Source organism: Erpetoichthys calabaricus, chromosome 18 (genome assembly GCF_900747795.2).
Source record: "Erpetoichthys calabaricus chromosome 18, fErpCal1.3, whole genome shotgun sequence".
Classification (NCBI taxonomy): domain Eukaryota; kingdom Metazoa; phylum Chordata; class Cladistia; order Polypteriformes; family Polypteridae; genus Erpetoichthys; species Erpetoichthys calabaricus.
Window position 1 is genome coordinate 9,966,399 of NC_041411.2, and position 288,358 is coordinate 10,254,756.

Here is a 288,358-nt window from a genome sequence, read left to right on the forward strand (position 1 = left end):
CAGCAGTCCATTTGCTGGGATCTGTGTCTGTGCTGGTTCATTAGCTAGCAGCAAGGAGTGATGCCCGAGAGCAGAGCCAAAGAAACAGCATCTTTCAGCCTGCACAGCAGTAGAGCAAAGCGGCAGTGCACCAGCACGCATAAACTCATGCATGCATGCACGCACGCGCACACACACACTCGGTCTGTCAGTCTGAGAGGAGGAGTAGTAGTAGGAATATATGCAAAGGTAGCTCTGCTCTCATATCAGTTTTATTTCAATGCTTTGTCGTGGTTAACGGACAGCCTGATTTCCTCCCTCCACCCACCATTCAAATCCAGCTTGGGGAAGGAAAAAAAAAAAAAAAAACTGATTGAAATTGACAAGGTCAGACAAGGGTGCTATTTTTTTCCTGGCTTGCTTGCATCTCAGGGTTTCTCAGTTTAAACCAACGCTGGCAGCTTGCATGACGTTTACTCTTAATGTAGATCATGCATTGCAAGATCGAACTTCAGCTAAGCAGGGGAAATCTCAGTGTTTCACAGGCAGACCAATCAGGTAAACAAATACTGCCTGTAATTTTGCTAGTCTCTGTCCAATCAGAGATCGGGAAATCAAGTGCAGAAGGGTATTAAGAGGGATTACTAGGGCTGCCACAGGCTTTTTTCCTTTCCCCCTCCTCCTTCAAAAGACAAGATTTCATTTTAGCCATCTAGTCAGTTTTCTTATTTTAAAACAAAATACACTGTACAATGGTAAAAGAAAAAAAAATGTATATACACACAGGCAAGTATTTCATCAGCTGCCTAGCAACTGCAGCATCTCTTAAACCCAGGCTCCCCCTCCCTCTGGGACAAACTACCTCTTCAGTCCTAGTCTGAAGCAGTTCATTTTCACATTTGTGGTATTTAATGTTTCCTGGTTATAATGAGGAAATATCACATCACAGCTTTTTCTAATAAATGTTGACAGTGCTATAAAAGATGAAAATAATATGTAATAATTATTTCAAGTGTTTAGCCCCTTAATGGAATGCATAAACAAGTCCAAGTCCACACAGATGCATTAAAATAAAATACAATGAAATAATCTGTTTAAAAAAAAAAAGTGAATAAAAATAAACATTATAAACATCACATTACTATTTCCAAGTACTATCATTCTATTCCAAACTAAATTTAAATAGTAATATAACTGCTTTGAGTAATTCAGAATTTGTAATAAAATCAATATGAAATGCAATGGGGAAAAGCGAAATTAAAAATATTGATAAAGATGTATGCCTTTACTTTAGGCATTTACCCATTTGCTATATCATTTTGCTACCTAACAAGGAAGAAAAAGGGAAGAAATTGGGTGAAGAGAGAGAAGTAGGAACATGCTCTTTAGCACAATTCTCAGTTTTACTTTTAACATTCTACATGTTCATGCCAACATGTCCACGCCAAGCAGACAGTCCGATTCCATTTTACTGCTAAGAGAGAGTTATCTTGTATTTTGATTACATTAAACAAAAATGAAGAGGTTATTGTGTACAGTATACTGTATACCTATATTGAGGAAGATAGAGGGACATTAACTTTTCTTTTTAAATTAAACTGTGTCTCTATATGGTTTATTTGTTTGAGCAACATTGAACCATTTCATCCAGCATCTGACATTTAATTATACATTTTATTAGAAATGTCAAATTTCCAGGTCACATTAAACATTATCATCTGCCCAAACTGCAAAATACACTTGCATCCATGAGCTTGCCTTGTCAATTATGCAGTGCACTTATGACCACATATTGATTGCACAATACAGACAACTAAATCAAGCCTTTAAAAATAGTATTCAGAGTGGCAATGCTTTCACTACATTGACTACGATGTCACTATGGCCTTGTTAAAGACATTTCCCCTTGAGTGCATGCAGGTTTGATGCAAGGAGCAGGAAACAAGTCTTCATAAAAAAGGCCTGGCACCCAGTGCTTCAGGAGGAGTGCCAATGAAGGCACTTAAGACATCTTAAGTAACTAAACAGAACAGGATATGCAATTTCTGGTCTGCATAAAGATATAACAGGCATCTTCCCAAAAATTCTTGAAAACATACGGTAACTCATTTTTAGATCTGCCTTTCCATTTTCAGTAGCAAATTTCATTTCTTTCTCGCTATATGCTTCAATCTTGATTATACTGAGAAATAGAAATAATAATAGCAATTTTAGTTTAATAGATCAGCTGCATCTTATCAATAAATGAATCAAAAAGTTTAAATGTTTAATAATAAAAATAATTACTTTAAAACAAGATTAAAATATGCTCCCAATATACAGTGCATCGGGAAAGTATTCACAGCGCATCACTTTTTCCACATTGTTATGTTACAGCCTTATTCCAAAATGGATTAAATTCATTTTTTTCCTCAGAATTCTACACACAACACCCCATAATGACAACATGAAAAATGTTTGAGATTTTTGCAATTTTATTAAAAAAAAAAAAAATTGAGAAATCCCATGTACATAAGTATTCACAGCCTTTGCTCAATACTTTGTCGATGCACCTTTGGCAGCAATTCCAGCCTCAAGTCTTTTTGAATATGATGCCACAAGCGTGGCACACCTATCCTTGGCCAGTTTCGCCCATTCCTCTTTGCAGCACCTCTCTAGCTCCATCAGGCTGGATGGGAAGCGTCGCTGCACAGCCATTTTAAGATCTCTCCAGAGATGTTCAATCGGATTCAAGTCTTGGCTCTGGCTGGGCCACTCAAGGACATTCACAGAGTTGTCCTGAAGCCACTCCTTTGATATCTTGGCTGTGTGCTTAGGGTCGTTGTCCTGCTGAAAGATGAACCGTCGCCCCAGTCTGAGGTCAAGAGCGCTCTGGAGCAGGTTTTCATCCAGGATGTCTCTGTACATTGCTGTAGTCATCTTTCACTTTATCCTGACTAGTCTCCCAGTCCCTGCCGCTGAAAAACATCCCCACAGCATGATGCTGCCACCACCATGCTTCACTGTAGGGATGGTATTGGACTGCTGATGAGCGGTGCCTGGTTTCCTCCAAATGTGATGCCTGGCATTCATGCCAAAGAGTTCAATCTTTGTCTCATCAGACCAGAGAATTTTCTTTCTCATGGTCTGAGAGTTCTTCAGGTGCCTTTTGGCAAACTCCAGGCGGGCTGCCATGTGTCTTTTACCAAGGAGTGGCTTCCGTCTGGCCACTCTACCATACAGGCCTGATTGGTGGATTGCTGCAGAGATGGTTGTCCTTCTGGAAGGTTCTCCTCTCTCCACAGAGGACCTCTGGAGCTCTGACAGAGTGACCATTGGGTTCTTGGTCACCTCCCTGACTAAGGCCCTTCTCCTTCAATCGCTCAGTTTAGATGGCCGGCCAGCTCTAGGAAAAGTCCTGGTGGTTTCGAACTTCTTCCACTTACGGATGATGGAGGCCACTGTGCTCATTGGGACCTTCAAAGCAGCAGAAATTTTTCTGTAACCTTCCCCAGATATGTGCCTCGAGACAATCCTGTCTCGGAGGTCTACAGACAATTCCTTTGACTTCATGCTTGGTTTGTGCTCTGACATGAACTGTCAACTGTGGGACCTTCTATAGACAGGTGTGTGCCTTTCCAAATCATGTCCAGTCAAATGAATTTACCACAGGTGGACTCAAATGAAGCTGCAGAAACATCTCAAGGATGATCAGGGGAAACAGGATGCACCCGAGCTCAATTTTGAGCTTCATGGCAAAGGCTGTGAATACTTATGTACATGTGCTTTCTCAATTTATTTATTTTTTAATAAATTTGCAAAAATCTCAAGTAACCTTTTTTCACGTTGTCATTATGGGGTGTTGTGTGTAGAATAATGAGGAAAAAAATGAATTGAATCCATTTTGGAATAAGCCTGTAACATAACAAAATATGGAAAAAGTGATGCGCTGTGAATACTTTCCGGATGCACTGTAAATCTTTATTTGAAAGTCTAAAAAAGATGTAATAAAATGTTCAGAGTCAGAACTTGCAAAACAGTGGGCACATAACTAGCTTTTAAATCACAGAATAGTTATACTTTTAAACAAAAATGAAAAATGGTATAGTACTTTTGAAGCTATACGATGCTACAATACAGTATTTCTACTGCATGCTGTTAGGCAGTAATACTTATATGATCATCATTGGTGTCAGCATTAAATGGTGAAAAAGGAACAGAAATTCACTTTAAGGCGTTTAGTTTCTCATACAAAATAAACAGCAACACTGAACTGACTAACTGGTTTCAGAAAACATTGTATGTATATACATAAAAATATATAGCCCAATAATATACTAAAAAAAAAAAAAAAGTTATTCTCTAACTTTTTTTAGCACATTCTGAATGTGAATCTTTGATTCTGAGCTTTTACGTTTGACCACAAGACCAGAGCATTTCTTGTGTGATTTTTGGGTCAGAGATATATTATGCAAGAACGTATGTTTTTGACGCTAGTGAGTACTCAATAAAAAGTCAGCATATTTACAGAGAACATAAAAATATGCTAAATAATTTAGGTACAATAAAAAGTAATAAATTGTGCGGTGCACGGAACTCAGTTTTCAATGCAATTTTTTTTCTTAATGGCTCTTGATCTATTTGGATGAATCCTCATGTGAAACTCATGTGAGTTACTTCATTAACACCCAGCTATTAAGAGATTATTGGCTGTCTAAAATTCTTAACACAATCCATTTACTTACTCATAGTCTGCTGCTGGTCACCTCCCTTTTCTGTCTGCAGTCTAAGCAAAAATATGAAATACCACAGAATAGCAAAGATGGTTCTGAAAACCTTCTTCTAATAGAAATTTGCAGCACGGTTAATCTATTTTCTCCAACTTTAGCCAAAGAGAAGCTGATAATATTTACATTACGGATTGCTTAGTGTATAATGCAATGAATGATGGACATTGACTTTTTTTTTTTTTTTTTTTAATAAGACTAATGTTTTGAACCTTCGCTGGGCAGGGGTTATGAGGATTTTTTTTTTCTCCTGATCACAATATTTGAAAAATAATGTGGTCTTTCCACGTGGGGCAAAGCAGCAGCTGCAGCTCTGACACCTTAGACCAACTGTATCATTACTAAAGTATGTGTGTGGAACTTCAAATTATTACTATGAAGAACACAACTTGAAATCAATGAGATTGCCAGAGAAGCTGTTGTTATAGCAATTTAATAGAAACATGCTATAATTTAACCTTTGCAAGGATTCAAATCTCTATCACTGAAACATGGCAAAAACAAAAATTATTCTAAATGTCTACTGGTAGTTAAACAAGATCAAATCAGAACCCCAGTAAGATGTGTATAGTTAAAATCATCTCATCAATCCAAGAGAAACTAGAATTCTGATGATATGTTATAGGTTATAAAGAATTAGAAAAACATTTATAAAACCACACAACAGCACAGACAGAGCATTTCAGAGAAACATTTCCTGTTGGAAGCTCCAATTTGCAAAAAGCAAAAGGAAATACCTTTAAAGCTGTTTTCCATTTTAGCTTCTCTAAGTGAAGGAGTCATTGGGGCTAGATAGTTTATGTCTTAATAATATGCTGTACTGCTGTGACTCATGTTATAATGTTAGCCAATTTACTACTATCAGAAAACGTGAAAATAAGCTACTTCTCAGTGCCATCTGCTTACCCATCAATAAAATGTCTTACACCCTGCAAATATCTCTCACAACATTCCTTCATTATGCACTTAGATACCTCAGTTTCAATTATACTTGTATGTACTGTATATTAAAGCATATAAAACATCTTGCCTAGTGTGCTGCAATGTATTTTAATTATAGAGCATTTTCAAAAACATTTATCTTGTCCAGTGGTCAATTTTAGGATGTTAAATTTGGATGACCTATGAAACATTTGACTTGAGCACATTTACAGAGGTCCTATAAGAACTCACGAGCATCAGGTGAAATAACAGTTGGTGACAGGCAAAAGTTGGATAGATCCGGCAAAGACACACCAAGAGGTATTACAGGAGATTATTTAAAATAATAAAAAAAAAACACCACCTAGAGATAATCAGACATGATATTGCTAAACGTATTATTGACTCTGAAGCTAATCCTTCATATCTTCTATTACTCTGTGATGGCCAGTGTGATTTTTCTATGCCGTGGTATGCTGGGCTGGTAACATCACTTCAAGGGTGGCCCACCAAATCACTAAGTTAACTAAAAGGGCAAACTCAGTTTACAGGATGCACTCTGGACCCCGTGGAGGTCGTAGCAAAGGAGAGAATTACAATAAAACAAAACAAAAATGAATGCCATTATGAGCAATGCTTCACATCCTCTTTCTGACACACTGAGGACTTTCAGCCATCAAATCATTCAGCAGAACTGCATCAAGAAACTGGGACTACTTTATACCAACAGCAATATGCCTGCATATTGTCTCACTGGGACTTCAACTGTGAAAAGTCAGAACTTTTTTCTTGCTTTATTGCCATTCTGCTGTGTGTTCAGACCAAAGTGAGAGTGTGTATATTTATTTACTTTTCTAAAAATGTAGCTATTTATGCATGTATTAATTTAAAGAGGCTCTATAAAAAGTCAAATTTCCCCCTTAGGACAAATAAAGCTCTCTCTATTTAAAGTGCTAAGCCTTTTTAAAGACGTAAAATGTAGAGCTTTTATAGGTATCACATATTGACCATGTAATGCTTCTGAATGACAGGGATACCTGGAAGGGCATGACTGATCTTAACCCACTTAGTGAATTGTTACTAGATTTCTACGCTATCCACGGTTTGTCTTTAACAAAGACAATGTTTGAACAACAGTGAAACTATAATTACACCTACAGTAGATCCAGGGCACTTTTGGGCAAACCATGTATTTTTGTTTTTTATATATTTTCAAAAACCAGAACATTACAATAGCATGCTACTCAACCAAATAAATGATGACATCCATTTACTTTAAAATCAATACAAAATGAAAAAGGAAAAAACAAAGAAAACAAAACAGCATCTTTAACTAAGGTCATATGCTCTCGACCTTGAGGTGCAAAGTGTCAATTCATCTGGACTATCCTTGGGATTTTCTTGGTCTTGTGAGTTTGAGATGCTGCTACCCATTAGCCCTTTACACTTAGTTATTTATAGGCATCTTCACAGAATGAGTAGTGAGCATTTAAATGCATCAAGTAATATAATGAACATCTACACTCTTCTATTCACCACGAAGCTGAGATAGTTGAAATGCATTCTTTAATGCTAAAATAGTATGCTTATTTAATGCCTTTTACTGTTGATTTGAAATTACTGAAAATTCATATTCAGCAAATCTGCCAACCAATATACAGATTTTAAATATATTTTCATTCCAAAAATCACAGTTCTGAATGTCAAATGAATACTTTAGTTCTCAATAGGAAAAGTAATTTCAGAAAGCACAGAAATGCCATTATCTACACATTACCACCTTTAATTTTTAACATTACAGAAAAAGTCACACCACCCAATTAAAACACAACAAAAAGCATGGATTAAGTGATACAATACAGTTTAGTGCTCTACTGTAAATATCCTACCCTCGTCCTCAATTTCCCAAATACAATTGAAAAGACTACTATACAATGACATATCAAAAAATTCAAAATACACAGGTTAACAATCCTCTGGTAATAATCCACTTCATGCAAGTCATAATTGTACTTAAGTCTGTTCCACGTAAATTCTTTTCAACAACACTGTGGACTCATGTCAGCGGCTGTTCACCGCATATCAGAACTGTCAAGAAACGCCTCCAGGGCTCCATTACACCCACAACAATACGTCTGCAAAATGTCTCACTGTGACACTGACAGCCAAGACACAAATTACATTTATTTGTAATTTGCTTCTTTTTTCAGACCAAAGTGTGTATGTATATTTATCTACCAACTTATGTATTTATTTCAACGAATTCTGTAAAATGCCAAACTTTTACAAATAAAGTTCTATCAATCAAATCTTTATGGCCAAAAAATGCCAAATCTCGCTGCACTGACCTGGAAGCATATACGGCCTGTAACCAAAGGCAAGACATATCACTCAACTTACTACGGTGTGTGAATGGTAGTTACTGTATTTGGTGTGCGCGAAAAGTCGTTATTTTCGAAGTGAAGCTTAATAAGACAGTTAAGTGAGGGGATACCCACTACCACCCGTTTGTTCTAAAGTACATGCTCAAAGATTTCAAATCGGTTGGTGTTGTTTGTATAACCTTCTCCACAGAAAATATCGAAACTAACAAAGGTAAAAACGGTTTAACGTTGAGGACGTCTCGCGATGCTGGGGCACTACATGACTGACCTCACAGGTACTGCGGTCTGCAGTTACACTCTGTTGATGCTATCTGCGACAAGCGACCAGACGAGGCCCAAGTAAATTGTGGATGGATAATCAAGTCATCCGCGACACACTAGCGGATGCGCATTAGATGTAAAACCCAGCTTCTCAAATGCTCCTGGCCGTTAAACTAACAAATAAATACATATATAAAATAAGGCAGCTTCGATTATAATCTTTGATAGAACAGTAGGCAAAAAAAACAACAAAAACCTATCACCCCAGCGTGGGCACGCATCCGTCAAAGCCCTGACCTCTTCTTTCAATAACAAAAACAAAAAGATCGTAGCCATTTAAGGCCGCCAGAGGCACAAGACCAACTTCTCACACATGGCCAGTTTGGACAATCAAATTTACTATTTTCTGAAGAATAACTATGTTCTCAGGCACCATACAAAGCCGTTAGTTTTATTTGATTTCAGAGAAATACGATACAATTCTCAAACGCTTAATGCACTTCAATTTGAAGTTCACTCACCCAGACATAGCCAATTTGGAGCTGTTTATTTACATTTACATCATTTAGCAGACGCTCTTATCCAGAGCGACTTACAACAGTGCTTAGTAGTCTACGACTATTAACTTAACCTGCACGGGATATGGGAAGAAAGGACTGAAATTAACTCGGATGTTATGGTAGTGGACTGGTCGTTTCTCAAAGTTGCATAGTTTTTAGAAAAAGAGCACGTGCACCGGAATTGCTAAGGGTGGCAGAGACTACCCAATGGGGAAGCAAATTGTAAAATGGAAGGTTTGACCTTACTATGCCATCTAGCGGTTCTCCCTCAGCTGCTCAAATCACGGTCTCCTGTCTACTAGCGTTTATTAAACTGTGAAAACAAACACTAAACGGCATTTCTATTTAATTCTTTCGTGCACTCACAACACCGGCTTGAACGCTCAGTTTTCTCCCAGTTAACTATACACTCTATGCCCGTATTCTTTATTATATGTACTACCAGTTTACCTCATGTAGTAAGCATATGGGCAATAACAACTTAAATTCTAAATTGGTAGAGTGTTAAGCAGACAAAAGTATAGCCTTCCCGTCCTCACTCCAAAACTACTTTGCCCAAACTTCTTACAGCACGTCGACTGACTTGACCCAGTGGTAGAACAACACGTCCCCCTAGTGGCTAAGAAGCTGAACAGTAAGCCAACGCCTGTTATTTCGAGTCTCCAAACGAATGTTTTAAACTTTCACAAAAAATTACAGTACATAAACTGTGAAGTGCCTTGGAAGGTTGTACAATTTAGAAAACTATTATATAAAACTAAAATCAACAGGTCAGTTTAGGTTAACTACTGCAGTTGATGCATATTGACAAATGTCAAAAATTACCAGGCCACATGAAATAACAAATCAAACATGATGGTCAAATCATCGAGATGAAGAATTTTGTTAATAATTTATTACAACTTGATGGGGGGGAAAAAAAAAATTATGCAACACAGCTAATCGTCAACAGATAGCACTAGTCTCTCGTGTCCTGCTATCACTATGAAATGTTGCACTAATTGGTCCCCACCTCTCTATTAAAATGTGAAAATAGTCAGTTGGAAAAATAAAAACACAATTAGCATCTGGATTCAAGTCAGATACACAATCATCTAGAAAACTATCAGCACCAATATATCAGGATACAACACCACAAGCAGAGAAGATTTTCAGAGCCTGATCTTCTCACTGCCATAGAGCTCGTCTAATCAACATTTAAATACTCATCGTACGGAGAAATACGCCCGGGAGACTCCTTAATTTACAACATGTAGGTCAAGACTAAAGACTGGCCATCTCAATTATTTTGAAGTTGTGTGTTTACTCTGAAATGGACTCCAGCAAGCTTTACCATACAACAGTGTCTCCTCCAAATCCAGCCTTCATTCCACATTGCAAAGTTTACAACTTTTTCCTGCCTTTATGGCTGCTGGTCCTTTTTTCAATATTCTAAAAGTAGAAGTTTTGATTTTTATCAGTTAGGTTTTGTGACCTTGTGCTGTACAAGACCTGGTCTAGCAGGATGAGAAAGAGCTCACATGCAGACCCCTAAAGACCTCCTTTCAGTAACCTGCTCTTCAACAGCTTACATCAAGCACTCTCTAGCATGTGGGGCTTTTTCCTTTTGATTTTTGTCTCATGAAGCCAGGACTGTGAGCAATGGGTGACAGATGGAAATGTTCTGCTTAAGTAGCAGACAGTGCAGCCTCATAACTCTAATACCTTAAGATAGAAGCTTGAAGCGCGGGGGTTGGAAATCAGAGCCACTAATATTCCAAGTGTTGTATGTTAGGCGAGAATCAATCATCAAGCCGGGAAGATGAATTATGAATGAAGAATAACAGGGTGTTATGTCAGTTTATTTGTATGCCAAGATAATATCAGTGCAGCAAGAAAACCATGCATTATAAATGACCTAAGCAAAAGATACACTCCTGCCAGCAAAAAAGTATGGCACAGCAACTCCCCCTTCCACAACTCAAGGCAGACAGCCGATCCTACTGCTGATACATATCCTTCTTTAATTCCCTTCGTAAGCCAGCCAGTCTAAATGGTTTAACCACATCTGATCACTTCAAATGCTTGCCTGCCTGTCACTTTAGAGAGAACCACAGACAATAACCTCATTATTAGGAGAGGATACAAATCCCAGCTGTGTTGGGTGTATGGGGGGGAGGAGGATGTGCCAGAGCGCTGCTCTCTTTCCTGTTCAGTGTGTAAACATTGCTGAAAAGAGTTCTGTTGTAAGAAAATTTGAAGAGCAGACAGAAAACACTTCTAACAAGCCCCTGCCAACACTTTTAAAATCTAATTTTTAAAATAAAATACTTAAAGTAGACAATTACAAAGCTGTCTCTCACTCAACTTTACATTCCACATGATTACCATTGAAAGAGAGAAATAAATACAAACAGAAGAGGCCACCAAATTCCCAGTAAAAGCTTTGTCCATAGGCTCAACTGGCACTTCCATATTACAGTTCACCTGACTGTTTCAGAGATCTCTCAACATTATAGGTAGGTTAAGTTGCGGTTGTCCTATCCTTAGATTTGAGTGATGTTAGACTAATAGGAACCATTCTAAGGAGAAGGCTCTAGAATTGTGTTACAGAAAGTGCCAAGCCAAAAACTACCCATTACTGTTACCAATGGCTTGTTTATCCAACTCATTCTCCTATTGGTTCAATATGGAAGAAAACAAAGTGATTTTAGTGCATCAAAACTCAAACCCAAAACAAAACAAGCAAGTTTGTGAATATCTCAATAATATTAGGCAATTTAAGGCTCTAAAATGATGATGCTCTATATTTTCTATTAAGGTAAAAATGATCAAATCCAAAATTAACTTCCACTATATACACAGACACGATGAAGCTGCTCGTTTTCCATGACAGGTCAAGTCCTTAACAAAGGCTGAGCCCAAGTATCAGTTCATAAACACCAGGCTTCTCTTTTGTAGTAGTAACAAACATCATCTGTGAAAATTAAAGACATACTTCTCCTTACTTGACAAAGAATAGGCAGAATTAATTTGTGGGGCAATGTGTCTTACTGTTAAGCTGCAAGTTGCAGCCCCTCTCCCACATCAACATTGAGGCTACGGGAAAAGGAGAACACAAGCCCTGATGTGCACATCACACACCATAGAGTGTAGCTGCAGGCCTAAACATAGTGAGACATTCATCTGCTCCACTGTCTCCATGACAACATCACTAGGGTGACATCACAAGAGCCACTGCAAGACTTGATACAAGGAGTGAACAGAACAAGCAGGCCAGAACTCCTTGACTATTGAATGAAATACAAACCACATGCACAAAGAAACTTTATACAGGTCATGTAACTTAATATGATATTCTGACAACAGACCAAATTAAAAGGGACAAGTTCTTAATACCGTTCCATCGATCCAGCCCTCTGTTTTATGCAATAAAAAATGCCAAAGGAATTGTCCAGATTACATAGAAAAAATTCAGGAAAAAACTCAAAAATTCCAATTCAAAAAAAGAAATGGAATTGGAATTAGAATTCAATAAGAAGAAGAAACTGAACTGGAATTTGACTGGAGTTTCAGAAAGTGGAATTTAATTCAGTGAAATTCTGGCAAATTTCATTTATTGCTGTTTCTGAGCATTTATTTGAGATAACATGTTGGGTCATGCATATGAAACTTATTTATGGTGCTTTACAAATACCAATTGATGTATAAAAAATAAAACTGAGAACTGTACATTAACAATTGATAAATAGTTCAATGTGATGAATGCTGGAGATGCCGTTTAAAGTTTGATGTGGATCCATGAACAGGTATATGACAATGCTTACAGAATACTTTGTTGTTACCTGAATATGTAGGAGTTTGTTCACAGAAATGATCCTTCATAAAAGTCTTTCCAAAAATTTCAGATTGTTCAGCCATTTTCAGTTTAATAGGGATTCCAAATCTGTGTGTTAATATTGCAATCCCAAGTTCAACACAAATCAGATCCCCAAAACAGTCCAAGATCATAGACAAAAAGCAATCTAAAGTCAATCAAAATCTTTCCAATCCAACTCACAGAAAATCTCCAATCTCACACCTTTGACATGAGCCCTATACTGGTTTTCATTTATACGCATAGGTCATGAACCTTCACCTTGCATGGAATTTTGGGAAACATAGCTTTAATCTAAGAAAATGCTGTTAGGACATTAATGTGCAGAGTGACACGTACAATCAAATTTCATATTTTTTCTTTATAACAGTGATTTGTGAAATTAACATGCATAATGAATACAACATAGATTACTTTTTCTGTTTGTGATTTCTGTGATTGATAATTTTTTATGTACTGTAGACTATTTAGCAAATCAAAGTCAAATTATCTTAGAAAGTGGAATTTCCTGGAATTTATTTGAATTCAATTATTTCTCCTGATATTCCAATTAAATTCCATTTCCCTTCAGCTGCATGAAATTCTAATTCGAGGAAGAGAATTGGAATTGATTATGCATTCTCAGTTCAATTCATGAATGGTCCCAACCATGGCTAAAGCAAAAGAAGAACTAATCACTCAAGAATGGGAAATATTAATCCTGTACAGAGTGGCATACTGTAGTGTCACATATGTTAGTGATGCTCTGTCATGGTTTCCAGTTTATATTCTTTGCCTATGATATTGCACCAGAAACTCCAGTTTTCCTCCCACATCCTTGAAAGACACACAGATTAAGTTAACTGGCAAGTTTAAGGCGACCCCAGACTGAGTGCGTATGTGCAAGTGTGCTATATAAAGTTTTTTTCCTGCTTCACATTCAGTTCTGCCAGGATACGGGCCACCATAAACAAACATAGGGAGAAGCTGCCAACTTCCTATCAACAAGGAATCAAACCAGGATCAATGTGCTAAATAGTGGCCATCTATTTTCTCTGCTTTTCTACTGGCCATTTACAGTATGATCTTTATGCCCATCCACAAAGCTAGATACAATTCCATTAACCTGATCTTTTCTGTGAACAGATGTTTATAGGATTATGAAATTTAAACTGATCTTTTTCATTAAAATCAGATTGTGTGACTTTTACTGATATGGATTGCCCAAAGAACAGTGGTCAAACATATCATTATAAACAAAGATATCTGGAGATTGGCCAGATCACAAAAATGGTCCACCCCTTATTAAGAAACAAAAATCACCAAAATGAAGCATATTACAGTAGCACAGCCATCCCACAGACTAAGGAGCAGGTACAGCTGGACTGCTGACAGGACTGTGGCTGAATGTTTATCCCCAAAGAAGGTATTTGGACTAAGATGAAAAACAATCTCAATTGCACTGGTATTATAGTACATGATGAAATACAGAGCTGAATACAACTCAAAAGACAAAGAATGAAAACAAGCTGATGCTGATAAATTCTACCACAGGTTACAAGAGGCAGTGGTAGTGTAGACAACCCACTATACAAACAAAACAGGTTCAGGTTCAGGTTCAGGTATTCCATCTGCAATATGTCAAAATATCAATTTCATAATGAAATACAAGAGACTTAACTCCTCCTACTTCTTTAAAGAACAAAAAACATTTTCATGCCAATATAATATTCTCACTAGGGTGAGAAATCATATTGGGAGTCAGGGCACAGTTGAAGGCCTTGCACTTTCCAATACTTGGTCAGCAAGGATGAAAGAGAATATCTTTCTTATTGACTATATGACAGCCTGTCACCTACGTGTCAAGTGTTAACTTGTATAAGGTGAGGAGAATCAGACATTCTAAAAGTGGCTTTAATGGGCAATAACGAAGATAATAGCAGCAATTCTAATACTGTGAAATAGGTTGAAATTTGGATTGGTAACATTCATTTACTGGCAGATGTTAAGGTGTTTAAAAAAAATTGTCATGTTTGTAAACTCAAAAGGAAGAAAAGAGATGGGTGATGGTGGGAAGATTAACAAAGATTTTGATTCTAGTCAGTTTCCAAAAAGTGGAAAACACCAAAAGGTCAAAAGCATTTGAATGTGCTTCACTTTCATACACTACTCTCAATTTTTGGAACTGTTTAACAATATTTTAACAAAACATATGTGATTTGAATGTTGTGAGCATACAATGGAAAAACTGCCATGTGGATGATGCACAAGTAACCAGAAAAAATTTTAACAAATGTTTTAACAGTTTGCTACTGTTGAGTGTTGACCCCCACTGTCCCCCTTTGAAGCCCATTGTATCATCTCCCTTTCGCTGCGACAGAAAATTTTTTTTTTTTTTTTTCAGCCATCACCACAAATAATTTCTGGTAAGTAACACATAAAAAAAAAAGAAAAAATGGATGGATTATTCTTTTAAAGAATAATAGCAGTAGATGATGTCAGAAGAGCAGAAAGGATGGCTAAATGGACATTTACCACAAATACTCACTCCACTTGATTTACACGAGAGGATAGCTCAGCTGCATCAGCAAATCAATCTAATTTGGAACCACAAAAGTTTCATCTTCAAAAATCTTAAATATTTTGTTGTTATTGAGAAAGAGAGCCTTAGGAGCACTGCTGCAGCTTGGGTTTGTATGTTCATTAGGCTCAGCAGTTTCTCCAACTGGTTTCAAGTCAAGGTCACCATCATATCCTGTAATAGAGCAGGGACTTATCACAGTGAACACAGTGCCTGCCAGAGCCACCTCCTTGACACTTCATCAGTTGTACAAACAGCTCATTAAGTTTAAATATTTCAGAAATACTGATAATCATAAAGATGATTAGCTTTTATTAAGGAGTCACACAGTATAGTTATACAAATAGCCGTGACACTAGGCACAATGCATAATAGAAGAAAAATAACCACAGGAGTACTAGTGGACCACATTAAACAGTGCTTAGATCAAGGCTTCCAAATGTGGTACCATGCATGTATCAGGTTAGATTTTGAACCACAGGATGACAACTTGTAGAGGTGTTTAAAAATGACTTCCATTTATAACTAATGAATGGCAGACTGACCATACCTTCAAGAAGTGTAGACAGCAGTATTCTAAAGACTTATGAATTTGTACACAACAATTGTGGGCTCCACTGAAATCTGGCCAGTATTCTAGCTTAACAGTTGGTATTATGGTATGGAAGATCACTGATTTACACAGACAGTCACCACTTCGGGTTAACAGATATTTGATTATACCAAAGTGTGCCAGAGAAATGCAGACTTGTAAAGCCAAAACTTTCTTAGCAGTTGTGCTTCTTGTCCCTACCATTACGATGAGGCCCAAGTGATGGAAGCAAACCTCCCTGTCTTTAACAAAGAATATTTATGATCAATACTCTTTAGTCATCTCCTCTCACCATTCTAATGGTCATTGTCAAAGAATGTGACACAAGACACCCCTCCACTCACAAACCAGAGGGGTTAACTTGATATCAAATGACTAACTGTATGTATCTCAACCACGGATCAATTAATCATTTGTTTACGGTGTCATTCAAATCATTCTTTATTGTATGAGACCTATTCTGTAAGCTACCTACCTCCCCTTCATCCCCTTATTTCCACCCCAGCTTATCTGCTCTCCTCTTTATTTGCTTGTCAACATGCTTGGAAGCGACAGCACAGTGCAGCTGGATGGGTGATCATTCATATGTTCAGAGTCATTCATACTGGTATATGACAACAAGGCTTCAAGATGCTGCAGATTCGAAACATGAAAGAAATTCTGTCTCCATAATTATATTATTTTCACTTATGTCACATTAATTAGAGCATAAAGTAGGTATTTAAAAAGATTATAAAAGATGAATGACACATTTTCTTTATCAGACAGATTCAGCTTCCATAACAAAGCCTTTATTGAACCTTAAACAATGAGAAGAACATAACAGTAAACTATAATTTACAGCAAAATAAAAAATGTACCAGAAGCATTGCATCATTCAGTTAATACTGTGACAGCAGGAAAATACAGAAATAATCCACCAGGCGCTGCATGAAATTGTATTTCATTCCCAAAGACGGCTGCTGTGGTCAGTCAGTGACTGCACTTCACCTTTATTGCTTCCCTAACACCTTGATCTCCTTTGAGAACAGAGGACTCAGCTGTGTCTAAAGGATAAAGAGGAGCTCATGACAAATTTGGATCCCAAGTAAAAATTCAGAAGTTTGCTGAATAAGGAGCCACAGGCAGAAAAAGAGAAGGTTAGTAGCCATGGCTAAAAAGCATAATGTTCAAAAGAGGTCAAGAAAAGGGAATTAAAAGTAAGATCAATATCAAGCTCCAAAACTCCTGACACGAGGTCAGTGATATTCTAATTAAAACTAACAGAAACAGTAAATACTGACTGAACAAGGGATTCAAAGAGTGAGCAGCGAGAAACATACAGAAGCCATGACTCATACTTCCTTACACATCACACACTCTCAACTAGTGAAGAATAAGCTGGGCAAAGTGAGGGGCATTTCATGACACAGGACTGCAGAAACAAGTAGCATTTTTAATCTGGATATTTCAGTAAACTAACTCATTTTTGCTCTTACTTATTAAATCTTTACAGTATCATTCAAACTGTACAAAACAACAAAACACTTCCCAAAGCAACTCAGAACTTAAATACACAGTTCAAAGGAAGCTCAACAAATCATCTCAGGTGAAGCAATGTTTTAGAAAGCAGCAGAGAGTCAAGTTCTCAAACTGAAATGAAGATGGAAGCCACAAGCAGCAACAGTCGAACATGATGAGGGAGTGGTGGCCACAACTGCACATGGCAGAGTTGTGATCACAGCTGGGACTGAAACTCATGGACAAACAGGTCCAGGTTTTTTCTAGGAAATAGGGAAAAAATGAAATAAAATACCATACTCAGCTTCACTGTAATTATACTTAGGTTTAAAATCATTCTATCGATTTCATGTATTAGCTGTGCCCTGGGGGCTTTGCTGTGAGCTAGCCATGACTTGATGAGACACTTTCAAATGCCTTAATATTGTATGATGAAAATACACTTTAACATCTTGCATAACCAGGAAGAAAATGACAATGAAAGCTGATAGCCATCCTAAACTATAAGGGTTATACTCTAAGAAATGGGACTGAATAACTACTCAAAACTCCACCATTACAGATTTTAAAAATAATAAGTGCCACATTAACTATCTGGCTAGGGTAAAAAAAACTATGTATCCTCGTCCTATACTCATTCATTGATCTGTTCTCCGGCTATAACAATCAGATTATCTTTGCCACCTCTCTGACTTTGAGACAGTGCTCAGAATACTATCAGGTGTCCTCAAGAGGACAGATATCAAAGTTACATCAGGAATGCACAGGGATGCCCCAAAGATGTGTGTGGGTTCATCTCTTCTCCTTGTAAATCACCTCCCTAAGCCATATCATTCAGCCCCAAGATTGCCAGGAGTGCATTGATACTCGGCTATACTTGTTGTTCCCTCCAGAGGAAAACTTGGTCTACACTTGAATCACAGCTTGCATTTCAAAGTGGTTGAAGAAAAAGCATCACCAATTGAACCTAGCAAAAACACATCTCCTTGTTACTCCAGCCAGCTTGTCTATTGAACTCCCTTGCTGTGTAAAATTCAGCCAAGTTAGTTCTCAACCTTGGGGGATGATTGATGATGAGCTATTCATCACTGTCTGAGCATACTGCAAAATGGTCTCTTGTTCATGCAGATTCACTTGGTATAACATGAGCAAGATCAGGCCATATCCAAATCAAGCAGCACAATTTCTGGTTCAGGCACTGGTTCTGTCACGTCTGGACTACTGTAAATCTCTACTGGCTAGAGACCCTGCATGTGCTACCAAGCTGCTGCAGATGATTCAAAATGCAGCAGCAAATCTGCTGTTCGATCAGCAGAAATAGACAGGTCGCTCCTCTTTTACACTGGCCCCCTGTAGCAGCATACATTAACTTCAAATCAATGATGCTTGCCTACTAAGTAGTCAGTGGTTTAGACCCCATGTAAACCAAGTTATTTAAATTTATCACCCAGTTGATTCTCTAAGTGAATGGTATCTGGTAATAGTAGCTTTGCGTAGCACCACATCTCAATCTAGGCTCTTTGCACGTGTAGCTCCCAGCTGGTGGAACAAGCTGCCCGCCTCCATCCAAACTGCTGACTTCGTCATGGTGTTTAAGAACAGCCTGAAAACTCTTCTTCTGTGAATGTGTCTAATTGAAATGGCTTTTTTGCGAGGGTCTTAGGAGCCAATATAAGAGTAACTAGTCTTGTGCAGTTATCTTTGGTTTAGAGGTTTAAAGCTCATCACTTGCGATGGCCAGTTTGATAACCTTGGTTTGTAGCACATAGATAGATCTGTCTGTCCAGTTTTCAGAGAGAACTACAATATGCAAGCTTTCGAGGCAACTCATGCCCCTTCTTTAGACAAGATGGCCCAAGTTGCCTGGAACGTTTGCATATTGTAATCTTTTTTTAGTTAGCCAATAAAAGGTGTCATTTTACTTTGACTTTTCACTACATTCATAATGGCCAACACGGTACAACACCCTAGTAAGAGAGAACTGCTCAACGGATTTAGATCGTTTTTTTTTTTTTCTTCTAAAATTTGCTTGAACATTTTGGTTGATTTTGCGATTTATTTCTTCGTGCTAAATATCACAGTTTGCGCGCGGTACCAATTTATTTGCGAGAGGCGCTACGGCCCGAGGGGGGTGCGGTGCCCTCCTCATTCATGTGCCAGCCTCCGTTCGAGTCGGTCTATCTCTCACCACGTGTTGCAGCGTACCTCGCCTCCGCTTAGCTAGCGATACCTGTTTGTTCAGCATACATCTACAGATTGTTAAGGAGTGACGTTTAATGTTTTTGAGAGAGAGAGAGAGAGATCGGAGCTACTGTACGTGTGATTTAGACAGTACCTGATCATTGGCAGAGATATCATAGCCTCACGTTGGGGGGACGCTGAACACCATCACATACAGTGGCAATGTTTGACATTGGCATGTACCTACCTTCCTCCCTGCGTGGAGTTTGCATGTTCTCCCCGTGTCTGCGTGGGTTTCCTCCGGGTGCTCCAGTTTCCTCCCACAGTCCAAAGACATGCAGGTTAGGTGGATTGGCGATTCTAAATTGGCCCTAGTGTGTGCTTGGTGTGTGGGTGTGTTTGTGTGTGTCCTGCGGTGGGTTGGCACCCTGCCCAGGATTGGTTCCCTGCCTTGTGCCCTGTGTTGGCTGGGATTGGCTCCAGTGACCCTGTGTTTGGATTCAGCGGGTTGGAAAATGGATGGATGGATGTACCTACCTGCCGCTTGGCCAGAGAGAGAGAGATCACAGCTACGTTCTCGCCCCTGATAGCAAAACCAAAAATATTGTATATCAAGAGGCCCTCGGATAGGAAAGCGATCAATATAATTTCTTCTCAATACAAATTATTACTTTTATTGATTTTTAAAGTTTGTCCTGTATCACTACTATGCGCGCAGAGCTAGTTTTAAATCAAACAGTCCTAAGACTGAGGTTACTCACATTCACGCTTACATTTGAACATCCAAGTCTAATATGTGATAGACTTAGCACATGGTGAGAATACTGTCACCCACTTCTAGAAACTTGCAGATTATAATATTAAAATTGTTTCAGGCGGATCACTGTCCGACAGCACGAGAGAAACAGTAACAGCATAGTTGCATGTACAGAATACAATGAAATTCTTACTTTTGCCTCTTACAAACATCAACAGGTTGCCCACCTGCAGTGCAACGATAAACAAGAATGCATTCAAATGGAAAACACAGATCAACTTTGGTGATGCACTCCTCCCTTCCACATGGTTCAGATGAAGCCCACCAGCCTGGCTTATGCTACCAGAGCTTTTTTCCTGACGATAACAAGCGACCCAAGATGGCCACCCTCAAGGTCTGTGGTACTTTTCATGAACCTACAGAGAATGGCCTAAACAGGTACTGGTATTGGTACTTAACTGGAGTGCAAGCCTAATCAGGTGCACACTTGGGCCCAGAGAACAGACTTGTACACACCAAGTTGGCCACGCAACATAAACTTGGATGCCCACATAAATTTCAAAATAACACAATCCACATATGAAAGACTGCACAATCCACACCTGCTTACCTGCATCCAATGTGAATAATGGCTGTCCCACAAACTGGTAAATCTGAATAAAAAAAAGCTGCATGGATGCTGGGTGGCTGAAACCAGGCAAAACTTGCAAAAAAAAATATACAAAAGTGGATTTGAGCATCAAACTTCGTCACAGGGACATTATACGTGGCTACCATCACAACGTTGGTCTTTTCAACTTTCTTCTTATGGCTCCCCCGCCTGGAATTTGGAAAAGCATGCCATATGGCAGGAAAATGAAAATTACCACTCTCTGTCTACACCTTTTCTTTGCAACCATAATAATGTCCAAAATACGAAAACAAAAGAAAAAAGAATCAAGTAAAAACCCCGACAGTTGGAAAAGACCTGAAATAATATTCTAATATTTAACATTACGCTGGGTCGCCTTAACAGCAAAGTGGTGCGCTGGTACCCCGTTTTGATAGCAAAACATCAACAGAAAGATACACAGGCATCAGAAACATCGTATAACGTCAGCCAACGCCCATCGTAACAATTCATTCAGACGGTTATTACATAAAATAATAATTTTAAAAAAATGTCCAAACGAGAGGACGCCAACTAGAAGTCGTGACCGCCTGATAACGCGAACTGACCGCCAAGGGGCCACGCACGCGCAGTCCGTTTGGCGCCTAGCAGGACACAAGCAGCGAGCTCAACACACCAGCTCGGGATAGTTAAACGCACCTGAGGCGAGTACGACCTCAATCCGCCTGATTAGTAAAGGTTGCGGCCTTGGCTTCTACATCCCCTTTGGATTTCTTTGCACACATTTTTAATACATGGGGGGAAAAAACATGCAGTAAAAAGGGGATAGATCGACTAGAAATTGTTTCCTGGGTGTTAGATGACTTTTCAATATCTTCCACTTCCACTCATTCACCAACCCATTTTTTTCAAACCAGCTTACCCAGCAGAATTTACAATTAAGCCTATATTTATATTGACAGCACAGTGTTCAAGTAGGGAGCACTAACCCCGACCAGACCGCCAGACCTTGTACCAATGTAGCATGCGAGATTCTCAGATGTGTGAGTAAAACGACGACGGAAGAGCCGAACGTCTCCTGATCGTCACGTAGAGTTGTCGGGTCAGGATGGAAAAATCTCCTCAAAATGTGGAACGGGAGGGGGGCAAACGTATAACGGAGGATTCTTTCTTTTTTTTTCGTCAAGTGAACTAACTTCACATTTTCCCACAGCATACTGAACCTTCTAACAGCCACCTGTCAATGCCCCGCCCACTCATCGCGACGCTTGTGTACAATTGGTTAGCGGTTAGCGATTGACGGCCTTATGACCAATACCATTCTTATCCCGCCCAATCTGTACGCATCCTCCACATTTGTTTTTTTTAAAAGAGTCGGAGTTCCAGCCAAGTGTGAAAAGAAAAGCCTGGCCGGTTCAGTAAAATTGTGGCCGCGAGATAGAATCGAATCCATTGAATATATTTCAATTACCATGCTGCTGCTGGGGTATGTGAATTTCCCCTTGGAATTAATAAAGTATCTATCTATCTATCTATCTATCTATCTATCTATCTATCTATCTATCTATCTATCTATCTATCATTGGTGATGACACCTCCCGAAGAAAGCATCAAGCTGCAGACATTGATTCAACATTAAATGGAGCACACGACAAGAGTTTATACATTGAGATTATTATTACTTTAGGTTTTGTAAAAAAAAATAAAAAAATTGACCTGTCAATTAAATTGTAATTGCATACAGTATACACAATGTTGAGTAATTACATTTTAAGATAAAACTCTTTATCAAAGCACCAAACATTGCACTTACAGGTTTAGAGTGCTGTTCCATATAAGAGATATTTATATGCAGTATGTTTATAAATAAGCTTTAATATCATGACAGAATGCACTGATAAACTTTTCTTGTTAGGAAGTTAGATATTGGACCTGTTTAGTCTTAAAAAGTATAAAAACAAAGGCATTTTTTTTACAGATGGCATACAGTAATGCACACTGAAAGCTGAAAAGCATTTTTCAACTGAATAATTCAAGACATTTTGCACAACTACAACCCGAGCCGGTTTGTTAAAATACAAGACACCAGTGAGAGGAGATTCTCTTCCGCTTGTGAGGTCCCAAACTCCTGTTTTCCATATTTCTTTTCTGAGCATTCATTGCTTGTCAGCTCTGATGCACAAAGATCTGCCACTGCGACTAATCAAACCAGTCTGGACGATTTGTGGACTAGTCGGAGTGAGTCACTGGGTATGTCACATTACACGACAGTCTTCAACTCACAAGGAATATGTAAATGACAGCTACGACTGAAACTTGCTTGAAAAGCCATCTAATGTAACATGGCCTTTAGTGTTAAAGGATCAGTTTATAGTATAACCAATGGACAAGTGCATCATTTGATACATCTTGTAAAGGTTCAAGTAAAAAGTTATTCTATCAATTTCATTCAAAAAGCATTGACGCTAAGCAGTGGGCTAATGAACTAGCAGTCACTAGAGACACACACATCCTTATCCCTGAAGGCTTAGCCTTTCTGTATTTTAACACACCATACTCAAACCCCTGGTTTCCAGACCTTGAATTAAATATGAGAACTGTTCAACAAAACTCAAACAGAAAAGCTTTTTTTTTTCATTTTTAATTTTTATTGGTTTTTTTTGGTCTTCACTGGCAGTACAATTCAGTTCTGAAGCTAAGTATCACATATCCTGTGTAAAACAGCCAAAATAAATCATAAATATTCAAGAGACAGATTCAGATAAGAAATAGCACTTTTGGTTATTGTACTTTGTAAACCTTTAAAAACATTTAGAAAGAAGGCACATATTGTCAAAACTTTAAACATGTGTAACATTCTTAGTCAATCTGTTTCTGGCAGTAATAATAGTTTTCACTCCAAAGATAAAAACGTCATTTTGACAGTTTTTCTACTTAAAAATCTGCAAGCTTAGAAATAATAATAAAAAAAACAACATGATAGCATCAAACTTATTTTACTAACAAGAGTGGCTAACAGGGATATATGGGGGTGAACTCTCCTGGATGGAGCAGGGTCTCATTCTAGCCACGTGGTGTCAAAATGTGCCCTTTTAGAAGGATCTGCTCAGTACCCCTGGAGTGTCTTCAGTGTTTGTAGATAAAGCCTTTGGCTCACTTTGACGTGGATGACAGAAAAATGTGTGAAGAGAGTACATGCAACATAAAATGGCAATGAACCACAATACAACAAGTGAGCCCATTTTTATAAGGACAGAAAGAAGATAGAGCAGAACAAAACCAAAAACACTTGAAAGTTTAAAGTTGTATCAACCTTTGAAATTAAGCAAATACTGTAGGCCACAGCAACAAGCCATTCGAGTCACGTAATGCACCGGTGGGTGTGCTGCTGTTCTAAAACTGGGATGTTTTGTACAGTGCGACACATCCCTTCAGCCTCGCCACTTTACAGCCCTTCTTATGAAAGACGTCCTGCTACTCACCCTTACCATAATACAAAGGAGTATGTAAAGACGTAGGGGTCTTAAGAAGACGCAGATGTGGCTATGCCTGAACCAAGATTTAAACATTTATATTTAGGTCACAGCATTTTTCATCTGGCAGTTAAGCAATATAAAACTTTAATTATATTAAGATAAAAAATTCACAGCATCATTTAAAGCCCTTAAATATTTTATCCATTTAATTGCCAGCAGTATGTCTAAAAATTAATCTTAAAACATTACCATGTAAAAACCATTTGACTAAAAGGTGTGAAGTCAGTCTTAAAAACAATAAATTAAATGAAAAAAAAATTTTAAAAATGAAAGGCTGACATTTCCTAACTGTAAGCTATGCTGGGCTATCAATACTAGAGCCCCCTGCTGCACATCTTTGCTGGTCTGATATCAATCATATGCTGCATCTTATCGTATTACACATTAATGTAATAATCTGACATAAAACACAAAGATTATTTTTATGAACATGAATTCATTGAGGGGCAGTTATAAATGTGCTTACTGTTAGGGTATTCTGCTAATGGTGCATGTTTAAAACTAACACAAAAGTGCTCTTCAACACATTCTGTCGTCTTCAGCTTTAATGGAGGCCAAGGTTATCTTCTCCTCTGGAGGCCACAGCCTCTCTCCTTTGGCACAAATGGAAGAAGTTATGCCACCGATGCTGTGACGATGCTTAATAAAATGATGAGGCCAACAACCGCACAGACAGCTATAAATATCTTTTTCTGAAAATTGAAAGATTACATAATGGCATTCATTAAAAAACAGTAAGAAATGCCAGCCAGAGAGTTTTAAATGAGCGGAACATTATAGACGTGAGGGCGATGGTTATACTGGCAGCAGTAAACCCCATGCTGTACATAAAATGAAAGATCTACTGAGCATCCTTTTACAAACAGCTAGGAACTCCACCCTTTTTAAGTGCAAAATCACATGTATCATTTTCATTATATTTAGTATAATTAGTGTCACTAACATGAATTTCTGATATTAAGATTTTAAAGTTTCACAATACCAAAGAAAATGTATCCAATTAGGTATCAGGGATCTATTGGAGAACCTTGCGTACAGACTTTCCAGATCCTAAAGAATAATGTGTTGGTGTCAGAGGGATGGGACAGTATTATTGACATACAAAGCACATTTGTACAGACTGCCCCGACTTGGCACAATGGTTATTAACTCTTGCCCTAGGGGGCACTCAGTGCTGTCAGCTTTTGTCTTCCTAGATCTTTGAGAGACCAAACTCTGCTGTTCAATGGTTGGCTCATTTACTTAGATGGCTGGTTCTAACTCTACTCTACAACCTCCAAAGATGCCAGTGGCTTTACTTCTCAGCAAGTAATAACCTTTCAATGCACCCCATTCCACTTACACTTGCATTCCCTGTTGGGCTTCATTTTAGTTTACTGGATAATTATGAGGGTGACACTGTGACACAGTGGGTTACACTGCTGCCTTGCAGCTCCATGAGCCTGGATTGGAATCCAGGCCAAGTCACGGTCTGCATGGACTCAGAACGAGCTCCTCAAGGCTCCATGTGTTTCATCTCAGATGTCATAAAAGTACAGATTTGCCTGGCTTGTGACAGTCAATCCATCCCATCTAATTCTGTCCTTATGGTCCTTAGAAAATGGATGGATTAAGGGATGCTTGTTAATTAATACTTGGGAAGTTAAATGCGGGCGGCACGGTGGCGCAGTGGGTAGCGCTGCTGCCTCGCAGTTGGGAGACCTGGGTTCGCTTCCCGGGTCCTCCCTGCGTGGAGTTTGCATGTTCTCCCCGTGTCTGCGTGGGTTTCCTCTGGCCGCTCCGGTTTCCTCCCACAGTCCAAAGACATGCAGGTTAGGTGGATTGGCGATTCTAAATTGGCCCTAGTGTGTGCTTGGTGTGTGGGTGTGTTTGTGTGTGTCCTGCGGTGGGTTGGCACCCTGCCCAGGATTGTTTCCTGCCTTGTGCCCTGTGTTGGCTGGGATTGGCTCCAGCAGACCCCCGTGACCCTGTGTTCGGATTCAGCGGGTTGGAAAATGGATGGATGGATGAAGTTAAATACTTTGCTTTTCCTTAAAAAGCTGACAAGCAACAGGGCAGCTAAATGTGATTTAATTCACTTCTGTGTATTAATCATAAAGTAAAGAAGCTCCTTAAATTGAAGGATAAGTTTGGTATTTTTCAAGTCAAAGTTATTTCTTCACAAATATCACGCATCTGCTATGTAAAACTGTGTTACAAAGTCCATCACATTCTATAAATTTTAAACATTGGAATTAACAGAGAACAGATAAAACCAAAAAATAAACTCCTTGACACTTACACAGTACGTCCATTTTTCAAGCCAGGACAGTTGTCGAGTATTGTTGTATGTATATACTGTATATGTATCTTGCAGTTACACACATGTCATTTTTAAACACAAAACTCCAATGTTATCGGATTCAGCCATTTTAAAAGTAAACCAGCCGTGCGTGATCCCTCAGCACTTGTAATCTTCTGCAATAACCTTTCACTCCCTCAGGACGTGGTCTCCTCTCAACGGACCAAATCATAGTAAAGTGTTTGTGCCAAGTGATTGGCTTTGTTTTATATTTATGTAAGAACGCACACAAGCAAATAGCAAATGCATTCTTACCTCAAGAAAAATAGTACCAGGGATATCAGATAAAATAATTATTTCAAGATCCCTTTTGTTGTCACAAACACGGTCAGAAACATTGAAGGCATGTTTTCTTTTATCAAAACTCAAAAGAGGACATATTCGGTAAGTTCTGGTGGTAAGGTATTTTCTGGTGGTGCTTTGTGCCCCATTGTAAAGTGCCAGTGCCGGCAAGCCAGTAAAAGAAATGTATGGACTTTGGAAGACAAATTTGCGTGGCAAATACATATATATCTTTAAAAAATACCATACTTATCCTTTAAGGCAAAGAAAAAAAAGCAAGATGAAAAAATGGTTACTGAGTGTTACAGAAACATGTCATGCTGTTTGCGCATTGCTAGTAGGAATCTGTAATGCATTAGAAATAAGAGGAAGAACAAGCCGTCTAATTAAATGGTGAGTTCCATTAACAGCATGAACTGCCATCCAATAACCAGGCTGGTTGGAAAGAAAGTCTGCATGCCATATTGGACCGCAAGAGTCAGGTTAAGAACCACTCTGTTAAATACGGCACTGACAACGCTGACGAGAGCTACCAGCTGCATTGTTCAGAACAAGCTGAAGAGGAAGTAAATTACAATGAAAAAAGTTACACCTCTATGAACTGAAGGCTGCTCCCATAATCACTTTGTACTACAGACAAATAAAATATTAAGGTATGTACATATTAAGGTACTGTACTGTTTAAATATACTTTTTCTGTAAATCAAACTTGATCACACATTTTGGAAAGAGGTTAAAAAGCAAGTAAATGTGCTAGTAATGTTAATAATTACCTAGTGCAGGAAACGATCAGGAATTCACTTAATTCCCACTGACAGACCAATTATTATTGCAATTACAGCTAGAAGAACCAACACAGCTATGACAATTACAATTTGTTTCTGTCAGAGAAGAGAAAGCAAGAGTTAAGTTACGTTACAGCCATTCAACACAAGGCAGCACTAAGTACATGTCTTAGCAAAGCAACAGAGCCATTTGTTCCAAAAGAATAAACATTATTAGCTAAAAAAAAGTACAATTAAAAATGAAAATGAAGGCTTAAGTTTTTATCAAGTCAGTTGTTATATATATGACTGTTAAACTATGCATGGTAAAAAGGCAACATTTTAAAATGCAATATTAACAGTTGAAATTAGAAACACATCAATATTCCCCTTCACCCAGAACCCTCATTCGAAAGCAGAACCCGCTGCTCACAGCAGACAACTGGGTCTACACTGGGCATATCGGACTCACCCTGCGTGCTTTGCTCTGGTAAGTCACAGCTTTCTTAGTTTCTTCTTTGGCATGTTCCACATACTCAGCAGCATTTAACACGTGGTGTTCTATGCTATTAATCATTTCACCCTTGTAAAACAAACACATTCAAATAATATATTAATGAATTAGTAATATAAACCGGGAAATCTAATTTGAAAGCAACTTCAAACCTACTACATTATACCACTTTTTATTTAGTCATGTCAAGAAACTTTACTATTATTATTCCAAATATTTCTCATGCTGTTTATCATACTGCTATTCTTCAAAAATAAAAGTTTATACAAATCTTTGCAAAGTAGGCATAGTTTCTGACAAATGACACGCTTTAGTCATGACAGATACTCGTCACTCATCATTTCAAATATTACTTACATGGCTATTCAGTTGACTTTCAATGAAGATAATTTCAACCCAATCAACGATGTTTAGTGAGTGTCGTGGGCCTAAAATGTTTCAAAATCTTATAAAGTAACATTTTTCCAAATTCACTGCACAAAATGTTTTTTTTCTGTTTGCTGTGTCCCTTACATATAACAAAGTAAACTCCATGAATGAAAACAGAATTTTAAACAGAATGTATAACATGGTTGCTGAATGGAAAGAAGTACTGCACTGACATGAAGGTACGCACATGGACTTCCCAATCAGCATCTACAAGGCTATTTAATGTCAGGACTTGACATCATTCATTTTATATTACAGATGAGGAAAACAGTGCCTCCATCATCGTAAATGTCTTGAGAGTTATACCAGTGTGTTTATGTGTTCTCTGCTATGGTCACAATTTCGATTTTGTCTAACTGACAAAATAATCAAGTACCTGTCTGGGACAGAGCAAATATTTAATGTGTTGGTAAACGTAGTACTTTTCAGGCTACCTAACACATCACACCACTGGGATAAGGTGAGTAACACATGGTTCACATGGCAATTTAAAAATCAGGTTTCTGTGATAACTGGGTTATTAAGGTGCCTGTAAATACACAGTTACTGTCCAAGTGTGTCCAGGTTTACGTGTGTCAGTCATATTACACTATCTGGAGAGACACACATGGCCACAACAAGCAACATTCACTTATTTATACTGCCACTACTTCACCCTGCCCTTTCATTAACAGCTGCTTTTCAACTGCCAGGCCAAAGGCCAATGGCCCAAGGCTCAGGGTGGACATGAAATTGGTAACTTCTGGGACACGTTTTCCTGGAATGAAAAAGGTTAAGAAGCAAACAGGATGCTATAATTCCTCTGCTCTTGTTTGTTGTATGACAGGAATATGGAGACTGGATAATCGCACTAAAATACTGGCTAGATTAAGTCAGCTTCCCATGGCAGAAGTGCCTAAACTAAGAATGGAGATCACAGACACCTGACACAGTAAAACCACATAATATTACAATTATGTGGCAACTCTAAATTAGACTCAAGTGACGAGAGTACTCTGCAAGAAGTACTGGCATCCCATCAAGGACTGTCTCCAGTCATGCACCATAGCTATTTATGATCCTGAGTAAGACTATGCATGAGTAGTGAACAAGTATACAGTAGATCAAGGAGACATTTAATAAAGTTTAGTGAAAATGAGTAAAATAAACAACAAATAAAATAAAGTAAACCAGGAAAATTCCAGTACCTTGAAATGACAAACAGCCAATCAGCATGGCCAGACCAAAACCCCAGTCAACAATAAGAGCCCTCCACAGAGCGTGGGGGTCTCTACTGTGCTGTAGGGCATGTAATAAGATTTTGCCTTGCTGTGTGAAATATATTGTACACATATATATTGTTACATCACATATTGGGGGTGAAAGGCTAAGACTGCGCTACAACAAAAAAATAACAGGGCTGTTTCTGATCCTCCTACCTCAAACTCTTTGACAAGCCATAAGAGAACACCTGAGTGACCTGAACTACTATGAAAAACATCTAACATTGATGTATTCTATCACATAAAGAAATGTCAACAAAAAGCATCAAAACATTTTATGATTTTTATGTGTAAATGTTTTTGAAACTAAACCATACAAAACAGAGACACATGTCATTCAGTGCAAGCACCAATCAGCTAATGCAGACTTATTTTAGTCACCATGATGGCTTCCTCTGTAAAATCAAAAATTCTGATACCTGTGTTTCTACTAGTATAGCCATATCCATAAACATATCGTGTAGTTCTTTAATGCTTGATTCCAGTTTAATGATATCTTTATGCCTGGATTCAATCTCATTCAAGGCCTGACGAGTAATTTTTGAGTCAGAGATAATCTGGAAAAGGAGAAAATCAAGACAAACAAACATTTTAACTTAAAATTAAAATAGAACTCTAACAATTTTTAACAAAGTCCCCTCTTGTTTGTCAAATTTCTGTTGTTCTTATATAAAGTTGGTTATTAATGTTAATTCAATTTTTACACACAAAAAGAGCTAGTTAGTGCCCTGTTTTATATTACATTAATTATGAAATTCACAACAGAAAAATGATGCTTGCTTTGACGGAGATATAAATATGGAACTTACGTCACAGGTAAATATTGCAGGATTTCCACTTTCAAGCATTTCCTCTAGCTCTTCATTTGAAGTTGCTCTTCCAGCTAGACACCAATAAACACTCACATCAGAAGAGAGACTAGCAAAAGTACAGGGTCATCGAAAAAGATCTCCAGGATTTCAAAATGTCAGTTTCTAAAACTCATGTAATCTTGCAAACCCCTTATAAAATATGTAGTAAACCTGTAAATGTAATTTCATACCTTAATGGGTCCATGATGGGAGCACCATTTGTTGCTCTACAAACGTTTCAAGCTCTGCTTCTGTTCTGCGCAGGTACAGTGAAGCACACCAGAAGAAAACACTGCTGTAGTTTCAGTGACACTCATGTGCAGATGGTCCACATTTTTCACACACCCCCAAATGACAAAATCCACTGCTTTTATATATTGGCACATCTTCCATTTCAACAATCTGAACACAGTGGGCTGACTCACGTGATTGAGGCACCATCTTGTTGTAAAACATGAAACATTTCGTTTTAGGCCCTTATGCAGCCCACAATTATCATAAGTCTGGAAGATGACCGAGTGTCTTCAGTTGTTAGTGGAATGTTTCCTGAGGTCAACAAATTTACATTGATATCAACGTGCAACTAAAAATGTCAAAATTCAGCCCATCACTGCAACACTACAGTTTTCACAAGAAAGACGAGGATCAAAAAAATAATTCATATATTTCAGTACAGAAATTGTATTTGCATGGCTTCAGTTTATTCGTTTATTAGGTACTGAAATCTGGAGTTCTTTTTCCATTACCCGGGTTATAAAACAATTTCAGTCATTTTTAATATAATGAGTTACTGAAGTAAAACTGAGCAATTATATCTTGGCCTACACAATTGCACATAGATTCCCTGCAACATACGTCATACCCTTGTAGCGTGCACAGCACCATTAAATGTGGGGCCACAGCCTAAAAAGAAGCATTTCATGCTCCGTGTCATGACTTTGAAAAGTCATGTCAACATGGGGATCACAAAAATCTGATATAATACATTAAATACACACATACTTGCAATTAATCAGAACTTTTAAATACAAATTACACCTTACTTATCTCAAGTTGTCTCTGTATTCTTCCTTTACTTCTATCCCTGAATGAAATTTGAGTTTCGTTGTACTGCGTCATTACTTCCACAAACTTCTGAGACAGCACAGAATGCTGGAAATATTTATTAAACAAAGATGTTTTCAGAAAGGGAAAATTAAACATAAATAATATAAAACATCTTAAACAAACAAAAAATGCAAAAGTACCATCAATGTCTACTTTGAATATTCATTACATTTCACTGCCCCATGGTATAAATGGCAGTATACAACCTCTTAGCATTTGGAGGCCAGGCTGTGTTCCCAGCGATGGCACCCTCTGTCTGGATTTTGCCTGCTCACATGTCATGCACAGGTCAGACACATGCTGTTTGACTGATTACTGCCTTACGATTGGCCCAATGTAGATACTTGCTTGTACCCGTATCCAGTAATGGACTGGCATGTCATTTAGGTCAGGCTCTCCACTAGGGCGCACCTCAGCTAAAGAAGGCCTCTGGCTATCCTGGGATGCAGCATGTGTGAACAATGAAAAGTTGAGTTATTATAACCAAACGAAGAAAGAACATACCTGAGTTTTTTGAATTCGAAGATCTACTGAAGTCAAGTTAACATTTTCCTGTTGAGTGAAGTTTTGCTCCATGGCTAGTTATTAAAATGACATGATGTAAATGTATTAAAAGCTACAATAGTAATGCATTATTTAATATCACTGTAAAAATGTTTTCAAAATTTCAAGAATATACATAATATTAAGAATTGGGAGTCTGATCATTTGCTAAGCCCCACTGCAGGATCACTGAGAGGCAAGTCTTCTTCCAAAACCATCAAGCGCAAGGCGGGCACATTGCTGCACAAACCTTAAATCTCTTGTACAATGTCAGTCAAGAGTCATCAGTTAAACCAACAGGCAGTGTTTGAGAGAAAATCCAAATAGACATGAGGAGAACGTGCAAACTCCACAGAGACAGTGACCAGGCCAAGAGCTCTGCAGCTGACAGGCAACAGAGCCTGACATTGTCAACAGGAAATCCTTTGCATTTTCTTAATGCTACTTTACAGTAGTTATGATGACTAAATATGAAAAACAATTCTGTCAACTACAGACACATGAGCCAATTTGTTCTGGAGTGTAAAATCTTCTATTTTTAAAGTTACAGACGGTTTATATTAAATTTTAATTTTGCTCAAACGAACCAGGATAAATTGAATTTACAGGATGACTCTTAAAGCAGTTTAACTACAGGGGCAATTTACATGGAAAGTTTTTCTCTCGTATATATTCTTCCTGTATTACACCAGTAGTTTGTAACATTAATGCATCTGTTTCAGTTGATTTACTACTTAATTGTAGCAGGAACTGAAAATGGTACTAATGGCACAGAACCAAAAGCAGTTTAAAGTCACTTTAGAACTTGGGGACAGGAAAGATTGTAGAGGTGTGTAAAGGATCAAAGACTTTGAGTGGAGTCATCAATTAAGGAGGACAGCTGGCCAGTCAAATGTGTGGAATATCACATGTCCCAGGGCCCCCACCTGGAGTTTCTACATAAATAATGGACTGACTTAAAGACAAGAAGAAGAAACAAAGGAGCAGAATGACATAGGACGTGATCTCGGAGACATGGTCAAGACACGTCAGAGACAGAAAGAATGACCATTTTGTCTGGATGTTGGCAAATGTAACTTAAGCATCACACCGACCTCTACATGAAAATGATGCCCAGGACAACATCCACCCTTGACATAGAAAACCTTACTGAAAATGACCTAAGATTACATCCTAACTTTTGCTATGTTTCATTTTCTATTATTGTTTTCTTCTATTCTCTATTAATATTATTATACTTTAATAAATGCCATGTTGCTTTTACATTTTTATACTTTGTCTTTATATCTTAAATAACTGAAGTAAATATTAGGGCACCTGCTGTTTCTTGCCTAACCAAATGGGAGTTGAACCTCATGTGTCTCAGGGAGTCCCATACGCCTGTTAGTGCTGGTGACAGTCAGTCCCTATGTGGAGTACTAAGGAGTGACAGGCTTCAGACATGACTCTTACATACTGTACGCTGGTGCTAAAGATCCTATGTGGGATATTACTGAGTGACTGGCAGTTGGGCATCACTTGTACGTAATTCTGTGACTAGGGTCTCTGTGTGCGTATTAATCTTAGGGCGCAGGAGCAGACCTGGCAAGTCTCACCAATTCCACAAGAATACACGATTACAGAAACTAACCTGTGATTCCACACAGTCTGTCCTTGTATTTCTTTTGTACTCTCTCTTCTGTTTACCACTAAATAATGACTTGTTACTTATAAGAGGGAATCCAGCCTGCCAGTATAGAGCTGCTAGCACAGTCACTAAACTGGACTTAAGAAGCACAATATGTTACAACAAAGCCTGGACCTGTCAGCTGACTAAAAATGACACAATGTAAATATAATGACTATAGGATTGTTTAATCTGCCATTTAGTTACTGAAATTAAAAGATGGAAGAAAAACAAACTTAGTAGGAAAGAGATGAAATCAAGCAAGTCATGTTCCAAAAATAAGGAGTAATATTAAGAATTATATTATTATTCTCCTGCTAGAAACCCAATAATGTCTTCAATAACTTTATGCCAGGCAATAAAAATGTCCACAAATTTATTTATTTTCTCTTATGCTGGCAAACTGTTGGCTGCAATATAGATTAATAAAATACAGATACTTTTGATCTCAGACAGTAGTAAGAAAACCCCTCCTTAGACAACAATGTCATTGTCTTGAACCTTTTGGTCAGACGTAAAAACACTGAGCGCTAACTAAATGAAGCAACATCAAAAGAAAAAGGCTGAGCAATGCCATTTGCTCCACTTTTGCAGAATTCATCTGAAATAATAGCAATGTGAAGATGTCTCAGTAACGTAACATTCTCAGTCCTGCTTAATCCAGTTGAGGGTTACAGGAGCAACTTTTCATGGCAGTATTGAGAACAAGGCGTGAAGATGGACCCTGCCACAGAATCTGAACCCAGAACTCGATGAGAGTAATAACACTATTCTTTCAAAGGGAAATTCACATGCATACAGCAGCAGAAACATAAAAAGACAAGGATGCAGACTCACAGGATCAATAATACAGCCAATCAATCAATAAATAAATGGATACTGTACACAAATTTCAATTGCTGGATCTAAAAGACAGCAGTGCTAACCGCACTAAAAGACAGCAGTGCTAACCGCTGTGCCACTGTGTCGCTTGAAATCCTTACCATTTATTCCAAAGCCCAACCTGCTACATAAGAGTTACGATTCTTTTAAAGGAGTTACACACGATTAAGAAACTTACATTTTAACTTTGATCTCACTTTATTGGCCTTCTTCTTGATTTCATTATTTAGTTGCTCAAGTTCCTGTTTGGTTTCTACAAAGATAAAACAAATTCAAAAATGCAATACAAAGGACTTAACTCAAAAATATTAAATTCCGAAAATGACTAGATTATCTAAAATTACACAGCATACCGTGCAGTCTTACACTGCAGAAAAACATTTGTACATTCAGTAACAGTGACATATTAACTGGATCACAATGAATGGAGTTTCATTTTATTGTAGATTACCATATCTTTGTCTGTATGTTGTTATCTAATAGTTTTGTCGTTTACCTTAAATGCACATGATCAGGTGAATTATGGGATAATTCCGTTTACCTAAATCTTGACCTTATCAAATGTCAGAGCCAGAGGTGAGTGCAACCTACTTTATATTACACAATACACCGCTGACAAGAGAAGACAGTTGCACCAATCTGTTTTTTCCAGATGAACAGGAAGGCAGCATTGCTTCATTTTTTTTTAAGAAATAATATGGCAAGTACTGGGCAAACAAATAAATAAATAGATAAATAAACTTTTAAACCCTTAAAAAAACAAGCAAATAGTGGCAGACGTGTGAGCTCTGTTTGTTTTTAATATAGCCATCACACTTACTACTTATACTTTTAAATGATCATGGAGTGCCTTCATGTCTTAAAAAGGTGTTTTAAGAGCAGGGGCCACTATCTTATGACAATCACTCTACCGACTCTGTCCTGAGAAGTTCCTACCCAAAGACTTGCATTGCTCCTCAAACAGAAGTGACACACACACGCAAGACACCAGAGGCCCTTCATGAGCATTTCATTAGAACATCATACTACAATAAATAAGCATGTCACTATCAAATGTCTTCTTATAGTCTGCTACAAATCTGTGGTGAAGCTATCTGCAGATAAACTGTTTGTAGGAATGTATGAGTAAGGGTCACGGAAGCACAGACTTCCTAAAATCATACAGCGTGGAGCCCCCAAGACATGACATCTTGTTTAATGTGCATACAAGACAAAGTGAGCCACAATCTCACATTTAGAATTAATGGTCACAACACCAGCACACTCTAATTTCTTTGTTAAGGCTATCTTCACTACTTGATAGGTTTATGAGACAGTAAAACCAATCATAAGACAAGTTCTTTGTTTTCAAAATAAAACATCTGTTAATGTTGCATACGCAGCATGAGCTCTTTGAGCTACATCCTTTGTATGAAAACGTGCTATACTGTACAAATAAATGGTGGTGTTGTTGTCTGTATGTCAAATCTCCATAAGTCATCCAGCCCAGAAGAGGTTCCTGACTCCAACCTCTCCTAACAGTCAAATATAAATGCGCTGTTGGGCTCCTGACCTGATTATTGAATCCACTGCTGCACGATCAGGAATTTATTGCACACAACTTCCAAACAGAAGATGCCTGACCGGCCAATGATGTCTGCAATCCGAGGCTGGGGTGTGTGCCGCTCTCTGTCTACGGTATCATTAGCTGTCTCAGTCATTTGTAGTTTGTACAGGCAGACTGGAACGCTTAACGTTGTGTAACAAGCAGAAAATCACTTCAACCAACACCAGCCTGCTCAATCAAACGATGCAATACAACTAGGTGCTCAATCAATGGATGTTATTCAAATGTCATTTTAGAACAGAATGTTTAAAGAATTTTTCATATATTTAAACATAGTCTGTTTAGTGTTTAAAAAAATAAAACCAATCTTTTCTTTCACTTATTGATGTCAAGGCAGACTAGGAGCTGGTGGTGTACACCACTGCTGGAGCCACTTGGTCGCTTTATACCCAATTCTCGTTTCATGTTTAGCACATCAGTACACAGTTCAGGCTCAGGTGGCTAACTGGTGAGCACGTCTGGCTCCATATGAACGCACACTCGTGTGTATGCAGGACTCCTGGAGCGGGAGCTGAACAGGGCCAAGAGGGTTTATGAAAACAGATGGAGCCATTTCCACAGATTGTATGCTTATATTCATTTTTAACTATTAAATTATTAACAACTAGCCACGATAACGATTGCAGACCGGTGATGGAATATATTTGAAAAATACTTTCTCTTTCTTGCCCTGCATGTACCTTCAGTGCCTTTCTGCATATCCGTGTGTGTCTAAACATCTCTTCACCAGCATTGCCGCTCTCATTCCCATTCCTGTAACGTCCGCTTCTTTGACTGTCATTATTTTCAATGTGTCTTTCTCGCCTCCGGTCTGGTTTCATACTAGCCATCTTTGAAAGTGAATCTCTCTGCATGTCTCAGGTGCCTTTAATCCTCCTTAAATGTCTCACGCTCACACTTCCTCGTTCATCACGCCATCAGATTTCAAGCAGACCAATCAGATTGCTCAGAGGGACTGGACACATAGATCCTAGTCTTTTATTATGCAGTAGATAAATTAAATACTTTTCCTACATGGAGATTACATGCAAAAATTGCTTTCTGTTCAAAGAAAATGTAACGACAGTGGTAACAGTGTTGTTATGAATATGGAGTACCGCACAATTCGTCCCCACAAGTCCAACCATGCTACATGTTGCCTACTGGTGCAAACAAAAAAAATGACAAGGATTGCTGACATCAATTGTTCACATGCCAACGCAAACAGAAATGTGAGTGATTTGTGAACCTTTGTCAGCAGAAGTTCTACAGAAATCCTTCCCACAGAACATTTCCTCCCCAGACTTTCCTGTCTAATGACATTTGCCCAGATGTAATTCTTCCCAGAACAGTATTTTATTCTTGCATAAAAAGCAAAATAACTGGTAAATATATTGCAGTACATTTAATCTAATATAAAAAAAAGGTATAGCAACAATAGGACTACTTGATAAATCGTTCTGGAATATGCATACTGCTTTGACTTTACTGTAAACTACAAAAAGTGGGCTTTTATTTACAAATAACATCCACTTTGTAAACTAGGATGACAGGTTGCTTAAGCCTATTCCAGGAACACTGGGTGGAAGGCAGGAACAAACCCCAGATGGTGCACCAATTCCTCTGAGGGCACAGGGGACAGTACATTACAAGTCAGACTGGGATTTGAAGAACAAAGGGGACAGACTGTACTTATGGCAGTTGGGGAGCAAGTTTACAGTGTTGTGAAAAAGTAAGTAAACCCTTGAATTGGTGTGTGTTCTTCAACATATCTGCATGTGTGGATGTCTTAATGATATTGATAGAAACATATGGGGATTTGACAATGGCAAGCAGGTTAGGAACACATCCAGTTACCTGCTCCTTTAAGGGTAAATCATAAGGTAGGTATAATGTGCAATCTGCTTCTACAGTTAAGAGTGAACGCCTGACTTGTGGTGACAATCTTTATGACTAGAGAAGGGGAAGGTGGGAATACAACTGGGAGATACTCTATTTGACTCTAGCAGCAGTCTTGAGTGAGGGTCATCACAGGAGGACATCCAATACCAGACTGGATAAAATGTAAAAGCCCAAAGGTATAATTCAATATCCAGCAAGTAAACTCCACTTCACCTTTGCCTCAGATCAATATGGAGTGTGTTATAGCAGATCTTTTGTTCCACATGATGATAGGTAAAAGTGACCTTACATTGGATCAGTGCTTCCACCTTCTTGCCCCCATTAAACACAACTGAGACGGAGAACCATATTCATTTTAATAGCCAATCTAGATCTGAAAGACTGGAGGCCTAAATGACCAAGAAGTCAAAGGCTCAATCACACGATTGTAGGTCTGGCGATAATTATTAAGAGTAATTGTGTTTACAGTGAAGAGATCTCAGTACCTAAGTACTTACTTGAAATACCTAAAGGGATGTTGAGGGGAAAGGAACACACTTTACAAATCAAATTTAGAGGTAAAAGAGCCGATTCAGACCAGCTTATTTTGTAACCTGAAAGACACAGAAATTTAATAATTGTGCAAAGTGTGGGAGAGCGGTTGGAGCATTATCCAGGAAGAGTACAAGATCATCTGCATACAGTTATGTTTTATGATGGGAGCCACACATTGAGGTTTGGGCGATTAACTTGTGACTTCTCAAGGCAACTGGGTTGAAGCGAAAGATTGAGGAGTAATGGGGAATCCTGGCACCTCTGAAAATTTGGCAAGGACGAGAAATATTCAAATTAATAAGAACCACGGCCATGTGATCATGCTGATGAAACCCAACTAGGTGCAAGGCCTGCCACAGAAATCCCCACTTCATCCATTTGAAGGCTTTTTCTGTAACAAGATTCAAAAGCACAGCCAGATGAAATAGAAATGGGGCCGCAGCTAATATTTGTCCAGAATGTTAGACATTGTCAAGTGCTTGGTGAACTATAATAAAACCATTCTGATCTGGATGGATCAGCATACGAATAACAGATTGTAGTTGCCTCAACAGCTTAGACAGCATTTTAGTTTCCACATTCATTAAAGGAATTGGGCAATAATTATATATACTCCATGGGGTCATTTCCCTGTTTTAAAAGACGAGTGATTAACGCCGAGTTTACAGAATATTTCATTTTGTGTTGGGTAAGAGCAGCACTTAATATCTGCAGGTATACAAGCTTGAGAGGACTCCAGAAGGCAGATGGAATCCTCAGTATACACGTATTCTTTTAATGCATTGTGTGCCATGAAGTGGTCCCTTAACTGGTAACTTGAGTTATAAAGCTTGCTTCTTACTGAAACATATAGATTGAAATGGATCAGCTGATATGTTGCAGCTCTTCTTTTAAAAATATGCTTAGAGAGTCGTTAAAGTGGGGCAGATTAATGTTCTTTAAATTCCAGCACTCCAGCTACCTGGCCAGACTGTGGCTTACAGAAAACCTAAATTGGATAAAATGGGTTCTGGACAAATATGGATTGATGCTAGGAAAAGAGTAACTATGACTTTAAGAATGGTGGCACACACTGCACCACTGTGTAAATAAGCTTCTGTGAGCTGTGCCCTTCACTCTTAGTCCGTACCAGACACGACTCAGATCTCAGAACAACAGTACTTAACATCTCATGTGTCAAGCTATCAGTACAAAAACTAAAAGATATGTTATGTTATAGGGATTACTGGCATATTACTACTGGACATCCAAGATGTATTCCGTTAGAAGGAAGTCAGTGCTCTTGTTTTCAAAATTAAATTTTTTATCACTTAAAACATTTTAAAGCAAAATAGAAGTTTATTTTTATTACCCGTTAAATGAAAGTAATAAGCATGCTCTACTCATTTTGAGCCCTCATTTCTTTTGGTTGAAGTTCAGAAGCCAGCTGAGTGAGGTCAGGCACTGCCACAAGCTTATCTGCTTTACAGCCAACACTTACTTTCTTCAGGATTCGGTGCAGACAGGATGTTACTGTGCTTCTTTTTCACCTCATCAATATCGGCTGCTATTTTTGCGATAATGCTTCGAATCTCTTCAACCTTCAAAGGATAATATGACAAACCAAAATTTATCATTTAGGATGGAGACCTCTTTTGTAAAAAAAATATTTCTTAAAATATGACTTATATGACTTACATTCTGAAAGAATTCATCCATAAAATTATCTTTTTCCACTGTAACTGCAACTTCTTCATTGTCATGTTTGCTACACTGCATGAGAAAAAAAAAGGATCCTCCTCATTATTATATTAAATACACCATGTGTGGCCAGTCGACCAAGTAAAAAAAAAGCCAAAGCAATTAAACATACAAGTGAAGAAAGGTATTATTACAACTGAATATAGAAGGACACAGGGCTTCGGAAGCAAAACACAACAAATGAGGCACATAAATGAAAAGACCCTCTAGGCCTCCCCCTGTGTACACCTTCTACTTGTCTGTCGTCTTCTCCTTCCCCCTGCCAAGTGAACGCTCATCCACACTCCATCCAATTCCACACTCACCAAAACAATGGCTACAGGCCTCTTTCAAACCCAATCTCCAAACTACCTCTGAGGTCACCTCTGGGGCAGGCCTAGCCCTACAAAACCCCAAGCCATGCTCTTCCCAGAGCTCCCTCTCATGGTCCCTGCCAGACCGATGACCTATTTTTGCCCACAACGGCAGACCAGACTGTATGGGTGACAAAAGCAGACCCCTGCCACCAGCAGCTACATGTGCCACCCACAGTCCCTCCGCCATATTTACATCTGCCGAGTAATTCATGGGATTATTTTCACTGCACCTTCACCTGGTATCCCTGGCGGGTGGCCCCCTCTCCAGGATGTGTTCCCTCAGCTGTTCATATAGAACTTGACCCCACTCACCTTTACACATGACATATAATATATAGCATAATAAATAAAATCAGTAAAGAAAGCACATTATAAAGCTAAGATCTCAAATGGTGGAGCAGAATGTGGAAAAATAACATCTTTTCTGGAAACTAGTGCTGTAGAATGGAGATGCTGACTTGTTGAAGGAGTGAATTTTTGGGTACACCTCACAAATCCAAGACTAAAACCGGTGTGCTTAAACTCTTTCATGGAATAAACATATTTTTGACATGGTATGAGAGTTTCATGACGATAGCACAGTTTTCCTTTTTCTAGGTACAGGTTTCTCTAAATTGTAAAGCCTAACTGGTTACATGACCATTAACATGACCATTAATTTCAATTCATACAAAAAGGAAAGAGGAAAAAAAATTCTGATTCTTAGTTACTGATACTTTAGGAATGTTTTCACATAAATGTATGTTGGCTACAGAGATTCTCAATCGGGACTTTGTGAGGCCAACCCCTCAATATTGTTCACGTAAATTTATGTACGTAGGTAAACAACTTAAATCTGTTATAAATGAAATCTAACCAATCATCAGCATAATCCATTTCAGGGTCTCAAGGGTCAGAGGCGAAAACCAGTCGGCGATGGGGTCCTAGTCTACTTCAAGGCGCATGAAGACACAGACTTACAGTTTGACCTAATGGTAGGCTTCTGATTCGAAACCCAGTTCCTCCTTGCGTACGTATGGACAGTGTGGTGTTATTTAGTCACTCTGCATATTCCGTTTTGATATGTTACACACTGATAATAAAGATCTGTTTGGTAAACGTCTGGCTGGTTTCTTCTCACATCCCAAAGATGTGTGTTTTACATTAATTCAGGCAGCATGACTTTAAATTGGTGCCAGGTGACTGACTGTGGGTGTGGGAGTGTGTCTTTGTGCCAAGCGGGCACTGTAATGTGTGCCTGGAGTGTCCCAGTCTGATAATCTGCCACCAATTACTTGGGAGGGGGAAACAAAAGGCCATATTGTTTTCATGCTATAATTTGTCATTTTGGCCTGTTCTGACCAGCACAGAGAGCTATTGGAAACATTCAAAATTATGCTTTGAGTGAATGAATCTAACAGGAACAGGGAGGAAAAAAAAATTAAACATAAAAGCAGTTAGTCTGTTTTTATTTGCCCATCCACTGATGCAAATCCAGAGCCTGCACCCATATACACGGCTATTCTGATAGCACTGGGCACAAGGCAGGAAATAATCCTGGAAAAGCCAGCCCAGAAAACACTCAAAGATGTACCCACTCATTTTAACAATAAACTGAACAGAGTATGTATGTTAAACAGATTTAACCAAGTTATATATGCTTATTTTTTAAATTCAATACAATCTCTTCTTAAAAGGTCATTATTCCAAATAAAGAGTTTAGGTGTCTGTATCTGTGTTATGACCAGTTGCTATGTCTCTGTCTTTCCAACAGATGGTGCACCATAAACATTAACACTGCTTTTACGAATCCTACACCAAATAGCATATAACAAACACATATGCATTGCATTCCTCATTCCACATTAGCACAGCTTTTACAAGTTCCGTACCAGATGGCCAACAACAAGAGACATTCATGGTGCAATGCAAACGTTAATGCTGAGATCTGTGTTAATTACTTAGACTTAAATCTGTCTTAGGCAGTTAGCGCAGCTCGTCTGCCTTAACAAAAGTATAAGTGTCTGTGTGTCTGTCTGTGTGTCCGTTTGGTTGCTATGTCTCTCCAAAATATGGCACATCACAAACATTTTTAGTAATACCGATTGTTTAGTAAAATACTGATGCTCTGTGTAAGAGAGGACAGAGCCGGTTATACTTCCTTAGAAGGCTGGCATCCTTCAACATCTGTAATAAGATGCTACAGATGTTCTATCAGACGGTTGTAGCGAGCGCCCTCTTCTATGCAGTGGTGTGCTGGGGAGGCAACATAAAGAAGAGAGACGCCTCACACCTGGACAAACTGGTGAGGAAGGCAGGCTCTATTGTTGGCATGGAGCTGGACAGTTTGACATCCGTGGCACAGCGACGGGCGCTGAGCAGACTCCTGTCAATCATGGAGAATCCACTGCATCCACTGAACAGGATCATCTCCAGACAGAGGAGCAGCTTCAGCGACAGACTGCTGTCACCGTCTTGCTCCAATGACAGACTGAGGAGATCATTCCTCCCCCAAACTATACGACTCTTCAATTCCACCCGGGGGGGTAAACGTTAAAATTATTCAAAGTTATTGTCTGTTTTTACCTGCATTGTTATCAATCTTTAATTTAATATTGTTTTTTGTATAAGTATGCTGCTGCTGGAGTATGTGAATTTCCCCTTGGGATTAATAAAGTATCTATCTATCTATCTATCTATCTATCTATCTATCTAATAAAATGTACTGCATTTGCCATTGCAACAAATGCTACATCACAAACATTAACACTGCTTTTACAAATCCCATACCAAATGGCATATAACAGACACATATGCATTGCGTTTGTCATTCCAACAAATGGCGCATCACAAATATTAATGCTGCTTTTACGAATCCAGTACTAAATGGCATGTAACAGAGACATACTTGTTGCACTTCAAACATTAAACACTGAGGTGTATGTTGATTAGTAGATTTTAGCCCATCTTAACCTGCAATTTCTTTGTCCTGGGTATGACGTTAACCTACATCCAGCTCTGCAGATAGGCCCTCCAACCTGCGGCAACATGCTATATCAGCACATGCTCTAAACCTCCTCCTCCTCAGACAGCTAGCTCAGCTAGTAATTAAATAAAATCTAAAATGAACTTCAGCAAAACTATAAGTAAGTATGAATATAAAAATCAATGCAGGATGACAGAGTTCAAAATTATCAAAGTTTCTGGCTAACAAGATCCTTCTCTAGAAGTATGGCTCTGCAGCAGACAAGTTCCTTTGAACATTCTTTTAAATGTATTTTAACTGCACATTTAATTTGCTGGGTCTGGTCTTCTTTCCAGAATCTGCTCTTCTGTCCATCAACTCAGAAACAGAATTGTAAGTGAGTTGGACAGAGTGTTAGTATGTCATGTTATGTTATTCCAACTAGCCATGTGATTTGATTGACCCCATTATGGACCGTGTCCACTCCATGGTATCAAGGACTCAGGATCAGAGAAGGGATTGTGTTTTATTTTGTACACATGAGTTGAGATACAAGCCTGACAACAAATCAGCCACTTCTTGTGTCCTAATTATAACAAATGTTTTCACCAATTTATTCTAGTAACTAATGTTTCTAGTAAACATCTCATACTCATCTTAAACATAGTTTAGACGGCAGTGCTCTTCCCCAACGGTCAATTAATATTTTCATATTTGAAACATGGCATGGCACTCATGTTAAACTGGTTCGAGTGTCTAATGAGAGAACTTACGAGACTGCACAAAGCCTTCGCCTGGGGGGGGGGGGGGCAGCTGCCTATCCGTCTGTCTCCGAGTTGGAACTCACGTGAAGGGGTGATCAAAAACTAAGAATCGATCAAAAGGCGATCACGGGGGTCGTGCTCAATTGTGTCGTCAAGACGAGTTCTCTTCGTGTTAACGGATTCTAACTGATGAGCTTTTATTGCACACAACATGTGAGGCTCCTGGGAGTAAAAACTGAAGGTGCGATTTGTACAATGGGGAAGAAGTGTACACCGTGGTGAAAACTGAATAAGCGATCAAAGCAGCCCGAAAACCTTCAGCTTTTAAAAAAATACACAGCGAACTTTTCTACGAGCACATGGTGAGTTTTTCATTAAACGAAGGTAGCATAAATTCCATTTAATAAAGCCTCAACTGGCCCCTAGTGAAAGTGTCCCAACAGTAACTAAATACATGTACACCACCTTATCATATTGTCAGAATAAAAAAGGAAAAGGTACTTACGGCTGACAGATCGGCCAGGCGGTCCCTCATTACACCAAAATGAGCGATGAAACCCAACAAAGCATGTAATTCACGGCCTCGACGACTGCCTCCCCAGAAGGCGCGGAAGCGACTAGTTTAATTTTACTTCATGCACAACAAACTTCTCATTTGGAAAGTCCACTCGGGCTGCGTCGTCCTGGTCACTCGAGTAACTGGGAGAGAAGAAAGACAGCCTCTAAAGAAGAGTATAAACCTGCTGCACACCCGCTGTCCAGCCGCGAGGAGGCGACGCCAGCTGACAGTTCGAATCGAGGATGAGAAGGGCGGGGCAGAGAAGGGCGGGGCAAAAAGTAAGAGAACCAAAGGGCAGTGGCTGCGCCGCGCGCCTCTTCGATCTTGTCACACCGACCTGATGGTGTTTCTCTGCTGGGTAATCGTTGGGAAAGAAACAAAACGTCCAAAGGCCGACGTCGCCGTGGTCGTCCAGGTTTTACAACTTCCAGCAGCCTGCAATAAAAAAAGATAAATGCCACCATTATCTCAGCCACTTGGAAGCCAGAGAAGACACTGTTGATATGTAACCATGGAAACGTCGGGAGCGCGCATTATAGTGGCGGACTGCACTTGTCACCAAACTGGGACCGTCTGACACGCCACACCAGCAACTGTGTTTTATTAATATTATTTTGAAAGAAGTGATATATATTTGTGAAACAAGTCATTAACAGGCTTAAGCTGTTGTCTTGTGTCTTTCTACACAGTATTGGTTTATATTTATGGCTGTAATAGCCACGAAGGTATTAGCAACCAATGGCAATAAACGTTTTTAGTCCAGTATGCACACAACGGGAGAAGTGATTAAAATATGAAGTGAGTGTCTGTTCTAAACATCATTTTCTTTTATAATCCATCCATCCATTATCCAACCCGCTACATCCCAACCACAGGGTCACGGGAGTCTGCTGGAGCCAATCCCAGCCAACACAGGGTGCAAGGCAGGAAACAATCCCTGGAAAGGACACCAGCCCACCGCAGGGCACACACACACCCACACACCAAGCACACACTAGGGACAATTTAGAATCGCCAATGCACCTAACCTGCATGTCTTTGGACTGTGGGAGGACACTAGAGCGCCCGGATGAAACCCACGGAGAACATGCAAACTCCACGCAGGGAGGATTTTCTTTTATAATTCATGTATTAATCCTGTGACACTTTGAACACCAGAGGGATGTTTCTGATTAAAAAGTTTTGAATGACAGTGTTGCCAATATCTATCTATCTATCTATCTATCTATCTATCTATCTATCTATCTATCTATCTATCTATCACCCACACCATGCTCTTGTGCAATGTCATTCTATGCTCCTACTGCCTGATGGTGCACTGGTGGAGGTTCAGTGGAGTTAGGTGGGCAGGCTTTGTCTTGCTGGAAGGATATACTGGTAAATGCATGCAAGAATGGCATCTGTACCCGCTGCATGCTATGCCCTTCACAATCACCAGATGTAAATGAGCCCTGAACCTGATAGCACCGTGTCCGGGAAAGGTCCTATATGTCACAGGCATATGCTGTACATGATGGATGTAGCTGCTCACCATGTCTCTGCTAAACATATACGGGACCTTCACTTCTTTCCAGGCTGACTCTGCTTTCATCACTGAAGACACACCACTATTTTGCCTTTCAATCAACCCAGTTGAGGCTACATTGCAGGCATGTGTCACATTTAATGACAAGTGAGTAGCAGTCATGCTGGGAGAATATGTGACCACAGAAGGTAACTGCATATGGTGTGTTAGCAGCTCTGAAGCACTTCACTGTGTCCATTCTGCCTGCCAAAGCCTCCCTGCTTTTTGATACACTGGTTCATAGGCATCCATACGTCTGGGCCAACCAAACTCTGGCTGTGGACACTCTCCTCTTCCTATCAATGCGAACACAGATGTAGTCCAGACACCTCCTATCCAATTTCGTTTGTGATTTGTTCCTGCTTCATGAAGACCTCCATGCCGATAAAATGTATCAATGGTGCAGAATGTCATCAGCCAAGCGTGAAGACCCCTTCACAGAGTACTGTACAGCTCTATATAACCCAGTGAGCATCACCTATTGAGAGCACTGATGTGACTTTCAGTGTTCTACATTGCTATGGGGTGCTCTGCTGTCCTTGAAACTTTGATTACAAACATGTCATACCCTCTGTCTTTATTATAAGGCATTACTCCACATCAGTCTGCTTCTTGGTTTTCTTTTCATGTGGCACTGGTGTAATTGTAATGGGAAAGTACAAGAAAAACAGAAGAAAAACTCCTGAATATGGAGTCAAGGATGGCCAATCCACAGTGGGGATACAACACACTGCTGAAAACGGCACAAGACAGGACAACATTGGATCAGTGCAAAAGTATCATTAAGGGGCGCTCATCATTGTCTGACAGACAGTGGAAGTCAGTGCAGGAATTCAGTTGCCATATTAACTGGATGACCACCAAATATCCAGCTTGGTCTAATAAGGCACATTCACTTTGTGAAAGAAGATGTCATAGATTATATATTTAAATTGATGCAGGTAGTTTGTGCTCAGGGTTATAATATTTAACATCGAGTTATTCACATTCTTGTTCTACCTGCTTGGCCAAGTCATGATGTCCTTCTGAAGGACTCACTCGGCATGCGTGTAAACAAACTCACCCTTTATAGACACAGGACAAGTTTTGTTATTAAAGAGCTCAAAATGTAATATTGCCATCTCGCCTGAGGGTTCTACAAGCGGGACATGTTGTAGACCAACGTGGGAGAGTTAAAAAGAGCACAAAATGAGATTCATGCATTCATAGAATCCCCCTGCAGTTATTTTTATTATTTTTAATAAAAAGGCTTGGCATTCTCTCACCTAAACTAAGAGGGAAGCTAATTTCTTCCATAGTTGTCAGCCTTAACATTTTGTTGCTGGGGCTAGATATAATGTTAACATTTGTTTTAAAAAAAATCATTAAAACAAAAGCAGTCCCTCTGTGACACACAAGGGTTCAGGTTCAGTTGGCTACTTACCACCTCCAAGCAGGCGCAGAGTGAAGATGGTGAAGTGACTGGCCACGTTTTTTGAACACTTGGAACATACCAAATGCTGATCTCCCCCGAGGATAAATGGTGTGCTGCACTCTGATGTTTTGTCAGTTTGTTCAGTAATGGAGGCATCTTAGTCAGATGCCATATGGCAGGGGTGGGCAAAGTTGTTCCCGGAGGGCCGCAGTGGCTGCGGGTTTGCTTAATAAGAAGCACTTACTGCTCAAGTAACACTTCTGGTTCATTTTCGTTGTCTCGCTTGTTAAGATTTTGAACCCTTATTACTTATTTTAGTCCTATACAGCTGTATTCTCATTTTTTAACTGCTCCTTATTAGCAATAAGATGCAAATGACAAAAGGAGCCAGGAGTTCTCCGTTTAGCTTGTTTCCATTTACACCTGTGTGGATTTATTGTGCACTGTTTGGTTTACTTAAATACTTGGAAGGAAAGTGAAGAGAAAAAAGTGAAGGATTGAGATTTTACTCCTCCATTTTAGCCTTCAGATCATTTGGATGATATGCTTACAAAGGAAAATCCATCCATCCATCCATTTTCCAACCCGCTGAATCCGAACACAGGGTCACGGGGGTCTGCCGGAGCCAATCCCAGCCAACACAGGGCACAAGGCAGGAACCAATCCTGGGCAGGGTGCCAACCCACCGCAGGACACACACAAACACACCCACACACCAAGCACACACTAGGGCCAATTTAGAATCGCCAGTCCACCTAACCTGCATGTCTTTGGACTGTGGGAGGAAACCGGAGCGCCCGGAGGAAACCCACGCAGACACGGGGAGAACATGCAAACTCCACGCAGGGAGGGCCCGGGAAGCGAACCCGGGTCCCCAGGTCTCCCAACTGCGAGGCAGCAGCGCTACCCACTGTGCCACCGTGCCGCCCACAAAGGAAAATGACTTGATATAACAGATTTAAATCACTTAAAAAGCCATGAAATTAAATTATTGGCAACAATTGTTTTCTAATTAAGCAACTGGTTTGGAACAAAAACCCGCAGCCACTGTGGCCCTCCAGGAACGACTTTGCCCACCCCTGCCATACGGGTTGACATATGGGTCTACCTTGGGCTCATCTCAGACAAAGGCACCTGATAGATGTTCCCAGGACACTCGTGTCATGAAAATACCCCACCATTATTTAGATACCGGCTCAGTGCCTTAGACAAATGTCCAGAATCTCCAGCCTTAGAAAGGATGGCACACAACTACAAAACTGATCACTGATGTCTGGCCAAATATGTGGTGTTTATTATATACAATATGCAATTAATGACATCCCATAACAATTCACCACTCTAATTCAGGTCAGACAGGCCATTTCTCTAAAGTCAATCCCCTCCAGTTACGTCCAGATTTTTAATCACATTTTAAATGAAACCCTCTTCCAGCATTATATCTACTGACAACGAAGAGTATGCGCAAACACCAGTCAAACGTCCATCCATCCATCCATTTTCCAACCCGCTGAATCCGAACACAGGGTCACGGGGGTCTGCTGGAGCCAATCCCAGCCAACACAGGGCACAAGGCAGGAAACAATCCTGGGCAGGGTGCCAACCCACCGCAGGACACACACAAACACACCCACACACCAAGCACACACTAGGGCCAATTTAGAATCGCCAATCCACCTAAAAACTTGTTCTTTCTAAAGCTTACAATCACATCCAAAGTTATCAACTCTTATCCACACTTGGGACCTTTTCTATGGAGAAACTACAGAATAGGAGAAAACCTCAGGGAAGAACTCTAGTTCCAAAGCTAGATTACTCTCCTTGGCCTGGTCATTTTCTGTCACCTACAGAAGCTTCCAGTCCTTCCTTCTTTGTGAAGATATGTTCCATGTACCGAAGAGCCGAGCATCTAGTATGCTTTGTTCTCTCCCATAACCTGACAGTGCCACACCAGATCCTTACACTTGGCCTTACCAGCTGGGAGGACAGATTGACTTGGATCACCTGACAACTGGCAGCCTGTTGGTGAATAGAAACCTCAGGCCTGGTGCGCTCCACTTCTATTAGCCTTTAACAGCTTCAAGTTTGTGCTTTGAGGAATATGCACCCATTCAAAGTATTTTAAACTGATAATGAAGTGTTGGTGGCCTTACATACAAGGGGGTACCCAAAAATAAACAGTATTGAAAACAAAAATTTTTACTCACTGAAACTTTAGTCCCTTTCGAAGTACTCTCCATGTGAATGAATGCACTTGTCCCAATGGTTTTCCCACTGGTGGAAACATTTTTGGAATTGCTGAAGAGGAATGTTGTCCAGTGCCTGCAGTGATTTTTCTTTGACTTCCTCCACGGTACAAAAACGCTTTAATTTGAGTTCTTTTTTCATATGCAGGAATAAAAAAAAAAGTCGCACGGAGGAAGATCAAGTGACATTTCCCTTTGTTTAAAACGTGAAAACCCCTCATAGACCTGTGCTTTACTTAAAGCTTCTTCTTTAAAAGAAGTTACAGGCATCACTACAGTTTCAGCAGCTGTTTTCCCTAAGAGAAAACAACATTTAAGGCAGACTCGCTGTTCTTTATGATCACCCACCATAAAAATCGCACAACATGTTTAATAAGCACCAAGAAAAACCGACACAGAATGTCATATGAACAATAATAATAATTCTTTGCATTTATATAGCGCTTTTCTCACTACTCAAAGCTCTCAATACAGAGCAACACCACTTGGCACACTGGCACAGAATACTGTAAGTATGCTACACCTAGCAGCGAAATTCACAACTAAGTCAAGATTGCACACCAGGTACAGAGTCCGATTATTTTTGGGTATCCCCTCGTATGTTGCTTTTCAGCTGGGAGTCCTCCCCTGGCTGGGGTTCTAATGTCTATTTTATTGACCATTTAGTTTCTTTATGTTTAAGTATCTTTTTCTATGTGCCATGTGCTTTATGGGTGATCCCCTAAACAGGCAGGCCCACCTGCCCATCACCATCAAGGGGCTGCCCTCAGTCCTGATAACCCACAGTCCCTTGTGGTTCATTAAATGCACTGGGGTTGGTGAGTTCACTTGTGTGTTTATTCTTCGCTCTTGTGAATTTTCTAGATTTCATCATTTTTGCTCTGTTTTTTGGATTTATGTTTTTGTACTTGTTTGCCTCTGCATTGCCATTGTCTTTTCAGGCAACTCCTTTACCTTTATTCTGCTCCGAGTTTATTTTGTGACACATAGTACTTTTATTTAAATAAATCTTTTTATTTCTAAAGATTCTGTGTTTGCCCTTTTTCTGATTAGCCTGGGTTTGATGGTTCCAACCCCGTGGTCATTTCTGGGACTAACTGTGCTTAGGAACACTATACTATAGTTCAATATTTATGTTAGGTTTAGATCTAGGATCACCAACTTCAAAACACTGTAATTTTTTTTCTCTCATAATTACCATATAGAAGATTTGTAGGAACTGTTAACAAACTGCCAAGCTGGAAGACCAATATGAGAGTCAGGTCATGGAATTAAGTACATGTGACAATAATGACCCTATAAATCTATACTCTTACCCATTGCATTATAGTATGACTCTCAGTTTTTTTATTCCTACAATAATGACAAGCCTTCTCATGGCCAAAAACATAAGCCCCAACACCCATTTACATTCTTTAGAACTGGAATAAGGCCTGTTATAATACTTCAGGCTTATCTGTTCAGTGAACTTTCTTACAAAACTTACATGATCTTCAGTACACCTAAAACAGCAGCAATTTTTTAATATTACTATTTAGAGAGCAACAAACGCCATCGCTGTTGATCCTGTTTCATAATGGATGGACATGAGCATGAACATCAGGGTGAAGGAAGAACAGCCTAGAGTATTTTTGTTAGACTTCTGGGTTGGAGGTCTACCTCTGTGGTATCAAAATGACATCTCTCGATTTCCAGATCACATGCACATCCCACCTTAGTGTCCATAGCACATTGGGTAAGGGGGAATTCCAGAGCATACACTGCTTGTGTTTCATAAAAGACAACCTTCAGTGTCTGGGGAAGACACCCTCTGAGTTACCAAAATGGCTCCCCTTGATGTCCATAACACATAGTCAATATTTTTAGACTTCGAGGCCTTCCCCTCAGTGTCCAGATCACTGACCTCTAGAGTTACCAAAAAGAGGCCCCTTTATATCCATAGCTGATCATCAACCTGTTTGCTTAACTGTTTGCTCATTTAAGTGAATTGGTGTTGTTAAACTGGTCCTAGCGTGTGTGTCTGCATTTTCCCTGTGATGGACTGGCACACTGTTCAGGGACTGTTCCAGCCTTGCACCCTGTGATTGTTGACATGGGCTCCAGTTGCCCTGCGGTTTGAAAATGTCACAGTATGTCCTGAAAGTGTTTATTAACATGGCACAAGCAGCAGCCCGTCCAGTAAAGTGTAGGCCCAAGCACTACTTGGGTGCAAAGACTGGCTGAAGGAGGGGGATTTTATTAGTTCGGACCAAAGTGACTTCAGCTTTTTACTGAAACACTAATCTAATGCCAAATCCCCCTTTATATGTGACTTGTGATTTAAATGATTTCTTATTTGTTAGTTTCTACATTTCCAAGATTGGTTTCAAGCATTTCTGTGCATGTTGCTGTCTAAAGAGATATCCAGGCAAGAATCAACTTCAAAATATTAGACTCAAAACACTATTATGTGCTTGTCAGGCAAGGCCATTCTGTCAAAATTGTTTCTGAAAGGGCGATTTATATGGGCACAGATAGAAATTAACTTGATAATTAGAAAATTAGGTGGCACACCATGTTTTTTGTTCTTTGCAAATCATCTTAAAAATATTTAAATAACAGGTCAGTATTAAAAAAAAGAACAGTTCTTGGTGAATGACTGTCTGTGTACCAAAGGATACAACAAGAAAACGCACAAATTATGGACACAGAAAATCAATTAGCCTGTGCAAAGAGTTCAGGAAGAGTTAGCCATTGATTAAAGCAGTTCTGAAATTATTTACCATCCCCTAGAACAGGACTATGACATCCTCAGTTAAGATGCTGATGGATGAGTCTCTAAAGCAGCACAGAAAACGTTGCAGCTAGAAGATCACAGCAGCAGCATACTCTTTATGTTCATTAAATTTCAAGTTTTTAAAAGAAAGATAATATGATGAACTATTAAAAGATTAAAATGCACTTATTTTGTTATAATAACCATATCGCAGCACACCTATCTAAATGTTAAATGGTTTCTCCTAGCAAGTTGGTAATGGAATCTATGGAGAACATACAGACAGTCTTCACATTCCACAGCTAGGTGTGTGTGGATCTGCACAGCTCCTTGTACTAGCTGTATCCATTAAATGCACATAAGGCTGCTCAAAGCATCAGATATGATGCTATTTTAATCTGCAGTGTTCTGCCACATCACATTTGGAGTGAGCAAGCTACAGTCAAATCATTCATTCTTAAAACCATCCATCCTAATAATAATAACATTGGGGCTGGAGCTTATCCTGGCGGCACTGGGCAAGAGGCAGCCTTCAACTAGGCTCCAATCCATCAAAGAAACCATCAAAATTACATTTACCGTTAGAACAGAATTTTTCCAAAAACATACACATCTTTAATACAGTATATTTTAACACTAAATGGAAAAAAATATTATTGTCCAATACACTTTAAATTTTATAATTTCCTCCATCCACTCATTTTCTAAACTCAGATAATCCAAGTTTATGGTTAGTCGCTGGAGGCTGGGGGCACTCACAAGAATGCCCAGCCTCTCCCTGAGGTGTGATGCAGCAGTACTAACCAGAGTCTTGCCTTTAAATCCTTGGCCAATCAACCTTTCTCTCTATCTGGACTCTGCACATGTTCTGCAGGCTCATGTGAACAGGGCCATCTTAACAGCATTATGAGCCCCCCGGGCAAAGCAGTGCACTGGGGCCCCTACCTACACAACCACTCAGCAAGTCATAACATACATAGATTATCATGGGGCCCCCAGGCAACTGCCCAGTGTCCCCATGCGTTAAGACGGCCCTGCGTGTGAAGTCAGTCTGGGAGTCTGGTTTCTCCTCACCTCTGGTGACCCCAGACTGGTCATCTGTTGTTGGGTGTAGTCTTCTAACAAGTCAAGATGGTCTCTGTGTCTCTACCTATATTATAAAAATGGTTTTGGCAAATGAGTGAGAAAGTTGAGTTTGTATATTAGTGTTTCATACACCAAAGAATCAAAACACTAACCCTTTCTAGACAAGAAGAATCTGACTGGAAGTCAGTAAAAAGGAGTCTCTGCTAACAAACATCAAATGAAATTACTTTTCATAGATAGGATTAAAAGGACAGGGTATTAAGGAGACAATTATTGCCACCTACTGGCCAGCAGCACAACAGCACAACCTAAAATTCTGCATTTTCTTTAATTCACTTGATGGAAATTCTATTTTGCTGTTGTTTTAAAACAACAGCAGGTCTAACATTACAGATGTAAAAAAAAAAAAGTCTGCATTCTATAGTAAAACAAAAAATCTAATTTTTAAAAAATGTATTATTAGTATCTTACTCCTTCTCAATTACTTAATACAGATAGAAGGTACAACAGCTTTTAGATATCGCTGTCTCATAACTTCAGGGACTTGGGTTCGATTCTTAGCCGATCACTGTCTATTTGCAGTTTGCACAATCTCCTCCTTACCATTCAACCCAAATTTTACACTGGTGACTTTAAACCACTCCGTTGTGTGTATGCCATTCATTGCACTGTAATCTCCTTTTATTTTGGATAACGGCAGACTGAAAGAGGTTGGGAGCATGCACTGATACAGCCTGCCGCAGACTGAGAACATAGATAATAATCCATTACTACCAACTACTGGATGGAGGTTCTAATTTCATTAACCTATTTTATTTAAAGAATTTATTATAAATTGCTGTTTCTTTCAGATATTTAATATAGACTTTAAAAAAGACTCTTCAATTAACTTTTTTCTTATAAAATACTAAAGGATAGTCATTTTTGTTTGAATTTGCCAGTAAGCTTTTGACTTACCCAACTATATTTCAAACACCAGACTATGTAGCTTTCTAACGTTTCTTTTACTCACATTCTCCTGATTTATGCTTGCTAATATAATAATAGCATTAATTCATACCAACAGGCCCAAGGCTTGATCTATTAAAAATCCTTACACTCCTTGTCACTGTCTCAGGTCCTCGAGCAGTAATCTCCTTACTGTCCCACGCTCCAGACTCTCCACCTTGGGAGGCAGGTCCTTCAGTGTTATGGTCCCTCAACTCTGGAACTGTCTTCCTCAGTCTCTCCGAGATTGCTCCTCTTTCTCCACATTTAAATCTCAACTCAAAACTTTCCTCTTCTATGAACTTTTGTCTTTTGTGTGATTTTTTTTTTTTTTTTTTTACTCTGCATGTAAAGCGACCTTGGATTTGTGAAAGGTGCTCTACAAATGCAACTTATTATTATTATCATTAAAATGATATATTCCTTTCTAACTTTAGGACACCATTTATGCTAACCCCTTACTAGACATTTTAACTGAAACACGTGCCTTCCTTTATCACTGTTGTCCCAACTGCTTTCCCATTCCCAAAAAAATGCCTTGTTAATTATGCATTTAAATTCACATTTACCCAAAGGAATCTAAAAGTCCATTCCTGTTCTATACAAAGTTTATTTATCCAACTTAGCTGCTCTTTCATCTCCACACACTCCTTTATGAGTAAGAAAAAATGAAAATGTCACAATTACATTATTCAAATACAAGTCGGTTATTGTAGGTTTTAATCCCAATAAAAGATCATTTCTGTTTGATGTTTTTTGGAATCTTTGGCTGTCAAAGATGATAATGAGTCTGTTAAGGTAACAGGTCTATTAGGTTTAATAACCTCATTTTATCCATTATTAAGCAAGAATAATAGCCATCATTTCTGCTGAAAAAAAATTCTTCTGATATTCTTTTTAACATAAAACGCAAAGGCTACTCTATTACTTAAAGGGTCTTTTGATCCATCAGTATAAATTTGTATACTTATCTTCCAAATGATTATTTCAGAACTGACTCAGCCATGAAAAGGCTCTTACTTTACTTAAAAATTCTCTTATTGCATTATCAATAATCGGTTTCACCAAATACCATGGATAAAATAATTATTAAACAGTGACTCCTCTACCAGTTTTAAAACCCTTTAACTGAATGAATCACATTTCATTCCCCCATATTAAAATCCTCAACAATCTTCTAGTATTTCTTCTGTTGGATGTCCTTGAGTTTGCTTTAAAAATATATAATAGTTTAGATTACATAAATTCCTTCTCAAACCCATTTCTACTAATAGTGCATTTGTTGGGGTAGACGTGAAGGCACCTAAACATATTCTAAGCCCCTTATAACGTAGAATACTCCATTACAGACCTAATCATTGGGGAGTACTGTCAAATGTAATTTACTTCTGTCTGCTCCCCATGTTTGTCTCAATACATGTACATTTTTTTGCTCTTAAATTGATGTACTGTTTCAATCATATGCCGTTTCCAAGTTACTCTATTACCACAATTTATGCCTAGTAACTGAAATTCTTTCACCCATTCAATAACAGAATTATACCATAAAAGATTCCTATTTAAAGTAACTTTCCTTTTCCTTATAGAAGCCGAAAATGTAAATCCCCATCTCGAGGCTGCCCACTCTCGGGAGACTACACTTTATGTTAAACTCTCTTTCTCATTTCCAAATGGCACTTCCAGTTTCCCAATGCGGATCTGCGCTCATTTGGAATGGCAGTGTTACGGACAGCGCAGGTTCGCCTTTTGAGGCGCTCGTTTATGATTTCACATCCGCGCACAAAGCCGTTTGCTATCCCGGCGCACAAGGATGAAGCCTGCCTTCTCACAGCATTGTTTTCAGTGCTCGGTGCAACATGCTGAACTAGTTCCAGAGCGCTCTAATAATTAAGGCATTATTGTATAAAAACACATTTCATTGCAGGCCATACCACGACATACCTTTCAAATCAAACATCAGAGTACATCGAATGTAAAAATTAATATATTAAAACATTAAGATTGTTCGATATTATTCAAAATGAAATATAAAACTGTAGGTAAAGAACAAAAAGTTACGGTATGCTTTAATATAGCGGTTATTTACAAAGAACGCGTTCCCGGCAGACGACCTCGCATATTTCATGCGGCTACTTGACAGATGAACGGACAAAAGTTGAACCAACTGGTGTCGCCGCTGAGCAGATGTGACGTCAGGACAACACAGGAAAAAACGCCCATAAGCTGCTAGTAAGTTTGCTCCGCCCCTCGCGCTCAGTTAATGGAGTTTCTTTTTTTTTCAAACAGTTCGCCTTACCGCGAGTTTCCATAGTGAAGGCAGGTCACGTGAGTGGGGAAGCTGGTCAGGTTATTTGAACTGCGCTGCATCCATTTTATTCAGCACAGTGAATCTGAAGCGGCACAGAGTGTTCTGGAAACGGTAGGTGGATGGCTGAACGTAATCTACTTGGAATCACCGTCATCTGACTGTTTTTGATGCTGATAAAATAATTTACACGTTGTCTAGACTATAACGCTCTATTGTTTTCCGGTTTTGGCTGTGTATTTTAACTGTTATTCATGTTACAAATCGACAATGGGAAATCTAGGTAAGGCAAGGAGGGAGGTCTTGGCGGGCTTTTTTCTGCAGCACTAAGATTTTGTTTTAGCCTAATTTGTGCATAAATGTTACAACGTCGGCGTAAGAGATTGTGCAGTGGAAGGCCTGGGTGGTTTATTTCGCTTTCTGTCTTTTTATCTAGTTTATAAAGCGTTATAATTGACATTATTACCAGTCAGTTGGGTCTTATCGTTTGTTTTACGTATGATAAGTAAAAATGTAATGTGGTGACGTTTCTAAAAATCTGAGGATCGTCGTTTGTAATTTGGGCCTTTGTGGACGTGCGTTCAGGCGGATCGGGAGAATCCGCCGCGGCTGGCGGTCAGGCTTGGGCTCCGCCGCGGCTCGCGATGCCTGGAGTTTTTCGCAGTCTCTTATTCGCGCGGCCTTTTTTTTTTTTTTTTGCTTAAATTGCATGTTGAATATAGTATACGTTTGTATACTTGATCTTTGGCCTGCTCTTCGTAAGAGTTATTTTTGTAATGAATGACAACACAAATAGGGAAGCCGGCCTTTTTTTTTTTTTGTGTGTGTGTGTAACAATATCCCGATTGGCGCAGTTTACTGGCAGTGGGCCTACTGTTCAGTTCGAAAAGTCCGAACCAGCGTGATGCAACTCGCCATGTGCTTCTTTCTTTCTTCCTGTAGCGTTCACGTTACGTTCATATGGATTATGGTGCTCAGCCGTGATGGGGAGCCTGGTGCCAAAAGTGCCCAGGCTTACGAGTACCGTGTGTGTATGTATGTCAGATATATTCGAGTCTGATCATTAAAGCAGTTTTTGCTTTAAATTATTTTGGACTATACAGTAATGTATATTAGGACTTAATATTTTCAATTGGGCCATACTTTATTAAAATATCTGTGTTTGTAGGTAAAGCAGTTAAGATGGCAGCACAGGGAGAACCTCAAGTTCAATTTAAGGTATGTGCTACGCGTGATTAAGCCCTTTTTTTCTTTTTTTTTTTTTTTTTTTTTTTAACGAATATATATATTTTTTTCTTTTTAGCTTGTTCTAGTTGGAGATGGTGGTACTGGAAAAACTACATTTGTGAAACGTCACTTGACAGGAGAGTTTGAAAAAAAATACGTAGGTATGTCCATCACTGATAAGTGCTGTAGCATCACCAAGTAATCTTGTGATTGCAGCACCTATTATAAATGTTTTACTTTAAGTTCTAAATTATGCTGATGTTAGCGCTTTTTATTAAAGCAGGTTATTTGCAAGTATAAACATGTGCAGTGGTTGTACATTGTGTGCCTGTGGTAAATTGGTTCCATTACTTTTCTCTTTTCAGCAACTTTGGGAGTTGAAGTTCACCCACTGGTGTTTCATACAAATAGAGGGCCTATTAAATTTAATGTTTGGGATACTGCTGGTCAAGAGAAATTTGGAGGTCTTAGGGATGGATATTATATTCAGGGTAAGCTTTTAGTAATTTATTTTTCTCCAAAGTAAGTGATGTTTGGGTTTTTTTATTTTATTATTTTTGATTCTCCACATCTTTCCATTGCAGCTCAGTGTGCCATCATCATGTTTGATGTAACATCAAGAGTAACATACAAAAATGTTCCTAACTGGCACAGAGATTTGGTAAGGGTATGTGAGAATATCCCTATTGTCTTGTGTGGCAATAAAGTAGATATCAAGGACCGGAAAGTGAAGGCAAAATCTATAGTCTTTCACAGAAAGAAGAATCTTCAGGTAATTCTTGATTATATCTATGTCGGTTTGCTTAGTAGGTTGTACCTGGCAGAAATGTCTGTCGTTTTTCCTCCTGCTTCCAAGTATGGTCTTTTTGTAACATTTTTATATTCTATTTAAAATGACGTGAAGTTGTATAGGTTTGTCAGTTTTAGGTGATTCTTACATATTAATGTCATGGTTAACTATTTGTGGCAGGTAAGGTAGCACATGAATATTAGTTCACAATGTGTCTTTAGGATGAACAAATAACATTGTCAGTATTTTAAGGCTAACAGTTAATTTGTTTCCATGTATAATAGGGTTAGTTGAACTTGTAGTTTTTCTTCTTGAATACATGGCACCTTTTCTAATATGGCATGTTCTTTTTTTCAGTATTATGATATTTCAGCTAAAAGTAACTACAACTTTGAGAAGCCATTCCTGTGGTTGGCCAGGAAGCTGATTGGTGATCCTAACCTAGAGTTTGTGGCAATGCCAGCACTGGCCCCACCAGAAGTTGTAATGGACCCTGCACTGGCAGCACAGTATGAGCAAGATTTACAGGTTTGTAGCCTCGGTGAACAACAATCCCTACAGCCAACTCAATTTTATTTTTGTTAGCTTGGACATTTTAGTTCATGGTTGTGGGTTGTTTGTTTACATACAAAAATAATTGATTATATTACCATATTGCTCACTCTTCAGCTTGCTTTAATGGTTTTGTCCCCTGGGTGTGGTCATAGAGCAGATGCTGTAGCTAAGCCATCTACAACCCTGTCCTATCTGTAATGCTGCATGTGGGACAAGTGTGTATTTTAGATCCTCTTCTGACCTTGAATAGCTTTCTTCTTCTACATGTTAGGCATTTGACTTAATGTAGTATGTTTTGTCACCTCAAATGTTAAACTTGAAACCTGGTAAGTGGTCACTTTAGTCATCAGCTGCATCTGTTGGCTTTTTAAGTTGCCCATTGAGTGTATAGAATTCTGTAGTCTTGTCACTTTTATATACTTATGATCAAGATAACACATGAGATGACTTTGACACTTAACATAAATAGTGCTACTTGTTTGGACATGAAAGTCAATGTAATCATTTTATTGGTAAATATGTAAATGGCTAGTCTGTTTTCATCAGATCCAAGAAAAGCAAAGATGTAGTGGATAGATACCCAATGGTTTTGTAATGGGTATGTAAGAATGTTGCTATTGCCCCTTAGAGCTATGTATAGTCTAAACGCATGTTTTGTTAAGAGTTCTTGTGTTGCACTATTTAATAAGTGCTTTGGAGTTACTGCTGTTCTTGTATACATACTACAGTTATGAGGTTTTTTTGACTCTAAGGATGACTCTCTAATAACTATTAATCTTATTTTTATAGGTTGCTCAGTCCACTGCTCTGCCAGATGATGAGGATGATCTGTGAGTGACTATAACCCAGCATCAGCAGTCTAGTTTTATAGGCAGCTGTTTGTGAAAATTGTAATCTGAACATTGTTGAACTAAAGACACATTCCCAGCTGGCATTTTGAAAAGTGAGGTTTTCTTTTCCTGCCATAGCAAATGTTTAGATATTCCACAACCAAGAATAATATTCCTCAATAATTAATATCTCCTTAAATTATAAAATTTCATAAGAGTGTTTAAAAGCTCACAACTTCCTCTATGAAATTTACGAACTGGCTCAACCCGTTTTCACTTTCAACTCAAGATTCTTGTACAGTTAAGCAGAGTCCCATCAGGTTTGTGAAATGTATAAAGGAGACATTTGACATCAGAAATACCTTTTATTCTAACAAGGACATTAGGGACAAAGACCAGTGCACATTGTATAGAAATACCTTTATGCACAACCCTACAACATTTTAAAATGTGTAGGTTAAAGTCTAAAAGCAGTGGAAAAACAGTGTAGAAATCAGTTTTTCTGTGCTGTGCTCCACATCAAGTAAATGGGTGGTTTAGTACTAGAACATTTTGAAGTAGAATCTGTATTCTCTAAGAAAAACCCTGAAACAGTGAAAAATGTAATTACAAAAGTTAAATGCAGGGAAAATATCGGAGCCAATTGCTTTCAAAACTGGAACACAACTTTTATTATGTGAAAAATAAAAATAAAGGGAATGAGTAACAAAGTGCCACTGATGTAAATTTACTGCTGAAGGCTTATAAATTAGATCAAAACTGAAAGGAGAAATGGGAAGATATCTGCAGTCATATTAGCCATATATTAAGCATTTCCAATGTAGTAGGAATAACTTTTGTTTTTAAACTGCCATGCATTCACTCCAAAATCCATACTTTTTTTTTTTCATCCTCTCCAGAAATTTAAAGCACATGTATAAATGTTCTGTTGAGCTACAGTGGCAGACAGGCTGCTGCTCCATCACAACTTTTTTGAATTTAACACCGTTACCAAGGAGCCTGAAATATTTAAAAGCACTGGTCAGGTTTTCTGTATATTCTCCCCTTGGAGCAGGATTCATAGTCTCAATTATTCTATTCTCCTAGAAAGATTCTTAATTTTGTTGGGGCTTCATTGTATTGCAGTAGAGGTTGGCTTCTGTCAACTACTATAATTTGTAAACTATTGCAAACCATGGAGACTTGTATATGGGTATTACTTGGATGCCTGATCAATGTGTGGTGTAAAACGATGTCTGGCAGAGGCTGGAGTGGTTAACTTTAAAACTAGACAAGACAGTGAGGCTTTACATTAAAGTTAAAAGTCCGGGACTGCTCTGTCTCTTTGAGAAGTGCTAATACAGTGGGTCAATGAAGCAAAAATTTGGGTAAAGAAGTGAAAAGGATCCTGTTGTTCTAGGTTTTTTTTTTTTTTTTTTTGCTTTGTATTTGTGACTTGATCAGACCCCTGCGGGAGGAATTTAAAGCTACACTTTTGTGGTTTTCTTTAGAGAAAAGCATGTAGAAAGTAAATGCACATTTGGATGTTATGATCATAAAGATGTCATTATAAACTGCTTTAGTGTTTTTTTTTTTTTTTTTTTTGTTTCCATACCTTTCTAAACAACTAATGAATACAAACACTGCCAGAGATATTTCTGTACAGTTTCACAGGTCACTACCAACAGCAATGACTTTTAATATTCTGGTCTTTTTGATTTCCTTTTTTTAAAAATTAGAATGACTTTTTTTTTTTCTAGAATATGTTAAAGCATTAGTTGTTTTGCCTATTTTATGATTGCTTCTAGTCAATTTAAGGAACACAGAGGCTTTTTGCATAGTTTGCTGCTTGTTTTGCCACTCATGATTGTTTTCAATAACCCTAGTCCAATCTGTCCTCGAACAAGTGTACCGGGACCTATTCCCAGAAAATAGCCACGGGTTCAGTGTGTGCTAAAGTGGTCCTTGGGCTGAGGTAATTTTATAAAAGAATGGAAATTCCATGTTGGTTACTTCTCAGTCAAATGAAAGGGTTGCGTGAGATGGGATCAGATGTAGTGAATCTGGAGATTGAGAAGGAGACATTAAGAATGCTCCCTTCTCCCCCAATAGTCGTTTTTTCCTAAAACTCTGTTTATATGTAGAACAATTTGTACATGTGTTTGTTAAAGTCACCTCAATGAAACCACAGTTTAGGGAGAAGACTGCTTTGAAGGCAGTTTGGAAATAGACGCCTGAACACCATTCAGACTTTTCAGTCTGTGTGTTGCAGTATGTGAGAGATTATGGTGTCTTCGGGAAGCTATTCATGTTCTCTGCCAAGAGGAAAAAGGGAATTGATGCTTGGTAGGTTGTGAATGTTTGGGCCAGTTCATAGACAACTGGTGAGGAAAATATACCAAGTTAAAGTAACCAGCCTTCTATAAAGTGAGAGAAATACAGTAAGATGACTGTATACGTAGCCACCAAGGGCTTCAGTTCAGGGGAAGTAGGCAGCGTGTCCATACTGATTATAGTATATCTCATGATATACTGCCCACCATTTGAGATACTAATGACAAATTGAAAGAGTATATTTGAGGAACTAAGAAAACTGGAAGATGTATCCATCTCTGCAGGAGAGTTACAAGAATCTGTTGTATGACGGTTCATTTCTGTAGCTAAGATACTGTAAGTGCAGTGATTTGATGATAGTCAGAGACTATTAAGATCCTGCTTGATAACATCAGTGCAGTAGATGTGGACAGCGCCATGGTAAATGCAACTTTTCAATAGAACAGAGGGGAGATTACAAGGGTCCACATATTTAAAAAGTGGGGCCAGATGGTATATTATAATTTTTGTGGGAACATACACACCAAAGTGCTGATGAAGGAGAATGAGTGTAACGGGTATTTGAGGGGTATTTTATGTTTTACTAGTATTGAATGTTGATGTTTTATGGACTTACTGAGAGCTCGTGGCAACCTGGCCTCTCCAAAATATTCTTGCAAGAACACAAGGCTGCATTCCTGAAATTGATTATGAAAATACTTTTGAAGTGTATAGATTATAAAGTAAAGTTAGTGGATTGCATTGTAGAATTGACTGGTTTCAGGTGAAAAGATAGTGGGTTGACTGCAAAAATAGGAAGGGGTCATCTATAAATTTTGAGCCTGACTAAGGGTAACACCAGTGAAGACAAACTTTTTAAGTTAATTTTCAGTATGATCCCTGTGAATATTAAATATGTTTTAAAAGCTGTGCAACTCAAAATCCTTCATCTTGCTCGTGTAACTCGTCATCTGTCTCTGGCTGGACACACAGCATGTCCTAATGATGTGGATTTTCTAAATACTGAAAAGGAAGAAGCAACGGGTCCATCTCTGCAAAAAAGTAGTGTGTGGCATCTGTTTGACTTGCAAAGCAGCTTCTGCAAATCATGCAGCCTGAGCAGAAATCTCTAATCTTCTTCTTGAAAATTATGATGAGGTGATGCTTTACTTCAAGGTTAAGCGTTCTATGCATCCCACAGGTGGTGACATTTACAAAGAGTGGCTTCATCTGCTCCACAGGTGACCATATAGTGTTCACTATGTGATACCATAGTGGCTACATTTTCCTTCTGTCTTTGGAGTTAAAAGATGTCCTTCTATGACAGAGTCCTCCAGCCCATCTCTTACCTGGGGCATGGGAAGCAGACTAGTCCTGGTACATCCAGACTGGCTGAGAATGAATCTCCTCGGGGAAATTGTTCTCAAGTATTAGAAATTCAATGATAGCACAATACTTGGTTTGGTGCTTTTTAGCATCCATGTTCACTTTATTCTGATACAAGCAAGAATCCTACACTAGAAGTTTGCAACAAGTTTGTTATTCGTGTATCTTAATGCACAAAAGCTAATCTTTAGCTGTGTATAAAACCAGACCCCTTTCAGGGTCAAAACTTTTGGAAAATGAATAAAATTGCAACCTTAAGAAACATCTTTAATAAGCTTAGAGTTATTACTGTCTCACACTTGATGTTATTTACAGTGAATTCACACCCCTTTATTGTGTTGTAGATTTGACACATCTGACATTTTTAATAATTCTACACTGAATAACCCATAATGACAAAGTGAAAATATTTTTAGAAAGATTTGCAAATTTATTAAAAAATCAAAAATTGAAATCTCTCCTGGGCCAGCATGGTGGCGCAGTGGGTAGTGATGCTGCCTAGCACTGAGACCTGGGTTTGCTTCCCGGGTCCTCCGTGCGTGGAGTTTGCATGTTCTCCCCGTGTCTGTGTGGGTTTCCTCCAGGTGCTCCGGTTTCCTCCCACAGTCCAAAGACATGCAGGTTAGGTGCATTGGCGATCCTAAATTGTCCTTGGTGTGTGGGGGTGTGTGTCCAGCAGTGGGTTGGCACCCTGCCCGGGATTGGTTCCTGCCTTGTGCCCTGTGTTGGCTGGGATTGGCTCCAGCACATCCCCGTGACCTTGTAGTTAGGATTCAGTGGGTTGGAAAATGGATGGATGGAAATCTCTCATTCAAAGAAGTATTCAGTCCTTTAATTCAGTACTTTTTGAAGACCCTATTGCAGCAATTCCAGCTTGGAGTCTTCTTGGTATGTCTCTACAAGCTTTGCACACCTGGACTTGGGCAGTTTATTCCTTTCTTCCTGGCACATCCTCTCAAGCTCCGTTAAGACTACATGTGAAGGGTATATGAACAGCCTCAGTCAGGTCTCTCCACACATGCGCTATGGGCTTTAAGTCTGGACTCTGGCACTGCCACTCAAGGCCAGTGAGAGACATGTCCCAAAGCCACCCCAGTGTTGTCTTGGATATCTGGTCAGGTCACTGCCATGCGGGAAGGTAAACCATCCACCCAGCCTGAGGTGGTGTGCGCCATGGAACAGGTTTTCTTCAAAGCCCTCTCAGTAATTGACTGCATTCATCCTTCCTTTGATTCTGACCAGTCTCACTGTGCCAGCATCCACAGAGCATGATGCTGCCACCACTATGCTTCACTGTAGTGATGGTATGAGGCAGGTGATGTGCGGTGCCTGGTCTTCGGCAGGCAAACTGCTTGGAGGTCTGCCTAAAAAAGTTCAGTTTTTACCCCATTAGACCAGCAATCTTAGTCCTCATGCTCTCAGATTCCTTTAAACCGTCATTTCCATTTTAGTCGAGGGACTTCACCAAACCACTCTACCATAAACACTTGATTGATGGAGCACTACTGAGATGGTTGTCCTTCTGGAAGGTTCTTCCAATTCAGCAGAGGACCTCTGAAGCTCTGTTAAAGTGACCATTGGGGTCTTGGTCACCCCCCCAAATCGAAGCCCTTTATGCTCAGTTACTCAGTTTAAACAAATGGCAAATTCTAAGAAGAGTCCTGGTAGTTCCAAACGTCTTTGCTTCACAATTCTTGAAGCCACTGTGCTCCTGGAAATATTTGAAGCTTTGACCTGTGCCTCACAACCATTTGTGGGGGTCTACATAGAGCTCCTTGGACTTCATGGCTTGGTTTTGACTCTGGCATTTGTGTAAATTGTGTTACATTCTACACAGGAGTGTGCCTTTCTAAACAATGTCTGGTTAATTCAGATTGCCGCAGGTGGACTCCAATCAAGCAAACAGGATGCATTTCACCACAGTTTGGAGTGTCACAGCAAAGGGTCCAGGAATGAGAGAATTCAATGTTTAATTTTTAATATATTTGCAGACCTTTTTGAAAATATGTTTTCACTCCGTCATTATGGGTTATTGAGTGTAACTGGTTGGGCAAAAAATTGCAAATTTATCCATTTGAAATGAAATCTACAGCACCTAAGAATTTCACTGTACTGTGAACACAGATCAAATCTTCTACTAAAAGCATCTATGATGCCTTCTACATACAATATTCCAATGTGAATACAGCCTAGACAATGTCAAAACATCGAAATTCATAAAAGATTCAGGACAGGCCATCACACTTTCATTGTCAATGACTCCTAGAGACTTTAGTAGTTACTACTGTTGTAAATACATGTATGGCCACTAGGCGGTGCCATAAAACTAGTTTCAAGCACAGTGGACTTCCTGCTCACTACTACTGCAGTCTGTGACTGGGCCTCAAGAACACCTGCTGTCTTCAGAAGGAGAATTTAACAGGATCTTGAAATAAAAGAAAAGTGCATATGTGATATGGAGGCTGTAGAAGAAATGGCACCCGAGACAAGACATACAATGATATCCCAAGTCATAACCGTTTCGCTAATGTGCCTTCATGCTGGACTGAAAAGACTCCTTAATCTAAATGAACTGGGCTTTGAATCCTTGTTATTAAAATGACTACACATTTTTAAAAACTATTCCCAGTTCTCTGATGAATCACTGATTTGGATACACCAAATGAACCTGCAAAGCATGGCAGTAACCACTCCAGCTGCCTGTAGCATTAAAAATGATTGTTCAATGAAAGGTCTTTAGTGTCTGTAGAGTGGGAGGAGAGCTAAGCAACTGGGAACCAGGCAAGGAGTCATACTATCTGCTGCTTTTCATAGCATTATTAAAAGAGTAATGGAAAAGATGGAAGTTGATTTAAGAGTAGGAATTACCCCTGGAAAGCAAATATTTAAAGAACTTCGATTTGCAGATGGTATTGACATACTAACGACAAATGAACTGGATCTTCAAAAGCAACTATGTTAGACAAGAATGGAAAACACTAACAAAGAGAATGGAAAACATGGGAATCAGTAAGTCAGATATAAATTTGGATGGAGAGAAATTAGAATGTGTCTACCTGCACATGTTCCACTATTTTCACCATTTGACTGCGCCAGCTGTCATACTTTTCTGGTCTGCATCATAGTGTGATAACCACAACAGACCATAGTGTCCAGAGTACGTTTTGCTTTCGATTTTCTTGTTTGTTAATACACCCGTGAAGATGGATGTGTTTAAAACATGCTTCTATTTATAAAGTGGGATATGGAAGTAATTTATTTGCAAAGATATGTTGTGGATTGCAGCACCACTTTCACTGCAGATGGCAACAGTTACAAAGTGATTTATTTTGTTTTGTAGTGGGCAATTTGCGCTGATTCAGGTATGGATAATCAGCCCAGAGGGAGATCCTGTGCTCTGACAGCATGATTAATGAGATGGGCATGAGAAATGAAAGGCTCGTGGTGATGGTGCTGGTAAAATAAAGCAATTTACAACTTATGTGGGTCTTCATTTTTTCACAAAGCTTGGAAAAAGTATCACAAGAGCAGAACGTGGAAGCATTGCCAAATAGTGGGCAAGTATGATGGAGATTTTACTGGCATGCTGAACTTACAGGTGTCATGATTATCTATAACCTGCACAGAACACTTGTATTCGCCGTCTGTATTAAAACAGCATGTTACTGTCTTCTAAAACAGCAAAATACTCTGACACATTAGCTTGGTGACACCAGGTGAGGTTGTCACCAGCCTGAAGCAATGCAACACTGACCAAAACTTGCATGTTAAAATGACTTCTTGAAAGCTGCTGGTTGTGCATACAGTAAGCTACAGGTTGATGTGAACCATGTCTTCTCAAAGCTCCCACACATCATGGCTTCTTCTTCTGTGTCCAAATCCTGAGGCCAGTGGCTTCTAGAAAGTCCGCTGTCCATTGTAATTCATTAGAATTCCTGCTAAAGCGCCAAAGGTTAATTTATATGGCAATGAGTCAATGGCTTTTCTTCTTCTGTGGGTCCCGTGAGTTGGTAATTTGGATTTCATTCTGGTACAGCTTGATCCAAGTCAAATAGTGTTACTCAGACATGCACCTGTAGCTTGGCTGGTTGGTGAAGCTTGTAGCCCTAGAGTGATGGTACCTGACTGATACAAAGTGTGCACAACTCCAATGATAATGGTCGAGTTTATGGCATAGAAGACTGATGGCACTCCGATTACAATGGACTAAAAGTCAGGACTGCTCAGCAATGACTGAAATTTACCACTTTGTTACATAGGGGTTGTACATTAAAGTATTTTAAGGTTTCCATTTTAAATACAATTCATTATGTAATAATGATGATGATTCATCTTCTAATGTGATATAAAACTGTTTTTTGTTATGTAAAATTTAAATAAAACTGAATGTAATTAACATAAGAAAAAAGTAATTAGACCATCTTATATAACACATCTCCAAACTCCTTAGCTAATCATGTGCGCATATGCTCAGCGTTCTCTGTTACTAAAAACATCTTAATAGAGCCTCTTCGTGAATCATTGCAAGTAGACCACCCGGTGGCAGTGTGGCAGACAGTCTGATTTTCTCATTGCACAAACCCTTAACCCAAACTAGAATGCTGTCTTGGCATCACTGGAGGGAAGGCTGCAAACAGCCCTGGAGAAGATGCCAGTCCATCACATGTCCCATTCATGCACACAGCCAGAGGAGAAACCACACAAACACAGAGAGAACATGTGAACCCCACGTAGACAAGAACAATAGCCCTCCATCTCATATTATTACTTGAAAAGAATAACCAATCATAAAAGCAGAACATTTTTACAAATAACAACAACTAACAGGATAGCTCTATGGAGTATTTGGGTAAAAGACAGACAGTATAACCTCAAATATACACATATGTTGTTTAAAAAGTATGTAAGCATTTCAAATAAAAATCATGTATGTTGTATCATTATTTTCATTTTCTTAAGTAAAAGAAAACACAAAATTCACCACAGATAATTTAAAATAAATATGATTTAGTTTTTATATCACATAATGCCAAATACCAGCCAAAATGTTGGACATCAGTGCAAAATGAATGTATAAAAATGGAACTAATGAATCAGTCAGTTTTTAGCAGTTACCCAAAATGAACAACCCTCAGCTACGAATGATGCAGACTCTCTTGGGTTTTAATCAGCTATCCAGTTCCCTGCTGATCGTATTTTCTTCACATACAGCCAATCTGCCCCCTTTACTAACCAAACATTTCAGAGTTTGTAATTCACTGTGTATTAAATTATTTTTTATTTTGTTTTGCTGACTTGAAATTGACTTTTATTTCCTTTTCAATTGGCTCTGGGAGGAGTGTTCAAATTTACAGACTAACAGACCAGCTGATGGGCAGCGTATTTTTTATTTCTGAACCACCAGGTGGCAGTTTAATGAACAGTTTTTTTGTTTTTTGTTTTCCTATCTGCAAAAACTAAAGGGCAACATGATGGCTCCAGATTTACAAGTGCTGCCTTACAGGGGTGCTACTAGCTTGAACCCTTGGCTGGTCACTATTTGGATGCATTTTATATCTTCTACTTGTGTCTGTGTGGGGTTTCCTTTAGATAACTTTTATTTTTCTGACAATGACATTCAGGTTCATTTAATTGGAAATACCAAATTTTAGGAGTGTTCACGGGAATGCCCTGTGACAGAATGGTGTGCTGACCAGAAGCAATTCCTGTCTTATACCTGATACTACCAGGAAAGACTATGGCTCCCTGAAATAATGAGAACCATATTAAGAAGGTGTGAAAATATATTCATCGTTATAATATAATAAAAGCAACACCAATCCAGAAAAAACACAACCAATAAAATGCAGATTGTTTATGTTTAATGACCAGCATATAATAACCCACTGTGAATATAATCGGGACGCTGTAACTTAGAAATCAGTAGATTGTCTTCAAGACCATTAAATTGCTCTGCTGCACATATTCTTTTGTATGTAAAGTTTCATCATAGAAAATATATGTGATAAATAAGCAATGTTATTGTGTAAATATCCTACAAAGTTTGATCAACTCAAGATACAACTTCATGTAAATGTAGGATTGTACGTTGTGCATCTGCATGTACAAACCACTAGGCGGCAGCACAGTTAACTGCTGTGTAGGATCGGCCTCGAGGACATCATGGACATGAAAAGAGCGACCAGTGCGTCTTAGGAAGAGCTGACCCTGGACACGTGGTCTGGGCTTACAGAGAAGGCTTCGGGTTCAGTTTAACACACCAGCTAAACGATCTGCCTGTTCTGCTTATGGCATTGAGACGAAGCTGGAGTGCTTCCCTTATGCAGGTTTAATTTGATTTTTCATGTGATCATCCCTACTAGTTGGCTTGAATATGACAAAGGTAATACTGAACTTCTACTATGTAAATCTGTTTTGAGATGGCCAAAATAAGGAACAAGAGGAGGCCGACGGAGTGCCAAGTGGCCCAGGGATTTGGTTGTTGTTTTACAACTCCAAAACTATGGCCATGGTACTACCATGGAGAGACAGGATGGACGGATCCAGTAAGAGCCATACACATATACTGTATATATAAAAATGTACTACATACCATCCACCCATGTTTTAAACCGCATATCTTGAGCCGGGACGTGAAGAAGCTAGCACCTATCTCAGCAATCATCAGCTGCGTGTCAGGAACAACTCTTGGACAGTGCAAACACACACTCATCAGGGGCCAATCACCAGTCTGTCCAACCTGCATGCCTTCCGAATGTAGGAGGAGACGGGAGCCAATCCGCTTTATCCTGCGCGTGTCGCGTGTATTGGAGCCTCGCCATGCAGCACTACGTGCACGGCTGCAAAAAGCCCCGGGCTGTACGCCAGTTAATCACTGAGCCCCCACACGTACACTCACGCTGTTACCATTTAATCTTATTTATGGATTGTGAGAGGAAAAATTGAGTACCCCGAGGCAAAACCACACTGACACAGAGAGAAACTCCACACGGACAACGAAAAAGCGCAGAATTCAAGACCAGGGGGGCTCACCACTCATCTGTAATGTTGCCCCAATGTATCAGACGTCAAAAAGACCCACTGCCATGCAAAAATGCAATTTATCTTAATAAAGCACAACAGTTTTACATGTATAAAGATAAGCCACGTCATGTAATAACATAAAGTATACAAAGTATTGATAATGTTTATCACGTCTTTGTATCACCAGTAGTGATAAGACCCTCTTCTGTGTACATTGATATATAGACCTATATGTATTAGTTTTATTACTTTGTATAAAGGTCCGTTTCTGACGACTGGGGAACCGCTTTGGACATAAAGATCACAAGAGGACCCACTAGAAACAACGTCCGTATAGCCTTAGACAGACAGACACAGAAACCCCACCAGGCACTGTCCGTCCCTCCCTTTCAGCCCCCCCTCCCAACACACGCACACACACACGGACGAAGCTCGGCAAACGGCGGCACTGCGATCTTTAGTGCTTTCAATTCAAGCCGAAGCACTCTATTTGGCGGACAAGGTGGAGCCGCCCGGACCGGGACGCCAGTTCACTCTTGGACGCAATTTTTACGACTTGTGGATTAAATACTGGTGAAAAAGTGAAGGCACCGATCAAGCCGTAAACATTTCTTTTGGATTATTCGAAACTTTACTTTGGGAAAAACACGGATCTCTTAACATTTTGTTTTAACTCTTAACGCCCGGAGGAATTTACTGCACTGGGCACAGCTCATCGCGGCTTTAACATTACTTTGTGTGACTCGGAGAAGTTCGGCGACAACTGATGTACAGAAAACGGACACAATGTCGTTAGTACACTGGGCGAGTCTAGAAGTTCACTAATTCTAATGTCTGTGTGTGCTGACCTCTTTCCATGCTCACGATGGAAAAACCTGGACGCTTCTTGTCGCTTACTGCAGTTCTGGCATTAATACGCACGCGCTTTCAGGTAAATCGGTGTGGCTCTGTCAAGACTGTTTAAGGCTCACTGTGACCATATGCCCCCCTCTTTAGACAGTATATACATATACCGTACAGTAATTATCTCTTTTCTTTTTATTTTAGGTTCATTGTATAAATTCTCCTTCATTGGATCACCCAGGTAAAACTCACGATGACCGACCCGTTAACTGCTAGACTCAGAATAGGCTTTAGAATGGGATCTGGGTGCGCAGAGGGCAACAAATACACGAATCATCTGTCAAATAAAAACACTCTAAAATTACAGTCCGGGAGCAGCCGCTGACGTTTTGTTATTTACCAGGACGAAAGGAGAAACTCGGCAATGCAGCGGAGGCGCAAACTTGTAAAAAAGCCTTGAAATGATAAGATATTTCTGAGTTCAGTACCTGATGTTAGCCTATATCGTACATACACCTGATCATTAAAATATATCAAGATATTCGACAATTTGTGCGTAAGTGAAAGTCCCTCTCTGAACTTCAAACTCACAAAAAATCAACTGAATGAATCGCCTTCACCCTGGAGACCACAGAGGACGCAATGTGTAGTGGACACCGATGAACAAGAAAAAAAAAAAAACAAACAAAAATAAAAAAGTTTAAAAGTCGTTTTATAATAAAAGGCCGCGCGATTGATTTCAGGCAGACATGCGAGTTTCCGAACAAGCCCAATAGATCGATTTACATTTTGGAAACGGATCATCTCAAGTGTTTCAGTGAGTTAAAACACTAACAGTTATCCGAGAAAAAATAGAAATCCCTTCTCTAATACTAACATACTACAGTATTGTACAGATACACAGCATATATTTCTGGTAAACTTAATCCTCTTCACTATCCACGTTCTAAATATGTGAAAATGAGGTCTGCACCGAAAGCGCACACCACTGCTTCTAGTCATTATCTTCATCATTATTGTTATCATCATCATCATTCAAGGCTAAAAATTACATAAGTGGTCGCGAAATTAATTTCTATAAGAGTTTGTGCCCTGGATATAAATCACTCTGAAAAATAATTCTGAAGCATAACAATAATGTCCATGGGGTATATCGATATGCAATCAGTAACTGGAAAAGACTTCCGAACAAGCAAAACATTTTAACATTTAACTACTTACTACTACAACTAATAATAATAATAATAAGTGTATAGTATTTGAGCAATATTTTATAATGAAAAAACAAAGCACCTCTAACATGAGGAATTATATTCTGCTAAGTAAGGAAAAACAAGATTTACTGAAGAACATTAAAGTTTAATGTTGGAAAGTGACGCCATAAGTAGGCAGGCTAAACTCGTAACAAAATGAACATTTCTAATTAATCATTTAAAATGTAAAGAGCAATTCTGCAAATGATGACTTCGAACTTTTAGAATTTTTTTCAGCTTTTTTTCTTTTCCATGTTTTTTGCTCTCTGTGCTCCATCTCTCATGTCTTTGAATTATCTGTACCACACCACACAGTCCTCAAATCTGTTTAAGCCAGTTTGGGGCAAGGGGACCAGATATTTACAATTTATAAATTAATTTGGAAAGGTTTTTCTTTGCAGTGGATATCAGTGTGCAACTTAAAGAAATATTCAAGGTGATGGTGGTCCATGAAAGCTATATCACTGTAGGTGTTTGTAATATTTTATTCTAACATGTAGGTTTCTAGGGAATAAAATTGTAACTGCAGTAATTGTTTATTCTCTGTAAAGCTGCTTCAGACTCGAGTTGACACAATTTTGTAATTAATTCTTATTCAGAACTGCCATTTAGCACCTAAATATGTAACCTCTTATTATAATGTGACTGGATCTTTGTGTAAAATAACATCATGCAGCATGTAAGGTGCAGACTGCAAATCAATGTCCTTGTCAGAATACTGATTTAGTTAACAATAATCAAATTCAGTGTCATTTTCTCTTCGGATTGTTACAGAAACTGTATACCCCAGGAGAGGTGACCGATGTGTGTATTCTTGAATTAAGCACTGAGCATTTTATTCGTATGACTGTTTCTAACCAGAGGAGAGTGCTGTCTCATTATTTGGATGTGAGATTGGGGCACAGAACACTGAGGACACATTCTAAAGATTTTATATTCCTTATTTACAGGTTTTAATGTGTTTGTGTCTGCCTCACACTACTGGCCCTTGGATATGCAAGATGGATCTAAAGAACAACTGCACACGATTGGAAATCGAACAGCTCTTGTTAATGGAAAAAATATATGTACGTGAAGTAGTAGATGTTACCTCTTGGTGCCAATTAAATCTCTTTTCAGTTCAGGGTTTCATGTTAGGCACTTGGCCTGCTCTTCATGCTTATTTCATTTCCTTCAATATCATATGTACACTAACCAATAAAGCTGTTCCTGTCTATGTGTGGCTCATAGATGTGCAGTGTTCAATATTTCCCATGAATGTACCGTTTTGTAGATAGCTAAACTTAATTAAGTTTCAGGTTTCTGTTAGGAACTCCATAAAGCAATATTCTTTGGAGTAGGGCACAGAATTAAAATGTTCAACATTTGTCTGTTCTGTGATTTTAAAAACTACATTTTCTACTTTAGGGCTCCTGTTCATGACTATTTTAGGTACAAGGTAGAAACTATCTCAGGAGTGGACACGTGTTTGTGGGAGGGCATTCACAAGCACACCAAAACTCACACTTTTTGGACAAATAACTGAATAAGTTTTCAAGTTAGTATTTTCAAAAAATTGCACTTCTTAGAGCAAACAAAAGAACACAAAACAAACTGCATGTATGGGGTAAGTATCCAATTTCTTTAGCTTCTGTCACTCATAGCCATGATAGCTGGAGTCTTGCCGAAGGTATTATTGAATGCTGCACAAATGTTTTTTGTCAATTCCAAGTGAAATGTTTGTAATCTTTCTCCTTTGCCTTTGTCCATTTTTTAATTGTCATTACATGTGCATCCTGTAGCACTCATTTAATGTTATTGTTGTGTGTTTTTCATTGATTTCCTTGTTTTTGTTCCACCCAGCTCTCAGAATCCACAACTACACTGTGCTCTCCTCACATAACTCTACCTCTGTATATGCCAATGACTCTGCCTACACTAACCTTTCTGCAACCGTAGGTGAGAATTCAGTTGTTTCATTTGCTGTTTGAAATGTCTCTTGTTTTCCTGTTTGCAGCTTTAGCAGGAACAGAAGTCATAAGTAAAATGGATCACTGAAATCCAACATTAAAGGGCCTGTAGTGGAATACAGAGAAAGGGACGGCAGTAAAAGAGAATTTCCTAACACTTTTATTTTTTTTAATGATACAGATAAATCCCTGCCCTGTGTACTCCCTTTGGTTCATTTTTCTCTTTACTACTTGTATATTTTAAATCATATTTGTTCCTCCATCCTTTTTTAAATGGGTAACACACTCTCTCTCCCTGTATAAATTCCATACATATCTTCTTTACTTTACAATGATGTACATGTTTTTCAGCAATTCAAATGTAAAAAAGATATGTACATGAGCAAATATGTCTGCAACTTCTCTTCCCCAGGTGTTCCTCCTTGCCAGTTTTTGTACTTTTTGTATTTTTTTTTCTATCACATTTTTGTTCTTGGCTTTTTCTAATTAACCATGACTTTTTTATGACTGATCTGTGCTTTTATGACTACATCCCCATGTCGCCCAGCTGTCGGTCTCACATTTTCAGATTTGTCTTGAAACAATGTTATTAGCTGCCCTCAAAACCTCATAGATAGATAGATAGATAGATAGATAGATAGATAGATAGATAGATAGATAGATAGATAGATAGATAGATAGATAGATAGATAGATAGATAGATAGATACTTTATTAATCCCAAAGGGAAATTCACAATTCATAGTGCTGCTGTCCACTGCACACACTTAGTGGGTATGAAGACAGCTCACACTGACTTGACAATTAGTGTTATCCTTTATTACAATATTTCCTGCAGATAATTTCCCTTAGAGATGCTCTAATCAGAAGAACTTACAACCCCAATTCCAACGAAGTTGGGACGTTGTGTAAAACGTAAATAAAAACAGAATAAAATGATTTGCAAATCTTTTTCAACCTATATTCAATTGAATACACTACAAAGACAAGATATCGAATGTTCAAACTGATAAACTTTATTTTTGTTTTGCAAATCTTCACTCATTTTGAATTTGATGCCTGCAACACGTTCCAATAAAGCTGGGACAGGGTCATGTTTACCACTGTGTTATATCACCTTTCCTTTTAACAACACTCAATAAGCGTTTGGGAACTGAGGACACTAATTGTTGAAGCTGTGTAGGTGGAATTCTTTCCCATTCTTGCTTGATGTACAACTTCAGTTGCTCAACAGTCCGGGATCTCCGTTGTCGTATTTTATGCTTCATAATGCGCCACACATTTTCAATAGGAGACAGGTGTGGACTGCAGGCAGGCCTGTCTAGTACCCGCACTCTTTTACTACGAAGCCACGCTGTTGTAACACATGCAGAATGTGGCTTCGCATTGTCCTGCTGAAATAAGCAGGGACGTCCCTGAAAAAGACGTCACTTGGATGGCAGCATATGTTGCTCCTAAACCTGTATGTACCTTTCAGCATTAATGGTGCCTTTACAGATGTGCAAGTTACCCATGCCATGGGCACTAACACACTCCCATACCATCACAGATGCTGGCTTTTGAACTTTGCGCTGATAACAATCCGGATGGTCCTTTTCATCTTTGGCCCGGAGGACACGACGTCCATGATTTCCAAAAACAATTTGAAATGTGGACTCGTCAGACCACAGCACCCTTTTCCACTTTGTGTCAGTCCATCTCAGATGAGCTCGGGCCCAGAGAAGCTGGCGGCATTTCTGGGTGTTGTTGATATGTGGCTTTCGCTTTGCATGGTAGAGTTTTAACTTGCACTTGTAGATGTAGTGACAAACTGTGTTAACTGACAATGGTTTTCTGAAGTATTCCTGAGCCCACGTGGTAATATCCTTTACAGAATGATGTCGGATTTTAATGCAGTGCCGCCTGAGGGATCGAAGGTCATGGGCATCCAGTGTTGGTATTTGGCCTTGCCGCTTACGTGCAGAGATTTCTATAGATTCTCTGAATCTTTTGATGATATTATGGACAGTAGATGATGAAATCCCTAGATTCCTTGCAATTATACGTTAAGAAACGTTGTTCTATAAACTGCTGGACTATTTTCCCACGCAGTTGTTCACAAAGTGGTGAACCTCACCCCATCCTTGCTTGTGAACGACTGAGCCTTTTGGGAATGCTCCTTTTATACCCAATCATGACAAACACCTGTTTTCAATTAACATGTTCACCTGTGGAATGTTCAAAACAGGTGTTTTTTGAACATTCCTCAACTTTCCCAGTCTTTTGCTGCCCCTGTCCCAGCTTTTTTGGAACGTGTTGCAGGCATCAAATTCAAAATGAGTGAAGATTTGCAAAACAACAATAAAGTTTATCAGTTTGAACATTCGATATCTTGTCTTTGTAGTGTATTCAATTGAATATAGGTTGAAAAAGATTTGCAAATCATTGTATTCTGTTTTTATTTACGTTTTACACAACGTCCCAACTTCATTGGACTTGGAGTTGTACAAAAATGTAGATGTACTTCATTTTAAACTGTCAAACTCCGGACTGGATGGCCCAAAAGGCTGTCTGGTGTAGGCACTATAATGACACAGAGGATAATGATGTCACATCCCTGATTTCCTGCAGGTCTGACTACATGTTCTCTGTGGTGTCTACATGTTATTTCTGTGATTACAATTTTTCTCTATCACATGGCCTTCACAAACAAGACATATGGTGAGGTGTGTGCAACCTGCCTTGGTAAAAGTGTTGCTGTAACTCTGTTGAGCTTTACCTCTGGTGGACCCATGCCTTACCTGTAGTTGCTTCTATGTCTTGTTCACTGTTGATAGAAGATGGTATGACACCTTGTGGCCTTGTGCTAAGGAAAGCAATTGGACACTAGTGAATTTATTTGTACACAATGTTTGTCAGATATTTTTGAATGATCAGGTTTAGTAAATACAACACAACTAAATAGTAAATGTGTCTATTTTTGATTTAATGTATGAGAAAACGTTTATCTGTACTGTATGCAATAATAAATACTATATAATAATTAATTATAATAATAATAATTATAATAATAATTCATTACATTTATATAGTGCTTTTCTCAGTACTCAAAGCGCTATCCACACAGGGAGGAACCGGGAAGCGAACCCACAATCTTCCACAGTCTCCTTACTGCAAAGCAGCAGCACTACCACTGCACCACCTGTGAGGACAAATACTAGTAGATCAAGGGACACCGTCACTTTAGTGTCATCCTGTTCTGTGTTGTTCACCATTTGTATTTCATGGTTACAACAGAAGACATCAAATCCAGTGGGGTTTGTGGTAAAATCCATAAATTGTGGCCTCATTTCTGAAACAAGACAGAAACTATATTTTGTAACTATTGAAGTTAGTAAGCTTTATGGCCCAAAGGGACTCTGCTCCCCCACTTTGCTACTTTTGAGGGAAATCATCTACATTATGCATTTAGAGACCCTGTCAATTTTTATTATTTACTACCTTTTGCTATGTAGGAAAAGAAATTGTCTTAAAGCGTCCTTAGCGATTCTCACAGCAGTGTTACAATGTAACCGAAGAACATAGACATGAATATAATTTATTTACATTCCTGCGCATTATTGTTTTTCTGTTTCTCTTCTGAAATAAATAAGCAGCATCAGATGAGAGTGAGCAGAGCAGAATCATTTCTTTAATCTTTTCATTCCACAGTAGACATTGTTGCAGAAATCATTAGCCAAGGAATTTATGTCAACAGTGATGACGGAGAGAAGTTTTTGCACTTTGGGAACAGCAAAAATTCTTGCATCAGTGATCTGGCATTCTGTTCACCAGAAGGTAAATCATTTTTCACTTGGCTTTCAATTGAGTAACTTTAAGCAGCTCTATGGACAGCAGGAGAAATGTAAGAATTGGAAACAAATATATGCATGCAGCAGTGACAGGTACATATTTGTTTGTCTCAGTCCTGGCACATTTTACTAACTTGATTTGATTACGTGACCAAACTGTAAAAACAATGAAATGCTAATATCTAAGCTACATCCATGCCGAGTTCTGTTTTCTGTAAAAGGCTACAGGTATACCATTCTTCTGCGTTTCCTTAACTCTTATGACAGCCAATGAGGCTCAGCCCCTACCATCTGCTAATGTCTGGAGGGTCACATCATGTGTGTGCCATTCTTGTCAGTCAAACAGACAGTGCAGTGCAATTATCACTAGGAACTGACGTAAATAAGAAAACATTAGGCAAGATCCGAGGATGGAAGATGAATGAGATATCATTAAAATGCCCTGAAACCAAACGTGATTACATAAAAAGAACATCACAAAAGAACTGCTTTTAATTTTAAAACATTATACTGAATAGACTTTCACTCCACAGCTTTAAGCAATCACCTCTCCAACAAACAAGTGTTGCAGTTTTCTTCACAACTGAGCAAAGAAAAGACACAAATATTGCACAGCAATACATTAGAAATCCTGCTCCCTTTCACAGTGTTTTCTCACTTCATTTATGTTATTTTATGCAGGTGCTGAGGAAAGGGAGAGTTACAAGGGTCAGTCAAAAAGGCATATTACTGCAATTACGGCCAACATTTTCCTTTCTTTTCAGGTGTGACATTTTCCTTTTTCTGGAAAAAACAAGAATCACCATCCACCTCCAAAAATCCCTCTGTGGGAAAAATAATATCCAGCAGTTTTTCTGTCTGTATTGGTGGCCCAGATGGTGACGTGGAATTCTTCACTCATCAGAAAACCCATATTTGGAGAGCTCAGTTCAGTCCTTCAGGTTTGGCTTATTTCCAACATTCAAGACTCATTGACAGCCCTTGCTTTACGACTAATAGGATGAAATGCAGTGTATGCAGTCTAACACTGGGGTCTTTACACTCTTTAACTCTCCTGTTTCGCACATATGATTTTTAATTGATTTTTGATCATAAAGCTATGCATTGTTTTTCAAGAATATGGGTGATAGCTGTGAGGTATAACAAGAAGTATTTAGTGATCCATTAGACTAAAAAGGCTAAATACTCTGATATATTCCATGACCGCTAAGTGTTTCTTGGACTACAATAATTAGTTAAAAAAGAAATACAAGCATATTGCCAGGTCTAATAACTTCAAAGACATAAAAATACATTGGCTTCATGTACATGGCTATTGCCAAAATCCCAAAGTGGAATACGGTGCCTGTTGCAATAACAATCTATTTATATTGGATAAACACTATTTTTAGAATTTCTCATGTTGAGTTTTTCTCTCTTTGTACCCAAAATGGCTTGGAGAAATCCTTTTATTTAATTATCAGCGGTCTTGCTAATACTTATAGGGTCAAGGAACTGTAATCCACATTAAAAACAATTCATTTAAAGCTACTCATTTGTTCACACGGTCAACTGAACGCTGGGCCCCAGAGCTGGAAGACTGCATCACCTACCACACTGCTATCTTGACGTTATGGATCATTGGCTTTATTATATATTAATTCTACAGTGTAGCATTTTTTGTGGAATTTTATTATTGCCTTTTCAAATCAGTTCTTTTTTTGGCTGCAAGTTTTTCTGAAAATCTTCACTCAGCATCTTAACATAGTTGTGCTCATTTTAACAACCGTTGTTATAATTAAATGCCTGAAATAATTTAAGAAGTGAAGAGTTTGGGCCCAGTGTTCACTGTTCATATATTACATATATTATGTTTTGTACTTGGAGATGCTAATAATTGTGCTTTTGGAGCGTAAATCTAAATGTCCCTGTTTACTAAGGGTTCTATGGGACACATACTCCTAGACGGGGTATCACCAGGGTTATGTAGTACAGCTGTGTGACTTTTTGAGATAACACAGTCCACGTACAGTCTTAGACCTTGTCTTTAATTTTTAAGGTTAGCAATCAAGACTTTATCTTTCATATCCTTCATACTTTGCTTCTTGTTTATTTTACATATTCCTTCAGGCACATTAGTATTTTCAGGATTGTAAGGAGATGAAAGGGTAGAACCTTAGGCACAAGCCAAATTAAATTCCTGAAAACTCACTCCACATTTATTTCCTCTCTGCGGTAACTCGACATTTGATAAGAACCGGCTGTATCTTGGCTTCTACAACACCCAAAACAATCTGTACTGCAGAGCAGCATTTATTAATTTTGACTTCATGAGATCAGGGGTCAAATCCACTTAAAAGTATGTGGGCTAAAAGAGATCCTTGCCTCTTGTTTATTATATATAGTTTTCCTCATGCTGTTTTAATGTAAAAAAAGAATACAATGAAAAATGAAGGTCATATTAGCTACAAAGTCTCCACTTTTTTCCTCCATTAAAGTGCATTCAGTCAGTGCAACCTGAACTCATACAATGTCTTTTCTTCCTAGATTCCTACTGGACAAACATTCTGTTCACATGGACACAAAACGGCGGCTTGAAAGTTTTCATTAATGCCACCAGTACTGCCAATGATACTACTGGGAAAGTATCAGAGAACTATATGAACTCTTGTGCAAACCAAGCCAACCAAGAAGACAACAGCCATTACTATGGTCACTTTGTTACTGGTTCATTTGATGAGTTCATAATTTGGGAACGAGCCTTGACACCAGAAGAAATTGAGCTGTACTATAAGGCAGCAACAGGTACGCATGTATATTGAAGCTAATATTGAACCAAGATAGCTCAAGAGACACTGGTTAGATATGTTATAGTTACAATTGCTCTGAAAGTCGCAGACTGCCTGCCCGTCTCTTTTTTTTTGATTGAAGCGACACACATTGTTGCTTTGGAGGCTGCTAGAGGATATGTTTAATTTTAAAGACAGCTTTATATACTAGATGCCATTACAATTATTTATTGACAGAGTTCACATTTTTACATGTTTTAAAAATGGGCAGCACAGTGGCTGAGAATTGGCACTTCACAAGTCCAAGCACCTAAGTTCAGTTCTTAACCTGGTCACTGTCTGTCTAGTCTGTGCAGTTTGGACTTTCTCTGTGCTTCATGATGGCAAGGGAGCAAAATTGAAAATTACATACCATAGCTGTTCACTGTGAGTGCAGTTATCACTGCCATCTCTGTTTATAGAATATTACGGACACTGGACAAGAGTCAAGACTGGTGTAAGTGAGACTTAAAGGGCTTTGGTAAAAAAAACAGTGAGCATATTTCTTGTCAATTGCTGAGGTCTTGGCTCTTTTGCTGTGTCCAGTTGACATGGTTCGGAGAACAGGCAGAAAGGCTGGATAGCTCAACGTTTTCCCATAAGGCAGCACTCAGATGTTAAGTAGTTTTGACAGACAGACACTTCATGACTGAACAAGCAAGAAGCTGTGCTTGGTGATTAATATTTTTTATCATCATACTCCAGTATTATTTACAAATAACATAATAAAAATAATTCTATCAGCCTACAAAATATTACTCCAATTAACTATACAATTCTGTATACACCTCTTCTTCTTTCTCTTCCTTTCTGTAAAAAGAATACACTAGCAACATCTTTGTTATACAAAGTATTTTATGTTTAATTTTCAGCTGTATCTTGTTTTAAAGTTTGCCTCCGGATGTGTACGTGAGAAGGGTTCTTGTCTCACAGCTCATATAGCATTTCCTACTTCCAGCACAAGTTAGAACATTTTTTGATATGTGTGAATAACTGCAAGCTAAATCTATGTGTAAATATGTAAATAGAGCAACATATCACTGTCTGTCTCCATAACCATTTAAAACATTACTCACAGTGATGTATTAGGCATTCTAGTGGTGCATGATCAGTTGTAACCTGGCCAGGAGCCACGAGGAGTTCAATTATAAATCATTCCACAACGCCTAATGTAGTCTCAGTGGCCCATCTAGATTTATTTTGTGTAAAAAGGGCTCTAAGCGTATGCTAAAAAAGTGCTATATAAGATGCAGCTTCCCTGTAGTATTCTGGAGATACAATTTTCAGAGGAGGGCATGATCCCATCCAAAACAGTTTAAGCTGCTAAAGTCAAGCAGGAAATCATTATGATGTTGACCAGTGAGGTTTTGAGAGTGCAGAGGGAATAAAAGTACATAAAGAGAAACAGTCAAATGTAAAAAGAATTTAGCAGGAAAGAGTCATGACTCTAGGTAAGCAACTTGACCTTCTTGATCTTACTTAATTTATCATTGAAAATATACTGATTAATATTGCACTTGCATCTTGGTGTTTTCTTAATTTTGTCGTCCTAGATATGTTGCTAAAATATAAGATAGGCCTACTAAAGTTAGGTTAACTAATTTAACTCCATCATTATAAATTGCCATCTTGAGGGTATACAATGGCCAATTATGTAACCTCATGACTCAAGGGACTTGTATTTGACTCCTGACATGTTCACTGTCTACATGGACCTAACACGTCCTATCAGTATTATAGTGGACTTTTCTGAGCACACAAATTCCAATATTGGTGAAAGTCAAACATTAAATGGTGGCTCTGAAATGAAGCTAATGTGGGAACATCCAGTGATGGACTGATGTTCCATTCAGGATTGGTTCCTAGCTCGAATCTTATGCTGTCAGGATTGGCTCTCATTTACTGTAGCTGTGTAACATAAAAAGTAATTTCTGAAAACTAACAAATGACATTTAATCGTATATTGTTTATTTTAGCAATACATCTATTTTTTTCTACATCTTCTATACAAGAACTGTATTCTTGGTTCATGTCTGTTTTAAAGCCTTCTGTGAAAGTTAAACACATTTTTTTTGTGAACATCCAAACTGCAAGGCAGGATGTTGAAGTTCTTCTCAGACATTTGTCATTTTTGTTTTTGTGACAGAACATTGCATGACTGCTGGTTACTGCTTTATACAAAATTAGTAGTCGAGGTTTGCTCATCTCATTTGCTCCTTTTTTCTATGTCCCATATGCCTTTTTGGAAATAAAGAGCAAAACAATTGACTCATAAAGACATATTACCTCATGTTGAATTTAGTAATATCATGCAATAATCACTATTTTATGACATTTTAACAACCCAGGGCTGTAAAGTGAGACTGTGAACGATGACTATAGAGGCAGTATCCTGGTGCTGGAGATACAAACATGCGGAAATAAGACAGGCTGGCTTTTGTTAAAACATATCATGAGGCATACACCAATATCTGTTGGAAAGGATTAATGGATCACGTCAAGTCATAATAGCCTTTTTAACTTGACAGAAATTTTTTTTGCTTCAAGTCTTTCATACTAGAGGGGAAAGTAATGCTCTCTTAGTGAGTGTCTGTAGATCCAAGATTATGCAGATTTTCCTGCTGCAATTCATCAAGTATTATGGATTGTTTAAAATACATTTATCCTATTAATCATAATAAGTTCTTAACAGAAACTATGGCACCACAAAAAGAATGTAAGGTTATTTTAAGATACATTTGTTCATGAAGGCAAATTACCTTTCATATCAGTTCCAAGTGCCCAGTTTGACTGCACATCCACTTCTATGTATTGTGTCCTCTTGCCATTTTATCAGAAAGGATCCCCATTGCATTAAAATGTGAATGTAGATATTAGCATTGAATGACTACATTCAAAATAAATTAAAAGATATGCACTTTTGTGTCTTCAAGACTGTACTTTGCATCAGGCTGAAACAGATAGATAGATAGATAGATAGATAGATAGATAGATAGATAGATAGATAGATAGATAGATAGATAGATAGATAGATAGATAGATAGATAGATAGATAGATAGATAGATAGATAGATAGATAGATAGATAGATAGATAGATAGATAGATAGATAGATAGATAGATAGATAGATAGATAGACGGGACTTTATTTGTCCCCAGGGAGTAAATGGAAAAAGTCAAAAAATTCTTAGTGGATACTGATTTGGTTTAAATTAATTATATAGTGTTTAGTGTACTCATTGTTTAGAAGGTGATCGTGTACAATGACAACAGCTGCCATAAGGTAACAGTGAAGGCTCTGCTCCTGTATACCAGTTCCAAGTACTTGATTGTTTAGTTTGCAAGGCTCTCATCTTCAGCTATGCTCCATCTGTGGATCCAAAATTCTGAGACATGCAAACCTCCGTCATGACCTGAAGTAACATTCACTTAAGGTCTAATTGCTTATAAAGACTCTAACAAGTGAAATGTCACATATAATCTGAGCACTATTAACACTTTCTGCACTAACATTCATCGTGAGGTGTGATCCATTGAGTTATGGATATTATGTGGCAGTCTCTATTGGTACTAAGCAGTTACTTTGTCCTTTCCTCATATCACAGAACTCAAGTTCTTACTTATCAGAAGCAAGCAAGGATTCTCTTAGCTCAAATGGCTTATTGGACATTTGGCTAAAAGAATTGAGGTCACTTGTAACAACATGAATGCCTGAACCTTGTTACACCAGTTTAGCGTACATCTTTTCCTGTAAGTTTGCCACACTGACCTAAAATCCACCTTAAAAAGTCACTCAAACGTTACTCCAAAGTTAGGCAAATTTCTCATGAAGTGGCACACCTCATCATGGTATTGAGAGCACCACATGTTACAAGACTACCTAACCTGCTGATAGTGTTATTGTTTTGCATTAGGATCTGAGTTAACAAACTGTTTTTTTGTCTTTTAGGCATTCCTGTAACTATAGCTACCTCATCATCTTTTGCAAACTCTACAAGTGCGCCACTGGATCTATTGGTATGCTTAAAGATCAAAATTTGTTTATATATCCATTTAACAGTTGATTTTCTGAACCCACTTCTTTCATTGGTGGGTTATATAAGAACTGGTGCATCAAGGCAGAATAAGGACAGGAATGGCAATCCACACTTCTGCTCAAAACCCCTTACACTAGGCCAACCTTGAGTCACCAATTAACCTAATAGGCACAAATTTGGGTTTTGGGAGGAGAGCAGAGCAGAAACAGAGCAGTCGTATAAACACAGAGAATATGTAAACTCCACAGAGAGTGTGACTGGTCCAAGCAAAGACCTCATGTCACCGGCACTGAGAGTCAGGATGCATGTCTCACCACCTGCACTTATCTACTGGTCACTTTGCTTTGTGAGAAGTCTATAATTTATGTGAGTAGCTTTAATTCTCTAGCATGTCTTTAAAGGTGAACTTGTAACAAAGAAATGACACTTAGCTTCAAGAAGAGGTGAGAGTGGCTTCAGGATATTTTGATAAACATGTAACAGAAACTGACAAGTCACATATGTTCATTATATAATTAAATAATAAATTTAACTTTTAATGGTAAACTGCTGCGGTGGGTTGGCACCCTGCCCAGGATTGGTTCCCTGCCTTGTGCCCTGTGTTGGCTGGGATTGGCTCCAGCAGACCCCCATGACCCTGTGTTTGGATTCAGCGGGTTGGAAAATGAATGGATGGTAAACTGTTTGTCTTTATTATTATACAACACCTTTGACCTTTCAGCTCATAGTCTACTTTTATGCAAGATGCTTATGGCGAAATGAAGCATTCAATTATATTACAGTACAATTTATTTCATTCAGACAAGTTTAATACTTTTGTACCTTTTCCCATAAAAGCATCTTTTAAAATATTAAACACATAAAAGTACACTTGCAATGGAAATCCCATTATTTTAAGTAGAGTTCAAAAGTGAATATACAATTTAAGTATTTCACAGTTGTTTTAGTCATTCAGAGTGCTAATAAAATTTTTTATCTGCTTATCCAAATCCATGTTGTGGAGTTGCCAAAGCCAATCACAGCTCCACAGGATGCAGGAAAAAGCAGGAGCCAATTCCTCACACAATCAAAGTGCAGCCATTCTTAAAAAATTAATACATCATTTATGAGTGTAATGTCTGTGTAGAGGTTGTAATCATTTCTCTATCAGGTATCTCTAGTTTATAGATTTTATGAGTCATTATTAACATGTGGGTATAGAAACCACTTATTGTATTTCGGATTGTCCTTGAAAAAACAAAAAAATAAATAAAAAAACTGAGACTTTGATGAATGATATTGAAAATATTAGTTAATAATAAAAGTTATTCTGTTATTGTGGGTGTCTTGGCAGTATACAGTAGCTGGCACTGATCATTAAGAGTGGCAAGGACTTGTGTTCAATTCCAGGTTCAGTAATTGTCCGTTTTTACATCTGGATTTTCTGTGGTTACTCAGGTTTTCCAGCCACTCTCCAAAAATGTGTCAGTTAGGTTGACTGGGAACTCTACAATAATTCGTAAAGAGAGTGAAAGTGTATGGGTGGGCTTAGTTAGTGTGCCCTGTAATGGACTGGCATCTAGTCTAGAGTTACTTCTGCCTCACACACAATGGTGGGAAAAGCTCAAGTACACTAAAGTGGAATAAGCAGGTAAAGAAAAGGAATTGCTGGAATGACATGATTTATTTGTGAGCAATCATTTACTTATTTATTGTATTCCATTCTACTTACAGATGTCAACAGATGCCTATCATCCCATAATCACAAATTTGACTGTGGAAATTCAAAATTTCCGATATCATGAACCAGTGCTCGGTTTCCTGGAATCTGTTTCAGTTAAGCTGCCAAACAAAACTATACCACCGGAGACAGCTTCCAACCTAACAGAGGTAAGAGTTTGGCGTTCTTTGTTACCGTTTGTGGTAGGTTGGTGGTTTGGTGATTCTTAATTGCAGTTGTGTGTCATTGTCTCTTGGACATGGACAGCATATTTTTGACAATGGTAAACTGCTCCACTATCATTGTGACAAAGGGATAAGTGGGAGTCAATTCATATCCTTGTTCTTTGTGTGTGATGCACTTTGTTGCCTAGCATTGGCCATTTCCAGTCATGACTTTCAGCTGTCTAATAAAGTTCTTGCTAGAGGTAGTGAATACACTTGATCCTTCACTTAATCTTGAATCAATGACTCAATTATTAGCAATTTCATGGGTCCCTAAAATCACTGTGGTCCAGAACCTTGCTTGGTCAGTTTATGACTATGATCCTTCACTTGCCCCTCAAACTTACTTCATACCCATCCATGTATCACTATCACCTGACCTGAAACTGCTGTCACAAACAACAACTTTCTCAAACCTGCTTAACAAAGAGTACACACTTTCCCCAGGGCAGGAAACAGCTGTGGACAGGACACCAGTTTCATACTTCACACACATTCAAACTTAAGACTTACACTTGCACAGCGACACTCGTATAAGAACTGTCAATTAACCAAATCTGCACGTCACATTGGACAAGAAGACCAGAATATAAACTCAGTCCTGAGGATCCCATATGGCTGCAGGTTTTTGTTCCAAGCAACATCTTTTTTAATTCGACTCCTAACCTAATTAAAGCACATTGTTGTTTCCCATTTTTTATGTTTTGGGGTGGATGTACAAGTTACAAAACTATGTAAGTTTCTGTAGGATTATATTAGATAAACTTTATTAATCACATGGGGAAATTTAGATGCATACAGCAGCAGAAACATAAAAATCAAAGATACAGACTCACAGGACAAATAATACAGACAATCAATCAATCAATCAGTAAATAAATAAAAAATAAGTAAATACAAATAAACCTAATGAGTACATTAGGTGGAAGCATTGAATTGTCTGGCCACAGTTGGCAGAAAAGACCCCTCAGAGGTGTTTCTTAGCACACCTTGGCTGAACGAGCCTGTGGCTAAAAGTGCTCCAGGAAAGCGCCTCCTGGAGGGGATGGAGAGGATTTTTTTCATGATGGCATCTAATTTTTCCATCATCCTCTTTTCCTCAACAGCTTCAAGTGTGTCCAGCATTCACCCTGTGATGCAGCAGGCTTTCCTGATCAGTTGGTTCAGGCATTGTGCTGCTTTCGGACTGAAGTAGTTCACCACTATGTTTCAGCTTAAATCTGGCATTAACATTGCACTGGATGCTTAACTGATGAAAGCAGATAAAGTATGTAGCTAGAGACCTCATACACTTTAAGAAAAGACAAAGTTCTTAATTTAATTTAAAAATTGGGGATGCTTGAGGACAAATAACAGATACAGAGGGCAATACACAAATAAATGAAATACTAGAAAGGGTTACTGGGAATTGAATTGTTTTAACCAGTTAAGTGTCAGCATATTTTATATCCATGATACGCAAGCACACTATACAAAATAACTTGGATCAGATAACACATAATTCAATCATGGGATATGCCTGGCTTAATAAATATGTATTTATAATTGGACTTTGTGTGTTTTGCTGTAAAAGGTGATGTCTTTTCTCAAATTAATATTTGACCTTTTGTCTCCTTTCTTACAGATTTTCCTAAACAGTGTGGATGAAGTACTTTCATTACCCAGCTGGACTGATGTTCCTGAGGTGAGCATGCTGTGAGAAAGTCTTTAGCTTCAGCTGAATAAACAGTAGGGTGCTTCTCTTTTTATACACTTCTGAAGAATTCAAACATTCAATAAACATTTACATTTATTTATTTTGCAGTGTAGCTCAATCCCTGAGACAGTCTGTTATCACGGCATAGCAACAGTATATGTTTCAAAGACAAACTTTTTTTTTTTAGCCGTGGATTGTCTGTAGGCTGAAGACTTCTGTTAGGGTATTTTACTAAATGATTTTCATTTTGTTCTTGAAATCTTTCATAGCTGATATTGTATCAGACATGCCTGCCTGACCATGAACTTGTCTAATCTACTACCAGTCCTCAGTTTCAATCCAAGCTGTAATAGATATATTCAAATTGGCAGTCCATCCATCCATCCATTATCCAACCCGCTATATCCTAACTACAGGGTCACGGGGGTCTGCTGGAGCCAATCCAATTGGCAAAACCTGAAGGCAATCCACAAACCAAAGGCCCAACTACAAGTGCATATTGTTACTAAAGGCAGAAGTCAAAAACACTTAGAGGTGTCAGATGAAAATTTTTTCCCAGTGCTCAATATAATGCTGAACCAGGACAGACATACAGTGGTCAGCAATGGACATGTACAGCCACTGTGGAGGTTATACCAGAGGCTTGTATTTTTTCACCATGACCAACATTTGATTGTACTTACTTTTTATTTATGAGCTTTACCTCCCCCACTTTTCTCAGACCAAATGTGTTTGAGGATAATGCCAATTTATTTTTTGCAGAGTGTTGGGTTTTTGGTTTGGTTTATATGGAATAGTGACAGAAGTGACCTTATGGTATTTTTACATCTTTTACAGATGTGATGTTTTAATAATTTAAAGATAGCTAACCGCCAAGCATGAAAATGGGAAAGCTGAGCTAGCAAGTTGGGGTAGCCTGATACAGTTTGCTGTTCACACTTGAGTGACATACAGTACAGCTGGAGAGGAATACCATTGAAAGTTAGCAGGTCAGATACCAGGGAACATTGTCAATTCGTCTTTTAATGTGTTTAGTTCTACTTACACATAATTGTTCACTGCAGATGAGGTTGTATCTTTAAAAATATAGCAGTTAAAGAAGATAAATTCTGCCTATTATTTGGATATACAGTATTAGTCATCAGTTGGAGTGGATAACCAACATTTGGCTTGGCCTTTATCCTAAACATTGGTTGTCTCAGATGGCTATTCTTAATATGTGGTTCACTCCTGAAAAATATATTTTTAAACTGTCTAAAAATGTAGACTTTAATACTTTTGGCGTGCAAAGAGAAGCCCCCTCCACTTCTTTATTTGATTTTTTGTTCTTTTTTTTTACTCTTTTGCTGATACATGCCAAGTTTCTTTTGCTTTTTTAGTCATACATGGTTGTCAGTGGTTTGATTGAAACAGTTGATAAAGTCATGGTGCATATGGTCATCAATCTCGAAGAGAAGCAGTCTACTGTTATCTCCATTGAGGGTACAACAAGTGTGGCAGGTAAGAAGTGATTTCTCTGTATGGCTCAAAAAAACATTTTTGATAAAACTGCTGTTGTTTTTGGGTTAAAATCAGCAATTATTCTTTCCCCTAAACTATTCAATATAAAGATCAACATTGCATGTCTATACAGTTATAATTGCTGGCTCTCAGTGACTATGGATTATGTAAGTTAAGAAAATACACAAACATTATTACAGTAAAATAGTGAAAATGCCTTTATAATGCTTCACTGCTATTATGGCTGCTGTTTATATCTTTAGCCAAGTCAGACGTTTTCTTTGAGAGGTGAGGATTTTGTTTTTATAATATAATAATATTTAATTATTTATTTATTTATTCAGCTTTTATAAAAAGCCAAGTTCTCCCCTGGGGATAAATAAAGTGATATCTATCTATCTATCTATCTATCTATCTATCTATCTATCTATCTATCTATCTATCTATCTATCTATCTATCTATCTATCTATCTATCTATCTATCTATCTATCTATCTATCTATCTGTAAAGAGTGCACAAAAACCTTTACTGAAATGTTACTTTTCAATATCATGAAGATATATCAGAATAAACATGCTATATTAAATAGTATAGTATGTAAGTATATTCTAATATAGAAAAGGTAAACCCCACAAGTACACAGGATGAATGTTTGAATACCACACAATCACATACAGCTCTGTGGAAATGTGAGGAGGTATAGGGAACCAACAGCCACAGGAGCACGACATTAACAGACGCTACAGAGTGCACCCATGCAAACACCCCTAATCACTAACTCACACAAGACTGCTGAAAGTGACTAACTGTATGTCTTTGGACTATGAGAGGACTCTATCCTCTCTGGAGATAATTCAAACACACACACACACAAAGAGAAAGTGAATTCTCCACAAAGAATGCACATGAGCTGGAAATGAAATGTGTCTTGATAGTACGAGGGAGTAGTGCTATCTGCTGCACCATCATTCCTGTCAAGAGTGAAAATTAAAGAACAGCCACAAAAAAATTGATTCCTTTTTGCAATTTGGAACCAACAGCTAAATGTTTTATCACATCCTCAGTGTTCATTATTTTTTCAGATTTTATAGTATAGCCTTCTATATTCTGTGCTCTTTAGCAGATTATTGGAAGTGACATGTAGCAGTTTAAAGAACATGTATGGTTTTCTGGAAATGCTGAGGAGTTTTCTTACATCAGCAAAGAAATATGTAGGCAAATGAAAACAGCAGCTTTACATTCTCAGAGCAGTGGAATTCTATTTTTAAACTGTCATGGTTTGAATTTGCGGGCTCCTCCTACTGATCACACACTTCCAGCCTATCTTCAATTTGATTTACAGACTTCTTTGTTGAGTTGTTTTGCTTTGCAATGTGTTCTACAACTCACTCTGTCATAATTTTGTTACTAATTTTTGAATTTCTACACTAAAATCTAACTACCATTTTCTAAGCGTAGTCCGATTATTAGAAAAACTGTCCAAGTTAGGCATGCTGATCATCTCTTTCACCTACCAGTGGTGTTTCTCCATATAGGAAATCTCTTATTTTATACCCTCTCAGTGCATTATTCTCTCGGGTAGAAAACATACTGTACACTTTTTAAAGTTAATTGACACAGATTTCTTTCTTTCTTTTTCAATCACCATTTACCCATTTTAGAAGATCTGTCAATGAGACTTTCTAAGATATAAACTGGTACAGAAACGTTATCCAAATGCCTTTTTTTTGTAGACCTGCTGCCTTTGTATGCTTTTATTTTAAGTAATAAATATGTTTCTTGTTTTGTCACACTTCAGATTATTCTCTGATGAAACTGCCACAGACTGTGAACCCAAGCAACTATCGCTTCCCTGCACAGGGCAAGAACTACATCTCGGTTCCTGCTGAAGCATTCAACCTGAAACGTGAGCTGATTATTATTATTATTATTATTAAGACTACTAATATTATTGAATAAACAATACTGTAAGTTAATCTTTTCTATGTATATACTGTATAGTGCACAGATAGAAAATGCATGCATTTATAGTAATAATAGTAGTGGTAGTAGTAGTGTCACATAAACAGAGCACTGGGAAATTCTTACTTGTGTGTCCAACCATGCAACATGTTGCCACTCTTCAGTCCCACAATAAGAAATGAACTTTCATGTGAGAAAGCTGTTTATGAACTTGAACTTGCTATTCAGCATCGCCATTATGTATATACACATGCAAACATACATAAAAATTGTACTAATTGTAAGGATTTTCTTAGAATAAGTAAATCAATAAATCATACAGTGCAACATTAGATACCTACCTCTTTAGAGAACACAGACAGAAAATAACTGTGAAGTTATTGTTACAGTTCCATTGATGAAAAGTTATTAACATTCATTCTGTATCGTAATATAGAAATGAATAAAGGGTGCCTTTTCTGAATAAACATATACATATAGTGAAGGAGTGATGTAATCATCAAAATTAGTAACAGCGATATATAAAAAGTAAGGCATGATCAACTGTTGTAACATTTTCTGCATCTTACAAAAATAAATTCATAAAATAAAACTAATTTAAGCAATTGAAGCTCAACTGGAATTAATGTAAGTAGGTACCAGAGTTAAAAGATTTGCAACACACTACACAGAAAAAAAGAGAGATATTAAGGTGACGGTATTTCATGTTAAAATCTTGTTGTCAAATAATTTAGGCAAAAATAATTTATCCAGCAGTTGAGTAATGCAACAGTATTTACTCACTTTGAAAATGGCTTCATTACTTTTACACTTTTGTGTTGGTACAATCAATTCTTCTTCTCCTCCTCCACATCCTCTTCTCATTTCTGTAATTAAAGGTGGCAAAAATGTAAATTTTGCACAAATGTCAAAGCACATTACTACAACAAAAAAACTTTAAACACTTGGGATAAATATGGTAATGGAAATCAGTCCCTGAAGGGCATTCATAGCTTCACTCAATATATTTTGGAAATCTTATATATACAGGAGATGGTACAGAATCTTGGTCTAAATGGTAATTTCTTGTCAAAATATTACCAATATCCTTATGTAGAAGTCATGTACAGTATTTATCTTCCTATTAATTTAGATTTTCCTGAAATGAGCCAGATCCACAGTAACCTCATCTTCATTGATAATAAGTTTGTATTTATATGGTACTTTTCTCAAACCCAAGCATTAATAAGAAAACAATTAAAACACAAGACCAGCAATCATGTAACAATCAACAGAATAGATACAAAAATCAAGATAACAAATCATATAACAAAAAAGACTACTACACAGAATGTAAAAAAGAAAAACAAAATCTACAGAAACTAAAAGTTAAGACAACAGTACTGTCTTTTTTGCCAGTAAAGTACCAGAAGAAAAGAAATATTACGAAATCAATTTTAAAGGAAGAAATGGAAGATCACTCTCAGATGCACTGATGTAAAGAATTCCAAAGTTTGAGAGCCACAGCACTGAATGACCTCCCACACCACTAAATAGGTTAGTCTGCAGGACCACTGGTAGTCCAGTGCCAGAAGACCTAAGTATACATTAAAGGGCTGTGAAGGGGAAAGAGCTCAGTTAGAAATGTGAGGGCAAAACTACGCAAAGGTGGTAAGCAATTTGTAATGTATGTGTAAAGAAATTACTTCAATGGGTAAAGTGACAGAGAATACTGGGGGCTAGGTGTTACTGCTGCCAAAATGGGACAACAGCCTTTTTAGCAGGGAAAAACATTTTGTGTGTTTTGTATAAATGCTTTCTGAAAACTGCAAACTGTAGAACGTGTTCAGATTGGCAGTACACCTTGACTTAATGTATTTCTTTTTTATCATGTTGCACATTCTATAAACGTAAACACCCTTTCTACAGGCATATTCAAAGTATTTCAGACTCCCTGAGAATCTTCAGCTTGGTGTCAGTTTGTATCCATTGTACTGAATCATGTTGCTGCCATATAAAGTTATTGTATTTGTGTGTTTGTGAACTACCAGATAGGAACATATGTTGTGCAGAATGCAGAGTTTATTTTAGGTGACTGGAAATGAAATCCTACTACAGTTTGTCACCCTACAACATAAAGCAGACAAGTCAGAGATGAGTTAAGTTGATTCAAGAATGCATATGGTGTTTAAATGAACTCAGCTTATTAAACAGCTATGCAGCTTCACTGCCAGAGAGCCTTAATAACTGAGGGAGGTCCTTATGCTTTACCCATTCAGGTCATCCTAGCTCCCATACGCCTTACTGCTAGGAAAAGAGGGGTACATGGCCTCCGTCTTGGTTTGAAAAGAGCATAAAAAGGGTAAAGGTAAAGGGAAGATACTGTGTGGAAGTAGAAAGAATGAAAAACATGATACAAAGGTAATATGATGGTAATAAGATGGTGATGTTAATATTCCTATAGCCAGATGGAGGTAGGTACATGACATAATTAGATTGTTAAATACTAAGCACCATTGGCATACAATTAAAGTGCAGTGATCAAGTGAAAGTGTGCCTTAAAACCTGGCAAGTTAATAATTCTTCTGGAGCAAGTAAGTCTGTGACTTGCAGCAGCACTCACCTCCCACTAAACAGTGGCCAGCTTTGCCAGAGCAGACACATGGCACCCAGCGTAGTGCTGGCAGCAGAGTGAGAAACCACATTGGTCTTATTAGAGCTGGGCTGTTAACTGAACAGTAAGTGGCTGCTAATGAATTTTAACATGGAGCAACTACTTTCACAGGCAGGGTTCAGGAAGAGGCAGGCAATAGATTTGGCAAATTGTGGATTTATCAAGTGACTTTTTTTCTCCTTTTAGATCAGACTACCATTGTGGGCCTGTTTTATCACAAAATGCACAGATGTTACCAGAAGATCAACCCTCTTAGTACAAAGTAAGTGCAAAAAATAAAACCCAATAGTCACACTGTCTTAGACCTACAAGCTTGAATAGCACAAGGTGGGATGCACTCTACTGGCCAAAACGTTTAGACCACCTCAGATTATCCAGTTTTTCTTCACATGTAATCAGTTGAAATGCCATTCCTTAAAGGACAAAATAGGGCCTTGAAATACCGGCTGTGGACTACTGCAGACTGGAAGAAATTGTTATGGACCGATAAATCAAAATCTGAACTCTTGGGTTCGTCACTGATGTAGGGTGTTTGCTCACCTTCAGGTTGGTAACAGGATGGTTCCTTAGTGTGTGACACCAACTGTCATACATGGAGGAGGAAATGTGCTGGTCTGGGGTTCTTTTAATGGAGAAAGAATCTGTGACTTGCACAGAGTGGCTGGTATTCTGAATCAAAAGGGTTACCACAGTTTCACTGTTATATCAATAAAAGGTGGCTACTTTGATAATCAAAAATTTGAATAAAGTTTTGTACACTTAAATATTCCTTGACTTATTTTTTATTTGCCATTGTTTATTTGTTCTATTTGGCATTGTTTATTTGTTGCCTTGATTTTATGAAATATTAAGACATTAAACTGCATGCATTTCCAAAAAAACGGAAAAAAACGGAGGTGTTCTAAAGCATTTGACCAGTAGTGTATTCTGGGTCTTACTGAATAGATGACAGTTTAGAGGATGAGTAATGCATAGGAATATTCTGCCTTAATTATGCTGAAATTTGCTCCTTCCCAATATGATATCATATCCAGAGTCATCCACATATTGGTTTTTGAATCAAACAACAATGAAGAAGGTACCTTAGACATGAGCATCATTGGCTAGTTTAGGAAAATCTGTGACTAGTCTTCACAAACCATTCATGAGCAACAACAAAAACCCATGCAACAGAACAAACGACTTATTAGAGCACATTTGTACATTTGTAATATAATAAACAAGTGACTAAAGAAGCAAGACTTGCCCAATCAATGCATTTTGTTTTACTTTAAATATAAAATGATTTAAACCATGAACGATAACTGAAACTGTTGCTTTTTGCTTTTCACTCTATCAAGTGGATAATATCAGTTGTTTTTCAGCTTGCCATTGATTACCTTTTGATAAATGAATGCTTGACATATATGCATCTCAAAATGAATTAGAGAATGACTAAATATGGAGTCATAATACAATAAATAAAACATATTTATCACAGTGCACAGTCACTTCTTTCAGATCACATTAATTATAAGCTACACTCCCTTAATTAATGGATAACTACATTCAGGAAGAAGTTAATATAAACACAGATTTTCTCATGCTGTTTGACTGCTGGATATTCAACAGGGATTTTTTTATATATAAAATAATTCCATAGAACTCAACATGGACAGAGGTATTTGATGGATTAATCCAGAACTAATGAACATAAATTTCTTCATAATGATTCCAGACAGTTCAACAAGGAAGCATGAGGCGAACATAAAAGAGCCACACAGGCAGTAAAGGCCTGACATTGCACACCTTCATTGCCAAGATGATAGGATTATCTTGTGACGCAAAAAGTGCATTTTATTTTTCAAGAAGTAAATGGGTAAAAGAGAGCTTTAAAGTTTAAAGTACAACTTCACTGAGAGGTAGCATGAAAATCAGATAATTCTATGGCTCCTGATAGTACATGGGACAGCTTCCTTAAAACTAACCAAACCTTTCCGGACTTCTGCAATTTTTAACATTTGATCAGCGTTTTTTTCACCAGTAAACAAAATAGAGCTGCTCCCATCATAGCTAAATTATTACAGTAATGAAAATCTGTTTCTAACTGTAAACTAAACTTTATTGTTCTCATAACCCTCTACACTACTGGTGCCTTACACGTTGTGAGGCAGAAGCACCAATAACAAGACACAGCTGTTACAAAGAAAGTAGACGTGGCCATGTATGTTAAGAGAATCAAACAAGGGTATGTCCTACATTAGTTCCATGTGATTCTTTATTTTTAGAAACAGTAGTTGTGTACTGAGACTTAGGATACTAAAATCCCCTGAACACTGTCCACAGTATTTTTACTTATAATGCCATTAGCGTTACCAAAGACAGAGCTAAAGTTATCTGCTATCACATGCCCATGTGATGTTTCATTGGCCTGAGCTCAAACTGTACAAACATGATAATGATTATTAAACTGTACCTGCGACTTATCATCTATGTACACCTATGACAGGTCATCTATGGAAATACACTAGAAAAGATGAATTCTTTTGTACTCTACAGTTAAAATTAGATGCATAATATAAAACTATAAATAAGTAATTGATGAGAAAGATTCTTACACTAAAACAATGTTTGAGCAAAGATGTTTTGTAATAGTGCAATTTAATGATAACTATTCTTATACTAAAACCATGTAAAAACAATGATGTTTTGTAATTGTGCAATTAAATATAATTCTTTATGGTTTAATTTAATGCCATTCTTTTGTTAAAGCATTAAAGAAGCAGCTGCCTTTAAAGACTACCGTATCACAGCCACAAGTTACATCATCTCCTTAAAAGTGGATCCTCCCCCGGCCTTGTCTGTCAACCTGTCAGGGAATCCTCTGATCAAAATCGTCCTGATACACGTTCTGGTAAGAAAGTACAAACTGCTTTGGGCTGACCAGCTCACCCGGGTGACACTCGCTGCTATATAATACAGGAAGTCATGTACTTTGCATGCAGCGAGATAATTTGATTCAATTAATGCTCAAGCCAGTCTGCTGATACGATGCTAACATCAGATCGCAGTGTTGGGGGAAACATTAGGCTTTTTCTGCTCCCAGTAACAAGGTAATGTCAAGCTGCACAGACAGAAACGTGGCATGCTTGATGACTTTGTCCATGTTTTTCTCACCCACGTTTTTCAACTCATAAATTAACCTTTTTTTACTTAGCTAAAAGAGAACACTTGGATTTTGGGCACTAAACTTATCTTTGAATCCCCAACATAATTACAGAGAGGCCAGTTAAAGTGCTGCTGTGCAAATCTTTTGAACAGTCAGGAACATTCTTGCCCTTTATCTCACTGACATATCTCAAATGATCTGATTTAAACATATAAACTAGAACAGACTAAAGCACGCATATCTTTCATTTACAATTTTACAGTTTCTGTGTTTTTTGCCAAGATTTTGCATCACAACCTGTTATTATCTCAAGTCTGTGGTATCCCTTTTTTGCATTGCATTTCATTTAGTACAACCCATAGCACACAGTGAATGAAAAGTAATGTTGCTGAAATCAGGCCATTTTGGTTTCACTAATTTGAAAGGGGAAAATTATTTTATTATATAGATGGCTTTGATAGTTATTATAGATGAGAGTTTGCAACAAATACACTTGGCTGCCAATTTTCCATGGGAAATGCATTGAGAATACGGTTATAAGTAGGGATGGGAAAGGAAATGCACACATGTGGCCCCTGGTGGCTGGCTATTGGCAAATGGATATTATTCGTTGGTTATTTTTAACCTTGTAATATGAAATGCAGCTTTCTGATTAGAATAAAAATACTGTAAGTTGTAGCCCTTCTGTCAGGCTAGGCCAGTCACAGCAACCTTATCTTTAAAGTTATCATTATCTGACAAAAACCTCATAGAGAGAACAAGCATGGAGGAAGGCACCAGAGAAAGTGGTACCATTTATTAAGGTTTCAGGAAGGTTAAGCCCATAATGCTCTTCCACCAGCTAGGAAGTATACAGGACAGAGAGGCAGAAGGACCGGAAAGTGAAAGTAAACAAAGTGCTATGTCAAAACTATATGTATCTTTTCATCAAATCACAGGGGGAACCATACTCAAAGTCAGAGACCAAGCAAAATCGAAAACTAAAGAATACTCAGTTAAAATGCACATGGCCATAGTTATCAGGGTAAGAGACATTGAAGATAACAAGGGGATTAGATCACATAAGCAAAAGAGAAAAATGACCATCACAGTGACAGAGTAGCAGACAATAAAAAAAGTGGCATTAGAGCTGTCAAAAAAATTTGCAAACACAGTAACAGTAGGCCTAGTCTTACTCAACGGATAGTAAACAAGGTACAAAAGCAATACTATAAGGAGGTGAATGTAAATGTGTAAACGCAGTGTCACAAGTCAGTTCATCTCGCTTAGTAGACAGGTAACTGCAACTGAGAATGGGATGTGAGGGCCTACGACAAACTTGTTGGATTCAAGAAGAAAAATAAAACAAAACTATGGCGGTAGGCATGTAATGACACCAAAGCCATCTTTGAGAACAGAAAACACTCATCTCTACAAAGTGTTATTCTATTTTTTCATCTGGAATGATTTATAAGGACAGTCCTGAGTGCAGCATACTTTTCTGGTGAGCTTATTTGTTGATCAAGCTGTTAAGATAAACTAAATGAAGGTGATGGACCTTTTGCTGATTTGAAATTGCCTGCTTTTGCCTTTAAATTCTCTGTTGCAGCTAATAAAATGCAAGAGTCACTGACATTTCTTTGTGATAATAATATATTGTCTCCTGGAGTTTTAACCACCTGAGCTGAATGCACTGTGGGCTCATTTTAACAAAGAAATGCTTCATCAATTACGCTAACTTCATTAAATGTGCAGCATGGCATTGAAGCCGAGTATTGTACTTAGTGGGCTGTTTGGGCACTTAATGCCATATTTTTCATCATGTTTTCCAATACCATGGTTACCTCCACTAGAACTGACCTATTAATAAGAAAAATCTGTGATCAATTTTAGGACTACATTAAAGCCATTCTTTTGATCTTGTATTTGTGGCCAGTTCTGTTTTGTAATCAGAAACAACTCTGAAAAAATATTGGGATGCTTTCTTTTTAAACAGCACTGGTTTTGTTTACCCCATATCTTGAAGATGATTACAAAAAGCTGTTAGGTCACCAGTGTTTTCATAACACTTTCCATTAAACTCTCTCTTCTGTTTCTATTCATTCTTCCCATTTTATAGTTACACACTGTATAAAAAACCTTCCTTAAATATAAACTGTACAATACCTTCCACAGTGAGCACTATAACAAACCTGAGCTAGAAACTGATCAACTTTATTTATCATCTTTTGCAGTGAACATCATAGTCCAGTCTTTTTTAAAATGAGAATTTACAGAGTATCACAACACAATCAAAACTTTAGGTTGATTGGCAACTATTGCCCTTGATTGAAGTTTGTGTGAGATTACCCTGCAGTGCAAGAGTGACAGTCCAGGGATGGCTCCTACTTTGAGCTCAATTGTGAATCGGCTGTGGCTACAAACATATAAAAAATGACATTACCTATTCAATAAATGGATTGATGGACAAATAAAAGAATAAATAATGCACTGAATATCTACAGAGATCAGAAGTGACAAAAACCTCAATTTCAAGTCTGGTTGTGACTTCAAAGGTAGTCAACATCCCTGTTGATCCTTTGCTCTTTCTGTACAGTTAATACACATGGGTAAGTCATGTTATATTTACTAAATCTGAACAACTGTGGACACACTGTGTCATCTGCCAGTATGGAATGGCTCCCTTGTGGTAATATCCTCATAACCTGCTTCCTGTTCATACACAAAACACTAAGTTAAAAATGCTCTTCATAAGACAGCTGTACCTTTAAATTAAAAAAGGCCTCTTTCTATCTTGATGCTGTAACTATTTCTTAGAAGGTAGCACCGACCAAAGAACTTTGTTCAAAAAGCTGGAAATAATTTAATGATTTTTGTAATGATGACTGTGTAACAAAACAAAATTTTAGTTTATGAATGACTTAGGGGAAAAAACAGTGGCCTATAATTCTTCATAACAGCTTTCATCTATTTATTCACAATAGTGGCACTCACACATCTGATACACAGCAGGTTACAGGGCTTATCTTTTAGGTAATGTGATGTTTAGAAATTATAATGGATTTCCTTTAAATAAATGTTCTGAAGTCACTCTACAAAAGATTCCAAATGTTTATATATGGAATATTTTTGTCTAGTCAGAGACATGTGCTTTCTCAGTTTTTTTATTTTTAATAAATTTGCAAAAATCTCAAGTAAACTTTTTTCACGTTGTCATTATGGGGTGTTGTGTGTAGAATTCTGAGGAAAAAAAATGAATTTAATCCATTTTGGAATAAGGCTGTAACATAACAACATGTGGAAAAAGTGATGCGCTGTGAATACTTTCCGGATGCACTGTGTATATATTATATATATATATATATATATATATATATATATATATATATATTCAACAGACCTATTGGAACTCTGTGTTTGTTTCAAGCCGCTCTGACTAGACAAAAACATTCCTAGGCTTATATTGACAAAGATAAGAAACAACAGCTAAAGAGCAATTAATCATTTTATACACTGTGAAAAAGTAAGAAACTTAAGATAACAAGTTATCACATGGTCAAACCTTTTCCATGTTTTAGGTGAGCCTGACAGTGGTCCTTTGTTCTTTAATAGCAATATACAAACATAACTTCCTTCACAAAGTCCAGACAGTACTTCAAATGCTGTGTCTTTACCACATTATATTGTCTAAGCTGCAGCACTCTTCTGCCCATAAAATGGCTTCATGAAATAGATTAATGTATGGATGAGATCCTCATAAAGTCCCTTCTACTCAAGATTAAACGTTTGCTTAAATGCTTCCAGTCGACATTTCTTTTAAAATAAGCCAGAGCCAAATGTGTAGTGAGGTGTTAGAAGCAATTAGTTTATGTAATTTTTGCTACTGAAATTATTGAAAGTGGTTTGAAATTACAAACTGCACAGTATATTGCTTAAATATGTTGCTAATAAGTTTGTTGCTTGCAACAAACGTTCACATATGGAAAAGCTTGATTTTTTTGTATTTCAACATAGACAGAATGAAATGAAAATTATAAATCTGAAAAAATGGCATGTCTGAAATGAACGTTTTGGTATCCATAGTGTCACTATACTGCTCTTATATGAATTGTCAGTGCCTATTTAATTGTATTTCTTTATTGAAGTAATCATATACCTGAACATACTGTAGCAGTCTTACTGTGTAAAGAACTCCAGTTTAAAGGAAATCACTGCCTAGCAAAAGGTGAAAAGAGACACCTAAAGCTGAGATTGTGTGAGGTATAGCAGCGTAACAGTGGTTACAATTTGAACTTGTAACCTAAGAACTCCAAGTCCGGTGCCTTTGCCACCAGACCACACAGCCTGTAAAAGGGATGACTAAATGTTCTCCTGTTAAATTTACTTACATTTCAAAGGAAAACTTTTCTTCTTCTTGTTTTTTTCTTTCCTCTTTAAACGAGAAGTATTTTCACATAAAATGTTAGTTCAGTTCAAATTCCACTTGAATTCTTACATTTTACTTCAACACTGGTAATAGAACATGTCTGCTATGAATTAGCTAATTTAATTGTTGATTTCATAACAATTCTTACTATTTACTGCTTGTATTTTCTGATTTTTATGAAATACTTAAACTATGCAGTAAATTTCACTAAATGATTTCTTCTGCACGTTTAGACATTAACATGCCAGTACAATAACCTGTAACACTAATCACAGGTAGAAATGGCCGGGGTTCATTTTACATAATAACACATAAAACACTGTAAAAGACAGTATTACATAAACCAAGAATTTTATGGTTGCTTAAGAGGCTGCTTCCCCTTTTTAATGCATATGACCAGAACTTGTATTGGATTACAGTCCCTGGGGCTCACTCTGCCCCTCAAAGTATCAGATGTTAATTTCAAGGTCAGCAACTGGACGAGAATTTAACTCCCGCTTACAGAAAGAGTTTTTCTTTTTTTTTTCCACTTTCTTGTTAAAATGTAGAAAATCTGTTACTGCTTTACTCCTGTTCCTGGTTAAGCACCACCTTTCTCAGTTCTATTCTGGAAACAAGTCACAAATTGTAAATATAATTGAATATTTTTTGTGTTCCATCATCAAATTAAGCCACCTGTCCCATGAGCACTTGCACGCAGTATTTTCTGCATCTGTGTCAGCCTCTTCATAAATTTCGAAAGCCTACATCATCTGGACTCTCCCATGTCACATATAGCTGGTTATCTGTGTTTCCAAGGTGTGATGTCTACAGTCAGAGCTTTATTATTACTAATGTGGGAAAAACTAGTTTGTTGTACAGGATGGAAAAGGAAAGATAAACAAATACAAGATCCAATTGTATAAATATGAAGACTAAGGTACCATAATATAGCTGTTAAGTCAAACTACCATTCGTCCTTCCATATATTCTTTGAACCCATTATTACAGAACACACAACAGACCAGAACTGACCTTGAATAGGATGACAGTGTTTTTCTGGACAAACTTACATGGACACCAGTGCTCATTCATACTGGATCAGTTCAGAATCACAAGTCAACCTAATCTTTGGGGTGTGGAGGAAAACATCATAATGTCTGTGTAAGAAAGTTTAATGAGGTCAACGCCCTCAACCGGAAATGGTAGCCTGTTCACGACAGAGTTTTCTTTCCGCCATATTGGTTTATCTTCAGCATGTTTGTTTGTTTATTGTTTCAGTTGTTTTTTTACGTTAAATAAATATAAAATACTGGAATTCAACAGTCTCATATCGCCAGTCATCTGACTGTGACTCCTGCACTCGGCTTTCTGTTAGCTAAACCCTGCGAATTAGCGCATTTCCATTGGTCCCTGACACCCCTCTTTTACAGTCTGAAAATAACAATAAAGACATTTGGGAAAGAAAGAAACTGTATACAGATAGTAACCAGGCATGAAAGTAAAACTAGTAACTAGGAGCCCAGAGCTCCACTCCATGGAGCACCATAAATCAGTCTTTAATTCATAATATAGCACCTTAAATCAAAATGAACCAATTAATTTTATATACACTGTATTGTCTTTCACCCTAACAGAAAATAATGAAACTACAAGAAGGTCAATAGGATTTCCATGTTCATGTAAAATGTAAGGACACATCTGCCAGTATTGCATTTTTTTAAACAACATAACCTGGTGATATTGCAGTTTAATTACTTTGAACAAAGCTCATGATTCACAGTCAAACGGTCCATTGTGGGCTCTTGCTTTAATGCCAAATAATTTCTCATTCAGAATTTAATTCCTACTTATACTTACGATCTTTGTTTAGTGAAATATGCTGTTTCTATGCTTTACCACGAGGGGTGTAATCTATAAACCACACAAACGGTTCAGCTACATTTACCATTTCTCTCTTGCACCATTCCAAATATTTTTATACAATGATGAACGCATACAAACAGATGTGGGATACTTTGACATCTGTGTTCATTTGTGCTTTGAAGAAGAAAAAAAACCCAGTAGGTTTCATTAGAGTTTAAACACACACACACAAATACAAAACATTCTTTAAAAATGGACTTTAAGTTAAATGTTTTGTCCATTTGGGATTATATTAAAGACCAATGAGATCCGTGTGGGCATCATAGGTTTTCTTAGGTGATGGCATCTTTTATGCAGATGTGAATGTCTGCAGATACCTCCAGACAGTAAGTCTAGTCTTTCTGGCCATTGAATTCAAAGTCACGGTATAGCTGTGGTTTTCAGAATCAGTCCGGTGCCCATATGCCCACCTTTTCCCCAAAAATGCTCCATGCATTACTTTCTGGGTCTTGCTAAATCACATTGTACATATAGGCAATAAGAAAAGGGATATGTAAATATGTAAGTGAGTAGATGAATGGAACTTTATTAGATACTGATTTTCATTTTCATATTTCTTACTGACACAAATGTATTGAATGAATCAAGTTCCCTTTCCAGAGGTGAAATCGGTTCTGCCAGCACACCAAACAAGGGCCTTCTAAACATAAAACCAAATATTCTATTTTAAATAGTAAGCCAAAGTTAGAATTATAGTACATACACACACACACCACAATAATAAGCATCTACTTACTGCCAACATCTTTTTATAACTCTTCGAACACACCCAGGCCTTGTGGGGAAAAAAAGCTCTCCAGCTAGAACTTAGAAGATGATCAGTTTCAGATGGAAGTCTGCTGCATGATTTTTTTTTTTAGTATGGCCAGAAATCATACATAGAAATGCTAAGTAAGTGATGAAGCTGGTCTGCAGTGATATGCCACATAATCACAAGATGCATGAAGAGACTCTGGAAAATTCTGTGAGTTCATGAGTGCATGAAATTGCCATGGGTGCGGCATGCTTTGTGAATGATGACAGCTATGATACACTTTAAGCTGATGACTTAAATAAATAATTAGATTTTCTGTTCTATGGATACTCTGTGTTTTCAGTGAATAGTACCATGCCATACTATACCCGTTTCTAAGCCTGATTAAAAATGGCTAGATCTAAAAAAATTTTAACTTATTTGAACTTTTTTATAGTAGAGTAATAGTGGTTGTCCTTGAAATGAAACTGTTCTTGCAGTTAGAATGAAGTTCAGCACAGAAGAGGTTATAGAATGTGGATAGAAAGAGGGAACTGTACAGAGTATTTTTTATTTTTGTAAGGTGGTTCACACAGAGATAGAGCCAAGGTGAAATAATAAAATATCATTATGAAAGGTGCTTTAAACAGCCATCCATTTTCTACTTTTTTCTTTCTGTGATAATGTTATGGTTATATGTACCACGTTGCTGTCAGAACACAGAATGTCATTCAAAGCTAGAGATCCTCAATTTTATCATTATTATCCCTATGAGACGAAATCACCACCTTTTAAATTTGTCTGTAATCATATTTTATTGAAATTTATACTGCATGAAAAGCCATGCAATATCTGTGCAATAATAAAGCTGTCTTGTTATGTCACAGTAATTATGCTATCAGTGAAACTCCCACATGTGGCACTAAGCATTTTGCTGTAACAAGAATGAATGCTGATTACAAATACACCCCATATCAATCAATCTAAATAACTGCACTTAAGTGGGTCTTCATAGAGGCATCTTGTTACATGTCTTCATTTCCAAGCTGGTTGTGCAGGATGAGTATGCATTTGCTTTACCTCCTCTGTGTAAATGAGTGTGCCGTGGATTGTTTGTGACAGCACAGCTGTGCTGGCATTGCTTTCTAGGACAGTGTGATTTCATCCTGACTCAAACAAACACTGTCAAATGGATCTCCGGAGCTTGAATCAACTCAAGCCTAACTGCTTCAGCTTCTTTTTATTTTCACCTTCTTAATGTGACATTATCTCAGATCATGCTCTAAACCTGTCAGTTTTCATTCAGATCAGTATCCATAAAGTGAGAGTATACAGCTCTAAATAGGCTTCACAAGAAAGTGATCATGAATCCGAGGATAAGTTGTGCTTTATTGGCTAACTGAGCAGACAGCAATATGCACGTTTGTGAGGCAGCTCAGGCCCCTTCTTCAGGCAAATTGTAGTACCCTGAAGAAGTTACCTGAGCTGCCTTAAAAGCTCGCATATTGTAATCCGTTCAAAAAAGGTGTAATTTTACTTCACTTCTTATTGCATCCATAATGGCTAACATGGTACATCACCCTACTACTCACATGACTGGGGTAATACAAGGACACATTTCACCGTTACTGTACTGCATGCGCTTCAGGTGTTGAGGAGTTAAGGACACAGGCATTCTGTTGTAAAGCACACACCGAGCCTAATTCAACACCAAAAGTAATGGACTTAAGGCCTTTCACGAGACAATAATTTGTTTGTGCCACATACCTACTCACTGCAGGACACGTTAGAGGGGCTAAATGACCAAGCTATAGCTTGAAGACACATTAGAACACACCATTAACAACACTGTAACCCAGAATCCACCCAGATTTAAGTAGATGCTCTTATTCAGTTACTTTGACCTGCTGTTGCAATGTATTTCTTATTCAAATCTGAAATGAACATTAATATTAACAAGAGTGTTTTTTTTAGTAGTTTGGCCTACAGGTTCCTTTTTACTGAAATTATTCTAAGAATACTTTATTTTTGTTTATGTTTTGTTGTTAATACTGCATATTTTTTTTAGCTTCTCTTAATTATTTTGGTCCAACGTGATGATCTTTTACTAATTTTCTGCTACTGTACTAAAGCTGAAGTGCCTGGACATTTCGACAGAAAATGTAAATTTAGATACTAAATGTACACAAATGTCTTTCAATCTAGAACAATAAACCATTTGTTTCCAAATCGATTTCTGTAAATACACTGTTTTTGTTACAGTAAAAAAAGAGTAACTGTGAGTTTACTTAAAGCATGCCAGCTTACAGAGTGGCACCAGAGTTCAGTCTCCTCTGAAACTGTAAAGTTCAGAAAGTGGACGAATTTGTAATTTTGGAGCAGCAACACTATTACCTCACACTTTCAGGACGGGTCCAGACAGTGCATGAGTTGAATTTGCATGCGCTCCCCATGTTCACAATAGCTCCCACACACATTTTAAAGACCTGCCTGCTTGGTACCAACACCTTTATAGATGCTTATATTCACCACACCTTTTTTAACACATGAAAATATTTTTTGAATCATAGCAAAAAGGAGGCTGTCTGGATGCAGGGCTGAAGGAGAGTGTCCGTAATTTTGGATTTTAAATGTGGTTTTATGATAAATTTGTGGTTTATCAAATTATAACGTGTATTGTCTTTAATTATGCCATTGAGCATGAGATAATTGAAAAAAAGAGGATTAATGCTGCTCTTGAAAGAAATAACTCTAAAGGGCAGGAAGCAAACTTTTTGGAACATCAACAGACTTATTATAGTTTTTGGCCCTCTTGAAATATTCTAACCCACAATATGGTGACGGCTCTCATACTTTCTCAACACACATTATAGTGAATTTCAAATCAGCAAATTCAATTTTATCTAAAGGCCATATATATAGTATACAGAGTAAAGACAGAGTGACAGGGAGAGATGCTGCCTGTGTCTAACCGTCTTTCAGTAGACTTACCCTTGATGAGCCAGACAGCTGTTTAAACTATTCCAGGGAAAATTTTCCCTCTGCAATTTGCTTTTAATACTTGTGGGCTACCAGATGAGGCCCATCAAATGTTTTTCTATACTTATTTATATTCTCCTATCACATATTCCTCTCTTGTGTTAGCTTTTATGGTATAATACATCATTTTGATAAAATGGCAATTTGTGGTGTTCCGGTTTACAGTCACAATATACTGTGTATGTTATACAGCAGCCACTAATTTTCTGGTGAATTTTAGTTTATTATGAGCAGACTGGCTGAGATACGAAATGTCTAATTTGGTTGAGAATGTTTGAATCCGGGATTTATATAATACAGAACAATTAAGTTTTACTAATACTGTTCAAGAACAGTTAGTTAATTTTATTTGCATACACTTGGAGCTACAAATCAAGTGTCAATCATTAACATATTTTGCAAGGCAACTGCACTGTCATGATTACCTTGTGAAAGTTGGCTTGAGCAGACTGTAATACATAGTAGGAGCTCAACTTACTGTGTGAATGCCCGTTGAGGAGGGAATGTTGGATCCTCCTTCGTTGAGATACTTCATACTGGAGCTTATTCTATGGAACTACAAATTCCACTCCTTCACTCACCATACTAAGTTGAATTGCCTTTGCTACATAATGCCATTTGGATAAAGATGCATATTACTGTATATAGTACAATAAATGTTTGTTACAGTTAACCTCTGCTTCATTTTTTTAGAAATTTCTAAGAATAATTACATTTATTCTTTCTAAAGGCCAGAGCGAACTTGTGCAATGCTTTGTAGTCCGATAGAAAATCATCGTAAAATAGACTGCACACCCTAGTTCCAGGAAAACAATAACTTCTATATAAAAAGCATGGAGGTCTGAGTCAGAACATTAGACATAAGTTAAACTATCTCAAAATTAGAGCAAAGGAACAAAGGGGCTATACATGGAGGTCATTAGTATCAAGCAAAACTGCCACGATTGGTGTAAGGTTAAATGGAGATATGATATAGAATAACACATTTGCCTAATGGTGCGTTAAGACATGTCAAACCAAGAATTGTTTAATTGCTCTTCCAGGGAGTCAATGGCCTACATTGTGTGTAAAACAAACTATAGTTGGAATCCAAGAAATTCCCATACATTCTCATCAAGAAATAGATCCAAAAATACAACTGGGAAAGAAAGGTTGCCGACATTACCAAGGTATTCCAAGTAGTAGTCATTGTCTTGTTGGAAAATGGCACCACGATGAAGGACAAGATCTTCATGACGTATTATTGTTAAATCAAACTAAACCCTACTTTGCAGCAAAGGAAACTGTCTCAGATGACTGTGCCATATATTGTAGAAACTTAAGAGAACCGTCAGCAGCCCTTATTTGCATCATCACTGTGCAAATTCAGTTATCATTAGCAACAGCAGAGAAGGGAGACTTATCCTTAAAGTAAGCTAACTCTAGTCCACAGCCCACAGCCTTCCAAGGTCAGCCAATCCAGACTGAGGTCAACAGCACATATAATAAAAGCAGAGGTCCACAATCCATCAGTTAGTGGGCTACAAATGGAGAGTAAATAGCATCGAGGTATGCACTGTGATAGCCTATCCTCCCATAATGTAATTCCTCTGGACCTTCCCACAAGTACAATAGCCATCCTGCAATACTTGTTGTCCCACTTGTCACATCCTTACTACAAGTCTGTACCATAATATGTCAGGCTAATCGCCTGGCCTCTTTAAAACCAATAATTCAGGAAACTCCTTTTCAAATCAATTAGTTGTCTGTAGTAATGATAAATATAATTATTTAAGAACAATTAATATAATGTAGTAGCTAAAACAGCAATCCAAAGGTCACCATGAACTGACCACTACTGGTTATCACTTTTTTGAATAATAAACAGTTGCCACCATGAGCAGACCTAATATGCATATCTTGTATCTTACATAGACATACAGTACATGGTCATTATGATCTTATGTGCTGGGAGCAGATGAATGTCACAATCATTTTTTTTCCATTATTTTTTCTGTTAAAGTGTATAGGTTACAAACACACAAAGATACATATAATCACAAAAGAAAAAAAGACGTAAAGTGGCACATCTGGCAATTGTAAATCATTTACCTCTCTACCAGGCAGAAAACTACCCAATTGCAGGGGTGCTGGGGATATTAAACACTGCTGTATTCTAATGGCTTCAAAGCCACAAGTATGTCATTGTGCCTTGTATAAATGATTTGAGCCCACAAAAAGTTATTTTGACCATTAATACAGTTGAAATCATAAATCTTTACTGTTGTGCACTGTTTAAATGGCCATACACCTAATTTAATTTTTGATTTGATCATTTGCCTTTTTACACAGAATCTTTGGCATTCTTGTTCTCCTCTAAACAGGAGGACAACTGAGGCTGACCAAGATATGAGATCAGGCGCACTGAGACATCCAGGGCTGCCCTCTGTGGCATAGCTAAACATTCACTCTCATAGTAAGGACATTGGGGTCCATGTCCTGAATGCTCCCTGTCTGGAGTTTGCGTGTTCTCCCTTTGTCTTCTTGGGTTTCCTACAGGTGCCCCAGTTTCCTCCCACAGTTCAAAGATATGCAGGTTAGGTTGATTGGCATTGCTAAATTGGCCCTACTGTGTGTGTATATGTGTGTGTACACGTGCAAGAGTATGTGGATGTTCCCCCTGCTTAAGCATGTGCAGCTCTAAATTAAATGTTTTTAACAGGAAAGTATTAGGGGCTGAGACTTGACTGGAAATGTTGCAGAACTCACAACAGGAATATGTACCCTCATTTGAGTGCTAAAAAAAGGAGTTAATATTTATTTTAAAAACTCAGAACAATGTTACTGACAGACCTTTTACTACCTATCATACTAAACTCATAGTTTAAAAACATTGTGCTACTCTGGCCATTTTAGGATGCAGGACATTACACTGGACTGCACCTGAACTTGCTCCAGGAACTTTTAGTGGCTAAAGCTTACCTGCACTCTAGTTGCTGTTACACAGTCTCAGATTGTGCTTTCTTTTACTTGTTATGCAATTGAATTATTACGTTAAGAGGCCCAACTTAAAAACTTAAACTCTAATAGAAGCCCATGAAAACCAGCTGCTAGGAATATTCAAATTATGACAATATGCATGTTTATAAAACGTTATAGCATACTGGTGCAGTGGTTATCACGGTGGCCTCATAGGTTTAGGAAAGTTGGTTTGAATCCCAGCCTGGAAGCAACTGTACAGTTTCCATATTTCTCATAATTGTGTGTTTTTTTTGTGCGTGTTGTCTGGTTTCACCCCAATATTGCGACAATATTCAGATTACACTAATTGGCAACTGTAAAATAAGTGTGCCCTGTAATGGACTGGCACCCTGACGAAGGTTGGCTAACATCACAAGCTCAGTGTTGCCAAGTATACTCTGCTTCCCTGCGATCCTAAACTTAGGTTAAGTGGGTTCAGAAAATGGATTGACAGAAGAATAGAAGGATGGACATATAGTAGGGTCGATGCTGCTACTTGCATGCCAGTGAAGCTCACTTGATCCTCTAACGAAGAAAGGAATTGATTTTTACTGCATCTGTGATTCTTTTTTTCACATTTTTCAAGATTAGGCTTTCCCAGTGTACTTGCTGTAGTTTATTTCTGTGAAATTTGGTTGTGTTACGTTAAGTGTGTGGCTTTGCAATCTTGCATAAATATTTTGAGAAGTGTTGCATCCCCAAAATGTGGAGTTTGTCTTGGCATATTCCAGTTTAGGTTGTGGTTTTTGTTCCCAGGGTATTGGGTTAAGAAGTATGCTAAAAAAAGACATTTTGGCGTAGAAGTTCCTTGTTAGGAGGGCAGAATTTGCAAATCAGCTTTGTAAAACTAAATGCTTAAGTACAAACTGTGTGTTATCAAACCCAGACCAAAAGTGCTTTTCACAAATCACATGCACATGTTTGCTTCAGGCACAGAAATGAACTAACGGCCACTTATGACATGTCTCACTTTAATGATAATGATGCCTGTGGCTTGTTAGAAATTGTTTTAATTTGATGGGGAATTGCTTTAAGCTCATGTGGTTCATGCATCACTCAAATGCCACCTTACAACTACTTTAGACCCTGTTTCTATTCTGTTCTGTTATTTTCTTTGTGTACTGCTGTAGGTAAGTGGTTGGTGTACTTAATTTTTACTTGGTTCATGGGGTTATGTTGAAAAAAATGATTACTGTCAAGGTATAGCCCTAGCCCTGGCATATCCTTTTCACAACTATATGTAAAAGTGAGAGAAGAGAAAATATGAATACAGAAAAAGGTACATTTACAAACTTGCAAAGAAATAAAATACGACACCAGGTAGTATACCACAAAATGTCAATGGAAAGCACATCCTAGTACACTTTAACAAGAACATGCTGAAGAAAACTTTGCTCAGAGTGTAGACATTGCAGTGCCAACAATACTTTTTTGCCACTCTCCTGACTTTTCTCATATTTTTGCACCTTAACTGGAGAATAAGCGAGGAGGGTCATCACAGGCAGCATTATAAGTAAGTACTGTACATTCCTTCAGTCACCTGATCATCTCTGTTCACACCCAGCACGACAACATCCAGCATCCACTTTAATGCCCTTAATGAATAACCTGTTTTCCTGTTACTATATAAACATTCAACACTTTGGTTCATACCTTTTTGTAACAGTGTTTACAAGGAAGTTTGGTGCAGTTATGGTAAATGGATAACCTTTAGCAGTTTATATTATTTTTTTGAGTGGCATAGTAGTGCAGTGGTTAGTGCTGCTACCTGGATTCAAATCTTATGACAGGTCATTGTTGATGTGGATTTTCATCATGTCTACATGGGATCCTTTCCAGGGATTCTGTTTATTTCCCACATCCTAAGATATTTGTTCTAATTTAGCTGCCCATTCTTAATGGGCCAAATGTGGGCATGTGAGTGATTAGGCTCTGCGATGGACTGGCACCCTGCTTTGAACCTAATGCTTCAGAGACTGGCTTGGAGTCACCATGCCCCTAAATTGGATAAAATGGTTTAAGTATGTTGTGCTGAGCTATGTCATTGCTTAGGTGCATAATGCACTGCTAAATCATTCAGTCTGAATATGTTGCTGTCTAAGGTATAAAGTAGAGCTTGAAGGATTTTTACTCCTTACACAGGTACAAAACAAATACTTTGATACAACACATCTAGAGAAAGGTTAAAGAAGTAATGAAATCACAAAAGAGGCAGAAATAGCATGTGCAAGGCATCATGCATCTTGCAAAAGCAAATCTTTTTAGTGTACTCTCACCTTTGAACCATCTATCACAGATGCCTGGAGATTACTCCAAGCTGCCCAAATTGTTAAATGTTGTTTATCAAGTGACAACTCTGACAATTTTGCCAGACACCATAAACAAAAGAAGGAACAACCTTACTTTTACCTTTTATTCTGTGCTCATTAACTCATCCTTCTTTCACCTCAGCATTGCAAAAGCTGCAACCTTTGCCATCAGCTGAGTTTGGTTACACGGGAAGAATCAGTCCCAGGCCAGAGTCACTCACACGTACAGGACAGCAGTTCTGTCCTCTATGACACACCTGTGCCTCCCTCATTTCCTTTTAATGCAATACAAAAAGAGGTTGTATGGATTAATATCAGTGGTGGGCTGGCACCCTGCCCGGGGTTTGTTTCCTGCCTTGCGCCCTGTGTTGGCTGGGATTGGCTCCAGCAGACCCCCGTGACCCTGTAGTTAGGATATAGCGGGTTGGATAATGGATGGATGGATTAATTTATAAGGCAGAAATGTTTGAGTTGTTTGTTTGTTTAACCATGTTTAATGGAAATGAAATTCTGATTATTAGTAAAATACTTCATCTGATGTTTTTCAGTAAGTCCATCAGGCTGTGCAGATAGCATAGTATCCACTCAATCAAATCATACATTTGCTTTCTCACTGTCACCATCTCAAAAACATTGAAAAACAACATGAGATAACAAGGAACACTACAAAATAATTCTATAGGTAAGTACAGGCTAATATACTGAAGATAAGATAGGTGACTAAACACAATGCACCGTTCATCACACTCGGACATTATCAAACTAAGAGCATCATAATGTAATTATTCAACTGTGGAAACTCCAAGCTAATAAAAACAAAATGCAAGCTAAATACTATCAGTTGCGCATCCATTGCTAAGCAGATTTTAAGGGATAAAATGGCCAGTGTAACCTAATTGGTCTATTTTTTTATTCTGAGATTGGAGCTAAGCCACTGAAGATAGTGACAATATATTCACAGTCAGAAGTCTATACATGTTGTAGTGCTGATTTACAGGGCCTTAAGAACAAAGTAGAAGCATTAGTCATTTGGCCCTCATCCCACTATCTCAAACTATCACCAACAGCCATGACCCTTTAATTTGTAATATACTAAATAAAGGCCCCCATTGTCTAAGTATCCAAGCCTTTGGTTATACACACCATAAACATCACCTATTAGAAGAAGGATAAAATAGGTCATCGCTGATAAACAGGAACATTAAGTCAGTTACTCAGGAAACACAAGAGTGTATGTGGGACGCCAGTGAAAATTCTCATCAAGACTACGTTTGCTTAACGACTTTAGTAATTAGCTAAAGACTACAAGTGACTCGGCATCCAACAACCAAGAAGGAGCCTTTAACAATAAAGCATTACATAAAGTATACACCACTGCTAGTCTGACCAAGAAAACCATCCTGGCCTTGAAAAAGGAACCTTGGAGTGAATAAAAAAAGCAGCATCATCAGTTACAGATACCAGCATCAGACCATCAAATAACTGCACTGCAATTATAGACACCAACCAACAAGAAAGCCCAAAGAAATGCCAGGCAATCAGATGGCCTATTTCAGCTGGATTCTAACTTTATGAGGACTGTGAATCCTCAGAGACGTATTTTCTCCTGGACCTGCAACAAATGAACTGTTTGTTTTCCACTCCTCTGTTGCCAGCTGGCCATAATTTACCAGTACTGAGAGTCAGGATGACAGCAATAAGTGTACCAATTATAAATATTAGTACAGAGTGGCAGAGTGTGCATTCTGAATGTTATTTTATACTAATACATCTATGTAGTTCACTGAGCCAGTTGAAAGAGAAGATTATTATATTACTTCTATTCTATTGTTTTCTTTGTATCCTTTGATTTGAAAAGTGTAAGAACAACAGAGTTCCAATTTGGGAACTGACTGATTTGACTTGAGTTTTTCCTTTTAATCTCTACAGAAAAAAAAGCTAAGGTGACGAAAACTTTAACAACTTAACAATTCTGAAAAACCTATATATATAAATTAATGTATTTAATGGTGTTTGTTCTCCACCTGGAAATTATGTAACAGTGTGTCATATTAAATTTGAAAGACTATAAATTATTTTGAGTGGACTTCCAATTCTACCATTACGGCAATGCCTCCACATTAAGAAGAATTCTTTATTTTAAAGTACAAAGCACAATTGGGGTTGGAAGAGAGCTCAGTCTGGGTGAGCCTCTTGCTCTGTGCTTGATAATATTCCAAAATTTTAAGACAGAAAACTGTGCCAGTAGTGTTTGTTGCAAAATATGCAAATGGAAATCATCTGTAAAAATTCTCAAATGAAGAAAAAATGGAATGGGCGTAGAGAGCTTGCCAGGTTTTGAGATTATGTGCTAGTAAAAAAAATTGGACAGAAGTCTAGCGACTTAATCTGTGATTGGAGCAAAGCCCCAATTATCAAACTTGCATTCCCGAAGCCATTAGCTCACTTTCCCCCAGGACTCCAAATCAGATTGCAGAAATTACGTGGAAAATGTGAGTTACAGTCAGATGAAATGCTTCAAGACAGTAGAGAGTCTCTCAACCCAATTTAAAACAACACAGCAGTCAATGTTGCATGTGGGACAGCGTGTTGTCTTCATACTGCTCTGCTATATTTGACAGGCAGGCACATTAGTGTCACTCAAGCTGTGCGGGTAGGGAGGCCATAGGCATGTTTATCTGGTGAAGAGTTCATCTTAAATGCTTGCCAAAAACCTTTCAGCTAGTGTTCCTGATTAGCCAAACTACAGCGTCTGCAACAGGATAATTACTCTGTTGGCTGGTGACACCTCAGGCCCTTATCCTCCACCCAGTAAGTAACCATCTATTTATTTGAGCCCACTTCATCTAGAGGACTTAAATAGAGTAGTGGGATTGCAGTGCATTTTAGCAGTCACAAATGCAAGTCAGGAGGCAATTTCTCCTTCACACACACTTATTCCGGGTCAATTACGAGTCACTAGCAGCACATATTTATATTTTAGGAGGAAACCAGACTATCTGGGAGAACAAGTAAATTCCACAGAAAGAGAGATCAAGCCAAGGATCAAATTAGGGTCCAAGTCTTTTACTGTGGCATTTCCTAAGAAAGGAGAATACATATTCCAGATCTGTGACCATCAAAGTCATGAAAGAAAAACTGCAGCCTGGGCATTATTGCAATTTGTTGCAAACTACTGTTTTTTGACAAGAAAATGAATGTTTTGAATTGATCTTCATTATTGGCTATTACACTGATGATATTATCATTGTTATTACCTTCTCTAAAGAGAAGAGGATTTTAGTGTTTATATCTCCAATTAATAACTGTCCAGATGTGCTTCTAATACTGTTTTCCAATTGGTTACTAGCCACACAGTAAGAAGAATTCTACATCGGTGGTTTAAAGCATAAAGACACAATCAACAAACCTCAGCTGTTGTTTTCTCCACTTTGTTGGGACAGGCGTTAATGGCAGCATAGTCCCAATACTGAGATATATATATATATATATATGGAAGCGAAGGTCTGTGATACGGTTTGCATATTTGCAGCTGGAGATCCACAAAGGGAGAAAAAATGAATCACGTATCATAAAGTAGTTTTGTATTCCTGAGCTTTCAGCCCTTACCAGGAGTCTTCATCAGAGGGTAATGCTTTGACATACAAGAATCAAAGGCAATATATAGCAAAATTAGGCGGGGGGAGTATTGGTTGTAACGTTTTATTTATTATGAATATGTTCTTCTTAAGTTTGTATATGCTGGGTTTATGTCCAAAAGTCTGTTAATGGCGTTTTTGTCTGATAGCCAAGATTCAGCCAGCTCTCTGGCACTTTTAGTACTGGCCTTAAATCTTACTTGTACATTGTCCCAGTTAAATGTATGTCCTGTTGATTTTGTATCTGTATAGATCTGTGATCGTGAGTCCTTCCTTCTAACGGCGTTGCGATGTTCCTGTATACATGTTGCAATTCTTTTTGATGTTTGTCCTATGTATACTGCTGGGCAAGAAATGTATGGAATGCTATAAACTTCGTTTCATATTTCTGCTGTTGATTTCTTGTTTTTAGCGTTGAAAAGGACTGTGCGCAGGTTGTTTGTAGGCTTGTGTGCTATTCTGATGCCTGATTTGGCCAGGATGCGTGCTGCACCTTCAGACAAACTGTGTTGATAAGGAAGTGTGTACCAGTTGGGATGGGGGGTCTTGTTTGAGTCAATTGTTTCCTGAATTTTTTGGCATCTTCTCTGTAGGCATTGTTTAATGAATGTCTTTGAGTATCCATTTGAAGTAAAAAGATGGAAAAGATAGCATCTTTTATTCGTTTTTGTTTCCTTCGTATTACAATGGGTGTGGACTCTTCTGAATAAAGTTTTAACACAGCTCTGTTTATGAGATACTGGGTGGTTGCTGGCGAAGTGTAATATTTTGTCTGCATAGCATTCCTTACGGTAAACACTAGTGGTCAGGGTGGCGTCATTATTTCTGTCAATGTAGATGTCCAGGAAGCTGATGTGTTGCTTCATTTCTTTTTCCATGGTGAATATATATACATATATGTCAAATACCTGTGTTGTACGCAATATAGGAAACTGTAATCCTGCCTTGCACCCTTGCACTGGCATGCAAAATGCAAATGGGAAAACCACAGAAAAAGAGTTGATGAAAAAATGACTATTAATTTGAGTGGTTGTGAGCCTGGAAAAAAACTAATCAATTTTTTTATTGTTATAATAAATTGCATAACTTTAAAGAATATCTACTAGTTAGCCTAATGAGTTAGAAAAGATAAATGGCCTTCTCTATGTTCATACATGTTTTCCTAATGTCCGTGCCGGGAATAAAACCAGACCTGCTCAGTCTCTCTAGTCAGACTGCACCTGAGACCTGTCATGAGATTACGTGACTGTGCTCTGTCGTTTACCAGTACCCTGTCTAAGAGATATTCTTGTCTTGTGCCCAATACTTACAGAATGACTGCTAGCTTCACAACTCCTTGTAATAAAAAAAAATGATAAACAAATTATCTTTGAGACAAATTAGCTACTTGGGTTTGTACACACCCAGTTTGGATATAGAGTTTGTCTTGAATACACTGATAAAGGCTGTTTTCACACTGTGACTGACATTTGATTTAGACAGTAATATAAATGCGTGGCTGAATAATGTGATATTCCACATGTCTAACAGACAGCACCTGTCTCATCTGGAACACATAATGTTCAATGAATAGTTTTCTTCTTGCAGATGTGTCCCTTGAGCAGAAGAAGCATGAATCAGAAAGCGGACATCCGTCAAGGCAACCAAACAATTTAGAAATTTCTTGCCTCTCGTGAACGTGCAGTTTTCATGTGTGTTGTCTTTTCATTTCACTACATTCATTGCCTGACTATATTTCATTTCATAGTGTTTTCTTACCTGCAATGGAACTAGCCCAGTAAGAACAATTCTTTCAGGTACTGGCAAAGGGAAGTGAGGAAAGTTAAGGGTCAGCTACCATAATGTGTGCCATAACAGAGTAGAAGAAGTAACTTACATGTAGACACTTTTTTGGAAACTGGTACTGAATTGTAATATCATTTATATAGAATAGGAAGTAACACTGGCTGAAAAATAATTTCTTCATAGACCTAAAGAGGAAGGAGTCATGGCTCTATTTTAAATTATATCTATATTATTGAGCAGCAGATGCATGCACTTTTGAGACTGTAAAAGGAAGCACACATTACTGAACACATTGATGGATGGATGCTTTATTCTGCACACCAATATCTGCAAATTAGCACACATGATTCAATATTTGGCACACAGACCATTTGAGATTTGTACATCCATAACCGATTTGTGTGTTTTGAATAATTTTGTCCTACACATAACCTCTTACAAAAAACTATTTCTTCCATTACATACAAAGCTAAAAGCAACATAACTTTCTTGCCTAAATATCATCCATTATCTACTATTATAACTTATATTACTGATAAACGAAGCAAGTCTACACTCTTCCAATACTTCCACAACAATGCAGCTTCAGATAACCTGTGACAGTAATAGCAACTGCACCCCATTATTATGGAAGTCAACCTGTGACAGGATGCATTTTTCTTTATTTTTTGTTATACATGGCCTAATGCATTTCAGAATTATGCATCTCTCTCAACTTGAACTGTCTAAACGTAATCCTAGATGAAACCTCATTTGTTAGAGATGTATGTTCAGATGCCTACTGCCATCAGCCTCATGTTTTATGTAATCCCCTCACTTAATACTTTACAGGACTTTACTATTTCCCTCCTTATCCTTTAATTTGCTGAGATATGTCTGGATGAAGCTCTATTGCTTAATGAACACTTGAATGGGATAACCTTCACTACACTACTAGCTCTCATTTTTTTAAACAAGTAAAGGAATCATCTTGCTATATTAAAATAAGAAATCTATGTGCTGAATTATTTAAAATTGCAAAAAGGTCCTTTCAATGGGACTGACTCCAAATTGTTCAATATTCTGCATTTTTTAAATCAATACTGTCATCAATTAGCACTCTTTAAAGAAAACATTGATCACACTGAATTGCTGCATGCCTTGTAGCCGTTTTGGTACCTCTGACTACCTAGTCTCCATTATGTTTCTCAGTTCTTCATTTCTCATTGCTTTTGTTTACTTTGATCACATTCTCTCTTTTTTGCATGTTAAATGAGGAGTCAAAGTTATTTATTCACAAACATGCTATATATACAATTGCCATTCAAAATTGTGTTGTATACCTAATAGCTTTCTATAAGTTTAAAAAAATATCTTGCAATAGGTACTTTATATTGTAGTCTGTGAGGTACAGAAGAAAAGCTTAAAACTTACTAAATATGTCCATTTTTCAAGCCAAGACAGTTGTCGAGTATTGATCTGTGTCTTGTGATTAAACACACATTGTAAAATAGTTTATGCATGTCATTTTTGAACATATAATGAGTTTCAGCCATTTTGAAAGAATGTGTGCGATAGCTCAGCACTTAGTCTTCCTGCACAACAGCCTTTCACCACCACAGGGGTTGATTTCCTCCTAACAGACCAAATCACAGAAAACCTTTATATGAATTATATCAGGTGGTAAATGGCAAGGAGTGAACTATGATCTTTGTTCAAGGGCAATAAAAGAATGCTGATGAATGTCCAGAAAAGTACAACTATGTAAGAATTTCTTTGCCTTTTCAGAATGGAGAACAATACAGTCTGGCTTCCAATCAAACCAACAGAGTATTCCTCTACTGTGCATATCTCAACTATAGGTAGGTACAATAATATATTGCATGAGGTGCGGTGGTTTGCATTGTTGCTAGCTCCATTCTTAAAATTATACACTTTCTTTGAGGACTAACTCTGTGAAAGACCTGGTGGAGAACAAAGCTACAGCAGAAAAACAAACAAGAGAAAAAGATATAGTAACGTTAAAAAAAAAGAACGACTTAATCTATGCATATGAGTAGTGGAGCACTTGAGCAGCATAATAATTTCTGTGACTGGAATGTCCTGCATCCCTTTTTCTTGAAGTGTCAAAAATGTAGAAATTTACAGCATGTAGAGATATATGATCCATAGTTTGTTATAATGCTAATAGAGAAAGCATGGCAATTGTGAGATTTGCTTTTAAGCACCACTTATTTTTCAAAATTTCAGGATATCAGAGTTATAATATAAACTAATGGCACAAATAAGTGATAAAGTGGTTCGTTTCTGTGAGATGTACACGTGTTGTATTTTATCTTCTGTAATAATAGTAACATCAGACATATGAAAGTGTGTTTGTCAACAGAGAACCCTAATAAACATGTAACAAAATAGAGTCTGAAGAAACATTAATAAATGAATAGACTGGATGATCCAACAGACCTGACTGCATTGTTTATCACTTTCTGTCACCACACACATTCTCATTCTTCACTACCTCACAAAACAACCTATCACTTAGGTATAAATGAATCTCAAAGATCTGAACATTCAAAACAGTATTTCTCATAAGCCAACAACAAAAATATTTAAGGGGAGAGGCATTCAAGATACATTCATTTGCTGGCTCTGGCATTAATCAGTAGAGATAAAGAACGGAGGCTGACTAACATTTTACTTCATTTCTTTAAACTATTAAGAATCTACTTCAATAATCCCTGTAGATCAGTAGTTTATAACCATTTACCTAATGCCAGCCTCCTTTGCACGTGGACTTTTCTTTTTAAATCTTGCAATGACACTCGAATGCTTTTCCAAAGCAAAATGCTCAGATAGGAATGGAAAAGGTTTAGGAAGAGGTACTGACTTCTCACATCATTTCAGACTTTTAACTACAAATTAAGAACATTTATAAATCACCGTTCCAGCATTTTCAAAATGTTTTATATGGCCCAGCCAATGGGAAAAACAATGCACTACACAACTATTTGTCTACCCAATTATGCTCTATAGGTACTCAGAGTAGTGTTGGGAAGCTGGATGCTCACTTACTTAAGAAATAACTGTTTAGTGTTGGTAAGAGATTTCTACATTCAGTTACTCCTGGTACTATAAACTTGACATCCAATAAGCAAAGCATCACAAGAAGAAGCAAAATTAGAATCCAAACTCAACATCAGGAATTCAAGCAAAGGTTTACTAAGCAGGAACGTAACACAAAATAAGACGGGGAATGAAGCTAAAGTGAAATAACATCAAGATGTATTTTGAAGGCCTCTCTACAACTCTACTTTTTTCCAATACAAAAGATTCAAGCAAAGATGCATTTCATTTATTGTGTAGAAGATGTCTAAAATATTGTCAATGTCAATTTATTTATATAGCACATTTAAAACAACATAGGAATGCTGTGGCCAAAGTTCTTTACAGTAATAGAATAAAAGAAAAAAAAATATTCTGAAACCAGTTAGGGAAGCCTCATCAGGCATTTGCAAAATTTATTTAGATAAGGAAGGGAGATGATGACAGTGTGGATGCTACAACTTCATAAGGGGTCTTTCTTTCAAACGTATAGAGGTTAGTTTACTAATTTTACTACGTTACCCTCTGTTGCTCAATTTCCCGTATGCAGTCACTGGTTTTGTTTGTGGAAAAGTTAATTTGTAGTGTGTTTCACCTAATCTGCAAACATTTTTCACAGCTTTATTTGTGTTACTGAGGTAATTTAAAATTGCCTAACAACACATGTGGAATCTCTTTGGTCTGTGCTCTGTATTGTGAAGTTAATGTGTCTTTGTGAATTGTCAGCTCTGGAAGTGGAGTATGGTCCAATGAAGGCTGCGTCAGAACAGGAGGAAACCTGTCCTTTTCAATCTGCCTGTGCAACCACCTGACTAACTTTGCCATCCTCATGCAAGTGGTGCCACTGGAGGTAAGACTATATCTACTGTATATAATTGTTATTCTTCAATAAAAAAGATTCTGAAATAAAATTTTATCATAAATTAAAATACATTCGCTAGCCTATTAAGAGAATCATTTTGTTATGCTCTGTATGAACTGGCATGCTCACACAATGAAATATCTTAAGCGTTCAGGTTATTAGTTTTCTCTTAGTGCAAACTTGGAATTCACACCATGAAGCAGTGAGAGAAGAAAGCAACACAAGACCATAGAGTCTTGCAATAAACAGAAAAAGTATTTACTATTCTGATGTATTAATTTATTTTATTGGAATGTACTGTATTGCCATTAACAGGCAATCCTAATTTCAAAGCAAAAATAATATTTTAAAAATGGTTCCAAATAAACCACAGAAATGGCAGTTCCAGAAGTACTTTCATTTTCCAGTTGACATTTGTTAGACTTTGGCTTAAATTCAAGCCATGTCTTCATACATCCCTACCAGGCTCCTATATCCAGATATTGCAGTGTTTGTCTGCTTGTTTTTGTAAAACTGTATAAACTCCCTGAAATTAAAAGACACATTTGTTTTAATCTCCCATATTATGGCTCTGGATAGTTTTGCCGTTTTTCCTTTAAAAGAAAAAAACTCTTTTCCCAAGAACAAAAACCTCTTGAGAACCCTAGCAGGTTTTCCCTCATTATTTCTCAGTGTCTCATTTTGTCTCTTGTCTCTACAAATCTTCTAGTCCTTAATGTGTAGAAACAGACCCATAAACTGACACTGCCATGATGATGATTTGTGGAAGGAACGATTTTATCGGCACTCAGAGTGATTTGCGGTATTATACTTGTACTAAATGTCAAGATTTGGACTACAATGGTCAATTTTTCAGACCATGGAATCTTGCTTCATTTGGTGTCAGATGCCACTGTCAAAATTTGATGTGAACTTTTGCTTTGCCACTCTTCCGTGAAGCTGAGATTTGTTTAGCACCTGGAAATCTGCTGCTGTAAGCACAGCAGTGGAAGACACATGTGATTTAAATAGAGCTACTGTATCTTGAATTTTTGGTGTGCTATATGATGAGAAATCATCTTGTCCATCTTGTCCTCAATTTTAAGGAAAATGACATTCTATATGAATTTGGGATTCTTCCTTTTTATAGTAAACCTGATTAGGCTTTGAGAGATTTTCAATGAATTTGAAAATTCCATCTAATTTTAACATCTGTGGGGCTTCTCAATAAGCTAATGCTGAGTTTGCTATGAATGGCTGTTTGTCTATATTAAGTACTCTTTGTTGGAATTTTAAGAAGCCACAACAATAACAACTAATGACAAGGATATGCACAGCACCGGACATCTAAACTTTTACTTATGGGCCAATTTCTGATCTAAGCTAATGACATTTAGGTAAGGATATCCTGAAAGACATCATTCAGTATGGCCTCTGAATCCACAGTAACTGTCAGATTGGTGATTATCCTTTTCCACGATGCATTATATGTACAATTTAATTAGGGAGCTTTATTTTAGATTCAAAGGTTCTAAAATATATCCAGAAAGCCGCTTACAATCAATTAAATGAAAATTCTTATCCACAAAGAGCACATGTGAAGTATTTTACATAGTATAGACATGGTCTGCTGCTCTTACTAGAAAAAAAAACAAAGCTGAAATGGTGCAACATGTGGTGCTCAGATGTTACATTGGCACACTTTTGTCACTCGGTCAAGCCCTCACAACTAAAACCTCTTGCCTAGCTCTATATATTTCTATCAGACATGTATCTCAGTTGAAGCATTCCTCTTTTCTAAAGCTCATGTGCCACACCCTCTATGTGGTTTTTATTAAAAGCAATCAGATGATGTCTGCAACTGAAGCTCTCAGTCTCTTCTCCTGCATAATGCAATGGGTTTTTCCAGTCCATAAATATTCCTGTTGTATTACATTTCTGTGTGTAAGGGTCACCTCAGGATTCTTGAACTTTGGCTCTAGAAATGTAAAGCATTTTTGTTAATGGTACAACCCCAAATCAGAAAAAGTTTAGACGGTATGGAAAATACAAATAAAAAAGACAGTTATACTTAAACTTACTACTTTTATTTCATTGCAAACAGCATGAACCCAAGATATTTCATGTTCATTTGATAATATACATCCATTCCTGCATTTCAGACCATTTCAGGAATGGATGTAAATTACAAATTAAATGATGTGACCAGACGAAACATGAAATATCTTGGGTTCATAATGTCTACTATGAAATAAAAGTCAAAGTAAATTTAAGAATCACTGTTTTGGGTTTTTTTTTGCATTTTCCATACCTTTACCAACTTTTTCTGATTTGTAGTTGTAGTTAAGAGAAAAATAAGTATACTGCAAATGTCTAAACAAGAAATGCAAGAGGTTTCAGTTTTATTTTACCAAGGTTTCATAATATCAGTTCACATTAATACTTTAACTTAGGAAGATTAATCAGACTTAGCCCACTAATGAAAAGTGAGTTAACAGACAGTGATATCGATGACAACGTTTGTTGGATGGTTAAGCGATTTTTAATCATTTGGTTGTTTATCTTGGCTTTTGTTATGAATGGGAATTAAGTTGCCAATGTTTGTTATTTTTATGTTTTTAGAAATGAAGTAAAATTAGCAAATATTTGAACCATATTGTGATTAGCAACTTATTGGTGCAATAATTGCTCTGTTATGATCTGGTTTGTTTTGGATTTTTCTTGTTTCTCACTTTGCTTCTTCTGGCATATTTTATATTATTTTGGGGTGTTTTATGTTAGATAACCCATTTTTATTGTTTATTTTTATTTTCAGTTTCATTGAATGTAGTTAAAGTTATTTCCCAGCTTCCTGCAAGACTGTTTTTTTTGGTTTTCAATGTCACGATCAAGGCTGAATTTTAGGGTTCTATTGTTAGATGCATTTCGCATAACCTTTGTTAGGGTTATATCCCCCGTTTGTAGGGGTGTAGTCTCTGTGGTCAAGACCTCAAGTTTATCGGCACAATGGGATAAAAGGTCAGAGATTGCACCCAGTGATTTGTGGATTAACCCTTTAAAAACGGTCTTTGCTAATTGATATTTCTATCTTGCCTGCATTTGACTTCTTGCTTGATTTTTGACTTTAATTCTTGCCTCTCGCCCAGGGTTTGGTCACTTCGTTGATATATTTTTTTGTTTTGTTTTGCCTTTGCATGTATCTCCTGGCTCATCTCAAAAAATGAGTTATCTATTTCCTTCCAAGTTAGGACATCCTGTTTGTGGTTGATACAATAATGCTATGAACGGACAATCAGAAGTGTGCAGCATGTGTTTCACCAGGATTGTGGATACAACAAAACATTCTAGCATTCCTTCTTGGGATTTTGACTGCAAATTTTTTGCTTTTGTTTCTCTGACTATGATTTGGTTTAGTGTTTTGATTTTAACACCTACAGTTTTGAATTCTTGGTTATGATTATTGTCTGTGTTTCAAGAGTACATGTCATCACCTGATGCCTCATTCCTAAATATGGCTATATTTTCCAAACCTGGAAGAACAGACTTTATCGATTACGGGCTGCAATATTTAAAATATAAATTCAGAAATAAAAAAATATTTACACCAGCATGGCAGAATTTAAATAAAAAAACATGAAAGTTAAAACATGGCACGCAACGGAGGTGAAACTGAAAAATTTACTGTCATTACAGTGTAATACAAATGACAAGATTGCAAGATGCAAAGTACAAAAGAATACAGGCAACTAGAAATATGCAAGTTTGACTGAGAGCCATGCAGTTTATGATCTGATGAAGCATGAGAAAACATTATATGTAAAAATAACTTAGATCCTTATTCTTCAACTACATACAAACACATACTGTAATTAAATGTCTAAAAAAGGCTGCTGTTATTTTCTGATCCTGACCCTTGACTAAGAATCTCATCGTAAGGTGCCCTGACCCTTTGTTCTTTCCTGATTTTCCACTCCATACTTTTCCTAACTTTAAGTTCTGGTTTGTCTCCAGTAAAATACTATTTCTGTGTTTGTGTGATTTTCTGGTTATAATCTCTTGCTATGTCTTCTTGTCCACAATGTTGGCTAATGATTAGGTACTTACCGTCTAACATGTATGGTGCAGGTCACCACAACTGGATAAGCAATGTTTTATTTAGAGTGATAACCCATACTAAAACATTATTAGGTGTATTATATGAATAGCACTATTTAAAATAAAGACAGCAAAAATAAAGGCAACTGCCAAAATTCAGTATCTTGCTTTTATTTTTTATTGCTCATGTTGATGGTAATTCACAGGCTTTGAGTGGCCCATAAAACAGTTTTCTCTAATGTCTTTGTGTTTGGAGTCAATTAAGATTCTTTTTATAAGAATATGGAAACAGCAATGGTACCTTGTTGCCAATTCTCTCTATTTCAATTACATGCTGCCCAATAAAATTTTAATTCTATAGATTTCATATACTTGCTGATTACAGCTGTTTTGTTTTTGGACTTTTCCATTTCCTTACACTGTCTTTCTTAGAGAACTTACTGTCATGTCCACGATGCATAAGGTGGCTTTGATGACATATTTTTGAGTGAATATATACATTTGGATTTTACTTCAGAATGTGTCCGGATGACAAAGTCTTTATGACAATAGTCAAATAAATATGCAATCTTTTTAATTTCAGTAACCATTCAGGTACTCTGAGCTTCAAGGAACTTCAACTGGAACTTGCCTGGATTATAATCAAGACAATAAATAACCCCCATAGAACAAATGTCATTGAATAAAAATAGTGCTACAATCATATTATCTCAGAAATGCCAGAAAGCTTGACCGTTGTGTCTGACATGCTCCCTTCCTTTTGCAGTGCATTTACAGTGTGTTATGTTTTCCATATAATGCTTTGTGTTTCATGAATGGCAGCTTCTCATACATTTAACACTTGTGCAGGTGGTTTGGGTCATAGTCAAAATATGGCATAAGCGTCTGCACAATCTAATACCAGAGAAAGGGAGTCACTGAGTGTGTCCTGTCAGTGTATTTATCTCAATGAAATACAGTCTTATTTTTTAAATGCAAGAAACCATAGACATATGGTAGAAACTAGAAAATAGTGTGCTGGAGAGCAGGCCCATATTATTTGAACGAATTTTGATGATATTTTGGACAGGCAGGAGGAAAAGGATGGATGAAAACTGGGAAGTTGAAACCGTGAACAGAGTGTTGTTTGCTTTCAAAAGAGAATACAGTTTAAAAATTTGGTTCCTTTAAATGACTGATTATCTCCCTACTTAGATCCAATACTTCTCTCATTCTCATAATTTGTGTTCCCATGTGCGACTTAGAATTTTGTTTCTGTGCACACTATCATCCCACAGTCTTGTTTCTATGATTAATCTCCATCTGATATAACATTCCAATATCACCCTGTCCTTTCAAAACTATTGTCTTCTTTTCACCAGATAATTGTATTGCGCCAACACAATAAAGAAGTCTGGAGACTCCATATTTTTCCCTCCATAACTTTTTACTGACTTCTTTGAAATATATGTATGCTATTTTTCACAAGCTCTGAAATGCTGCAATTGTCATAATGACTTTGTTACAAAGAAACTATTTTCCTCTCTTGAAAATTTCATCTAAATGCATATTCCTCCTTTTTTTTGTAAAATAACATCATTTCTAAAGTAAGTCATGTCATATTGAAGAATGAAATTACTATTAGCTACAGTTAGGGACAATATTTTTGGCTTTACTATACTGCCATAACAAAGAAAGCAAAGCAAATCCACGACTCAGCACTTTTGGAGCAGGGCAAGTCATGTGATTAAAATGAGGGCACTGATGGGGGTAAAACTGGAGACTACAGATTTATAACTGTGAAAACACATCATAGATTTTTCAATCACTACTTTTATGGACTTCTGGCATAAAAGTATAGTTACTTTTAGGATACTTGCGAGATGCCAAGGCTGAATGTTATAAACTGAAACAAATTCTATTTTAGGAAATTTTCACAGTTGTTGCTGGTGGCTTGTAAAGTAACATGCACTGACATGCAACTCGGTCCTCCTTATTTATTATGAGATTCACTGGGTTTAAACACATACTTGCAGCATATTAAAGAATGTGTTCATGTCTCATTAAAACAGTGTGCAAGGCAAGAATACAATCAGGGCATTAGCTATTTAGCTTGGAAAGCCGTCAAGTATGGTAGTAACAAGTTCTTATGCCTTTAAAGGATAAGAAGAATAACCTACCATCACAGCTGAATATTTATTGTTACTTAGCCAATTATAACATGTATGATTCACCTTACTGCAGTACTAAAGAAAACCTTAGTGTCTGAATGTGTTGAGCTTTATAACCTCTCTGGATTATAAAGCAAATCAGTGCGTCCTGCAGGACATGTTAGCTCCACAAATGGATCAGATTCACTGTTGGGCAATGTACTACAGAAAGGTAGTTCCACTTAAAGTACTGCCTCAAAGCCACAACAACAGTAAAATAACAACAACAACAAACTACCACAACTCAAATAACAATTTAATACATATCTTGTAGTGGACAGCATGGTGGTGCAGTGCTGGTGAGTGCTGCTGCCTCGCAGTTAGAAGATCCGGGTTCGCTTCCCGGGTCCTCCCTGTGTGGACTTTGCATGTTCTCCCCGTGTCTGCGTGGGTTTCCTCCTGACTGTCAATCATTTTGCCATTTCTAAATACCAGTTTAAGACTCCAAAAGTGGCTTCACTAAACACATGAATTTAATTCTGAAAACCTGCTCCCCTAAGGAAGGGCTGCCATGCCTTCATCTCTTTGAAGAGAATATTTGTAGAAATGGAGGCTTGACTTGCACACTAAGTCAGTGAAGCATCACATCACGCCTTCCATTTTCCAGCCAGCTGATCCGTTTGGAAATGCTTTGACATGCTGTAAATTAAAGCCGATGCACAATTGTCACTCTGCTGATTTCAATATCTGTGGCCGACTACTTGGAAACCAATTAGGTTTGCCAGTTACTACCACAGAACATTGATATGTCAATCGCAAATGCCAAATTCCATTCCCATGCTGTTCGTGTTGTACTTTGTAGGTGGGAAATAAGAAACAAAAAAAGAAAGCTGTAATTCAGTGCACAGCAACTAAGGCTGTGTGAGCAAGTCACATTTTAGTTCTTTTCTGATTTATTATCTTTAATGGAGGCACGCTGTGTCTTACCAAACAAGAGGAAAAAAATCTGCAGGATGTTTCCTAATGAAGGAAAATTTTAAAAAGACAGTTTGAAAAACATGGTGAAATTGAAATTGAATTTGCTGGTATATGTTCCCATATATTATGCAAGCTTCATAGAAGTACCATTATGATTTGAAACAAAAGCATGTCCTCTTAAGATTTTTCCTTATAATTCAATTTCCTGTGTTTTATTTCATTGCACATTTTTCAGATTCTGTTTTTAAAATTAATTTTTAACACGACACAGCTGTGCCAAAACAAAATTCTAGCTGGTTTTACTGGGGCTGCTTGTGTGCGCCCCAGACATTCACAGTGCATCAAGTAAAACTTTTATACTTCTATAATTTAAGTTCATGCACTTGTACAGATGGTATTGAATAGCATTTTATTAAACACAAAGATTAAATCATAGATCAATTTGGCAATTTCTAATATTGCTTAATCCAGTTCATAGTGTTGAGGGGCCAGAGCCTTCAGGTTTGAGAACAATGCTGGAGGCAAACCTGGACAGAGCACCAGTTCATTACAGGGCACAGACATTTATTAGGGGCGAAAATAGATCCACCAATTAAACAGACACATACATTTTTGGGAAGTGGGAGGAGAAACTGGAGTATCTGGAGCAGAACTCATGCAAACAAGGGAAGAACATGCAGGCTTCACACACATAGTGACAGGCTGCGGCATTTGAACACAGGATTTGAGCTATGAGGCAGCAGAGTTAACCACTGCAACACAATGTGTACAGAAGTGCTGTTTAATTACTCCCAAAAGTGGAAGGGTGCTTAGATGAAAAGGGGTTTCACAGGGACACTGGACTGGGGTTCAGACTGAGAGGAGTCATTTAAAAACAGAAGAACCCAAACTCCCCAGTGGAAATCTTCAGCACAAGCCAGTGTGGGTAGATGAGGTCACCAGGAGGTGACAGAAACTGCAAATGTCAAAGGTACTCGGGGAGGGAACTTCCTGAATTCAAGCGGGATACTGACAAGAAACCAGACAGATTTGTGTATACTGACTTGTGACAATGCCAGTCCTGACTAGTACAAAAGTCTAAAAATAAATAAATAAAATGAAAATATAGGTTGCATATATTTTATATGTTTGTGTGTATATGCACAAACTCATTGAGTGCCAATAGGTTGATTGCAAAAGTTAATTGAAAAGGTGAACTGTCTAGTGCAAAGGAATTCGAGAGAATGAAAAGTCAGTGGGGTGAAGACTATGGTATCTGAAATGCTGAGGCATGAGTCAGCCATTTTACAAGGGCAGATAGTGTCTTGACTAATTTTATAGCAACACCCAGTGCTGGGGGATGTTTACCTTGCCCTACTGGTTTTCAACCTTTATTCCCCCAAGGTCCCCCAGTGTATTATAAGAATATGTCAGCCCCAAACCCAACCACCACACAACCTTTTGCTGCAGTCTTGGCAGATGCGTTTGGGTGCTTCTTTTCAAACTTACATCTATTAACAAACTCATATTTGTTGCTAATACTATTAAATTCTGTGTGTTTTTTAAAAGCATTATGTACAACTAATAGGCCATTTGAAAAAAAAATCTGCATGTTTTGTATTAAATAAAAGTGCCTGAACTTCTTAATCATAAAAAAAAGTATGGAAATTTTATACCAAAATACAAAATTTGATACTGCAGACATGATTATAACAGCAAAAGCTGCTCACTACACACTTGAATAAAATATTATTTTTAAATTAAGAATAAAATGATTAAGTATTTAAAAAAAAAAAAGTAATTTTTAAAATTAGAATGAAGAATTAGTTGCTGCAGGCAGAGAATTAGTTGCTGCAGACATTTCTTTCATAACTTAATTGCAGAAGCTACTTCCACTAGTGACAGTCACATTTAACACAATTGGAGATGCAAATGCGTCTTCTCTCCACATAAAACAGTTGTCAGGTAAGCAACAGAAGGTTTAACAACCAGAACACCTGAGCAGATTTAAAAAGAAGGCAGAGTGGCAGTAGCAGTGTGTGTGAAATTGAGCTACCATTTCCTTTATGATTCTGTCACATCTTTGACATTGTGCTAAAACACTAAAGTTACTTTATGGCTTCGACACATGTCACCCTCTTTTCACTTTTTCTTGTTCCCATTTGAACTACAGGTTTGTAGCTTCAGTAAATGCAAGAGACCATTAAACCCCAAATTGCTATCCTGATATGATGCGGACATTGGAGATCACTTTCTAAGGAGTCCAATTTATATGAGGTATCTTTGAGATGACTGACAGTCATTGCGGGCCTTATGTAACATGTTTTGAAGGTTGATGAAGCGGTCCATTTTAAAAAGATAAATTTAACACCCCTGCTGTAGCTAAATTTGCAGTGATTTGACTACTGTATTTTGCTGCTCTTTTATAATTATTTTTCATCATCTTGTGGCCCTCATGGAAGTTTAATGGGGCCCCCAGTGGGCTGCAGCCCCCCAGTTGAGTGCCCCATTAATACTCTTCATTTCATTTTTACATCACCTTCCTATATTGGCTCCTTCCATTATTCCATTTGCCAGGCAGAATCCTAAGCTCTGCTAATTTGTTAGATTTGTGTCTTGCATTACTCCTGTTATTTTTAAAGATAAAGTAGTGAAGTCAGAACAGTCTCAAGGCCAATGAACTATATGCCCTTTCTTGTATTGATGAATGCTGCCATGAAAATGTCTTTGAGTAGTGACTTAGACATTTGCATTTTTATAAATTTTTTACAACGAATTATTTGTGCCATCAAAAAAAAAATTAATCCGAACTGTAAGCAGGTCAGGTGGCACAGTGGCGCAGTGGGTAGCGCTGCTGCCTTGCAGTTAGGAGACCCGGATTCACTTCCCGGGTCCTCCCTGCGTGGAGTTTGCATGTTCTCCCCGTGTCTGTGTGGGTTTCCTCTGGGTGCTCCTGTTTCCTCCCACAGTCCAAAGACATGCAGGTTAGGTGGACTGGTGATCTTAAATTGGCACTAGCGTGTGCTTGGTGTGTGTGTGTGTGCCCTGTGGTGGGCTGGTGCCTTGCCCGGGGTTAGTTTCCTGCCTTGCACCCTGTGTTGGCTGGGATTGGCTCCAGCAGACCCCCATGATCCTGTAGTTAGGATATAGCGGGTTGGATAATGGATGGATGGATGTAAGCAGGTCACTTGATCAAGTTGAAGTAGTAAGGTGTTTTTTTTTAAATACCTGTGTGATCTGTTTATGCAAAGAGTACCTTTCATTTCTCAAGATGCATGTACCACATCTTCTTGCATCTCCAGTCGGTAGTGGAATGGACCGCCATTGTTGCTCTACAGGGATGTAATCACTGCTTTCAGCTGTAAGCCTGTATTTTGCAAGTCATGAAAGGGAGTTAATTAGAAGCAAACTCCTGTATTTGCCAGCATTTCTAATTTTCAGTTTCTGCAAAGCAATGCAAAAATGCTAGTTTTCATTTTTATGAGCAAGTGTAAATTAAATGCTAAAATTGTAGCAGAGTCCTGGGGAGATTTTTTTTTAAAACTTGAATGTAATGGGATTCCAAAATTAAAAACTTGCCTTTTGATTACTTGTTTCTTTGCACAGAATGTGCTTCGGGTCTCATGATTTTTTTGTTTGTTCCCTGCATTAATTAATAAAGAATGCTTTGTAATCAATTGGTACATATATTGGTCTTATAGAGTGCATTTCAGAGAGCACAGAAAAATGGAAAGTAGCAAAGCAAAGATACCTGCAAAGATAGTAACAGGTAACAAAAGGTTTTAATTGGTTTTACTGGACTAAGAAGTTATATATTTTAATAGTCCAAATTGCTATTGTAATATATTCATTTGAATTTAAATACAGTACGTTTGTATAATCTTTTAATTTAAAAAAGCACCACATGTGACTTGCCCTGTAACTCTTTTCTCATGTCTTTAGATATCTTTAGTGTTTTGTACATGTTGACCCAAGATGCCCTAAATCCCCTGCTTAGAATTCAGAGTGACCCTCAAAGTTTTGTAACATTTTAGGCAGCAAATCTTCATGTTTCAGTAGGTAAATATTAACTATCAAGTTTGATTATGTTTAACTTTAGAAACTAATAACATGCTAGTTTTATATACATAAAATGAAATTTAAGTCTATGTTTTAAAATGACAAATACACAAGGAATGGCATCTTGGGGCGGCACGGTGGCACAGTGGTAGCGCTGCTGCCTCGCAATTAGGAGACCCGGGTTTGCTTCCCGGGTCTCCCTGCATGGAGTTTGCATGTTCTGTGTGGGTTTCCTCCGGGTACTCCAGTTTCCTCCCACAGTCTAAAGACATGCAGGTTAGGCGCATTGGCGATCCTAAATTGTCCCTAGTGCACAAGTGTCAAACTCCAAGACTGGAGGGCCACAGTAGCTACAGGTTTTCATTCTAACCCTTTTCCTTTTCACTGCTAATTAACTCCTTTTCTCTTCATTTTCATAGCCCTGTTTTTAAGGATTCAGTCCTCTCAATTGATTCTTTTCCTCATTAAATGGCAGCCAAACAGAAATGTGACATGAAACGAGCCAACAGATGACCAGCTAAACTGAGGTTTCAAATTCCAACCAATTTCACTCCAACCAGTTTCTTAATGAGAAACCAATTCTTGCTGTTAATTAAACCTGTTACTTAATTTCTCGGCTTGCTGCTGCTCTCTTTCTGCTATAGCACACATTCACCAAACTATTGATTTTCTGTTTCTGATTATTGACCTGAGAGATCAGCCTTACTGAGACTCTCATCTTTCTTTATGTTCAGATAATGTGGTTAGCTGATCACATGTTTCCTCATTTTGTGTCTCATTATTATTTGGCTGCTAATTAAGGAAATAGAAGGAACTAAGGGGTCTGAGTCGAGTTAATTAAAACTAAGGCAAAAGAAGCTAATTAGCAGTAAAAACAGGTCACTAATTAAGAAGGTGATTAGAATGAAAACCTGCAGCCACTGCGGCCCTCCAGGTCTGGAGTTCGACACCCCTGCCCTAGTGTGTGCACTAGGTGTGTGTGTGTGCGCGTACCATGCGGTGTGCACCCTGTGCTGGCTGGGATTGGCTCCAGCTGACCCCCGTGACCCTGTGTTAGGATATAGCGGGTTGGAAAATGGATAGATGGATGGCATCTTGTCAAGGGTTGGCTGCCATTTGTGCTGCTAAAAAAGGTATTGTATTCTAATGAGCCCACAGGAGAAACAGAGATTCAAAAAATGGACAGATGGATTGTACATTGCCTTTGAGAAAGAATGCGGCAAGTACTTAAAGCATAGTGTATTACCTTGGAAATGTAATTAAACATCATTATCAATACTTTATAGCACCTCTAGTGTACAGCTTTACATGCACATGGAGAGCTGCTTCAAGGAAGCTGGAAGACTTACTAGCTTGGCAGACCAAAATGTTGTCTTCAGACCTGAGCTATACCTGTGTCACCCACCAAAGCAGGTGCCTGCTCACTGTGCTGTTACTTTTGGAAAATGTCTTTTCTTCACTGCTTACCACCATGGGAATATGGCATTCACCCACACCAGGTGCTCTTAACAGTATACCTTGAGTATATCATCATAGAAGTACCTCTGTTTGTTATTTTGGTCCACCTATGCTATAGTTACTGTTAACTTGGTTGCTTGAATGAGTGTTAGGTATACCTATTTTACAGTGCCCCACACATACAGTTTTTATATGCACATGGACAGCTTCTTCAATCAAAGAAACTTACTAGCTTGGCATAAGCAGACCAAACAATTGTCTTCATACCTGAGCTACAATTGTGTCAGTCACCAAAGCAGGAGTCCGTTCACCACACTGCTTTCTATTGCTTTCTTTTTTCGGCTGCTAACACCTAGGAGAATATGGTAATCTTTCACACTAGGTGTTCTTAACAATATACCTTAGCCCAAACAAACAATATAAACATCACACTGCAATAAAGAAAAATGAATAAAAAATGTAATACCAACAACAGTAAAAGTTCGAAAAATAAATTTGAAAAAGAAAGATCCTTCTGGAAGGATGCAGATGATGGTGAAGATGAATCTTTTCAAGTCTGGGTGAATAGCTGCATAATGTTTTTTTTTATTCTGCAGAGCATCTTTCCAAGCTTAGTGGGAAATACAGACGGCATGTCTGGGTGCTCTTCTTGTTGTTTCTCTATGTTTTTCCCTTTTCTATGCACAGCATGCATCCCACTCAAAAAGACCTTTCTTCACGTATTTTAACCAATGATTACATGAATAATCAATAAGCTTAAAATCGTAGGCATGTTTGCATTGCATCAGTGTTTTATTTTCCAGGCTGATGTCTTTTCTTATCCTAATTACCTCAGGCTAATAAATTCTAAAATTATGCATTGCAATCCATTTTTAAGACCTCTCTAAAAGAATGATGGAAAAGATACAAGGTTCAGATCACTAAAGATACTGAGTTTAAATCAATACATAGCAGTCATTTAAGGGATGCTAATACTTCAACCTAAGAGTTTATTTCAGATGAGATCTATAGTACAGCAGTTTAGTTTATAGCAGTTTAGTTTAAAAAGGATTTATTTGAAAGAAGGTAATAGTCCATTTGTCCTGAGTACTGGCTATTTAATCAGTGTTAATTTATAACATTCTATCTTAGAGGTGAAATATGAAGTTCAGATTTGTATTTATGTTAAATATCTGGAGTCCAAGTTTCAATTTTATATACACCAATCAGTCACAACATTAAAACCCCTGCCTGTTATTGCATAGGTTGCTTTTGTGTGATCCATCAAGGCATGGACTCCACAAGACCTCTAAAGGTGTCCTGTGGTATCTGGCACCGAGATTTTAGCAGCAGAACCTTTACGTCTTGTAAGTCGCCACATGGGCCCTACATTGATCTGTCTTGTTTTTCCACCACATCACACAGATGCTTGGTCGGATTGAAATCTGGGGAATTTGGTGGCCAAGTCAACACCTTGAGGTCTTTGTCATGTTCCTCAGACTATTCCAGAACAATTTTTGCAGTGTGGCAGTATCCATTGTCCTGCTGAAAAAGTCCACAACCATTGCCATTAGGGGTGTAAGGGGTTTTCAACAATTTTTAGTTAGGTGGTTTGTGTCAAGCTAATATCCACATGAATGCCAGAACTCATGGTTTTCCAGCAGAAAATTGCAGTTGTAATTCTTCCCACAGTTCATCCTGCTGCCATCTCTTCTCCAAGTAAATGACACAAACGCACCTGGCAATCCACATAAACTAAAAGAAAACATTACTCATCTGACCAGTCCACCTTCTTCCATTGTTGCATGGTCCAGTTTTGTTGCTCATGTGCTTATTGTAGGCATTTTTCATTGTGGACAAGGGGCAGCATGGGCACTCTAACTGGTCAGCAGCTATGAAGCCACATATGAAGCAAACTGCAATGCACTGTGTGTTCTGAAGCAAAAGTTCTTCTGTGGGATTGCACTAGACTGGCTAGCCTTTGTTACCCACGGGCATCAATGAGCCTTGGATGCCCGTGTCCTTCTTGATGGTTCACTGGTTTTCCTTCCTTGTACCATTGTCGGTAGGTACTATCCACTGCATACCAGGAACACCCAATAAGACCTGCCACTTTGGAGATTCTCTGATCCAGTTGTTTAGCCATCACAATTTAGCCTTTGTCAAAGTCGCTTATACCCTTACACTTGCCAATCTCTCCTGCTTCCAACATATCACCTTCAAGAACTGACTGTTCACTTGCTGTCTAATGTATCCCATCCCCTGACAGGTGCCACTGTAACAAAACAATGTTATTCACTTCACCTGTCAGTGGTTTTAATGTTGTAGCTTATTGTTGTATTTTAAATCCAGAATTCATTATTGAGAGCTTGAACAGTTTTTAAAATACTTTTCACATGGTGAACTGTGAAATGACATTTATATAACATTTATATGGGTTACATGGTGGGAAGGTGGCTTGAACTGCTGCCTCATAACACCAGGAACCTGGTTTCAGTTATTTCATTCAGTCATGATATTGGTGATGATTACATGTAGATTTTCTTTAGGTACATTCTGTTTCCAGACATGTGCATAGGAAGTGACACGGTAGAATTCCATTCCCACTCTGGTTTCTGTCTTGTACCTGGTTCTGTGGAAATATTCTCCAGCTCCTTGTAAGCCATAGTACAAAAAAAGTGGGTCCAGTATATGTGGAATGGATGGTATTAAATGAGGTGGCTCAACTGAGAAGCAGTTAGAGTGTTAAGTCTCGATTCACACATTATAATACTTCTCTTTAAATGTGAATAAGCACTTTATCTGATCAAAATGTTGTACACCTGGTGTCAGGTGGGAAACTCCTCTCTGGTACTGGTGCAAAACTGGGACTTCTTCACTTTGTTATTGCTTCATTTATGTGGAAACAGGCAATCACCAATTACAGGGTGTCACAACACAGCAAATGGAGTTAAAGGTATTTCTATGAAGTTTTCTAAAATAATAATATTCCTGCAACATTAATAATTCCTTAGCATCAATATGTATTTAATAAATCTTTTCACCATGTGATACCAATTTTTCTTGCCTTGTGTAATACAATTTTACTCTCCCCTTTTATTTTATAGAAACTCCCTGCGGGTGCAATTTGATTTTAATGAGCCTTTCTGGAGGCAATTAAAATGGCTTACCTTTTCACACCAAAGTACTTATTTTAACATTCTTCAAACTTTTTCTTCTCTTTACAAACTGCCAGATGTAATAACTCTCTCCCAGAGTAATACAAATCATCTCATAGTTTGAAAGAAATACAAGTGTAGGTCAAGGGGTTCTGTTTGGACAAAATTCTTTTTGCTACAGCTTGAGTTGGTGCTTGGTGGGACTGTATTCAGCTGTGCTTGAAAAGATCCAATCAGGGTGGAGTTGACCTTAACACATGATCAGATGAACACATGACACAGAACACAGATTAGGGAACTGGTAATGAACAGAAAAAGATACTGTGGACTCTCATTTCTCTGAGAAGAGTCAAAAATGGAAGGTGTTCGAAAGTCTTACTTTTTTATCACATTGAAACTAAAACAGCTGTATTTATAAATTTGCAGTGATCTACATCTGTTAATGGGGTCAGCATTAAAAGTTTTAATATTTGCTTGTAAGTTGATTATTTATTAATTTAATCAATCAGTGACCTACCAGAATATATACCAACCCTGTAACACAAAAGTATTTTTTGCTTTTGTCTTTATAGTGCAATTTACTCTTTAAAGCATTATTATTTCAGTAGGGTCAGATAACCATTAATCAACTTGTATGTAACAGCATGAAATGTAACAGCGCAAAAGATAATAACCTGTCTGGATATAACAGTAAGCTGTCAACCAATGGAGATGAGGCCAGAAGTTCTGGTCAGCATAGAAAGGGAAATTGATCATTTTAAATATCAAAGTATTTTATCAGAAAATGTATTGTTCTCTGCCAAAAATCTGAATCTTAAGAAGAATATTACCTTTCATTACAATAATGGTATGAAGTATGCAGATTCTTTAAAATTATCTCTTTCTTTAAAATTTAACATAGATGGCTATATAATCTCATTAAAGGCCACAAAAAGATCAGGTATGATTTGACTTGATTTTAACCATTAAATTAAAGGTAAAATATTCACTGTTGCTGTCTAGTCATGCCACACTGACTACTATTGTTGTATATGTCCAGATGTTAAAACTGTTAAAGGTGCCCTTTAAAGAAGCTTTCCACTAAAATGCCTATTTTCTGTTTGATGTACTTCTTGAATGTGATTTTGTTGTCTCCTGTCCTGCTTTTTTCCTTATATGGTGTCTGTGTTTTCTTCTCATTATTCTCTGTTATCTCTTACCGTTGCTTCAGGCAGTGCTAGTTTCCCTTAGGCAGTCAAATGACCCACAGACTTAAAGCTTTCTCTGTTTCCTTCTGGCCAGTGGCACTAAATGAAGTAGTGGATATTCCAATAGAATGCAAGGTGTTATTATCTAAAACTTATTTTTAAAGTAAAAATAATAATTCAAAATAATATATACTTAATTCTGATTATTATATTTTGGGCTTTAAAAAGTGAAAAAAAGATGAAGGATGAACTGAGATTAGAATTAAACTACTTTTGAGCATGATGTGTCACCAGTGTTTCCTATACTATGCCTAGGCAGCACACTAGATGGCACTAGCTGAACACATATTACAGTGCTGCAGTAGCTCATCAACACAAATAACCCTGAAGGTCCACTGGAATTTAATATGTAACTAATGTCTTTCTGCAATTTAATTTTATTCAGTTTAAATTTTATTTCTTTTGGACTTAAACAGAGTACTTGACCTCTAACTTATCACATCACCACAATACTTGATGCCTTTTTTGTTACTGCTTAGTAAAGGCATTGATTCTTTAATGTTGGTGTTAATTGTGGAATATTCCATACCGACAATGATTTAGTGCTTTGTAAAATGTTCTCTCACAACTTGGTGATATTTAAACAAAATATGAACTGCAGTGTGAATACTATTCTGTTCCCATGAAACTTACAATCAAAGACTCTAGGAGACAGGGTTGAATTTCATAATCTTTCACTCAGATGTGGAGACATATGTAACCATTAGAGAGAGAGCAGCACAGTGTTGTACTGGGCTCTTCATAGACTGAGGCATACTGTATATGTTTCTTTTCATACCCATCACATGCATTTGTGCTCGGAAACATTTACACCATGTTTGCTTTATGATTAGTGAGTACATTTACAGCAAGTAGGCAATTGTTTTCTTGTTGTCATATTCAAACCACTCTTTATAGCCTTTGTGTTCACAATGTGACCACATCTTCACCTGCTCCTTTCACATTTGAACTATCTTTGCTCTGACACTAGTTAAGCTGACCATATCTTGTTGTTCTCTCTCATGTTTCATTATTTAAGTAATCCCAGTAATGATTTTTTCCAATCTATGCTCATTTCATATGGTCCAATAAAAAAAAAACAACAGCAATTAGAGAAGTGGAGGTGAATGCCTAGGAAGAAGAAGCTTTCATTTTAACAGTTAAACACCATCTGCCAGCTGGAATCCATGAGCCTTCACATTACAAAAAGTCTCTCATCTTGGTGAGTTAAGAAGGAGTATCTTGTAATACTCGGCAGATTTGAAAGCTTCTAAGCTGAACAGCACACTTTTATGCGTGCAACATTAGGCTAGGTCCATCTCAGTACCCTGCTAATACCTAGAATACTACATGTGAGATGGCCTTTGTCAAAAAGACTTATTCCTAATAATAAAAAAAATCTACAATCAACCTTGAGTTTTGCTTTCCCTTTTTCCATTGCCCATGGACTTCATTTAGGCTTAGTCTAACTGTATTTTGCAGGGGGCATTATGCATCCAGAAAAATTGGTTCCTCAACCTCAAGCCTAATCTTTGCCCAAAAAGATGCAAACACACCTCAAAACAGGCAGCAGAGGACAAAATACACAAAAATTACAGAAGGAAAAGCACCTGTTTAGCCTTTTAATATAGTTTTAACATGAAACATGCAAGCAGGTGTACAGACAACTAGAACTTCTTATTGCTGTGGTCTCAACTACAACAGGAATGTGGACAATTTTCATGTGTGCTGCTGGGTTTTCCTTCTGACCCTTTAGCTGTGTTGAGATAAGGTCCAAAGACTGAATGGCTTGATGACTTACAACAAGGCAAATTAAGAGGTTAAGCAATGAAGAAACAAGACAGCAGATTTACCTTATTCAAATATTTACAGCATTTGAACAATAAACGATACAACTCCATTGACTCTCTATTTTCCTGTTTTAATCAGAAATTCAAGCAGTTCTAGGCCTGTAGCTATAATCTTGCTTTAAAGTTTTTCTTTTTTTCTGCAGCTCATAGAGTGTCTTATAGTCTAATGTACTTTTATGAGGGTGCACATACTGTACAAAATCTAAATCTATGTGTAAATTATAGAAATACATAAAAATATTAAATGTCTGTATAATAATTTAAAGTATAAATCATAGTGACATACTAATTAGTGAACATATTTGCTCTACATCACACTAATGTATTTTATATTATCATCATCAACATTTTCCTTCAGACAAGAAATAACATTAATATGTACATGAATAACTATTGGGTATGTATGACTAATACAAACGTAAGAATTTTGTTTCATATGTATGATTTTTTAAAGAGTACAATGTTCTGGGTGTAACTAATGGAAAGACATTATAGAAAAGTAAAGTAAAATGAACCATGTATACGGTGGATTCAGAAGTATTCAGACCCCTTGACTTTCAGTGCACTTTATTGTGTTGTAGATATTTTAAATAGATAAGTTTGCCATTATTGCCCTTCAATCTACACTCAATAACTCATAATGATAAATAGAAAACATGCTTTCAGAACGTTCTGTAAATGTATTAATAATTAAAAACTGAAGTCTCTCATTCAAAAAAGTATTCAAAACATTTACTCTGGAACTCCAAACTGTACTCAGGTGCATTCTGTTTGCTTTAACTCTCCTTGAGATTTGTCAAGAACTTGAGTGGATTCCAACTGGGGGGAATTGCATTGATCGGATATTATTTAGAAAGACACACGTGCATCTGTGTATAGAGGATCCAACAACACACAGTGGATGTCAGGGCAAAAAAAGCCACAAAGTCCAAGGAACTCTCTGTATACCTCCAAAACCAAATTATGGTGAGGCATAGATCTGGGCTAGGGGATAAAATCATGTGCAAAACTTTGAGTGTTCCCAGAAGCACAATGGCCTCAATAACTGTGAAATGGAAAGAGTTTGGCACCACCAGAATTCTTCCTAGAGTTGGCCACCCAGGAAAACTAAGTAAAAGGGCAGGAAGGACCTTGATCAAGTATGTAATCAAGAACCCAATGGTCACTCTAATAGAATTACAGAAGCCCTCTTCTGAGATGAGAGGACCTGTCTGAAAAATAATAGTCTCACCTTCATCAATAAGGCATTTATGGTAAAGTGGCTAAAGAGAAGTGTCTCTTGAGTAAAAGGCATACAACAGTCTAAAAGATTCTGAGAGCATAAGGAAAAAGATTTGCTGGTCTGATGAGACAAATGTTGATCTCTTTGGGCAGAACTTCAAGCACCATGTCTGGGGAAGACCAGGCACTGCTCATCACTTGCCTAATAACATCCCTACAGTGAAGCATGGTGGTGGCAGCATCATGATATAGGAGTGCTTCACAGCAGCAGGAACAGGGAGACTGTTCAGAACTGAGGGAAGGATGAATTCAGCCAGATACTGAGAGGTCAAGCCTGCTCCATTGTGCATGCAACAGTTCACCTTTAAGCTTGTCAATGGCTCGAAGCAGTCAGCCAAGACAACACTGCAGTGGCTTCGGGACATGTCTGTGACTGTCCTTGAGTGACACAGATAAAGCCCAGACTTAATCTCTATTGAACGTCCGTGAAGAGACCTGAACATGGCAGTTCACAGATGCACCTGATCCCAAAACTGCCCAAATCCATGTGAGCAAAGCTTGTAGAGACTTGGCCAAGAAGTCTTGAAGTTAAATTGCTGCCAAAGGTGTGTCTACAAAGTACTGGATTAGGGGTCTGAATACTTCTGTGAAAGATAGATTTCAGTTTTTGATTTTCAATAAATTTGGAAACCTTTCTGAAAACATGTTTTCACTATATCATTATGGATTATTGAGTGTTATTTAATGAGCAGAAATTGCAATCCATTGAAAATTAAATCTACAATACAACAGTACCTGTATAACTAAGTATCCATTAAATTCTTCTTATGCATGTAAAAATAAAGCATGTCTCTCCTAGAAAGATGTCAAATATCTGCAAACTATTTTGATTGTAGTATTAAATCCAAATCCTACGTTCTTTTTTTAGGATCACAGATATAAAACTCATACAAAATAAGGGAAGTGTCCATAAAATAGGAGTATGTTTTAAAAAATAAAAAATCAACTAGTGAGACTTGGCAAAAGAGATGACTGAGTTACTTATAAAGAGGGGTGCACTCTGAGATAACAGTGTAATGATCCAATACCTCCAACCTAGACATCACATTGAAGAACAGGCAGTTTACTGGCCACAAGATGTCCTTTTATATTTATTATTTTTACTACAGTTTCAAATAGCAAAGCACCCAACCAATAGCATATGCTAATAACTTAATGAATAAATAAAATAGACAAATAACACAGTAATAAGTTATACAGGTCTGAGTAGTAGTTATTCCCATTCCACACACACCTCCAAATGAGAAACCAGACCAATGCTTGATATTCAAAGTATATTTTAGTAAAGGACCACCAGATGGCAATGACACCTTATCTCTAGCAGAGCATACTGTCAGCTGCCTTTCTGTGAGTCCACTTAGCAGTGGATTTAGCAGAATTTCGTGTTTTGTGTTCAGATGATGCTCTGTGGTTTTGATTTGAGCACTATGCAGATGAAGGGTCTGCATGAAAGATCTGATTGCTTGCTCCCTCTAAATCTGCAAAACCTTTGTGGTAAATGAATTTACTGTCTGTAAAATTCCACCATATTTAGAGGGCTTGAGGGATGAATGGTTAGACAGACATATTGTAAAATAACAGGGTTAATGTTCTGAAAACACGAATCCCAGCCGTCTGTGGCTGAAGATATGGGCTACGATGAATGCATAATACTGTGCAATTTGAATGGTGTGCTGACTTCTACAGGAAAGAATATCTCTTATTCCTTGAGGCTTGAAATAGCCCCAAGAAAAACTATACTGGGTTTAAAACTGCAAGAATGCCTTGAGGTGTCTGGCAACTATTTTAAAAGAGTTTCTTTTTCTATTTTCTTGCTCTTCTACATTGATTGCTGAGGTTGTTATAACTTTTACTTGCCAAACTTGGAGAAGGACTCTATCACCACAGTTAGTCTACAAGCGGCCCTTTAAAGCATTCAAAAATGCCCCTTTAAAGAGAATAAGAAATAATTGCTGCACATTATATGTCTAGAGTAGTAATGGGCAGAAACCCGATCAAACCGGTAAGTGGCCATACATTCAAAAACCACTCTGATTTTATTTTTTTTGGATGATATACTCCATGGTGAGGGATGCACCACACTCTCTCCTTTTTGAGTGACAGCTGTCCAGTAGGTACCTTAATAGCATATCCTTTGTCTAAAATGTCTTTCAAGAAAATTTTGTAATCCTCATGGAATATTGGAGACTTTGTAAGTTTTCTTTTGACACATTCATTGTCTGCACACTCGACTTCCAGCTCTGCCTTGCACTGCTTATAGGGTCAGATGCAACAGAATCCACCTCCATGATCCAATCCATGCTAGGATCCTTCCCAAGACTCACAGATGGCCATGCAACCTGATGAACTTAAACAATGGAGAAATGTGCCCAAAATGCTTATAGGTATATGATTTCTATCAACACTCCCAGTACAGCTCTGCATTTCACTCAGGTCTTGTCTGCAGATGTTAAAGCATTTTTTACAAACATTGCAAACATTTAGATGAGAAGAGGCCATTCAGCCCAGCAAATCTCACTATTCCTATCTATTTCAGGTCAGGTTGGGGAGCATGTACTGATACAGCGCGTTGCCGCACCCATGGCACCACACAACAAAACAGTACGAGATCCTCTCAACCCCATTCAGGCACGTGGTCCAGTCCTACTCTGCCATAGCCAGTTGTTACATGGGTGTCCCCTTGGCCTGATCCAGCCACTCTGGTCATCAACAATGAGGATCCTGTAAGCTGGATCACCCTTGGGGAATCACGCCACATGGCCGTAGTGCCGTAAATGGCGCTCCCTCACAATGCAGGTGATGTGCTTCATTCAGGATTCTGTGAGCAACCGCTCATTCGATACAAAGACAAACCAGTGGTACCCAAGGATTCTCTAAAGAGATATAGTACCGAAGGAGTCCAGTCTTTGTCTCAGGCCTCTGGATAGCATCCATGTCCCGCAACCATATAGCAAAACAGAAAGTACCAGGACTCTAAAGAATTCGACCATCGTCCTTTTTCAAAGATATTGAGAGTGCCACACACCTCTTTCCAGTGACATCATGACCCCCCATGCTCTCCCAATCCATCTACTGTCTTCATAGGAAGAGTCACCAGAGACATGAATGTCACTGCTGTGGTAAGTAAACCTCTCAACAAGGTCGACACTCTCTCCACAGACAGACACAATGCTGATGGCTGTGCCCAAGAGATCATTAAAGGCCTGGATCTTGGTTTTTATCCAGGACACTCGCAAGCCCAGACACTCAGACTCGCTTCATCTCTCAAGAGCCCCAATCAGAACCTCCATTGATTCTGCAAATCTCATAACATCGTTGGCAAAGTCAAGATCACTGCATTTTTCTTCACCAACAGATCCCCACAGCCGCTGGATCCCACGACCCTTCTCAACACCCATTCCATGCAAGCATTAAACAGAGTAGGAGCAGAACACACCCTGACAGACCCCAGAATCAACCGGGAAAAATCACAGAGAGTCTACCTTCACTCGGTACAGCACTCACAGTACCAGTGTACAGAGGTTGGGTGCATGCACCGATTACAGCTTGTTGCTGCACCCACCATACGACAAACCACCTGGATTGAGATCTGAGTGCAGCCGTACCACCAGCCCCAGATTTTCCTTGCAAGTTGGAGGACCAGTGTACAGGCCAGCCATGATATCCAGCAACTTCGGGGGGATCCTGTGAATTCTCAGGATGTCCCACAGGGAAGGTCGATTAGCTGAGTCGAAGACTTTACGAAAATCGACAAAGGCTGCAAAGAAACTCTGCTGATATTTGTGTTTGTGCTCCATAAGCACCCTCAGTGCCAGGATTCATCAATCGTAGACTTCTTAGGTGATCACCCTTCCCTTTCCAGATAGGGATGACAAGTCTTTTTTTTCAGTCAGTTGAGATGATGCCCATATCCCAAATAGAAGTAAAAATTGGTTGCAATGCAAGGAGGACAGCCTTACCACCAGCCAGGACAAGTTCACCCCAGATACCACAGATGCCTGCAGCCTTTCCTACCTTCAACTGGTTCACCACCTGTGCAATCCCAGTGAGAGGGTGGTCACAGCTAATTGGGGGATCAGCCTTAAGAACTGTGGACCCAGAGATGTCCAATGTCCTAGCTGGGGGATCAGTTTTAAACAGCTGCTCAAAGTGGTCAGCCCAGCGGGTTGTATTTATTTAATTCCTCTAAAGTAATACCAAGTCTAGCTTTGAAGGTCCCTAACATCTTAAGAGTTTATCATGATAAATTGTAACTTATTCCATGTGTCTATGGTTCTCTTTGTGAAAAAAAACTTGATGTTTGTTTGAAATTTACATTTAACAAGTTTCCAACTGTGTCCTCGTGTTCTAACTCATCCTCTGTAGCCCTGGAATCTGCCTAGTCGCTCTTCACTGGACTTTTTCCACTGCTGCTATGTCCTTTTTTGTGGCCTGGAGACCAAAACTGCACACAGTACCCCAGATGAGGCCTCACCAGTGTGTTATAAAGCTTGAGCAGAACCTCCTTTGACTTGTACTCTACTTGTACACTAATTACACTGACAATGACAAGGATATGGTGCTAATTCCATTTCTAAGTAGAGGACCAGCTCACAATCAAAAATTATGAAAGTGATGAAGACTAATTATGTAAACAAATCATTTTACATAGCAGTGTTCCATAGTTTTATATACACACACAATACAACTGTACTTGTATTACTCCTCTGTAAACAATGACAAGTGAGATGACTCCATCTGTCACACAGATAATCAGTCAAGAGATCTTACTGGCATCTTTGACCTTCAAAATACAATCAATTTGCTCTTTGTGAGTTAACTGCCTACATTAGAATATCAAGAAGACAATGGGCAGATAAAGAATCAACATGAAAAGGCTATTGATAGAACTATCAATATGATGGTTATTTCTTTCTAAAATATGATCCTTGATAAATGGCTACATTAAATAGCCTGGTGTGCTTGTTGTGTACACACTGTGATAGGCTGATGACCATTCAGTCTTGTCTTGTGCTTAATAGTATTTGGATAACATCCCTGCAGTCCAAAATAGGCCATTGTCTATGGATAGAATAACTGATATTGGCATACATTTATCTGTAAGTAGTGGATGGTCTCTAGGGCAAGTATGATGAGACCGATTCCTGTCCGTATTTGAAACCAACTTTTTTTAAAATGAAAAGAAAACGATTAAATCTGCAATGAAAAAGAAAAGGAAGATGATTCTCAGGTAAAGCTTTTTCTGAAATAAGAGTTAGAGATTCATATTTTTTAGTTAAAACACTGTTTTGGGTTAGAAGGATTCTTTATTAATGTAAATAACTCTTTTTTCCCTAAGGGAAATTTTGCCTCTTAATCATTACAAAAAAGCAATAAGAAGTGCTATTAAAAAGCATAAAAAAGCAAAACACATTGTACTGTCGGCATCAAATGTGCATTTCGTTTCAAATCTCAACAAATTAATTTTCCATTTCAGAATGTCATTTCATTCATTTTTTTTTGCTTGATTTGGAAACTTGATTACACAGTGCTTTCTGCAGCTAACAATTTTCTTAATAAATCATATGCAGAGTGCTGGCTAAAGTTATTCAATATTTCCGTGGATTTGAAAGAGGTCATATTTTAGAAGAACTGTTGTATTGTTGATCAACAGCAGAATTTGCTACTATTGGGACAAACTACAAAACACATGGTGCATTCTTGACACCAAGGACACATTCATTCTTTCTATAAATAACAATATAGTAAAAATTCAGTGATTTCTCTTTATAAAGGCAAAAAATAAAACTGCTCACTCTAAAAGAGATCAAATAAATATTGACTGCTTGCTTGTATCAGTCATTCAGATTTCATGCACATGGTGGGCACCATCACAAGGATCTTCACAAGCACCATACAACATTCAACTTAAGAAAAATACAGAACATCCATCCAACCATTTTCTGTAGCTGCTTTTTTCATTTCAGTCCCAAAGACTACCCAACTTCAGTGGTTACCATAGAAAGTAATCCAAGACATGGCACCAGTCTATCACAGAGGACATTCACAGATTCACCTGTCCTTGGTCATACCATGTCCATTTAGAAGTTGTCAACATCTTTGGATGGCGGAGGAATCCAGAGTACCCAGCTAATCTCTACACAAACCTTTTAATGCTGTGCTTATGAACATAAATTACAAATAGATTTTCTGTCTTTAGCTTTGTTTTCTTGATTTTTTAGATGTCAGCAAATAGTAATATTTTTATTTAAATGGCATCAAATGAAATCTAAAAAATATTGGTTCATAAGCTATTGCACAATTAATACTTGTACATACATTTATTTTCAAAGTGGCTCATAAAAAGCATAAGGTACACAGTAACATCTTTAATTTCCAAGTACATACAATCCTGTAAAATCTTTAGAAATGAACTGCTAGATCCAAAACAGGGGCCTCTGGTTAGTAGTTATCAACATTATATATCTCTTTTATTTAAATCCTCAAGGCTTCATGATTGTCTTTCTATCACTACAACTGGATAATAATATGACTTCTCTAGAAAAGAGCACACCTAAGAGTCTTCTAAGAAGGACAACAGATTAAGCAATGTTTCATGTACGCCTGTTGTGAGAACTGAAATTATAAGCAAATCTACAAATGTGACACATTTCTCTTTTTAGTTTAAGATGTAGGCATGAGAATCATAGCACTTAAATTTGTTCCATATACCATTCATCAAATAATATTTTGATTGCCTAAAATATCAGACAACACTTAAAACATTAAATGGGAAAATTCACCAGTGAAACCTTATACTGGTATCCCACATTAATGGATGGCCCTACACTGAGATCAGTGAAACAATTTGTTCAAGGTGATCCTTACTATCAATTGCATTATGTCACTGTTTGTTGTAGTTTCTGTCCACCACTTGGGCTGGGATTTTTAACAGGTCCCTTGTTGAGGAACCTTCTTTGTGACACTAAATGGCATGGGCATGCAGAACACCAGTCAGCCTCCATAGGATGACAGTAATAAAAGGTGACGTGAAATAGGGACTGATGCAGCTAGAGAATACAGACAAAACAGTAGGAAGAAAAAGCACACAAAAAACACAGCCCAAAGTAAACATAGCAGACAATCAATACTAAATGAAAACAGTGTACCAAACACACCAAAGTGTATAAAAATGATTGTTAAAGTTATTGATTGTTAAACTTAAAGAATGACTGTTAAACTGCTTGGTAATAGTGCTCTCCGGAACAGATTACATCCATACATCAGCCAGTTTTTCATTAAGGTGTAGCAGTAACACGAGACACATGTGAAGAATCAACAGCACAGAAACACCCATGCTCAAATATCCTGGATTTTTCATTTCAATTAACCACCTGAAAGAAGATCTTCTGTCAGGAGGTACCCCAGGACAAAATCATACTAAAGTCAACGTGCACTGACATGGCAACATTAGCTGTTACAAGTTTGTGCTTCACCAAATTATCATTGTATATGGCATTTCTCTTTGGGTGGGAATGATGTAAACAGCTAATTGTTCACCACTCCAGTTGATTTCCTAGCTGTCATGGATGAAGTCTGCCCATTCCCCTTGTTACCCAGGACTTTCTCCAAGGAATTCCATTTCCTGTCATATCTCAAATATGTGCCTAGCTGGCATTATTAAACTGGTCTGGTATGACTGATTGTGGCTGTGTGGATAACTGTGGAGATAGCCAAGATAGGCTTTAGCTCCCTGTAGTCCCCTGCCAGAAAATGCAGACACAGAAAATGAATTGAAGATACTTTGATCTACAATTAATTAGTATATAATGCTGTGTAACATGACTTTATTTAATCTTTTCATTTTGAATCTAAGATGTTGAATTTCTTTTATTAATATTAGTGATCTCATGAAAAATGCAGTATAAACTTAGAAAAGTACTGGTTAATGTCTGTGGTAATAATGTGTACTATGAGATTCGCAATTATAAAAAAATAACTAACAAAGAAGATAGCAAATTATTTGTCATAGAAAAAGTGCTTTTTGAAATTCAAATAAAAAAAAAGTACTTTACTATTACTTGCGTTATGTATGTAGTTGTTTATTGCACTGCTACCAGGTGGTTAAGCTCCAGTTCCCTGCCACCCTAAATTGGATATGCAAGTGAGAAAATGGATGGATGAATTTCACATTTCACATAGCTTAAAGAACAATAATTAAGATGCTACTGCTAGAGGCTGTTGTATTTCTTGACATGTTTCAGTAGCGGTGCTAATCAACAGCAAGCAATTCATCAAAGATGAAAAATTCTATATAGCATAGACAAGATGTCACCAATCCAATATTTTAATATTTCACCGCTGTCAAAACAAGTCCTGATATGCATATAGGTGTGATCGGAAGGCATTAAAATGAAAGTTCAGTGTCTGCTTTCCTGTATGAAAACGTAATTTGAACAAACTGTAAAGAAAGAAATGCCTTAAAAGCTGTCAATGGCTAACACAAAAACCCATTATTTTCAATCTTCCAGAAGTAAGAAAGTTTTTACTCTAATCATAAAAAATTTACAAAGGCTTTAAAGTGAATGTTCTTTTGTGTCTCTGCTCAGCTTGCACAGGTTCACCAGGAGGCACTCTCTCTTATCAGCTACGTGGGCTGTTCCATTTCCATCTTCTGCTTGGGCATCACCCTTGTCACCTTTGCTATTCTGTCGTAAGTATTTCACCTTCAGTTCATTAGAAACTTGGTTCATTATTAAAAACTGTCTATGATTTAAAGAAAAGCTGCAAGATATTCATTTTGCAGATTTCATTGATGCAAATAATAATGAAAAGTACAATCCCATACAGAGATAATAATTAAGCTTTGCTCATTGTGTTTTTGGATTTAATCTCAAGAGCAGTATCCAAATGTATTTTTTGGGATTCAGAGTTGAAGCGGTATATAAAAATGGATGAGTAAATTTCAATAATTTTCTAAGATACTGTATTATCCAACAAATGTGTGCATATAAATTTGTTACACAGTGGGATTCTAGCTACAGGCTTTTTGAAAGTCCTTTTTTTCTTTGCCTACCGCTCATGTTCACGTTAGTTTACTCTGGGAGCTCCGGCTTCCACCCTTGTCTTCAAGAGGTGCATGCTTAATGACCACTTACTGTACGAGTGTGTCCATATGCCTGTCCTAGAATGGACTATCCCTCAGTCCAGTGTGAGTTCCTGTCTTTAGCTCATTTTTCCTTTTGACTACATAGTACAAAAGTTGTTGCTTTGGAAAATAGATGAACGGTTAACTGGATTCAGTGGGGAGCACTCATTAGACAAATCAGAATTTAAATCACAGTAACTTCTTAAGAAAAATTTTGCATGCATGCCTAACAAAGGAATGTTGAGTATCAGAGGATGCATTTAAGGAAAAGAAGATCACCTTTACACTGCTGGCCAAGCTATGAACTTAGTGAGGCAGGCATCCTAGCAACTTTTTCATAAATGAAACAAATTAGCTGGTAGCTAACCAAAAAATTAGACATTGGCTGACTTTCATTTGTTGTTTATAGTACAATATGGCACATGCACAAAACAGATCACTCTGCTTTGCATTTGTTTGCATGACCACTGGTGAGTCCTTACTTGTCCCACACTATTATGAGTGGATGTACTGTATGTTTGATGTCAATCATTGCATCATGCCCTGCTTTTTGCCAGAAAAGAATGTCAAGGCCTGATAGTGCAAATCTTCCTTTGGAGTAAAACTCAAATGCTTGTCTTCTTTGATAGGAAGCATGGTGACACCTGAACAGCAGCAATATCTTTACAACAAGCCATATAAAGACTGCTCCTTTGGCTATTTTACATAAGAGATCACAATGATTCATTTAAAGTTAATCAACTACATACTGTATAGTCAAAACTGGGCACAGAGTTATAAATTCACTTGTTTAAGGACCTGGCCAATCACCAATGACTACCTCATTCATTAGCGACCTTTGCCATTTCATAGACCTCACCTGGGCATTATCTCTAACCATCACACTCAAAACTGAGTGTGTTAGAGTGTCAAGATAGCATAATACATGAGAATTTTGAGCTTGCACTGAGTTTACAGTTTTCTTCCCTTCATCTTATTTCTTATAATGCTGATGCTAAATAATCTTTTATAAATTAGTTTGCATTTTCTCAATAATTTTGCTATTATAAAAAGATCAAACCAATTGAGTATTAATTTGTCAAAACCCACAACACAGCATGTGTGTTGTTCAGATGTAATAATGTTAGGCAAACAAAGAAATAAGTATCTAGAACCTAAACATAAATGTTTTTATGAACTCTGTGCCAGCATCCATTTATAGTGCTACCAGTAAAATTAATTGGCCTCATTTTAAAAGTTAATTGAATTTTCTGTTTTTCTTCACGGCCTCCTGTCTTCTTGTGCTGCAATGTGTTGTTGTGTACAGGCCTTATTAATGTTGTCTCAAAAAATAAATAAGTAAATCAATGCAAAGCTCTCTCTGGATTGAGTATGTCATTAAAACACAAGAAACCAGTCATAAAATCTTTAAATTATGGAAGAAATGCAGATAAGGTATTGAAATTGTGGGATGTGTTTGTAACAAGATCGATCTGGTATTATGCAATCTTTCCGCATAGGAAGATACAAATATGCCTGCAAAATTACATAAAACTTCAATAAAACTGGACCTAAATGAAGACAGTACTGTGATGGGCTGTAGTGAAAATTAAGCTAGTAGCAATTTAGTAATCTTACTAATAAAGCATCACTGTTTAAAGCACTTGCCTGTGGAACTGGTGGGATTAAGCTATGTCAAAACTTCTTCTGTCTTGGACTTTTTGTATTTCATTCAATGCACTCACCTTGTTTTATATTGGGTACATCACATTAACAAACATACTGCACCTCAGTAAAAAATAGAAACATAGGGCATAGTTTCATAGGAGCTATCAGCCTATTCCAGCAGCATTGAACACAACCAGCAACCCTGGAGAGAATTCCAGTCCATCACAGGGCCCATTCTCGTACACAAGCTCGTTCATGCAGAGCTAAATTATAGTCAAGAATTGAACTAATACATTTGTCTTTGGGAGTAAAAGTGTTACTGAAGAAAAACTCTCATAGACAATGACTGAACTTGGAATTCGTTTGCTGGATCTGTAAACCAGAGGGAGTAATCACTGTATGCAGAAGGCCACCAGTTTCGCCCATTTTAATTTCAAGCTTTAATTATGTTGTATGTGCTTGCTGGGCAATTTTCAGTCAAGCCATGTAGCTCCTCTTGTTAGACTGAATATCAATGTCAGGCTCACTGTATATTGCAGTCTGAGAGAGGAATTACCTACTGTGTGAACCTTTTAGAATACAAATGTATACAGTAGATTTCAGTCTATTAGTGATCTCAACTTGATTTGATTTCAGTTGTTAGGCAACTCCTAATATCAAATGTATACATAGTTTCGGTGCCTAGTGTACATTTATGTTTAAAACTGAGGGCTATTGAGAATTTCTGAATATCCATAGATATACGGAACATGCAAGGCAGGAACTCATGTTAGAGGGGGTATCAGTTCATTTCAGGGCACAGTCATTAATATGCCCACAGACACTCAATCTGGCTTAATATAGCTGCTAATCAAATGCATGGTTTTGGAATGATATTTGCTCTTCACCAAAATTCCAAACCAACCAGAGGGATCTGGATTAATTTTATAAAGAATGCACAATATTTACATTGCTAGAATATGCAATGCCAGAAAAAATACATATCCTAAAATACTCAAGGCTGGAAATTTTAGCAAAGACACTCTAAGGGAAGCTGAGATGAAGGATGAAAATCTATGAAATCAGCCATTTTCTTCTTTGTATATAATTGACTGAAATCTACACAATTTTTCTTTCATTTCAGTTAACACACCTAATCTTGCAGTGTGAAAGACTATAAAATGTACAAAAGTTTCAGGAACATTAATAAATATGACTTTTCCCTTCTTGACAAATTTGTTTTTCTCCTATTATATAATCAGCAGACTTTATAAAGGATTCATTGCTTTTATCACCTTTCACAGGTCAGTGAGCACAATCCGTAACCAGCGCTACCACATCCATGCAAATCTCGCCTTTGCTATCCTAGTAGCCCAGATCCTCCTACTCATCAGTTTCCAATTTGTTCCAAGTACGGTAAGTTGAAAGAATTAAGATAAATTTTATGTGTGTCTGTGTGTTAAAGTGCAAAACAAGGTAATTTCTGTACCCTTGGCTGACGAGTCTCCCACAAAGGATGTTAAGCCATTCAAATGAATTTGATTAAAATATATCCTTCGTTAGTGACTATTATTCTGTTAATTCTAGACAAAGTAAGTCTTGGAGGAGGAGGAGGAGGAGGAGGCACATAAAGTTATATCTTACTGATGCAAAGGTATTTTTTCTAAAGATGGAAGTTCCGCAAATTACGAGATAACTGGATGAACTGACTCTCGGTATCAGGACGTGGATGTAGTCCATCATTTCCAAATTTCCATTGCAGTCAATACAGCATTTCATAAACCTTGCACTTTGCCTTCTTCATTTACTTACTTAACAGTCCTCCTAATATACGAAGGTAATCCACATGCAGCAATTGGCAGGAAAAGGGTCCAATCAAAAGCATACATTAACAAATCTGGAGTCATTTATTTCAGGAAGTAGTTTGTATCGCTCTGAGAAATTTTAATAAGACAGTACGTTAGTCAAGCAAAATGATACAACAGTCATGTAAAAGTCATACTGAAATCAATGAGGTAAACCAACAATAAAAAGATTTTATCAAAGACTTCTAAAGTCTATGAATCACTGACTTTTTTTGCCCAAGTTAGCTATTTGAAATGTGCATGGGAACTAGACTGATTGTTATCTACTTGCAAAGGAAGACGTGTCTCAGGTAGCAATGAGGCAGCAATGAAAGAGAAGGTGGCACCTGTTCAGTGAGAACTAGGAAGAACTCGGCTTTTGCAACATTTTGGACAAGTGCATTTCATAGTAGCATTATACGTTTACAATATTGCTTCTGCTTTCTTTTCTTTACCCTTCCATAGTAGTAGCTATTAAAGACTTGCTTCTTTGTAATTTAAGTACATTGAGCAACAAACAGGTAGAACTAAATACATGGGTTTTTTTTGGAGTGGGGAAAAAGATAAACTTAGTAAATTACCCTGGTAATATGCAAACAAATAATAATTCTCAGTAAATTCTGTGATTATTTTGTGCTTGGCAGTTATCCAGGTTGTATTTACATAACAGGCTTCAGAACACCTCCTTCACCTTTGGCTAAGTACACAAGCGAAAAGCAAATTTAAACTATGAATATGTCTACAAAACTATGTAATATTTCTAAAGCCTAGTCTTTACATCAGCAATTTTATGAATGAGATCATTTCCTTATTGAACATGGATTTACACTGTTGGCATCATAACTTTGATTAATAGCAAACCCTTCCATAATAGATACCAATAGTTAGGCCAAGACTTGCGTACCTCCAGAACAGCAGTTTCAAACTCATTATGGCTCCTGTTTTTTAAACTCTGGCCTTTTTTCTCATTCAGCTGTGAGTTATAAGACACTTTAGTAAAAAGAAGCTGGCACATTACCAGGTTAACTGTGGAAAGAATTCAGCTGAAGCAGTTCACACTTAAAAAGATGACAAGTAAATTTTCCTGGGCTGATAGCATTGTCACAGGAAAGTCATTGGTTGGGACTGGGTCAAAGGAAAGGGTATCCTGAAAGTTGTGTAACAGACCTGTGCACCGCATTTATGTTGATTTTGTTTAAATGAAAAATGGAAAGATATTGGTCAAACTACACCACATGTATTCAGGATCTTTTTTATCTGGTAAATTATTATTGTATCTTTCACTTTTCTAGAAAACATTTCATACAGGTTTGCTATTTCCCTTTTTCTTCTTTTTACACCGGCGGTGAAGGATGCCGTCAAGCTGAAGAAGGAGTCCTACAGGACCCTTTTGTCCTGTGGGACCCCGGAGGCAGCTGATAGGTACCGGCAGGCCAAGCGGAATGCGGCTTTGGTGGTTGCTGAGGCAAAAACTCGGGCATGGGAGGAGTTTGGGGAGGCCATGGAGAATGACTTTCGGACGGCTTCGAGGAGATTCTGGTCCACCATCCGGCGTCTCAGGAAGGGGAAGCAGTGCAGTGTCAACACTGTATATGGTGGGGATGGTGCGCTGCTGACCTCGACTCGGGACGTTGTGGGTCGGTGGGGGGAATACTTCGAAGACCTCCTCAATCCCATTAACATGCCTTCCAATGAGGAAGCAGAGCCTGGGGACTCAGAGGTGGGCTCCCCCATCTCTGGGACTGAGGTCACCGAGGTGGTCAAAAAACTCCTTGGTGGCAGGGCCCCGGGGGTGGATGAGATACGCCCGGAGTTCCTCAAGGCTCTGGATGTTGTAGGACTGTCTTGGCTGACACGCCTCTGCAACATCGCATGGACATCAGGGACAGTGCCTCTGGATTGGCAGACCGGGGTGGTGGTCCCCCTCTTTAAGAAGGGGGATCGGAGGGTGTGTTCCAACTACAGAGGGATCACACTCCTCAGCCTCCCTGGAAAAGTCTATTCAGGGGTCCTGGAGAGGAGGGTCCGTCGGATAGTCGAGCCTCGGATTCAGGAGGAACAGTGTGGTTTTCGTCCTGGTCGCGGAACAGTGGACCAGCTCTATACCCTTAGCAGGGTCCTGGAGGGTGCATGGGAGTTTGCCCAACTAGTCTACATGTGTTTTGTGGACTTAGAAAAGGCATTCGACCGTGTCCCTCGGGGAATCCTGTGGGGGGTACTCCGAGAGTATGGGGTACCGGCCCCCCTGATAAGGGCTGTTCAGTCCCTGTACGATCGGTGCCAGAGCTTGGTCCGCATTGCCGGCAGTAAGTCGAACCCGTTTCCAGTGAGAGTTGGACTCCGCCAGGGCTGCCCTTTGTCACCGATTCTGTTCATAACTTTTACGGACAGAATTTCTAGGCGCAGCCAGGGTGTTGAGGGGGTCCGGTTTGGTGGTGGTTTGCTTTTTGCAGATGATGTTGTCCTGTTTGCTTCATCAGGCCGTGATCTTCAGCTCTCTCTGGATCGGTTCGCAGCCGAGTGTGAAGCGGCTGGGATGAGAATCAGCACCTCCAAATCCGAGACCATGGTCCTCAACCGGAAAAGGGGTGGAGTGCCCTCTCAGGGTTGGTAGCGAGATCCTGCCCCAAGTGGAGGAGTTCAAGTATCTCGGGGTCTTGTTCACGAGTGAGGGAAGAATGGAGCGTGAGATCGACAGGCAGATCGGTGCGGCATCCGCAGTAATGCGGGCGTTGCATCGGTCTGTCGTGGTGAAAAAGGAGCTGAGCCGCAAGGCGAAGCTCTCAATTTACCAGTCGATCTATGTTCCTACCCTCACCTATGGTCATGAGCTATGGGTAGTGACCGAAAGAACGAGATCGCGAATACAAGCGGCTGAAATGAGTTTCCTCCGCAGGGTGTCTGGGCTTTCCCTTAAAGATAGGGTGAGAAGCTCAGTCATCCGGGAGGGGCTCAGAGTAGAGCCGCTGCTCCTCCGCATCGAGAGGAGTCAGATGAGGTGGCTCGGGCATCTGATCAGGATGCCTCCTGGACGCCTCCCTGGTGAGGTGTTCCAGGCACGTCCAACCGGGAGGAGGCCCCGGGGAAGACCCAGGACACGCTGGAGGGACTATGTCTCTCGACTGGCCTGGGAACGCCTTGGGATTCTCCCGGAAGAGCTAGAAGAAGTGGCCGGGGAGAGGGAAGTCTGGGCATCTCTGCTCAAGCTGCTGCCCCCGCGACCCGACCTCGGATAAGCGGGAGACAATGGATGGATGGATTCTTTTTACAAGACAAATCATGGGGAATCCATTTACTTACAAATATTTCCATTTTAATTATCATATGTATTTAGTAATTGAGAAGCAATTTGCTTAAAATATAATGGTATACTGTATATCCTGCCTGGACTTTTGTATTTATTGAATAAATCTGAATTCCCAAGGAGGTAGCATTGTCTTACATTCTTGTTGACTTTTCTTTATAATGTATGCCACTCAAAATGCATGTGTTGACATTTACTTTACACATTATGTTATTTATGAGCCATATTTTAACCATTCAACTCGACAGACCAGCATTTGTTGACAAGAGTGTGATCTACAGATTAAAATTCTCTTTGCACAAAACATTGGTAACATGGCTACATGTTAATGAGACCTTCATACAACAATATGAAGATTAACTTAAAAGAGTGAACTGGGGAAAGAAAAACATTATTTATAAATGTTGAAAAGGAATCAAATGCATATGCATATTACACTGAAATTAATGGCTAGGACAGTGTAAGAAGAGAGGGTTACTTTAAAAAATGAAAGGATTTGCATATGATGAAATTCAAATTACTTGGCCACTGTTTGCCAAGTTAAAATCCCATTAGGATAAATGTAGGTATTAACTCTCTCTAGGGGAGTTGGCTGCATCCTGATTTTAACCATAAGAATATATAAAATTAGCATAACACAATAAAAGACAAGAACATAGAAAGGGATTAAGATAAGGGAAATAATTTAACTGAATATGGATACACTCTGCACAGTGAAATATGGCACAGAGGGAAGCTCAGGATTTGCTGACAGGAATACATATAGCATTGATGGACATAATATAATGCTTAGTATGACTAATGCATACAGTATGCACAATATATTTATATTATTAAAATTAAATTAAAATTACATTATTACATTATATATTATAATATACAGTATTACAATTATATTATTCACTTGGTGTATGAGTGTTTGTTGAGTGTGGTGTGCTGTCTCTGTGTATATGTACAGTATATAGAGACAGCAAATACATAAAAATAAAACATAACCACTCAAAAATAACAAAAACAACAATAAAATACATAAACAACACTATAACATAAATGACCTCCTGACTATACTAACTGCAGCTCAGGCAGTATCACCAAGTAAAAAATTTCAAGCCAAGGGTCAGAATCATAAGTTCGAAAAGTTAAGTAAATTGTGTCCAGGACTTATATCAAGAATCATAGCCATGAAATTGAGTTGTATAACCAAAAATAAAAAGGAATGCACAATCAGAACCAATTCATAAGTTGTAAATCAAATAGTGCAAAAATATTTGAATATTTGAAACCAAGAATTAAATGACAACAAAGAATCAAGTCAAAGATCCTATGGGAGTTTCTGCAACCTTGGAGAACGAGGAAGTGCACAACTTGACATTTATACTACCTATAGCAACAGCATAGCACCCATACAAAATAGCAGCATTCAGAACAGCAATAACACAGTGTCAATGGAGAACATTATTTATTTTGAACACTGTTTAAAATGTATCAAGGAAGGTCAGCAAATCTATTTTATCAATGCAATACAATCAAGTAATATGAATAAACAAACACCCTCTCTTCTCTAACACTCCGAATATATTACCTCTGTAGTGGTAGTGCTGCACAGAAAGGAGAGAGAGAACTCAGCTGACGTCACCAGAAAGCACTCCACTTACAGTGCCTATGGGCATCCAAGAACAGAAGTTCTTCCTTTGCTATTATTGTAGAAAACCTGCTTCTGAGGGCCTTTGTAATACAGATGTTGCAGGATCACAGCTGGATGACCCATAGTATGATACCATGAAAAAACACCATCTTGTTATACCTAGGACTTTACTACATCAATTATTTTACCTTCGCCTTTTGATTAGCAACTTCAATTACCTGATATAATCTGATCATTTTACATAGTATTTTTAAGCAGGATACTTTGTAGGACTGACTTCTCATTCCTTAGTTTTTCAAGTATTCACATTCTGGTCTTATGTGCTTCTATCATTTTGTTTACCTTTTATTCATTTTTTGTGCCTTCATTTTCACTTAGTCTTTGACTTATTTGTACTCTGCCTCTGTTGCCTGGTTTGATTATTTCAATGCAAACTAGTTTTTGCCTCCTACCGGTTTTACTTTGTACAGTGACCTTTGCTTAGCCTGACAGAATTCAAGATCTCATGCAGTTTAAACAATGTCATTAGCAGCTTATTTGTGTGCATGATAATGCACTTTGTATCAATGAACACCTGAGGACAAAATGATGGCGTGCAAGAAGGAATGCAAAATTAGCTTAGTGTAGCATACCACATGTTCTAGGCTCAGTATTCCCGACACCTCTACCAGATTTGATGCTAGATCTGCTTAAGGGAATAAGGAATTCTGTTGATATATTTTGTCATGGTGTAGGCAGGGTTGTTGCCCTGGTCTAAGTTTATTTGTCCATCCATCCATCCATTTTCAAACCCGCTGAATCCGAACACAGGGTCACGGTGGTCTGCTGGAGCCAATCCCAGCCAACACAGGGCACAAGGCAGGAACCAATCCCGGGCAGGGTGCCAACCCACTGCAGGACACACACAAACACACCCACCCACACACCAAGCATACACTAGGGCCAATTTAGAATTGCCAGTCCACCTAACCAGCATGTCTTTGGACTGTGGGAGGAAATCGGAGCGCTCGGAGAAAACCCATGCACACACGGGGAGAACATGCAAACTCCACGCAGGGAGGACCCGGGAAGCAAACCCAGGTCCCCAGGTCTCCCAACTGTGAGGCAGCAGCGCTACCCACTGCGCCACCGTGCCGCCCACAAGTTTATTTGTTGTTTATTTAATCTTTTTGTTATTATTTAAATATAATTTTGCATATTATATTATTAATTCCTGTTTTTGGTTTGTATTATATTTACACAATATTATTATATTAATTGAGGTTTTATGTTACCTATATACTGTCCTTAATGTTTTTTGTTATCTGCCATGCCTCTTGTATGTGAAACCTAAAGAGACAGTTCCACCATATTAGGCAGCTGGGTACTGGCCCCAGTAATAGTGACACCAAAGCTAAAGATGATCAACAGCTTTGGCATTACATTCCTGACTTGGCATTCCTGCTCTTTGATGGAGTACTTCATTTACTGGATTCTTTGCGTAGAGACAGTGTCTTCAGAAATTATTGTGAGGAGAAAGGAGACTAGGAGATGTTGTGTCAGGCAGACTCATAATTAGTGACAAGCATAAGGTCAGAACCAAAAAGCACATAAATTATCAGCAAACAAAACATAAAGGCAAATCAAAAGAAAAGTCAGGAACAGAAGGACACTGAACACTGAAAAAAAATCCTAGTGCTAAGCATACTTAATAAATTAACTACTCGATAAAAGTGTTTGACAGAGGTTTTCCAACAAGTGATGATGCTTGTGGTGGAGTGGTGGCTCTGAGGCTAGGGATCTGCACTGGCAATTGGAAGATTGCTGGTTCGAATCCCGTAAAATGCCAAATGGGACTCTGCTCTGTTGGGCCCTTGAGCAAGGCCCTTAACCTGCAATTGCTAAGCACTTTGAGTAGTGAGAAAAGCGCTACATAAATGCAAAGAATTATTATTATTATGCTGCCAAATTTACAGAGAAATATCTGTATCCGTCACTGATGCGCCCCTTGAGGTAATGTGACATGCAACTTTGTGTTGCATAAACAAAAGAGGGTAATCCCAAATTAATTCTTAAACTTTGTCCAAATAAATAAAAACTACCTCAAAACCTCACAGAAGGGATCTTCCATAATAAAAACTACTACCTAGCACATAACACAAAAGAAATAACATTTATTTAAAGCAAGACAAGCAACGTTCATGTGCCTTTGTCCTTTAAGCCAGAGGTTTACAGTCACCCTCTGACTTAAAGTGCATTTTTGAGGTTTTTGTACGTTTAAAGCCTAATTGCCATTACGTGGCTTGTGCAGGCCTGAATGCCCACCTTTCAAGTTTGGAACTAGGCCTCCTTGAGTGAAACCTGTTTCTGTGGCAGACCTAGTAACGTCTTGGTCAGGTGTTTGTTATTTTGAGGCCTGTTACTCCTTTTTGACAATTCTGTATTGCAGTATACAGTATTTGTCAGTCTATCAAGCCATAGCACCTTCTGCTGTTCCCTTGGTACACTCTACTCCAACTTCAATTCCACATTTAAAATCCTTGTTGCTCATAACTAAACTCTAGTTGTCAGCTCTACTCCATAGTCACTGGTTGAAAGCTGAACATTCAATTGGCCACCAATCTAAATTGGCAGATTTTTACTAAAAAAAAGATTCAATCGGTGATTGTTAAAAAGGCAGATCACAAACACAATATTTTCAGCCCATGCTTTTCTAAGCTTTTCGTTAATTTAGTTACAGTGCTCCTTTACTCTGGGTATTATGGTGGTTGAACCAGCGCACAACATTTTTTTTCTTTTGCAGCAGACTTCCTTCAGTGTAAACAAAGAGCAGCGAATAGAAGTTTGTTTTGTCAGTGAGCAAGAGCCAATAGGAATATCATCCTTTACATTAAAGAATAAACTTAAAAAAAGTAATGTGAGAAGTCGTCCTGTTCAATTAGACAAATGGCAAGAAAAGACAATTTTTTATTTGTTACAGAAATGGCGAAAACTGCTTTTTTAACTAAGCCTTGTTTCAGATAAGTACAATACAGAAACATATTAAACAATATGACAGCATCTAATTATGAGAAGCATTTTCTTTTCTTTTATGGCATATGTATTACAGATATATATTTTGTACATATTTTATTAGTTAAAGTATGTACTTTAAAAAAAAATATTTATTTTAGTATTTTATGATCACTGAATAATTAGCCTACAGAATTTAATTTTGTTAATAAAAAATGAACAGGTGACACATGGGGTCTATAGTCTCTATTATAATAAAAAAATCCTGGGACGAGACAAGACTTTTTAGCCTGGGACGAGATGTGACTTTTTCAGAGAGATACTTTCATGTCCCGTGAGATGAGACTTTGTGATTTAAGAGATTTAACCACGCACAGAAATAAAAGACAAAGAGTAGATGACAAAGGAGAATGTCGTAAACAATTCAAAAACATTGCATAGCAGGTTAGAGATAATGAAAGTACTAAAATTCGAAAGTCTCAAAAAAATAATAGTAAAGATCGCATTAGTGCAAACAAATGAAAATTATTACTCGGTGAAATAACAGAACAGCGAAAAGAGATTGAATATATTGTTTAGATTTAAACATTAAGTCAGAGACTTGTAGATCATCTAATTCGTGTTGCCATCAGGGAAAAGTAGTGTTTCTTCCCAGTGAAGAGGCATATCCACAACAATTAAAAGATTTGTTGTTTGGTGAAAGTGAAATCCACATACACGAACGGCAGAGATGTGAACTGGCTGGCGCGTAGTGCAGGCCATAGGGTTGGCAAGCGAATTGAGCAGGGAGCAAAGCCCCCTAGTTTTATTATAAAAATAAACTTTAATCTATAATAATAAAAGGCAAAGCCCTCACTGACTGACTCACTCACTCACTGACTGACTGACTGACTCATCACTAATTCTCCAACTTCCCGTGTAGGTGGAAGGCTGAAATTTGGCAGGCTCATTCCTTACAGCTTACTTACAAAAGTTAGGCAGGTTTCATTTCGAAATTCAAAGCGTAATGGTCATAACTGGAACATATTTTTTGTCCATACACTGTAATGGAGGAGGCGGAGTCACGTATCACGTCATCACGCCTCCTACGTAATCACGTGAACTAAAAACAAGGAAGAGATTTACAGCACGAGTCACACGCGGGAACGAAGGTAAATGACGTTAATTTTTGACTGTCTTTTAATACTGTGTAAGCATACATATTAACACATGTGCAATTAAACGTGTGCATTTACGGGGTGATTTCTCAGGCTTAAAAGCTCACCTTTTATCAAACGCGGGAACAAAGGTAACTGACGTTGTTCACTGTCTTTTAATACTGTGTAACCATACATATTAACACATGTGCAATTAAATGTGTGCATTTACGGGGTGATTTCTCAGGCTTAAAAGCTCGCCTTTTACTAAAAAGGTAAATGCAAAACTATTTTCAATCAGTTTATTGAAACGCTCCCGTTAAGGATTGCAATAACATATTCGCGAGATAAAAGAACGAAGTAGGGGGAAATGGAGGAACAGCCGCAAACAGCGAAGAGCAAAAAATTAATTAAACAATTGAGAACGGAGCGAGTTAAGCATACAAGCATGTTCATAAGGGAAACAAAGCACGGTGTAAAACGTAAGTTTAAATTAAGTTTATAGAAACGCTCCCGCTACGGATTGCAATAACATATTTGCGAGATAAAAGTTTAATGAGAAGACACGAGGTATAAACGAACCACACGCCGTGGCGCAACGTTAGGGGCAACAGTTTCAACCATTCTATGATCTGCTTCTCGCAACTGAAAGACGGCACATGGCGGATGTTAGCCGACTTGCTGACCGCAACGTTAGGGGCTTCAACTATGGCGCTGATGCCGCATCTCAGTGCCAACACTTTGCAGACTGTACTTAAAAGACACGCCCTCCTCACTGGCCAGTTAAAAACACCAATCAAACTAACGATGACATCAAGTATTACCCAATCAAAAGTAGGAAAGGAGGCATCTTCATAAAATGCGTGTGGGATGATTTGCATGAGACGCTGCTTTAAAAAAAAAATGATAAAAAAAATACGGGATAAATCCCGTCCAGTATTGATTCAAAACGGGACGCGCAATTTATGTTAATGTATGTATGTATGTATATATCTATGTCTATATATATATATATATGTAGATATGTACATTTGTATATGTATATATATGTTTATGTGGATGTGTATATACGTATGTATATGTACATATGTGTATATGTAGATATGTATATATATATGTATATATATGTTTATGTGTGTGTGTGTGCATATTATATATATAAAAGACAGCAACACTCATAACATATATATATAATATATGTATATATATATATATATATATATAATATATGTGTATATATATATATATATATATATAATATATAAATATATATATATATATAATATATGTGTATATGTATGTATATATATATATATATATATATATATATATGACAGCAACACTCATAACAATGACAACACAATTACATTGACAATCATGTTACGTTATTTTTAAAATGTTTCCTTTACTTTTTCATAACCTCTTTAACACACTACTTCTCCGCTGCGAAGCGCGGGTATTTTGCTAGTATAGGATATAAGGCTTCTATTTGTCTGGTTATACAGAAGATTAGTGTAAAACGTTTTTTAAAGAGATAAATGAAAATAAAATGGAATTGAACAATCAACTAACATGAAGGCCCATCTCCAAACCCCTCTTCTGCTGTAAATGGCTGCCTGATCGGTAAAATGTTTCTAGAAGAAAGGAAAATCCTTGGGAAGCAAAATGCAGAACATAGCCCAAGAGATAACATCAAGGGCAATGGATAAAACTTCACTGGCAGTCTACAAACCAGTGTGGAAAGCCAGGGCCAAGGCAGTATGAATGGTGCCCTAGACAGTAAATCATCTGAGAGCACCAGGGTGCAAACGAGGTGAGAGGCCATTGACATTCAGTCTCCAAGAAAACTGAAAATTAGACAAAAAGTATACAGAAGGAGTACTTGATCATCTCACTGGTGAGACATGAAAGTTCAAGAGTCTGGCAAGACAGTTATTGACTATATTTTACTGTACTACAGCAGTAACATCTCTGAGGGCACCACAGTAAGAACGAGTCCAGGATATAATGAATCTGGGTTTTGGCATCCTAGAATTTAATCTGTTTAATTTTTCCACTGTTTTATTTGTTTGTGTGATTATATATATATTTTACGAATATTCTGGCAATGCCATTTTGCTCTATTTTTTTTGTATGGTCGCCACTATTTAGTGACAATTATTATACGGCTGTGGCCTTGTTGATTATGTTTAATTTGTCAGTTGTCATGAGTCATATTGTATAGTTGTGTCCTACCAATTTTCAGTAAACTGAAGGTGCACAGTACATGATATCTAGGTATTGGATCCCTTTCCTTTTTGCTTTTATTCAGTAGACTGGTAGAAGCTTAAAGGTAATTGTGAGAAGAATTTAGTGTTAGGGCCTTTTTGCTACATTCTCTAAAGTTCCACTTTGGTTTGCGTTTTGGCTCGGATGATCTGTTTTTACTGCTTCATTTGGTTTTCTGAACACTGTCTATGTTTTGACTACAATTCTGCCAGTTACTATTTACTCCTTAAAACTTCTGGTCTTTTTTCTTTTTCCGTATTTCTCTGAATACTTTATCCTTGCCAGGGGATTCATAACATAGGCACCAATGACAGGCTCTCTGGAATATTAAAGTGCCCATAAAAAAATCTCACATTACTCAATATGCATAATGCACACATGAAGTCATTAAGCTGTATGCTCACAACACCCCAAACATATGTATTTTTACTAAAATATTGTTAAATAAGTAATTTCCGGTAAAATGAAATAAAACAGAACACACGCAGATGTAAATGAGCATTGACTTCAATTGTGGCTTCACTTCACCTGGCATCACCAGGAACAACTACAGAATTGACCCTGGAGGGCACACACACACACAAACACAGAGTAGTAGTATCTTATAGGGCAAGGTTAACGATAACAATTAACCCGTGGAGAACAGCCAACATGGGCAGACATGCAAGCTCCACATGAAAAGTGACTCCACCCTGGAATTAAACACTGGTTCCCAGAAACTCAGAGAAGCAGTTTTAATTACAATGCTACCATCTCATCCCATATGTAATCTGAAACACCTGAAATTTTCCACTGTTGTTTATTTGACAATGACCAAAATTTGGCTTTCTGTGTGTCTCTTGAAGCCCAAAATGAGTCCCTCCAGAATTTTTGGTAACAATCACAGAAGAATGCAGATAGCAAACTTGTTGTCTTTTGCACATTCAAACTCAATGGACTCTGAAGATGTGTATTAGACAAGACTTCACACTGTTCCCCATCAGGTACTTGCCACCTCCATCTTTACTCTTTAGGGGTTATAAAAATCAGTTGATTTGAGTGATCATCTAAACTTTCTCTTATGGGACAGTATATTGACATGTACTGTAGGATAGATAGATAGATAGATAGGATAGATAGATAGATAGATAGATAGATAGATAGATAGATAGATAGATAGATAGATAGATAGATAGATAGATAGATAGATAGATAGATAGATAGATAGATAGATAGATAGATAGATAGATAGATAGATAGATAGATACTTTATTAATCCCAAAGGGAAATTCACATTCTTCAGCAGCAGCATACTGATACAATAAATAATATTAAATTAAAGAATGATAATAATGCAGGTGAAAAACAGACAATAACTTTGTATAATGTTAAATGTTAACGTTTACCCCCCCGGATGGAATTAAAGAGTCGCATAGTTTGGGGGAGGAACGATCTCCTCAATCTGTCAGTGGAGCAGGACAGTGACAGCAGTCTGTCGCTGAAGCTGCTCTTCTGTCTGGAGATGATACTATTAAGTGGATGCAGTGGATTCTCCATGATTGATAGGAGCCTGCTGAGCGCCCTTCGCTCTGCCACAGATGTTAAACTGTCCAGCTCCATGCCAACAATAGAGCTTGCCTTCCTCACCAGTTGGAAATATGGTTAGGATTGTCTTTGTGGATTTCACATGTGGGTTTGCTGGGGTTCTTCCGTGGTCAAAACATTTGCTTCTGGCTAGTCTAATAATGTTAAATTGTCTAAATATACTTTTTCAAGGATTCTGAAATGAAATGCATGACTGTGGGATATTATATAGGAAATATATAACTACTTAAATTGCCATTTTGTAATAAGATTGCACAAAAATCGCATCTCATAGCAACCTGTTCTGAATTGAATTTGTCAAGGCTGAATCATGGTGGTTTATTTAAAAGCTGTTGCCAAAGTGTCCTTGCATTATCCTCATTAATTTCTACTGTGCTGCTGGCTCAATTGTGTACAAAGCTGACACCTTGCTAATAGCAGTCTTACTTGGGTCTCAATGCCCCATTTAATTTAGCAAATGAAGAACACAGATTGTCTTTTTAACATTATGGTCTTCATATATTCAGCACACATAAAACCAGATATTCTTATCCAGACATGAGCAGCCCTCTTTATGCCTGATCTAAAATGAAAGTCTTTTATTGTTTTAGCTTTCTGAGTCACAATAACTCCTAAATCTATACTGCAGAATCAAAGATAACATTCTGCTTCTGGTTTGAAGTGCCTCTAATTTACTACACTTTACAAAGCTGGAGTAATTCATTAACAAATAAGTGGATTTTGAGGCTTAGACAAAACAGATTTCTATCAGACAATATCTGTCTCTTATTGTATGAATTTCAGTGGCAAGATAGTTTTGAATAAGTGTCTATAAGGCTAAAAAAGCACAATTATTATTTTTACTTTTATCCTTAGCTTCCCTGCAAAATAATGGCAGTGCTCCTTCACTTTTTTTTCCTGAGTGCCTTTGCATGGATGCTGGTGGAAGGCCTTCACCTCTACAGCATGGTGATCAAAGTCTTTGGATCGGAGGAAAGCAAGCACATATATTACTATGGAGTAGGCTGGGGTGAGTCACACTACAAATGGAGTACACCTTCTCCTTTTCCTCTGTGTTATGTTCCATGTCATTTTTTTGCAATATTGGAAGCAAAGAAACAGAAAACTAATGAATGAGGATACTTACACACTTACTTGACTGTTTCAGAGCAGGGCAATCCTAAACACAAGCTTCAAGTAAAATGTGTGTCACAAAAAGTGTCAATCCAGCTCACTGCCAGTTCATAAAAAATGCACCTTAAATATTTAAAAGTCCACATTTCCTTCAGAATTACTGACAGTGATTCAGCCTTAAGCACATTTCTAAAATAAAAATGGTACACAGTCACATCAATATTTACTTTGGTCAGGCATCAGATTATGTATCCATTATAAAGCAGTTACTAACAGTATATTAACATTTTATAAATGATAACATTAACAAAAAAATTACCCTTAAAATAAAAAAAATGAAACATGAAATCGTCTTTTTTCATCATTTTATACTTGTTATAATTTGAGCTTCTTTTTAATTTTTCTTTGTGTTTCTCTCAAGCTAGAAAAACCATCTTGGTGTCGTTTTGGGGGTTTAATGAACACAAAGAATGAAAATTTTGTTTAGAGCTTTGGTTTAGAAGTTTAATATTATTACTTTCTTTTCTGACACCACTATTTTGTGGATTTTGCGTTGTCCTTTACCATGGGGATTTCCCATGATGCTCACGGTTTTTGGTGCTTGTGACATCATTGACACGCTCTTATAAAGTTCACCTTTATCACACTTATCTTTAAAGACTTACAAAATGATAATATATATAGAAGCACTGCTTTTTCACTAATTATATTATCTATGTAATTTAAGCTTGTATTGATTTTTTTTATTCTGACTTAATTTAACTTGTTTTCTTTTCTTTTAATTAATTTTTTGACACCTCATAAGCACTTTGAGCTACATTCTTTGATGAATGTTCTTTCTTTGAATTTTGATTGCTGGTACTCTGAAATTAAACTCTGACTCTTGATTTCGATTTTTGGTTCTGGCATTTCATTCTTTATGACTTTTGGTTTTGACATTGCTTTGCTCTTTGACTCTCCTGATCCTCATTCTCTAATTTTTTTTTTGGACTGACCTTTTTACAGTCAGTACAATAACATGGTAGAAATGCTTATACTATGAGAACATTTTAGATTGTTAACTGCTTGACTGCTTGTAGTGAACACATAGACTAAAGCATTACCTTTATTTCTGACACCAACCATTCTTAACTCCTTAATACAGATTTGATTGTCCAGCCCCAGAATGTCAATGAAAGTTTGTGAATAATGCCCAATAAAATATTTGCCGGCCTCCACTTATGCTTTGACCCCAAAGCTTTTTCTTGATATGGTTTCTGAATGAGATTAATAAGACACACACCATTAAATGTGAAGTGTTAATTTAGTGTCTTGCTACAAAAAAAATGCAAAGAAGCAACCATTATTAAAGCCACATTTAATGTAAGCTTCAAGCATTACACACATCTTATCCATAAGGAATTTGTAGAAGCATCAAAGCAGTACTGCTATTCACCAAATAAGTGGATGCATTTTCAATATTCGAGGCATCTCTTCATTACTAAGCACATGCAAATATTCCACACAACTATTCCTTGCTTGGCATTTCTGACATTTACTTAGCAAAAGCACAGATACATAAGGAAATGCTATTTTTAAATACATTCTCTTGACAAAATCGTCAGAGATGTAGAATTTCTTATATTTCATGCTGAAGTATGTCGCCTAGTGAAGGAAAGAAAACAAGGAAAAGAACAAATACTCAAGTTACAAAATAGTAAGCTGGTTCTTGGAGTGTTCATGTGGGATTTTTGACTTTAGTCTTGAAATATGCAGTTAGGTGTCCCCAATATCTCCCCTCACAGGCGACACCTGTGATGAGGTATACCAGTAAATGACTGTGATTGATGATAATAATAATAATAATAATAATAAAACACTCTGGCCGCTGCACAACTGAATACTGTGTAGCAAACAATTCTAAATTAGAAACCATTGCACTCCAAAAAGCTTGTAATTTTACAGTACTACCCATCCATACACTACAGCGATAATGTTTTTAATTCAGTGGTAAGAGTGATCTTTCACAGTTTTCTAGTGATGTTTTATGCCAACCCATATACAGAATATATTTACATATAAAAACACATAAATGCAGCTAGGGAGAAAACTTTATAGCCTGTATGTTTAATGCACTTTTATCCTATACTCATATTTCATAATTGTCTTTAGCAGTGCACTGCAAAATAAGTCAGAAGGAAACTCACAAAAAATAAAAATTGTGGCTGATATGCTGAGAGCGGGCACTACACATGGTATAGCGTAGGACAGATGAGCAAAGAAGAGGAGTGCAGCGTATACATGCCTAAGTTGCTGAATGTAGAAATAGAAGTCTTATGGGGTTCCCAGGAAAAACTGCACAAAACGTTTTTTTTCACAAACCATGGGCTCGGTATGAAAGAAAAAAAAACTGTCACTTATTAACAAAGTATTCAAAATAAATTTAGCAAAATCTACCGATAAGCAGTGGATCTTCAGTTTTTTCACTGACATATATTTGAAGTCCAGAGGAAGAAATAACAACAGTGCAAGGAAAGAAGAAAAATGGCTGAAACAATTACTAGGCATGTTTTATTATTCTTACAAATTTCAGAAATTAATGAGGTTAAATTTTGAAGGAATTAAGGTGTAAAGGTAGCAGAAAAATAAAAGAGGCAAAAGAGCAAGAAATCTCCCTACTCACTCTGAAGAACAATAACAATGCCTAGACGGCTTCAGGAATGTTCCTTTTGCTAAGCAGTTACTAGTTTTTCAGGTCTGTGACTGGGATAAATTTTAGTTTCTAGTCCAGGTGGAGAATGATATATGGCAGGCTATGAACACGTCTGAAACAACAATAAAACTTATCAGGTTAATTGTGGTGTACTTTTCCACAAGAAAAGCTTGTATCTATACCATTACATTCGTGAACATGTTTTTTTAATTTACAGGATATTTAATTAGTCTTTCACTTCATAAAAATATTTTTTTCTCAAACACAGATTGTTGTTTTCAATTTCATGTCAGCCTCTTAGAGCATTGCTGTGTACAATTTCAATACTACGCCAGGTACTTTGGACAAAAAAAAAGGTATAGTATGGTCTAGTGCAAAAGAAAACACACGGTAGCCGTTAAGAAACACTCATTCCTGGGTAAAATTTATCTTCTTATCTCTTAAAATTGTAACATCACTATTTAGTTAAAAACAGTACTTTAAACTCGATTTACTTTTATTTAGCAAACCAACAATTGTTTTGCTCTAACTACCATACTGAAAAAAATAAAAATGTTTTATATTTCTAGAACAGCTATTAAAAAGGGCTCATTTTAGCAGGCATAATTAAAAACACCTCGTACCTAGTAGCAGTAGTGTAACATGTAATCAATGCATCGCGTGTCATCATTTAACTGTACTCCAACATTTTGTGAAAGAGAAACTTTGAAAATTCTAATTTTTTTTTTTTGAATACATTTATTTATTTTGATTTTTAAAATTACTTTTTAACTTATTCTTACTTATTTGAGCATACACAAAATTTTAACTTAATTACACACTTCCATTAGCGGTCCTATTCAAAGGAGTGACATAACAAAGGAGTGAAACCTCAGATATAAATTTCAAAGGAGGGACAACCATCCAACCAACCATCCAAGTGGTAGGTGAGGCGACAACGATTTTTTTGGCGAGTGTACTTTCAGCTGTGCATAATTTGTCACTCCACTGTTATGTCACTCCAATAAAATGTCACTCCTTTAATACGGTATTTATGTCACTCCTTTGTTATGTCACTCCTTCGATACAGACCCTTCTATTAGTTGTTCAGTTTAATTTTTTTACACAAATTTGAAAGATAAGAGCTTGTATTTATTGATATGTATATGATTCTTTGCTGGGGTGTTAATACTAAAGAGCTTGCATATTCTCTCAGTGTTTACTTGGGTTTCCTTCAGAATTCAGCATGCTGACTGGTGTATTTCAAATGGCCTAATGTGAATGTGTTTATCAGTAGTGACTCATCTCACACAAATCACTGGGCGATAAAAAATAAACTAATATATAAAAACAACTAAAAATGCATATAATATCTATGTTAAAGAATAAAGCTTCGTGCTGCCCCTAATGGAGGAATGCTTCCTACTGTTTTCCTGTGCCCAAATGTACACAAAATTACTGAAGAACTGACAATTACACAAGGGCCACATACATTAAAATATCCGATTCAGTAATTAAAAAGAAAGGACACATTCATTACTTTGATTTTTAGCAGGAAAGAGGCAAAACACATGGAGGATTAAAAATATTGCACTTCTGTCTGGCCAACTCATTAGCCAGAAACAGGAGGTGGGCAATTGCAATCGATAAATCGCTAAAAAAAGGAAGATGAAAAACAAAACAAAATTATTGGTTTAACCACGCAGCCTAGCCAGACACACACAAAAAAGCACAAACCCCCTATATAAAGGTAATTTGGTTGAGAATAAGCATTAATATTTAATGGGAAGAGATTACGAGACTGCTGATTTACTTTAGTGTGTTATTATATTTACAATGTGAAGGTCATACCTTTGACAGACTGGAGCACTGTGAGAAGTATTTGTACTTTTAGTTTGGTAGTCCAGGAGCTGAAGTCAAGAGAGGTAATAACTAATTTAAAATGTTTTCTTGTAGGCAGACATGGTGATGTATTTGTTATGGCATTGGACCATAAACCACAATGGTGCCATTTCAATTTTGTGTAAGTTATTTAACTTAGATCTGTTCCATAAAATATACATGTGTACATACATACATACATAAACACAGAAAAAGACATGATGAATATAGGGAATTTTTTATAGAATTAGTAGCAATTTGGTTTTAAAGAGCAAATGTCAAGAAATATGTGAACTACATTACAGTTATTTAGAGGGAATACCCAACCACGCTTTTGCCTAACAAAATGTACCAGCCGTCCCTTGTGCATGCTCCATAATATACTGGTTGTCTCCTGTAGGCATAGGCATTGTTATAATAAACATCAGCTGCCAGCTAATATGCTCACTGGCCACATTATTAGGTACAACTGCTTGTTAACGTAAATATCTAATCAGCCAATCACATGGCAGCAGCTCAATGCATTTAGGCATGCAGACACTGTCAAGACTACCTGCTAAAGTTAAAACAGTATCAGAATGGGGACGAAAGGTGATGTGACTTTGAACATGGCCTGGTTGATGGCGCTAGACAGACTGGACTGAGTATTTCAGAAACTACAGATCTCCTGGGATTGTCACATACAACCATCTCTAGGGCTTACAGTGAATGGCTCAAAAAAGGGAAAATATCCAGTGAGCGGCACTTGTCTGGGCAAACATGCCTTGTTGATGCCAGAGGTCAAACGAGAATTGCAAGACTGGTTCAAGCTGAGAGGCAACAGTAACTCAAATAATGACTCATTATAACCCAAGGTATCCAGAAAAGCACCTCTGAATGTACAACACATCAAACTTTGAAGCAGATGGGCTACAGCAGCATGACACCACACCGTGTGCCACTCCTGTCAGCTAAAAACAGGCAACTGAGGCTACAGTTTGCACAGGGTCACCAAAATTAGACACTAGAAATTGGAAACACATTGTCTGGTCTGATGAGTCTTGATTTCTGCTGCAACATTCGGATGGTATGGTCAACAACATAAAACCATGGATCCACCCTGCCTTGTATCACTGGTTCAGGCTGGTAGTGGTGGTGTAATGGTGTGGGGGGGGTATTTACTTGGCACACTTTGCGCCCCTTATTACCAAGTGAGTATTGTTTAAATGCCACAGTCTATCTGAGTATTGTTCTTGACTATGTCCATCCCTTTATCACTGCAGTGTACTGCTAGCAGGATAATGCGCCTTGACACAAAGTTCAGATCACCTCAAACTGGTTTCTGGAACATGAAAATGAGTTCACTTTACTCAAATGGCCTCCACAGTCATCAGGTCTCAATACAACAGAGCACTTTTGGGATGTGCTGGAATGGGAGATTCACATTATGGATGTGCAGCCAACACATCTGTAGCAAATGCATGATGCTATCATGTCAATATGGACCAAAATCCCTGAGGAATATTTCTAGCACCTTGTTGAATCTGTTCCGCGAGGAATTGCGGCAGTTCTGAAGGCAAGAGTGGGAACTGAGCAAAAATATTTGTGCTACCACACTGTCACTTTTCCTTTTTTATCATTCATTTATTGTGAAACCCATATAGTCCAGTTTGACTATACTGGAGCCCATCCCTGCATCACTATGGAAAAGGCAGGATGTCCTTTTCTCTAATGAGCACTTATCAGCATTTAACAAGTACAAAGGTATACTGCACTTATTTGCAAATATTTTTTACAGTTGTAGCACAAGAACCTTATGTGACACACTTCTAATTAGGAATACAAACTCCTTTATTAAAAATTGTATTTCTACTGTATATTATTTAATCATTTTCTTATAAACAGAAGATTAATACTTTTAAAATGGCTAGTTAAACCTATATTTATTTTTTTTTCTTTTGTGTTCTTTTCTTAGGAGCACCACTAGTCATTTGTATTGTTTCGATTACTTCATCTTTACACAGTTACGGAGATGTTGGAAAGTAAGTAGGAACAGGTTTGAAGTTTCTAATACTTTTTTTTGAGGAAACAACTTTTAAGCTATAATGTTGCAAAGATGCTCTGCCAAAGACCATGCAGCTTGAGGAAATGCAAATTCTAACCGTCATTTCACTAGTTTTCACAAGCCGTCAAGATACACAGTAAAAAAAAAAAACAAATCTACATTAAATTCGGTATATATACACTTGTTATAATAATTATCTCATATTCATACACTGTTTAAAATTGTTTAATTTAACAATTTGGATATAGTTCTGCATTATTTGAGTGTACTATTATGAAGATGATTGTAAACAACAGTTAAAAACAAAAGATTTGTTCTTTCTTTTTAAGTTATAACAATTACTTCATAGTGAAAAAAATGTGCAACCCTTCTGATCAAAAACACACGTCAAATACACAAACCAAAGTTGTATTAATGCTAGAGCAAGTGACAGAGTAACAATGTATCCTGCACAGGCAAATTGGCTTTGATTTACAGATTAAATGAATGAAATATATTTTGAGTTACTCAAAATTAGAAGAGAGAGATAATTGAGTTGAGGAAAACAAGTTTTAAATATAATGCAAATCCCCTCTGATTTGAATTAAACTACTTTTGATTTATTAAAACCAGTGAAAGAAGAATAAAGTAGGTGCAACAGCAAATATAAACACTGCAGTTTATCCAGAAGAGTTCATTTTTCCTTATTTTAAACAAAATGTATATTTTAAGTGTTTCAAAGCTCTTTTAAACTTCAATCATTTATGAAAATGACATTATGTAACACAATATGAATATTTCAGCTTGACAACAATGAATTTGTCAGGTCTGCCACTCTACGCATACCCTGTGACAATAACTAGATCATCACATAATCACATGTACACTTTGTCCTGTAGACTGCTGTTTCTATTACAATTTCCAAGCAAATCAAAGAATCCAGTCGTAGAAAGGCCTTCTCAGGTCCCATAATCCCCAGCCTGCTTTTAGAGGTTTGAGTCAATTTACTACTAAATACATAAGCAAGTAGTAGTGGCTCTGGATATAATGAGTATTTTTATTATTAAGCTTGACATAAAGGTTGCAGCCTTTGCATCTTTTAATTAAAGTGCATGCAAGGAAGCATGATGGATTATAATGCAAAGTGCCAGAAAGTGTGGTGCAAAGTTGTTTTTTTTGTATTCATTCAATTCTTTGAGCATACCTTGACATTTAGGCACAATGGCAGAACTGATAGGTAAAGACTGCATATGTTAGCACAACATTACTAATAAGAGTCTACAGTGAACATCTAGTTTGGTAACAATTATGCTAATTGCACTCCAGTGACCATCTACCATTAGCAACAACTGCAAAATTTACTATAGCTATAGATACACACATCCGAATTTGTTCCTTTGGAGAGTCACAGTCAGGGCGGGTGATGCAATGGTCCTTACGGATGACACTGCAGTAGTGACCTGCTGGGATGACTATGTTGAGCAGTTGTTCAAAGTTGATCCTCCGAGTAGGATGTTGGACATCTCTGGCTCCACGGTTCTTGAGGCTGATCCTCCAATTGGCTGGGAACCACCCAATTTCACTGAGATTGCACAGGTAAAGAACACGCTGAGGGTAGGAAAGGCTGCAAAGATATATGGTATCCAGGTGTACTTCTCCTGGCTGATGGTAAAGCTATCTTCCTGGTATAGCAAGCAATCTTTGCTTCCATTTGTTAGATGGGTGTAATCCGAACTGACTGAAAAACGGGACTTGTCATCCTTATTTGGAAAGGGAAGTGTGATCATCTGGATTGCGGCAATTACAGGGAGATAACACTGTTTTCGGTGCTGGGTAAGGTACTTGATTGGATAATTCTTAATGGGATCCACGATCACTTGCTCACCTACCAGAGACTGGTGTTATGGTTTTACACCTAAGAAGTCTACCATTGGCTGCATTCTGGCATTGAGGGTTCTCATCGAGCACAAATGTGAATATCTGCAGAGTTTCTTTGAAGCCTTTGTTGATTTTTGTAAAGTTCTCAAGTTGAAGTTCTCCCCTGAAGTTGCTGGTTGTCATGGCCAATTTGTAAACTGGTACTGTGAGTGCTGTGCAGAGTCAAGGTAGAACCTCTGGATTTTTCCCAGTTGATTCTGTGGTTAGTCAGGGGTGTGTTCTGCTCCTACCCTGTTCAACACTTGCATGGACTTGCAGGGTCGTGGGTCCAGTGGGGCATTTGTTGGTGAAGAAAGATTCACTAATCTTGACTTTGCCAATCTGCGGTGGGCTGGCACCCTGCCCAGGGTTTGTTTCCTGCCTTGTGCCCTATGTTGGCTGGGATTGGTTCCAGCAGACCCCTGTGACCCTGTAGTTAGGATATAGCGGGTTGGATGATGGATGGATGGATTTTGTCAATGATGCGGTGATCTTCATAGAGTCAATGGAGGCTTTGATCTGGACTCTTGAGAGGCTGAGTGAGGAATCTGAGTGTCTAGGTATGCAAGCACACTGTATAAAAACCAAGATCCGGGCCTTTTAATTACCTCTTGGGCACAGTCATCAGCAGTGTGTCTATCTGCAGGGTGAGTGTTGACCATGTTGAGAGGTTTACTTACCTTGGCAGGAAATTGCATGTCGCTGGTGATTCTTCCTATGAAGTCAGTAGATGTATATTGGGAGAGCATGGGGGGGGGGGGGGGGGGGGGGGGGGGGGGGGGGGGAGCATGAGGTCACTGGAAAGTTGTGTTTGGTGCTCTCAATATCTTTGCAAAAGGAAGTATGTCCAAGTCTTTAGAGTCCTGGTGCTTCCTGTGTTGCTAAATGGTTAGGAGACATGGACGCTATCCAGTGATCTGAGACGAAGACTGGACTCCTTTGGTACTGTGTTTCTTTGTAGAATCCTTGAGTACTGCTGCTTTGACTTCATGTTGAACAAGTGGTTGCTCACACAGTCCCGAATGAGGCACATTACCTGCATTGTGAGGGAGTGTCAGTTATGGCACTATGGCCACGTGGTGCAATTCCCAAAGGGTGATCCATCTCGCAGGATTCTCATTGTTGAGGACCTGTGCAGCTGGACCAGGCCAAGGGGACACCCACGTAACACATGGCTGTAGCTGATAGATGGTCATTTCCGGAGTGTAGGACTGGACTTCATGTATTCCTGGGGGGTTGACAACCAGGAAACCAAGCTGTTTTGTCATGTGGTGGGTGCGGCAACGTGCTGTACCAGTGCATGATCCCCAGCTTGACCTGACCAATAGATAGTGGCTCAGGCTGTCTCAGAATAAAAGAAGCAGCTGCTGCGTAAGGTGACATTTGATAGTGCCAAATAACCACAAAACATTGTAGTTTTGCTTCTCCATAGCAGAATTTTTTTATGTGTATAACAATGTAATGCCAGCCACTTATGCATTATCTTTATCATAGCAAAATGTAAGAGGCACTGAACAATAATTCCTTCCACTGACCAGAACACTGGATCTATATCAGCATGCTACAAAATACTTCACCTCTTTCAAACTCCAAGTATAGTTGTTCACTACCATACAGTCAAACTGCATTCTACCAATAGTTTTAAATAAGAAAAAACAACAGACATAAGCCTGCATTATGGAGCTTACCACTTGCTTGACTTAACTGTTTAGAGTAATAACAGTAACATAGGATATTAAAAATGTTCATTAAGCACTGGTGTGGTGCACACATGATTTAATGCACCTACACTTTTTTCTGTGACTGAGGTGGTGCTTAGACACTTTGGGAGTAAGATATATAGACCTTGTGTCATCACTGGGACCACTGATTTAAGAACTTAAGAGGCTGCTGTATAGAACTGTTGAATGAAATCTTCTTTTGTTACAATTTTTATGAGAAATAGTACTTTACACAATATACAAGGTAGAAAGGCCATCCACAGATTTATGACAACTTTAGAAAAAACCCATAGGAACAGATTTAATGTCAGTCAGTGAATTCCACACCAGATGGTACCATAATAAAGCTTAGGTCATAATAGAGAATGTCAGTCACCCCAGGCCCATTCTCGTGTCATACATTAGCATGGAAGCTTAGATTGCCAGGTTAGGATTCCCCCTGGGGGATAGTGGAACTTTGTCCACCCTTGGAAGTGTGAATATTTGGGTTGGTAATATGGGCCAAAGTGCCATGACACAATGGTATGCTTTCATTTCATGTATAAATGAAGAGGAAAGCGCGTAGTGGTCCACTACAGGCACAAGTTTCACTCATTTATTTCCCTGTTCTATTCTTATTTCCAGATGGTATAGTGGCACACTGGTTAATGCTGGTGTCCTGCGGTGGGTTGGCTGGGATTGGCTCCAGCAGACCCCCATGACCCTGTGTTCGGATTCAGCGGGTTGGATAATGGATGGATGGATGGTTAATGCTGCTTCTTCACAGCTGTAGAGTGCTGGGTTTGAAACCTGGCTGAGGGAAGTGTCTATGTGGTTACTGAATACCCTTCTTCTTTCTGCATAGGTTTTTCTCCAAGTACTCTACATTCAAAAAATGTGTGCATTAGATTAATTAGTGATTCTGAATTGGTTCTAATGCGGCCCAAACAGATTCTCGCTCCTGTGACCCTGAATTGAATCAAGCAGTGTCAATAATGAATGGAGTGATTATCATTTATTACTGTCAGAATAAACATGTGTTAGAAATCCAATGTGCTGGTTGCAAAGAGCAAATAAAGCATCATTCATAACAGACATAGCGTCCTCCCGTTATTCATGTTAACTTCCCATTCTAATGACATTGCAAAACAATTTATAACAGACCTTGAAAAAATGTTTGAATTAATACAGTTTCTAAAGTTTTGGTAAACTTGTGTTTGATTTACAGTATAAAGAAAATTTACATTTTCCTTAAGCTTACTGTCAATGATCCCTTTCTTCCAGTCTTTTTCATTAGCTGCTTTTGTCTCATGTCAGCAAAGCAAGATATGCATTGCAGCTGTTCACTGAAATATCTACATGGTGTCAAGAGGTGATGCGCAACAATACATTAAAAGTGAATGACACAGCCAGGTCTTTTTCAGAGAGTGTTGGAGTTATTATTAGGGTACCTCAGAGAAGTAAGCACTAATGGCTCTTTCTGAGTAACTGTGCTAAACGCAGTCTCAGATGTTTTCTGACAAGGACTCTTCAGGCCTGTCTGTTCAGTGCCCTAGCTAATTGCCCTCTAGAAATAACACATTCCAAGTGTATTTAAAAGGAAATAACTTAATAGACATAGTAATAACTGACCTCTACTGTCAAGTAAGAAGCAAGCTTTTGTTTTAAGATTAAAGTTTAATAATAGTACTTTCTTTTACTTCATAACCCTGTCCAGAAAAAAACACATTATAAATCCATATTCAGAGGGATATTCATTTTGCATGTGCACTTATGCCTCAAGGCACTTGAGTCTTAGGTTTCACCCTGAGACAGGATCTGGGAAGTTTCCAGCTAAATGCCACCTTACCGCCCAATAACATGCAGTGACATCAGGTGACGGTTTTGAGTGTATATGCGAGTCTTCTTAATGAATTGCCCACTCTATTTGTGGTGTCATGCCACACAGTAGAACAAAGAAAACTGAACTACAAAAAGTAAAAGACATGTATGTTGCACACCATTAAATAGTGAGCAACAGACTAGTTTTGATAAAGTCCCAATTTTGCTTTAAAACCCAAATAGAAATTCCCCTTAACAATCTCGCAAGTTATCTGCTAGTCAGACTTTATTTTAAATAGTGTGTCTAACAGCATGCATCATCACAGGACACTCCACTGAGATACTAAAATTGCAATAGAATATAAAATATGCAATCAAAAGTAATTAAAAAATGCAAATGAAAAAAAGCAGCATTTACATGGAAGATGCAAAGAACAACTTGCAAATATTCCTGACAGACCGTATGTGACAAAAGTAACTATACAAATATATTGTACAGCTACAAAATACAGCTACAAAGCAAGGCAAATACAAAGTAATGGTAAGTAACAAAAAACACTATGTGAATCAAGTGCAGCTACGGTGTAAAACTACAAATAATAGGAAATGATACAGTATATTAATAAAGTTTTCAAAGCTAGCAGACCAAATGAGTATTATAGTATACAAGATGTTACTTTTGAAACTTACAAATACGGGCATAGTGCCCGTAGTTCTTCAGTCTGTATTCGAACATTAGGACAGACACAGCCTGTAATATAAAGGTAAGGTATTCCATTTGAAATTAATTAGTACTAGGGGGTTTCGCCCCCTGCTCGCTTCACTCGCCAAACCCCATGTTTGGTTTTCCGGACACACTTTTAAGATTTTTTTTTCTTTGAAAATTACCTATTTCATTAGTTTCACTTTTATTTCAGAACTTCTGTAAAAACAATATTTGGGATCTTTCGAGTCCAAATATGCTGAATCTTTTAAATGAGGTCAGTGAGACATGTTTTTAATGACTTTGTCAGGTTAGAGATAATGAAAACTGGAATTCAAAAGACCCTAAAAAACGTAGGTGCGAAACACATGCAGAGCAAGATACAGAATATGAAAGCAGAAAAAAACGACAGTGTCAAAAAAAAAAGTAAACATCGCATTAGCGCAAAAAAAGAGAAATTATTACTCGGAGAAATAACTAAAAGGCAAATAGATATCAAATATATGGACATAGGTGATGTGTCAGAAGTATGTAAATATTGTAAGGCTTTGAAGTTTAAATCAGAGAATTTCAAAAACGTGCTTTGCCTCACATGCATTTATTGGTTACTTTGCAAAAAAAATTATTAACTGGTGATGATATAGATCGCTTTGTCTGTGCTGAAATTTCAAACAGAGAAACCTATCCTGAATTATCTCTAACCTGCTCTGCTGGTGTTTGTCCATTTTGTTTTGTAACCTCTTTATGACTTTTCACTTTGTTTTCTACTCTGTCTTTTATCTCTGACCTCGCTTTGTCCTGCTTTTTTTTCAATGACACCTGGTCCGTGGTGATTATTTTCCTTTTTTCGAGTATTAATTTCTGTTTGTTTGCACTACTGCGATCTTTACTTTCTTTTTTTATACTTTCTAATTTTCCTACTTTCATATTCTTTAACTTCCTCCACATTTGAATCGCGCCTACGTTTTTTTTTTTGAGCCTTTCGAATGCTCTGCTTTCATAATCTGCTTTGCATGTATATAGCGCCAATGTTTGTGAACATCTTTATGAAGTTCTACTTTGTCTGTTACTCATTGTCTTTTAATTCTGCGCCTGATTGGACATGCTTTGTTTCATTTCCACTTGTTACGGGCTGATAATTACTTGCCTTATTTTCTGAATTTGCACCTAGATTATTTTTTCTTTTTCCTTTCCAGCGCTTTTGAGTCTCTTTTCTCCGCGCTGATTTCTTCTTCGCTTATTCGTCAACGTTTCATTTGTAATGTATGTCCTTATATGCTTTATATGCGCTGAGACCCTGCATCTGTGTGTGCTCAAATCCTTCACAAGACTGAATGTTCTGCTGCCCCATTGTCCTATTTGATAGATTATAAGTAGGGCGTGTCTTGCAAGAATCTCATGTTCTACGTCATCGCGAGACGGTCCTGGGTCAATCTCTTGGCATAATGTCTCATGTTTACGGTCCCCGCGAGACGCACCGTGGCAAGTCTCTTTGGTCTCGCAGGTGTTTTAAATGTCTTCCGAGAAGATCACGTATCGTAGCCTTGCTTTTGCTTTCCAGGACAGAATTTCTTTTTATAATAGAGAGATTTACTCCCAAAAGAGTTCTAACACAATAAGAAACCTGCTATGAGATGATCTTAACTGTACAACAGGTTTTTAGTGGAGTGTAGAAGAGTATATTGCAGCGCTGGATAAGCGTTATAAATTAGTAGGAAAGGTTTGAAGTTGATTTAGTATCAGATAAGAAGCTAGTGTACTCTTGAACAGCCAGCAGTGTTTTGTGACAAGGTCTCATGACAGGAGTAAATCAACAAAAGCACAATAATTCAAAGTCTACTTGGGCTCAGAAATAAATTTTAAAAATACCCATATTTAAAAATGTGCTTATGAGGGGTAGTTACTTCTGAGGAGATCTGGACCAGTTTAAACTAGTGGGAGAACTTACTTTGCAGTGTTTAAACAAGAACAGTGTGTATTTTTTGTGTGTCTGGGGAAAGGAGGAACAGTTAGCAGGCAGTCCAACTGACAGCAAAGACTGTCCCCTACAGAAATGTGCAGAGAGACCAGATGTTGTAGGTAGTAAGAATAAGAGATACACAGTGAACTTTTAATCAAGACAAGAGCTTTAAACTAAACATCATATGCTATGGAAAGCAATCTTAATAAAACACACCAAATATAACCTATACCACTGCATCTTCCAATGCCTGTCTCTTATATTTTTAGTATTGTATGGTTTTATTTGTACTGACCTGTTTCAATGATATTGGCAATACTGGACAAAAAACTGATAGTTTTCACAATCAATTGATCAGTTTGATGATGTGGCAGTAACATTTGAACTATTTCTAATTTTCTATAGCACATTTTCATACAAATGATGTAGGTCAAATGAGTATTATAGTATAGTATACAGCTCACTCAGTAAAGGATGGATGTTTAAAATAAATGTTTTTCTATTATTATCATATAAGGTATTCTTTACAAAGTCATTTTTAAAAATTAGGGGAGGCCTTTTAATCCATGCAGCTCATTTGATTACCTTGTAGCTAAGATGTCCCATTAATCTCATTCAGGTTTCACTTAAAGATATCATGGTCTTCTTGTTAACTATATATCTCACAATAGCAATCTTAATGCTGTCTGTCTATGTGTGCAAATAAAGGGTTTTGTTGTGTCTATCCTGAATGCACATTCGTTTAATCTTTGTCAGTTTTCTGAAGTATTTAATATGTACTTATCTGAAAGAATTTCACTCGGTCTGCATTATTGATGTTTATGGGAATAAACAAAACCTTGGTCTGTGCCTGTCAGAAGTGGACATGCTCCTTAGTGTGGGAATGCACATGGCCAGTTTCCTTTCTATTGAATGTGTGCTTTTTTCTTCCTTTGAAAATCTCTGCCCCTTGCGTCTTTGTCGATTCAAGTAAGAAGGGGCTTTCAAGCAGTTGCTAACTGTGTCACAAAAATGCATTAATATTTTCATAAAGACTTATACCTTGAACTCAATATGTTGCACCTTGCTACTTACTACAGAATTCAATATAGGATGTACTATATGTATAATTTTTATAGGACACTGCAAAATGAGCACCTGATCTCAAACAGCACATTATACAGCTGGTTGCCCCTTGTGCACAGAAATCTAAATTTCCTTTTATCTTGGTTCAAGTGGTTTTTATCAGTTATTGCTCCATTTTGCTCTTGTTTCTTGGTCTGCATTAGTGAATATGTGTGTGGTGGTGCTTAAGGCAGTGTAATGTGTTTTGTTGCTTAAAATGTGCTCTTTTTTCCATTAGCATGCCATTACGAATAAACATTTTTTCAAATGCCAACTGACAGCAGTTACTGATGACAAGCCATGTTTGAACAAAAGCAAATTCAACAAAAAATTGACATGGTTTAGTAATTTAAAAAGCAATCAACTGAAATGATGCTGTGCAAAACCTCCAGTTAAAACCTAGGCATTTGTTTCACTGCTCGTCATTTGAATTTACTACGCCATACCAAGTCATTGTTCTTCAGTGGAAAAATATCATTACCACATATCCACAGCTACATTCTTCAAGGAACCAATGCAAAAAAATGTAAATAAATTGTGAGTTTTCTAGAAGAATGATTATTTCATGTTAATCAAAATGTAACTGTGAATACTGTGTCTTTCACAGCTGATAAGCAGTCTATTTGAAGATAAAAGTACATTACTGCTAAGTAGGCAAAATGAGGTTTCTGTGGAGAGTCACTGGGCTTACTCTCCGTTGTATGGGGAGAAACTCAGCAATATTGGAGACCCTTAGAGGGTAACCTTTGCTTCTGCAGACAGAGAGGTGCCAGTTAATGTGGTTTGGGATTGAAATGGCCAGGGATTGTCTGGAAATTCCACAGAAGGACCTGGAGGAAGGTGCTAGGGAAGGGTTGTGCTGGCAAGTGCCTCACTAGAAACAGCAGAGTGAAAATAAGGAAAACAATCAATAGTAATGAACATGGCTAGATGGTGTTCTCCAGTTCTCCACAAACCACTATCACTCACCTATTTCCTTTGCTGACCAACAACAATTTGTTCTCATCCATTTATGCTTTCCCAATTACAGAAACTGTTTAGAAAATAGTGCGTGTTGCAGTGAACACAACAATGAATGATAATAAAGTCAGGTTATTATCCTAAGGCAGAAGACTTAGATGAAATAGTGTTCTAACATTAAGATAACAGTAACAGTAAGATATACCAGCTATTTTTGCTTTTAGAAGAATTTTCTTTGAATCCCCAATGGGTTTGTAAATATTACATCAAATCCAATGGCAAGACAAGCCCTTTTTATACATTGTCTTATTTGTTTCTTACACCTAACAATGTATTTTCTTTGGAATACATCTAACCAGTGGCATACTGTCAATTGGGCTTATAATTTTATGAAGTCAAACTATAGCCAATCTAATTTTATCCTAACGTTATGCCTACATACAGCAATTCCAAAAATGCTCATATGAAAAAAATGTAATCTTCATGAGAGTAGAATTACTATATAGACATACCAACTTAACTCCAAAGTCCAGCCTTAAACCCATTGTTTAGAACTACCTTGCACTTTGCAATTCAAAACAAATTTTAAATTATTGGTTTGCATAAAGTAGTGTAGTTGAATGTAACTGTTCTTCACACATCTTTCTAAATATACAGTATGTGTGACCAAGCATAGTAAGAATGATATAAAATTTAATAACTGCAATTTGATTTTGAAATGAACTGTCTCATTAACAGCCACTGAAAAAGAAACCATATACAGACAGATTTATGGCTTTTGGAATATTCTGTGAAGACAGTGCCAAAGAAACTAAATACTATAAGCATTGATTTCCAGATTGAGAGAACAATGTTCAAAGTGTATATTAAAAATTGCCACTGTAAACTTCTGTATGGTAGCACTCTGTTTAAAATACATGTTAAAATACACTGTTAAGAAAATATGTAATATGATCTGCTGTTGAAACAAACAGTTAAGCACAAATGAAGTGACACACCATATTTTAACATTCACAAGTCAAGACTATCCAAATAAGGACTGTAGGAAGCTGGAGCCATACTTAGCAGCACTGGGTGCAAGACACAAAACAGCTCTGGTTAAGGGCACCGGTCAAATACAGGGTCCTCTCACACACACCCACACTCACATTCACAAAGAGACAATTTGAAATCACCAGTCAACTATACTGGCACATCCTTAAGGACTGTAAGGCGAAAAGTGGGCTACCCAGATGAAAAGCTATGTAGACCCAAGCAGAAACACATGCACATTTTATATGGACAGTGTCCTAGCACAATATCTGAGCCCCATTTTACCTATTTTATGTATTAATTAAAATATGTAATTTATTACATTAATTACACTCTGAATATCCCTTTATATTCTAGACTGCATGATCCTGGTATAGCTTTTCTCTATTGCTTTATTTGCTCTTTTTACATTTGCAGTTAATACAAATGTATGCATTTGTATGTTTTTTACCTTTTGATCCAGCTGCTGGCTTTCTCTGAAGACTGGAGCAATCTGGGCATTTGTGGCACCAGCCTTGTTTGTGATTGTGGTAAGCAAAACTATCTAACTAAATATCTTGGCAAATATAAAAAAAGGAAAAGTAACAGTTATCTGTTATGTCAATAATTCTTTAACAAGGGTATTTTTACTGCTATGAAGCAGTCATTATTTTAAGTACTGATTAAAGTGAATGTTATAACACATTTTAGATCATGTTTCTTTTTTGCATTTCTATGGTTGTCAATGGACACCTTGATGTCTTTGTGTATTAATGTATAAGTATGTTTCCCTGAAGCTCCAAGAATGTTAATTAAAAATGAAAAAACATCCACATTATTTACACAAGGGATGGCGATTACACCATGAAACCCTTAACAGAGTATTAAGGAGCAGTGTCTGCTAAGCACCTATTTTAATATACTGAGTACACTAACATCCTTTTAAAGAACACAGACCTTATGTTCACAAGTTATGAGTGCTACATTTTTCAAACCTTTTTGCCACATAACTATTATAACATTAACTGTTAGCATGATGTTTAAGCTCTTTCAGTATTATACAATCTAAAAGCTGTAAAATTTTTAATACTGCTGTTCTTCTGACAGGAGAGTTGGATCAAGTGTCACACATCAGTATGCTTAAGATAGTGCACATTATTGGTGAGGAGCAAGAAAACTGCATAGAATGTCATATGTGAGGCTCAGGAATGCATATAGCATGATCACAAATATGCCAATGACAACTTTAAGAAAGTTGAAATTTACTAATTGAAATTTGGTAAAAACATTGTCCATTAACCCCTAAACATGCAGTAGAATCATGTTGGATGTGCAGTGCCTATAAAAGGTATTCATCACCAACATTGAATCACAGTGGATTAATTTGGCTTTTTTGACACTGATCAAAAGAAAAAGACTCTTTAATGTCAACTGAAAACCAATCTTTGCAAAGATGTTTAAAGTGTATATGCACAATAATCACATAAGTATTCAGCCTGTTTAATATGACTCAACTAAATCATATATGATACAGCCAATTGGTTTCAGAAGTCACATAGTTAGTTAAATGGAGATCATCTTTCTGTAGTTAAGAGATTTCAGTTTATAGTACAACTGATATACATGGCATACAGTAAATTATGTAGACTATAGAGCTATATAGACACCTATATCTAAATGTTCCAACTTGTGGTGAGTCAGTATTTTGGCCTAATTTACACAATAAGACAAAAGAACACTATGAGCAACTCCATTAAAAGGTGTTTGAAAACAACAAGTTTAGGGATATCAAAACCACTGACTGTCCCTTGGGGTTCAATTACATCAATCTTTAAGAAATGCAAAGAGTATGAAACAGCAGTACATCTGCCTAGAGTATGCTGTTCACAAAAACCAAGTGATCATGCAAGATGACTAGTGAGGGAGGCCCCCAAGAGACCTCCAATAAATCTGAAGGAGTTACAAGTTATAGTTAATGAGCCTGGAGAAACTGCAGACAACAACTGTTGCTTCACCAGCTATAGCTTTGTGGGAGAGTGGCAAAGAGAAAGTCACTGTTTAAAAACACATGATACCTCAGCAGAAGGCAAATGGAAGACTTTGAAGTTCGCTGGAAGAAGGTTTGTAGTCTAATGAGAGAAAAATTGAGCCTTTTGGCCATCAGACTAAATGTCATATTGTGCTGCACATTATCACAAACACAGCTTCTCTGCTGTGAAGCACGGTGGCAGTAACATCATGCTGTGGGGATGCTTCTCTGCAGTAGACCATGGAAGGCTTATAAATGTAGCGAGCAAAAGAAATTTAGCAAAACACAGGGAAATCATGGAGGAGCATATGATGTAGTCTGTGAGAAACCTATGCCCTTGTAGAAGATCAGTTTTCCAATATAACAACAATCCCAAGTCAAAAGCCAAAGCTACAAAAGAATGGATTAGAAAAAAAATAATGTTAATGTTCCGCAGTGACCAAATCAGTGGTCAGTGCTAGGGCCTGTACTATTTTTAATATATATAAATTATTTGGATAGGAATGTAAGTAACAAGCTGGTTAAATCTGTAAATGATACCAAGCTAGGAGGATTGTCTAATAATCTCAAATTCATTGAAACATTATGGAGGGACTTACACAACATGTAGGCCTGGGCAGATCTGTAGCAGATGAAATATAATGTCAGTAAATATTAAGTATTACAGGTAGGAATTAAAAATCTAAGTTTTGAATACACAATGGGAGGTCTGAAAATCAAAAGTACACCTTATGAGAAGGATTTAGGAGTTGCAGTGGACTCATCACTATCAGCTGACAGGCAGTGTTCAGAAACCATTAAGGAGGCTAAAAGGAAGTTATTCTCAAGCTTTAAAATGCACTGGTGAGGCGTGTAGTGTTGTGGATTTTAAATTTTATATTTTATTTTTTTGCCCACACAAACAACAATGAACTTAATCTTACAAGGACAGTTAACATCAAAGTGCCTTCTCTTCCTGAATTGTTATCACCTTAAAACACATATTTTGCTCAAGATGGACATTGTGAACCTAACACTTAAGGAGGTAATTAACATCAAAGCATTTCTGTGCAAACAACATAGAAGACCAAGATGATGCATCAGGCTATGTTGATTACTTTAAAACCTGTGAACAGATGTGCTCCCCTTGGATTAAGAATTGCCAAATTGTTTTACAGCTTGTAAAAGGTAGAAATGCCAGACATACTTAAAAGACTGTAAGTGAAGTCATTTATCATATGGACAGCCAGCCAATCAAATGTGTGTAACATCACATATTCCGGAATCCCATGTGGAATTTTAAAATAAATATTCCTTGTCTGAGAGTCACATCAGAAGAAGAAACATTGACAACCAAGGAGTGACGTCAGGAAAGGACAAGAGATTTGTGATTGTTTTCATCTGATCATCAAGCATCCCATGAACAATATTGATTACTAGGTCAAAATCATCTTTGAATCTACATTTTCTTTTATACTATACCCTACTGGTATTATTGTCCTTTAATAAATACCAAGTTGCTTTTAATTTTCTATGCTTTGCCTCTATATCTAGAGAGACTGAAGTAATAAGGTAAATATTCAGAACACCTAGAGCAGTAAGGAAGTGCCATATATTCCAAACTGCAAGGTTTATCGACTAAGGATGAAGAGCTTTTACCAATAGTGAACAGTATATTAAAGTAAGACATCAGTGGTTGATAAATGGCCTATAAGCCAAGGATGTTGAGCCTTTGTATGTTTAAATATATTCTTGGAGACCAAAGTAATATTTAGGTCTGAGATAAGTAGGTCTCTTGACATATTAGGGAAAAGATGGGCTGTGCATGTGTTATTTATACAGCACTCATGTGGGTTAAAGTACTAGCAAGTAACGAGCTATGTACAGTATATGTAACTCATATGGTACTTTTGTGGTTTGGGTCTATGTGCATGTGTATATCTGTGTGTGTGTGGGTGTTAATCTTAAGGTGTGAGATTGGACCAACCCGGTAACAAACCTGGTAAGTTCACATAGCCCTGGAGAAAGTAAGTAAGAAGAAGAAGAGGGAAATACCATGGTAATACAAGGCCTCATCTAGAGTACTGTGTGCAGTTTTGGTCTCCAGGATAAAAAAAGGAAACGGCGGTGCTAGAAAAAGTCTGGAGAAGAGTGACTAGGCTGATTCCAGGGCTACATCGGATGAGTTAAGAGGAAAGATTTAAAGAGCTGAGCCTATACAGTTTAAGCAAAAGAAGATTAAGAGGAGACATGACTGAAGTGTTTAAAATTTTGAAAGAAATTAATAGAGAGCGGATCGAGACGGTGACTTTAAAATGAGTTCATCAAGAACACAGGGACACAGTTGGAAACTTGTTAACAGTAACTTTTAGGAAGTTTTTCTTTAGACAGAGAACCACAGACACATGGAATAAGCTACCAAGTAGTGTAGAAGAAAGTAGGACTTTAGGGACTTTTAAAACGGGACTTGATTTTTTTAGAAGAATTAAATGGATAGGATGGGTGAGATTTGTTGGGCTGAATGGCCTGTTCTCGTCTAGATTGTTCTAATGTAGACAAAAGCATGAATTCCATCCACATCTATCAGAGCTCTTCACTGGTACATGAAGTACAGACAAACACTAATCCTTACAAAGTCAGTTATTTTATTGAAACCTGGAGTATTTTTAAAAGACTTATGTGGGTCATGGTAAAATAAAACTCTTTATTGTTATTAAATTGCCAGCCAAAGTAATACTTTATGGTATTAGTATTACTATCACAGGTTCAAGTGTAAGTGTATCTCAAGTTCCTAGCTTTTATAGAGTATACAAAAAAATGAATTACTTTGTCTGTGACATCACTTAAAGCCTGTAGACCCCGAGTACTGCAAAAAGCTTAATCATAGTAGAAACTAGGCCCGAAAAGCCTCTGAGTAAATATTGCGCAGCCAGTTCTGGGATACACATTTTGTTTTGTTCTGTCTGTCACTGTGGCTTTTACGCTCCAACACAAGGAGTTACCTGATTATTGTAATCCTTTGTTATCATTAAATTCTAATAACCTACTTTTTTAAACAAGTGCAGTTAATTTACTTTGATGGCAAAGATACTAATCCACCAAGGTGGTTAAGGAAAATTTTGGTATGCACCTTACTGAGAGTTGACTTTGCTACAAGTAATATACAAATAACCAAAACATTTACAATCTCTGTACTGAAACAGAACAAAGCATCTTGGCATCACACTGCTACAGGAAAAATCCTGTTCACCCAACTCACTTCCTTAATTTGATTTACATAAAATGATCAAATTTACATTACAAATAAGGGATACAACAGAAACAAGCCAAATACAAAATAAAGCTACTTCTAAACTGAGCCTTACTTGCGCCAACTGTGTCTGTGACTCCCAGACAATCTGTCTGTGACACTAACATCTAAAGTTAATCACAACCTTCTCACCAAAACTCATTCCATTACATTCTAAACCTTGGCTTCCTATTCTTCCCCAGCTAGTCTTTGCCCAGCTCATCAAATGAGTCTAAGTTGAAAGTTATAGTATTTATAATCAAAAGCCTTAAAACTCTAATAGAAGTTTTACTTTCATGACAGTCCTCAAGATCACTTCTTTCGTCAGAGGTGGATTCATCTATGGCTGTCCCTACATTTGTTACTGGCCTCTTTGAAGTAGCCCCTGGCCTGCATGTACAGCTAAAATGAGTCTTGGTTTTCTATCTTAATAATAAAAAGTCCAATTTCACGTTGAAACTTTAAAAAATAGTGGTGTGAAACAGTGTAGACTTTTTTGTATAAATCAACAGAAAATAGTGGATTGGTGACACTGCTGGTCTAGTATAATGCTGAGGGAAGAACTCAAAAACTTAAAAATCAGTGTGGCAGATAGGGAGTAGGCTGGTTCTGTATGGGTTACATGACACCACTGTGTTGACTCTTGGGATATGAATTCTTCACTCAACTCAACACTAGAGCGGTAATGCCACCAATCTACTCTTTTCTGGTGATTTATACAATAGCTGCATCTTGTCATGCCAATTTTTTTTAAAAGCTCCTATATGAAGGAGTATTTTTCACTATTAAAAGATGATATAACATGACTGCTGTTCTTTACAGGGCCAATACAGTATGTCCCAATGTGTCTCTATCAGGAACTATCTGCTGCCACCCAGAAGCTAGGAGGTGTTTTATGGGCCTCCTGTTGCTTCACTATGGCCTCACTTTTTCTCGTGTAGCTTATAAGGTTTGCTCTTTGGATAAATTCATTATTTTCTGCATATACTGCTGAGCAGTTGGACTTTTTCATAAGAAATAAAATGTAACATTTTACAAAGTGTTGCACATCTCATGTCTATCATAAAAATGAATAAGAATGTATTATTGAGTTTTGCCCCTCAAGGGGAATGCCTAAATGAATTGCTCATGTTTCTGTGCCCTCTGCTACAGCTGTAATCAATCAGGCTTCATACAACAAAAAGTTCTCTTTGCATTTGATGTGTAAATAGAAAAGGCAATAAAATGAATCTGCTTGCAATAATACAGTATGTGTTATTATTTTTCAGTTAGATGAAACCTCAATAAAACTCAATACACATCCATAAGAACTCTTCCTGCTTAATCGAGTTTAAAAATGACAGTTCACTTCAGTCCTCCCAGTTTGCACTACTGGCACATTTCTTTTTCTGAAATAAATCCATAACATTTTCTCTTTCATTTATTTCCATCTTAGTTTTTTCTTCTTTTGCTTATGAACTTGCAACTTTGCCTGGTCACTATCAATCATTATCTGACATAACGCCATTAACAGCATACACAACCACATGGTATTTTACAAAGCAAAAAAGATAACAGCATAGTATTAAATATACAACATACAGTAGAGTAAAATCAAAAAGAGCAATTGTGAAGAAAAGTCGAAAAACGCAACACAGGCATATAACAAAAATCAGCTTCAAGTATCCATGGCACAGTGGCATAAAGGGCAGATGAATTCTCTCAGTTAAGTTTTCTTCATACAAATTATGCCCTTAGATATCACCAAGAAGTTGGGCCTGTCCATTTAATTGTCTGCCCATGGGACTGTTGAAACACCTGGTAAAATGATCTGCTTTTGTACCACTTTGGCAATTCGCAGTCTTTCGATTTTGGTGACTAAGCTTTTCACTATAGCCTGTAACTGCATGTGACGAATAGAAATTGATTTGATAGATTTGATTTGATTTTGTGTTTATAAGAGTCAATAAGAAATGTTTGTAATTATCATGGACTGTGTGCACAGCCTATTGACCTTGTTATTCCTTTGTGTTTTATATTTTCCTCCATTTGCATTAACAAACAGAAAGGAGGTGAGTGGCCCAAGGAACTGTATTGCCATTTACTTGTCTCACTTCAGTGAATAAATTACTAAGAAAATGTAATTTATAAAAGACAGATTTTTTTTTCATTAAGCAAGTTTCAGATCGCTGGAATTAGGAATTAGGAAACATTTGGACAAATAAAAAAGGCTTTACACTTGTAGTCACTTAAATATAATGGAAAGAAATTGACTGCTAGTCATCCTTCTCCTGCAAAAGATTTGTAAGAAATACCAACCACATGCTGCCGGTTTACTCTCTGTTACTACTTGGCCCAGTCCCTCACATTCAATCGCCTTCTGTAGCAATGCTTGAGAAGTGCAATTATGGGACAAAAGTCTCAGCCAAGCCACAGGTGCAAAGTTACACATGTCCTATCAGTTTAAGGAGTGAGCCATTGTTACTAAATGATACTAAATGTTGTTATCTGCTGCACATTATGAAAAAAAGCTAATTGAGTTTTTTTTTATTTAAAAGAAAGATACAGAGTTCTGCCAGGGTAAACTCTGACCTGCTGAAACCTTGAACTGGATTAAGCAGGATTAAGAATGTTATTTTTGCTTGGTTATCAGTATTTCTTAAAATAAAATGTTTTTCTCTCTGAAAGACTTAATATTGAAATGGTAACTAATTTGAAATATTGATGGAAATAGTGCTCATGAAGAAAGGAGAAAAACAAACCAAGTATTAACTTTAATCATATTCTTATTTTCTTTACCTAAAACACTTTACATGAAAAGTACTACATGAAAACGATGGTGTCTGAGTAAGGCAGCACAGTGGTGCACTGGTTATTGTTCCGGGTTGAGTATCCTGGCTTCATATCCTGCACTGGGTTGCTGTGTGTATAGTCTTTGCATGTTCTTCATCTAAATGTGTGGTGTTTGTCTGGCTACCCTGGCTTTCCTCCCTCATCCTACTCGTTAGGATAAATATTAATCCCAAATTGACACTATGTCAGTGTGGGTTCATGCATGAGTGTGCTCTGCAATGGACTGGAGTACTGGTTTATGCCTGTATTGGTTTTCACCTTTTGGGTGAAGCCCTGCCCCATTAACACCCTTGACTGGTTGAAGCAAGTTGAAGAATATTATTCTATGTCTTTTACATTTCCAGTGCAGAAAGTTTTGTGAATGATCATTCCAAATCTCCCTTCAAAAAAATTACTGTAATGTTATATTTTATTTTTTGCAAAGCCCTCTTTTGGAAATGCAGTATTATATTCAAAAATAATAATTGAATCCCTGAACTGGATTTAGCAGTTTTGAAAATGTTTTGTTTATATGAGTAATCTTTGCCTTTTGAGAATACCTTCTAGTCACTAAATAACGTTTAAGCTTAATATTTTTTCTGTATCTTACATCCTGTAACTATTTTTAAACAGACAATATGAAATACCTTACACAAAAAAAATCTCTTGTAATATTACTTTTGACTGTTTGCACTATTGCTTATTTTAAATACGTTACTGACTGACATTATCCTAAAATGCAGAGTGCAGAACCATTACTTAAATGTCCTTGCAAAGTTTCTAGTTTATTTTATAATTTACAATGTTTTGCAAGGCACATTGGTCAGTATGACAACAATTACTAGTTGTCTCTTTTACAAATCAAATGCACATGGATAGGAAAAAGGCAGCAATCCATCTAGCCACTAGGGAGTGTAAAGGCAGGACACGAGTATACTACAATAAATGATCCTTTCTCTGAGCTCTAAGAGTGGCTAAGGCTAGTTAATTTTCTGTAGTGGGTTTTTCATGTTTTTCTGTGCAAAAAGGTAATGATATATATATTAATTCTTTGTCCAGATATCAAAGTTTGATCACACACCAGCCTAATATTGTCTTTGCTAATAAAATCATGATTAAATATTGCTGGAATTTCAGAAGGAAGAGTTCAAATGTTTCTCTCTCATTATTAAAGAAAAAAAAGTGTGTGTGAATGTCAACATTTAAGAGCGCTGGACCTGACTGGATTAAGAGCTATTCCCTGCGCTGTCTGTGCCTGTAAGTTAGTGAAAATGTAGCAAGAGAAGGCAATTCCATTAGGAAATGCAAAATACAATACAACCCTCTGGTGCACTCTGCAAATGATTTCTTGCTGGGGTTGGAAAGCGTGTCAACAAAAATAATATCTCAAGTGTGAAGATGGTTATTGGATAAGGAGGAAGGTTTCATTTCATTACCATATAAAGTGCCTCAGCATAAAATCATTTTGATCCATTCTTTTAATAAGGAGATAGCTAAATTGGCAAAGGACTTGAATAATGTTCCATTCACTTCAGTGACTTCCCTGATCTTTGAACATCCATGGCAGCAACAGGCATTGTAAATACACTAAGCAAATGTTTGTTTTCTTAAATAGTATACAGCCAAGTATATGAGTGAACATGCATTATTAGTTGTCAACATTTCTAGGACATGGTTTGAGAATCTGCACACTAAGTTGCTTTATTTCACTTACACAGCTAAGTAGAAATTGCCGTGAAGAAGTGACTGTTCATTTGAATTTGTCCTACAAGGAATTAATAAACTTACCTTAAATACAAACACTATGACCCAGCAATGGAGAAAAACAGGTTTGCATTTAAAGATTTGTAATGGATGTATGCATGATTTAACATACTAGAACTTATATTACAGAGTAAATGAAAATAGAGATAAATCATTTGTGGATTAAATAAAATGTGAGATACACATGGAAAAAATTCTTGGAGCTGTTCTCCATTCTGACTAATTGGGGATTTTCAGCATAGAAGGTGCACATTTATCTGAGCTATGTGAGAAGTTATTTGGTGTATGGTAGTGAGACATGGTCGATCAAAATGGAATACAAGAAAATTGAAAACAATTGAGGCGAGAATGATCAGGTGGATGGGGAAAGTAGTACTGAGACTGATTAGTACAGATCATGTAGCTGAAGCAGAAACCTTGATAATCTTTAAGAAGTATCAGGATAAGATAATGAGACAGCTTAGCTATTAGCTAAACAGCATGCTTCATGGACTGAATGTTCTCCTACAATTTGTCGGATTTCTTATATGCTTATGAGACATTCAAAGTCAAAGGGATAGGTGTAGTGACAGATAGTCATGATGAGAAGGAGTCTCAGATTGATTGGGTCAGAAGTAAAGAGGTACTTTGTGATGTAGACTAAATAAGTAATGCAAAAAGATGACTGAGAAACATATAAGGAAATTGAGTCCCACTGTTAAAGATGACTATGTAACTCAGAGAGACCTTTTAAACACAGACGGTAGCTGTCAAACTTGTTGATACTTATTTACCATGTTAGCAGGTATTTGTTGTTAGCTCCTTACATTTTTCTTCTCATTTCAGGTAAACATTGGCATTTTGATAGCAGTAACAAGAATCATCTCCCGAATCAGTGCAGATAATTACAAAGTACATGGAGATGCAAATGCAGTCAAGTAAGTCCTTTTTTTAAGAATAGATGAACATTTCAGTTGCTGGAAAAAAAAATCCCAGTATTGAAAACATTGTTACCTTAATTTGATGAAGTTAAAGGAAAAGAATTACTGCACATCGAGGGCCATTATGAAAGTTTGTAGTATATAGCATGTTAACCAAAAGTTGAGCTTAAGCACTGACAGGCATGTGTCAGCCAGTGTGCCTGTTCAAGAAAGGAACCAACTTTCTAAACAATAAGAAAAACAACTTTGCAAACAGTGATCTTTAACAATCCAATTTAATGTGATTTTGTCTAAAACCTTTAGTATACTGGTTACGTGCTCAATTCTAATGCAAGAGTTCTCCCCAGTTTATTATTGGATGTTATTGCACAGTACAACATTCATGTGTCTACATTTTCTCAATAATTTCTCAGTGATTTAATTGAATATTGATGTTATCAGCCCATCTGATTTTTATTAATTCCAATTTAACTGTGTCTAAAAATAGGTGGGTTTGGAAATTAAAGTTGAAGACTGTTTGCCTCGGGAATGCTTTTGAATTAATGGTCATATCTTGTAATGTTTTTCATATTTAAAAGCAAGTACCATACTTTGACCTTATGTTTATGTATGTAAAAGTCTTAGGAAGTGCAAATTTTTAAATCATGCAGTTTTAGGTTCTATTTTATGTCTGGCCCTAATGAAGGATTAGCAGTCCTGAAAATTCAACCGATGAGACACTGCAAGAAGATTTCAGGGCATCTACATTCATAGATGATACTAATGACTTTACATTTTTGGATTTTGATGTATCACATATATAATCTGAAGTGTACTGAGTGAACAGAAAAGGAAATAGGACTATACCTTGTGGTTTCCGCTCCTGAAATAAAAATAAATTATCTTTGAGGTATTTCTGCTTGCCCTCATATCAGCTTCTTCTGTCTTTAAATCTTTTTTTGACTGATGGCTGTTTCAGGCTCCCTGCCTAAAACTAAAAGAAAATGCAGACCTCTGTCCAATATAAAGTATTACTTTTTTGGTATTGTACTTATCTACCAATGGTAGAAAAAATGCACTTCTAAGATTTCAAGAAGTAAAAGAAACAGGTGAAAGTAGCAAACTTTGAATGGCCTCACTAAGCTGCTAGGGAAAGATAAAGTAATAAGAAATCAACAGAGGCATCACAGGGGATGTTTGGCATGGACAGAGTGCATGATAAAGCAGATACAGTATGCAGCATAACAACACTGCCCAGATCCATACACATTACGAAGATTGATAATGTTTGGCATCAGCTCAAATCCCCCAGCCATATTTAGTATCAGTCACAAAAGCAGGTAAAAAAAATACCATTTATGTAGCACACACTTAATGAATGTTACCAGAAAGGAAAAGAACAAACAAATTGAGTTCAACAATGCATTACCTGCCGATCTCTAAATGCTTTCTACTTTGTAAGCACTGTCATTTAGCAAAGATCATCATTCAGTAATGTTTTTATTTATTAACCAAATTCTTGTGAGGAGATTATGTTTTTTAAACGTTGCCTAACCTTTTTAACTCTTTATAAACAGTCATTAAATTATGAATGATTTTAATTCCAATTTGCATTGTTTCCCAGTAGCACAAAATATTCCAAACAACTATACATATATAGTGTAACAATAAAGATCACAAGACATTGCGAAGGTTTGGGGCAGCCACCCATATAATTGTTCCCGGCTGCAAAACTTCTTAATAATCAGATCCATGTTCACACTATTCAGTCCAAAACAGAACTAACTCAATATTAACAAGATGGCAGCTTTAAAAGCCATTACAGGAAGTGATGTCATCAGGACCGGAACTGGAAGTGACGTCGTTGGCTGCCCCAGAGCCGGGCGGGATTTCCCTAGAATGGTCTGTAAGAGATCGAGAGGGAGAATTAGTGCACTTTGCCACCCCCTGGTCTGGCATGGAATTACATGTATTCGAGCCCTTTAGTTGCCTCCTAAACACGCGTGTGTGACAATAGGTATACCTAACAAAGTGGCCACTGAGTGTATATATAGGGATTGTGGTCCATTTTAACATGATAGCATCACGCAGTTCCTGCAGATTTGTCAGTTACACATCCATGATGCAAATGTCCCATTCCACCACATCCCAACGTTGCACTATTGTATTGAAATCTGGTGACTGTGGAGGCCATATAAGTACAGTGAACTCATTGTCAAGTCCAAGAAACCAGCGACATGGCATGTTATGCTGCAGGAAGTAGCCATCAGAAGATGTGCTCATAAAGGGATGGACATAATCAGCAACAACTCTCATGTGGGCTGTAGCATTTAAATGATGCTCAATTAGTACTAAGGGGCCCAAAGTGTGCCAAGAAAATATCCCCCACACCATTACACCACCAGCAGCAGCCTGAACCGATGATACAAGGAAGGATAGATCCATGCTTTCATGTTTTTGACCCTACCATCCAAATGTGTCAGCAGAAATCGAGACTCAGCAGACCAGGCAACATTTTTACAATCTTCTATTGTCCAATTTTAGTGATCCATGAGAACTGTAGCCTCAATTGCCTTTTCGTAGCTGATAGGAGTGGTACCCATGTGTGTGTTATGTTGATGTAGCACATCTCCTTCAAGGTTCAACACGTTGTACATTCAGAGATGCACTTCTGGATACCTCGGTTATAATGATTCGTAATTTGAGTTACTATTGCCTATCAGCTTGAACCAATTCTCCTCTGACATCTTGCATCAAAAAGACTTTTTTGCCCGGAGAACTGCTGCTCACTGGATATTTTCCCATTTTTCGGGCATTTTCTGTAAATCCTAGAGATGGTTGTGTGTGAAAATCACAATAGATCAGCAGTTTGTGAAATACTAACACAAGCCCATCTGGTACTAACAACCATGCCATGTTCACTTAAATCATCTTTCACTTGAAGTCACCTTAATCACTTAAATCATCTTACATCACATTAATCTTAAATCTTAATCTGAAATCATCTTAATCTTAAATCATAGTCCCCATTCTGATGCTCAGTTTGAACTTCAGCAAGTCATCTTGACAATTTTGACATGTTTTAAGTGCACTGAGTTGCTGCCATGAAATTGGCTAATCAGATATTTGTGTTAACAAGCAGTTGAACAAGTGTACCTAATAAAATGGCTGGTGAGTGTCTGTATATACAGTGTGTGTATGTATGTATATATATATATATATATACTGCTCAAATAATTAAAGGAACACTTTTTAATCAGAGCACAGCATCAAGTCAATGAAACATCTGTAATATTGATCTGGTCAGTTAAGTAGCAGAGGGGGTTGTTAATCAGTTTCGTAGGCTTATTTTAGTATTGAGGGTGAATTTGATGATTGTAACGAAAAGGCAGGAGTCACCAGGCTTGAAGCGGTGCAGTAAAGAAGAAGGAAGTGAGCGAGGAGGCACATGAGGGCGGGATGTCGTTAATGTATATAGGCAGGGAATCAACCACGTGGTAGGTGCGCGGACAGCAGCAATGCGGAAAAAGGAAGGGGGACTGGGGGCATGCCTTGTGCATCTCTGTCGTGAAATAAATCATCTGTTAACGGAAATAAGGAATGAAACCGCCAAAAGGAGAGGTCAGTTCTGAAAGTTCCTTACAGCATAATGGTGAGAACCGCCAAAATGAAGACGTTATTTTCGAAAGTTCGTTATGGGGCATGGTGCGAAATGAAACATACTTAACGTTTGTAAGTACAGCGTAAAGGATGAGCATGGGGAAATTTGGGCTTCCTACGTATATTGGAAGTCACAGAAATAGTGAGGAGGGGTTTCCCCTATCTATATATACAGTTTAGGGGGTACACCTGTTCCCCCCCCCCCCCCCTTGGGTGTTGCAATAGGACATGAAACATAACTAACTTTTGTAAGTACACTGCAAGGAATGAGCACGCAAAATTTCAGCTTCCCACATATATGGAAAGTGGGAGAATTAGTGATAAGTCAGTGAGGGCTTTGCCTTTTATATCTATATATATATGTATGTATGTATGTGTGTGTATATATATATATATATAGGTGATACTGTACATTATCTGCCAAATAATGCAAAGAGTACACAACATGTGTTTCACCCTCAATGGGGCTGCGTCAGGTGTATGACTAAGCGCCACATTGGCTGGTACACTTATTTGGCAGGGTGAAGATCGGAGTATTACATTCTTTTTAAAGTCTGAATCACAATCTGATTATTAGGTGGTTACCTACCAGGTAACACTTGTGGTTGGTCAGCCAGTTGGAAAACGTCCACCATTTCCTCTGAGTTCTGAGAAGCAAAGAGTAAGGGGAGTAAGGAGATGCAAAAGTACGTACACCTGACGAGCCCCAATAAGGTTGAAACATATGTTGTGTACTCTTTGCATTATTTGGCAGATAATGTAGAGTATCACCTATATATATATATATATATATATATATATATATACACACACACACACATATACATACATGCATACACATGCAGAGACAAAGGGCATTACATTGATATTTAATAATCCAGAACAAAGTACAGGAATCTTAACCTCAAAGCAAAGGGTCCAGAATTACCAGAATTGAACCTCCAGTGCATAAAACATATCTTACATACCAGTTTTGTGGGTCAAAAAACATTTTGTTATTACTCTATAAAAATAACTTGCTGTCTTTCTCCCTTGTATTCTTTGCATAACAGGAATTATGGAACTTCCATGATACTGGTCCTTGGGAATTATTATTTTTTTTACACAGGACAATGAAATTAAGTCTAAAAATTAAGAAGATACACTGCAGCTGATTCACTTTGACACTGATTAAATTAGTGTTTGACACTTTCTCACCTAGCAGGCATGTTATTCAAATATATCAGCAGTATATTAGGTTGGAATTACAGGGAGTGGTGATAAAGTTTTGTCATCCATCATCAGTATAAATTACTGTACAATCTTGTACATCACTGTATGTTCCATTGGTGGTGATTTTCCTCTCTTTATTTTAAAAGCCTACTCCTACACTGACTGCACATTAAAATCCAATCTACAAGCCAAATAAATCTCTAAAAAGTAATTGAAAGAAACTGTGCCATAGGTTCAGAGCATAAGGCAGAAAACTGACACTACTGCCATATGCATCTTGGACAAAGAATGACATAAAGTCACTTCTTGCAATATGTAACTGTAGCATCCACTTTTTTTGTAAAATGGTATAAGTGACACATTTGGTATTGCAGTAGAAACACATAAGCTACCTCACTCTCAATTTGAACATTCTCTTTTTCCTATTAGCTATTTTAGTTAAAATTTTATTGTACTTGCTTTTTAGTATTTAACTTTCCTTAAAGATTAGTCTAAAATAGGAACCTGAAAGTCATGCACAAATTATGACCCTTCTTCCCTTCAGGTTGAGCCTTTGTGAGCAATCATGCACGACCACTTGTACAAGAAAGTAGAATAGAGCTGCAATGGTGGTGTTGTTTAGAATACAATTCCACAAAGCAAGCAAAATATTTGGATGTAGTGAAGATGTCTAGTGAGAATCAGATATTTGTTAAAAAAGAGAAGACAAATAAGCTTAAAGAACTCTTGGGTGAGATAGAAGATTTTACCATTGTCCAGTACAATACAGCACGTAGTGCGAAGAAAAGGGAAACGCAAAATAATTTAAGAGTAAGAAGACAACAAAATTCATTATTTCTTATTTAAATATAGCATCTTCACTTGTTTAAAATAATTTCAATTATCTGCATATCTGTGTTTCGAGGCAGAACTTAATATCTGTGGAAGCAGGTTTTTGATACTTTGATGATCCTTATAACACTTCTATGACTAATGAATGATGCTTTTATAAAGAAAGGTAACAGCTTCAGTTTCCTCTTTTTACCTCCCTGAATCACCTTGGCATGCTGTGCTAAACAACTCTGCCTGACCAGTTACTATTATAATTTTATTCATGTAGTTTTTTTTTGGCTAGTCCAGGTCTATGCATCAGAGACAAAAGAACACCATATCGAGAAATGTAAATGATCTACATTACTGAGTTTAAGGATCCTAAACTCACCGTCAGTAATGTCACACCTTTTGTCACATACCCTTGCTTTGGGGAAGTGGACAGGTTTGAGTCATTTCAGTGCTTCCTGACAATCTTAGATTAGACAGAATTGACATAATTGTATCAACCACCTAAGGTCTTACTTATTAATATAGCACAATGAAGCTGTGGGTATAAAACACTTCACTTAAAAAGAATGGCTCTCAAAAAAGGTGAAACAGTTTGCAACACCCTCTGTGCAGCAGACATCTGTCTGTCAGCTTTAAGAAAAGCAGGGAGGGAGCTCAAAGAATACAAAACACACTGGCAATGTGCAATGTGTAGATATGTTTCTACAAAGCAAAGGACTTATTTATGTTCAACTGCTCCCTGCTGTTTAATGAACACATCAAACTTTTTTCATTAAATAGTTAATGTGGCTGCACTGCGAGACTTTAGGATTTTTCTGCCTAATTGATAACTGCTATTTAATACTAATTAAGAGCCTATTAACAATTAAAGCAACCCATTGTTCTAGCAGTGTAAAGCAATAAAATGACTATGTTTCATTTGACGAAGACTCTTTCCTCCTGAAAGCTCTGAGTTATTAATTTGACATGTACACAAGCTATAGTATATAATCACAAATATCAATTTATTATCTGGAAAATGAATTCCATGCTGGAACAGGATATTCTCTATATGCTTATACTAAAATCATTTGGAAATGCACCTGCTGCTTCTGGCTCTGGCATCTTATGCTTTATACAGGGGAATGCCAAAAAGTGATAGTCTCCTAAAAAGAATTCTGTGATTTCATTGCTAATTATAATGATAAATACTGAAACAAGTATATGCAAACTAACCTAACACACAAGCCTTTGGAATGTGGAAGGAAACCAAAGCAACAAATTTCATGAAGTTATGGCAAGAAGGTATATTGATGGTGGCCACGATTGAAATTCAGCCAAAGTCCCTGAAGCAGCACAGCTGATTAGCAAATTTGCATCGGAATAAGAACTAATGCTATCTTCTCAATTCCTGTGGACCATGGTACTCTCTACTGATTTGTGGAGCATTTCAGTAATTCTATTGTGGTATGAACATTAAAATGGCAAGAAAAAAAAATACACAAAAATATATGCATACATCAGAACAGAACTGCATTTATATTTTAAAAATAATTAATTTTGCTAACACCTATAAATACAGTAAAAATATATTTAACAGACAAAATAATTTACAAATGTAATGAGAATAAGGCACTGGGCAAAATAGCAGTTTAAAAGTAAACAATTTATATGGCCGATATAGTAGTTATCATCCCTGTCTTACAGAGTCAGCATCCTTTGTTTGAATCCTGTGGCCAGATGTTGTCTTTGTGTAGTGTACTTGTTCTCCATTAGTCTACATGGGTTTTATTACACCAGGTTCTCTGGTTTTCTTCCCACATGCCAAAATGTGCAGGTTATATAAACAGGAAGCTCTGAATTGTGTGGGTGTGTGTGTTAGTGGCTCCATCAATGGACCTGTTCGGGGCCAGTTCCTGTCTTGTCCCTAGTATATTACTGCAAGGATAGGTGCCAGCTCACCATGACCCTGAAATGGATTTAGCATGGTTTGAAACTTTTATTTATACCATTCACTTGATAATGTTCACCTTCATAATATGTGGTATAATACTATTAAGAAATATTTAAATAATGCTTTGTATAAGGATTTTAAAAGAGACATTATTAAATGCACTGCACGAAAAAAATAAATCAACCTAAATATTATTGTCAGAATTTATGTTGTATTGCATTGTCATAGTGGGAAAAAACTGCAGTGTTACGGTTAAACATAATTTACAACTATACAGGCCCTTTTGTGGTGCTCTCAATCAAAAACTGTGCACATGCCACCCAAGCACATGCAATATTAAAATCAACCTTTGTAAACAACCATTCACAAGTAACATTTTCAAAACGCATTGTGTAGAGGATCAAAAGAATGGTTATTGAAAAAATGTTAGTTTATCTTTAAAAGCGCCATTGCTAAGCAATTTCAAAATCAGTCAGTTTTTCATTATTACTGCTTCTGAACAGAATTACATTTAATAGAGATCACTAATGATTAGCACAAGAGAAGGAAAAAGCATGTCTATATATATCTGTATAGCGATGTTTCATTCAAAAAATCTAAAATATGTCAACATTTAAAGCCATAAATGAAAAGAATTCCATAGGTGTGCAAATATGGGAATTAAAGAGGAAAGAATAAAAGAAATAACAAACCAGTACTAAATTTCTGAACTGTCTTATCTGCAAGAATAATGTGTAACTTTCTACACAAGAGCAGAAGGAGATTGAGAGATGGGTGTGCTTGTTTAATCAATCTCTTTTTATTTAGACATTAAGTATACATGAACAGAAAACCATTATTTTTGGAATTTTTCTCATCCATCCAGAAGTTTAAAAAGTTCACAGATCACAATCACTTATCTATTCTGAACCTGGGCTTTTGTTTCTCCTCTTTTGAGTTGCCTGTCTTTAACCTTCCTTCTGTTTGCACCTTTTGCTCCTCTCTCTCTCTCTACCTTTAAGCATGTTGCTTGGCAACTTCAGGTGTTCAGCAGACTCTTATAGGAGGAATGATGGGAAGAAAGATGAGCACTCCCCTCAGTCAGTGATTTTTGCCTTGTATTCCAATGCTTATTTAAATGATTTTCGTGTTCTTGCCTAGTCTTGTTATACTCCATCTCAAATGGAAGGGACAATGTATTAAAGAGAAGGACCAGGAAACAAGATGTAGTCAAAACAAAACGCATAAGAATCAAAAACTGGGAGATCAAGCTGAATTTTTGTCCAGACAGAAAACAAAATTCAAAGTCAAAATGCTGTTGCTAAAAGTTTATTACTTAAAAAGTTTTGTTTTTTTTTTAAATAAAGAAATAATGAAGAAAGTATTCAAAGATCTTTATCTACAAACCTCCGCAATGGCTGCTGAGTAATCCCTCATGACTTAACCCCCGGAGACTGTGACCTTTGAAACTACACCCATAGAAATCAGGAGCCATGTCATGACAGCTGGTCACAAAATGATGGAGCCCATAGTAAAAAACTAAATGGTCTCCAAAACATCACTAATTATTTTTTAATAATATAAAACAAAGTTCATATAATGACATAAACAAGATGAAGATAATCTCCACATCTCAAACCCTTCAATGTAAACAAGATGAAGATAATCTCCACATCTCAAACCCTTCAATGTTCAAAAACATAGGTAAATAATGTAAACCAGAGCCAAAAAAAAATTAAAAACAGTTTGTGTTTTTGCTGTAACTCATTTTTAGCCACTACTTCTTTTTGACCGCCTGCTTGTTTTATAGCTTCTGATGTTTTCTTTCATAAAAGTAAAGCATCCTATAGACCTCTCATTTCCTTACCTTCTATAGATTGATTGGTCATTCTATTCTATTGGTTGATTGGTGATTCTATTCTATTGGTTGATTGGCATGTTGTAATTGTGAGTGTTCATGTGTGGGTCCTGTGATGGATTTGAGCTCTATTCCAGAAGATGCATGCATCAGGTAGTCATCTACAAAGCAATGTCCACCAAACTGCCCTCAATGTCCATTCAAGAAAGTAATAAAGACAAAAAAAAATGAAACTGTAGTGAAAACAAAATTGAACGCTGCACCCGTAGTGATAACATTTATAGAACTGTGTATAGTGTAGACAAGAAAATCTTTAATAAAGAAACTTTTAATTCAGCAATTCAATTTTACTTCCACTTCTCTTTAAATGTCTGCAGTATTAAAAGGTTGAAAAAGTACAATGGAATGGGAGAAAGCAGTTAACAGCAGTTACTGTAAAAAATATACTAAATTCACATCTACTAATTTCAACTGATTGAGCATTTAGCGGGAAACCATATTTAGAATTTTTATTTTATTTTTCATCCAAATGAAAAGTATTCACATGTTTTCATTCAGTATTGTTTAAATAAAGTTTTCATACTTAGCCATGAAAGAAGGCTATAGCACACGGATTAAGATGTGAGTTGTATATTGAACTTATTAAATGTAACCTTATATAATGTATTGCTGCCTCAGGCATCACCCTGTCAAAGTTTCAATAATTTGCCCAGTATTTTATTGACATTTTCCTTATTTCTGCAGATGCTCCAGTTTTCTTCCCAAATCCTAAAAATGTGTGTATTATAGTGCGAAAGAGTGACTGTGTGACGACTGATGCCCTGTCTTCACTGGTTCTGAATTTGTTCTCAATGCTGTCAAAAAAAAACTCCATCCTCCTATTACCCTGAAGTGGAATTACCAATTAAGAAATTGTTATGTTATTGCTCAATCCACAATTTAAAAAATCATTTTTGAAAAAGTCAATTCAAAAGAAATAATGATGAATGCCAAGGAATCCTAACAAGGTGAATGAAGTCCATATCCAGCGAAACATTCTGAAATGGTCAGTGTCTCACGTCCCAGATTTCACATTGTTAGGAAAGCAAAAATTCAGATTTACACGGGAAGGCAGGGGAATGGTGAGTCAATCACAAATCAATCACTGCAAGTTGCTATTGGGTCTTTATCTTTAGCTGTCAAAGATTGAGGAATAGTTTCTGCTGCAGGCAGGGATGACTTGAATATTTAATTAATGTCATCCATCTTTAAGGAAGAGTCAAAGCTCATGATTAACATATTCATTTATGACAGACAATTTATTCCTTTTCACACTGGGCCACTCTGGCATTTCACTGTTTTCTCTGCTGAAAAATTTCTTTCAGGTAACCTACATTGTAATTAGACAACTGCATCCCATATAGCACATACCAAGCAAGTGCAGTAAAGCAGAGTGGCTGTTTTATATGCATTGTTGAGTTTCTAGATGTGCATGGATTTGTATCAGGCCAGTCAGGGACTGATACTTCAAATGGGAGACATTTTCAGTTTAAGGGTACCATCTGGTAAGGTGGTAGAGTGATGAAAGTAACTTATACTATATGGTCATTACCAAAGTGAGCAATTACCCTGTCAAATTCATTAAAGAGAAAGCTCAGTTGATTTGCCACAGTTACCCACTAAAATGCTTATGCTACTCCAATTCCCCCCTTGACCCTGATTTAATTAAAAAGTCTAACCTAGCTTTAGTGAAACAAATGCATTTTCATGAAGCTATGTCAATCTCTTCAACTGTGCAGCACTTAAGTTTTTCTCCAACTTTACAAATCATTTCTTTAAAGGTTACACTTTAAGGTGCTAATGTGGTGTTTTGGATTTAAGCCACAAGCTTGCAGGGCCAGACTTGCAAGAAAGTGGACCTTTTTGTCCCTGGTTAAGAAACTTGGGCAGTTTGTGCTCTATCATCATTGCAAAATTATGTTCAGGTGTGTATTTCAAAGTTGTTGATTATGAAAAGCATAAGATGGATGGATAAGATGATGTCATTAAACAATTTGAGAAAGAAAAGCATTGACAGAAGAGAATCATATTGGTGTGTGAGCATACTGCAACTGAGTAGTATAATTTAATTACCACCTTGTACTGAAAAAGACTAACTGTAGATCCATGCAGCTTCTCATACTAAGTTAAAGGTTCTGGTCCTGTGGGCACAGATTGAAACTAGAATGCCACAGCCTTTGACATCGGAGTTAAAATGGAATAGCTGTTTGCTTAGGATGTCTCATTTAAATATTGGATAGTGTAAGAGAACACTCATCACACTGAAAAATTAGGTAATAACGCCATGCCACACTGAAGAAGAGTGATTATACATTTTCTCCAGGCTACAAGAACAACTGTTTAGATCATTGGGCTGTGTTGCTTTTTTCTGTTTATTCACACAGCTGTTTTAGCCTGAAGCTGAAAGTTCAAGTCCATGGGGACAAACCTAAAAAAACTGTGGGACAAGTTGTTACATGGTTGGCAAAAGCAGTATTGCTATTTACTGAATCTTAATACATAATTCGGCAGTCTCCTCACTCACTCACGTCCGTCTGAAGCCGAATGCGCAGTCACCTTCTGTGCACGTCGCCTTCTGTGCACGTCCAAAGCCGAATGCGCAGTCGCCTTCTGTGCAGCTGCCCGAAAAACCTTATGAGACCGACATCGCGGCAGGCCGCGGATTTACGGCCGCAAAAATTCAAAGAGAAAGGAGACTACGGCCGCGAAAATTCAAAGAGAAAGGCGACTTCGACCGACATCAACCCCAACATCGCGGGAAGTGGCGGATTTACGGCCGCAAAAATTCAAAGAGAAAGGCGACTTCGATTAAAGCTCTAGAGGCCTGAAAGGCGATTTCGACTACAGCTCAAGGCCTAATTACGCATTCACTCAATACACCTATATCAGGTTTGTGGTGCTTATACTTATTATACATTATACTATTCCACTCGTGCCCGTTTCATCTTACGTTGTCGAAATGAGCTCTTTGTCTGTATAGAATATTCAAGTAGATAAGTGTAATAAAGAAAAAAGCCTCTTATATTAAGTTATGCTACAATATCATCACCTTGTACTAGAAAATAGTTGCTGTAACTTCCAGAACTGTAAGAATTCTCATTTAGATCAGAAAGCAAATCTGAAGTTACAAGTCCTGGGGGAAACATGCCAGTAGCTCAAGAAACATCACTTTTATATTGAATTTGGAATATGATAGTCATAAACCAAGGATTTTTAATTCAAAAAAATTAAAACAAGAGTGTAACAAAACTATACAGTTGCATTGAGGACAATAGTAACATATGTACCCTACACCACACTGATGTAGAATAACAATGCACCTTTAGCACAGAAGGCTAACTGTCTAGTTTCTCACTCTACTGCTAAGAAGATCTGCATGAGGTAGTAGGTTTAAGGGCAGGATGGGACCAACCTATATCAAACAAACTGTAGACCCATTATGATTTGAAATTACTCTATACCTCTAATTCTATTTACTGTTATTATATCTTCCAGTACAGTAAAAAGCATTTGTTTCTAGCCTTTATGTGGTGGCAAGCAGTGCATTGTAGAAGGACACTGCAGACACTAATTAATAAATACAGCAATAATATTTAAAAATAAATACATATAAATAAACATGGAGTCATTCCAAATTAAATATATAAAAATAAAAAATCAGATGTAAACATGCACTGTATCAGACGGAACAAGTAACAATAACACGATGAAATAGAATAGCTTGTGTAAACTGATTGAAAATGCAGGTGTACTCTTAATTGATTTTTGTTTCACAGGTCAAACTAATGACTGCATAGGAATTAACAATTTAATGGCCTGGGGACAGGTAATACTGGCGATTATGGTGGCACGATATTGAACTCCACAATCTTGCTTGCCATCTGTCAGTGGGCAAATGTTTTGCTGGTAGGGTTTAGTGTTTGCCACAATGAAAGGGACTTTCTTTAGGCATCTTTTTAAATAAATGTTCTCTGAGGATGTGAGCTGGGCACCAATGATGAATTGGGCCTTTTTAACCATCCTTTACCAATTCTTGTGGTCTTTCATACTACAGCTGCCATACCAGACTATGCTGCAGCTAGTCAGCAAGCTTCCAGCTGTGATTCTGAAAAACATGATCCAGGGAAACAGATGGACTTTTGACAGACCACTCAGAAAGTGAAGGTGCTATTGAATCACTGGTGTGCTGAGGGACACCGACTGATCTTCAGTGAAGTGGAGGAACAAGAACTTAAAATTACTCACTCTTTCTATGGCTACCTCAATGGTACTAGGGTGTTGTACCGTGTTAGCCATTATGAATGTAGAGAAAAGCCAAGCAAAATGACACCTTTTATTGGCTAACTAGAAAGATTACAATATGCAAGCTTTCGAGGCAACTCAGGCCCCTTCTTCAGGCAAGATGTAATCAAATTACATCTTGCCTGAAGAAGGGGCCTGAGTTGCCTCGAAAGCTTGCATATTGTAATCTTTCTAGTTAGCCAATAAAAGGTGTCATTTTGCTTGGCTTTTCTCTATGGCTAACTCATTAATGTAAAGAGTCACATGGTTCCATCCAAGGCCACAACTGGTTATAAACGTTTTCTGACGTTTGGGGATATATTGTTATTACACTGTTCAATAGGATGTTGTCCGTCCTTGAATGATCATTGTTAGTAATGAGAACCATTACTGTGAATTATCTCATGCTTGGCAACACAATCACAGCAAAATGCTAAGCACACAGTCCTTGTGTCCTCCAGTGTTCAAGTAAAAGTCCTCAAGTCTGACAGTCGGAGGCTTACCAGTCAGGGAGTTCTTGATTCATTTGAATACGATTGTGTTTACTTTAAAGACTCTGAGCTTTGATATTAGTGGGGGGATCAATGCACAGCAAAAGGCAATAAACCATATTCTCATGTAAGTTTTCATTTTGTCAAGGTGGATTAGTGCTGCATGGATGGCTGTTGAAATTGCTTGCTCTTTTGATCTGTTTGCACAGTAGGCAAACTAATGCAAGTCCACTGTGTGGGAGGCTGGACCTGATATGGGCCATGACCAGCTGCTTAAAGCACATCATGATGATAAGGATGAGTGCCACAGGCGGGTAGTCATGCAGACACATGACTGAAGATTCTTGGCTATAAGAACACCAGTTGTTGTCTTAAAGCCAGTAGGGACTATAGCCTAATCAAGAGTCATACTGAAGATGTTGCAAAAGATACCTGCCAGCAGATAGGCACACATTTTAAATGTGTGGCCAGGAATGCTATCTGGACCTGCAGCTTTCCAAGTGTGTACTCTCATAAGAGATTTCCTCTGTTTATGTATAGGCAGCATGAGAATATGTTACTCTATTGGCTGTTTGCATATTGTTTGTTTCAAAACAGCTACTGAAACATTTAAGCTCATCTGTCAAGGAGGAATTTGTCCACAGGTGAATTTCCTTTTGTAATCTGTTTCGCCCTAATACCTTGACACATATACAATATTGTTTACAGCTTTTATTGAAGTATTTTTTCACCATTTTGATAGTTGTTTTTACAGTTCTGAAGCCAATACTGAGAAAGCCTTTGACAATTCACAGTGCCTACCTTTTGCCATATCACGGGCTTTCTGCAGAGATTGGGCATTACTGATCATCCTTATCTGTCATTAGACAGTGTTTATTTCTATGATGAATACATCATCATCATCATCAATACATTTCCAGATTTAAGAAGTTACTGTATATTTGTATTCTTTTGTGTTAGTTTGCATTTACTTGGAGACTGTTGGTTTTAAGATATTTAGTCAATACTAAACAAACAGTCTGCACCATCTTACCACATTTTCAGTCTTCTTACTATTGATTTGACTCACTCCAGAAATAGTCTGTATAACAAAATTTTTATTAACTCTTAAAATCATTCATCGTTCCCTCATGGAAAAAAGTAACAACAGCCCATCCAAAAGAAATCTTCTTCCCTTAGCTGATTCTGGACAACAAAGGTTTGCTTCCTAAACACTTCTGGGTGTATCTTATGGATTTTTGTCTGCTGATCACAAAAATCACCTTTAAATTGTCCTATCACATGCAGTTTTATTGTGATCACTTATTTTTGTCATTTAAGAGTAATGGCACTGTGACCATGAATTCAGCTTGTATATATGTTAAAGATTGCTGATCCATAAGCAGTTGGCTCCAGTACAGAAAAGTGGCGCATGAACCACTTGTTGACTCAAGAAAGATATTTCTGCTTCCTCTTCATATAAAACTGATAAAAAAGTATGTGAAAGCAATGCACAAGGATGGTGAAGCATTTCACTACGTGAGACAGATGTTCTCCACAAATAACTGATCCCAAGATCAAGGAAAGCATTTTTGTAGGTCCACTAATCAGACATGTCATCCAAGGCAAATAATTTGAAGATCTACTACTAGAGACAGAGGAAATTGAATGGAAAGCATTCAACGCCATTGATTACAATTTTTTATTTGAGAGCTACAGAGCACCAAACTACATCAAACTATGTGACAACTATGCTTCAAACATACAAAACCATGAAGTGCAACATGTTGCTATAAATTCATGCTCTGCGCTCACATTTGGACTTCTTCCCTGCTAATCTTGATGCTGGCAGTGACGAACATGGTGAAAGGTTTCATGGAGACATTGCAACAATGGAAAAGCAGTATTAGGAGCACGTAGAATCCTTCAATGCTGACAGACTATTTTTAGATACTTAAACAAGAAGCATCAGATGCTGAGTACTAATGAAAATCAGCAGTACAACATTTTTAGCTCAATTTAACTAATACAATGTGCCAAAATCATTAGGCAGTTGAACACACTAAATTTGATAAATGTTTCTCCAAATTCCTACGTGATATAGTCTACCTGAATTTGCATTCACCTTGAAACTTTCTATCATTATCACCAAAAAAGTTTCAGGAAGCAAAACATTAGAAAAAAATGTATTAACTGATGTTCTTTTTTCACTTTGTGGGATGGTTAAGAAGCTGGAAGTTATGGATTTGAGTCCATGAGTAGGGTGATCTGCTACATCACAAACATGTTACATTACAGTCAAAAATAAATCGTGACTTTAAATATATAGAGACTTACTGAGAACCTTTTATAAAATGCATAGTCATGGACCTTGGATTGAAAACGAGACACAGCTCAGAAAAGTAACACACTTTTTTTGTTTTATAGACGGCCTACTATAAACACTGCACAAGCATGTTATATAATGTATAGTACATTTGTTTTGATTTCTTAGTACCCAGAAAGTGTATCCCATTATAAAAACAAAAAACTAAAATGTAGATATACAAACTAAACACATTATCCAAGCAAATCCATTTTTGCTCTCGAGACTCTTTCTAATAAACAATGAAAACTCTCCAAATGTCCTGACAAAAGCTAAGCCATTTAAGTGCTACCCACACCACTTCAGGAAATTGTAGCTGTGCCAGTTTCCTGAAACAACCTCCCCCCCGCCCCCCCACCACACACTGCTCCACCAGCTTATCTTTTCTCCAACACAATAGAACAGAGAAGGGCATAAAAGCTTTAAGCTTTTGTTGAGTGTTTCCCTATTTTTCGAAGGAGATGGACTTTATTATTTTTTAAAGAATGTATTATGAATTTTAACAGACAAGTCAGTTGTCATTCCAAAACATGAATGCATTTTATGACTTGCGCTTAACTTCTGTGTGCGTTTTACAATTCCTTAAGATGATGTCTCATTGAAAGTTCATTAGTAAAACAATTAACTGAATGAATGGGCAACGCAGGTGTACAGCGGTAAATTATTTTGTCTCACAGCTCCATTTATTTAGGATCACTTCCTGACATGAACATTGTCTCGGTAGCTGGGGAATGCTCATTTCATTCCTACATGGAATTTGGGAGATATTATAGTCACACCCACTTTTCAAAAAATGTGCATATTAATTTACAGACACCAAGCAGCTTAATCTCAGAATTTGTGAACATGAAATGCTATGAAATAGCTTGTACTTTGTCTAAAGGTGGTTGCTATTTTGTGCACATTGTTGCCAAAATACAGTCCAGTGTCATGTGACCTGCAGTTGGAAAGAGTGGGTTAAAAAAAAACAGTTGGACAGGCTGACTGATTTACATTCATTAAACCATAAATACTGCATTTTCTCTTACAGACTCACTACTAAAGCTGTGGCCGTGCTTCTACCAATCTTAGGAATCTCTTGGATTTTTGGGGTGCTTGCAGTGAATGAACAAGTTCTTGCATTTCAATACATGTTTGCAGTATTCAATTCTCTGCAGGTATGTACTGTATATTTTTCCAGCGAGTTCACTTTGACAGCACCACTTTAAGGCTCCCCAAGAAAACATTCTAATTACACTTTAAAGCAAATACTGTAACACCTGATAACAATCTTTAGTTATACCACCCATCTCTCACCTGCTAGATATGGGCTTTCCTTGAGTGTGACCTCATCAACTGAAGCACTGGCCCAGACATAACCAATACAGAGAGAATACACTGGGTGAATCACTACAATTCTAATATGAATGAAGCACTGTCTCAACAAACTAAAACAGAAAGATACAAAAGCAGTTGTTTTTTTGGATCCCGGTAGCAATGGCTGGTACAAAGCACACCTGTTTAACCTTTTCCATTTTGGTAAACAGTTCTTCAACCAATACGAAACTTTCAACCACCAATCCAAGAACACTGCCACTGCCATTAGCCATGTATCCATTACTACATGTTATTTGTGAAACTGCATGTAGCTTAATAATTATATATGTGTTTTTGCCCCCTCATTAACCACACTGAAAAATACTGGAACTCTTTTATTTGTACCAAGCTTAATAATTCACCTGTTTGTCAACTGTCGCACATCCACAAAAAAATGAACCTATGGGCAAAAAAGAGGTTTTTTTGGGGGATGGCATGAAAAATCAGAGATTTGTGGCAGGTGCAGGCTTCAGCTAGCTGGAGTGAGAGGCAAGCAGACAGGCAAAGCTGGGAAAACCAGACACCAAGTATGCATGCCCTGCTGATAAGGCAACAGGAAAGACAGAATACTAATGTTGGTACAACCTGAATCATCATTCTTTGTTTTTCAGGGATTCTTCATTTTTCTCTTCCATTGTCTTCTTAACTCTGAGGTAAGATGGCCTTCTTTACGAAACACTAAGACAGAGTATTGTGTCAGGCTCCATTTTCTGTGTAATATACAACCAAACTTTCAGAATGAAGTTTACAGTTCACTTCTGTCATGGGGAAATTAATATTGTTTTCTTTTGTAAATGGTGTCAGTAAAAAAAAGCAGGAGGTTTAGCTCATACACATGGGTACCCATACCTGGGAGAAGTTGGCTTAAATAGAAAGGGCAATGTCTTCCATTTGTTAAGCCTCCTTTCTTCTTTTAATGAAAACCACTTATTATTGTGGTTTAACAACTTATTTAATATAGTATATGGTGATATCTGGACTGGGATAGGTGGTCACTTTTAAATGTCCTATTGATGCTTGTATAAGTGGTGTGCTCTGCCAAATAAATAGATATGAGACAAACAGAACTGATAGGTCAGGTCAAGTCAGGTTGGGGAGCATGCACTGGTATAGTGCATTGCTGCACCCACCAGACGACAAAACACTTTGGGATCCTGGTTGGCAACCCCCCCAGGCAGACACGCGGTCCAGTCCCACCCTCCAAAAATGACCCTGTATCTGCTGCAGCCAGGTGTTATGTGGGTGTCCCCTTGGCCTGGTCCAGCCACTTGGGTCCTCAACAATGAGCATCCTGCGAGCTGGATCACCCTCGGGAATAGCGCCACATGGCCATAGTGCTGTAACTGATGCTCCCTCACAAAGCAGGTTATGTGCCTCATTCGGGACTCTGTGAGTAACCGCTCATTCGACACAAAGTCAAACCAACGATACCCAAGGATTCTCCAAAGAAATACAGTACCAAAGGAGTCCAGTCTTCATATCAGGTCACTGGATAGCATCCATTTCTTGCAACCATCTAGCAAGACAGGATGCACCAGGACTCTAAAGACTTGGACATTCGTCGTTTGGCATAGGTATTGGGAGCGCCACATACCCCTTTCCAGTGACCTCATGAGTCACCAGAGACATGAATGTCAATGCCGAGGTAAGTAAACCTCTTGACAACAGGGTTGACACTCTCTCTGCCGACAGACACACAGCTCATAAATAAATAAATTGCCATTGTAGAGTAGGTCATTATAATGTCCATCCTTTGTTGCTTTTCTATAGGAGCAGCCTTGATCATTCAATTGTGGTTGTACCTCTCTGCCGCTATACTACTGGGGCAACAGCCTTTTGATGCATCCTGAATTGGTCAACCAAGACAGAGTCCAACTGATATACGGTGCTAACATTTTTAAGAAGAAGTGAATAAAATTTAAAAAAATAAAGCACATCCTATAAAAGGAAGGGGAGCAGTGAGCTCAATAGTGAAAAAGAATGATGAATTAGTGATCATCATGGAATACAGTATATCTAAATAAGGTGATTCCATTTTGTTTTGCAGGTCCGAGCCGCCTTTAAGCACAAAACCAAAGTTTGGTCTCTAACCAGCAGCTCCATTAGGAATGTCAATGTAAAACCTTTCAATTCAGATGTGGTGAGTTGTTCTTTCTATGAATGAATTAAGGCAAACATATCACTGAATTTATAAACACTTAAAGAATAATTTTTTTCCTTAAAAAAATTGAGGGTATCACATTAGGTACAATAAGCATCTGATTGAAACAGTGGTTACAAGTATATGTGCTTGTCTGGGTTTTCCTCATTTGCTCCTGTTTCATCCATATCCCATAGATATACAAGTTATGTTTCCCAGTGACTTTATAGTGTGCCGTATAATGAGTGTGGATGTGTTTTGAGTGTAATGGTTCTTGACTTACTGTTAGGTTAAGAAAGTCTAAGGGTTAGTGGATAGAGAAAAGACAAAACATACTTATTTTAAATATATACACATATAATATACTCAGTCAATTTCCATAGCAAAAAACTAAAGAAATAAATGTTGCATAAATGACAATAGCATCTGGGTACTGTCATACACTGCTTTGAAAAAAAAGGAAACAGAAATAAATGAGTACCGTCATACAAAATGTGGGCACATTAAAAAAAAAACATAACAGCAGTACTTTTACAGAGTTTACATTAACACTCTTAAAAGTCTAAAAGGGCTTGCGTCTGTGGCAGAATGTTTATAGGTTCAAGCTTCCGTGGCATGCTCTCAGATAATAAAATTTATGTGCTTTTTGGGTGTACAACCTAAAGGTGCAAGTGTAAACCAAAAAATTATTAATGTTTTTGTCCTTATTTGCTTTCACATCTCAGTATTGGCCAATCAATTACATTTACCTGAACATATTCTAAGAACAATGCAAAATATAGAGTACTGCAGATTAAACATCATAATAAAGGGCAAGCAGTTTTTTGATTTACTTTTACCTCCCAACTTCATACTTTAAAGCAAAAATCTTCAATTTAACATTAAATGTTAGGTGTAGCAGGCATTACGGAACTATACAATGAAGTGCTACTTGTTTCCTGGCTTCTGTCTAATAAAAGAAAGAGAAAAGCTGAAAATTCTCACATGAACATGCGTAAAATGCTGGAGTGATTATGTGACAAAAATTGAACTTTTTGATGAATCAAACTTTGCTTCCATTTTTATGATTATTCTGTTGTACTGAAGATGAAAAATGAAAATAAATAATAGTAGACAACAAATACAACAATTAAGTCATAGTCATAACATAAAATAATGAATTAATATGGTGGTGTAGCATTCAAAAATCACAACATCCCCAAGCTCTTTCAATAAACACAATTTGTCTCTTGGGCCCTGATTGTATTTCTGACACTTATTTGTATTGATCTTGTAGCTGTGCTTTCTGACACCAATCCAATAAAAGTGTTACAAGGAGAAGGAAAATGAAAAATACAAAAAACACATTTAGCAGTTTTGTGTATTTACAATGAAAGGCAACACAAAAAGCAGCTGCATTAGACATCCAGCCTCTTCTTCAACACAAAGTATATAAAGAAACAGAAATCACTGTACCTAAAACACTGTTTTAAAAAATGCCATTAATTAATTTTTTTCCCTGAACAGATGAATGGAAACAGACCAGGTGCAACTCCAACCAAAATGAATACGTGGGATAAAAGCACAAACTCAGCCAATCGTATTGATCTATCTGCAGTGTAACACAGGTGACACCAGGATATTTGCTTTTGGACTTCTGACATAAAAGAAAAAAAAAAACTAAAAACAATTTGAATGGAAATGGAATCTGGCACTGAAAAGTGTATGTGAAGAAGTACAACTCAACAACATATGACTTGATTAAATTCCTTACAACCAGAGTTACTGAGAAGCTCTAGAAACACTTTTTATTTTTTGTAGGCTGCTATCACATCATGGTTTTTACTGTAATAATTATTACTATTACTATTATTTTTATTATGTGTGCTCAATTGGATAGTCAGTGTGTCATTATTCTTTAACAGAGGTGTCTGGTGTCTTTTATCCAGAAGCCTTCATGTTTTCAAAAAATTGATTAAATTTGAGGAAAGTATATTTTTACAGGTTAGCTAATCACTTTGGTTAAGATGGGAAGCCAAACATAAAAGACTTTTCTAAATGTAACTGACTACAGCTGGCATTTCAGCTTTGCCGCCACCTGATTGCTGATTCTGTCAGACATTTTGGTTATTTATATTATAAACAAATTCTAGCGTAAATCTAAAGTGCCTTGTTAAATCTCTGAGCCTTTATTTCTATAGTGTCTTTCATCATATATATTTTTAATGAAAGCCATTCACAATAAACCAAGTTTAACTACAAATAACACTGCTTTAAACATGTAGGAAGAGAATAATGAACTAATATAACTTGTTTCTTTCTATAACAGTCGAAGTATTACAATATTACAGAGAAAAGTGGAGTAGCCCTATTTAGGATAGTAAAACCTTATTAAACAGGGCATCAAAAAGTATTAACACAAGATTTGTGTAAAAAACAAAAGTAAAGCAAAATTAAGTATTAGTAATCACCCTTGTAATTTTAGCTGTTCTAAAAAAACATGGCTCCTTGATGGTTAACAAAAATGGTTAGATTGCTGAAACAAATCATTCAGAATGTCAGAGTGGTTACTGATGATTCCTCCAAGTAACTTGGATTTGTTTCCCTGTTGCAAGTTTTGTGTAAAGTTTGAAGTCAAGCCTATTTTCTCCAGACACTGTCAGTTTCTTCCACATATCAAAGAGATGTATGTTTGAATAAATGGATGCTCTAATTTGGGCCAGAGTATGCCAGTGTATGTTGAACATGACCAAGAATAGATAATCAACACTTGCATATGATGAAGACTGGAAAGGCTCAGTCTTCCTGTATTTCTGTAGTAAGTAAAGCAGATTCAGAAAACGAATGGATAGATTAAATAAATCAAGGTAATAATGGGATAGATAGATAGATAGATAGATAGATAGATAGATAGATAGATAGATAGATAGATAGATAGATAGATAGATAGATAGATAGATAGATAGATAGATAGATAGATAGATAGATAGATAGATAGATAGATAGATAGATAGATAGATAGATAGATAGATAGATAGATAGCATTGTATCATAACCTGCAAGGACTGTCCCTGTACTGCAGTGTGGGTGTAATGGATGACAGGATTTAATAGAATATTTCCCATCTCTTTTCATTAAAATGGTTACTAAAGATGTGGTTAATTTACTTTGTAACTCTCAAAATTCCTGGCATCTTTTCCATTAAAATATTGCCCTGGAAACTGTCCCACATATAAAAGTCCAGGCAAAGGATATTTTTTTAGAATAAAGCTATATGCTTACAAATTACATCAAAAAAGGGAATGAAAATGTGCAACAACAATGAACACTAATTAAGCTTGAGTATTTTTGGAGCATTTTTTGATTGTACCAGAAACAAGAAAATAAAAGATAAATAACTGATTTCAGCTGTCAGTAAGGCATAAACAATTGATAGAACTATGCTTATTTACTCTGTTCCCTCTAATATTTCAGTGTATTTTTTATGAAATAACACTGCTTCACTTGAATTGCCTGCTGTGAAAACTTGAAGGAAGCTGAAAACAAAACACACACACTTAAAAACTGTCTGATAAAGAAGACCGGTGGCACTATTAACTAAGAAATGACCAAGAGTAGCTCAAAAAAAAAAAAAAAAAAATCAAAGGCTGAAGTTTTGAAGGTCATTTGTTTTATTCATCCTTTTAGTAACACTTCTCCTGTATGACACTTTGAGTCAGCGACTAAAGCTGTTTAAGGACAAGCCCTGTATAAGGGTGTTATATATAATAGATACATTTAAAGTTCACTTTAGATATTCTGAGTTTCAGTGCACTGTGAAAAGGGCTAATGCAGACCAAAACTGCATCTACTGCTGTGTTTACTAGCTCCTCCCACCCTCCAGGCAACTGCAGCTTTCTATTTCCAACTGCCAAACACAACCTAGAAAGCATACACACATAATTAACAGGGTTTCAAAGCAGAAAATGTATTTTCATCTAATCATTCAGTGGCATTTCTTTTTAATAAGTAAAATTATTCTTTGCAGCTTCAACAGTATACAGTATGAGATATTATATATCCCATATTCAATTTCCGCTTCTCTTATCTGACAGTCCAATAAGAAATAATACTGTATGCATTATTTCATTCCACCCAAGCACAATGCTGATGTGATGTTTTAATTATTATTATTATTTTTAAATTAACATTTCGTAAGAATAATGAGTTTGGAGTGTAACATTTTGTGTGAAAAACATACAGATTCCTGCAAAGTCCCTCTGTGTTTGTAATTATCTACTAGACTACATGACACCTAGCCTTTGTAATTAATAACACTTGCCCTTTGTGTATTGCTCAATGTCACGTGGAGTGTGTTTGTTGGAAAAATTCTTTTGTGTAAATATTTACAGTATGGACTTTGTGAAGAACCTACAGGACATTTGTGAAGTCCTACTGTTAATATTGTTTTCATTATCTTTCCGGATAAAATGTGACTGAATTCTCATTATGCTTATTCTGTTAAGTTTGAGTTTTCTGTAATTTTCAGCAATGATTGTAGCATTTTGTGACCTTTTTTACTGTTAATAATGCTATTTAATTCATTGTCTTCTGTATCTGGCAAAACCTCACCAAAAAGAAATGAAAAAATAAATTAAATATAATGGCTATGTAATTAATTTATTCAGAATTGTTTAACTTGAACAATGCTACAATGACTACAACTTGAGGATCACTAGACCTCTCTCAGTCTAACTAGATCTACTTGTAATTTCTCCCTCCTTTACAGCCTTTATGATTGATGCTTTCTTCTCTAATATTCTGGTAGCAGTTGTTCTGTCTCAGTGAGCCTTCAGGAAAAGTTTCCTCCAGATTCTAAAGCCAGTGACCTAATATCCTACTGCCTCAAGTATTTCTCCCTGTATACAGTTCAGTAAAAGTGTATGTGTGTGTATGTTTTGAATGGAAAACCTGCTCTGCAATTAACCCTCGGACTAAAGACTCAAATTTTATGCTGCAAAAGAACAAGTTCCTACTCTGTCATGCATACACATTCCATTAGCAGTTTTTTACATATATAATTATTTCTTGTTTCTCTTAATCATGAACACACAATTGTATAATTAAGTTTGCAGATTTCTTTTGAAATGTAATGACTGTTAGTCTTTCAATGCATAATTGCATAGCAATTAAAACATTTTAAAATAATAAAAAATTTCAATTCTTTAGCATTTAAAAACTGGAGAAATCTTTTAAAATGTCAATTTTTCAGGAGAAAATAACTGGCCTACCCCTCTATGAACTCATATACCTACGTAGCTTTTCAGAAAGTAGAAAACAAACTTAGCTAGTGTCTACTTAAATGCCATATGACATTCCATTGAGATGTAATGTCCTAATGGTTTACCTGAAATATGCCGACATACTGATTTAATAAGAGCCAGCTAATCACGATGGAGTTTAGTGGAGCACACACTGCTGTGATCTTTATCTAGTCCCAGCATATTAATAACTAACAGTCACAAATGCATGATTCTAGTTTCATTGCACAGTACACTTCATGAAGATTTAGACAGTAAAATTTTGGTATAAAATAAAGACTTATCAATTACCCTTACAAGCAGCAGGCAGTTTACCTTTGTCCAAGGTGTTTAACGTCTCTACACCCTTGGCAGTTGAATTACTATAATTTCCCTCCTGCAGTATTTCAGCATAGCTGCTGCAATATTAAGTCCACAGCACCCCAGCTAAACTCCTAAAGCCTGGCAGTACTGTATATTTCTAACAGAATTACCAGACGATTAAGAAACTTAAATTCAAAGATCTTGGATCATTATGCACAGATTTATTTGAGAATTTACAGATGCATGCAAAAAATTTCTTTTAAATGCATTTCAGAAGGAAAATAAGCTGTGGCCATTTCAATTACAAGCAAGCTTCAAATAAAGGCTGACCGACAACTACCAGGGAGGTCGGGGAAACTTACATTATACAAAAAAAATAATATTAACATTTAGCTTTTTGGTAGCTGGAATTCCTTTGTTAAAAAACATTGACAAGGAAAACAAAAATATTAAATGTATTTTACACTGCCTTTTCCAAAATGTAATTAATTTATAGCAAAAACATAACCTGATGTCATGGCCTCTGTTGTCAATTCTGATATACAAGAGCTGAGAAAAAAGAGTTGTAATGCCTACAATCTTTAAACTTTTAAGTAGTTCATTTATAATTCAGTTAGTCCATGGGGGAAAGCATTGAATATACTGGACTGAAAAATAAATTAAAAACCAAAATATGAACAATTGGCCCATGTAGGCTAGAGCAGAACTAGTCAATAAGACACAACCCATCACTCAGTCTCTTTTATTTGGTACTCCTGATACTAACTAGTACATGTTATACCATAATATATACATAAGATGGCTACTCAATCTGCACTAAAAAGTACTGTATTAAATAGTGATTTTACATGCAGATGTTCACTGCTCTTCTTTCTTAACCCACTAGACAAACAACTGTGCTTAACCAAGCAATCAGTTTTAATGTAAAGTGTCTTTTACTGATTCATATTGAAGGGAAGTCCATTTCTCATTTAAAGTCAAATGTTTTTGGTGAACACTGTTTTAAAACAATTAAGAGCAACACATAATATCACTGTACAAGACTGAAGAACTTTTTTTTATATTTTAACTAGTCTACGCTAAAATGCACTGCTTAAAATAAATTGCAAAATTTATTTTAAAAAAGTGAACATCCAGCATTTTGTCAACTCAAAAACCGTTCAATGTTAATACCTTTCTTACAACACAAATACATTCGATGTAAAGAGGAAAACTGTACCCCACCAGATAGTCTGGAGCAGAAGGTAGCAGCATCGAGACAGACCAGGTGTTGTGAGTTGGGTTGATGTCAGGCTGTTGGTGAGTCTGCATTCCATCAGTTTTAATTTGTTATCTTGTGTAATATTAAAATGGGAAGACTGTCTGCTTTCTGTTTCCTAAAACATTTATCCATAATGCTCAATGTAGTACAAGCCACCAGAGCAGCAGTCAACCTACAGCTCTGCCGTTTACCAATACATAGATATGAGACTGGGTCTTAATTTATCTCGCTTCTTTGATATGATGGACAGTATTTGTGATGTAGACCTTGCTCTGTCAAATTTTCTGAAGACAAGAGAAATTGTTTAAAAAACATGCGCAAAAGCAGACACTCTTCTCTATAAGCTTCACAAAAATTTGTAAATTGCTTCCAGTGGTATTATTGCATGCACTACTGAATGAATTGACATGGTGTGACGTTTTATATAAAACCATAGTGAGAACAGTGCATGATAAAAGGGAACGTTATATTATCTATAAATATACAGGAAGAAGCTGCAAAACACAAGAAAAATAAATTGCAGGCTCACGTGGAAAAAATGGCAGAAATACAAGTGTATATTTTGATGTAAGCAAGAAAACGTAATCTAAAATAAAAATAAATTCAACAAATTAGATTTGCTTTCCATTGACACACTCACGCCAATCATCATGAAGTGCTTCGAAAGGTTATTCATGTCACACATAAAGACTAATCTCCTTGCCTCCCTTGACCCACTTCAGTTTGCATACCGCTCAAACAGGTCAACTGAGGATGCCATATGCTCTGCCCTTCACCTCTCCCTGACACATCTGGATACAAAAGACACATATGTCAGGATGTTACTGATAGACTTTAGCTCTGCCTTCAACACAATCATCCCTCAAAAGCTGGTTGTAAAACTGAGCAGGTTGGGCCTAAACACCACCCTCTGCAATTGGATCCTGGACTTCTTGACAGAGAGGCCCCAGTCAGTTCGGATAGGCTGCAACACTTCCAGCAGCATCACACTGAGCACTGGAGTGCCGCAGGGCTGTGTGCTTAGTCCACTGCTCTTCACCCTGCTGACTCACGACTGCACAGCCACGCACAACACCAACCACATCATCAAGTTTGCGGATGATACGACGGTGCTGGGATTGAAAAGCAGGGATATGAAAACAGCATTCAGAGATGAGGTGGAATGGCTGTGTGTATAGTGTGAAGACAACAATCTATCTCTCAATGTCGACAAGACAAAAGAGATAATCACATCTTGCCCACATCCCACTCAGCATAAACGGTTTAGGTGTGGAGAGTGTTAGGAGAATTCCTCAGTGTGCACATAACTGAGGAACTTACATGGACGCATAACACCTCATCACTAATCAAGAAAGCCCAGCAGAGACTACACTTCCAGAGGCGGCTGAAGTGAGCAAGTCTTCACCCTTCCATCCTCACCATGTTCTACAGAGGCACCATTGAGAGTGTTCTGACCAGCTGCATCACCGTCTGGTATGGCAGTTGCGACATATCCGACCGCAAGAGCCTGCAAAGGATAGTGAAGACAGCAGAGAAAATTATTGGGGTACCTCTCCCTTCACTACAGGACATATTTTATAAATGTAGTGTCCGCAAGGCCTGCAGCATTGTGCAGGACCCCTTATACCCCTCACATGGAGTTCTGCCATCCACGAGAAGATAATGCAGCATCAGAGCCAGATCGGCCAGGCTGCAGGATAGTTTTTACCCCCAAGCTGTCAGACTCCTTAACACCATGCTGCCACCTGGGATCTTCCACACGGCCTCACCCACCTTTAAAAACAGAACTTTTATAAATGAAAGCCACTTTCCTGCAAAGATGAGTGTGCAGGTAGAAAAGAACTGAAAATCTCCTACTGACCTTTAAGTATTTTGACACTCTTGATATCCTTTTGCTGTGAAACATTCTGACCTGTCATTGTTTACATATCTTAAACAACTATTATCATACACTGATCATTTCTGTATTATCTATATCTATTATTTGTTATTTATTTATTATATTATATATCTACTGTATTGACTATATTTATGTATCTAAATTGCAAATACCATACATTGCATCAATGTTCATATTGCTAACTACACGTCAATTTTGCTGCTACTTCTTTGTCTTGCCTTTGCACAATGTCTTGTCTTGTTTGTGTTTTAATTTTAAATTTAAATCTTAATTTTAATTCTATTTTTAATTTATTATTTGCACTTCATGTTGTTACACTGTGGACCCTGAGGTTCGCAATTTCGTTTATCTGTATACTTGTATATGGTTGAGATGACAATAAAGTTCACTTTGACAGTAAGCCTTAGAAAACAAGTGGAACCAGGGGTTCCCAACTGTCTCAACGTACTAAATTTATCCACAGGTTTCTCTACAATACATGAAAAATAAACACTGCTTAAAACCGGTACTAAAAAAGTTAACATTGCTTATGTCATTACCACATGAATTAGTAATCAAAATAATTCAGAATATTTTACTTTTTCAAACCTTTTAAAGCTGCTTTTATGAAAAAACACCAGGTTTATGACAACTCAAATTAATTCAAATGTCACATGCCTGATAGTTTATTTCTTCAATCCTTTTCTTCTGTTTTAGATTTGTTCTAACTTTAAAGCTAATCGTTATGAAATCAAACATGTCTATTTAGGATTATTATTACATAATTCCCATAAAATAGCGATTGTTGTATTGTTTTCAAGCTGCTATGCATAACTGATCAGACTGATTCATTTTCAGTAATTAAGCATGCCGTTTCAATAGCCCCACTAACTGTGAATCACTGAACACTTTAAATATTCTATGATTTGAGAGATTTAACTTGTGCTTCAAAACATTATGGAATATCTACCCATAATGTGGAATTTTTGTAATGCTAATTAAATAAATTTTGGAGCAAAGTGTAGCAGGATGTTGTAACGTAAGACTTTTATTGTTTCTTCACCTGTGGGGCACGTCTTCCCCGTGAACCCCACAGGCACAACATAGTCCCAACAAGCCCAAGCAAAAACACACTTCTTTCTGGCACCACCACTCTTCCAGTCAAGCTTCGTCCTCCTCCTCCCGACTCTGGCCAATGAGTGGTGGTTGCTGGCCCCTTTTATAGCCCACCCGGAAGTGCTCCAGGTGCTTGATCACCTGTTTCCAGTTGCACTTCTGGGTGGGGCTGAAGACTCGGACCCATGCAACGCCCCCTGGCAGCCACCCCAGATCCCAACAGTGCTGTGGAGAACTCCATCTCCCATGGAGCCCTGCAGGAAGCTGAGGCACCACCGTCAGCCAGGGAGACTGCCACCAAGCATCCCGGGGAAGGTATTGAACAGCCCATGGTTGCTCCCCTGGAACATATGTCCATGGGGCATACCGGCCAGGTCCCGGCCGTCCGCCACAATGTATGCAAGGTTGGCACCCCATCCAAAGTTGGATCCTGTCTTGCATCCAGTGCAGCCAGGACAGGCAACCCTAAACTAGATAATGCAGGTCAGAAAATGAGGCTGAATGGAAAACAATGTTCATGTCAAGCCCAGGATAAATGTGAAGGTTGGCTTATTTTAACACAGTTATGTATGGCACTGCAGTAAAAAGTGATTCACCTCGCTGCTCACTCAAAATCTCAACATTACACACTAAAAGTATGCATGAATCATGTATTTTTATTTCTAATTTTTTAATGGCAAAAAAGAGGCAAGAGATTTTTTGCCTTGAAAGCATAATGCATTGAAAGTGTCCCCCTTGGTTTCACCTTATTAAGGGAAACCATGAAGGATTTTTAAGTATAAAGAAAGACGCCTACAATGCTGCACTGCTATTTACACCCTGGAAGCGCTTCTTGAAGTGTTAATGTGAATGAGACTGGTTCTCTGTTTCTCTTACACAGTTCAGCCCCCTATAAGCACATACCACAGGTTGAAAAACACTGTTCTAGACTGTTCTCCCAGCACAAAGATTATTAAAAATTCTAAATCCAAGACTTATTTTGCTTACCTCATAACAACTCATTCAAAACTGAAGGTTTTACATGTTTCAGCAGGAGTATCTCTTTCTCTGAGGTGTGCACTGCACCAATTGCTTTAATTATTTCAGTGGACATCTTCTGAGTAGCACCATTTGTTGGTTTCATTTATCAAACAGCTGAAAACCAAATACAAAACCAGCACCCAGTTCACAATATGTGTTTGTAATAGAATGTTGCTTTTACTTATAAGTGTTTTATTCCCTGGCTCTTTAAACTTCATGTTACAATAGTTTAGGTCTATTTAATATTTGTTCCAAACCTGAAACATTAAGATAAATAATGCAATACAAAAGATTCCCTGTTTTTGTCAGAACTGCCGGCTTGTTATTTTTGCTAGGACACCACCTCCCTTTTGCTGTACATCCCTGGCAGCTTGTCAAAAAACCTTTATCCCTTCTCGCTGAGGGGATTGGTCTTTTAGGCAATTTCTGTGAGTGCATGTTATCAACTTTCTTCCTAATTTCATTTATCATCCAGTATGCCCCATTTTTAATTTTGGCCATAATGTACCCCGTAATGCATCTTAGAAATTTGTAAAATACAAACTAAACGATGGGAACCTAACACTGCACTAATTAATAAAGACAACTGGCTAAAACAATATGTAAGTCCATGAGCTACGAATAATAAGACACATGCCAAAATTAAGAATAAGGGAGCTTGGTCTCCAGATAGACACACTCTTGGAATAATTAGTTTCATGAAAATGATATGAGAAATAGGAGATATAAAAGGAAGATGTTATTGTGACATTTCTACACACTGTTGCACATAATTCAGATTTGTTTGACCTTGGTGCTAATTACATTATTCAGCTGACAATTGTAATGGGTCCTTTGTAATGGGTTTGTTTTTGTTAAAGTTGTGAAATCTTTGTACAGAAAAAGAGAAACACATGAATACCTTGTAAGATCTCTAACTTTTCACAGATGAATGATGTCAAACTTGCATGTGCTTTTGATAAAATTGCGGCTCAGTGATGAGATCATACAAACTGTGAAAACACTGATGTGGGGTCTCTCTTCCCACAACTATTTGGAACTTTTCCATTTAAACCACAGTGCTTCCATTAAAATGGAGAAGAGTACACACTTTCTCATGTCTTTCTATCTTGAATTAAAACATTAGAACAGAATACAACTCAAACACAAAATGAAAATAGCATGCATGTATGCTCTAAAAACAATCCTAAAAGCTTAGCATTTAACCCCCACCTGAACAAAAGAGCTTTTCCACTAGACAGCCCAGTCTAAAATGGTTCTTTGAATAGGATAAAACATCAAGTAAAATAAAAAGTTTAAACACAGGCCTGGCAGGCATGTTTACTTTAGGTTTATATTAATGAGTTCTTGCCACATTCTGAAGAGGTTCTGCATACAGTACAGATTATTTGATTTTTTTTTCCAATTTGAGATAATACAGAACATTACTTTCCATCAAGTTATAGAATGTGAATTGGGATTCTTCCAGGTAAGGAAAATAAGTTTTGGTGCAAGTAGTGTAGGGTATAGTATTACAATTCATTTTCCATAGCATACGTTTATCCCATCTGGTATTAATCCATATATTACTTTTAAGGTATGAAGTGTGATTTAAATCAAATTAATTTAAGAGACATACTAAAATGTTTGTCCAAAATTGTTTGTGTAGGATATTTCCAAATGTGACCCAGTGGTGAAACCTGATGACATTACTCATAATCTAATCTTGACAAGATATATTTTAGACAATTTTAGGTGAGATATATACAATCACTGAACAAGTTTTTGTTGAATTAGGGAGTGCCTGGTACATACTGAATAAGAGTGTATTTTACGAATGGCTGAATTCTATTCCTCTTCTGAAATTGTAATTGAGAGATCCCTTTCCCATTGTTCCCCAAGATCATTAAGGGATGAGTTCATTAAAACATTCTGGGACAAACTAGAAATCCTATCTGAAATTTCCCTTACACTCTCCAGTACCACCTCTTGAACAGATACAGGTGAAAGATGAGTTAAAGATTATCAATATAGATAACACAATCTCTAGTGCCTTCTACAGATTGAATACTGCATAGGCTCAAGACAGCTGAAATAGACAATTATCACTTAGAGAAAAGCCAAGCAAAATGACACCTTTTATTGGCTAACTAGAAAGATTACAATATGCAAGCTTTCGAGGCAACTCAGGCCCCTTCTTGCCTGAAGAAGGGGCCTGAGTTGCCTCGAAAGCTTGCATATTGTAATCTTTCTAGTTAGCCAATAAAAGGTGTCATTTTGCTTGGCTTTTCTCTACATTCATAATGGCTAACACGGTACAACACCCTAGTACTATCACTTAGAGGAAAGAGATATGTGCTTCTATGCTTTAAAATATGCATCATTAACCAGACAGAAATTTACTGCTCCTCCCCATACTTAAGTACACCAGTCTACCAACACAGTTATTTCAAGCATGGAAGACAAGACTTTTCAGGTAACGTTGTTTTACTCACTAATCATGGCGTCAAATATTGGCGATGTGTTTCTTTAGCCCCTGCAATATGAATTTAACCATACTCTGAACATCGGTCAATAATGATGCTGTAAATGAGAACTTTTCTGTTCATTGTCACAGTTTGATCTACCCCTCCTGGTAACCTGGTTCCCTTTACTGCTTTAGTACCCTCTACTCTTTCCATTCAAGACTAAATTGCTCAATTCTTTGTGAACTCTAATGTTACAACCCCTCCCCATATGCACATTAATTGTTGTGAATACGCCTAATAAAAAAGTCAATAGAAAGAATAGCTTAAGTAACTGACAATACTGTAAATGATAACTAATGATAATTAATAAAATAATTATTCAGCCATTTTGGGATTTTTCTATCCAGACAATTCATTTTTGATGTTGGTTTATTCACAAAAGTCTACTGGAAAAAAAAATTCTTTTTTTATCTTTATTTTGCAAAGCCATGTTGTATTATTTTGGGCTTCAACATTTTCTGCTCCTACTGTCATTGTTTCCAAATTATCATTACCAGAAGATACTGGGGTCGTGCAGTGTGTTGCATCACTGGAATGACAATATAAAGGTTGGCACACTCATCCATTAAGTATCTAAGATTAGAAAACAGTGTTGGTGTGTGATTCAGTGTTGCTCTCCCTCTTTCTCTTTCTGTTCTAGATTCTTTGTGGACATACCTTGAGTTATGAGGGTGCTTGAATGGTGTTAAATACAGATAAAATCTAACATCCATCAATTTTCTTAACCCGCTTAGGGTCAGGATTGAGTAGCAGCTGGATAGCCTATTCCAGCAATCATCATGTGCAAAAAAGCAACACCATTTGGACAGGTCCCCTGCCCATAAAGCTGTGAACACACTCACATAAAAACACACACTCAGGGCAATAACTTATCCATCTAACCTGCATGTCTTAGACCATGGGAGGAAACTGGGGAGCATGCAGGATGCAAACCCCAGTCTTCTTATTATGACGTAGCAGGAGTGAGGGAGTGGCCTACATCCAGACAGTGCACAGGAGTGATTAAGAATGCTAACAGGATGTTGGGTTATATAGCCCAACGCATGGAATACAATTTAAGTTATGCTTAAACTATGTAACACACAAGTGAGGTCTCAATTGGAACACTATCTGCATTATTGGTCTTCGTGATATAAAAAGGGATATAGCAATGCTAGAGAATCCAAAGAACAAAAAAGTATAAGCCCTGCAGAAGGACTGAAGGATCTTAACATTTTCCGTTTAAGCAGAGATTATGAGGTAACAACACAGAATTGTTTAAAATTATAAAGGGAATTTGAACTGTGGATCCCACCTGTCATTTTAAAATGAGTTCTGAAACAAAAACACTAGAATTCAAAAGTAAACTGATTAAGGGTAATATTCACACAGAGAACAGTAGACATAAGGAATAATTGACCAATTCGCACAGTAGAGTGTAGGACTTAAGGGACTTTTACAACTCAACTGGACATCATGTTTGAAAGATTAAGTCAATAAAATGGACACTTTTTGTTGGAATAAATGGCTTGTTCTTGTTAGATTACTTCTAATGATCATCAAAGTCAAACCAATAGGCAGATCAGAACTTCAGTACCAGAGATGCAACATAGTTAGTTTTCTTTCGTTTTTATTCAGTTTATACTTTCACCCTTTGTCTATCCCTCCTTTTTGGTAATTTTGTATGAAAAATGTTATTTTTTGCATATTTTAGCCTCCTTGGTGTCAGGTAATTTGGTACAAGTGTGAAACTTTGTGTGATGGAGACTCATTTATGTCACAATCTAGCTTTTGTTTTTGACTTTTTAACATTTTTCCTTCGTCTGAAAGAAATTACTGAGACTTTAGGTGTTCATGAGGTCAAGGAATCTTAAGATAACATTATTTTTTGCTCAATATGTTTTAGTTACGTTGACGCACCATGTTGTTTTTCTAATGGCCCAGCAATTTTGAGTTTTTTTTTTTATTTCAGCATTATTATGCTGTTGCTAGGTAAGGTCAACTGAAAGTGTGAAGTGTGTGACATCACTGTGTTGAAGCTATTGTATTAAGGTCAACTGCTTAATGTCCAAGGCAGTGGATCCATCCCAAGCCTTAACACTTTTGTTCCTTTGTTGTTTTCAAAAGCTTGGTTAAAAAAGTTAAACTCAGTCTCTTGACTACTAGTTAAGATTAATGTCTGATTATGCGTGTTTTTACTGATTTTCAAATTTCTGCTGTGCTGTTTGACTGCTATTTCTGTCACACATATTGAGCCTTGGGTATTGGTTTCTCAGTTTCCTGATTATGATTCACAGCTTGTTACACTGGCTAAGATTCATCTCCTTAATTCAATTCCAATTAAAATCTGCTGCTGCCCTGAACAGTCAGCACAATTTATAAGTAAAAATGTGAACTTCATCCATGCGTATATAACCCATTAGCATGTGCAAAAATAAGAAAATAATGTTATTCACATTGGCAATTAACCTAAATTACACCTCTTTGGCATTCACAAAGAAAACCAGATATACTCCCATAAACATGAGAAGAACATATAAGCTCCAAACAAGCAGTACACAGTGAAGCGATTATACACATGAGGCAGCACCACTCAGCAACTTAACACCATTCTGGTGAAAATTTGCTTCCTCAAGTACAAATTAATTGCCAATAGGAAATATAACAACTAAACCATTCTATTTTCTCAAAACAAAACATCATTTCACATTTGATTCTCCTCATTCAGTGACATTTCCATATTCTTTCTTCAGACAGTAGCTTTCCAAAGTTGTAGGAGGTAGGAAGCTCAGAGCTACCAAAAACTAAATATACAAGTAATCACAGGCAGATACTCCCCTTTAAGTCATCAAATGTTGAGGGGGGGCAGCCTTTACTTTGTGATTTCATTTGCAAGTCGTATTTCTCATTCCAAGGTCCGGTTAAGGTAGCTGTGGCCCCATTCTTGATCCCATTAATATCCATGATAGAAATTTCTACAGCTTTTAGCATCTTGACAATCTGTGCAAAGCACTGAGCTCATCTGTTGACAGGGGCACCATATTCAAATGGAACTGTAGTATAAGATAACCCATCTGAATCTCACCACAATCTGACTTTATTTCACTCTAAACAAAGCATAATAAATCTAAGCTACATCTGCTGTCAAGCAGTAAGACAAAGAAAATTGCCTCCTTGATTATAAGGCTTCAGTGGTCTCCAGGTTGCACTGCTGCATACACACAACAACTTATACACAGTAGATGGTGAATGAGATCTTAGCTAATTAAAACTAGCCACATGTATTAATGATCTTTTCATGTATTCAAACTTTTTTTCTGTGCTTAACAATAATCAAATACCAAAACATTATTAGACCCACTTAATTCAATTCAGGGTTGTTCAGGGCCAGAACCTTTGCCGGCTGCACTTGATGCAAAGTAGTAAACAGCTCTGAACCGGGAACCAGTCCATCAAAAGACTCATTTACCCACACACTCACACCTAAGCTGGGTAATGGCAATAAACATAATATGTGCAACTTTAAAGATGTGGGAGGAAAACCAGAATACCCAGAACCAAAAGCTCATAAGAATGGGAAGAATGTGTAAATTCCACATGGACAAAGACAATACCTGAATCCAGGACATTGGATCCTGCAGGCAGCACTGCTACCCACTGTTGCCACCAAGACATCCTTATTCATACTATTATTAACATTCTATGTAAAGAGGGCAAAACAAATAAACAAACAATACCAAATTGACACAGCACTCAACTATTTCATTCTACCAATCGATTTTCTTTGGAAGAAATGAGAAAAAAAAACGTTAATTGTCAAGGACACTTTTGAAATGCAATTAACCTTGGGAAGTATGTCAATAAATAAATCTCAGTACATTTTTGAGATAACTAACCTGGAATTTTCATGATTCTATGAGTATAAGATTCTGTTGTCAAATGGCAAGTGTGAAGCAAATGGATTGTATTGAAAAAAGGAATTAACTTCAGTGTTCAATGTTGTCTTTAAACCTTCAGCTCAGCACACGTCTCTCTAAACTACTGTCCTTTTCAGGTGTCTCTAATGTGTCACTTTCCGCCAGTACTACCCTTGTTCCATGAATAATGGAATATTATTATTAACATGGACAGAAAGTTAAGAAAAGTCGTCCTGAAGCAGTGAGAAATAAGTTTCTTGTTAACCGTCTCATACACTCAAAACCAAACAAAAACTAATCATTTTACTGTTTTTTCCAAAAATGATAAATTAGACTGACTTTTAGAGGCAATTCTACTTTGGTCTTGATATGGCTTCTTGAGCTTAGATCAGTACTATTTGATATGCTCACCAGGGCAATTTATGAGAATGCAGCATCAGTATTTCAGGCTAAACAACCTTCATTTCAGCTTCATTTAACCAATCTAAAGACTAAGCTGCAAACATTTCCTCGTCTTTGGGTGAATCACTTGGTTTTATTCCTATTGCTGTAACAGGAAAGGATACTTTTAGGTGTATTGTTATCACAGCCTTTTTGTTCTGTATCACATGAATAAGCAGTGTTTCCTGTAATGTCTGCAGCCTTTCAACAATATACAAACTTTAAAAGAACCCTTTCTAGAGCAGACTTCATTTTTATTTTTCTGAGTTTTTCATTTCACAGCCAGGCTGTTTTATGTATTTGGACATCAAAATTTTTTTAAAACTATCTACATACTTATTCTTACTTTCACTAACAAATATTTTACTATACAATCAGATGAAAAACATAATTTGAGTAGTGTCTCAATTATCAGTTTACTGACAGGGTGCTATTGATTGAAAAATGTAAAACATCAAAAACATCAAATTTAGGGAAAGTCTATTAACTCAATATTGTTCAGGGGAAATGTGGCATATTATTAAAGGTTAATGACAAACGCATAACAAAGTCAGGCAACCAACACATAAACAGCATACCATCAGCTACTAAGCTTCGTATTTTTTGATCATGGTAAATGTTTGCTGTTGTTAGAACAAGTGAACAACTGACAGCTGTTCGACACACTTCTGCAGAAGTATTCCCTTTGAGAACAGCTTAAACTTATAGATTTGTGGGACTGGCGCTTGCAGATGCTCTCTTGTATTACTTTATTTATTATTGTTCTTGATAAATTTATAAAGGCCTGAAGGCCAGCACTGCTATATAAAACTTGACTAAAGAAGCTTTTTTAAAAAAAAAAACTGCTTCATGTTACAGGATGCAGCTGATAAAGCCACAAGGTCTACTTAAAAAGCAAGGCTTATTGATTTGAAAGAAAACATTAAGCTATTGCTCATAGCCATCTAATTTGTTACTTAGGAACACAGCCAATCTTTTCTTGTACAAAAAAGAAGCGAGTGTCCTGTACAACTACCACCTTCAGTCCTGATGTATGCAATTCAAGCTTAGTTCAGAGAGATTTGCCTGATTTTAACTTCATCCTTTTGTGTCAACATGACCAAATATACAACATGGCAGCATGTGAAAGCGACATCACAATAAATTAATTTTGCTTCATAATAGCTGGTAGGGTGTACTGACTCGTTTTTGGAAGAAATAAAAAGCAAACAAAATATTGAGGCTTTATTAAAGGATAATGGGAAATGGTTAACAAATTAAAAAATTACAAGAGAAAAAACATATCTTTCTCTGCTGGACTTCTGATGTTGTAGTGTGCTCTCAGGTCTCTTCCTTTATCCTGTGACTTAATAGCATACCATCTCCATCAGGGCAATCTTATCTCTGGTCAACAGCTATGTATGTAATAATCCCTGACATGCAACGGCTTTTAATCCTTCCTTAAAATGAAGTAATTAGTTACACTGGAAGTCTTTTCTATGGGCCCTAATTTCCACTAATGCTCTGTGTGTTAAAAGAAAAGAATGATTCTTTGAAAACCATAGGACAGATATATAGCAGAATCAAAACTTGAAACATCTTGAAAAATAAAGAGAGGGTAAACAAACTGGATTTTCATAGAAACAGTGTACATGAAAAGAAAAACAAATAACATTAGGCAATAATATTAAAGAATAACTAAAAAAAAAAAGGTAAGGTTGGGTGACCGGGAGGGCAGAAAAAAACAAAAAAAAAACTCCAGTTAGACTGGAAACAAAACAAAATCTGCTGGGGTTCCAAGGCCAAAAAGACCAGCCAATCCCCCCTGGGCATTCTACCTAACATAAATGTTCTTAAATCAGTCCCACTGTTTTTCAGGCATCATATGATAATATTTGATGATGTTGGTCTTGTGGGCAGCTGGGACAACAGCCTTCATTCAGTTAACGCAAGGGGCTGCATGGTGCCTTGATTAGATGATAGTGGCATAGATCTCCACCATTAAAGAACCAGAAAAGACAGCAGAGAGTAGTAGAGATTAGTACAGATTGTGGATCCCTGAAGAATATGATATTTCTATGCAAATATAGTCTACCAGGAATACAAATAAAATGTAGCTACGAAAAAATGCATGTTAAAATATTGGTTTTAAGCAGATTTTTTTAAAATGTTCCACAGTATTAGCCTGGTGAATTTCTATTGGTAAGGTATTCCAAATTTTAGGTGCATAACAGGCAAAAAGCAGCCTCACCACTTCTTTTCAGGTTTGCTCCAAGAATTATAAGCAGACCTCCATTCAAATATCTAAGGTAATGGCTTGGAGTATAGGGGAATAGGCATTCAAAAACATAGGATGGAGAAAGATTATTTATGGCATTATAAAGCATTAGTTGCATTTTAAAGTCAATTCTGAATGACATGGGTAACTAATGTAACAACACTAAAACTGGTGGGATGTGCTCAGATTTTATTTTCCTAGTTAAGACTCTTGCTGCTGCACTCTGCACTAATTGCAATCAATTGATGTCTTTCTTAGGTAGTCCTGTTAGGAGTGCATTAAAGTAACTAATTTTTAACTAAGTGAACTAATTTTTCAGTTTCTCGTAATGTTATAAGAGGCATACTGTTTTCTATATTCCTTAAGTGAAAAATGTAGTCCTAGTAATCTGGTTAATGTACAATTTAAAGTTTATGTCAGAGTCCATGATTACCCCTAAATTCTTTACCTCTGACTTGACTTTTAAGACTATGGGATCAAGTTTATTACTAATACCATCACTATATCCATGTTTGCCAAACACTAAGATTTTTGTTTCTCGTTATTTAGTTTGTGAAAGTTACTACTCATCCAATCAGAAATACTGGTAAGACATTGGATCAGAGAGCCAAGAGTGTCTGGGTCATTGGACACAACAAATAAATAAAGCTGTGTCATCTGCATAGCTGTGGTAACACCTTGTGCTTTGAGATAATCTGAACTAATCAAAGTATATAGATTGAAAAAAGCATAAGACCCAGAATAGATTCTTGTGGTGCACCATATACAATATTATGGGTCTCTGAAGTACAACTATCTGTTAAATAAGACTGAAACCAATTTAAGACACTGCTGGAGAAGCCTACCCATTGTCTAAGCTGATTTATGACAATACTGTGGTCTATGGTGTCAAATGCTGCACTCAAGTCTAAGAGAACAAGAATAGAAATATGGCCTCTGTCCACATGAACCCACAAATCACTTACTACTTTAACTAGTTCTGTTTCTGTACTATGATTTGTTCTAAAACAGGACTGCAACTTCTCAAGAATGGAATGTTAACTCAAATAATAATTTAGCTGCTAATTACTGCCTTTTCTAGAATTGTACTTAAGAAAGGCAGGCTAGAAATTGGTCTAAAGTTGTCAAAAACAGAGGAGTCGATATTATTTTTCTTGAGTAGGGGTCTAACAACTGGAGTCTTAAGGCAGTCAAGGAAGACACCCATATCTAATAATGAGTTCACTATGTTAAGTACACTATCAATTAGAACATCAGGGACTTCTTTGAAAAAGCATTTTTTTTATTGTGTCAAGGGCACAGGTGGAGGGTTTCATTTGAGAAATTATTCTTCGTAGTTCAGATAGATATATTTCAGTGAAAGAATTTAACTTGCTTGATAGGAAATGCTGGGATTCAATTGGATTAACTTTGGGGGGATGTACTATAATATTGCTAATAACTTCTAATTACTTCTAAAAACTATTAAACAACATTTACTGAAATCTATAAAACACACGAATTACATACATAAAAGTATAACAATCTTCAATTTATAGAAATTTCTTCAGCTAAATCTGGGAAAGAAATTCAAAAGAACAAACCAAGAGATTGTGAATGTCAGTGAGTCACAGGCTTAATGCAGTTATCAGCTGAACACCTTTACACTTACATTTCATCTTTTTAATGGGTGACCATTTTTTATTTAGATTATTATTATTTTTAGATTATGAACAAAAAATGTAAAAATAACAGCTGGCTTGCTTCTCTGGCTCCCTTTCTCTTTCAGTAGTTGCTTTTAAAATACTCTTACAAGGCTCTTAACAATCTTGCTACTTTTTGATATATGAAGATCCATCTTTAGGTGTTGCAAATTGATTTCTGAAATCATCAAATACTGGCTGATGAATGCACCAGAGATGAAGTTCAAATAAACTGGATGAGGAGTTTTTGTTTTTCATGCATCTATGCTTTATATAATTTTACTATTAGAGATATTGTAAGTAAGGTCTCTACAAATCTTACTACAAATACTAATTTTAAATTGGTCATTTTCAGATATTCCATCTTCTTGTAATATAAATTACAAAGTTTATCTGATAAAATGCCTATTATTTTACTTTAGTGTCACATAATTTAAGTGAATGCACCTGAACAAATTAACAGTCAACAACTAACCAGCTGGTCCTAACCATGTCATGTTTTTAAAGTAAGCAGGGTGCCCTATTCAGTGCTGGCCCAATAAATCTGGACTGGGTAAAGTGGAATTCAGAATGTTGCATTTACAGTTTAATTTTTTATTTTTACAGTTCACTAACCAAATTAATAAAAGCATTAGTTTTTTGCAATTTTTGCTCAAAAGATTTGTAGTAGTAGCAGTAGTATTTAGGAGTAGTCCCTAGTATCTTCCATTATCCATCTTTATACAAAGTCTTTTTATAAACACATCAACAAACCTCTTTGTGTTGTTGGTGGGAAGAGACCAAGAGAAAAATTCCACAAACTTTGAAAGGGGTTTAAATGTTTAGCTCAAGTCAAGGAATGATGAAGTGGCTTCTGGTTTCTTAAATAGCACACAAATTATGCCTAAAATCAGTAAGAGGTCTAATTAGAAGGTGGCTATTTAAAATACAAATAGAATATCAATGAGAACAACAGTCAGCAATATAATGAGATCCTAAAAAACAAGACAAAAAAGAGTGCAGTGTGGATGGAACAGTTGAAACAAGGTATCAGGAGTATTGTGTGATCGAAGAATTGAGGTTAAGGTTAAAGGTTAGGTTTTTAAGATAGTGGTAAGACCAGCAATAATGTATGGAGCTGAAATACGGGCAGTAAAGGGAGCGTGGGAGAAGAATTTGGATATGGCGGAAATGAGAATGTTGAGATTGATGTGCAGAATTACGAAAAAGGACAGAAAAAGAAATGTGACAATCATAGGTATGACAAAAGTGGGAGCGATATCTAGGAAGGTACAGTAAAATATGTTGAAGTGGTATGGACATGTGATGAGGAAACAAAATGAATATATTGGCACAAGATGATGGGAATGGAAGTATAGGGGAAAAGAAAGTGCAGGAGGCCAAAGCGGAAATGGATGGATGAAGAAAAAAATCTTAACTGGTCATGAGCTGCGGGACTGAGCTGTTTGGAAAAAGTTGATCAAGCAGAAGAAGAAGAAAACAAGATAAAAAAAATCTCAGAAAATTAGATCAAGTGATGATTTTTTAGAAACATTGTGCAATATAACAACATTAAAACTGTCAGAGTGTAAGCCATTGGGGCATTTTATGAACTCTCTGAGGACCCTCATCTATTGATACTCATGTTGTGTGCCATAACCTTAAAAGGAGGTCAAACCCGCCCTTTTTGTTTGGTATAACTCACACAAATTTTGTTTTAAATACCTAAAAGGCCAAAGGTTCAAATGACAATATGAGCTCCAAAGTTAATAGAGCAATTTCAGTGAATAGGAGGTCAGTGGGAGTCAACCTCATCCACCTTGTATATAGTTATTTATGTTTAATAAACAGCACTGTTTATCACACTGAAATCTTCAAATGGACAACAGGATAGTTTTTGTAGCTGCTCTCATTCTCCATTACCATTTATAAAAAAAGATGTAATTAAGCAACCTTCTCAGAGCACATAATTATTTGAAGTGAACCAGGGAAGATAAATCAAAAGCCTTGCAAAGTAGGTTTTTAGCTGACTCAGATTTACTAGCTGACATTTCTAAATGATTTTTAGATAAATAGTCCATCAGCTTTCATTTTATTTGCAGACTGTCGTCAGCCTGCTTAAAGCCTCATTGCAACAAGGGTGTTGCATTCTGATTCAGCAGTGTAGATGATCTTGAAAAATGTTTTTTTACCACCGCCTTGTGGTAATGGAAGTTTAACAAAGAGAAGGCTTGATGGCCAAAGGTGCCAAGCAGTCAGATTCAGAATTCATCCCCCAAGTACAAATCAGTGAACTCTAAATGAATGTGATGTTTCTTTAGTTTACAAGTACCTATTTCACATCCTTCATCTCACAGCATTCACACTGCAAACTTCTCACATAGAAAAAGGTTAGCAGGTATGTTGGCTGCTTCCATCCTTAGCAAAGAATGGCTGTGTTGAGAACAACACAGAAGAGAAGTGTCAATTAAAGGCAGTTCTTAGTAGGACATCTGTCTTATTAGGGTCTCATGCTATATGACGTGGGACTTTTTCAAACCAACCTTAAACATTACTTTACTTTTCTGTTAAAGTCACTGGTCTACTCCGCTTGTGTTGTTTTGTTTTTTGGGTGGGGCACACTGTGTCTGTTTTTTCTCCCCTCTGAGGTTTTATTATTCTCAGTCTCATGTGCAGTGGTTTACATAGGTTTCTAATTTTTGTAAATTAATTTGTCCAATTTTTAAAGCAATTGACCACTAATTTGTTACCCATCAGACCTTTTATTCATCTCTTAGAACCACAAACAGCAATAGCTTACATGAGGCCATCAAGACATTCATTCAGAAGCATTGACAAAGAGATTCTGCGTGAGTCCCCTAAGCTATCCTTTAATCTCTCAGCAGTACCACAGTTGATACAGGTCTTAAAAGCCTTTGCACACTGAATTGTTTCTTCTAATAGTCTGGACCCAATTTGTATGCAAGAGTTGGCACTTTTGCTTCTTAAATGCCTTCACTGCTCATTCATTCTCAAGTCTACCCCAGTCGCTGTGCCCTAATATTATGAGATTTGCCAAGATGAAATGTTCATTAAAAAAGCAAAAGGAGATTGCAGAAAGTTGGCAATTTTCTAATTGAAATAATAAAGACATAGATCTTTAGCTCATTTGGATTAGTAGAACTGAAGAAAGATAAAATCCAGACAAGCTATGTCAAGAAAAAAAATTAAACTAAAAAAAAAGCTTTGATAAAGTGTAGAAAATATGATTCATTTTTTCAAAGACACTATTCTGTGTGTCTAAGTGTAAAAATGAAAATAAAAAAAACTCATACAAGCAACCACTAAAGTGTTTGCCAACAGGACATACATATTTGAACAAAGAAAAATGCTCCATTAAAATTCTAAGAAACTACCCTCCACTACAAACAACTTTTGTTTTATATAGCGTCTTTCGACCACAAATGCCATCCCAAACCAATTAACATGTGCACATATATTACGTAATGGTTTATAAATATTTTTCTACAACTGAAACATAAACACTTTAAGTAACCATCTCTGGCCCATGCAGTGGCTCTGAGAGAGAAGTTAAACCAGCAGTGTCATTGTGTCACACTGCTTCTTCTAGACGTACACTTGATTATTCATAACCATATATATATCGTCAATGTCAAAGAATATGTTAAATTGGTAGAATTACTCATAATTAATATACAGTACTGGATAATATAAAGTGTATGGTTACTTTTTAGAACCAATGCCTGTTATGAAGGTATAAAAGTCTTAATAAATCTCTTCATGCTAAAACAGACAGACCAAAAACACCTCCTTTAGCTTGTGTGTAGGAAAATGCTTTCAGACTACTCTAAGGACTGACATACAATCGTTAAAGAGCCCCCTGAAAAAATGTAAGACACCTGTATGTTTATATGTTTACTAGCCATGGTACTAGTTGAAGACAGGTAATAGAAAAATGTAAAAAATATTTCCTATCTCTTGCCCTTCAGCACCCTTCCTCTGTATTTGCGTGTATGAACATCTCTTAACCGGCACTTGCTCTATCAAGCACATTTCTGTGAAATCTCCTTCTCAGACTGTGTCATTATTTTCGATGCACACTTCTCAAATCCTATCCGGTTTTATATTTGCCGTCTTTGAAGTGAACTCCCTCAGCATGCCTCATTCACCTTTATTCATCCTCACACTTCACACTTGGACTCTCTCTTTTGTTGTGTCACCAAAACCAAACTGACCAGTCACTGCAAAGCTAAACAGACCAATCAAATTACAGACTAATGGGGTCTGATGGTCACAGAGGATAACAGTGTGATGATCCAGTAGAGGACCACTACACTCACCTCTTACTGGCCTCTGGAGCCAACCCCTCTTTCTCTGCAACCTCATCCTCCATAACTTCATCATGCTCTCCATGAAGGTATCCTGATATGGTTCAATCAACAAGTGGCCTGTCTTTTTAAAAAATAAGGAATCATTGTCTGATTTCATTAATTTGTAAATAGAAACAAACTTTTAACTTTTCTAAACACATTGTTTTTACACTTGAGGACTCTGGTATACTTAATAATTGAGCCTTCCGTTATGAATTTGTTAGAAAAGCACCAGTCACTGTGCTACATTTTATCAATAACTGGTCTGATTAATTCCCAATAAATCAAAAGAGTGAAATGATATCAGTCTTCACGTATGATTATTCAGAAGCATAGAGCAAAACTTTAAACTTTCACAAGCATAAATGGAGATATAACAGGATTCATATAAAGAAAATGTACACTGTAAATCTTCACTAAGAAAAAATATTTTTTGGAAAATGATACTGTAAACATGCACCATTAGTTCTCACCTCTGTAGCATTCAGTGGTCTTTGCATCTGCTGCACAATAAACAAACATTTTCTTTTTCTATTCCACAAGTCTCCATAATGGGTAAACAGAGACTTGATCACATTTACTCCTGGGTGTTAAGCTATTATTCATTTTAATAAAAGAGTATTGCAAATACACCCAACCTAAAGGGGAAGCATGCAGTAATTTGGACAACCTCAATGTAGTTTTAGGGATATTTCTGCAAATCACAATACACCTGCACTGGAATTCCCATTTTAAAAAGAAAATATTTCTTTTTTAAGTCAAGTCAAATTTACTGACATGTGTAGATTGATTTGTGAAGCTTAATGGAATTTGTGAAGCTTATTCAGTTGCTTTTCTGATTGGATTTATAGATTCTCCATCATTTATACCAGCTTTGTGAGATGATCAAATAGTTTTTGCTTATAAACAGTATATCTCCTTCTGTTTTATAATGCTACTGTTTCCCAACTGCTATATATAAAGCACATCCAATTTGATGTTTTGTAAAAACAATTTAATGAACAATGACGTAATCTTAACCCGACTATTAGTCTATCCTTTCATCTATCTCTACCATACATTCATCCATTTCCTGTTACTGACTCAGATAAAGAAATCAATGTGTGCCCTTATTATCTGCAGTCTAACAGTTTGGCCAAATTCCTCTGAGCTTTGTATTACTGTTATTTTTACATTCCACTTGGTATGCTTAAATTCAAAAGTTTTCTTAGCAATATTATCAAACACTTTTTTCCAATAAACCCCACATAGGCCTGAATCCAAAATTCCGCTATTATTCATCATTTCTATATCTCTCTAACTTAATGTTTAATCCCCGAATGCAAATCCTGCCTCCAGTTGTAAGAATCAGATCATAAAGCAATTAAGCCAACTATAGTCACAAAATGCAACAATCCATACAGTTCTTTCTTCAGCTACCTATTCTGAAGCTCTAAAAATGACAAACATTACTACTGCGTAAAATAAATCAGTAAATGAGTTTCTTAGAGTCATTATTATAAATCTTTAACCATCCCTCATCATGCTGAGATAACACTACCCTGATGAATGTCTCAGTGATCAAACTGTACTAAAATGATACATTAAACCTGATCAATTCCAACAATCAAGGAGCCCAGAAAAATTTATCTTCATGCATGATAACATGGAATTTCTTCATACCAGCTTCATTCAATCACCTAGACATTCCAAGTACTAAATGACGAAATAGCATTTGACTCCAGCAATATTTGATATATTCTTTTAATACTAGATGTGCTGGATGGATATTCTGCCTCTGAAAATGCACGTAACAATTTAGGTTAAAAGTATGCTGCCAAATGTGTCACAGAGAATTATGGCTCCTTACATGAGCTAAACAGTTTGGCCAAACTCCTCAGAGCTTTGCATTAGTGTTACTTTTACATTCCACTTGGTATATTTAAATTCAAAAGTTTTCTTAGCAATATTATCAAATACTTTTTTTTTACTAATAATCCCCATATAAGCCTGAATCCAAAATTCCACTATTATCCATTATTTCGCTATCTCTCTCACTTAATGTTTAGCTAGGAATTGTTTGTTCCACTCTTTAAACCGTGACTGTGTCTGGTTTTCTCTTTCATAACTGAACATCAACCCATGTAAGTTTACTATTTCCAAGGATACTGAAGCTGAACTAGAGTTATATATGGTTAGGAGCAGTTTGTGTTAAATCCATTTGAAATCATTTGTATTACTGTTGTAGAGAAAAGCCAAGCAAAATGACACCTTTTATTGGCTAACTAAAAAGATTACAATATGCAAGCTTTTTATGTAATCACATCTTGCCTGAAGAAGGGGTCTGAGTTGCCTCGAAAGCTTGCATATTGTAATCTTTTACATTCATAATGGCTAACACGGTACAACACCCTAGTACTACAGATATTACTGTTGTATAAACTGAGCTGCAGCTTTATGTCTGTGTCTCATTTAACTTGCAAAATTTATAGTTTGACTCATACCTGTAAACTTGTTAAAGGGTTCTGAGCCTATATTCAGTGAATAATGTTGTACAAAAATACATTTATTTGAATTGAAGCAGGACTACTCTCGATTCAATGTTCATAGTTGTAACAAGTACAGATGAGAAAACCTTTCAAGTGAATCAGTAAGGAACGAACATGTTGCCTTTGATCCATATGTCTTATTTCTATCTGTGATTTTATTAAAGATACAGGATAAAACTGGAAAAGGTTCCAGCTCTCCATAACCATAAATTGGATAGTCAAGTTAAAATATGGAAGGATGAAATTATCTATCTTTACCCTATAATTTGCTTTGCTACTATTTCAATATGTTCACTCCTTACTGAGCTCATACTACAAGAAGATACTTAACAAACTACAGTAAATCGAATTAGAAATCAAAATGTTATGTAATACATTTGGAATATGTATAAGAAAAGAAGTGCAATTGTTTAAATCTATAACTTTAAATTTTAGCGAAAGGCCTGAGTTAAGGGCTGGATTTGGTAATAAAAGATGCAGTTTTAAGCACAGCACTTAGCCTATGGTCCCCTGAGAGGACAGCTTGCTTATGACAACAGAACAGTATGTCTGGCTGCTGCTAAAGTGTAAGGTCTGCAAAAAAGAAATGGAGGACTCTCATTTGCCTGTAACAGCCTGTCATTACAGAATGTCACAAACAGCACGGACTCAGGACATAAATATGTTCCAGTCAGTACTGATGAAGACAACTGATGCATGTCTGTACTGTGCCATTGACTCGAACTCACTCCGCAGAGTGAACACTAAGGGATGCTGGATAACATACACTTTAGCTCATTACTGTATTGTCCTTTTTCATTCATTTAACTTTGATTCATTTTTTAATTGAGAGGCAAGAGAGAGAAAAATGTCCTTTGTAATTGTAACGCACTGCTAATCAAGCAGAACCTTAAGTAAATGTTTCCCACTAGCTTTCTAATCCTATATTCCCCTCCAGTTATTCTGAATGCTCCAATTGGTTTTCTCCAGTCAGCTCTGTCAAAGGCATTTTCTTTATTCACATAACATATACAACACTAAATTGGTCCTGTGTGAGTGAGTGTGTTCCTCAGTACATGCTTTGATGGACTGGTCCTTTACCTGGAATTAGTTACTGCCGTGAACCTCATGCCTTCAGGATGGGCTTTGGGTTTTAATCTGGGTAAGGGAGTTTAAATGATGATGGATGGATGGATGGATGGATGGATGGATGGATGGATGGATGGATGGATGGATGGATGGATGGATGGAAATAACAGTCACATCAAAAGTTGCCAGAATCACAAGGCCATGTCCAAAACAGCAGGTTCCTAGCAGCCACTGACTGCTGGTAAAAATCTGACAGTTGTATATGACACTTGCTGCTGACAAACTCATTTCTTTGATACCAATAAAAGCAAAGGACACTAATCTAAATAATTAAAAGCATTTTAATGGACTGAGCACAGAGGAAAGAAAACAAGCCTGTTTAGTGCAAAATGATTAACTGCCTGGACAACTTAATGCCGAGAGGTGTCAACACATTTTAACCTCAATATTATTTCCAATTTTCACTAAATCAGCTGGACACTGGCAAGGTATGGAGCTGCCATGACAACAACAATAAGGTAAAAGTGCAGGAAATCGAAGGGGGAAACATGGAGATAAAAGCAACCTCTGCCTACGTGGCTTACTCTGAAATAGAGGAATAACCAAAGAAGCACACACAAGAGAGGAAGTGAGACCAAGAGAGACACGAGTGGCCTATGATGAGAAACTATTACAGACCAGCAAAACTATTGAGGTTAAGCACCTGTAACCACCAGCTCATAATAGCAAACAGGACATATAATCCATGAAGGCGGCAGGAGATGATTTCTTCTATTTTTTCCTGACTAGCTGATGGTTTGCCACAGCCTGTGGGACTGGCTGCTTCACCAAAATGCACACATTGTTTATTTATATCACAGGTTTGAAAGGGCACTATACACTAGTCACCAGGTCTGATTTTTATGTTTTCATTTTTTCTGCCTTAAGCATGTAAGATCCCAAGTGAAGGGAAAAGCAGCTTCAACAACAGCAGTTTATTCTTTAATACTCAGGTACTTCAGTAGCCCACACTTTGTTCTATAGCATCTTTCAATTCAGGACCCCATTATAGCACCCTGATGAAGTCACCAAAGAAGTACGGTTATGCCAGGGCAGTGAAATTGAAAGAGTCAACAGAGTATGGAAAAAATCCAGATATTAGAAATGAGGTGGTGCTAGCCAATACACAACAGAAAGAAGTTAACAGTGGCGTTGGAGCTGTGAAACACAAACAGAACATTACACTTACTGTCTGCCATGTACTTCTCTAACACCAATAAGGCAGTTGGAACATTTATGGATTATGAGGAAACAGGCAAGACACAGCAGAAGTAGTATTAATATCGTTATATATACAGACTACAGTAAATTTCTTACTTGCATGTCTAAGCAAAATACAACGCATCAATGCTCTCTGTTAACTAAGTGTGTGCTAAAATAAGTAAAGTTTGCGATTTGGTGTTTTTGGAAGGAACTTGAAAGGGACTATGATGGGGTAAAAGGGAACAGGGGAGCATGCAAGTGACCATAGTCTAACAAATAAACTGAAATTGCAGATTGGTCATTTGTCAGTGGTGAAACATTAGAGTAGTGGGTAGGCTACTGATTCACCAAACTCTGTTTACTGTACACGTGGAGTCTGGGCATTCTCTCTGTATCAGTATGGGTTTTCTCCAGATATTCTGGTTTATTCTCAGATATTCAAATATCTAGGTAATGTGACGGTACATTTCAGGAAGTTTGCTCTGAGATAAACTGGCATTACGCTTTGTTAATAAACCAAAGCCATTAACTGCCAAGATAAGTTTTCGCTTCCCAAGACAGTTTAATGGAAAAAAAAGGTTCAGAGAAGTTAGTAAACATATGCAAGGCATAACATTCAGGTGTGACTGAGGGCTACACATGCCCTGTAGCTCTCAGTGGACTAAGTTCAGCACTCCTAACTCGAGACACAAACTCACAGACACATGTCTTGGGTTTAGTAATTGATTTATTACAGCAAAATACTTTTAAACAGGTTCGTTGTAAACTTCACAATGCAATTACAATTCTCTCTTCTTCTCTCTTTCTTCTTCCACTCCTCCCAGGTGAGCTATGCCCACTTCCAGCTGACTCCAATCCCCTGTATGAGGCAAAGTGTCTCCTTTTATATAAGACCATGGAGTATGTCTAGTGTCAGGAAATTGCCCAAAGGAAGCACTTCCAGATCACAAAGCAGGGATCATCCCTGCAGCATCCTGGCGGCACCCAACAAAATCCAGCAGGGCTACCCCATGGGACTAGAGTTTCCAGCTTGCCTTGTGGGTTTCCATATGGGTTCTGTAGCCCAGGGATCCATTACAGGATACACAAAATTTACATTTATATAAATGTATTTACTTGTTTACTGGATTCTTTTTCTATTTAAACACACTTGTATAATGCAAGTGTTTCCATTCTTCTGAAGTGTGAACTGGCTGGCTTGTGACAACACAGAGAATCAAGAATGAGGACTGGCATATCATTTGTAATATTTAGTGTGGCAAGCGGCTGGGGGTGGCACCCAGCCGGGATGCCCGGAAGGACTGAAGGAGTGATTACGCCTCCTCCAGACCATGAGGGGGTGACCGCCCTGGTGGCTTTGGGGACCACGGGAACTAAGCTTTGAAGCTCAACCCTATAGGGGCCCATGGTCACCGCCAGGGGGTGCCCAATGCCTGGAGAGCCCTGGTCCTCAGCACTTCTGCCACACCCAGAAGTGCTGGGGGGAAGACGACCAGGGACACCCGGAGTGCTTCCGGGTGCGTGGCCAGTACTTCCGCCACACTGGGGAGTGCCGGCGGAGGTTAAGCAGGAGGCACCTGGAGCACGTCCGGGTGATCATAAAAGGGGCCGCCTCCCTCCATTCGTTGGCTTGAGTCGGGAGCGGAGAAGGACAGATCTTGTGAGGAGAGGAAAAGAGGTGGCCTAAAGAGAGAGAGGCATTTTGGTAGAGGCCTGGACTTTTGGGGTTGTGTGATGTTCGCTGTAAATAGAATGTACAATAAACATGTGTTGGTGTTTGACCCATCGGTGTCCGCCTGTCTGTGTCCGGGCCAGCGTTCACATTAGTTAATGACTTAGAAACTGGGCCACAAAAGGAACAGAATAAAAGTTTGTATAAGGCTTCTTTGTAAAAAAAAGAAATGTGTTGCGATCATCGTGATTTACAAATGAAAATGTAGGAACCAACCATGACTGTTTAGTGATTGAACAGCATAAACCCTAGCTTCCCAGAGATGAGAAGTAACAATACCAAGCACTGCACTGCCAGGCCACCTTTGATATAAACTATCCATTTATAATAATTAATAAATCATAACACAATAATTCTGCTGCTCTATTTCAACACATCAGTACAAAGGGAGTAAAAGGGTGCTATGGTGCACAAGCAGCAGAAAAAAATAAAAGAAAGTACAGCATGCTGAAAATTATGAAGTGATTAAATCCTCTAATTCAAAGGGAACTTCTTTGCTTCAAAGTAAAAGAAAAAATCACAATGCTTCCAAAGTGTGAAATTACCAAAAGAACAAATTCAGGACCAAACATCTGAAACAATATTCAGTGTAGGTGTACAACAAAAGCATGCAATTTTGAAGCGCCTGATGTTCCATAGTTTCAGAGTACATAAACTCTCCTTAAACATATTCATCCATTCACATATACATGTTACAATTACTATACAGCAGAAACAATAATGTTATTGATACTAACATGTTCCAAAAACTAACATGGTATATGCAGGACTTCCTGCATTATTCCACATGTGTAGACACTGCTTTTTTGCCTATTTTGCAGCTTTTTTTCCAAAAGTGCTACAGATCCTATTGTACATTTTTAATCATGTTCGGTTCTTCTAACCACCCCAGGCTGTGATGTGACTTCTGACATCTACTGCAGCCCATTCTTATTGAATGTTACTTATTTATGTTTTCTTTATGTTTCTGCTCAATTTGTCTGACCTCTGAGCTGATCAAGGAAACTTTGTAGCGCCAACAACTTTAACTGAATTCTGATTTCTAGAAGTAAGGGGCTTTATGCTTCAGCAATTTCTGTACTGACAATACAGATACAGAATGTGTTTCTGCAAGCATGCAGTAATTAAAATTCACACCCATAAGCACTCAGGCTTGAATTAATCAAGCAAGACAGTTTCTTTGTTAGCAGACTTAATCTGCTCACAAAGGTAGGCTATGCTGCTCTGTTTCTGATTCTCCAAGATGTTTGTTCTCTGGGAGCTTAAAAACATACAGGGAGGAGACTTTTTTAATACAATTGAAAAGCCACAGCTACTTTGATGAAAAAAAAGTTTAAGCCAATCACTCTTTATTTTAGCACGGTCAACAGCATACACCGTCACAATTACCTGTACTGAATAAACATCAATGCACTATAAATCAGCACAAAGCCCTTATTGTGAATCCTTTTAAATAAGGGATCTCAGTGGCAATGGTTTCAGGTTTTTGCTGTAACCCGTTTTGTAATTAGAAGTCCATTCATGCAGTTAAACATACATGTTACTTTATTAAATTATACTGATTTATAGTCCCCCTCACTCTGAAAGATCAGAGATTACTAATATTATTTTCGTGTTCTAAGAATATCACGTGGATATTTTTGACCTGGAGTAGCTCAGTGCTTATTGTTAACTGGTAGAAAGAAATTTAGATATTAAAAGTTTTGGAATCTTACAAAAATGAGTAACTTAAAATCATTGCAATAGAGATGCTGAAGCAGAACAGCAGCTTTAGTCTGAATTTGTTCAGTGTCATATATTTTAACTCTGCAGTGCACTTATTTTACTATTTTGTGTTGTATTGCTTGTGCACATTATATGTTGTTTAAGTCACTTTATATTGTCTTTTTGTACTACTTATATTGCATTTTTATTGCAGTTTTATATCACACATTTTATTTAATGGTGAAATTATTCTGTATCTATAGGGCATGAGAGAGTCACCACCAATAATGGTATCATTGGGTACAAGACATGAAACAACAATGGAAAGGATCTGCAGCACGCTACACCCTTTGCCTTTCAGGTGGTGAATCCTCCTGACACCTCTTTCAGCTTAGACTAATGGGGCTAAGTGGATCACTTGACCTCCAAGCACTTGCAAATAAATAAAATCTCTACGGAGTGTATGTAAAAGCTAGAATTTTCTAGAGAGTTTCAGCCATAAATGTACATTAGTTTTCACAGCGTTATGTTTTAAAGTTGATGAAAGAAGAATAAAAAAAACCAAAATAATTCGATAAAGTGTATAACTTGACTCACATTCATTATTTTCCACTGCTAACCTGAACCAGAAGTCTCTGGGCAACAGTTTTAGCTGTGAGGCCCATAAGTCCCTTTCCCAGGCCACATTTGTTAACTCATACTTTTGGATCTGAGCATTCCCAGGACAGATATAGTCCTCCCAGTGTGCCTTAGGTCTTTCCCATACTCTCCTCCCAGCAGGTCGTGCCCATAAAACCCTCCACAGGGAGGCGTCCATGAGGCATTCGTATCAGATGCCCGAAACACCTCTCGCGGCGGAGGGTTAGTAGTTCTACTTAGAGCCTCTCCTGGACATCTGCACTTCTCGCCCAATCTCTAAAGGAGAACCCAGCCAACCTGGGGACATAGCTCATTTCAGCTACTTGCACCCAAAATCTCATTTTTCGGTCATGTGATTATATGGGGGCCAAATAAACCATATAAGAGGCCCAGGAACCCCATACTCTCCCAGCACCCCCCACAGGATCCCTCAAGGAGCATGGTCATTTGCCTTCTCTAAGTCCACAAAATAAATGTAGACCAATTAGGAATATTTCCCATGCCTCCCCCCCATTCCCCTTCCCCAGAATCCTCATGAGGGTGAAGAGCTGGTCCACCATTCCACGGTGTTGACGGAATCCACACTGCTCCTCCTGGATCTGAGGTTCCATGACTGGGCTGAGTCTTCTTTCTAGTACCCTAGCATAAGCTTTTCCTGGGAGGCTGAGAAGTATGATCCCCTGATAGTTGGAGCACCACCCTCCTGTTTCCCTTTATAAAACTGGGGACACCAACCTGGTCTGCCACTCTAGAGGCACAGCTCCCAATAACCATGCAACATTGAAAAGGCAAGTCAGCCATGACAGCCCAACAATGTCCAGAGTCTTCAGCATTTCTGTGTGGATCTCATCCATTCCTGGGGACTTGCCATTTGCTGAGCTGCTTAATTACCTCAGTGACCTCCCTCATGGAAATGGGCATTGATCCCACATCAGCTTCTGGCTCTGCCTCCTCCACAGGAGTCTATGAAGTTCATGAGCTCCTCAAAGTGTTCATCATGCCACTAGACAACATCCTCAGTCTGGGTTATGCACTTCTCCACCCTTGCTGAGAATAGCCTGGGTGAATCCCTTCCTTCACTTTCTGAGTCACCTGATGGTTTGCCGGATCCCATTTGAATGTGATCAATAGTCGTTTTCCATGGTCTCTCCGAACTCCTCCCACACCTGGGTTTTTGCTTCCCTGAACATCAAGGCCACAGCCCTTTTGACCTGTAGGTACCTCTCTGCTGTGTTGGGAGTCTCCTGGGCTAACCATACACAGAAGGCCTCCTTTTTCGTCCTGATGGCATCCCTCATCTCTGGTGTCCACCATTGTGTCCTTGAGCTGCAACCTCGAGAAGCATCTATGGCCTTCAGGCAACAGTTCTTTGCAACCACTTCCACATTAGAGGATTTGAACATGGCCCATTCAGACTCTGTATCCCCAGCCTTCCCCGGAATGTGAGAAAAGCTCTTTTGGAGGTTGGAGTTGAATGTTTTCTGGACAATGGCTTCCCCCAAAAGTTCACCTTCCACACTCACTATTTGCTTGGGCTTCTCAGGTCTGTCCAAGTGCCTCCCCTACTATCTGACCCAAATCACCTGAGTGTCCAGGAAAATTATGGCCGCAAATCTGATAATACAATTATGATATCGATCATAGATCTTTGGCCTAAGGTTGTCTGGTACCAAGTACATTTATGAGCCACCTTACGCTCGAACATGGTGTGCGTTATGGACAAAATATACCTAGTACTGAAGTCCAATGACAAACCACTGCTTGGGTTTAGATTAAGGAGGCTGTTCCTCCCAAATATGCTTCTCCAGGTGTTCTCCATCATTATCCAGATGGGTGCTGAAGTCTCCAAGCAGAACTATGGATTCCCCCTTTTCCACAATTCCCTCCAGTAATTCCAAGAAGAACTGGTACTCCAAACTGGCATTTGTTGCACAGGCACATATGGTTGTCAGAGTTCTTCCGTTTGTGACCTTCAGCTGCACAGAGGCAGTCCTCACGTTCTCTGTAACAAACTCCAACATAGCATCAACCAGGCAGGGAGCCCACTCCCACCCAATGCCTTTTCCCCTGGCAACTCCAGAGTAAAGGAGAGTTTAGCCTCTTTCAAGGGGTTTGGTGTCAGAACCAAGCAAAAAGGTGGAGATGAGCCCAACTATATCTAGTTGGTAGCTTTTTGCCTCACCCACCAACTAACGGCTCCTTCCCCCCAACAGAGGTGACATTCCACATCCCAAGAGTCAGTTTGTATGTCTAGGTTCCAGTCCACCAAGGCCTCTGCTTTTGACCGCTGCCCAGGTCACATTGCACCCGATCCCTATTCATTGTTCAATTGGCGAACCCACAGGATGATGATTCATAGCCCCCTAATAATAATAAATATATTAAAGCATAGCAACAGTAAAATTAGAAGTATCTAGTCATTTAGAACATTATAAACTGATACAGACATGGTCAGGTAGCAGTTCAAGTTAGCAAACAATTTTGTAATGTCGGGACTGAAAAGTGAATTCTAAGAGGAGCACTAACAAAAGCTATAAATGAAGGAGTGACAATTAAAAAGCAGCTACAAAGACTGATGGAGTATCAAGGAGGAAGTCCCAGAGAGTTGTGGTCACAAACATTATAAGCATTTACTGAGAGCTGCCGAATAGTAAAAATGTCACTGTCACAAGGCCTTAGTTTTCTGTTTTATTTGGTACTAGCCAACCCGCGGTGTAGAATACGCTGCATAATTACGTATGTATTGATGGGTGAACACTTCCTGAAAGACACAGTTGTCCAAATGGGGTGGGTTTGAGGATACGACTGTAAGTGAATGAAAAGATGATACTCTGGAGAGAGCAACATACAATTGTCCGTGACTGAAAACTGGAGGACCACCGCCGCACCCCCACCTCCCAGAGCGAGGGACGGGGCTGGACGGCGGTCGGGCACAGAGGGCGGAACAGGGGGAGAGGGGAAGGACGCCCAGGGAGGACGCCCTTTCCGCCCCCTCCGTCTCTCCGGAGAGAGGGCGGCGAACCGGGCCCGAGAAGTTTCGGGTCCTAACCGTCCATTGGCGGGTCGGCACAACCAGTAATGATCCTTCTGCAGATTCACCTACGGAATTACAACTTTTACTTCCTCTAGATAGTCAAGTTCGATCGTCTTCTCGGCGCTCCGCTTCGCACTTACTGGGAATTCCTCGTTCGTGGGGAACAATTGCAAGCCCTGGTCCCCATCATGAATGGGGTTCAACGGCTTACCCACGCCTCTCAGCGCCGGGTAGACACACGTCGATCCATTCAGTGTAGTGCGCGTGCAGCCCCAGACATCTAAGGGCATCACAGACCTGTTATTGCTCAATCTCACGTGGCTGAAAGCTTAGTAGCTGCGATAGTTTTACACTCCAGTACATTGCGGTGAATGCTGGTAACAGTCAGGCGGGCGGGTGGGTCAGCAGGCATTCTTGTCCCATGGTCTTAGAGTTGGTGGGCGTGGCTCTGTGAGTTGTCGTCGTATCCCATGGTCTTAGAGTTGGTGGGCGGAGCTCTGTGAGTTCGTGAGTGGTTATTTGATTATACTACTTACTTTTAATAAAGACTCCTGGTAGCAGCATGTTGAACCCACTGATGCTTTGCTGTAGATAAAAGAAGTATTGCAAAATAAAACATCAACAAAAGACCTGTAGTGTTGTAGTCTGACTATGTTTAACAGCTTACAGAAAGCTTTTCTGACTATAGGTAGAATGGGAAAAATGAAATAAATTTACTGTTCTTTGATTTTTATTTTATATACTTTCATACCTGTAAAGCTGAATAATATTGTTTGCATGAAAAGAGTTTCACCCTTAATAACATTTATTTCTGTATATTTTTTATCAAAAGAGCTACATATATAATATGTATAATAATTATTTATGTTTTTGTTAAATGCACTGTTTGCTTACCATGTTTGAATTACATTGTGAGATATCAGCTCTTCCATTTCCTGAAAGTACTTTTTTGAGTACACAATCACTCTACTGTGAACCAACCTGAAAAAGTATCAACTAGGCAATGCAGGCTGCTGTCGCCTCACAATGTACACATTTCATTATCTACTTGTGTTATCTTTTTTAAACTTTAAAATAATTTTAGGACATTTTGTATAATGTTACGATAAGGAGGAAAGAAAACTTGATTTCTGGAAAGAGTACTTAGCAGAGAGGTGTCTTGATAAAGTACCAGCGTTCCACTTATTATAAACTAGCAAAATACCCACGCTTCGCAGCGGAGAAGTAGTGTGTTAAAGAGGTTATGTAAACATATATATACATGTATACATATATACATATATATACATATCTACATATACACATATCTACATATACATATATATACATATATATATATATATATATATATATATATATATATATATATATATACATCCACATATATATACATGTATATATACACATATCAACATATATATACACATACATATACACACATACATAGACACACACATATACATATATACATATACACATACATACAATACATACATATATATATATACACACATACATACATACACACATACATATATATATATATATATACACACATACAGACACATATATATACATATACATATTTACATATCTACATATATATATATATAGACATACATATATACATACATACATATCTACATATATACATATATATATATTATACATATATATATACTAGCAAAATACCCGCGCTTCGCAGCGGAGAAGTAGTGTGTTAAAGAGGTTATGTAAACATATATACTGTATACATAAACATATATACATATATATATATATATACATATACACATCCACATATATATATACATATATCAACATATATATACACATACAGACACATATATACATATACATATTTGTATATCTACATATATATACACATATATACATATACTTATTTGTATATCTACATATGTATACACATATATACATATACATATTTGTATATCTACATATATATACACATATATACATATACATACATATCTATCTACATACATACACATATATCTATCTATCTATATATATATATACACATACATACATATCTATATATATCTATATATATATATATATATATATATATATATATATATATATATATATATATAAATATATATATATATATATAGCTGATTACCCAGTGGATTCGCTCACTGAGTGCAAGAGAAAAAAATAGAATGTATGTATAAAATAAGTTTAATTGCCAAATTTATTTTTCCACAAATAAAGGGCACTTACAATAACATAGAAATCAATATAAACAACATTAACATCATTATCATATGAGAATATGAAGTAATACATAAGAAGCACATTGCATATAAATATAAATTATTAAACAGTAAAATGTTCTTCTATAATACGCTACCGTGGCTATTCGTTTGTCTGTCCAGCATTTTAAATCACCTGTAGCTCGCAAACCGTTTCACCTATTGACTTGAAATTTGGTACACATATACTACGTCACATCTACTATTCGCTTTCCCACACATATGAACAAATATATATATATATATACACATACATATACACACACATACACATATATACATATACATACATAGTGCGTTGCAACACGGGCTGCGATTGTTACATGGGAGGGAGAGGACAAATCACAGCTTCCCGCTTTCTAATCGGGCTTGTGATTGCTGCTTTGACGGATGCCCAGATCCCACAGTATTTCCCCTTAGGAGAGGCGTTAGGCAAGTGTAATTGAATAGCGGTGCTGCAAGTTATTGCTCTTTTTATCTTTATTTTATTTTATTGTAGAGTCAACTCACAGCTGCGCGCACCAGTGCGTGCGTGGCAGATGCGTACGGCTGACGTTTTCATTGTCTACCACCTCCGCTAATCATTCTTGAGGCAGATTGAAGACTTAAGTGCCAGCTTAACTGAAAAATTAAAGAAAACATACTAAGTTTTAAAAAAAATCAGTTTTAACGGGAAAAGATGCCGACGAAAGAAGAGAAGCAGCGGGACGCTAGGGTGAAGAGCTGCTCATTAAGCAGCAAGCTCATCAACCTCTGAGCAAACGAATGGTAAACGTACAGAGAAAGAGGATAAATACTATGAATGGTCATGTCAAGTATATTGACTCCACGTTATCGTGCAGTGCGCTGTTACTGGTATTTTGATAAAAGAATCTGAATAACATATAAGAAGCGTATAAATTATTAAACAGTAAAACATTAACATTTAAGAAGTAAAGATACATTGAGTACTACTGTAGTGCTTTCGGGTATAGTACATTTTTTGTTTGCCCATTACATGCATAAATGTATACATTTTTTGGTGTACCTACCCAAGAACACGCGACATGACCCGGCAGTTAAAAATTTATCGCTCCAGCAATTTTAACTCTGTTACAAAGTCATCTAATATGGTATTGCAAACGGCAGCGGAAGCGTTTCTATAAACTCATTTTAAACTTACTGTTTACACCGTGCTTTGAAGATGCATAGTATGCGACACGTGTTTCGCCGTAATTGTGGGCTCATTAGGAGTACACAGTCACTGCACTCCCTTACTGGAATCGATCCTCGGACGTAGAGGCGAAGCCCCTAACGTTGTGCTACGGCGTGTGGTTCGTTCATTTGACAGCATGTAGATCGGGGTAATTACATTGCAGGCATTCGTAGTCTGATTCACAATCTGATTGTATGGGTGGTTACCTACCAGGTAACGCTTGTGGTTGGTGAGCAAGTCGGCTAACTTCTGCCACGGTGCCCTCTTTCAGTTGCGAGAAGCAGATCATACAATGGTTGAAATAGTTTAATATATATAGCAAAATCACCGCGCTTCGCAGGGGCGAATATGGTATTGCAAACGGCAGCGTTTCTATAAACTTAATTTGAAGTTAGGGTTTATACCGTGCTTTGTTTCATATTCTTTTCCTACTTTATCAATTGTGTAATGTGTTTTTTGAACAGGTTTGATTCATGGAAGTGATCACTCCTGCTGCGTTCAGTCACTTCACGTGAGCCGCTCTCTTGTGTGATGTTGCGATGTCCACGGGTTTATTTAATGTTAGCTAAGACCCGGCAGTTAAAAGTTTCTCGCTACAGCAATTTTAACTCTGTTACAAAGTGATGCAAACTGTCGTTTATACCTCATGTCTTCTCATTAAACTTGTATCTCGCGAATATGGCATTGCAAACGGCAGCGGGAGCGTTTCTATAAAGTTAATTTAAGGTTAGGTTTATACCGTGCTTTTTTTATACCTCGTGTCTTCTCATTAAACTTGTATCTCGCGAATATGGTATTGCAAACGGCAGCGGGGAGCGTTTCTATAAAGTAAATTTAGACTTACGGTTTACACCGTGCTTTTTTATACCTCGTGTCTTATGAAGATGCTTGTATGCGTCACTCACTCGCTTCTTATTGTTTCGCTGCCTTGTCAATTGTGTAATGAGTGTTTTCTTCAGCGCTCTTTGGGGCTCCTCCTTCTTTTCTACGTACTGAGTTCACAGTCAGTTCACGTGATTACGTGGGAGGCGTGATGACGCGACACGCAACTCAGTCTCCTACGGCCATCTTGCTGCCTTCCATTACAGTATATGGACAAAAAAGAGGTTCCAGTTATGACCATTACGCGTAAAATTTTGAAATGAAACCTGCCTAACTTTTGTAAGTAAGCTGTAAGGAATGAGCCTGCCAAATTTCAGCCTTCCACCTACACGGGAAGTTGGACAATTAGTGATGAGTGAGTCAGTCAGTCAGTGAGTGAGTGAGTCAGTCAGTGAGGGCTTTGCCTTTTATTATTATAGATATATAGCCAAATCCACGCGCTTCGCAGTTTCGAAGTACTGCTTTTAAATTTTTATTAAGAAGAAAGGAAAACCTTTTTAAATTGAGGGAAAATATACCAATAATAATTTGTTAAGGATCTGTTTTTTTTGTGAAGCTGCCTTTACACAGCCTATCCGCTGTTTTATAAACGAACGCCATATAAGGCCGTCCTTTCTCCTTGCTTAGCGGTTCTGTATTGTTTTATTGTTCATTTATTACGATTGTTAAAGTTATTGTGTAGCTATTTGAGACTCATTTTTCTGTTCAGGTACCCATTTCTTTTATGTAATCCGCGGATTCTCCGCTATTTTTTGTTCGTTTATTACGATTATAGTTACCCTAAGTTCTTGTCAATAAGCCGCGGCTTATCTAAGGAAAAAAGTTGTGAAAATGAAAAAATAGAATATCGGCTTATACATAAGTCCGGCTTATACATCCATCGCGGGGGTTGCGTTCCAGAGCCACCCGCGAAATAAGAATATCCGCGAAGTAGAAACCATATGTTTATATGGTTATTTTTATATTGTCATGCTTGGGTCACAGATTTGCGCAGAAACACAGGAGGTTGTAGAGAGACAGGAACGTTATTCAAACACTGCAAACAAACATTTGTCTCTTTTTCAAAAGTTTAAACTGTGCTCCATGACAAGACAGAGATGACAGTTCCGTCTCACAATTAAAAGAATGCAAACATATCTTCCTCTTCAAAGGAGTGAAGCAAACAAATCAATATGTCTGTTTGGCTTTTAAGTATGCGAAGCACCGCGGCACAAAGCTGTTGAAGGCGGCAGCTCACACCCCCTCCGTCAGGAGCAGACAAAGAGAGAGAGAGGGAGAGTTTGTTTTTCAGTCAAAAATCAATACGTGCCCTTCGAGCTTTTAAGTATGCGAAGCACTGTGCAGCATGTCTTTTCAGGAATCAGCTTTACAAAAGATAGCAACGTGAAGATAATCTTTCAGCATTTTTAGACGAGCGTCCGTATCGTCTAGGTGTGCAAACAGCCCCCCTGCTCAATCCCCATACGTCAGGATCACAGATAGTCAGCGCAAGAGAGAGAGAACAGTAAGCCGGGTAGCTTCTCAGCCATCTGCCAATAGCGTCCCTTGTATGAAATCAACTGGGCAAACCAACTGAGGAAGCATGTACCAGAAATTAAAAGACCCATTGTCCGCAGAAATCCGCGATATATATTTAAATATGCTTACATATAAAATCACAATTTAAATGACCGCTACGCGCTCGTGTTGACTCGGCGACGCCCAGAGCAGAAAGAACGCGCTCCGGCCGCTCCAACCGCGCCATGCGGGGAGTGAGAGAGACGGCAATATCTCACACTCTCTCCCCCCTTAAAGAAATTAAATGGGCGCGAGTGAGACCACTGACCTCCCTCCCTTCTATTAGTTATAGGTTATAGTACGTTCGGCTTATCCATGAGTCCGGCTTATCTATGATACGATTTTATTTTAAAAATTCGTATGATTTTTGGTCTCCGGCTAATACATGAGTCCGGCTTATAGACAAGAACTTAGGGTATTTATTGATTCCCTTCTTTAGCTAACTGCCTGCTCATATAAGGCACTCTGCTGTTTTTTTGTGAAGCAGCCTTTACACAGCCTATCCGCTGTTTTATAAACGAACGCCATATAAGGCCGTCCTTTCTCCTTGCTTAGCGGTTCTGTATTGTTTTATTGTTCATTTATTACGATTGTTAAAGTTATTGTGTAGCTATTTGAGACTCATTTTTCTGTTCAGGTACCCATTTCTTTTATGTAATCCGCGGATTCTCCGCTATTTTTTGTTCGTTTATTACGATTATAGTTATTTATTGATTCCCTTCTTTAGCTAACTGCCTGCTCATATAAGGCGCTCTGCTGTTTTTTTGTGAAGCAGCCTTTACACAGGTTCTCCGCTGTTTTATAAACGAACGCCATATAAGGTCATCCTTTTTCCTTGCTTCGCCAAGGAAGCAGCCTTTTTATTTAATCCACGGGTTCGCTGCTGTTTTATTGTTCGTTTATTACGATTGTTATAGTTCTCTTTGTATACCACGTTGTCAGTTCAGCACTCCGGTTGTAATATGACCAAGCTGTGCAAGCTTACTGTTGAGAATGCAACGTATAGTTGTACAGGAGAAAAGCAATCTTGCCTCAAATCAATGGCAACCTTTTGTAGGTCTATGAACTTAATTTAAACTTAGGTGTACACGGTGCTTTGTTTCTGAAGTACCTGCACTCATGAAAATGTCTGTATGCGTCAGTCGCTTCATATTCTTTTCCTACATTATCAATTGTGTAATTTGTTTTTTGAACAGATTTGATTCATCGAAGTGATCACTCGTGCTGCGTTCAGTCAGTTCACGTGAGCCGCTCTCTTGTGTGATGTTGCGATGTCCACGGCTTTATTTAATGTTAGCTAAGACCCGGCACTTAAAAGTTTCTCGCTACAGCAATTTTAACTCCGTTACAAAGTGATCCAAAGTCTCGTTTATACCTTGTGTCTTCTCATTAAACTTGTATGTCGCGAATATGGTATTGCAAACGGCAGCGAGAGCGTTTCTATAAACTTAATTTAAACTTACAGTTTACACCGTGCTTTGTTTCCTCAGTAGCTACACTTATGAATATGCTTGTAAGCGTCACTCGCTCGCTTCTTATTGTTTCGCTGCCTTCTCAATTGTGTAATGAATGTTTTCTTCAGCGCTCTTTGGGGCTCTTCCTTGTTTTCTACGTACTGCGTTCACAGTCAGTTCACGTGATTACGTGGGAGGCGTGATGACGCGATACACAACTCCGCCTCCCACGGCCATCGAGCTGCAGTCTATTACAGTATATGGACAAAAAAGAGGTTCCAGTTATGACCGTTACGCATAGAATTTCGAAATGAAACCTGCCTAACTTTTGTAAGTAAGCTGTAAGGAATGAGCCTGCCAAATTTCAGCCTTCCACCTACACAGGAAGTTGGACAATTAGTGATGAGTGAGTGAGTGAGTGAGTGAGTGAGTGAGTGAGTGAGTGAGTGAGTGAGTGAGTGAGTGAGTGAGTGAGTGAGTGAGTGAGTGAGGGCTTTGCCTTTTATTAGTATAGATTTAGTGTCTCAAGAACAAGAGATAACTCTGGGGCCCAATTCCTTGATTTTAAACAGAGCTATATAACAGATACCTCCAGGCAGGAAGCAACATGCTGTTTATTGTCTTGGGAAAATGAAGGCCTCTCAGAACAGTGGATTAGTAGGGTTTGAGTTGTCCCACTACCTTGCACTGTGACGAGAACTGTTAAGGAACTGAATGCACATTCCTGTTTCAGCCTTAAAGCAAATTCTTTTTAAGTCACTTGATGGTTCTCCTTTCTTAAGAAGAAAAGAGTTGTACTCTGTGGTTTCAGATGTTCTTACCCTCTGTGATACTAATCTTTGTGCTGCCATATAGCTCTCTCAAAATAGTGAATTCAAATTGTCAGTTTTAAGCTAACTTTGTCTAATATTAGCATTAGCAAACTGAATAATAAAATCTTTAAAAAAGTCTCACAGTATTTTGTTCTTTTCCTTTTTTTGGACACGATGATGACCAGGCAAGTAGTGGAAAAGAGATAATGATTTTTGACATAGGGAGATTGTTGAATGATCACTCTACACTGTTGACTGTCATAGGTGTTGTCAGTACCTGCTGTCCAATTAACATGTTTTTAAAAGCATTCTTCTTATCTCTAACGCTTGAGCAGTTGAAAAGACAACATTTGAAAGTAAATGTGAGGGGACAAGGTAATTATCAGCTTGTTTGCACATTTTTGTCAGATTCAGACCTTTGAATGTCAAACAAGAAATTAAATCGATTATTCAGCGCTGTGAGATATTTCTTTGGCATTCTTTATGATAATAATGAACAAATGAATTTACTGCTTTTTAAAGTATAATCCAAATGGGCCACATTGAGCCAAAATTTAAAAACGTAAAAAAAAATCATTACTGTCAACTCAATATACTTTTCCGTGGAAGACTAGATTTTAAAAATAAAGGTAGTATTAGGTTTGAAAGTTGGCCAACCCTGTCCAGTGAAATTGTGTCCTATTTGTGCTGATACCTAAAATCACTGGTTTTGGCATAAGTTTAATATTTTATGGTGTTATGACTTTTGTCTGACATCTGACAATTCTTTCGAATCTTCTTTAACCTATAGTCAATAAATTGACAGGTGCATTTGTACCTGTTCCTGTCCAAAATGCACCTTTACTCATAAAAGCATTAAAAACTAGAGATTAACACTGTTGCAACAATACAAGGATCACATGTTAAAGATGTCTCCCATTATTATATGAGAAAATCCAAATGTGGCCAAGCAGCTGTGTCACAAACTGGTGGCTTTTTATTGGATAATGTATGTGCCATTCTCTGTAAGTACACAAGTTATTTCCAATAGAAAGTGCATATCATAAATCTTCAAATGAGGCTGAACTTACTTTTCTCTGACATCTTGAAATCAACTTTTGTAAAGATGAGCATGTGCATGTCCATTTACTTGTTTGTGACTGCTTGCTTGGTTATCAATCAAAGCAATGAGTCTCTCACTCAAAAGAATATCTAAAAATGTCACCTTCTCAGCTGTCCAACAATACATTGCATGACTTTGAATGCATCTGCTTTCTTATATTTGAAATTCATTATTTGTTTACCTTGAAAATAATAGCACACTTTGTTTAAATTTAAACAGGTTTTCACCGTGTATGATTTATAAATAAAAACATACATTTAATTTTATATGATAGAAAGACTGACAGTGGAAGAGCCTTTGAATGCCATTTTATATGACAGTAACAGCAATCCTGAAATGCATAGGACATTTGTTTAGAAACAGAAACCACCTCTGCAATGGGCAACAGGAGGCTGAATAACAAGAGTAAGAAAAAGAATATTATTGTTTAGGCCATTGTGTATAACCCTCAGTATCTAGGTGTTCAGTTCATTCATTTAATAATATGGGTCACTTTTAAAGATGGAAGTCCTTATCACGTAAATAATTTGTGCAAATCTGGTTTGCAGAGAGTAGTTAGCCATAGCAAAATGACAAAATGGTGATCCTCCTCTTCTCACTTTTGGCAAGACAATGAGAAGCACTGTCCTTTAATAGAATCACTTAAACCAGACATATATGTTCCATGTGAGTTGCAGCAGAACATTAAAATGACTGAATGGTCTTCTCCTAATTTTGTTTAACTCTCCTGTGGTAATAAGCATGAAGACAACAGGAAATATGAACTTGTCACAGGCCCTCCTGAAGGTGGAGAACAGTAATATTCTAGTTTTTGCCAAAAGTGCATATACTGAAAATGGCAGGAGACTGGCAGCTCCTAAAGAAGCTGGCAGTGTGCCTATAAAATGAGTGACGGCTCTTCATTTTTTGGCTTTATGGTAGATCCAATTGAGTTACTTACTAAAACTTGCTTGAATGTCATCAGTGCTCCAACGTTTGTAGCCAGCTCTCATATAGAGTAGACTGTCATTTACTGTATGTCATGTAGCTCTTTGCCTGAGTCTGAAAAAAATAACAAAACTATATCCGTTTTTTGAGCAAACACTGTGATGTCTGAGAGGTTGCTTTTTCCCTGTGTAAGTGTAAGCCCTGTATTTTTATCTATGCTGCCATAATTAATACCTGTTGCTTGTAAGGAAGTAGGCATTTTTGCCACTGTGTTACAATTCTAGTAACAATAAAAAGCAAAAATATTGTATGTATTATGATAGTTAGAAAATAATGATTTCTCATTTTAAATTTGAACATTACAGATCTCTATTAAATAGAAGATGACAATTTACAGCAGGTGGCTAGAGAATTCATTGTGATTGCCTCCACAGCTTCAGCTGTAAATAACCAAGGTTACACAGTTGAGGAAACCATTCAGTCCATCTGCCACACTTGGGTGTCTTGTAACTAAATTACTAAAAATGAATGTCCTACAATAAGAGAGAATGATATACCAATAAAATTCTGACATACAGTGGATACACCATTTTTGTAAGTGAATTTGCTTTGCCTTTGTTATGTATAAAATGAAAACAAAAGTGTGGTTATACACAGCTTGGCAGCTGAAACAGATGCACACTTCTCACAGCATGCCATTTTCTGGAAGAAAACACTAATTTACATTTTAGTTTTATTGCTATTTTTACAGCCAGGAACACTATTTCTTTCTTAAGAAAAGGTAATAAATAAAACTGGGAAACAATAACATTACACTTCTTATCTCTAGCATAAGAGGGCAATAGAGGCCTGTGTCTGTTTAGGCACTTTAGGTTTATTGTTTCTTCACATTTGTATTGGCTTTCTCATGCAGGGCTCAAAGCAAATAGTCTAATGTGCTTTGCATTCATTTGGTAAAAAACATACTGTTTTCTGAAAAATATTCTTTATTCAGAGAATGAAAAATATAATCAATTTACAGCCATGAACCACGTCCCAAGAGAAACTACTCTTTAAGGGCCTTCATTTTCCCATTCATTTAGGTAAAATTGAAGTAGAAAGACTGCAGATGTAATGTAGTAATAATGTATAACTACAAGATCATGATAAAACAATACTGATTTTTAAATACACTTGTTAATTAAAAATCTTGTAAATAAATTAAATGTTAAAAACCCTCAACAAAGATATATTTTAATTAAAATCTCAAGCTAATTACATATATGTGGACTGGATTCAGCTGATGAATCATAACTAGTTTAACAACCATTTTCAATGTTAACCCAGGCTAGCTGGTTGCCCACAAATCTTTTTCTTTACTCTCTATAGATCTGTGAATCCTTCAGGATGAGTACCATTCTTTTCATATCATCCAACACAACTACAACCACCTCTTCTTCTGCCTCCCTTTTGGCTTATACCCCTACACTCCATCACGGTGCACCTCTTAGTTAACTAATCTGTAACTCCACATGCCCAAACCTTATTCTATTTCTCCTTGGCACAACATTTATTGCCTCAACACCAACTCTCTTTCTCAAAACTCTACATTTGTCTTCTTCTGACTCCATGACAATACACACATTTATCTCACCATTCTCATCTCGGTTCTTTTAAGCTTCACTTCATGTTCTACTTTCATCAGTCATGTTATAACCCCATACAGCATACTACTCATCACACAGCTCTCCTGGACTTTACTGTTCAATAACAAAACACTACTTTATAAGTAAGAAGGGGGAAGTTCCCAGAATTTCTTCCAAGCTCCTCTCACCCTAGCTATCATTTCATGTAAATAGCAGAAATTCCACACTTTCTACAAAACCTTTTCATTGCTGATATCTAAACCTATGTTTACAACATTAGTATTCTGCACTTGTCTTACACACTTTCTACACACAAGTCACAGATTACCCTTCACACCACTACAACTTTTATGCACACACCTCTGCCATACTATGCATTGGATGGTCTCCCAGCACCTCTACTGCAGACCCTGTATGACCATGCACCTGCTTCTTCCGCACATGACCCTTCACTTCCAACAATCACCAATCATTCCTTCATCATCTTTTCAAAGCAGGCAGCCAAAGTCTGCTTCACCAGCGTCACTCTATCACAGAGGATACTCAATCAAACTCACCCATACTGGGCTAACATTAAACTGTCAATCCTTAGTAGAACTGGTATACTCATGGAAAAAACAAGCAGATAGTCAAAAGTATAAACTCTATACAGATATTGACCTAACCAGGTTTGAACCTCTATGCCATCTTAAGTGGTTAATTAATTATGGTTAATTTAAATACAGTTTATTTCCTGCTCTAAAAGTCCAGAATGATATATATATTTATACATACTGTATAATATAATTTAAATAAAATCAAAATTGACTTCAGTAAAACAAACCTCCTGTCAGCACTAGATGCATGGCCAGAATTAACTCTCAAAAGAGTGCTACTTTATCTCAAGGCCCACGAATGCACACATCTACACTCACACATACATGAACCATTAATTAAGATTTTCAAATGTGTCTACCAAAACACACCCATCTTTGGGATGTGGAAAAACTCCTAGCAATGATATTGAAATTATTTTATAAACCACATCTCACAGAAACATTGAATATCACAATACAAAATAAGGACTTCATTACAGAGTAGGCTTGTAAATTGTATTTATTTCAAATACACAGTCATAAGGATAACACTTTGGCCTGTTGTGTAGTCCTTTCTAGAGCTGTGAAACTATTTATGTAGGATTTTTTATTCCCCCAAGTTCATTTTTAGAAGATGATTGACCTGGCACAGATCTCTTACCATATTTATATATATATTGTGGACCACCAAGACAGGCAACACCACCCCCAACCTGACACAGACAGACATGGGACACAAGTTTGAGGCACACATATTTTATTTTTACTTTGTTTTCATATGGGAAACACCTTCTCCGTTTCCCACAAGCCCAGCACCGGCACAAACACAACCCAAATTTCTCTCCTTCTTTCTCTTTTCTCCTCCACTCCTCTGGTCAAGCTTCGTCTCCCTCCTCCCGACTCTGGCCTCCTACCCCGGGGCGTGCCACGCGCCAGCCACTTCGCATCTCAGCCGCTTGTGTTGTGAAGGGGGTGGCTGAACACACACTTTGGAGATGCGGATGGATCACCTGCTTGCTTATTGCTCCTCCTGCCGTGCTGCGTGTTCTAATTCTTGCGCTGTGTGTCAATCATTTCAAAGTCTGTACAGCAGCTGTCCTCGCTTCACTTGCTTAAGGGGTGAGCTAAGTGCCTGTCACTTCACGTCTCTGCCACTCTTGTTGTGAAGTGTCTCTTGCAGGATGTCCGGGCTGATTATTACTTTCCTTATTTTCTGAATTTGCCTATAGATTATTATTGTTCTCTTGTGCATCCTTTTTGCCTTCTTTCTCTCCAGCGCTTTTGTGTATCTTTTCAACGCACTGCTCTTTCTTCTTTGCTTAGTTGTTCACGTGCCATCTAGAACATATAACATTTTTAAGAGCTAGGAGCACATGAAGTGTGTCTGCCAAAAGCATTCCAGCAACTGCGAGGTTAGATGTCCGTGAACTTGTTTTAAATTGTTTGTAAGTAGGGCATGATGTGCAAAAGTCACCATCTCACGGGTCTTGCTTCCAAAGGTTGTGATGTCTAGCCTCATGTGACGTCAAAGTGTCTCTCCAAGATGATCACGTCTCGACCCTAGATTTTTTTATATAATAGATAGATATATCAGTGAGGATACATCCTACTGTGCACACTAGGTAAGTTTTAAAAGAATAATCTTGACTTTATAATATTTTGTGGCTAGGCATCATCTTGTAACTCTAAGAGAGCTTTCAGAACACTTACTTTACCTAAACAATTTGTCTGTAATTTTTCTGTACTTGCGTATCTAATTCAGTTTTAGTGAGTTGAAGTGTATCCTTGTAGGCACCAGACCTAAATGAAACATCATCAGTAGCCAGTTAACTCAACAACACATATTAGAAATTAATTTAAAGTACTTATGGTTAGAATGTGAAAACCCTCTACTGAGTGTGACAAGCTATTAATCCAGCTTTACTGGTTGACTGAAGTTGACTGGTTTATGAAAGTAGATAAAATTACTCATTATGAAAACTGCATGTACTGTACATGGGGGCCAGAAGTGTTTCACCATGCAGACTTAATGCTGAAGTTTGAGGTGGGGAAGGGGACTCTCAAGACCATAGAAAAAATATGTACCCATAGACAGGAGTCCTTTAACCGTCACCTTATCGTGGTGGAGGGGTTTGCGTGTCCCAATGATCCTAGGAGCTCTGTTGTCCGGGGCTTTATGCCCCTGGTAGGGCCACAACAGGCAAACTGGTCCTAGGTGAGGGATGAGACAAAGAGCGGTTAAACAAACCTCCTATGAAGAAAAACCATTTTGGACGGCGTTTTCCCTTGCCCGGACGCGGGTCACCGGGGCCCCACTCTGGAGCCAGGCCTGGAGGTGGGGCTCGATGGCGAGCGCCTGGTGGCCGGGCCTGCACCCATGGGGCTCGGCCGGGCACAGCCCGAAGAGGCAACGTGGGTCCCCCTTCCCATGGGCTCACCACCTATGGGAGGGGTCAAGGAGGTCAGGTGCAGTGTGAGTTGGGTGGTGGCCGAAGGCGGGGACCTTGGCGGTCCGATCCTCGGCTACAGAAACTGGCTCTTGGGACGTGGAATGTCACCTCTCTGAAGGGGAAGGAGCCTGAGCTAGTGCGCGAAGTTGAGAGGTTCCGGCTAGATATAGTCGGGCTCACCTCGACGCACAGCTTGGACTCTGGAACCAATCTCCTTGAGAGGGGCTGGACTCTCTACCACTCTGGAGTTGCCCCCGGTGAGAGGCGCCGAGCAGGTGTGGGTATACTTATTGCCCCCCAACTTGGAGCCTGTACATTGGAGTTTACCCCGGTGGACGAGAGGGTAGCCTCCCTTCGCCTTCGGGTGGGGGGACGGGTCCTAACTGTTGTTTGTGCGTATGCACCGAACAGCAGTTCGGAGTACCCACCCTTTTTGGAGTCCCTGGAGGGGGTGCTAGAGGGCATACCTTCTGGGGACTCCCTCGTTCTGCTGGGAGACTTCAATGCTCACGTGGGCAATGACAGTGAGACCTGGAAGGGCGTGATTGGGAGGAATGGCCCCCCTGATCTGAATCCGAGCGGTGTTTTGTTATTGGACTTCTGTGCTCGTCACGGATTGTCCATAACGAACACCATGTTCAAGCATAGGGGTGTTCATATGTGCACTTGGCACCAGGACACCCTAGGCCTCAGTTCGATGATCGACTTTGTGGTCGTGTCGTCGGACTTGCGGCCACATGTCTTGGACACTCGGGTGAAGAGAGGGGCGGAGCTGTCAACTGATCACCACCTGGTGGTGAGTTGGCTTCGATGGTGGGGGAGGATGCCGGTCAGGCGTGGTAGGCCCAAACGTGTTGTGAGGGTCTGCTGGGAACGTCTGGCAGAGCCCCCTGTCAGAAGTAGCTTCAACTCCCACCTCCGGCAGAACTTCGACCACATCCCGACGGAGGTGGGGGACATTGAGTCCGAATGGGCCATGTTCCGTGCCTCTATTGTTGAGGCAGCTGACCGGAGCTGTGGCTGTAAGGTGGTCGGTGCCTGTCGTGGCGGCAATCCCCGAACCCGCTGGTGGACACCGGCGGTGAAGGATGCCGTCAAGCTGAAGAAGGAGTCCTACAGGACCCTTTTGTCCTGTGGGACCCTGGAGGCAGCTGATAGGTACCGGCAGGCCAAGCGGAATGCGGCTTTGGTGGTTGCTGAGGCAAAAACTCGGGCGTGGGAGGAGTTTGGGGAGGCCATGGAGAATGACTTTTGGACGGCTTCGAGGAGATTCTGGTCCACCATCCGGCGTCTCAGGAAGGGGAAGCAGTGCAGTGTCAACACTGTATATGGTGGGGATGGTGCACTGCTGACCTCGACTCGGGACGTTGTGGGTCGGTGGGGGGAATACTTCGAAGACCTCCTCAATCCCATTAACATGCCTTCCAATGAGGAAGCAGAGCCTGGGGACTCAGGGGTGGGCTCCCCCATCTCTGGGACTGAGGTCACCGAGGTGGTCAAAAAACTCCTTGGTGGCAGGGCCCCGGGGGTGGATGAGATACGCCCGGAGTTCCTCAAGGCTCTGGATGTTGTAGGACTGTCTTGGCTGACACGCCTCTGCAACATCGTATGGACATCAGGGACAGTGCCTCTGGATTGGCAGACCGGGGTGGTGGTCCCCCTCTTTAAGAAGGGGGATCGGAGGGTGTGTTCCAACTACAGAGGGATCACACTCCTCAGCCTCCCTGGAAAAGTCTATTCAGGGGTCCTGGAGAGGAGGGTCCGTCGGATAGTCGAGCCTCGGATTCAAGAGGAACAGTGTGGTTTTCGTCCTGGTCGCGGAACAGTGGACCAGGTCTATACCCTTAGCAGGGTCCTGGAGGGTGCATGGGAGTTTGCCCAACCAGTCTACATGTGTTTTGTGGACTTAGAAAAGGCATTCGACCGTGTCCCTCGGGGAATCCTGTGGGGGGTACTCCGAGAGTATGGGGGTACCGGCCCCCCTGATAAGGGCTGTTCAGTCCCTGTACGATCAGTGCCAGAGCTTGGTCCGCATTGCCGGCAGTAAGTCGAACCCGTTTCCAGTGAGAGTTGGACTCCGCCAGGGCTGCCCTTTGTCACCGATTCTGTTCATAACTTTTATGGACAGAATTTCTAGGCGCAGCCAGGGTGTTGAGGGGGTCCGGTTTGGTGGGCTCAGGATTGGGTCACTGCTTTTTGCAGATGATGTTGTCCTGTTTGCTTCATCAGGCCGTGATCTTCAGCTCTCTCTGGATCGGTTCGCAGCCGAGTGTGAAGCGGCTGGGATGAGAATCAGCACCTCCAAATCCGAGACCATGGTCCTCAACCGGAAAAGGGTGGAGTGCCCTCTCAGGGTTGGTAGCGAGATCCTGCCCCAAGTGGAGGAGTTCAAGTATCTCGGGGTCTTGTTCACGAGTGAGGGAAGAATGGAGCGTGAGATCGACAGGCGGATCGGTGCGGCATCCGCAGTAATGCGGGCGTTGCATCGGTCTGTCGTGGTGAAAAAGGAGCTGAGCCACAAGGCGAAGCTCTCAATTTACCAGTTGATCTATGTTCCTACCCTCACCTATGGTCATGAGCTATGGGTAGTGACCGAAAGAACGAGATCGCGAATACAAGCGGCTGAAATGAGTTTCCTCCGCAGGGTGTCTGGGCTTTCCCTTAAAGATAGGGTGAGAAGCTCAGTCATCCGGGAGGGGCTCAGAGTAGAGCCGCTGCTCCTCCGCATCGAGAGGAGTCAGATGAGGTGGCTCGGGCATCTGATCAGGATGCCTCCTGGACGCCTCCCTGGTGAGGTGTTCCGGGCACGTCCAACCGGGAGGAGGCCCCGGAGAAGACCCAGGACACGCTGGAGGGACTATGTCTCTCGACTGGCCTGGGAACGCCTTGGGATTCTCCCGGAAGAGCTAGAAGAAGTGGCCGGGGAGAGGGAAGTCTGGGCATCTCTGCTCAAGCTGCTGCCCCCGCGACCCAACCTCGGATAAGCGGGAGACAATGGATGGATGGATGGATAGACAGGAGTCAAAACTAGGCTCCAAAAAAGGCATTTGTGATAAATCTGACATCATAGTTACACAAGAAAACTGTCTACACCCTACTTTATGATGGTTTCTACACTATCATGATACATTTTTTGAAGTGACAGATTGCTCATGCTGAAAAAATGGATTCCACTTCAAAGCAATTGCAGGCGCTCCTCTGAATTAATGCACATATTTATTTTTATAAGCAGCGGGCATTTACAATGCATTGCTTCAGAACTGTGAACCATAGAGGAATGCAAAATATGTCTCCATTACTCTTTAAAATATGTTATCTATGTGCGCCATAGTAGCATAAACCGACATTACCTGGAGCCCTGCCAGGCTGGACCTTTCATTATTAGCATTTAGATTTCTTGTGCATTTTTTTTACTTCTGCTACTGCAGTATCTTTCACTCACAATGAGTTGCAGGTTTTTATGATATTTCACTTCTGCTGTTGAAATACTGTGTCTAACTAATGATGATAATCTGCACCATTTTTTCTCTTTTTGTCAGCTTATTACCAAACCAGTCTTTCATTTCTCAATGGTATCATAAAACTGAAGATGATTTTATCCTTTGTAAAGTGCAAATGTTTCTCAGTAGGGATTTCCAATCATTTAATTCCTAAACAATTCCTAATAAGACCTAGATTTATCGATTTTCACATATGCAACTGCTGGCTGCTCTCCGTTACCCTTTAACCCCTTACCCTTTTGGTAAGGCAGTAAGTACATGTTGCTTTTTATTTAAATGCACACACATGACCCTAAAAGCACAGAAGATGAAGACACACATTTAGAATAGCAAATAAGGCCCAAGTTATATACTGTAATACTGTACCACATGAAGGTAGAGCCAAAGTAATGGGCTTCAGGAAAGCATGGCCAACATAAAACATTTGAAACCAAATCAGTCCAATATTTATTTGATAAAGTACTCTTTTCAACACCTGTACCACCCAAATACTACAATGCCTTGTTTAGTTTATACAGTGAGTGTTATAAAGAAATATGCAATTCTTTGTTGGATATGGTGCCGTGTTAGCACACAGCACACATAAATGCCTCCAAGTTATTGATTACTTTTTCAGACTAAATAAATATTTTGGTTTCATTATTTTTATTATTATTATTTCTGAAGAGAGTGGGCTTTTCAAGAACAATTTCACACAGGAGTACATTTTACAAACATACTGAAATCTCAGAACCTTTATGGGTTTATTGGAATAATGAGAAAAGGCTGGGGGCATTAATTACACCTTTGGTTTAGAAACATATCTTGAAAAATGAAAAAGAGGATGAAGAGAAACTGATGAAGACTTGAAACGATTGATTGTTTTGTATTACTTAACATTATAGTGAACAAAGGGTCCACTTCATGCAGTTGGCATAATGAGTAATATTTTGGTCAAGTCATGTTTAATGGAACTCACTAATCAGATGTACACAGCTTTGATCGGCTAGTCAATATGCCTCAGTTTCTCTGCTAGATATTTCTAATTACTGATACAAAGATCAGTACATTTTACTAGATGTTTCTATTTACTGATACAAAGATCAGTAAATTTTAATATTTTATTTTTAGTTCTGAAACTAAACAATAGTCTTTTTTTATTTGAAATGATAGTAAAAAAGATACATTTTTAAGCTTTGTTAAACTATGTTACCTAGCAAATGTATCTGTAAGTAGCATCTTGGGTCCTTCAAATCATAACCCTACGATATTTTGAATTAGTCTAAGGGAATTAAAAAAACAATCACCTAACCGACATAGGTAATACTGCCATTCTGAGCGTTTTTTCCAAATTTTCAGTATAATCTTCTTGCTATGCATCAAATTATCTTACCACTGCTGCAGCCTAAATATTCCTGAAAATATTTGCAATCAGTTTTATGGCAGATCGCTTCAGCTTTCATTTTTTGCGGCTTGGCAATGACTCGAACGGAAATTTGAATAAAAAATGGTCTCAAATTTTATCTTGCGTTACTACTAAGTGACAACTGAATTATTATTGTTAAGTAACAACTAGATTTACTCAAGTTGGTCAGGTTCGCACACCATAGCTAAATTCACTACCTTTGAGTTCTACGATTAATGGTTAAGAGGGGCTAAGAAAACTGTACTCTTTCCACACTTTGCTGCAGCCCATTCTTCTTATATTATCTCTCTATATATAAAAGAAAATCCTGGAATGAAAAACAAATGCAAGGCTACGATACATGATAATCTCGAAAGACATTTTAAAGACCCACGAGACCAAGGAGACGTGCCACGGTGCATCTCGCGGGGACCGTAAACATGAGACTTGGTGCCAAGAGATTGTCCCAGGGCCGTAGCAAAAAAGGACAGCGGCTGCACAGGCTTTAAAAAGATCGAAGGGCAACGCGACAGCAGCTACACCCCACCCCAAACGCGAGCAGCGTTATACATCCTGCAAGAAAGAATTCAACCACGCCCGGGGCCAGAAATAAAAGACAGGTATTGCTTTTACAACGTCACGCGAGACCAGGCAGTGAGTCATCATTTAAAACAAGTCAACAGACCTCTAAGCTAGCAGTTGTTGGATTGCTTTTGGCAGGCAAGCATCATGTGCTCCGAGATCTTAAAACAACGACATGCGACAGGCAGAAGAGGCAGCTAGCAAGCAGCAAAAAGACAGCAAATGATCCAAAGGCATATCCTTAGCGTACGTTCAGCCGCAACACCCTTCACAACACAAGCAGTATTATACGTCTGGGAAGAAAGAGATGTAACCACGCGCGGGGCAGGAAATAAAGAAACAAGTATTGTTTTTACAAAAGTTTTTAAAGTAAAAGTGAAAATAATGCATTAGTTGCCTCGAAAGCTTGCATATTGTAATCTTTTTAGTTAGCCAATAAAAGGTGTCATTTTGCTTGGCTTTTCTCTACATTCATAATGGCTAACACGGTACAACACCCTAGTACTAACAATTCACAAGAAAATAACAATCTCTTTAAATTGTACATTGCCTGCCTAAGGTAAAGTCATCCCTGATGAATGGGGACATGGGAATGAGGGGTCCTTTCATCGGATTAACGCAATTTCAGATGTGGAATGGCAAAATGGGGGAGGCAGCTTGATGAATGAGGTCTCCAGGACTTAAAACAAATCCAAATCATATTACGTGATATCATCTAATGTGAAATTCTACTCCGTACTTCTAGAATTTTTATTTTTATACTGTATTGAGGATTTGTTCTATTCTGTGTATTGTATTGTATTGTATTGTATTGACCACCTTCTTTTTGACACCCACTGCACGCCCAACCTATCTGGAAAGGGGTCTCTCTTTCAACTGCCTTTCCCTAGGTTTCTTCCATTTTTTCCCTACAAGGGTTTTTTTTGGGAGTTTTTTCTGGTCTTCTTAGAGGGTCAAGGCTGGGGGGCTGTCAAGAGTCCTGTTAAAGCCCATTGTGGCACTTCTTGTGTCATTTTGGGCTATACTAATAATAATTTGTATATCTGGTAAACCAAACACAGGGGTTGGCGAGCGAAGCGAGCAGGGAGCGGAGCCCCCTAGTTTTACAAAATTTCTATCCTCATATTTTTTCTTCCTTAATTTTGACCTCACCCCAAACATGTCCATTACAGTTTACCTCATAATTCATTCTTTTTCTCTCCACCTTTTCACCCACACCTCCAAATCATCTTAGTTCACCTCACTGAATACTTTCAATTACTTTTAATACAAACAATTATAGTAGAGTGTTGTACCGTGTTAGCCATAGATTGATACAGGAGGGAGTAGGGTGAAATGACACCTTTTATTGGCTAACTAAATAGATTACAAATGCAAGTTTTCGAGGCAGCTAAGACCTTGTATTTGTAATCTATTTAGTTAGCCAATAAAAGGTGTCATTTCATCCTCTTCAAACAATTGCATTTCTTTGTAGTTCTCTTACTTGTTTTTTTTTTTCATGTAGTGTCTTGAACCAAATGTCCAAAACCTAAATGCAACTCTTAATTGTGCTCATAAGTAGGGAGGCTTAGGAGACTTGGATTTAATTACAGACAAAAGATACTTTATTATCCAAAGAGCAAAAGAGTGCATGAAGGAATGAGATAGACAACTTCATAAAAGTGATTTGACGACAGAAACCTGGGTCTGAATTTAATTAAGACAAAATAGCTCATTTTGGTTTTCAGTAGGCAGAGTCAAAGTCTCTTCATAATTATCATTGATGAAGCAAGAGGGGAAAACTGATGTGGCTTGCACTGTCAACACTGAATCAACACTGAAAATGGCAAACATTTACCACCAAGTTGTATACAAATATTGGGTGTGTAAGTCCTATGTGCAGGGTTTCCTCCTGAACTGGGTATGATTCTTCCAGGGGAGAATTCGCTACTTTGTGACCTTGTATTGGAACAAGAGGGTTCAGGAAATGCATGGAAGAATTAATTAGACTCACAAGTGAAACGTGTCTGTTCTTTAAATGTAAGTTTACCAGACTAAAATGAATAGAAGCAGGATGGCTGAAAATCCCTCATTTTGCATTTCACTATTGTTTGGCTGCTGGTTAATGAAAAAGAAACAATTAAGATTTTGAAAGTTTCAAAAGCAATTAATTTAAAATGAAGGCAACAAAGTCAATTCCATTAGCAACAGTAACAGGTTACTCATTAATAAAATGCCTGAAGGAAAAAACTTCAGCCATTGTAGTCCTCTAGGATCTGGGTTGTAATCTCAGCTGCAGACTGTCCTGTCTCATTCCAAGAAGTAAATGCTAAAGGTACAAGCAGCAAAGAGAGTTCCTTTCAACAGCTTTACCACGCACACTACATGCTCATGCACAATCTTTTCTACACCTCCTGATCATTTTTCTTCATCCATAACTTTGATCTTGTCTTAATTCACCTTCATACGTTTTATTTCCTCATTACTCATCCCACAAGAAATCTAAATCCCAGGCTTTTGCAAGAAAGTTAAAGCAAATATTTTCTGAAATTTTCCAAGAAAGAACCAGTGGGTGAACTTTGTTATACTGAAGGGGAAATACACTGAAACAATTCAGTGTCAGATGCATGAGTATAATATGTATTTTAGAGGACTTGATTTAAAGGGTGTATAATAGGAATGGATGCCTCATGACCATTTTCCTCTTCTACCAAAAGCACAAACGTAAACTCTGAATTCCAGCACTTCAAAGAGATAACCTTAGTTCCAACATGGTTAAATTTTGAAGACCAGCATTAGAAGAAGGTAAATCAGTATTATACGAATCTGAGCTTTTGCATAATTCCTTTGACATTGCAGCAGCAAATCAGAGTTTATTTTTTAGTTTTTATCTTTACTGTAGTTACTTGCTAGTTGTCTTTTTCATAGATAGGGTCATTACTAGTGAATCTGTGATTGAACTGTATATTAATGATTAAGCTGACCAAGGTGTCAATTACTAACATACATGAAAAAATAATCTTGATATTTAATACCACATAACATGTGGACAGCTCTTATCTTGGTGACCTTTACATCTTTTCTAGTCATAAGGAAGACAGTTGTTAATTTCTTTGTTGCAAGACATTGGAGTAGAACAATGTTTTTACTGTATACAGACACTGATTTAAGCAATGAAGGGGTTGAGGACAAAGAACAACACAAAGTAGCACAAAATACTCTTTGTAACATGTTTACAAAGCAAATTCTAGAAAAACATGTTCTTTGTTTTTACTGAGATACTCAGTCCAAAGTGATGTACCTGTCACTGTGTCACAGATTTCTAAGAAAGAAATGCATTGAATTAATTGTATTGTCAGTATCTTTGAATGTTAAGATGGAACTGTGCAGCCTTCCCGTGAAAGTTGGCAAGCCAAATTCAGCTTGCCTGATAGCTTTCAGTAGTACATTATACTGCTTTTCTGTCATTACTGTTATCTATATGTTAACATGAAAAGTGGCTGATAATTAGTCAATATACCATATAGTAAAAATAAATGATGGCTATGCTGTGGGAAGAAGTAATGTATATTATATTTATTTCATAAACAATGAGCCCAACATCATTCTGCTTATTGTTAAATTATTAATAAAGTAATCCCACAACATGTACAATGTGGTAGAAAGAATTGTATGTGATGATGTGAACAAGCTGGGAATTCTGCCAGGGCTCATTTTGGACCTTTGTGTGGAGCCTTCTAATCTTCTTTTTTATCTGCCATCAATTATAACAACTTATTCATAATTTATTGTAGCAAATATAATATATAATTCTTTCTGTGCTGTGCATTTTTAGGTCTCCTTATTTATAATTTATTTGCAAACACCAAATCAAGCTTTCAGAAAATGAGCCTGATCGCTGAAACTGACATTACCACTTGTTTTTGCTTTGTATTCTTATCCCTTGATTTGTAAGTTATGAAAAAAAAATGTCAAAATAGGTAGTCAACTTTTACATGCTGTGCTTGTGGACACAACCATCTTTATCCATTTATTTTTGATCACCATAAATGTTCTTTACTTTATCTCAAGTAGTGCAGTATTTTTTCAAAGTGAATTACTGTTTTAGTCAGGTACTGATGATAAAATGCAGGTTTAAATAGCACACAGTGTGTCACTGTTCATTTAAAATATTGCACTGCAAAACAAAATACAGCAAAACGGCAGGCAATGTGACCTAGAGGCTAAGTCATTTGACGTAAAACATAAAATTGCTGGTTAAATCCCAGTGGGAGTCACAGAGCCTCTCTGTGCTCTAATATTAAAAATATCAATAAAATCAATCATTCCAGATGCCTGTATTTGTTGGAATATTCATAAAAGTAAAATTTTCTTTCTGATATAACATAAAATAGAAACTTAAACAAATAAAATACATATTACTACATTACATTCTTAAACCTGCTTAATCCACTTTAGGGTTGTAGGAAGCTGGAACCTATCCTAACAGTACAGGACACAAGGAAGAAATAACCCTGGAGAGAATACAGTCCATTGCTGTTCTCACATAGGCACACTCTCACACTTATATAGCGCCAACTTAGACTTGCATAATAGCTTAACTAACACAGATATAAGGAAGAATAATACACCAACTCCACTAGGACAAAGACTCGGTAAAGATTTCATACTTAGACGCTGTGATCTGGGAGTCAACAGTGCTTAACTGTAATAACCACATGCCTAATTTGTTTATTTCTCTATAATTGTATAGTAAGTATTGTTTATGTTGATATATTCCATCTTTATATAATAAAGAAGTGTGTGCATGTAAGTTAGTTGATGCTTCATTGTGGTATTTGATACAATATGTGTTGCTGTATACAAACATTTATATTTCCAGATTCTTTGCTTTGTTGTACAATATATTAAGAAAGAGGATAGAGGGTTATAGAAAGCCATAGTAGCACAGGAGTGTGATACAGGCCATAACACATTAAAAAACAGCAGCTTTAAGATCAATGTGCTGAAAAAGAAGAGAAGAAAAAAGAGTTCTTGTTTTAAAGTATATAAAAAAATTCTTATCTGTTTCAATGGATGCCTTAGGTTTTCATATGTTTTAATAAATATGCATTTTAATACAAGAACATAACTTCTGTATATGTAACAACTGAAACTCAAAAAACATATAATAATATGTATTATATTCAAATGAATAAAGTCGCCCATCCATGTCATTCCTAAACCCACTGAATCCTGTTCTTTCTTTTCTTTCCATCTACAGAACAGATTGCTTGACCCTAATCAATCAAGCATCAAAAGGAGCCATGCTACTGAGAAAGCTCTACTAACTGTTGTTGACAAGTTATGGCTGGCTAGAGCTTCCAACATGTCATCTATCCTTATCCTTCTTGATCTTTTCACCTTTGATGCAGCAACCATCAGATCCTTCTTGCCACCCTTTCTGATCTTGGCCTCACTCTGACTGCTCTAACATGGCTTGAATATACCATATATCCTAGTGATAACATATGTCAAGATTGTACCAAGCAAGAATGGGAATACCCCAAGGATCAGTAATGGGTCCTGTCATCTGTCTGTACATCACCTATCACGCAGTCCCATGGTTTCTCATATCAATGCTATGCTGATAATACACAGCTGTAACTTTATTCCCTCCAAAGGACTACAACATATCAGCTAGAATCTCAACATGTCTCACTGATATGAAGGAGTATCACCTACAGCCTACCTGACAAAGATGGACGACTGTGTTATTCAGCATCCATATCTGGTACATGATTCACTATCACAAACACCTACCAACTCAGCACCCAACCTTGGGGTGGTGATCAATGGCCAGCTATCCTTCTTTGACCAAAATGAAATTCTACATGCAAATTTACTCTATACAACATCCGCAAGATCAGAACAGTATCTGACTGAACATGCAGCATAACTCCTGGTCCAGGCTTTGGTTTTGTCATGTCAAGGCTACTGCAACATTCTATTGGCAGGAGTACCTGCCTGTGTTACCAAGCTGCTGTATTCAAAATACAGTGCTACATCTTATGTTCAAACTGCCGAGACGGGCACATGACAATCCTCTGCCCAAGTCTGTTCAGGTCACTACCATGCCTCTCTGTAGCAGCATGTATTAAGTTCAAATTTTTATGATGCTTGCCTAAAGAGTAGTCAATGGGTCATTACCTGTGTATATAGAGACATCCATGGGATCCTGTACTCCTTCTCACCCATTAAGTCAACTAGTGAACATTGTCTGGTAATACAACTTCTGCCCATCTGTTTTCATGTATAGCACTTAGCTAGTGGAACATGCTGCCCACCCCCACTGAAACTACTGACTCCCTAATGTGTTGGGAATGTCTGTCTAATTGGTAATTGTTCTGATAGGCTCTGGTAATTAAGGAAAGATAAACTAGTCTTGTGTTCTGTTTGGTTTATAGCTTTTCACTTGTGATATATTTTGTGATCTTGTCCTATAATACTTATTCCTACACAGTCCCCCAAAGTGATGTTTACTCGGGTATGATGACCTCTTTTGTAAGTCACTTTGGATAAAAGCATTTGCTAAGCAAATAAATGTAAGAAATTTCAGAGGTTGTTTTTCTTTACAGAAATTAAATTAATTTAATGTCATCTGCCATACTATACAAACACAATGATGTTTGTTTCAGTATAGTCTATTAAAGGTTTTAGAAACATGTGGGGTTAAGATAAAGCTAAACTGATAAACATGATGAAAGCAGAGAGAATGGGGTTAATCAAATTTATGTTGAACAGCACTATGCAGACCTTTCCTTCTAAAAACTTAATCTAATCCTCATCTAATCCTTAATTATCCTACTTATCCTTTTACTGTACATTTAATTTTAAGAGTACAAAATGATAGAATCCTGAAATATGGGACAGATACAACACAACAAAATAATTCATTTGTACTTTTAGCTGTTAGGCCTTTTAAACATAAAGAATAGCTCAGCAAGAAGTCAAAGAAATTTTTTTTCCATTTTATCCTGTTGTATGGTTTTAGTTTTATCTGTCTGATGTTATTACGTTGGAAAATATACGTCCAAAGTAATCCCCTATTCAGGGATAATAAAATTCACATTCACCTTGACCTTGTTTAATCAGTTCAACATCAATTTTACATTCTTTGTTGGTTTTGATTGCTGCAAGAATTACTGCTCTGTTTTATATGGAGGATGGTTCTAACTTTCCCTCATCCTCTGCATCTACCTGTACTATGATTTCTATCTTACGTCTAAGTATTATGTTTTCCTTTGTGTTGAGTAGCCCTTCCAAATATGCAATCTTTCATTTCATAATCTGCCCTCATCACCTAAAGTATATTACCTTCAGACTCAACAAAATCAAGCCTGAGTTATTATTCCGAAATTAAATGTTTTATCGTTCTTTGAAACACCATGATAATATGATCACCCTGTACATGTTGAATCTTCTGCTTTGACATTCATTGCTGTCTGCAAATAAAAAAAAACTATTTTCTTGACCTCTTTCCAGGACTTCATCTTGGTAATACTAAGTTTATTCCTCAGTTTTCAGACTCAGTAGACATTTGTTAGCTTTGAGTGTACAGCTGTATTTAGTCTAATGTATAATTTGATACTTGTACACTATCTAACCCTCTCTCACCTTCTCTCTCTCTCTCATTTTTCCTAGGGCACGAAGCGGAAGCGGAAGCAAAGCAGAAGCGGACAATGGCCGACAGTGAGGTGAATCGCATTGCAACTGTAGTCGAGGAACTCCAGGCACTCGATGAACAGATTCAGAATCTTCTGTCCAGACGAAGATACCTCAGAGATCTGAAGGCTCGGCTGTTGGATAAACCGTCCTCGCCATCTGTTATCGGCGTAACATCAACCCCGCGTTGTGCCGCGCAAGTCACCTTCACCCCCGCGCCTCGTAGGAGCGACACCGATGATGACCTCGGTGTATTTCAGCTATGCAGGCGGGGGTTCAAGGCCAGAACACCTCCATCGGCACAGGCAAGCATCGTAACCCAGAACCGGTTTGACCCTCTAAGCGTCCCCAGTTCGCCTTCAGCTCCTGGTGATGTAATTGTGGTAGGTGATTCTATTGTTAGGAACCTCAATATCACTTGCCCTAATAGAAAATCTTTTGTTTCTTGTTTTCCCGGTGCTCGTGTCCGAGATGTGACGAGACGTGCGCCGGCGATCTACAAGAACAGGGCAGTTGGAGCCATTGTTATACATGCTGGCGTAAACGACATAAGGCACCGACAGTCGGAGATCCTCAAGGCAGACTTCACTGCATTAATTAAAGACACAAAGGAGAGGACCCCATCGGCAAAGATATTCATCTCGGGTCCACTCCCTCTCGTCAGACGATCAAACGAGTATTACAGTCGTCTGCTTGGTTTAAACAACTGGCTGCAGGGCTTCTGCAAGAATCAAGACATCGGGTTCATTAACAACTGGGACCTCTTTTGGGAAAGACCGCGTTTCTTCAAGCGAGATGGCCTGCATCCGAACAGCTTCGGCGCCCGGGTCCTCTCCGAAAACATATCGAAGGTAATTCGTTTATCTTGACTATCTATCTCTGCTTTTAACCCCTTCCGAAATGCCACTCCTGTGTTTGGTCATGATAATTGTTTAAAAAAATCTTCCATAAAAGTGCGCAACATAAATACTGTAATAACCAATCTTAATGCACATAGAAAATCTAGGCAATACGGCATAAACAACAATAATTTAATTAAAGTTACTACTTTAGATGAACAATGTATTAAAACTGTAAAAACAGATCATAGATTAAACAAAAAATACACACAGAGCGGCGCTAATAAAAATAACTTAATTCCGGTTCCCTATATCAATAACGCACATAGTATTCATCTCTGCTCCTCCGAAACATTGAATATGGCACTATTAAATATTAGAGCTTTAACTAACAAGACGTTTTTTATCAACGACATTATTAGTGAAAAAAAAATAGATTTTATTGCACTAAGTGAAACGTGGCTTAGCTCAGATGGCGCAGCTGTTTTAATCGAATCTGCGCCTCCGGATTACAGTTTTACTCGTGCTGATCGCCAAGGAAAGAGAGGTGGCGGATTAGCAAACATTTACTCTAGCAGGTTAAAATGTAAAAATATCAGTTTTGGTAAGTTCAAGTCTTTTGAGTATCTCGCCATTGTTATTCAGGGAGATTCTCACGTTCTAGTATTATCCGTGTACAGACCTCCTAAATTCAACGCGTCTTTCCTTGAGGAATTCTCTGACTTGATGTCAATCTTAATTACGAACTATGACGCACTCTTAATAGTCGGCGACTTTAATTTTCATGTAGATAATCAATGTGACCAAAAAGTAAAAGAATTTATGAACCTCCTGGACTCTTTTGATTTGAGACAGCTCGTTAATCAGCCTACACATAAAGCAGGTCATACGTTAGACTTAGTAATTACTAAAGGACTAAAAGTTGATATAAAGCAGGTCATTGATACGGGTCTATCAGACCATTTTCTTCTACTTTTTAATATAGAAATAATGATAGAAAACACTCATGAGAAGCATATTGTTAAAAAACGCTTCTTTGACTCATCAGCAACTTTAAAACTTACAAACATTCTAACCAATCAGTCCGTTTATAGTGCCAACTATAATAGCGAGGAGAATGTAAATAGTAAGGTGGAAAGATTTAATACTAAAGTGAGGGCTGCTGTTGACATAGTTGCACCTGAAAAGACAGTTAAAAAATCTTCTAGCATTGTTATACCTTGGAAGACCCAAAGAGTGTCTGATTTAAAGAGAACATGCCGTAGAGCTGAGCGTAAATGGAGGAAGACTAAACTAACTATTGACTATGAGATATTAAAAGTTAAAATAACAGAATACAATAACACAGTCCGTCTTGAGAGGCGCTGCTATTTCTCTAAGATTATAAATAACAATGCTAGTAATCCCAGAGTCTTATTTTCGACAATTGATCATCTGTTAAACCCAGGTAACTCAAAGGAATGCCTCCTAAGTACTTCCAGTAAAACCTGTGAGGCTATCGCTGTATTTTTCAATCAAAAAATTAATGATATTAGAAATAACATAGTATATCTCCCCAACACTAAGGATCCCCCGAAACCCCAGTACTCCATAATAAATAAATTAGAGTCTTTCACTAGGATAGATTTACCTGATTTACATAAAATAATTTCTCAAATGAAACCATCCACCTGTGCCCTTGACCCAATACCAACAAATTTTTTCAAAGAAGTATCGGGTGTGCTTATTGATAATGTTCTTGACATAGTAAATTCGTCATTAGATACGGGGGTCTTCCCAGACTGTCTTAAGACTGCGGTAATTAAACCCCTACTTAAGAAAAAT

The 288,358-nt window shown here is 37.7% G+C and overlaps 3 protein-coding genes across 7 annotated transcripts; 2 read left to right on the plus strand and 1 right to left on the minus strand.

The window, feature by feature from the left end:
* Positions 1 to 23,553: 23,553 nt before the first annotated feature.
* On the minus strand, positions 23,554 to 45,927 carry stx2b (syntaxin 2b). Of its 4 annotated transcripts, XM_028824843.2 has the most exons (11): positions 45,826 to 45,927; positions 45,435 to 45,628; positions 40,803 to 40,877; positions 40,606 to 40,705; positions 35,283 to 35,357; positions 32,518 to 32,591; positions 31,950 to 32,058; positions 30,865 to 30,938; positions 30,475 to 30,612; positions 28,323 to 28,433; positions 27,860 to 27,967 (listed from the first exon to the last, which is right to left on the minus strand). In XM_028824843.2, the coding sequence occupies exons 2-11, from the start codon at positions 45,462 to 45,464 to the stop codon at positions 27,884 to 27,886; spliced, it is 870 nt and encodes a 289-aa protein (XP_028680676.1). In that variant the 5' UTR covers positions 45,465 to 45,628; positions 45,826 to 45,927; the 3' UTR covers positions 27,860 to 27,883. The 4 variants fall into 4 exon arrangements, with proteins under 4 accessions (XP_028680677.1, XP_028680676.1, XP_028680675.1 ...); XM_028824844.2 differs by lacking the exons at positions 27,860 to 27,967; positions 45,826 to 45,927 and adding an exon at positions 23,554 to 25,155 and having other exon boundaries at positions 45,435 to 45,745; XM_028824842.2 differs by lacking the exon at positions 45,826 to 45,927 and having other exon boundaries at positions 45,435 to 45,745.
* Positions 45,928 to 57,806: 11,879 nt separating this feature from the next.
* LOC114668657 (GTP-binding nuclear protein Ran) lies at positions 57,807 to 62,085 on the plus strand. The gene is made up of 7 exons (XM_028824532.2): positions 57,807 to 57,959; positions 59,014 to 59,063; positions 59,149 to 59,233; positions 59,438 to 59,563; positions 59,657 to 59,844; positions 60,220 to 60,390; positions 61,207 to 62,085. The coding sequence occupies exons 2-7, from the start codon at positions 59,028 to 59,030 to the stop codon at positions 61,249 to 61,251; spliced, it is 651 nt and encodes a 216-aa protein (XP_028680365.1). The 5' UTR covers positions 57,807 to 57,959; positions 59,014 to 59,027; the 3' UTR covers positions 61,252 to 62,085.
* A 10,302-nt stretch (positions 62,086 to 72,387) lies between these two features.
* adgrd1 (adhesion G protein-coupled receptor D1) lies at positions 72,388 to 222,605 on the plus strand. Of its 2 annotated transcripts, XM_028824798.2 has the most exons (26): positions 72,388 to 72,879; positions 72,996 to 73,032; positions 74,995 to 75,111; positions 75,887 to 75,982; positions 79,683 to 79,808; positions 80,587 to 80,763; positions 82,349 to 82,606; positions 86,578 to 86,645; positions 88,379 to 88,534; positions 90,213 to 90,272; positions 91,664 to 91,784; positions 93,584 to 93,691; positions 96,587 to 96,662; positions 99,152 to 99,293; positions 122,130 to 122,203; positions 124,170 to 124,293; positions 153,065 to 153,168; positions 156,534 to 156,645; positions 170,857 to 171,010; positions 177,621 to 177,687; positions 189,350 to 189,416; positions 199,563 to 199,654; positions 217,286 to 217,412; positions 218,223 to 218,264; positions 219,659 to 219,751; positions 221,258 to 222,605. In XM_028824798.2, exons 1-26 carry the CDS (start codon positions 72,805 to 72,807, stop codon positions 221,351 to 221,353), a joined length of 2,769 nt encoding a protein of 922 aa, XP_028680631.1. In that variant the 5' UTR covers positions 72,388 to 72,804; the 3' UTR covers positions 221,354 to 222,605. The 2 variants fall into 2 exon arrangements, with proteins under 2 accessions (XP_028680631.1, XP_028680632.1); XM_028824799.2 differs by lacking the exon at positions 75,887 to 75,982.
* Positions 222,606 to 288,358: the final 65,753 nt, after the last annotated feature.

Excerpts from the sequence above, each read along its gene's own strand:
- stx2b (XM_028824843.2), bottom strand. The coding sequence starts at position 45,464 with ATGAGGGACCGCCTGGCCGATCTGTCAGCC. Across the intron at positions 40,706-40,802 it reads TGGATGAATTCTTTCAGAAT|GTTGAAGAGATTCGAAGCAT; the intron begins GTAAGTCATATA and ends TATCCTTTGAAG. Across the intron at positions 32,592-35,282 it reads AGTGAGATCAAAGTTAAAAT|CCATGGAGCAAAACTTCACT; the intron begins GTAAGTTTCTTA and ends TTTAATAACTAG.
- LOC114668657 (XM_028824532.2), top strand. The coding sequence starts at position 59,028 with ATGGCAGCACAGGGAGAACCTCAAGTTCAATTTAAG. Across the intron at positions 59,234-59,437 it reads GTTTGAAAAAAAATACGTAG|CAACTTTGGGAGTTGAAGTT; the intron begins GTATGTCCATCA and ends TTCTCTTTTCAG. Across the intron at positions 59,564-59,656 it reads GGATGGATATTATATTCAGG|CTCAGTGTGCCATCATCATG; the intron begins GTAAGCTTTTAG and ends TTTCCATTGCAG.
- adgrd1 (XM_028824798.2), top strand. The coding sequence starts at position 72,805 with ATGCTCACGATGGAAAAACCTGGACGCTTCTTGTCGCTTACTGCAGTT. Across the intron at positions 79,809-80,586 it reads GGCATTCTGTTCACCAGAAG|GTGTGACATTTTCCTTTTTC; the intron begins GTAAATCATTTT and ends CTTTCTTTTCAG. Across the intron at positions 122,204-124,169 it reads TGTGCATATCTCAACTATAG|CTCTGGAAGTGGAGTATGGT; the intron begins GTAGGTACAATA and ends GTGAATTGTCAG.